The sequence below is a fragment of the Peromyscus leucopus genome, chromosome 6, assembly GCF_004664715.2.
Source record: "Peromyscus leucopus breed LL Stock chromosome 6, UCI_PerLeu_2.1, whole genome shotgun sequence".
Lineage (NCBI taxonomy): Eukaryota > Metazoa > Chordata > Mammalia > Rodentia > Cricetidae > Peromyscus > Peromyscus leucopus.
The window spans coordinates 110771335-111059692 of record NC_051068.1 but is presented as its reverse complement, the minus strand read 5'-3'; the positions used below and the strand labels follow the sequence as shown (position 1 = coordinate 111059692).

General features: G+C 41.8%; 5 protein-coding genes, 1 long non-coding RNA gene, 2 other non-coding genes and 2 pseudogenes across 10 annotated transcripts; 5 read left to right on the top strand and 5 right to left on the bottom strand.

Moving 5' to 3' along the window:
- Positions 1-44158: 44158 nt before the first annotated feature.
- Eif4e (eukaryotic translation initiation factor 4E) lies at positions 44159-83306 on the bottom strand. Of its 2 annotated transcripts, none has more exons than XM_028862029.2 (7): positions 83134-83306; positions 59733-59839; positions 54110-54205; positions 51538-51601; positions 50895-51008; positions 49308-49447; positions 44159-45685 (listed from the first exon to the last, which is right to left on the bottom strand). In XM_028862029.2, exons 1-7 carry the CDS (start codon positions 83149-83151, stop codon positions 45571-45573), a joined length of 654 nt encoding a protein of 217 aa, XP_028717862.1. In that variant the 5' UTR covers positions 83152-83306; the 3' UTR covers positions 44159-45570. The 2 variants fall into 2 exon arrangements, with proteins under 2 accessions (XP_028717862.1, XP_028717861.1); XM_028862028.2 differs by lacking the exon at positions 83134-83306 and adding an exon at positions 61531-61656.
- Positions 50708-50804, bottom strand: LOC114687381 (annotated as a pseudogene).
- A 45315-nt stretch (positions 83307-128621) lies between the features above and the next one.
- LOC119088136 lies at positions 128622-132373 on the top strand. Its single transcript, XR_005091709.1, has 3 exons — positions 128622-128763; positions 131710-131782; positions 132091-132373. It is a non-coding gene; the product is annotated as an uncharacterized LOC119088136 (long non-coding RNA).
- Positions 132374-132546: 173 nt separating this feature from the next.
- Metap1 (methionyl aminopeptidase 1) lies at positions 132547-169616 on the top strand. Of its 2 annotated transcripts, none has more exons than XM_028862031.2 (11): positions 132547-132784; positions 140266-140317; positions 142944-143053; positions 144780-144840; positions 149424-149515; positions 150966-151049; positions 153566-153704; positions 157173-157304; positions 161256-161399; positions 166081-166146; positions 168062-169616. In XM_028862031.2, exons 1-11 carry the CDS (start codon positions 132671-132673, stop codon positions 168223-168225), a joined length of 1158 nt encoding a protein of 385 aa, XP_028717864.1. In that variant the 5' UTR covers positions 132547-132670; the 3' UTR covers positions 168226-169616. The 2 variants fall into 2 exon arrangements, with proteins under 2 accessions (XP_028717864.1, XP_028717863.1); XM_028862030.2 differs by having other exon boundaries at positions 132548-132784; positions 142941-143053.
- Positions 146685-146786, top strand: LOC114687380. Its single transcript, XR_003733668.1, has one exon. It is a non-coding gene; the product is annotated as a U6 spliceosomal RNA (small nuclear RNA).
- A 5738-nt stretch (positions 169617-175354) lies between the features above and the next one.
- Positions 175355-190476, bottom strand: LOC114687375 (alcohol dehydrogenase class-3). Its single transcript, XM_028862032.2, has 9 exons — positions 190379-190476; positions 187999-188100; positions 186134-186275; positions 185545-185632; positions 181089-181308; positions 180703-180963; positions 177908-178043; positions 175974-176112; positions 175355-175611 (listed from the first exon to the last, which is right to left on the bottom strand). The coding sequence occupies exons 1-9, from the start codon at positions 190388-190390 to the stop codon at positions 175587-175589; spliced, it is 1125 nt and encodes a 374-aa protein (XP_028717865.1). The 5' UTR covers positions 190391-190476; the 3' UTR covers positions 175355-175586.
- Positions 190477-201648: 11172 nt separating this feature from the next.
- On the bottom strand, positions 201649-219859 carry LOC114687378 (all-trans-retinol dehydrogenase [NAD(+)] ADH4). The gene is made up of 9 exons (XM_028862034.2): positions 219761-219859; positions 218415-218516; positions 217031-217169; positions 215490-215577; positions 213347-213578; positions 209169-209429; positions 206341-206470; positions 205228-205366; positions 201649-202505 (listed from the first exon to the last, which is right to left on the bottom strand). The coding sequence occupies exons 1-9, from the start codon at positions 219776-219778 to the stop codon at positions 202481-202483; spliced, it is 1134 nt and encodes a 377-aa protein (XP_028717867.1). The 5' UTR covers positions 219779-219859; the 3' UTR covers positions 201649-202480.
- Positions 219860-246807: 26948 nt separating this feature from the next.
- Positions 246808-272407, bottom strand: LOC114687376 (alcohol dehydrogenase 6). The gene is made up of 10 exons (XM_028862033.2): positions 272320-272407; positions 264476-264562; positions 262658-262759; positions 260875-261016; positions 256719-256806; positions 256397-256613; positions 253339-253599; positions 252054-252189; positions 248645-248783; positions 246808-247440 (listed from the first exon to the last, which is right to left on the bottom strand). The coding sequence occupies exons 2-10, from the start codon at positions 264491-264493 to the stop codon at positions 247416-247418; spliced, it is 1128 nt and encodes a 375-aa protein (XP_028717866.1). The 5' UTR covers positions 264494-264562; positions 272320-272407; the 3' UTR covers positions 246808-247415.
- Positions 266270-267377, top strand: LOC114687373 (annotated as a pseudogene).
- On the top strand, positions 266450-266551 carry LOC114687379. The gene has a single exon (XR_003733667.1). It is a non-coding gene; the product is annotated as a U6 spliceosomal RNA (small nuclear RNA).
- Positions 272408-288358: the final 15951 nt, after the last annotated feature.

Below are 288358 nucleotides of genomic sequence, written 5' to 3'. Positions count from 1 at the left end.
CACAGGAACATATGTCAGCCCAGAGAAGAAGCTGCAAGATGACACATTTGCAGTCTTCTTAGCAAAAACAAACAGTGGTCCAGTCAGATCAGCAAACACTGTGAAGAGCTGACTGCGGGTCCCGATGACCCCCAAATGCCAAGCTGCAAATGACTTCTCAAAGCCACATCACACACGGACTCTGTAATGAACGAGGCACATCTGGGCACAGATCTACTTCCCTAATGATGTTTTGCTTGCTGTACTATTAAAACTTGCCTGCCTTCCCCAGTCACCTCTGGAAGAGAAAGTGGCTGCAGGAGCCTGATGGCAATGAGATAGAAAAGGACTGAGGATGCCGGAGTGTGAAGGGTTTGTAATGAAAAGATTAATATCCATGAGTTTGCACCATGAGTTCTCTTTCATCCCTTTATTCCTTTCCTCTCCACTCTGTGCTTCCTTTTTCTTCTTGAGAATGCAGAGATGGCTCATTAGAAGTATGTAAATGGGGCATGGGAGTGTGACTGGGTGACTAAGTGTACTTGTTCTGTAAGTATAAGGACCTGAGTTTGGATGCCTAGCACTCGTGTAAAAAACAGCCATGGTCTTGAACACCTTAAGTCTGAATGGCAGAGACAGAAGGGTCACTGTGCCTTGCTGGTCACCCAGCCTAGTCAAAAGCACTGAGCTCCAGATTCAGTGCAAGAGACCTTTCTTAAGGTAATAGGGTGGAAAGGGACAGAGCCAGATACCTGATGTGCTTCTCTTGCATTCCCAGGGCGCACAGACACCTGCACATACAAATGTACATAGAACACACACACACACACACACACACACACTATGGGAAATGTGTATTGCAATCTTCACAAAATCATGGTTTGTAAGAAAGGAAAGAAAATACTATAATTTACTGATCCCCTTCAAAAGGCTGTATCATATAAATTGTCTATTTTCATCTTCCCCCAAACACTAAAAAATGGACATATTATCAGTCTAGACATGAAGAACCTGATGCTTGGAAATATTTATATAATAAGTAAAATGTGGCTAGGCAGTGGTGGTGCACGCCTTTAATCCCAGCACTCGGGAGGCAGAGGCAGGCAGATCTCTGTGAGTTTGAGGCCAGCCTGGTCTCCAAAGTGAGTTCCAGGAAAGGTGCAAAGCTACACAGAGAAACCCTGTCTCAAAATAAATAAATAAATAAATAAATAAATAAATAAATAAAAATAAATAAATAAATAAATAAAATGTTCAATTTTTAATTTGAACTGGCCTTGAGACTATGGCCTTTCCACTATATAATCAACTCTAGCCTTTACTATTCCCACCTGCCAGCACCCAGTGAATGTTAACCCAAAACCATGGGAGGTCCCTGTTTTTAAGCTGATCCCTGCATTTGGCCCCAACAGATCGGACCAAACAAGAACGTAGCTGCTCATGTTTCATGCTGTAGAAACAAATGAAACCCAAGGAATAGATACTCCCCTCCTAAGAGACCAGATTTTCCTGAAAACAAGAAATCCTGCTCTACCTGAATCAGCAATAAGAAGTGCCTTTGGCTTTGACCCTTTGCATAGCAGCAGCCCAGAGGAGCTGATGCTACCCGCTGGCTCCACACCACAGGGTCCACACCACAGGGTCCACACCACAGGGTCCACACCACAGGCTCCACACCACAGGGTCCACACCACCGGCTCCACACCACAGGGTCCACACCACAGGGTCCACACCACAGGCTCCACACCGCCAGCTCCACACCGCCAGCTTCACACCGCCAGCTCCACACCACAGGCTCCACACCACAGGGTCCACACCACAGGGTCCACACCACAGGGTCCACACCACAGGCTCCACACCACAGGGTCCACACCACAGGCTCCACACCACCGGCTCCACACCACAGGCTCCACACCGCAGGCTCCACACCGCAGGGTCCACACCACAGGGTCCACACCACCGGCTCCACACCACAGGGTCCACACCACAGGCTCCACACCACAGGGTCCACACCACAGGGTCCACACCACAGGCTCCACACCACACCACACGGCTCCACACCACAGGGCTCCACACCACAGGCTCCACACCACAGGCTCCACACCACAGGGTCCACACCACAGGCTCCACACCACAGGGTCCACACCACCAGGCTCCACACCACAGGTCCACCCCACCCCCACACCCCCCCCCCACCACAGGTCCACACCACAGGTCCACACCACAGGGTCCACACCGCCAGCTCCACACCACAGGGTCCACACCACAGGGTCCACACGGCCAGCTCCACACCACAGGGTCCACACCACCGGCTCCACACCACCGGCTCCACACCACAGGGTCCACACCACCGGCTCCACACCACCAGCTCCACACCGCCCTCTCTGCTTTCTCATTCTGCCTGACGGGAGACTTCATTCTATTTGTAGAGCAGAGGCCTCCCTTATTCATGAGTGGCGTCTATAATCCAGTGAGATCTGGAACTAAATTTGCTACAATTTTGTCTTTTGACAAGAACTTTGATGACACTTTCCTTGATGGAGCTTGAAAGTTACACACATTGGTTCAAAACCACCACTGACTGAGGTCTTGAGATGATTCCAGCCTTTAATTGTCCTCAGGGCAGAATTGGACTCTCCTAACAGCAATAGCTTTGGGCAACTTCTGGAAGGTTCACTGTTGGTAAAGCTCTGGGCTTGGGTCTCTCATTTTACCTTCACAAACACCTCCTCCTGTGGATTATGAGCCCGATTTAAAGGTGAGAAAACACAGACTTATACAAACTAGCGTTTCCTGTTTTAATGGTTTCCAAAAAATGTGAAGCAATAGTTTTCTAACATGAAAAGAAACTTGTGGTTGGGGTGGGGGCAATAGCAGTTTAAAACCCACCATGTCACACAGACAGAAAGATAGATACTGATAGAGAATGTATCTTACAGCTGGTGGTGCACGCCTTTAATTCCAGCACTCGGGAGGCAGAGGCAGGTGGATCTCTGTGAGTTCAAGGCCAGCCTGGTCTACAGAGTGAGTTCCAGGACAGCCAGGGCTACACAGAGAAACCCTGTCTGGAGGAGGTGGGGGAAGAAGTTGTTCTCTTACAGACTCTTTTCTGGATGATACCAGGTCACTGAGAGTGAGGAAACCCACTCTCCTGCAAGTTCCCACCAGCAGTAAGAATGGCCCGAGGCATAAAGCACCTGCCTGGGCACTTGAGTCTGTTGGCTACAGGTTTGGGTTGTGACATCAGGGAGTTCAGGGCAGGAAGGCCAGCCCCTTTGGTGATTGCTATCTGACTTCAGTGTGTGGTTGGGAGGATTAGCTAGTGTTGTGGAATGATCTTTTTATACACTGTGAAGATGTGTCACTCTGACTGGTTTAATAAAAATCTGAATAGCCAATAGTTGGGCAGGATTTCCAGGCACAGAGGATGCTGGCAAGAAGCAGGTGCCAGAAGTCACAGAGGAAGCAGCGTGGGCAGTACAGAGTGAAAGTAGCTGAGCCATGTAAAAGAATGCACATTAAAAGATACGGGTTGATTTAAGCTATAAGAGCTAGTTAGAAACAAGCCTAAGCTACCGGCTGAGCTTTCATAATTAACAATAAGTCTCCATGTCATTACTGGGGAGCTGACCGTCTCAATGAAAAAGTCCAACTACAAGTTAGCAAGTATGTCTGCTGGCCACCGCATGGGGCCTGGTACATGCTAAGCTTAGAGGAGCCTGAAGCTGCCGCCCTGAGAACTGTTTCCTACTGTGCTCTCCTGACCCCCAGAGAAGGGAGTAAAGAGGCTGAGGGAGGGGGCAGCGCCCCACATCTCAAGTCAAAGCCAAACTGCTGTGTGGGGCACCCAGGGCTGGGCAGCTGTTTTTCTAGGAAACATTGTCATCAAGTACCCACTGTGTCCCCTCAGTGAATACAGCTGTTGATCGTTGGCCCTCTTCCCACCCTTGATAAGGGAGCCTTTAAAGTGACTTAAAGATAAGTCCTGCCTCTGAGCTGAAGGAGATCCGACTGGGGACAGGGCCATTCACTGGAGAGACAATACTCCACAGAGCTCCCCTCCTCCCAACCACACCACATACACTGTGTCTCCATAGCTGCTGCCCTGATGTCTGCCTGGGACCCACTACAATACAGAAACGCCTCACCGAGTAAGCAGGCCGGTGGATCACTGCGGGACAAGGTCCAGACCAGTCCCAGAATCCACCGCGGTGCCACAGTAAGAACACCCTCTTGTTCGGGCATTGTGGGTATTTGTGACTTTGCTATTGCTGCTAACGTTGAGTCCCCAAAGGCCAGACTGCTCAGCAGCAGAAAAGTGAGGGAAACCCCACAGAGTAAAGCCGCCATGTAACTCTGCTAGAAGAATAATCGCCTTCATGGATTCCAAAACCCAAAGCCACCAGGAACACCAGAAACAATGTCATCAGCAAGTCGAAGACAGGTGAGTGTGTATGGAAGCACAATACATGTTATTCCTGAAAGGTGGATGCAGTGATTATAGCTGGCAAGATCAAGTGGAAAATAGAAAATGGTTCCCTGTTTGGTTAAAAATAGCTATCTGAGCCTGCCTAGTGACCGGTACCTATAATCCCAACACCGAGGAGACAGACGCAGAAGGGCGTGATTTTGAGGCCAGTTTGTGCTATATAGCAAGACCTCGTGTCAACACCAACACACACACACACACACACACACACACACACACACACACACACACACACACACGCTCCTCTGAACCCAATAAGGGACCATTATCTTGACTCCGAGATCTAAAATGAAAGGCTTTTGAAACCCAAACACAGCTATGGATCCAGGTGTGTTTTACCTAGGTCTGTAATTAAGACATAGCCTCCTGCTAATACCCACAAGCCACTGTGTTTAGAAATAGAAGCATTGAAAGTAACAGTTAGCGCATCTTTTTCAGATCTTTCCGTACCGTGGCCCTTTGCCAGCATCCCGTCATTTAATCTATAAAGCTGACGTGACAGCTATACCAAACAAGAACTGTTTGTGGCAGGGGGAAATAACCAGGACATCAATCTGTCAGCGTCCTGCCCACACACTCATTGTTGGTTATTAATATTTGCTTGGGTTAAACTGCGACCATCATCGACACCATTAGTGCCTGCGACTAAGTGATGTATTTGAAGAGTCAAGCTTTTGGCATTTTGCAGCTGGGGCCCAAGGATAATCAAAATGCTCATAACCCCACACATGGTCCCAACAGCATATCCTCAAGATAACAAATAATTATGCCAAGACAAGGAAACCACAAGTCAAACTCTGATTCATGACTTTCATTATCAGGGCTATAGCCATTAACTTTTCGTTAAAAGTATCTCCAATTACTATTTGGAGGATTTTTTTTTTCTGATGAACATTCAATTACAGACAGTTTCTGATTTATGATGGTTCAACTTGATTTCTAGACTTTACAGTGATATGAAGGCAATATGTATTTAATAGAAATCACTGGAAACTTGAATGTTGGCCTTTCCCTGGCTAGCCCTGTCAGGGCTGGGTAGCAGTCACAGACTGTGAAGACTGTGAAGGAATGCCCGTTTTTGACTTCTTCCCCATGGCTTGCTCAGCCTGCTGTCTTATACAACCCAGGACCACTTGCCTTGGGGTGGGATGGTCTCCTCCTGTATCAATCACTGATCAAGAAAATGCTCCCCCAGGGCAATCTGATGGAGGCAATTCTTTAACTGAGGTCCCCTCTTCCCAGGGGACCCTAGTTTGTGTCCAGTTGACAAAACTCATTAGCACACTCTGCTTCGAAGGAGCCCATCCAAACTCAAACACTAAGAATTCTTTTCCTAGGGTGGGACCATGCTGCTTCTGCCCAGGGCCCCATGACCGTGGTCTTTCCAATCCTTGAGGCAGGTAGATCTTTTCCCTTATGTTATTCTAGATGTTCCCCCCACCAGAGACCCTCAGGACACCTGGATCTCAGGACTGTTTCATTCACGTCCAGTGCTAGCTAGCTCAGAATTCTCCGCAGCGCCAATGTCAAAAATCCTTCCTAACTTTCCTATGAGTCAGTTAAAACAAACCAAACCCCAATTGAAAACCAGCACAGCAAAGGAACAATTACGGCTCACTGAGAGGAAAACTGAGACATGAAAACATTGCACGTTCCATCCCCATGTACAAGGGGAGTGGCGATTAGGACTGCCCTGGAGTCCCTGTTTTTAGTCACCAAATCTGGGGGTGGGGGGGCGGGGAATCCAACCCAGTCTTCAGTCTAGTCAGATATCCAGCCAATCTGCTGGTAGTTGGTGGTTCCTTTTTCTTCTGCCACAAATAAATTGTTTCTCAAAAAAATGCCACTCTGAGAGTCCACCTCTGGGAAATGACCCTGATACAGCTCTACAAAGGCCTTCGGAGCGGAGGGCGAAAGGCTGTGCAAACCTCAGTTATTAGCCCGGGCTTTTGCCTCCCCAGGAAGCTTTTCTGCTTATTATTTTGCTCCTTGGGTCACAGAGAACCGATTGCTTCCTTTGTTCCTTTTGTCCTATCCCAGCTAGAGTCTTTATTGCCAACTTTTTCTATTTCTTTCACTGCCTCCCAAAACCTTTCTTTCTACAAGACCCTAAAATACCCTGCTGGTTTAAGAACCAGGCCTTCATCAATGTCTTCCTCCCCCATCACTAACAGGCAAGATTAGAGGGAACAGCACCTCCTTCCACCACAATGCTGTGTTAAGTGTCTGTGTGTCCGTTTCCTTTCAGGGATCAATGGGACTTGTGTTCCTGCTTCCTCTCTCTATAGAGGCATTTACTTCTTCACCTCGGTGGTGTCAAGTTGGGTCAGTGACAGGGAGGTGGCATTGGTTACTTCCAGTCAGAAACTTAAAGACCCATCCTGTCAGCCACCATCACAGCCATCTGCAAAGTTAGCCCCTGTCTGCAAGGGTTTTTCCCTTCAGCCTGAGCCCTGGCAGAAGGGTCCCCTAAAGCAGAGGTGTGAAGGGCTGTGTGGCAGAGAGAACCACGCCTTCGTGGCCCGAACCCCTCATATCTGCAGGATGCTGCCAAGCTTTCCAAGGGGTCTGTAAGTCCTAATTCACATCATTCCCTTTCTGTCCCAAATACCATCTTTGCTGTTGTAGAACCGTTTGGGCTAAATAGAACATTCCTCTCTTTTTTTCTCTTCCCTGTCTGTCTTATTAGGAGAAAGCACTTTTGTTCATCTTATTCCTCTGGGTGGGTAGTGCAAGCATGTGGTGGTCAGAGACCAAGTTCTGGAGTCAGTTCTCTTCCTCCACCATGTGGGGATTGAACTCAGGTTTAGCAGCAGACACCTTTAACCACTGAGGAGTTTTGCTGACCCCTCCATTCTCTTTCTGAATTATTCAGTGCAAAATCAATTATGTACAGCCAGGGAGGTCGCTGTTTGGTGACTAGAGAAGAAATGTGGTGGCCCAGAGTAGGAGGCAGTACTTAAAGACAGACAGCACTTGATGAGATAAGTGAATACAGGATAGATTGTGGGGCTCAATCTGCCCCACCCCTGAATTCATGTGTTGAAATTCTAACCTCCAAGACCCTGATATCGGCAAGCAGGGCTTTCAGAAGGTGATTAGGGCATGAGGGCAGGGTCATCATGAATGGTTAGTGTCCTTAAACAAGAGATATTGGAGCCCATTTGCCCCCTCCTCAGAAGACATATCTAAGAGGAAACAGGACGTCCCCAGACACTAAATCTGCCGGACCCCTGATCTTGGACTGACCAGGCCCCAGAAATCTCAGAAATAAATCTCTGTTGTCTAAAAGGCACCCAGCTCCTGGTGTTTGTTACAACAGCTAGAACCAACTAAGACAGCATGCTTAAAAGTCCAAGGAAAATCAGAAATCACAATCTGATACACGGTTGAATTGAGTTCCCCTTCAGAAAGGTTAGCAACACAGTGCTTATTCCTAAAGACGTGGAGCCCTTCTTAGTAATTAAGAGTGGCTTTCCTTTCGCCCACACCTCAAAGGGGTTTTATACACTTCTGTTAAACTAATTTCCCAACAGCAGCATGCCACAGGGGTGTGGCTTGATCTAATGAAATGGAAGAAATGGGGTGCACGTGTGTAGAGAACAGGTCTCATCTCTTTGGGGTCAGGTCACTTAGTGGTCTGTATACATTTGTCTCATTATTTTTTTCCAGTCTGGTTTTTATTTTTTAAGAGAAAAAGAAGCTTTGAATGTCAAAGTTTGGGGCTCATTTTGTCACAGTGGTTAATACACTTTTACATTTTGTAACTACCTCAAGATAAAGGACTCCCTCCCTCCCTCTCTCCCTCCCTCCCTCCCTCCCCCCTCCCTCCCTCCTTTCCTTCCTTTTTCAGACAGGGTCTCACTATATAGCCCTAGCTGGACTAGAACTTGCTATGTAGACCAGGTTGACCTCGAGTTTTATTCACAGAGATTTATCTCCCTCTGCTTCCTAAACTATCATACCTGGCTTAGGAATTTGACATCCATGGAGCAAAAAAATCCAGACCATGTGCTTTTATAGATCTGCATAGAGGCCCAGAGATGGACAGAGCTAGAGGAGGGGTGCCGGCGTGTGGGTGTCTTACCAGTAAGGCTGTGGTTATGAAGGACCATGAGTTTATTGTCTGGGGAAAAGAGAAACAAAAGCTCAGTGGTGACAGGAACGTCCATCTCAAACTGTTTCAGAGGAAGCTGTTTCTTCTAGGGACAGAGAGGGCACTCACAACTTGGACTCAGCTCCCCATCCTTTGATTCAGAGTTGGTCCATGAAGGCTTAAGAAGTGTCCTTGTCCCCATAGAATCTTCACTCTCTGATTCTCAGGAAAATCATCTGTGAAAGGCTCCGCGATCCCAGAGAGAATCAGAGGGCAGCGTGAGCCATCTGCAACCACCGTAACCAGGCGCCGAGCACCTGTTCGGGATCACACGCTTCTCTGGAGCCCGAAAGGTCACGATGACAACAAGACACGGCTCTGCTCTTTAGGCTAGGGGACAGACAAATGAGTCGCTGTGACTTGTGAAGTGAGCAAGCTACAAAGAGATAGAAAAAAAAAAAAAATCAGGGGCTGACAAAGGCCGAAGGTCCGGGGTCGGGGTTCACAGAGGGGGCAGCCTTGAACCTGCACCGTGGAGGAAGCTCGAGAGGAGTGACCGGAGACTGGATCCAGAAGCTTAGAGTTTGTTTATTGCAATGATTTCTTTATGTTGCTCCGACCAGTAAAGTAATGGTTTTTTGTTTTTTTTTTTTAATGGAAAAGGGTAAAAATTCACCCCTCCCCAAATCATCCAACGCCAAGTGGCTGCAGTATCGGGGTGCTGCTCTTCTGCAGTGACGGACACTTTGCCTTGTTTTCTGTATTAGTTACTTTCCTCATCACTGTCACGGCATACCTACCATGACATATGCCACGGATACCCGGCAGAAGCAACTTCGTGGGGCAAAGACGGCTTCTGGTTTAGGGATTGCGGTGCACCGTGGTGGGGAAGGCAGAGCCACGGAGTTTGGTATAGAGCGGTAGAATCATGAGACAACCAGGCTTCTCCGGTGGTAGAAGAGGAAATAAGCGGTGTAACCACCAACAGCCCACCCGCAAGGACCTACTGTGGCCAGCAACCTCCCCAAACGGCACATCAGCAGGGGACCAAGTGCTCAGACACGTGGAGCTGCGGTGGGCTTCCTATTCAGATAATCACGTTCCCTTCTGTGAATCCTGACATAGGACTGTACTCACACTGCATATCTACAACTCTGCACCTTATCCCTCTGCAAATGATTCTGTCATTAATTAACTTAGGAAATCAATTATTTGATAGCATCTTAATGTTCCACCAAACAGACTTCTTTGTAAGCATTATCTATTACGGATTTTACTCCATGTTTTCGGACACATAAAGGATGTTTCTCTGTGTAACCTTTTTTATGTTTTAGAAGTTGAAATCCTGGGTTAAGGTTTATAAAAATTATTAGTATGCTTGATAACTATCTATATTGCTTTCTAGAAAGCTTGTGCCTGCACCAATTTAAATTACCCTTATCAGTCTATGACAGTGCCTTAGTTACTAAACCCTTATCAACATGGCAGAGAATTGTTAAAAATAGGTTTTCATAAAATAAGTTTTCATTAAAATGAACTAATATTAGATGCACCACTCACTGAAACGGTATCACTTTTTAATTTGACAGGAAAAGTCTGCATTTCTTTTCTCCCTAGTAAAATTAGATGTGTGCTTACAGTTACTAGATGGTCGAGCTCGGCTCTGGGGACTGTTGGCTCTTATCAGCTGTTTATCAAAGAGCAATTGGTCTTTAAAAGTCAGTGTATTTGCATGGTGTTGATGGTGCATGCCTTTAATCCCAGCACTTGGGAGGCAGAGGCAGGCAGATCTCTGTGAGTTCAGGGCCAGCCTAGTCCTCAGAACAAGTTTTGAGACAGCTAGGGTAACACAGAGAAACCCTGTTTCAAAAAAAAATTATTAGCTGAAAACATTCCCCCAGTGTATTGTTTCTATTTTCTATGTGATACTCTATGTGATATACTTATGGGCAGTCAAGGCTTTGTGGTCATTTGTGTGTGTGTGTGTGTGTGTGTGTGTGTGTGTGTGTGTGTGTGACCAATTTTTTCAGTCTTTTTCTTTGTGAGTTTTTTCAGATAGAGTTGAAAGCAGTCTGAGGCTGGACTTGGCCACTAAGGCGAGAGACACCAGCCTAAGCCCTGCCTGCTGGCGCTGTGGATTAAGCTCAAGGCTGTCTAGGGAGAACCTTCTTGAAGAGCTTTGACAAATGGTCTGGGTCCTTAGTCACTGGAAGAGGGTCTCCATAGGCTAGTGAGAAGCTGTTGTTCAGCTTCACTGGAAGAGGGTCTCCATGGGCTAGTGAGAAGCTGTTGTTCAGCTTCACTGGAAGAGGGTCTCCATAGGCTAGTGAGAAGCTGTTGTTCAGCTTCACTGGAAGAGGGTCTCCATAGGCTAGTGAGAAGCTGTTGTTCCGCTTCACTGGAAGAGGGTCTCCATAGGCTAGTGAGAAGCTGTTGTTCCGCTGGATATTTCCCAACTATCTTCTTGGTTTCTATTTTAATTCCATTATGTTCAAGGATTATTATTAATGTGATTTCTAAAGCCCTAAATTTGTTAAGGTGTGTTTTAAGGACTAGAATGTGTATCCTACTTTTGCCAAATCAAGTATTCTAGCATAGGTATCAATTAGATCAGGCTGAGTGATGCTTCTCCATGCTTCCCATCTCACAGCCTGTGTATTCTATCAATTGTGAATGAAGGGGGGGGGTGTTGTAGAACTCTCCAGCAGCAACAATGGATTTGCCTAATGGTCTTGTTCCTTTCAGCTCTATCAACTTTTGCCCCATGTATCTAATTTGCCCCAACTTAGACGTTACCCCTTTATCGTGCCTCATTTGTTATCCATTCTTTCCCTGACCTCTCATACCAAAAGTCAAATCCAGGGCTTCATGCATACTAGGAGACCATTCTATCAATTGACCTTCATTCCCAGCTCGTTTTATCCTGAATAATCTTATCTGTTCAGAAGTTGACACAAACTGGGGCTGAGGAGATGGTTCAATAAGTACTTGCCATGCAAGCCTGAAACCCTGGGTTTGGATCCCCAGCACCCACATAAAAAACAGGTGTGGTAGCACATGTCTATAATCCCAGAGCTGGGGAGGCTGAAGGCCCCAAGGCTTGCTGGCAGCCAGTCTAGCTTAATCAGTGAGCTCCAGTTCAGCTGGAAACCTGTCTCAGAAATTAAGATGGATCCAGGTGGGGTGGCATGCACTTTTAATCTCGGCACTAGGGAGGCAGAATCAGAAGGATCTCAGGAGTTCCAGGCCAGCCTGTCCACCTAGCAAGTTCCAAACCAGCAAGGCTACTTCTCAAAAAAAAGAAAAGAAATAAAGAAAGAGAGAGAGAGAGAGAGAGAGAGAGAGGCAATTGAAACTGTATAACTGAAATTAACAGATACTGAAGAGTTTTAAATTTAATGTTAGTGTGGTATTTCTTTTTTCCATTCTTTTCTATATAAACATATGAACTGAATTTGGTTAGACAATGTACAGTTAGGCCTTTAAAAAAAAAAAAACAAGAGGCATCCTGGTCTACAGATAAACTCCAGATAGCCAAGGCTACCAGAAAACTGTCTGAAAAAAAAAAAAAACTCAAACAACAAAAAAAAAAAACTATTCATGGCCTTTTGTGAATATTCGCCATAAACTTCACATGAAAATCTCATAGGGCTCCTGGAATAAGGCACAATGCAGTCTTCCTCAAGATCAGGACCTTAAGGAGCATCTTACTCTCATACTAGTCTTCCCTCAGCCTCCAGACTCATTCAAAATTACCATTAAAGTGTGAATACCTGTGTGTGCAGGCGTGCTATGGTATGTGTGTGGAGGGCAGAGGACAGCCCTCTGGAATCGGTTCTCTGCTTCAACCATGTGAATTCCGACCCCAGGGATTGAACTCAGCTCATGTGACTTGACAGCAAAGGTCTTTACCTGTTCATCCTCCTCTCCAGCCCTCCACCTTCCTTTTTAACATAGAGTCTCTTACTGAACCTGGACCTGGAGCTCAACGATTCTGCTAGGTGGGCTGGCCAGGGAGTTCCAGAGATCTGCCCACCCCCGCCTCACAAATATCAAGATTACAGATAGGTCACTACAGCACACATGTGAAGGTCAGAGGGCAGCTTTCAGGAGCTGGTTGTCTCCTTGCACCATGTGGCTATGGGTCCTGGGGATCAAACTCTGGTCATCAGGCTTTGTGCCAGGCACCTTCACCGGTGAGCTGCCTCACGAGTCCACCAACTGATGGAGGTCAGTGGTAGCTGCAGTCCTCCAGCGCTCTGACATGTCTGAAAGACCAGTTATTTTCCATACACAATGATAGCTTGTGCATTCTGTCTAAAAAGCATTCGTTAAATGATCAAATCCTTTCAAAAATGCATTTGTTGGGGCTATAGAGATGGCTCAGCTGTTAAAAGTGCACACCATTCTTTCAGAGGACCCAAGTTTGGTTTCTAGACCCATGTTTGGTAGTCATACTCACCTGTAACTCCAGCTCCAGGAAATCTAACACTTTCTTCTGGCCTCCACAGGTACTGCACACACACACACACACACACACACACACACACACACACACACATACACCAAATAAAAATAATTTCTAATTGGGTTTGTTTCTAAGGCCAGGAGCATGCAGCTGTTTTATACATACAAGAGTTGGTTGCCACAGAGCCAGGTATGAGGCATCAGAGTGAGCAGGAAATGACTCAGGAGACAGCGTGGCTCTGCTTCCAGACACAGTGACCCCATGGCGTCTCAGAAGCGTAACAGGAAGTTCATGTCCTCTGCCCAGAGCGCTTTCCCTTTATCCCACTGATGTCTGTGCGTCTGTCCAGTTAAGCTGCTGGGTTTACACGTCTGGACAATGTCACACTCTGTCATTAAGCCCTAAAGAAATGTCACAATTCCTTCTTACCTTATGTCCTCCTACTCCAGTCCAAATTTGGTGTACAACCACTTGCTGGCAGCTCTGGGAGAGCCTTTTACAAGACACACAGGCCTCCATAAATGGAAGGTATTGCTTATATTCCTGCAAAATTCAATCTCCAGCAAAACTATGCTCATCAAAGCTGCAATGCCCTGGCTTAAAGACAAACGTATCAATCAATGGAACAGAATTGGGAGTCTAGAAATAAAAATGTTTTTAAAAATGGAAAAACTGGGGCTCAGTTTTCACTGAGATGGCTCGGTGGTTAAGAACATGTACAGCTCTTCCAGGGGACACAAATTTGGTCCCCAGCACCTTCACCAGGCAGCTCACACTACCTTCAACTCTAGCTTCAGAAAGATCAGGCACCTCTAAGAACCTGCACACACATGCTCAAACACACATACACATCCATACACACACGTAGGCACACACACAGGAACACATACACACATACACATAGACGTAAGCACATGCGCATGCATACATGCACACCCCAATGGGATAGAATGAATAACTTCCAATGGTGAAAGCTGAAACAACTGAGCAACAAGATGAAGGCATACTGAATTGTACGACTGACCAATCATGAAGCAACCATCCCTGCGTCCATACAGGTGCAAACCAAGGAAGCAGCAGTGACAGATATGATGTGCAGAATTCTGATAACATCCTGAGGTGGCACACAACCCGAGGTCTTACGGTGGGCTGTGCATGGTGACTTCCTTGCAGAGTGGTGTCTGGAAGACACAGGGGTTGGGGAACAAGCCAGCAGACTGGAGATCAGGAATCCACGAACAGGATCAATACTAGGTTTAGCCAGCTGTGTGTAGTAAAAAGGACATTGCCCCTATGCAGTTTTTCTCCTTAGAACACACAACTCCAGTCTAGTCATGGGGGGAAACCCAGAACAATTCCAACAGTAAATTCTACAGAGTCCTTGACTGCCACTCCAGAGAGGGGCACCCCACACGTCCTGGACTCAATCCCCAGCAGCACACAAAACCAGCCCCAGCCCCAAAATACCCTTCATGCACACTGCCAAGATCCCTGAAAACAAAGATCTGAGCATGTTACAAACAAGGGGAACCTAGGAAAGCACGGTAAGTACAACATGACATCCTAGATTCTGGAACAGAAAAAGGGTATGAAGTGGGGTGTGGTGAGGTGGGGGACTAGCTAAATCTTAATAAGACTTTAGTTAGCAATAACACACAATAACTGCCTAGTAATTACAAATATACCGTACTAATATGTGATGTTAATAGTAGGGGAAATTAGGTTGGCAGAGTTTCTGTAAATCTAAAACTGTTCTAAGGGAAAGGTTTGTATTTAAAAAGACAGGGCTGGTGCCATGGCTCTGTGGGTAAAGGTATCTACCGCCAAGTCTAACCTAGGACCTACATAGTGGAAGGAGAGAAGTGACTTCCAAAAGCTGACCTCTGAGCTCCACAAGCAAGCCCTGGCACACATAGGCACATGCACACACACACACACACACACACACACACACACACACCAAAAAAAAAATACATAAATGTAACAATTTTTTAAAACGATAAAATAGTCTTATAAACAATACAATTTTAAAGTGGACAAAGATTTGAGTACACCTTTATCTAAATGCAGTCTACAAGAAAGATGTTCAGCCGAGTGGCACGCCTTTAATCCCAGCACTCGGGAGGCAGAGCCAGGCGGATCTCTGTGAGTTCGAGGCCAGCCTGGGCTACAGAGCGAGATCCAGGACAGTCGCCAAAATTACACAGAGAAAGCCTGTCTTGAAAAAAAACAAAAAAGAAAGAAAGATGTCTAGCCCCATTGTCAAGAGGGACTGGCAAAGCCAAGCCGCAGTGAGTTGGTTGCCAAGCACGGTAGCAGCATGGCTGTAAGAGAAAAAGATACAGAAAAGATACACAATGAGGGGCACCAGCCATGACAGGGAGGGGCACATCGGAACCCTGGATGGTGCAGGAGGGAATGGGAAGAGCACAGCCTATCTTGAAAACGTCCGTTAGATCCCCAAAAGCTAAAACATAGAGATGCTACAGAACCCAGCAGTTCGGCCAGGCATGGTGGTGCACACCTTTAGTTCCTGCAACCAGGAGGCAGAGCCAACTTCCTTTCCCTTTACCTGCTTGAAGTCTATGAGTTCAAGGCCAGCCACAGATACCTAGAGAGCCCCTGCCTCAAACAAACAAAACCCAGCAGTTTCACTCCTAATGCTCAAGAGAATTAATAGATGTATCATGAACATGGATATTCAGAACAGCATTATTCACAGTCACCCCAAAATGGTAGCAAACCAAATATCCATCAACTGACTGCAAAATAGTAGGAATCTGGTACCACCACAAAATCGGACATGAAAAGCTAAAGAGGAAACGAAGTGCTGATGCACGCCACTCACATGGGCAAAGCTTGCGTATGCTGTGCTCAGTTAGAGGAACTGGGCACGGAGGGCTGCGGACTGTGATTTTTGTTTGTATGAAATGTCCAGCTGGCGAATCCATAGACACACAAACTAGATTGGTGGTGATCAGAGACTAGGGCCAACAGGCTGGGACTGTCGGCTAATGCTAATGTGTACAGGATTCCTGGGGCAAGGGAAATTTTCTGGGTTAAGTGGCACAGCTTTGGGAATACACCAACTCACCTAGCTGTGGGTTAGAAATTAATGAATCAAGTGACTTCATTCCATTTTCTTCCTACGATGTGAAGATCAGGCTTTTGCGGTTTGTAGAGAAACTAAGGCATCGAAGGGAACATCCTGAAGGGCAACAGTCGGGCGCCTGGTTCAGGCAGAGCTGGTGTCAACCAAGCCCTTCCAGCAGAAGGAAATGCAAGGTGAGGTGAGGACTGTCCCCTTATGACGGGTGTGCAGGTCCAGCTGCTCAGAGTCATTTTCATTCACAAAAGCAGTTACTTCCAGCAATTGACATTTTAGTATCAATTACCATACTATGGTGGTGAGGAAACTCCCTCTGTACTCCCACTCTTATAAGAAGTTTCACCTTAGAGCCGGGTGTGGAGGTCTAAGTCCGTGACCCCAGCACTCAGGAGGTGGAAGCAGGGGAATCAGGAGTTCAAGGTCATCCTAAGACCCTGTCCTAAACAAACAAGTAGAAATCAAACTAAATCTCTCCTCAGCCATGTTAGAAATAAAATCTGATGGTTCAGCTGCACATGAACAGAGACCACCAGATCCCTGATAACAGCTGCAGGCCTCCCTATCCTTCCCCATCCGTCTCTGCTAAGCTCTACCCACACCGCCAAAGTAGGAGTTTAGACAAGAACGTTGCGAGCGGCCACGCTTGTCTGCAAGGTCGCGCACTGCGTGAGCTTTAAAACGCAGAAGGTGTAAAATGGAACCCACATGTAGCTTTCGTTGAGAAAAAGACATACACAAATGACGGTGAGAAATGTAGAGCCCAGGTGACGTGTAAGACTGCACGCTTCAAACACGGGGGAAGGGTCCTGTGTTTGGGTTTATAGACTTCTCCATGGTAGAGCAGCACGTGTGCCTTGCTTCCACCCCTCTCGGTCTCCAGGACTCTTAGCATGAAGTGAGGGTCTTTGTCTCCCACAGCAGGAGAAGTATGGAGGCAGAGTCTGGGCTGAGACAGTCTCAGCTCTGACAACACTCCTGGGTGCTCCCTGAGCCTCTCTCTGAGCTGCTGAAGAGAAGCACACCCCGTGCTGGGGGCATTGCCTTCAGCTCTGCTCACAGCACAACCGTGGGCCGCCGGGGGCTTCTGGGTGCTACCCTGTTTACTCTGTTTCCCCCACAGCCTTTCCCACTTTCTGCCTCTTCTTAATCTCCGGCAAATTGTATGTTCACTCCCACAGGTGAACTCTCAACGTCTTCCCAACAAATCTACCTAGTTAGTCTCTCTGTGCCTCAGTCTCTCTCTCTCCCCCCTACATTATGCCTCCCTTCAGTTGAGTCCACGTGTGTGTGAGTGTGGTGGTTGGAATGAAAACGGCCCCCATGGGTTCATACATAGAATGCTTAGTCACCAGGGAGCACAAGTCTTTGGTGGGATTAGAAGGATTAGGAGGTGTGGGCTTGTTGGAGGAAGTGTGTCACTGGGGCGAGCTTTGAGGTTTCAAAAGCCCTGGCTCAAAAAGCAAAAGCAAAAAAAAAAAAAAAAAAAAAAAAAAAGCCCATAGGAGGCCCAGCCCCAGCCTCTCCCTCTGCCTGAGGATCAGGATGTAGCTTTTGGCTACTTCTCCAGTGCCTCGGATGCTGACGTGTTCCCACCAAAGCCCTGCCATAAGGATAACGGACTAACCTAGCTTTGGAGGCCATTGGACCCCTCCCTCGTGATAAATCCCTTCCTTAGAATTTAAATTACTACATGGAAAGGTGGAGGTGCCTAGGCTGGACTGAGGCTCGCTTGTTAAGGGAAAACTGCTTCTTCCTGGAAGAAACGTCTGGCCCTGGGCAGAGACCAGCAGTCGAAGCAACCCGAAGCATTAGATAATTCTGTGTCCTCCTTTTAAGAGCTAAACCGGCTGGGCCTGTCAATCATCTAACCCGGAGTCTACAACTGAGCCCCCCAGCTTCAAGAAAATTCGATCCACTTACAGACATGCTAAGAAAGGGGAGGACTGAGTATCACTTAATGATAACATGGTGTGGGGGTTTGGATAGGAAGGGCCCCCACAGACTCCTGTGCGAATGTTCCGTCCATAGGGAGTGGCACTGTTAGGCAGTATGACCTTGTTGAGGTAGACGTGGCCTTAGAGGAAGTGTGTCACTGTGGAGGCGGGTTTTGAGATCTCACATATGCTCAAGCTACACCCAATGTGGTACATAGTCTTCTGCTACCTGCAGATCAAGATGTAGAACTCTGAGCTCCTTCTCCAGCATCATGTCTGCCTGCACGCTGGCACGTCCCACCACGACGATAATGAACTAAACCTCTGAACTGTATGCCACCCCAATGAAATGTTTTCCTTTGTAAGAGTTGCCATGGTCATGGAGTCTCTTCGCAGCAATAGAAGCCCTAAGTAAGACAATGTGCTTCTTTCTCTTTTTCTATCTCCTTTTCTTTCAGATACTGGCCAAAAGCCTAAATGTGCTTCTCCTGGTGCTCTGGGCTTTTTCATTTTTTTTTTTTTTCTAAAGCATCCCTGCCCTGAGGCCAACTCTCTGCTTCCCAATGTCCCCTGCAAAAGGAATGGCTTCTTCCCTTCCTCTTTCCCATTCCCCTCATCTGGGCAGCTGCTAAGATTTACATCTTGTCTTCCCTGTTTTTATTTTTTCTCAAACTCTTAATAAAATTGCACTTCTGAGTCTGTTTTTCAATTCTCTTATTAACAAGACTAAAAACCCAAAAGGGAGCCTTGGTTTTCTTGATAGCAGTGATATCTCTAGGATGTTTCTAGGCTTCTGCAGTTTTTAGTCCTCGTTTGCCCATCAAGAGAGTATAAGGCTGGGGGAGGTGGTGGTGGCACACACCTTTAATTCCAACACTTGGGAGGCAGAGACCGGAGGATCTCTGTGAGTTCGAGGCCAGCCTGGTCAACAGAGTGAGTTCTAGGACAGCCAGAGCTTCACAGAGAAACCCTGTCAGAGAGAGAAAGAGAGAGAGAGAGGCAGAGACAGAGACAGAGAGAGGGAGGAGATGGGTTTAGGAGAGCACCTTACGGAAGATCCTGGGATATGTGGTCAGAATAACCTATTCTCCACACTTGCAGCTCTTTAAGATGGGCAAATAGCCTCTAACACATTCTGGGAGAAGTCATGGTGTGCAACATTTATGACATACAAGAATGTCATAAATTCTATATGTCTGTGGGCTACAGGGAGCATCCTCTCCATGCTGGGGTTGACATACAGCTGTGCTGACCACAAACAAAAGGCAATGTGGATCTACTCTGGTTCTTCTGTGGATTTGCAGATGGACTTGTCCTCAAGGACACTGACCAATGACACAAACATAGTCCTGCTCCGTAGCTCTCACCTTGACTCTGTTAAGCTAGTATTTAGGACCAGAGAGATAGAGATTTTTAAGTTCTCCTGCATAATAAACCCTATAATTCATTGGATTTGTTTACTTATTTTACTAATTTTCATAACCTTTTTTACCCAGATCCCCATATTTCTAATAGTCTCTCTAAAGTGCCAAGCCAAGTATATATTTAAAACAGATCCTATAAATAGGTCATGAGGGGCAGCCAAGTGAAATGTCACCGAGTCACAGTGGTACCAAGAGAACATTCGAAGGATAATTGACTCAAAGTGCTTCCTTGATAGGCTGAGGCAATGTTGAAATAAATTTAAAGTTCTAAATTCAAACAAGGCAATTAGGACAAGCACTCCCTCACTGCCCCCTGCCCTTCACTTTTTCCCAGGGAAACCAGCTCCTCCCTGACTGGCTTTGTCTACTTCAATAGCAATATTTAAAAGAAAGCCTCAGAACACCAGCCAGAAGGACCCTTACCTGGACCAGTTGGCCATGCCTCCCAGGACTCCAGATGCCCAGTCAGGGAGGCCATTTACCCATCCCCTACCTTGAAAGAGTGGCTGGCTCCTAGGCCAAAGGAATTTTGTGACATCAGATCCATATGAGCTGATGTTTTATGAAGTTGAAATTCAACTAACTCTTTATTCACATCTTTTTTAAAGGTATGGCACTAAAACGTTAAGACTTTATTTTATCATCATAATAAGTGATGGTTGCTTGCAAGTATGTTCTATTTTTATCAGAGTTGAATGGTTAGGAACCCTCCCTCCATGTCCAATTTTACATGTGTATTTCATTGACCCAGGAAATACAATAACTCAGGCAACATTGGGCTGAAATACCTGCTAAAGGGGTACCTAACATGGTAAAATGTGTTCAGAAGATGTAATTATGGTTCACTGTGTTTCAAATGAGTAGCAAAGCTTACAGTAGACGGGCTTAGTGGGTATCCAATGATCCTTTATTCTCTTTGTATATGTGTGTTGTATGTACCTGTGTAGGGACCCAAGGTCAACATCAGCTGCTGCCTTTCTAAGTCACTCTACTTTTTAATGGTTTTTAATCTTTTAAACATTTTTATTTGCATTTATTAACTATACATAATAAATGTTAGTATATATTAACCACTTATAATAATAAGTTTCACTATAACACTTTTATACATTTTCATGATTTTTTTTTTTTTTGTTTTTGTTTTTCGAGACAGGATTTCTCTGTGTAGCTTTGGAGGCTGTCCTAGATCTTGCTCTGTAAACCATGCTGGCCTCGAACTCACAGAGATCCGCCTGACTCTGCCTCCCGAGTGCTGGGATTAAAGGTGTCCGCCACCACCGCCCGACTTCATAACGTATTTTGATCATATTTATCTGCTACCCTTTCTTATCATTCTCCCACTCCCATTATTCCATTTTCTCTTCCCAACTAGCTACCCTTCTATTTTCATGTCTTTGTGTGTGTGTGCCTGTGTATGTGTACATGAATGCAGATACCCTGGGAAGCCAGATAATGCCAAATGCCCTGAAGCTGGAATTACAGTTTTCCAGTGGTGAACCTTTTGATATGGGCGCTGGGAACCAAACTCCCATTCCCTGCAACATCAGTAACACATTTAGTTATCTTTTTAACAAGAACGGCCCTCACAGACCTAGATATCTAAACACATGGTCCTGAACTGCTGGTGCTGTTTGTGAAGGACAGAAGCCTTGCTGGAGGAAGTGCATGGGGCGGGCGGGGCTTTGAGAGTTTGTAGCCTTGCCCACTTCAGTCGGCAGTCTGCCTCTGCTCTGTGATTGCAGATATGCCCTCTCTGCTCTGTGATTGCAGATGTGCCCTCTCAGCTCTCCGCTGCTGCGGGCACTCCCACTCCTTTTTTTGTTTTGTTTTGTTTTGTTTTTTCGAGACAGGGTTTCTCTGTGTAGTTTTGGCGGCCTTACTGGAACTCACTCTGTAGAGCAGGCTGGCCTCGAACTCACAGAGATCCGCCTGCCTCTGCATCCAGAGTGCTGAGTGTGCCACCACCGCCGACTTGGCACTCCCACTCTTACGGGCTTTCTCTGGAACCGTAAACCAAAATAAACTTTTTCATAAGTTGCTTTTGGTCATGGTATTTGTCACAGCAATAGAAAAAACTAATACGAACTTTCACTCACTGAGACATTTCTCCAGACCCTGGTTTTGTTGTTGTAGTTTGTTTTAATTTTTATTTTGTTTTAAGACAGTCTTGCTGTATCATCCTGATCTTGAACTTGTGATCCCCTGCTTCAGACTCCCTGGCTCAAGGATCACAGATGCGCACCTCTCAGTCGTCCCCTTTGCCTTTTGCTGGTTGTAGGGTTCTAACTGCCTCACTGGTAATGCATTTTTCTAAATGCCATTGAGGTTTAACACTTTCTTATAGATTTCTGTATGAGCATCCTCTTTATAAAGCTGGTCAGGCCTTTTGTCCTGTTCTTTCCTTCTTTCATTTTTATTTGATTGTGCGTGTGGGGATGTGTATGCGTGTGTGTGGTGTGTGCATACATATCCATGGATGTTAGAGAATATCCATGTCCTGTTCTCTCATTCCCCACCATCACTGAACCTGAAGCACTGCTCACAGCCAGCAAGCCCAGCAATCTTTCTGCCTCTGCCCCCAACAGTCCCAGGGTTACAGGCACTCAGCCACACCCAGCTTTTCATGTGGGTTCCCAGGGGATCTCAGGTCACAACAGGCACTTGCCCAGAGCCATCTCAGCATGTCCACCTCTTCTGGCTTCTTGAGAGGAAACCTCATGTATCCCAATCTAACCTCAAACTTGCTATGTAGCTTAGGATGACCTTGAACTCCTGATTCTCCTGCCTCTTCCTCCCAAGTGTTGGTATTTATAGGTGTCTTATGGATTTTGTAAATTCTGGATTTTGTTGTTTTGAATTAGGATCCACTCTCCTCTGCCTCCGGAGGGCTTGGATTAAAAGCTTGTATTACCTAACCTGCTTTATAAGAGTTCTTGTTGTTTTGTTTGTTTTTCGATACAGGATTTCTCTGTGTAGCCCAGGCTGACCTCTAACTCAGAGACCTGCCTGCCTCCTCCTCCCAAGCGCTGGGATTAAAGGCATATGCCACCACCGCCTGGCTTGTAAGAGTTCTTCTTTGGGTTTGATTGTGTGTCCTTGATTGGGTATATGTACCAACAGTTTTCCTTTGTTTACTTTTTACCTATCTTAGTGGCCTTTTATAAAATGAACACTCTTAATATTAATGTTTTCAGATTAATTTTTAACATTAGTGTTTCTGTCTCTTTAAAAAAAACATTCCCACTGCCAACAGCCATGAAGATGCAACCTTCTCAAAGCCCCAGCGTTCGGCCTTCCTTTTCCTTCTATGTCACACTGAAGCTGCTTTCTGTTTATGAACAATTATGAGTTTGGGCTCAACTTTTTCCATGCAGTATCACATTTTGTCCAAGCCATTTGCCAAAAAAAAGCCATCTTTCCCCTGCTTCACGATGTTATTTTTGTATAAATCAAGTGTTCATAAACACAACAGTCTCTTTCTGGACTTTGCATTCTATTCTATTGGTTTATTTTCTAGTTTTGTACACAAAACTCACCATTTTAAAGTTCCCATGATGTTAAAATAAATCCCAATGCTTGGCCAAATAAGTTCTCTACACAAGTTCTTTTTTAGGAGTGTCTTGTCTATCCTTAAAATTTTATTTCCATATATAATTAAATCACTGTTACTCTGCACAATTTCCATCACCATTTTGATTAATATTGCATTGAATTTTATATTTTAAAGTAAGGGAATTTAGCCAGCACCCTTTAAACACAGTAGGCAGTATTTCAGTCTCGTAGCCCCAAAGGTCCCGAGGAAAAAAGGGAATTTTATATTAGAAAAAAAAAGAACTAAAGATAAAACAGCTCAGCACAAATCTTCAGAAGTTCAGAACTAAAAGGAAAGGAATGTAAAGATGAGAGAATGCATGAGACAAAACAAATATACAAGAGTGTTGGGGAAGCAAATGTTGGTTCTTTATTAATAAAACTGATGAACCTGTTGGATCAAATCAAGATGAAAGCATGGTAAGATAAGAACTTCGGATGATCCCACACCATAGTCTAAAACACAAACAAAGATAAGCAGATGAAAATCTGATTTAAATGAACAAATGTCAAGAAAAAAATGCAATGTAACAAATATGTAAAAGCAAAGGTCCTGTTGCCATTGGAGTTAGAGTCCATCATTACGAATCCACCACACCTGGAAAAGGTAGGTATCCAAGCCTCTACAGAGGTAGCAAAATGAGTTGTTTCAAATATTCAGGCAGAAATAATCCCAACCATCCAAATTCTTCCGGAGAATAGAAAAATGAGGAAAAACTTACAACTTTGTGGTGGTTTGAATAAGAATGGCACCCATAGGCTCATAGATTTGAATGCTTGTTTCCCAGTTGTTGGAATTGTTTGGGAAGGATTAGGATTAGGACCTTGTTGGAGGTGTATCACTGGGGGCTGGCTTTCAAAATAAAAAAGTTTTCAAAGGCCCTCATCATTCCTCTTTCCTTCTGCATGCAGACAAAGATGTAAACTCTCAGCTACTCCTCCAAAATCATACCTGCCTACCTGCCTGCCTGTCTTCTACCATGCTTCCTGCCGTGATGGTCATGGACTCTAGCCCAAATAAACTCTATCTTCTTTAAGTTGCCTTGGTCATGGTGTCTTATCACAGCAACAGAAAAGTAACAAACACAAACTCATTCTGTAAGCATAGCAAAATTAGGCAAAAACCCAACAAGAGGCCAGCAAGATGGCTTAGGCATGTAAGGGCAGTTGCCACCAAACCTGGTAACCTGAGTTTGTTCCTGGGACCAATACGGTGGAAAGAAAAACTGACTCCCCAAAGTTGTGCTACAAGGCACATGTACACACACAATAATAATAATAACAACAACAATAAAATGCTGCATGCATATGATACACAGATATTCATGCAAACAAAACACCCACAGAAATTAAATACATCATACATACATACATAAGTTAAATGTTGATCTTGACTTTAGGGAAGAAATATAAGCTTTCAGTAATAATGAAGGAAAATTCTTTATAGAAAAATGCCATCTAAGACACATAAAAGGAATGATTTTGTCCTTTATCCAAGTCTTCATGGCATGATTCAGACAAGAATGTTCATGTAATCAGAGGTGGATGGAGCTTTCTGTCCTGTATGCCCGAGTCACTACTGGCAGTCACTTCCCAATTACCACTCAGAGGTTTATATTAATTATAAATGCTTGGCCGATGGCTCAGGCTTATTACTAGCCAGCTCTTACATTTAAATTAACCCATATTTCTTATCTATGCTTTGCCATGTGGCTCATGGCTTGTCACCTTATTTTTTTACATATCTTGCTTCCTCGGTGGCTGGCTGGCGTCTGCCCCAACTCTGCCCTTTTTCATCTCCATCCTCAGTTTGATTGTATTGCCTAACATTATTCTGCCTCACCATTGGCCAAACAGCTATATTATCAACCAGTGAGAGCAACACATTCCCAGTATACAGAAGCACATCCCACAGCATGCTCAAGCACTTGGTAAGTCACTGGAGAAGACAGAGACATAGCAAAGCACCACCCCACAGATTGCTTGCTTATTTAAAAGAAAAACACAAGTCCACAGTGCAGAAGTCCGACTTCCATTGTCTGAGCCAAGGGATAAGGTTCCAGGGTATGAGCCTGTTGATGACATACTATGTGACAGGCAGCACCAACTAGGAAGCTTAACGTAACCCTTGCAAACCTTAAGCTGTTTATGTAACCCACTGGAAATAAATTGGAGATGGAGCAACAATTTAATGACTTGGAAGATCCTAGGCAATGTGAAATAGTAGCACTGTTATGACATAAACAGAGACCAATGGAAACAAGATTTTGAAAACAGAAAATGAACTGCCAATAGTATTCACATCAAGTAACCAAAGTTCAGTACTTTACAATATCCACTATTACTCATTTGTTTCTATACAGTTCTAGAAGTAATGTGTAGTCGAACATGGTGGAACATGCCTGGAATCCCAGCAGTTAGGAGGCTGAGTCAGGAGAACCATTGGTTTTAGACCAGTTTGGGCTAAATAATGAATTTCAAGGCCAGTCTAAGCCATACTGTAGGACTGTCTCAAAAAAAGGGGGGTGGGGTTGAAGATACAGCTTAGTAGTAGAAAACTTGCCTGAGAAAATGAATGTATAAAGTGAACAGCTGATACTTTACATTATCAACAAGACAAACACTGAACATTAAAATTACATAGTATATAAACCATTTAATAACACTTAGAGTTTAGAGAAATTAAAGTTTCAGAAAATTAACCTTTTACTTAAATTTCTACTTAAACTAAAACATTCATTATATTCATGTTGTATCTTAATTTTAACAAATAATTTTTAAGACATTTATTATGTACGCAGTGTTCTGCCAGCATGTTTACCTACATGTCAGAAGAGGGCACCAGATCTCATTACAGATGGTTGTGAGCCACCATGTGGTTGCTGGGAATTGAACTCAGGACACCTGGAAGAGCAGCCAGTGCCCTTAACCTCTGAGCCATCTCTCCAGCCCTTTTAACAATTTAAAGGAACTTTTTGAAGGTGCTGGAGAGATGGCTCGTGGTTAAGAGCACTAGTACCAGATCCAATTTCCAACACTCACATGGAGGCTCACAGGTAGCCCTAACTCTAGTCCCATGGGATCCAATGCCCTCTTCTGATATGCAGACAAAACACAAGTGATTTTTTTGAAAAGATAACTTTTTGAAACATGAAAATGAATACTCAATTTTCATCTTTGAGGAATATATTTCAATGTACACAAGTACAGTGATTTGAATAAAAATAACCCCCATAGGCCCATAGGGAGTTGCACTATTAGGAGGTGTGGCTTTGTTGGTGGAAGTGTCAGTGTTTGCAGGCCTTGAGATCTCAGGAGCTCCAGCCAGCCTAATGTGTCTCTGTCATTCCCTGTTGCCTGTGGATCCAGATCCAGAACTCCCAGCTCCCTCTCCAGCACCACGTCTGCCTATGTGCTGTCATGCTTCCACCATGATGACAATGGACGGAGCCTCTGAACTGTAAGCCACCCCAATGAAATGTTTTCCTTTATAAGAGTTGCCATGGTCGGGGCTGAGAGATAGTTCAGTGGTTAAGATCACTGGCTGCTCTTCCAGAGGTCCTGAGTTCAATTCTCAGCAACCACCTGTAATGAGATCCTGTGCTCTCTTCTGGCCTGCAGCAAAACATGCAAATAGAACACTATATACATTAAAAAAAAAAAAAGGAGCTGCCACTTTGTCTCTCTTTAGCAATATAAACCCAAACTAAGACAACAAATATTTTATATTACTGCTATCAGAACAAAAAAAATTTTTTTTAAAGATGTATTTATTTATTATACATAGTGTTCTGTCTGCATGTGTCCCTGCAGGCCAGAAGAGGGCACCAGATCTCATTACAGGTGGTTATGAGCCACCATGTGGTTGCTGGGAATTGAACTCAGGACCTCTGAAAGAACAGTTAGTACTCTTAACCACTGAGCCATCTCTCCAGCCCCCCAAAAATTTTTTAATGAAATATATGTATACATTTACTTATTGTACTGAGGATTAAGCCTAGGACCTTATACATGCTAGGCAAGACTCTACCACTAAGCTATAACCTTAGCTTGACTGCAATTTTAAATGTCAAGAATCACCAAATAGTATTATTTTAACTTTTGGTTTTTCAAGACAGGGTTTCTCTGTATATTCCTGGCTGTCCTGCTGGGCTGAGGAGCCAATGGGGCAAAGCTACCATCTGTGGGATTATGACTGAATGCCTCTAAGTCAGCTCTGTAGACCAGGCTGGCCTCAAACTCAGAGATCTGCCTGCTTCTGCCTCCTGAGTGCTGGGATTAAAGGTTGACTATTTTCCCCCCAGTTTATTAAATGTAATTAATTTCATGTTTGTGGGATATTTGATGGCACTGTAAAACTTTGAGACTGTGTAATAAAATTAACCTTAGATCAGGAAGCAGAGCCAGCAACTAGTTGAAAAGAATTAGCTATAGAGAGGACAGAGGACCTAGGAAGAAGGATAGAGAGATGCACAGGAAGGAGCAGGGAGGGACTTGGAGATTCCTGGTCCTTTTTGGTTTGGGACAGAAGGAGAGATGCTCTCTTGCTGGGTGTCTGGCCAAAAAGGAAGGTCAGGTGGCTGTTTCTCTGATCTAGCACGTTTTCACCCCAATATCTGACTCCTGAGTTTTTGTTGGTAAACAGAACTTAGATAAAAACAAATGTTTTATCCATTTTATCTTCATTTATGTCTGTGTACTACATGTGTAGTAGCACTACATCTGCAGACGCCAGAAGAAGGCATTTTATCTCCTCAAACTGGAGTTAACACACAGTTGTGAGCTACCATGTGGTGCTGAGAACCAAACCTGGATTCTCTGAGTAGCAGCCAGTTCTCTTAACCATGGAGCAAGTTCTCCACCCCAGTGATTATTGTTTTCTAGAAAAACACTACAACCAGAGAATGCCAAACCACTTATACCTATTCAAAGTTTCTTGGAGTGTAAGAAAAACCAGAATAATTTCAAATAGTCAAAAGATTAGAAAACATATTGCATATGAATCTGTGGAAAATTCCTATGTGGGTATCCACCAAACCTGAAATGAAGAGCTTGGGATTAGGTTTCAGAGAAAGTGACAGTAAGAATGTGTTCTCACTGCTCAGTTGTTTCAAATTCAGACTAAGCATCAACCAATTCCTCCAGGAAGGCAGGCACAGAGTATCTGTGTTACCTTAGGCCACTTCAGCTTCTCTGGATAGAAGAGACTGAGAACATGTCCTTTAATTCTAGGGAAAAGCTCAGGGTCTTACAAAAAGAGCCAAGACCTGGGGATAAGTGCTGTGGATATCATTCTATATAAATAAAACACTGATGGCCAGTGACCAGACAGGAAGTATAGGTGGGACAAGGAGAGAGAACTGGGGAAACAGGAAGGAGGGAGAGACACTGCAGCCACTGCCAGGATAAGCAGCATGTAAAGATGCCGGTAAGCCAGGAGCCATGTGGCAAGGTACAGATTTATAGAAATGGGTTAATTCAAGATATAAGAACAGTTAGCAAGAAGCCTGCCACCGCCATAGTTTATAAGTAATATAAGCGTCTGAGTGATTATTTTATACGTGGATTGTGTGACTGCGGGGCTTGGGGAACCTGGAGAGAAGCCCTCCAGCAACAAATGGCGCCCAACGGCTCGAGTTTCCACCTTAAACCTGAGAATATTTAATAACCAGTTCTAAACAGAGCCAAAAACAGGCTCCTGCTTCATGTCTCATACAGGCAGCTAGACGCCACAAAACACAGGTTTGAACTACTGGCGGGTTCCTGGCGTGTGCCTTTGACCGGCAGTATGGCGGAAATGAGGCGTCTGCCAGTGGCACATTACGCTGTGTGGTAGATTTAGTCTTTACTAGTATTAAAAAAAAAAAAAAAAAAAAGTTTCTGGGCTACATGCTGCTTAGACCCACTATTTCTGAGACTTGACTCACAGAACTGGCGGAAAACGCCATGTTGGTAAGCTGAAATGGGCGGAGCCAGCAGCCACAGCGCCATTTCAGTCTTAGAATGCTACAGTTTAAACCAATAGATTCACAATAAGACTGATTCAGATAAAATCGTTTACAATGTGTGTAAAATATACGTAGGCTTCAAAGAGACAAAAAAAGATAAATTAATATAAAAAAGCCACGTAAAGATGAATATTACACAGAGAATCTAGATTGTGTTGTCTTTGGGATTTTTAACTGCAAAAAAAACATTTGATCGAAAAAGATGTTGAATTAAACCAATATATATATTTTAAAGGTACCTTGATTTCAAAATTTGGATTTAAGGATATGTTGCTTTGGAAAAGAGGTTCTGCTTTTGTTTCCACAGAAAGCCAGAGGCTGTGGATTTGTTCCAGATTAAGATACATCAGGTTTCACCAGCCAAGACCCCCTGAAAGGTCTCTGATGACACCATGGCCCAGACAATCTAACATCCAGAGCGGTTTCGAGGCAACTGGTTCACACAATACAGCCTCACAGACTACCCCACAGGCCTAAAATTTTCTTTGCGTCCCCATAAGATACAGCGCCCCCCTCCAGCAGGAAGTAGTAAGAGATGCTACGCCCAAATTCCCAAATATACCAAGCTGGCTTTAGAAGTGGAATTGGCTCACTCCCCCTCTAAACCCAGACATATTTAAAAAAAAAATGGTTGAGATTCTTCTGTTCCAAATCAGAAGAGCCCTCTGGTGTGGGACAGAGAAAAACCAATATTTTTATTTAAAACAGGTTGATTAATTACAAATGCGATCTCTTTCTAAAAAAGAAAAGGGGATATGATATAGATATATAGGATATAGAGATGATAAAAGGGTAGATTAATGAACCTACTTTTAAAGAACAACTTGTTTAAAATGTTTTACATTGGTATAGATTTTAGTTTATTGATACAAACTTGAAGTTAATTTTGTTATACTGTAGATGTGTGTGTATATATATATATATATATATATATATATATATATATATATATATATTGCTATTCTTGCTTGAGGTATTGTTTTTGTAACTCATTTAAAATTGTAATGGATAATTAAAAAATAGATTAATAATTAGTCATCTATGATAATATTTGTAGCCATGTTAGTTAAATCTTCTAGGTATACATAGATATATTTCAGATAGATAGGTAATCTTCAAACACTTCATAGACCTAGAGAACATGGCATTTAAATAACTTAGAGTTCTGTTGACGTGAGACACAATTGCTCCTGGCTGCACCAATTTGATCCCGAGAGAATGTTGGGCTTCTAAGACATTTCCATTTGGAAGTTTGTTTTCTTGGCACAAACTGGCCTACTGGACAAAGAACCGCCCTTGCCTTGACAGCTGACAGTACGAATGCAATGCTGTCCTTCCTGGACAAGCGGGACACAAGGAAAGAGACCACTGTACTCTGCCAAGACAGGGTTAAGATGGTCTTTCAAAATTCCTGCTTCTTAAAATGGTCTGTCATATACTCTAGGCCTGTAACCAATTTGAATGCACCAACAATGTTGAGAAACATTAGGTGACTGTCCAGGCTGCCAGCTATCTTGGTCTACTCTTGCAAGATTCCCGAAAGTTGCTTACATCCATCTACCATTTCTCAGGTACCATTATGTTCCTTCTCAGGTCTTTGATGTGGTTAAAGACTAGATAGTTGTAATTTCCTCAGTTATGATAAAAGATAAGTTAGATATAAAACCTTAACCTCACAAATATAAGATAGATAGGACATCTTCTTTAATATTTTAACTGTAATTCTTGCTCGATAATTGTTTTGTTATATGTAATTTTACCATGTTAAAGTTAAAACCTTCCTTTTTAAAAAAAGAAAAGGGAAACTGCTGTGGATATCATTCTCTATAAATAAAACACTGATGGCCAGTGACCAGACAGGAAGTATAGGTGGGACAAGGAGAGAAAATTGGGAAAAAAGGAAGGATGGAGAGACACTGCAGCCACTGCCAGGACAAGCAGCATGTAAAGACGCGGGTAAGCCACCAGCCACATGGCAAGGTATAGATTTATAGAAATGGGTTAATTTAAGATATAAGAACAGTTAGCAAGAAGCCTGCCACGACCATACAGTTTATAAGTGATATAAGCGTCTGAGTGATTATTTTATACGTGGATTGTGTGACTGTGGGACTTGGTGGAACCTGGAGAGAAGCCCTCCAGCAACAGATAAGGGCTGAAGTCACTAATGGAAGGCCACCTGGATATCATCAACATTCCTTTGGACATCTCCAGCCATGACGAATTGACAGATTGCTGACTACTTCTGTCCCACATCTGAGCATCTCAATAATGAATAAACCATCTTCTGATGTGGATACCATTGGACTCCCAGGCAGAAACAGCAGTTGCCTCTCAGAGTCAAGAGCATCTCTATGGGTTCCAGGCCAGCCAGGACTGCATACTGAGACCCTATATTAAAAAAATAAAATAAAAATCCCACAAACTTCTACTGGAGGGGAAGAAGGAGGGGGAGAAAAACAGGAAGAAAAAAAGGAGACAAAGCATTAGCCCTCCAAAAAAAAAAAAAAAAAAAAAAAAAGGAAGGTATTTGAAAAACAAAACCCTGTACCTCTACAAGGAAAAACCAGTTCATTCAAGAGTAAGCCCCTTCTGGAGGAGTACTCCATTTTGCTGAGATGGTGTCAGTGGCTGTCATGGCCTCTGAACATCTTTATCTCTGAATTTTTTCACTCATCAAGTATATACAGGATATCTTGGCATGACTCCCGACCCTGGTTTGGATTTTTTTTTTTTTTTTTTTTTTGGTTTTTCGAGACAGGGTTTCTCTGTGTAGCTTGCCTTTCCTGGAACTTACTTGGTAGCCCAGGCTGGCCTTGAACTCACAGAGATCCGTCTGCCTCCCAAGTGCTGGGATTAAAGGCGTGCGCCACCACCACCCGGCTGGATTTTTTTAAATAATTTATTTATTTTTATTTTATGTGCATTGGTGTTTTGTCTGCATGTATGTCTGTGTTAGGGTTCTCTGGAACTGGAGTTACAGGCCATGTGAGCTGCCATGTGGGTGCTGGGAATTGAACCCAGGACCTCTGGAAGAGCAGTCAAGTGCTCTTAACCACTGAGCCATCTCTCCAGCCCCTGGATTTTTTTTTAATAACCCACATTTTATAGTTAAGTAATCCAAGTGCAGAGGTTAAGAGATGTTCTTCAACTGGGATTAGTGGTGCATGCCTTAAATCCCAACACTCAGAGGCAGAGGCAGGTGCTGGGAGTGAAAAATACACCACCACACGTGAAAAGTGCATCTAACTCCTTCAACCCAGGGGCTCTTGAGAAGAAAAGATCTCACTGGGCAGTGGAGGTGCACACCTTTAACCCCAGCATTTGGGAGGCAGAGGCAGGTGGATTTCTGAGTTTTGAGGCCAGACTGGTCTATAGAGCAAGTTCCAGGACAGTCAGGGCTACCCAAAAAACTCTGTCTCAAAACAAAAAAAAGTGTTTTTACTTCAAGATTAAGTTGGTCTTTGCTGCCCTCAGTCAATGTGCATATCATATTCAAAAGTCATAAACAGAAGAAACGAATCATACACAGAAAAACAGAAATACATGTAGACACAGTGGTCATCAACCTATATCCATTACTGACATGGAAATGTACTTGACTTTACACTATCCACAACTTGTGGTTGAAAAAACAATACTCCAACTGAAGTCAAAAAGTGATGTATCTGTGAAAGTATAATGTAAACTAATTAAGTAGCTCTTAAATAGAAAAGAAGCAAACCGTGGTGCTGAGGAAACAGCTGGGGGGGGGGTGTGCTTGTTGTACACGCATGAGGCTCCGAGTCCAGATCCTCGGCCCCCACATGAAGAAGCCAGGAGTGGTGGTGTATGTAAGCCCAGCACTGGGGGGGGGGTGGGGTGCATGCCGGTAAGCCAGCACTGGGGGGATCGGGAGTGGTGGTGCATGCCGGTAAGCCCAGAACTGACTGGGGGGTTCGGGAGTGGTGGTGCATGCCGGTAAGCCCAGAACTGGGGGGTTCGGGAGTGGTGGTGCATGCCGGTAAGCCCAGCACTGGGGGGTTCAGGAGTGGTGGTGCATGCCGGTAAGCCCAGCACTGGGGGGTTGGGGAAGGCAGGTTTAGAAACGAGCAGATCCCTGGAGCTCTCTAATCAGCTAGACTAGCTCAATTGGTGAGCTTCAGGTTCAGGAGAGATCCATCTCATCTAATAAGACTTGTGTGGATGGACAAGTCCTGAGTAAGGAGCTAATCAAGTCCTGACATTGTTTGACATGAGCGTTGCCCCAGACCCATGGGAATGGCAAAGTCTTTCCCTGGTCCATGTGCAGATGCTGACATTGTGTGCAGAAAGCGTGGACTGCAGCTTCCTTTTCCTAGGTGGTTCCAGCCTGAGACTGCTCCCTTACAGAAAGCCCCGTCCTGAGATCAGCCAGCCCTGCTTCCTCCTTCCCTATAAACGCGCCTCCGCCATTCAGATGTTTAGAATAAACGCCAGGTTTCTGGCTTCTGGTGCATCGCCATCACAGTACCTGCATGGTCCATTCAACCTCTGACCTCCTCCCTATGCACACACATTCATGTACACACTCGAATACACACAACACAGATACCGCATACATACACGTGTGCAGACATACACACACAAAACAACCTGACAAGAAAATGGGTCAAGAATATAAACAAATCCCAAAACACTAACAGGCAGAAGTCTAAATCTATTCACCCTTATGAAAGTATATTCAAAATGCCACCATACAAAGAACTATGAATTAGTACTTCCATGTTAGGTGACAATGGCTCATCTTTCTAAATTTTAGTTTTTATTTATGTGTGTCTAGGCCCACACACCTGTGGGTGCCCACAGGGGCTAGAAAAGGGCGTCAGATACCGTGGAGTTGGAGCTGCAGGAAGCTGCGAGCCACCTGCTGTGGGTGCCAAGAACCTAACTCAGGTCCTCTGGAAAGCACAAACTGTTACCTGCTGAGCCATCTCTGCAGAGTCCCAGCTCCACTCTTCGTCCACCTGATTCTGAGGAACCAACAGCATCAGCAAACACCTCACCACAGCTCTTACTACAGCAACATGAGCTTCATCTAAAGCTCATAGTCTGAAATTCACCGATACCCAGCTGAGGACAGCATCCCTTCCCACAGTGCTTCAGCGGCCTTTACAGCAACACCTTTCAGGAGATGTTTATATTACTGTGTTCATCCATTGCAGTGGTTCTCAACCTTCCTAATGCTGCGACCCTCTAATACAGTTCTCCTCATGCTGGTGATCCACAACCATTAAATTATTTCATTCTTACTTCATAACTGTAGTTTGGCACTATTATGAACCATAATGCAAATATCTGATATACAACCCCTTCTTGCCATCCAACTCCAAAGGGGTCACAATCCACAGATTGAGAACCACTATTTATTGCGTTCCCCCAGCAGACCCTAAATTCCATAAAGCACAGGCACCTGTTCATCCAAGTATATGTCCCATATATGTGGCATTGCACTTACAATGTGCAGACACATACAACCAGTGAAGCTACAGATGAAACAGAACATCTCTACTTCTGGGGGAACTTACAGACTTATAATGGCATTTGTGAATTCCTGCAAAGTTACACATATGTATGACAATATTCCCGTTAACCTGGTGATGAATCAACCACCTGCATTTATGGGGGCTTTATGAATGCCTGGAGGAGTCAGAGAGATGGCTCAGTGGTTAAGAACACTGGCTGCTCTTCCCGAGAACCCAGGTTCAATTCCCAGCACACACAAGACAGTTCACAACTATCTGTAACTCCATCCTTAGGGGATCTGACACCCTCTTGTGACCTCCATGAGCACTGCACACGTGATACATGCTCTTTTTTTTTAATAAAGTGTTTTTTTTAAGATTTATTTATTTATTATGGATACAGTGTTCTGTCTGCACATATCCCTGCAAGCCAGAAGAGGGAGCCAGATCTCATTACAGATGGTTGTGAGCCACCATGTGGGTGCTGGGAATTGAACTCAGGACCTCTGGAAGAACAGCCAGTGCTCTTAACCTCTGAGCAATCTCTCCAGCCCGTGATACATCCTCTTAATCCCAGAACTTGAGAGATAAAAGTAGGCATATTTCTGTGAGTAAAATTAGAAAAAAGTTAAAGTGCCTTTGAAGATTTAAAATATTTACTCAGAAAAAAATATGTATTTTAAAATGACAAACCCCTAGGTTTACAACCTGTGGGGCTTTTGGTTTTTTGAGACAGGGTTTCTCTGTGTAACAGTCCCAGCTATCCTGGAATTACTTTGTAGACCAGTCTGGCCTTGAACACAGAGATCCACCTGCCTCTGCCTCCTGAGTGCTGGGATTAAAGGTGTGTGTCACCACCACCTAACTAAAAGAATTCATCTCTTAAAGGAAACTCTGCCTTCCAATGGAACATTCAGTACACAAAATACGAAGTGACCCCCTTCCTTCCTCGAGCCGTATGAAATGAAGGGGAAGAGGACCTTCTCGAGAGGTAGGAAATGAAGCAATGAGAAGGCCATGCAAATCACTACTTATCTTTCTCCTCTGGAAACTGAACAAAAGTAACAAAAACACGTGGGAGAAAGACCTGTCACCTTTTCAACAAGACCTAGAGAAAAGCATTAACTGGACCCCAAACACAGACAAGTATAGAATCTTAATGTACAATACAACTGTCACAATTCATCTCCAGAATGCAATTAATATACTTAACTTAACTAAGCACCATATTTCAGCTGAGTCTACCTTAAACCTAATCAAAACATATTAGCCTGCGGTTGGGAGAAACACCTAACACAAAGCCTATTTTATAATGAGCTGTGGGACCTCTTTTTCACACAGGTGTTTTGCAGTTTTGATGGGATTTTAAAACACCAAACACATTCAAAGAGCAACAATACCCTGCCCACACAGAACAGTGTGCATCACCTGCTGTCAGCCATGACAGTGGCTGAGCATGGCTGTGGCCCAGGCCGTATTTCAGAGTGTCTCACTGCAGAAAACTAGCCCAGGAAAAGACCAGAATTCCAAGTAGTTTCCATAGACTATGTATCAACTTTGCCGCACATAAAGTCAAAAACCCACATGTGGGAATGGTCTGAATTACTCAGAGAATCTGATACTGTGCACAGAGAACAAGCCAGACTGCACAGAGAACAAGCCAGACAGCCCAGCAACAGACCTTAGAGAAAGGCATGGTCAAGATGGAGGTAGGCAGGACCGGCATGTGCATACAGAATCAACAGGTCTAGCAACAGCAAAGTCGAGAAATGCTGGGAAAGCACACTGAAGCCTGCAGCTGACGGAATAACCTTTAGACGAGCACACGACTACTATCAGGAATCAAATGAAGAAGTAGCAAAAACTTACCAACGGATGAACACTCCTCCAGAGTGTGAAAATATTTAATTAAAAAAAAAAAGAAATAGGCCAGGCAGTGGTGGCACACGCCTTCAATCCCAGCACTCAGGAGGCAAAGGCAGGAGGATCTCTGTGAGTTCTGGGCCAAAGTAACAGAGAGAAACCCTGTCTCCAAAAACAAAAAAAAAAAAGAAATGGTTATTTTCATCAAGCTGGTCCGTTATCAATTGATACTCAAGCAAAAAGAAATGGGGAGGGGGTGAGGAGAGAATTCTTTGGTCACATAAAGGAGGATCAGAGAGATGGAAACAGAAAAAGGATATGGAAAGGAAAGGGGCCAGACGAGAAAAAAGGGGCAAGTGATGGGGACACAGGCCCTAACACAAGGTACAGCAAACGCAACAGTTTGCATGAATAATATGACCGAGTTGAAGCCCGGGGCAGGTGGCAACGTGTACATATGAAAGTTTATAGGAACAGCAGTATATGTGTATGTACAAATATACACTTAATCTAGCTCCATCTGCCGAGGAAATATATAAGCAATGATGCTTGCTAACTGAAGCAATGAAGTTAAAAGTTTATCAGTAAAGCAAAAATAGAAACCACGAGTCTGTTCTGAAATAAATGGAACAAGAGCATGCTTTAAAAAAATTTTTTTTTAAAGTTTTGTCAGCTGGGCAGTGGTGGTGAACATCTTTAATCCCCGAACTCAGGAGGCAAAGGCAGGTGAATCTCTGAGTTCAGTCAGCCTGGTCCAGAGTGAGTTCCAGGACAGCCAAGGCTACACAGAGAAACCCTCTCTCAAAAAAATAAAAAAACAAAAAGTTTTGTCTTTTTTGTGTGTATGAATACTGTAGAAGCCAGAAGAGTGGGCTGCCCCGAACTGGAGTTACAGTTCTGAGACACTGTTGAGAGGACTCATTATCGAGGCGTTTTCCTTTATGAAAGCCCAATGAGACGTTAAGTGGAGAACTGACCATGGAAACCACAGTGGTTTGGTAGAATGGCCCCATGGGCTCATCAATTTAAATGCTTGCACCAAGGAGTGGCATGATTTGTGAGGGGTTAAGGTGTGGCCCTGTTGGAGGAAGTGTGTCACTGAAAGTGAGCTCTGGGCCTTCAAAAGCTCAAGCAGATCAGTGTCTCTCTTCCTGCTGCCTGGGGATCCAGATGGAGAACTCTCAACTTCTCCATCACCATGTCTACCTCCTTGCAGCCACGCTCCCCACATAACAATGAACCAACCCTCTGAAAATGTAAGCACACCCCAATTAATGCTTTCTTTTATAAGAGTTGCTGTGGTCTTCTTCACAGCAACACAACACTAAGACCTCAGAGGCCAATGATTATATATAGACTCCTTTATAACTTCCACAACCCCCATTACCATAAGGACACCTCTCATGTCATGTTCTCAAACTGTAGCTGGTGACTGAGAAGGGAAGAAAGAGGAGAGAGAAGCAAGACTGGCATAGAAAACCTCAAAACTCACGTTACATTTAATAATTTTTTAGTATATACGTAAGTTTGTCATAAAACAAAATGTTTTTATTTGTAGTGATAAACATTTTGCAAAACAATTTTTAGGCTCTTTCGTCTTCTCTGCAAGAGTGGCAACCCTCAGGTACATCTCACTACCAGACTCAACAAATGGAACAGCCACCCTAATTCTAAATGTTCTAAAACGAGTGCTCTTCAGATACTTGTCTCAAAGTAAAACTCAATGCCACTGAAAACCTTAAAAGCCCACTTGAGAAACAATGCAGCAGAGCTGTTCAACAGAACGTCTGGAAAAGGTGGACGATGCTGTCTGAGGTTGGCAGGACAGCCACTAAGCACAAATAGCAAGCACTTGAGATGCGGCTACTGAGTGAGGAGCCGGCAGAATAGACACGCCCCCCCCCCCCCCCCCCCCCCCCCCCCCCGCGTTAGTGACTCCTGCGTTAGAAACCAGACACCAAACATCATACTGCCTAGCACTGTTTCCAAAAGCAATACCTGGATCCCAAGGATTGCTTCGTAAATCACCTACCTGGTAACACCTTAGAACGAATCACAGGCCTGAGTCAAAGAAGCCGTGTGACTGGTGTACATGGTAAACTCTTAAAAGTACAGGTCCATTAGAACTGTTTTCAGTGGTGATTCCATTAACTTACGAGCAGTCACTGATAGACTAATTCTCTAACTTTCAGAGATGACAATCCACACAGATTCAATGGGAAAAGGACAAATGACATTCAAGTCATTTCCAGAAATGTAGAACATAGGTAGCCTTCATAGACTCTGAACCTAAACTCCCAGTTTTGAGACTGACGCTAACTACGTAGCACAGGCTGGTCTAGAAATGTCAATCCTCTGGCCTCAGCCTCTTCAGTGCTGGGATCACACACACACCAGTCTTTTCTGCACGATCTTTACCCTGAAACTTCCAGCAATATCACATGTAAAACGAGAAGAGAGATCACTGTACAAGTTCTAAGTGTCCTTCACCATTTCAGAGGAGCTAAATTCAACAGTTGTCACCATGGCACAGACAGCAGGCATACTCCAATTACTAGGTGACTCCATTGTCTACTTGCCAGAGCTAAAAATTCTAATTAAAGCCCCATTTTTCTACACCACTTCTCCATCAGGGAATCTTTTCCCCTTTTACCAAAAAAACAAAGCACCAAACAGCAGGTAAAGCTGGGCACAGTAGTACGTGTCTTTAATCCCAGCCTCTGTGAGAAGAGTTATTTTATACAAATTGAAACTAGGTAAGACAGGTATGCTAGGACACACTTGTAGTCCCAACACCCGGGAGGCCCAGGCAAGAGGGGATCAGTTCAATGCCATTCTGGGCCATGTAGAACCTAGCTCAAAAAGGGAAAAGATAACCCACAAACAAAACCAGGCTTATGCAAGTTCTATCATTTGTAAATTTCATTCCAAGATAGCGTTTTAGTGTTTACAAATGGGTTGTCAGGCAGAACCACTGATATCAATATTTACTGCCATCTGGACCAGGGAGTCTTGAAAATACAAGGAATGACCCAAGGAAACCATGGTATAGCTTTGTATCTACAGAACCCCTAAATAATGCATATTCTCATAAATCATGGCACAGCCATGCTTAGGGTAACATAGGGTATAAATGTACGCACACACATGGGGGAGCATACACCCCATGACAGATGAAGGTTCATAAGTGGGGACTAGTATGGTACGGGTAACAGAGAGAAAAAACTGTAATTAGTACTGCTGAAGCAAAGTAAATTATCTTCCTTATATAAAGATACAACTTTGTGAAGGCCTACAGAGACAGGGAGCATGCACAGCACTAAAAGATAAATTCAAACTAACACCAGGGCAAAGAGAAATATTGCTTTCCATGTGTACCAAGCGTCCAAGATTATTAAATAATTTTAGTAAGATGGTTCATGTCTGCTGTGGGATGTTCTGTATGGCAAATGTGTTGCTCTGATTGGTCAATAAATAAAACACTGATTGGCCAGTGGCTAGGCAGGAAGTATAAGCGGGACTAACAGGAGAAAAGAAAGAACAGGAAGGCAGGAGTCACTGCCAGCCGCCGCCAGGACAAGCAAAATGTGAAGATGCCGGTAAGCCACAAGTCACGTGGCAAGGTATAGATTTATGGAAATGGATTAATTTAAGCTATAAGAACAGTTAGCAAGAAGCCTGCCATGGCCATACAGTTTGTAAGTAATATAAGTCTCTGGGTTTACTTGGTTGGGTCTGAGCGGCTGTGGGACTGGTGGGTGACAAAGATTTGTACTGACTGTGGGCCAGGCAGGAAAACTAGTTACACATGTCCAAAAGAAATAATGTCCACATGTACACATACATACCTCTAGTGTATGGCACAGAAAAATCTGGTACTTACAACAAAGTCAAGAAATGCATTGGAATGAGCAAATTAAGGCACACAGGACATATCTCCTACCTTCTGTAAGGAAAGAAAAGAGGGCATGTTTTGTCAAACACTGAAAATAATAATTCAGTATTTGGAATTTGGGACGAGAAAAAGACCTGCTACCTTCAAAACACACATCAACACAATATTACAATGAAAATGTACTAAAAGTTTTTTGTTTCTTAAATCAAACACTGTCACCTAATCAGACAAGAGCCATGGCTGAAGTGATGGCCCAGCAGGCAATAGCACTTAACTGTTCTTGCAGAGGACCCAGTGGGTACCCAGCATTCACACGGTCGCTCACAACTGTCCAGAATTCCAATTACAGGGCATTAGATGCACTCTGCTGACCACCTCAGGCATCTCTCTCTCTCTCTCTCTCTCTCTCTCTCTCTCTCTCTCTCTCTCACACACACACACACACACACACACACACACACACACACACACACACGGTACACATGCATACAAGTGCCCATACACATCTTTAAAAAAAGCCGAGTTGCAACCTGGCATTCCCACCTCCTGGCTTGCTGGGATCTTTCCACAATGGGACTCACTTAGAAGACTCAATGTTGGACCTGAGGTTCGCCAAGACAACTAGGTCTTTTGTTTGCTTTGTTTTTTCAAGACAGGGTTCCTTTGTATAGCCTTGACCGTCCCAGAATTAGCACTGTAGACCAGGCTGGCCTTTAAATCACAGAGATGCCTCTGCCTCCCAGTGCCGGGATTAACAGCATGTGCCACAACTGCCCTGTTGTTTTTTTTTTTTAAAAAAAAAACAAAAAAAAAAAAACACACACACACACAAAAAAAAAAAAACAAAAAAAATTTCAATAAAAGTTATTTGGAGAACTTAATGTAGACTCTCATCTATTTTGAAAGTGCTTTAAAACTGTCTTTACAATAGTGGCCTAGCACACCCTGTTCTAGTGCATGGGTTCTGACAGGAAAGTAACAGACAAGTGAATTGTACAAAACTTCTAAGGAGTTACGAGGTCAGAAGAGACAAAATGAGAATGTTCAAATTCACCCCTTTTGCACTTCACGTGATCACATGCACATCACCTTCACATGACTATCTGCACCAATGGACTAATCACAAGGGTCTCCAAGTCTACAGCCTTACCCTAGCTAGCAAGAGGCTGATGTATTGACTTGGAATTCACAACAAGCAGGCTACAACAGTGCATGAATATGCTGTATAACAAAACCCAAACTTTACACCCAATCCACTAGCTGTAAGGTGCTGTGACACACACCACAGGCTGCCTTAGGATTAGAGGGCAGGGAAGTGCCCAGGGAAAGCACAGCAGTGGCCTTCCAAGAGCCCTTTGTGAGGGCCAGACTTAACCTCCCAGATTGTCAGACACAATCCTGTGAAACATATACTGTTTTATATTAGTGGGAAATGGTATCACACACTTCACTGTTACAACTTAAATTTGCTGGGCAAGAGTTTAGATACTCAAAATTTCTACACTTGTTCCCAAGGAGTGGCTAGTATTTCATGCTGAAGTCACCAATCTGACCTGCATTCTGACTCTGTATAGAGGATTAGTGCCAAAGGAGAATTAAGTAATGTAGGGATTGTCTTATTCCCTATATTACTTAATACAAGACAGTCTGTGAGAAACGAGATAGACATTAGCACAAAGACTCAACACTCTGCTCATCGTCTTTCTTCTAACAGTGCTGGCAATCACACACAGGACCTAGCACATGCTTGGCAAGCACTCTAACAAGGAGGCACGTTCCCAGCCATTATCTTTTGGAAAAAAGGTCCATGTAACCCAGATTGGCCTCAAACTTGTGGTCACTCTGTCTCAGCACTATGATTATAGGAATGCACCTGCCATGCTAGGCCATTTACTAATTTAACCAGCATTCAAGAACTTCCATTCCCACCAATTGAATACTTTGCCATGTATCTCAGACGATGACTTAGAGCACCAATAAAAACATTCATTTACACTTTAACTCCTGTAACTTCCTTCATGGTCATTTGTGATTAACTCAGCTGGTTAACAGACACAGTCTTTCAAAACAAAACAAAACAGTCTATTAGCTTCATTACCAAGGGCAGTAAATTGGAGAAACGTTTATATGCCTAGCTTATCAGCTGAATAAAACTGAGGTAACTTACTACAGCCTATTAGATCTTTTCCTCTTCTGAGTATGTGATTAAAGGCTCCTAGAAGCAAATCCTAGGACTCAAATTCACTTTACAACAAAAATTTTAATATTAAACGTTTCTTCCTTTGTAAAATGGAGAAGTGATACCTACATATACTATGTAGCCAATGCACACGTGAGGTGACTAGAACACTGTCTAATGATTAGTACTGTGTTGTCGTTATTTAATTCCTGCAGAGTGCACACTAACTCCTGTAGAATGAATTTATCCATTACAATGTTGTGGGATAATCTTTTAGTACACTGTAAAGATGTGTCTCTGCCTAAGGCAGCTTCTAACTGGCTTAATAAAGAGCTGAATGGACAAGAGCTAAGCAGGAGAGAGTATGTGGGACTTCTAGAGAGGGAGGAACTTGAGGTTAGAATCTAGGCATGCAGGAGACGCCAGCAAGACACAGAGGGAGTCAGACACACAAAATGGAGGGGGTAAAATACCACATGAAGAACATAACTAATAGAAACAAGTTAATTTAAGTTATAAGAGCTAGTTGGGAACAGGCCTAAACTAAAGGCCAAGGTACCATAATTAATAAGAAGTCTCCATATCATTACTGGGGAGCTGGCAGTCCCAAAGAAAATCTGACAAGGAAGACTGACTACATTACAATTATTCATCCATTAGAAATCATTTCAATTTTCTATTACAAAAATACATTCTATTGAAAGTTTTTAAATTTGAAACTATATTTTATGATTCTTTCTCCACTTCTTAAAGCTGATACTTTTTACAATTGAACTATACTCAGCCAGGTGGTGATAGTGCATGGCTTTAATCCCAGCACTTTGGGGGCAAAGGCTGGCAGATCTCAGTGAGCTGGAGACCAGCCTAGTCTACAAAGAGTTTAAAGACAGCCAGGACTGTTACACAGAGAAACCCCAACTCGAAAAGCCAAAAAAGAAAAAGTTAAAAAAAAAAAAATCCAATTGATTACTCTAGAATTAAAGGAATATAAGCATTCTCTAATAAATACAACTATACAACTATTAAAATCCTATTTGTTGGTACAAAGTCTCATCATCAGCACTTTCATGACTATACATTATATCCATAGTTTCAGGTATCCAACCTGGGCCTCACACTCAGGAGATGGCTATGAATGCAGCCTAACCCAGACCACATCATGTCAAAAGATGGAACATCTCTGAATCATCTACACTTACATAGTAGACATTAGGTACAGAATGCTGAGATTATAAACATCGCTATTTCTAGAACACTGAATAGGGATTGTTTGTGACACCGAGAGCAGTCAGTTGGCAATCTGTGGGACATCTTAAAAGTCTGTAATAAAAGCAATGCTACTGATTCCATATTTATTTGAGAGGATCTTTATCAAGTTTATCAGTGTGAAAGGATGAATTCATACTAATTACCACTTAAAGACAACATTTTCCTCTCAACTAGTGATTTCCATTCTGCTACTACCACAGTTCAGCTTACTCCTTGGTCTACAACAGTCAACCTCATTTCATAGGATCTCAACTATACAGTTGTGTACTACAGACAAAATATCTTCATTTGCTTTAAAATGATACAAGAAAAGAATAGATCAAGGTTTCAAGTTTATGGAAAACCATACTGCAACAATTGACCAATATAAGTAGTTCTTAATACTTGTTTATTCTGTTTTATTCAGATAATAACACTAAGAATCCTAACACATGTTCCCCTATACTCTTATGCTAGTTTTCTGGCCTTTAAGTAAAAACATCTCAAAGTCAACAATTAGTTTTATAGCCACTGTTCCTATCAAATGGTGATACACCAAAATCCCAATTCTCATGAATTTTAACATATTCAAAGTACATTATTTAACCTAAGACTGAAAAACTGTGCCTTAACTTTATTAAAAAAGATAGCCACATCAGTTTAATTACATATGTGATACTACCTATTCAATTTATTAAAAACTGTAATAAACATAATAGTAAACTAGTGCTCCAAACTTAGGCTGTGCATAGGGAAGACACTCTAAGGAGACACAAGAGACTGCCTTGCAATACAAGTACAGATTCTTTCTACAGAGATGGAGAAATAAAAGGACCAATCTAGTTGTCTAAAAGACAATTCACTGTACACATTTTATTTACAGTTTTGTACACTGTCTTAATATGAATGGGACCGCTTTTCTACTTGAGCCATTTGTAACCAAAGCAAAATAACCTAAGTAATACAAAGTGTTAAAGTACAGCATAAAGATACAAAAGCAGACATACTAATTCTAGTCAGGAATGTAATTATGGTGTTACATTTTTATAGTCCACAATTATGTTTAGGGATCACACAGACATAGATCACTGATTTGAATGAAATGCATAAATTTGTAGCAAAGCTTTGTAGTTACAAAAAAACAAAAAATTACCAAAGAATGCACAAATTTAATGTTTATTCCACCTTTCTGTCATATTCCTGGATCCTTCACCAATGTTACATGAGGAAAAAAAACAAAAGCAAAACAAATGAAAAACTGAAATCAGAATCACTAATGTTATCAAGGAGGGAAGCAAATAAATTAAACTCTAGCAGCCATCAGCAAGAGGACAGCAAGGAGAATGCTGGGAAAGGAAACGAGGTTGCTAGAAAACTGTACTCAGACTCTCACCAGCAAAACACGCTCCTGCACGGAGTGGAACAGAAACAGATCTTTTCCTGCTAAGGTAACAGAAATGCAAGTTCTTTTTCGAATACTGTGGAAAGGCAAATGTGTGTATCATGGTAATTCTAACCAGCTGGTACGGTGTGGGCCAGGAACACATCTGCGGGTTCTGGGGTGACGTATACTGTAATTCTTTGATTGGGATAGTGGACACATTAGCAAAAACTGGGGGCGGGGGAGGGGGAGAAATGAACACAGAGGTACAAGACAAAGGCGAATGAGACTTCTCTTATATCTTAGCAACATTTAGATGGAATCAAACTTCAGTGCAGTCCACTCTGCTTGGATGAGGCTTTGGTTCAGCTCCCAATCTCGATTGCGTGACGCAGTCTCCTGTGAGAACACTCAGGTGTCTTCTTAAACAACAAACCTATTTTTAGTGGTGGAGCCGCTCTTGGTAGCTGTGTCTGCGTGGGACTGGTAACCAATCACTATCTTTGGAGGAAGTCCTAACCTTTCCTTGTATACCCTCCTAGAAGACAAAGAAAACAAGGACCATTAATTCTTCTTTAAAAGAGTTTTAAAAAGTATTGGATAAATTCATATATTAGTCTTTACATAAAAAATGCTCACAGGAAGCAAAACAAAATATACATTCATTTTCTTTCAGCATAACTAGCAAAATTAAAAATTAGTATTTACTTTCACAACCATACTTAAATCACTTTACAAATATTTGCAATCCCACCAAGTCTGTGTAAGGTACTATGATTATTATTACTAAATCAGTAGTGAACAAAGTAGGATCAGTCTACTGCTGCTGGAGGGCTTCTCTCCAGGTTCCACCAAACCCCGCAGTCCCACAATCCACGTATAAAATAATCACTCAGACACTTATATTACTTATAAACTGTATGGCCGTGGCAGGCTTCTTGCTAACTGTTTTTTTATCTTAAATTAACCCATTTCTATAAATCTATACCTTGCCACGTGGCTGGTGGCTTATTGGAGTCTTTACATGCTGCTTGTCCTGGCGGTGGCTGCAGTGTCTCTCCCTCCTTCTTCCTGTTTACGCAATTCTCCTCTTTGTCCTGCCTATACTTCCTGTCTGGTCACTGGCCATCAGTGTTTTATTTATATAGAGTGATATCCACAGCACTTCCCCTTTTCTTCTTTTTTTAAAAAGGAAGGTTTTAACTTTAACATGGTAAATTACATATAACAAAACAATTATCGAGCAAGAATTACAGTTAAGCCGACGCATATTAAAGCAGAGCACGATCTCTGTGATTCGACACCTCTACCAAGTGACTCAGAAAGCGCAAACACACAGAGAACTGTTCGAAACAGTTAAAATATTAAAGAAGATGTCCTATCTATCTTATATTTGTGAGTTTAAGGTTTTATATCTAACTTATCTTTTATCATAATCGAGGAAATTATAACTATCTAGTCTTTAACCACATCAAAGACCTGAGAAATGGTAGATGAATGCAAATAACTTTTGGGACTCTTGCAAAAGTAGACCAAGACAGCTGTATTCTAATTGTACTGAAATGTGATTTTGATTGTATGTTAATAATAAAGTTGCTCGGGGGTCAGAGCTATTAGAGCCATAGACAGAGTGTGGCGGTGGTGGTGCACGCCTTTAACCCCATAGATCTCTGTGTGTTCAAGGATACAGCCAGCATTGGAGACATATGCCTTTAAGACCTGGGGGGCTGTACATACAGACAGTGACGAGGCAGTCACGTGTTTGGTTTTACAACCAATGAGAAGGCAGAATGACTATGAAACGACTTACACACAGGGAAATATCTCTCTTTCGGGAAGCTAGGACGACCGCAGGAGGAAGGGTGAGATTTTAGCTCTGAGCTCTGACCTCTCGGCTTTCTCTTTTACATTGGTTCTGTGTTTCTTATTTAATAAGATGGTTGGTTACATCTACAAATGGCGCCCAAGGTGGGGCAAGAGTTCCTACCTAAAACCTAAGAAAAGATTCTAAAATGGAGCTAAAAACAGCTTCCTAATTGTCTCTCTCAAATGAGCGGCAGCTGCCGGTTTGAGCTACTGGCGGGTGCCCAGCGTGCGAGCTCGGTCTACAGTATGGCGGGAATGAGGCCTCTGCAAGTGGCACATTAAGCTGCATGGTGGATTTAGCCTTTGCTAGTACAAAACAAAAAAAGAGGTTTCTGGGCTACACGCTGCTTGGATAAAAGCATAGATCCACGATGGCTCCTAGAGCTGGTGGAAAACGTACCACCGCCATGTTGGGAAGCTTAAGTGGGTAGAGCCAGCAGCCACAGCACCGTTTCAGGCTTAAAAGGCTGCAGTTTAAAGCAATAGGCTCAAGGTAATATAAAAAATAAGCCACATAAAGATGGCTACACCACACAGAGAATCTGGATTATGTTCTCTTTGATATTCATAACTGAAGAAAAACATTTGATTGCAAAAGCTGTTGAGTTATGCCAAAATGTATATTTTAAAGGTACCTTGACTTCAAAATTTGGATTTAAGGATATGTTGCTTTGGAAAAGAGGTTCTGCTTTTGTTTCTACAGAAAGCCAGAGGCTATGGATTTGTTCCAGATTAAGATACATCAGGTTTGACCAGCCAAGACCACCTGAAAGGTCTCTGATGACACAATGGCCCAGATGATCCAACATCCAGAATCATTTCAAGGCAACTGGCTCAGATGATACAGCTTCATGGACTACTCCATGATCCTAAAATTTTCTTTGTGTCCCCATAAGATACAGCGCCCCCCTCCAGCAGGAGTAGTAAGAGAAGCTATGCCCAAATTCCCAAATATACCAAGCTGGCTTTGGAGATGTGTAAAAGTTAAAACCTTCTTTTTAAAAAAAAGAAAAGGGGAAGTGCTGTGGGATGGTCTGTATGTCAAATTGCTCTGATTGGTCAATAAATAAAACACTGATTGGCCAGTGGCCAGGCAGGAAGTAGGTGGGACAAGGAGAGAGGAGAATTCTGGGAAGCAGAAGGCTGAGGCAGAGAAAACACTGCCAGTCGCCGCTATGACTAACAACATGTGAAGACACCGGTAAGCCACAAGCCATGTGGCAAGGTATAGATTTATGGAAATGGATTAATTTAAGATATACGAACAGTTAGCAAGAAGCCTGCCACGGCCATACAGTTTGTAAGCAATATAAGTCTCTGTGTTTACTTGGTTGGGTCTGAGCGGCTGTGGGACTGGCAGGTGACAAAGATTTGTCCTGACTGTGGGCAAGGCAGGAAAACTCTAGCTACAGTCTATGAGCTCACAGCACTGGTAGTTTACAAATCTACAGCCATAAATACCTATGATGAAATAATCACACATATACTTCACTTATTTAAAAATAAATAATATAGACACATTTCCTTTCATTCCTCATCTAAAAGGTTAAAACTAAGGTGGGTGTAGTGTCATAAGCCTGGAATCCTAGCATCTATAAGAGTAAGAGAGAGAGAGAGAAATTCTTACATATGAATTCTATTCTGCCTATGTACAAATAACTTCACAACCCAATTTTCAAATTCACTGTGATTACTTTAAGAACAAAATGGTGTATGTACTAAATAGCATTAAATACATGAGTATGAGCAATATAAATCAGAGGATCTAATCTGCAGTATTAAGAGAAATTAAAAAAAGAAATTCCTTGAAAAACTGAGGCTAGGAGTTGGGAATTTAGCTCAGTGGTAGAGCCTAGCAAGTGCAAGGTTGTGGATTCGGTCCTTAGCTCGAGGGGGGGGGGGGAGGGGGGGAGAGGGGAGGGAGGGAGGGAGGGAGGGAGGGAGGGAGAGAGAGAGAGAGAGAGAGAGAGAGAGAGAGAGAGAGAGAGAGAAACTGAGGTTAAATGTTTTAGATTCCAAAACCTCTAAAACAGACACATAATAAAACACCTATAAGAAACTCATTAATTTCTGTTTTTTCAAGAAATTCAATGTTCCTATAAGTGAATATTGATACTAAAAGATGAGAAATGACAAGTCAACAATGAATCTCTTTCTTATAAATCCCACTTAGAATCAAACTTGATTCTTCTTTTTACATGCAACCAAAGAGAATTGTAGCAAAACTGATATGGGGGGGGTAGGGGGCACAAACTTAGCACCGTCAAAGAAGTAGGTAGGCAGAGCAAACGCACCCTATGTGTGTGACTGCGTCTCTGTTTTCACATTCAGTAGTCCATATTGCTATCTTATCACCTTTAGCTCTAACATTAACAACAGCTCCACATACATCATCGCTGTAGTCATCAAAAGATTCTCCAATAAGGCACAGCAGCTAAAGAAAAAAAAAAAAGTCCAAATTACATTAAACATATCATCAACATCGTACAAGAAAGCAAAGGTCTCTTTTCTAGATGTACAGTTACAAAATTATTTTAAATCACGAGTTGACTACTTAAACTGGTCAGGCAGAGGCAGCATTGCCAAGTCTGAAGTCATCTTGATCTAGAGACAAAAACCAAAGATGATAGAAAATAATAAGAACTGATTCTTTGCTGTTTTGTTGGGGATGAAGACAGGACACGCATGCCACGGCAAAGCAATGGAAGGAAGAGGACAAACTGCAGTAATTAAGGTTTCCTCCTTCCACCATGTAAGTCCTGGGAACTCAAGCTGTTAGACTTCGCAGCAAGACTCTGACCTGTGGAGCCACAGACCAACTTAACAACTGACTTTTGGGGTTGGGGATTTAGCTCAGTGGTAGAGAGCTTGCCTAGCAAGCATAAGGCCCTGGGTTCAGTCCTCAGCTCCAGAAAAAGAAAAAAAACTGACTTGTAAAATGTTTGAATTTTACTCATTTATATCGTTTTTTTGCCTTGGCTTAAAAAAAAAACTTCAAATGTTTTAACTTTTTCAGGCACACACAAAGTGATCTCATTAATATCTATCTATCTGATCAGCTGCCTACTTTGTTAGTACAGCTGATTGTAGAAGATGGAGTTAATGTCAATCACTTTTCAACTGACTTGTAGAATAATAAAAATCATTCACAGGACTCACATGTATATGATATTCACATGATAGAATAAAAGTATTTGCCAAACAGCACAATGCTTCTGGAACTACAGCATTCAAAGGCTGGGGACAGTAGGACAGCTATGTAGTAAAACACTGCCTTTAGAGAGCAAGGGTTGGTGATTATGATTCAGCAGGAAAGGTCACACCTAGGCACACCTCAGAACTTCCCTTCATTTTCCTCGATGTACTTTTATGTTATAGGTATTTTTGTATTAGTCTAAAAGGTAGTGGGTTTCGCCATGGCATCTTCACACTGTGTCATCACACTGTTCTCATTTCCACTCTCCACCCTCTCCCCAATTAGTCCATCCTTGTACTTTACATCTATTCACTATCCTATTTCCCACCTCATTAGGTCTGCTTAGTAGTTTCATGACCTCCAAACACACATTATTAAAACAAACACACACATATGTATTTTAAACCTAAGTTCCACATATGAGAGAAAACATACCATATTTTTCTTTCCAACTCTGGCTTATTTTGCTTAACACAATACTTTCCAGTTGCATCCCAAAAAACCATAAAATGCTTCTGGAATCTGCATGTCATCCTTTCACAAGGACCATACTAATTTCTATTTTGTTTTGATTTTAGCACATACAATGCCATGTGAACACCACAAGAACTTTTCTAGAACAGGTAGCCTGAGCAAGCCAAAGAAAAGAACATCCCAAAGCTAGTCTATAATTTGAAAGCCTTACTGTCTCTAGCCAAAAGCGATCGAGGTCACTTCGTCTCTGCTGTTTGTTCAATGTAATTAGCCATCGTCCTCCCCGCTTGTTTTTCTCATCTTCCCACATCGGCTCAATACCATCCTACAAAGTAAAAGCACAGTTAGAATCCTCAAGCAACAGCATTGACAACTTTCCTTTATTCCCTACACCCCTGCCATTGGTACAGCCATTCAAAGTTCACAGGAATTACGTGCCAGAGGCATGCGACTATGGAAGAGAACCACTGAATCACTAACTACCAAATCTCCAGGTTCCACTTCATCTGAATCTTAAAATTCCTCAGAAGCAGACACCTTTTAGAAACATTAAAAATTATTTCATATGAGCCAATGAATGTCCTATCCTAGCACATAGTTCTGTTTATAAATATCTCATGGGTTTAAAAGTAGCTGACGATGTCAGTCTGCTCAAGTATATCCAGGAAGGGCCACACAGGACTAGCAAGGTTCAAAGTCAATCCCAGGATGTGCCCATGTATAGTAACTAAGTCACACCAGAATACTGTACTCAAGCCTGGTAAAGCCAACTGCCTGAATTTATGGCCAGTTTTTACAAATACCTGAATGGTCTGGTCCTGTAATAAATATAAACAATTGTTGATTAGGCATACCTTAAAAAGTGAGTAGTCACAGCCAGGCATTAAATTACTAGACAACTGGATATGGTTGTATAGACTAGGTAAAAGAAAATAATAATTAAAAACATAATATGTAATGCAGGATTTGGGTGCTTACATAGATACACACACACACACACACACACACACACACACACACACACACACACACTTGGAAAACTTGAAAAAACATAGAAGTTCATGTATATTTGTTTTTCTTTTTTACTCTAATTTCTGAAATGGACAAAACAGGTCTAAATAATGATTACATTCAAAGAAATTTATAATGTAAGTTACTACAAAGAACTATCTCAAATGACTTTATTTTAACAAAAATATTTCAATACATTTGTTATTTCATACATCTGCATTTAAGAAAATGAAAATAAACCACCAGACTGCATGGTTCAATCAACATTATCACCCCAGCAAGTGCCCAACTGTATGTAAACACAACAGTGGTTCTCCAACTCCAAAAATGGCTCCAGACCAGTCAGGACCTGGATGTTGAGGGAACTCAGACACATACCAGGCTCACAGCCATATAATAACAATCGGACCTATATTTCTGAGCTATTTCCCAAATACTTAAGCCATGGAACAGTATTTGAGATGTTTGATATTCAGTGCCTGAAGACCGTATCACTTATCTCTTGTAGAGTAAAAACGATTTAAACATTGGTAACAGTATTTGCCTATCTCCAACATCGGACTGCAGAGATTATCTTGGCTACACGTCTGCAAACCTCCAATGGCATTATACGAGGCATCTTCTCCTGTTCTGACTTTAACTTTGTCTAGGAATATTTCAGATAATTTTAAGAAAGAATTCTTTCTTATCACATTATACAGTATAATCTGGCTTGAATAAGATATTATTATGAACAAGGTATCTAATGGTTCACTATTCCCAAACCACAACCCCAAGAGTCTTAAGATTACATACACTAGATTAAAGCAAATGGACTAAAGTATTGTTCATATAAAATCTGCTAGAAAGGAACAAGAAATAAAGAAGTAGCCTAATATAAACAGAAAGGAAAGGATTCATTCCAATCTCTCAGTTACAGTATGCAATGATTTCGCTTACACTAACTAGAGGACAAGTCAGAAACACAATTACATAAACTTGTAAAAGCCGAACACTCCACACTGAGTGCAAATGTGACTGAAGGTGGGGTTCAAGACCCTTCTTTTCCTTAGCAGGAAACTAGAGCTTCTTTCTGTGTGTGCAAAGGCTTCATAGTTACTCAAGAGTCTTGAAGTAAACACAATTAGAGTATAAAAACCACTTGATGATTTCAATAACTCCAATTAACTAGACAACTACCTCTATTAATTAGCAAAACATGAATATACTTGTATCATAAAAAAGAAAATACCAGAAAAAAGTGAATTCAACAGGTTTTTTTATTCTATACTTTGCCTTTTTCAATGATGCAATGTATATCAAATGTCTATTATAGGCCAAGCATTAGAAATACACTAAATATTGACTGTGCCCTTGAAAAAAAAAAACACAGCTATGAATTATATGACTACAATCCATTCTTTTGTATGAGCAAACAGACTTAGGAACTTACATAAAAATGTTAAGAATCACTAAATTCAGCATGTATATAAACCTAACATAAATATACAGACTAGGTAACTTCGAGGTAACTCAAGGCTCTCTAAAATTTTGCCTTTTGTATTCTCAAATACTATTTCCCTATATATTCTCCAAGGAAATCAAGACTAACTTTGGAGGAGCTGGGATGCAGCTCAATGGTACAGCACTTGCCTATCATATTTAAGGTTCTGAATTTGATCCTCAGAAAACAACTTCAAAGCTTCTAAGGCATGGGTGGAGTATGTCTGCTATGCCTTGGGAGCTAAAGGCAAGTTTTACAATGCTAGGACATCTTCAACAACTCAGCTACATCCTGTCTCAAACAAACACACACTTTTCAAAAAAGACTTGGGATTCATATTCCATTTTTAAATCTTATAAAAGTTTATGATTTCAAGTCAACTTTTTCCTAAACTGAAAACTAAACTTAAATTCAATTATCTTTCTTTTACAAATTACAATCAAATTGATGAACTAGTATCATAGACATCATCATTCTTGACATGTCTCTGAATTTTAATCACTTTACCTTTTGACACCTGAGCAGAATAATTCCAGATATTGTACTGAAAACTGTTTGCAGAGATAAGGCTCTCTAGTACCCAGTTATGACACAAATATATCTAGGTGACTGCACAGTGGAACAAATTCCAAAAATGTCAAAAATCCCAAGGCAATAAAAGAGGATTCTCAGAGGAAGATGAGGAATAGAGATTACACAAACTTCAAGAGCTAACCATAATGAACCTGTTTCTTTTTTGTTGTTTGTGGGGGTGCTGGACATCAAACATAGGGGCTTTGTATTTACCAAAAAATGTATAATAAAGCATAATCACCAATTCAAACATTTGTGAGGAGACAAGTGAACTTCATCTTTCATTTTGTGAATGATGTAAGATGAAAAAAATTATACAACTTAAAAAAGTATAAATATCTTAAAATAAAATTACTTACGCCCAAAAGTCTTCAACAGTATCAAACTTAGAGATCAATCGAAGGTTTGCCTGCCAAGTTTTGCTTTTATCATTTTTAAAAAACCAGAGTGCCCACCTAAAAATAAAAAGGTAGCATATAAAAAAAGTTGTTTACTCATATTCACAGCAATTTACCAGTCAAAAGGTAAAAGTGTCCACCAGTAAGAAAATGATGGGAAAATGTAGTACTGACATAGAATGAAAAACTCATCAGCCTTAAAGAGGAAATTCTGACACTCAGTACAACAAGAAGTCCAAGGACATGGGATTGTGTGAAATAATACCACCCTCAACACACACACACACACACACACACCACCCTCTAAGGCCCCACTTACATGAGGTATCTAAGGTAGTCAGATTCGGAGAACAAAAGTCGTGCCAAGGATTGGACAGAATGGTGCTGGCAACTTCTTTAAGTAACTAGTTTTAGTTTACAAGACAAAAAGGGACTGAGAAAATAGCACATCAGCAAATGCGCTTACAGTGGGAGCCTGGTGACTGAGTTTGGACAACTGGAACCCAGGTAAAAGCCAGTTTTGGTTTGTCCTGTGACCTCATATTTGTGCTGTGACACATGAAAATCTTTACATATAGAGACATACATACACAAAAATAAATAATTTCATACAATACAATGGGGAGGGTGAGGGAGTTCTAAGACAGGGTTTCTCTGTGTAGCCCTAGCTGTTCTGAAATTCTCTTTGTAGACCAGGCTGGCCTTAAACTCAAGGGACCACTGCCTTTCTCCATACTAAGACAAAAGGCATGATCCACCATGCCTGGCTCTAAAATACATTTTTTAAAGATGAAAATAGGTGAACGCAAACCCATTACTAAGCTGTAGGTTTTAAAAGGTTAAGAGGGCTTGACAGGTAGCTCAGTGGCTGAAAGCTCTGTCTATTCTTGCAGAGGACCCAGAGAAATTATTGAAAACAAAGTGATAAAATCATAAAGACATTAGCATATACTTATTTTTAAACTAACTACATGATAATGTTTTACTAAGACTGACAGGAAATCCAGAAGCCATGAGGAAGTCGGGCAGTGGTGGCACAGGTTTAATTCCCAGCACCCACATGGACTCCATACACACTGTACACACACAGTACACAATCATACATGCAGGCCAAACACCTACTCATACTCAAAAAAAAAAATCTAAAATTTTAAATAAATAAAATTAAAAAGGTAAGATAAATTGTTATTTGTACTTCATTACATGTATTTAGAAGAATATAAAATGGCAGTTTCTATTACAAAAGCAAACAATAGTTTTCATATAAAAAGTATGCATTTTAACTGGGGAAATAGTGCTTTACTAGTAAATGTCAAGGCCTAGGTTTGATCCTCAGCCCTACAATTAAAAGTAAATAGCACTGTGTATCAACTACATAACAGATTCTCTGCAAAACAGACAATTATAGTATACAAAATAAAATGATAGCAGTTAAGAAAGCACAATTATTTAAAGACAAGACAGAGTAGAGCTAAATGGGAAAAGGAGGCGCAAAGAAGGGGGAAAACATTAAATGTGATGCTGTAGTCTAATACACTAAAAAATAAACAAGCTGTTATATAGCTGAGATCTACAGATATACTTTGAAACAATGTGTAACGATTTCTACATAGCTGTGTACACTTCTGGCTAAAAGTTTTATTCCTAATATACAGTTTATAGAAGCCTTACACACACACACACACACACACACACACACACACACACACACACACACACATTTCTAATGGTAATATATTCTTACACTCTGAAATATAATACAGTCATCTCTCGGTACCCGTAGGTTTCACATCTTCAGATTCAAGTAACCTCAGAAAATATTTGGAAGAAAGCCCTTACACCCATTCTGAACAGGATTCTTTCCTGTACGATACAACTGAAAAACCATTCAGAGTGTCTACACTATGTGAGGTGGCATAATCTAGGGATCACTCTGAAATGCATATTTTCAAGTTAAGGGACTTGCAAAGCCTCAGAAGTTGTACAGACAAGCCTACAAAAAACTGACGATCTCAGTTGCATATGGTTGCTCAAACCTGAACTCAACTCCAAAACCTCAATGGGCTGCCGGAGAACCACCAAAAGCAATCCTAGGCTACCTAGTGAGTGCCAAACTATGGTGGGCTACAGTATAAGCACCTTTCTCACTAAATTCCGACCTGTTTACATGTCCTTTACGTATTCTACATATAAAACACATCTACTGTTTAACAGAATACTGTTTCGATACAAATGAGCCATATTTTCTTCCAATTTCACTTGAAAAACCGATAAACTACACTTATTTCTTGGAGAAAAAAGAATTAGCCTATTACTTAAAATTATTAATATTCAGGTTAAAAATTATAATTATGGAAAGCTTGCATCTGTTGCAGTAAGCTTGACAATTTCACAAAACAAAGGCATTTCTGTTAAGTTTAGAGGTGATATTTGATGCTTTAAATGAAATGTGTCCACAGTTTTAAGGTCTGCATAATTCACTGAACTATTCTCAGCAACCAATAAATCAAGCTACAAGAATCATACAAAAGTAAAAAACCTGTTCCAAATATAAGAAAAGCCAATGGATTCCAATGTCATGTCTTAGCATTACTGTAAGGATATAGTTAAGCGGGGACAGAGAAATCAAAAGCCAGGTGTGCACACCTTTAATCCCAGCAGTAGGGAGGCAGAGGTAAGTGATCTCTGTGAGTTTGAAGCCAGCATGGTCTACAGAGTTCCAGGACAGCCAGAGCTACACAAAACCCAGTCTGGAAAAACAACAACAGCAAACAAAGAGTTTAAAAGGAGGGGCTGGAGAGAAAGCTAAATGGTTAATAGCACTTGCAGAGGAAACATGTTTGGTTCCCAGCACCCCTATGGTAGTTCACAGCCAGTGTTTAACTCCAATTCCAAGGGATTTGACCCCTTCTGGCCTCCATGGGCACTGCATGCCCATGGTACATACACTTGAAGGCAACACACTCTCATACACATAAAACAATGAATAGATCATCAAACATTTGAGAAATTATTGAAAACAAAGTGATATAATCATAAAGACATTAGCATATACTTATTTTAAAATTACTACATGGTAATGTTTTACTAAGACTGACAAGAAATCCAGAAGCCAGAGGAAGCTGGGCAGTGGTGGCACACGCCTTTAATCCCAGCACTTGGGAGGCAGAGACAGGTGGATCTCTGTGAATTCAAGGCCAGCCTGATTACAGACTGAGTTCCAGGACAGGCTCCAAAACTACACAGAGAAACCCTGTTTTGAAAAACCAAAAAAGAAAAAAAAAAAGTACAGAAGCTACGAGGAAAATGATATTTGCCTACATAAATATTAAAATCCTTTAAAATCAAATCACATGTAATTCCAGAGAACCTAATAAAAGTAAACTGGAACTGCATTTTACTTATTTAATATCCCTACTATTTGAATGTCTAGAAATCCACTTGAAAGATAATCCAAAAGGGAAAAAAGGATCCAAGTAAAAACATAGAATGGATGGTAAAGAGTATGGAAATGTTCTGAAACTTCATAGAGAAGCACATACTTAGTAAGCATACCTCCCTTCCTACCTCAGACTGGCACCCGTCTGGTCAGAACAACTCATGCTCAGAGTTAGGTACATACAACAGCTCTGGTTCATACACACCACCTCTAACAAAGAAGAGGAAGGCAAACACACTACCAGAGAAAGCAAACATGCTTATTTTATACACACTGTCCCCCGCTCATCATTAAATCCTGTAATTGTTAAGGGTTTATAAGAACACAGAAACTACCCAACTTATGGTAAGTCAGTAATGATTCAAGTATCAAAAAGTACTTTATAGTATTTTCCCGAATGGCATACTTTACAAAACAAGATTAGACCTGAAAAACTGAAATCTCTAGAGATCTCACGAGGATTGAATAAATCTGTTTATACTTTTCCATGATCTCACATTTCTTTGGAGTATTGAAGGTGTGCTGGATTACCTCTCTCCATAAGGACAGCGAAACTAATAACTGTGTTCTGACGACTAAATGGTAGAGTTAGCTCTCTGTGTGTTGTGTGTGTGCAAGCACACACGCCGTATGCATGTGTGTTGCCGGCGTGTATGTCTGTGCAACATGTGAATATCTGGTGCCCAGGGACTCTTGAAGGTAGGATTGGATCCCCTGAAACTGGAGCTACTGATGGTTGTGAAATGCCACCTGAGTCCTGTGAAGTCAACCTAGGTCCTCTGCAAGAGCATCTTGAGCCTGTAACTACTGAGCTCCAACTCCTAGCATTAGTGTTCATAAAATACCAGGGAAAGGGCAAAAATGAACCTAAGGATTTAGGTGCTCTGCTGTCCCCTTGAATTTTATCAAATCATGTTGAATCCTTTTTTTTTTTTTTTTTTTTTTTTTTTGGTTTTTCGAGACAGGGTTTCTCTGTGTAGCTTTGCGCCTTTCCTGGAACTCACTTGGTAGCCCAGGCTGGCCTCGAACTCACAGAGATCCGCCTGGCTCTGCCTCCCGAGTGCTGGGATTAAAGGCGTGAGCCACCACCGCCCGGCTGTTGAATCCTTTTTTATTTATGGTGTTTTTACAAAACTGAGTGCCAAACCCAGTCATTTACACTTGCTAGACAAACGCTCTACTACTGAGCTACATCCATAGTCTTCAACTTGTTTTACCGTAAGACACCTTATTAAGGAAAGGCCATTTAGAGACAATGACAATCCTCACCATCATATAGAATTAATTATGTTCCTCACTGAGGGATACACTGAAATCAAAGGGGTCTCTCCTAGGAAAAAACTCTATGAGCTACATTTTAACTATCATTTTAGTATGTCAACAATATAATGAAGGACAAAATATAACAATAAATTACAAATAGGCCTGAAGGCTTTCAAAGTAAATTTAGTTTAAAAAAAAAATAAAAAAAAAATCTGCCTCAGGCAAACATACAGAAACCAGGAAGAAACCAGACCCTCAGAAGTCAGTTCCAGTTTACTTTTCTCCAGGTTCATTTACATTTCATGTACATTTTGAGTTTCCATGTTCTTCCCACCATCAGTTCTCAGTGAAGTAAAAATGCTTTTCATTACATAATCTGAAAAGGCAGTAACTAAACCAGACATCAACTGGCAGGTCTAGAGGAAGCTCGAGAAAACCTTCTAAGGACTACATCCATCTTCTTTCTACCTTCTTTGCTCCCCTCTCCTAGATTGTCGTACCACACCAACCTCCTCTAACCTTCACCTCCCCATCTCTCCCCTTCTCAATCTGCCTTCGTTGCCCATCCTTGCTCTCTGTATGTCCTATACACTTTTCAAATGCTCCAACTTCTCATTCCTTCACCTATACTTTACTAAAAACGCTCACTGATGTCAGTTTAATTGTCCAACACAACGGAGGCCGTGAAACCTTGACTAAGTCATGTTCCTGGTTCCTGTGGCCCTCCACTCTGTCCTGTCTTTATGACTATATCCTTCAGAGGCATTCCCTTCCCCTTAACAAAAATCCCTGTGGGCGGGTACCTGAGAATGTATATCTAAAACCAGTCATATCTAACTTTTCTGGGCATCACACCCTTATTACCTGTGTCAGAAAACTTACCTGTTTTGTAGAGGGTGTTTAATATAGTGCTCTGGGTTGGCAACCTCCTGATTAGACTCTGTTTTTTCCTCTTCCACAGGTGGGGGATTAGTAGTAGGGGTGGTTTCCTGTGGAAAATAATAGAAAGTAGGATTTTAAGGTTTTTAAACAAAACCACAACAGCAATATTATAAACAAGTTTGATACAATGAATTAGAGCACATAATTTCACAAAGTAGACAAGAGACCAACCTCTAGGACAATCAGACCACTCTAGCTCTTCATTAATACAAAAAAGGCTTCTCAAATTTAAGTGATTTTTATAAAAATCATTACCCTCCTATTTGCACATTTTTTAGATCATCAGAGATTATGGATAAAATTCAATGACCCAACTTTCTGAATATTAAAATATTACATAAAGGTTAATGACATAGGTCAGCGGTAAAGCATATGTCTAGCATGCGTGTGGCAGTGTGTTCAATTCCCAAGTCCACAAAGAAAAAGTAGAGAAGTACTCTGTTATGGAGGTAGACTGGGGAAAAATTTAAAGCTATATTTTGGCAAGTGTAACAACTATATTGATATAATGAAAAACAATTTAAAAAAGCAGTTTTTTTTAAGTGATCAAGCCAGCAATAGAGAGTCCTTCATAACTTCGTGTCAGACTCACTGCTTGAAAGAATAGCTGTTTGAATTTTCAACAGGCAATAATGAAAGAAGGTGGAACTGTATTCTTAGACTTAAGACTTTATTCTTCTTTCAGGCAAGGCATAATACTGTCACCCAAACTATGGAAAAGGAGCCTGGGAATAATTTCAAGTAGTCACCATTTTGCCCCTTGTTGTTCCTCAGCCTGCCATAAACTAGTCTTTACAGTTACAAAGAGCCAAAGTAAGGCGTTAGAAGCTAAAGTAAAAGCTAAACACCTGTGCATGCACACACACTCACTTTAACAATATTTGGTTATAAGATTTATTTTTTATATATGAGTAAGCTTTGCCTGCATGCATGTGTGTGCATCACAAGAATGCAATGCTTACTAGAGGCCAGAACAAGCTGTTGTTGGCAGCCACATGAATACTGGAACAGAACCTGGGTCCTCTGGAAGAGCAGCCAGTGAGTGCACTTAACTGCTCAGCCATCTCTCAGCTTCAATTCTTTTGGTCTTTTTTTTTTTTGGTAGGTTTTTAATTCTTTTTTAAAATTTTTGATTTTATATGCATTGGTGCTTTGCCTGCATGTAAGTCTGTGCAATGATAATGTATCCCCTGGAAACTGGAGTTACAAAGCTGTCATGTGGGTGCTGGGAATTGATCCTGGATCCTCTTGAACAGCCAGTGCTCTTAACTGCAGAGCCATCTCTCCAGGCCCTCAGCTTCAATTCTTAATATTTTTATTTAATGTATACATTCCTTAGCACTGGGCGTCAAACCTAAGGCCTTGTGTGAATGAGGCAACACCAAATTACACTCCCAGTCCAACTACCAGCTTTCAACTGACCCATGCAAATATATGTATATGCTAAAAGACCTCACATTAGAAGCAACAAATACTCAATTTAAAGGATACTTTTTTTAAAATCAGCCTCTAACATGTACGGAGACTTTATTCTCTGAGCCCAGACACATCACAAACATTTGAGTTCAGTACTTCTATAGTGAGAAGCCAGCTAGCTTTGAGAATGAAGATACAGAGGTATGAGCATACACACAAACACACGCACACACAATAAATACAAGACACCATTTAAAAGTAAAGAGGCTGGTCAGATAGTTTAGCAGGTTTGTCAACCTGAGTTCAGTCCCTGGGTACCCACATGGTAGCAGACAACTGGTTCCTGAAAGTTCTCCTCCTGACATCCATGTTTCCCCCCTACATATACACAAAGAAGTAAATATAAAAAATACATAGAGAAATCATTCAGCATCAACTACGCTTGATTTTGCCCATGGATTACTAATGGTCATTAGCACTTAACCAGAAATTATGAACTTAGTAACTGAATAAATTTAAACACTTATACAAAATAATCAAGACCCTAAAATCTACATGTAGTCAACTCCTTAAAAAACAAAATCATGCCAGGCTGCGGTGGCGCACACCTTTAATCCCAGCACTCAGGAGGCAGAGCCAGACGGATCTCTGTGATTTAGAGGCCAGCCTGGTCTACAGAGTGAGATCTAGGTAGGACAGGCACCAAAACTACACAGAGAAGTCCTCTCTCGAAAAAAAAGAAAACAAAACACAAAATCATTCTTATTTTCTCATTAGCCATTTTAAGTCTGAACAGATCATAATTACTGAGAGCGATTTGTCCTGATCATGGGCCAGGCAGGACCAGGAAAACTACAGCTATGAATGGCGCCCAACGGGTTGGCAAGAGTTTTCACCTAAAACCTGAGAAAAGATTCTAAAACAGAGCTAAAAACAGCTTCCTAGTTGTCTCGATAAATAGTTGTCTCTCTCAAGTTAGCAGCAGCCTGAGGGTTTGAGTCACTATGGCGGGTTCCTGGCGTGCGCGTTTGACTGGCAGTATGGCAGGAATGAGGCATCTACAAGCGGTACATTACACTGTGTGGTGAATTTCATCTTTGCTAGTACAAAAAAAAAAAAAAAAAGAGAGAGAGAGAGAGAGAGAGAGAGAGGTTTCTGGGCTACACGCTACTTTGACAGAAGCATAGAACCAGAGTTGGTGGCTCCCAGAGCTGGAGGTAAAGTACCACCACCATGTTGGGAAGCTCAAGTGGGCGGAGCCCACTGCTATTTTAGCCCTAGCAATGCTGCAGTTTAAAAAAATAGATTCACAATAAGACAGATTCAGATGGAACAAGACTTTAAATGATTTACAATGTGTGTAAAAATGTGCGTAGGCTTGAAAGAGAGAAAGAAATATATGCAGTTATATAAACAAATAGTTTTTAAAAATAAAGTTTTTAAAGAGACAGTAAAGGTAGTATAAAAATAAGGCATGTAAAGATAGATATTACATAGAGAATCTGGATTGTGTTGTCTTTGGGATTTTTAACTGGAGAAAGACATTTGATATAAAAGCTGTTGAGTTAAGCCAATATGTATATTTTAAAGGTACCTTGACTTCAAAATTTGGATGTAAGGACATGAATGATGCTTTGAAAAGGAGGCTCTGCTTTTGTTTCCACAGAAAGTGCGAGGCTATAGATTTGTTCCAGATTAAGATACATCAGGTTTGACCAGCCAAGACCCCCCTGAAAGGTCTCCGATGACACCATGGCCCAGATGATCCAACATCCAGAACGGTTTCAAGGCAACTGGCTCAGACAATACAGCCTCACGGGCTACCCCATAAGCCTAAAAATTGTGTCCCCATAAAATACAGTGCCCCCATCCAGCAGAAAGTAGAAAGAGAAGCTACACCCAAATTACCAAATATACCAAGCTGGCTTTGGAGATGGAATTGGCTTACTCCTTCTCTAAAACCAAGCATATTCCTAAAAGAAAAGATTAAGAGATTCTTGTATCCCAAATCAGAAGAGCCCTCTGGTGTGGGACAGAGAAAAACCAGTATTTTTATTTAAAACAGGTTAATTATAAATATAATATCTTTCTAAAAGAAGAAAGGGGGATATGATATAGATATATAGGATATAGATATGATAGGATCATATCTAGATAGATATAGATATGATAGGGTAGATTGTTGAACCTACTTTTAAAGAGCAACTTGTCTAAAAATGTATTACATTGCTATGGATTTTAGTCTATTGATATAAATTTGAAGTTAATTTTGTTATATTGTATACAGATTTTTATTCTCCTTTGAGGTAGATTGCAATGGATAAATAAGAAATACAGATTAATAATTAGTCTTCTATGATAGTCAAACTTATAGTCGTGTTGTTTTCTAGGTATACATAGATATAATTCAATTAGGTAGGTAATCTTCAAACACTTCAAAGACCTACAGAATATGCCATTTAAAATGTTTTAAAAATTTAAGACTTTCTGGACAGTGAGACATGTCTGCTCCAGGCAGCACTGATTTACTTCAGAAAGGAGGATGGGCATTTAAGACACTCCATATGGAGTTTATCTTCACCTTGGCAACAATAGCCATTTGGGGAAGGAACTGTTCTTGCCTGGACTGCTTGATCAACTGGACTTGCAGGACCCATAGGAAGGTGACCACTGAACTTTGCTTGGCAAAATGGTCCTTCAGGTTCCTGCTTCACAGAGGAAACTGCCAGACACTCTACAGGACACAGAAAAAAGTAACTAAGAGACTCTAGGCCTGTGGGGTGAAGACAGATGCCCCAACTTTACAGAGGAACTTTGGATAACAGCCCAGGCTGCCAGCTGTCTCTGTCTACCCTGCAAGACTCCCGAAAGGTGCTTTCATCCTTCTCCCTTTTCTAAGGTAATATTATATCCTTCTGGGGTCTTTGATGTAGTTGAAGACTAGACAGTTATAATTTCCTTAGTTATGATAAGAGATAAGTTAGCTATAAAACCTTAGACTCACAAATAGAAGATAGGTATCTTCTTTAATTTTGGCAAATACAAATAGACTAGATATTATAAATAGACTAAATATTGCAACTGTAATTTTTACTTGATAATTGTTTTGTTATATGTAATTTTACTATGTGAAAGTTAAAACCTTCCTTTTGGAAAAAAAAAAAAAAGAAAGAAACAGGTAAGTGCTGTGGATATCGCTATGTATAAATAAAATGCTGACTGGCCAGTAGCCAGGCAGGAAGTATAGGCGGGACAAGGAGAGAAGAGAATTCTGGGAAGTGGAAGGCTGAGGCAGAGAGATGCTGCCAGCCGTCAAGATGAGAAGCAGACGTTAAGATACTGGTAAGCCACGACCCACGTGGCAACTTATAGATTAACAAAAATGGGTTAATTTAAGATACAAGAACAGTTAGCAAGAAGCAAGCCAGAGCCGTACAGTTTGTAAATAATATAAATCTCTGTGTGTTTACTTGGTTGGGTCTGAGCAGCTGCGGGACTGGCAGGTGAGAGAGATTTGTCCTGATCATGAGCCAGGCAGGACCAGGAAAACTATAGCTACAAATAACTGAATGCCATTTCTTCTCTGATTAGATTATAATAAACAATGCCATCCAGACGAACAGTGGGGATGTCAATAGGTTATTTAAAAAAAAAAGTGGTCAGTGGCTTGGGTGACAGTGTACCAGAGAAAATGAGTGAGCCAGAAAAAGCAATGTTCAGATCCGTGGTCCTATGGTAACTCTCAGAATGGCATATTCATAGTGTGACTCTGGCAGTCTACCAGAGAACACGGACTCAAAGCACCAGAGGCTTCCATGTTAGGAACGCTGAATCCATACAGTCAGGGGTATGGTTGGGGTGTGTCTTTCAGCTTTCAGAAACCAGAGGAAAGTCATATCCTAGGAATAAAAAGCACGGCATTACGAGTATGGTTTAAGTCTTAAGAAATACTAAAAACAAATCTTGATAATATCAAGGACATTTATCTATGGATTAACTGGCTCCAGAAATAAAACTACTCTTCAGCTGGGTGTGGAGGTTGCATACCTTAATGTCAGCATCAGATCTCTGCAAGTTCAAGACAGAGGCCAGCCTGTCTACAGAGGAAATTCCAGGACAGTCACAGTTACACAGAGAAACCGTCTCAAAAAAACAACTGCACTCTTCAGAAGATAATATAATCTGTAAGAATTCAGCTCACTGAGGTTGGAGAGACAGCTCAGTGGTTAAGAGCACTGACTACTCTTCCAGAACACCCGGGTTCAATTCCCAGCACCCTCATGGCAGGCCACACCTGCCTGTAACTCCAGATCCAGGGGATCTGACACTATCACAGACAAAACACTAGGGCACATAAAAAATAAATATGAGCAAAAATAAAAGAAAAAACTGTAAAAAAAAATAAGCTTACTTATATGCCAATCAAATATTACAAGGTAAAGAATTTTCTTTTTTCTTTTTCTTTTTTTTTTTTTTTTTTGGTTTTTCGAGACAGGGTTTCTCTGTGTAGCTTTGCGCCTTTCCTGGGACTCACTTGGTAGCCCAGGCTGGCCTCAAACTCACAGAGATCCTCCTGCCTCTGCCTCCCGAGTGCTGGGATTAAAGGCGTGCGCCACCACCGCCCGGCTGGTAAAGAATTTTCTTAAGCAACTAATGGTCAAGAGATTATAAGTCTAAAGACAACTCAGATAACAGTTACCAAAGTCTTAACAACTGCAATTACCACTGAGATACAAATTATTCGATTTAGAAAGTTTTTAATTTATTTTATGTTTGTGAGTGTTTTGCCTGCACACATGTATATATGTGTGCAATATTTTCAGAAGTCAGAAGGCATCAGATCCTCTAGAATTACAGATGCCAATGTGGGAGCTGGGAACCAGACCAAGGTCATCTGGAAGAGCAGCCAGTGCTCCTAAGCACAGAATCATCTTTCCAGCCCTTAATTTTATTTTTATTTTATTTTTTTGAGATAGGGTCTCACTATGTAGCCCTGGTTGGACTGTAAGGAGACCTACCTACTTCTGCATCCTGAGCGCTAGGATCAAAATCATGCCACAACATGCAGCTGAACACACTTATTTTAAAGTTGCTTCCTACAGAGTAGATGGTGGAACTGCATTACATTTATATACTTAAAAACAAACTTCTTAAAATGGGCATCGTAGTTTGCATCTGTAATTGAAGGACTTGGGAGGCTAAATCAAGACTCAATGTTCCAAGCCAGTCTATGCTGTCTAGCCATTTTAGGGTCAGTCTGTGCAACTTTGTGAAACTCTGCCTTTAAAAAAAAAAAATCAATGTAGCTGAGGCTGACTCCCAACTCACTCCATCACAGATGATCATCTTGAGTGCTAGGACTGTAAGTGCACACCACCATGTTTGCCTTTCCCAACCACATCTTAAATGGTCACATTTTACAAGGATTTTCAGGGGTGCAAATCATCTGGACAAAAAAATAAAGGCTAACAATAGACTGTGGCTACTCTCAAAATAATCTAACACATTTTTAACCTAACAGACAGCCTGCCCTTGATATATAAACACAGCACAGTATATATAACAAGTGCATTTCACACAGGCAGACCAGAGAAGAAAGAGCAAAACCATAGGATGGTGCTGTGTAACCAAAGTACCTGAGAGTCGGGTGATTCATGAAACCAGTTTGGACAGTATGCTACAGCCTATGAAGGCCTTAGATGTCAAGCTAGAAGTACACCTCATTGTCTACACAGTGGAAGCCACAAACTACCCATGGCAGTAAGGGAAGAGAAAAATATCGTCAGTTCAAATGCAAAAGAGTAAACTTGGTTTAGATCAGTTGATTATATACAGGTCAAGTAAAGGGTTGGTCCCAGGCTTAGTGCTGCTGTACCAACAGTGGAAAGTTGAAAAAGAAGAAAAAAAAAAAAGAAAGCCAAGCAAGAGCAGGATAAATCTAACTAGCTGGAAAAAAAGAAAACCACAACTCGGCCTTTTCAATAGTCTTTAAAAACTAGAACATGTTGGCTGGGCGGTACTTGGGAGGCAGAGCCAGGTGGATCTCTGTGAGTTCAAGGCCAGCCTGGTCTACAAAGTGAGTTCCAGGACAGGCACCAAAGCTACACAGAGAAACCTTGTCTCGAAAAAACCCAAAACAAAACAAACTAGTACATATCAATAAGTTAGCAAGAGTCCTAATATTATATGGCTGAGTATTTCCTGAATCTACCCCATGTCTGTGGTATTTTCTATAATGTGATGAAATTTTAAATTCTCACTTTGGTCACATCAATTTTTCATCAGTTCCCAAAATCCTGGTATGCTTGTTTGTGGTTTTTAAATATTCAAATCTGTCACCAACTTGCAATACAAACATGCATTTAATCATCTCTTCTGGAAATTAGCCCTCCAAGACACTCATTTGTGTCTACCACTACCTTCACACCATAAATACATGATGCTTTCTCTTTAGGAAAGATCACCTAACCCTTCATCTCCATGTGAAGTGATAAAATCCCTCAGTCTAGTACACGGCTCCTCTAGCAACAATACAGATTTGAAGCAGTAACTCCAAGTGCGACCCACACACCACACTGTCGGTCCATGGGGAAGTTAAGCTATTGAAAAGTAAAATAAACATTTGGGAATGTTTACAACATTTGACAGTAATTATATATCTACTAAAATCAATCACATGCCTTTTTCATAGTATGTACCATTTTATAGAAGCAGTACAACTTTTTTTGGGAGGCAAGGTTTCACGTAGCCTAAAGCTGGCCCCAAAGAGACTAGGTAGCAGAGGGCAGATGAGCTTGAATTCCTGATCCTCCAGCCTCCACCATCCAAGTGCCAGGGTAACCGTTGCGCTGGACTAAGCCTAGCTTCAGTCAGCAATTTCAAGAACACAAGTTTTTCACTCCTATACAGTGGGATACAGTGGGCTCAATTCACATCTATAGCCATGTTATCTATCCTCAATGGAATCCCAGTTTTGCCGCCCTTCATGTTGTTAATTCTGCATGACAGTTCTCCCGTGCCTCACTTTCCTCCTCATAAATGGGCATCACACGCTGGGCAGTGGTGGTGCACACTTTTAATCCCAGCATTCCAGGGACAGAGGCATGCAGATCTCTGAGGCCAGTCTGGTCTACAGAGATTTCCATGGCTACACAGAGAAACCCTGGCTTGAAAAGGCAAAGTTGGGCATTGCAGCACTTATCTAAGAGATTCACTGCCACGACTAGATGAATCAATAGATAAAAAGCTTTCCTTCAACTAAGTCAGTCCACAATGAATGTATGCTTTACCAGGGACTAACCTAAGGGCATTTCTGTTAGAGATCTTGCATTTCCTTGTTGATCTAATGGTTCCATATTTATAAATTTTAAGCCTTTTAATATTAATTACATACGTGTGAACATGTGGGTTTTGTTCAGATGCATGCAGGTATCCACTGAAGCCAGAAGCAATGGATCCCTCCTGGAGCTGGTGGTGTAAGTGGTACCAACATGGATGTTGGGAACCAAACTTGGTTACTTTGGAAGAACAGTCCATACCCTTAGCCACTGAACCATCTTTCCAGGCCCTTCTTTTACATTTCTTAAAAAACAAAGACACTATGCTGGGTAGTGGTGACACGGGCCTTTAATCCCAGCATCTGGGAGGGGATCTCTGATTTAGAGGTCAGCCTGGTCTACAGGGCAAGCTCCAGTCAGAGCTACACAAGGAAACTCTGAGAAACTAAAAGCTAACTATATGGTTGCATGGCTTTCCATTCTGCAAATATCTGAGGTACACTGTATGGATGAAGAGGTATGTTATGATTCTGACAAAAGAGGAAAAGAAATATTACACATCCTGCTTTCCTCTCCTCTCTGCATCATGTCCACATAATGCTTCTTGGTAGCTAGTATAAGGAATCACTTTAGCCTTCTCAGAGTAGAGATCAAACGCTGTGACGTCACTCTACAGTAATACCCAAGAGAACACCTTTTCTGTTCTGAAGCTTTAATACTTTTGGCCTCATTTTCTATATTTTTTGCCTCAATGAATTAATGAATGGCTAGAACATAATATGGAGCTGAACTATTTATTAACAAGGAATATAATAGATATTGAAGTCAAGCACTAAATTAAAGATCAAAGGAGCTAGAAAAAGAAATAAATTATAGGTCTGTTGTGGGAGCCCACAGAGGCTATCTAGTGAGACCTTACTAAGGGTCAGAGACTCTGAGCTTGCACTACCCAGCAGGGCTGCATAAGATGATTTGGTCACAGGCATGTTTACCACGTGTTTGGAAGGGTCTACTTGGCTGTCTGGTGTGCTTTGATCTCGAAAGGGGGAGGTCTTTTGCCCCTCCCCTTGGCATTGTTTTTCAATAAAGGACATGCTGTTGGGTACTGACCCAGGTCCTCCCGAAGCTATCCTGTGTTTCATTGGCTAGGTCTCTTTCTATCTGTTATTTCCTCATTCCTCTCTTCCCCACCTAAGAACCGTTCAAAAGGTGGGAGCCAGACTTCCACAGTCTGTCATATTTGCTCACCTATCATCCTATGATTGCAAGCAATGCTGCAACTAACAGCTTCCATTTCCCAGGCTCTGCCTTCACTAGTAGTTTTCCTCTAATAATATGAACTGCAATCCCAGATCTACCAACTTCTGATGGACTAGGGGGAAGTATTTATTTCAAAGTAGAGTACACGTTATAGGGATCTAGTTATAGCCCCTATTTGACAACTTTAAATTTTAGCTAGTAGGGTGAACTTTTTAAGAATAAGGATTTAAGTGACTATAAAACTCCCTATAAGCATCAATTTCTTCACTTGCAAGAGTTGTGAGGGTTTTTAGTGATAATCCAACAGTCTGGCACAACTATCAACAATGACAATTGCAATCAGTCTTCAGTTCTGTTGGGTGCTATGAATTTGAAAAGCCAGCAGACGAATAAATGAAGCATACTGAACAAGATTTCCAAACTCTGGGGTGGTCTGGCTAGTCCTTTCAATTTTACCATAAGGAAACAAATTTAAATCACAAACGTTGAATCATTGGCATTCATATCTCAGCAATATAACACAGGAATAGTGACCTGACTAGAGCATGCTTTTTAAATTACAGTCCCTGGCTCAACTGCTCTGTCTACCCTCAATTCTTCCATCAGACCTTCCCAGCCCAATCCCGCACAGCAAGTGTGGATACGTGAAGAAAACAGTGCTGGTGACTTGTTTGGAAACAACTACCCATGACACCACACTCAAGTGACTCTAATGTCAATGCCATAATACTAACTAGTGGAGAAAGCACAACCAGTAAACTAACTCCCTTGCACTATCCCTCCCTTCACTGTTTCAAATGCTGTATTAAAAAGAAACACTATTACAGCCAAGGGAGCTGCACACCTACAAGTTACGAACTTAACATCCAACAGGGTCAAGGTACAGCAAACAAAGGTACAGATGAGGACAGATGAAACCCAGAGAAACAGCACTTAATGATTTTGAAAATGAGAATTTCAACCCTCATAGCTCATGAAAACTCTGAGTTTTCACTTTCTGTTGTTTGTTTGAAACAGGGTCTCACTCTGGTATCAGCTGGTCTCCAACAGTAGTGATACCTCTGCAATGCTAGAATTACAAATATGAACCACCATGCCAGCCTCTTGAAAATTTTTTCTTGATCGGTGTTACGTAGTTACTATCAAGTAATGTGCTGCTACACCTCTATGTTCATTATCCCTATACATTCAAACATCACAGTGCTGAAGAGATGGCTCAGCAATTAAGTGTACTCCTACCCTCCAAAGGACTAAAATCTGGTACCGACACTCCTGAGGGGTGGTTCACAAGCACCTGTAATTCCAACGTCAGAGAATCCAATGCCTTTTGGCCTCCAGTCACCTGCACTCAAGTCCACATACCCACAGTCAAACACACACACACACACACACACACACACACACACACACACACACACACACTCACACACAACACTCTCTCTCTCTCTCTCACACACACACACACACACACATTTTTAAAAGGTAACTAGAATGCCTATCTCGTGGGTAATCAATCAAGTGTTTTAATGAATGCCTGTAGTATTATTCTCTCAGAAAACTATGTGCAGGAAGACAGAAGACGGCAGGGGTGGTGCAGATAAGAAAGTATTGCACTGAAACCTATTTTTGTGTGCTAACTTAAAATATTTATTAAAAACTATAGAACAAAGCCATCAAAACACATCAGTACAGCAAAAGCTGAAAGAGGGACACCGAGAACAGAGACAGACAAGTGGTAACCATCAGTGCAGATCAAGCTGGCAGTACCTTTAGAACTGCAGTAAAGAGGAGCATACTGAAGGAAAACCGATTAAAGAAGCTAGGTTCCTCAATTCCCTCTGCTACCTCAAGCTACTGGGACCACTGTCCTGAGTTCAAAAATAAAATAAGGAAACAAGCAGAGAAAGTGTGAGCGCTTCCCCCGCCCCCCATACAACCAAAGAGATAAGTTATGATTTTTTTGTTTGTTTGTTTTTAGAGATAGAGTTTCTCCGTATAGTTTTGGTGCCTGTCCTGGATCTCGCTCTGTAGACCAAGCTGGCCTCTAACTCGAGATCCTACTGACTCTGCCTCCCAAGTGCTGGGATTAAAGGCATGCGCCGCCGCTGCCGCCACCCGGTGAGATAAGTTATGATTTTACATGAACATAAAACAATTACAGGGAGCTATAAAAAACATCCAAAAGACAAAGAGGAGCAGAAAAAATACCTGCAAATTAAAATAATATCTAAAAGATTAGAAAATACATAAAATTTATCCCAAAAATTAGTCTAAGAAATCTAAACTCTGAAGGAAAAAGAGGAAAAATATGAATGAATGAATGAATGAATGAATGCATACTAACAGATTTGTCAGAAGTGATGTGTTTGAGCTGTCATGTTTAAAAAAGTCTAGCCTTCCCACTGTCTGCTTAGAAGCAGTCGAAGTGTAACTTTCTTAGCTGTCCCAAATCTCTCAGCTCACCCAGACTACAGCCACCTCCACCATGCCACCTAGGTTCAAGCAAAGTCCCGTGTCTGAAGTACACAGGTTGTTAAATCTGTCTGCTCTGCCCCCAGGTCTGTATACAATCTAAAAATAAGAAAAAATGAATAAGCAAACAGAGGGTGGGTGGTGTCAAGACAAGAGAGACCGAGCACTACAGCAAACTGACAAAGAAAACCTTTTGGGTTTGCATGGACCATCAAAGCTCTCTAAGAATTGCCAGAAGAAAACCACCACAAAGGAGAGTAACTCTTGTGGTGGTGTTACTGTTGCTTGAGACAAGGTTTCTCTGTGGAACTGTAAAGTCCTGGTTGTCCTGGAACTCACTTTGAAGACCAGGCTGGCCTCAAACTCAGAACTCAGAGATCTGCCTGCCTCTGCCTCCTCTCTGAGTTTAAAGGTGTGTGTCGTCACCACCTAGCCAAGGGTAACTACTTAACAAAGATATCCCAGAGAACTTTCTGGAGCCACCACAAAGTCTGTGACTGCAGTGTTGTTGGCTACCACCCTCATGACATCAACAGTGGTACAGTGGAATAGTCAACTAGTTAAGAATTACAACGACTACACAGAGAAACCCTGTCTCGAAAAACCAAAAAAAAAAAAAAAAAAAAAAAAAGAATTACAACGAAAATATTTCAATAAATCAAAGTATAAAGCTAAGAAAGTCCAGGAAGCACCAGTACAATGGATGAACACACTTACGCCAACAGGGACAGGAGGAAAATAAGGCATTGCAGTAACTGAACGAACACTTAGGAACACATCTAGACATTTTCATCTCCAGTGCCCTCTCTCACCTCCCACTCCCAATGAGCAAGCCATGCTTCCCAAGTCTCCCTCCTATCTCTGTCTATCTAATGTTCTGTGACCCACTGGGTTTAATTAGAATTGTCTGCATGATCATGGGGGTCAGGTGGGGAGGATAATTTACTGGAGCACAGGAAACCTCAGTGGCTATCCCACTGAAGAAAATGATTCCCATTTCCCTCAGCTCATGTACTTTTTCTCTAAAAAAAAAAAAAAAAAGATGATACTGATCTAACAATGTGAGACAAGAAACCAAACAGGAAAAGGCAATGGGGCACAGCAAACAGACCAGTGCAAGTCACACAGTCAGAAGGAAGGGAACCAGGAGCACAGTGCACTAGATAACAGAAAGCGGCTTGTGATTTAGGTGAAAGTGATAAGCAATGTGATTTGATGGGCTATAATGGCAACATGCCCATAACCTTATCTAATGAACACAAGCAAAATACCAGTTCAATGGCAGAGTGCTTGCTTGCCTAGCATCTGTAAGGCCCTGGGTTCAGGTAACTGAAAACAAATCAACTGTTGTGGTATGTCTGGCCCAGATCTTAATTTATACATTACTCATTTCGACCACAATACTGAAGCTTTTTTTCTTTCTGTTCAGCTGGCCTGTACATTTAGACTAAAGCAGCCTAACTTTAATCTAATCTTAAAACAAGGTAAGAGTGGCCCACTCCTACAGACTATTGTTTATTATTGCAGTCTTTGCCTGGCCATAAGACAGACCAGTCAGATAACAGTAGAGTCCTACCTTCTCAGGACATGCTCACAATTTTATTCACTGGCTTCTCCAGGAAGACCTATGCTACAAATTCTAGAAGCTGAAGCCAGAATGCAAGTCCAAAATTATACTAAATTGTTTTCTTCATCTTTTTTTCTTATACACCATGTAGGTTTTCAAGGTGGTTTTTTTGTTTTCTTTTGTTCTTGACACCAAAGCTAAACAGTAAGTCAGGTCTGGTATTATAGGCCTGTGATTCTAGAACCTGAAAGGTGATGGATGACAAGTTCAAGGCCATCCTGAGGCATCTCAGACCCTGTTTCAAAATAAAAACAAAACTAAGTTAGAGCACTTACCTACTCAACAAGTACCCTAGACTCAATCTCCAATTTTATTAGTGTTAATGTAAAATGGCACTGTTACATACATACATACATACATACATACATACATACATGTGGGGTTATGCATTAATGGAACACACCTTTAATCTCAGCACTTGGGAGGCAGAGGCATGATCTCTGAATTCGAAGACAGCATGGTCTACAAAGTGAGTTCCAGAAAGCCATGGCTACACAGAGAAACCCTATCTCAAACAATACGGCCCCACAAAAGGAGATAAAATAGGGAGACAATGTCCCAACTAGTTATCTTATTCCACCAAGTAAATCCACCAGTACCCAGGAATGGGTTATATCTTGTTGAGCCAGTGGCCAAAGGAATTCCACAGACAGCCACCTCCGCCCCAAACATCACAGGCTAGCCAAGACTATTGGTTGCTCTCCACAACCTGGTGGTAAGGCCCTATTGCTGAAGACAACACTTAAGTCACTGAACACAAAAGTCCAGCTGGTGTTTAAATAAAAGTTTCACCCCTACTGACTGACATCAGGGTATTGGAATGTACTCTGCAGGCTATCAGGAGATCAGTGCTTTATTCAACTGACATCAGAGATGCTTCTTCTGGCAGAAGGTGAGAATTAACAGAAACCCACAACTGGACAATTTGCAGAAAGCAAGAAACGTTGTAGAGCACCCAGTCCTGAAGGGGGTGTCTTCATTAAAGCCCTCCTGACAAGGTTCAGGATCTATATGGAAGCGGCAGAAACACTGTAAGAGCCAGAGGTGAAGACACTCCAAAAGCGTCTTCAAGATGCAGCAGGATTGATGCACATATGAACACATGCACATACAACTGTGGCAGCAAGCGCAAGGCCCTGGCTTCAGTCCTCAGCTCCGGAAAAATAAATGAATGAATGAATGAATAAATAGAATAAAAATCTACAATAAGAAAAAAAGGGGAACAACTGTCCCAAGTCAGGACAGTGGGTAGTAGGCAGACAGACAAAAAAGAACAAATATGGGGCTGGAAAGATGGCTCAGCAGTTAAAAGCACTTGCTGTTCTTACAGAGGACCCAGGTTCAATTCCCAACAGCCACCTCCAAGTCCAGCTCCAAGAATCCAATGCCTTTTTCTGGCCTCCTCTCTCACACACACACCCCACATATAAATAAAAATAAAATACATTTAAAAGGCCTTTTTTAAAAAAAATAAGACTATGACAATGGAGTAAAAAGAAAGTTCATTTCCTTAGTGGGGTACTTGGTTTCCAGTTTATTATTATAAACCACATATGTACATATATATCATTACTCTACACCATATGTATGTACATATGTATTTATGTATAGGCATATACAATTTCCATTATTTTTTAACTCAGAGAACAATACCAATTTCATACACTTTATTTTTTAAACATGTGTTTTTAGGATAAATTTAAATATCCAGCCAAATTGGACATCCCTAATTGTACTTTCTAAATTAAACCAAATACAAAATACACACAACCCACATGGTAGAGAGAACCAACTCCCACCCCCGTCCTCTGACCTCCAATGACCCCCCTTAGCACATGTTCCCTCACTAAATAAATGTAATAAATATTACCAGAAAACAAGCAAATAAGTAATATTTAAATTGAATAGGGTATGTGGGGATAGGCAAGAGTTACTTTTCACAGTAATAAAAGGGCCAGGCACAGTGGCACACACCTTTAATCTCAGCACTCAAGAGGCAAAGGCAGGCAGATCTCTGGGCCAGACAGAGATACAGTGAAACCCTGTCTCAAAAACAAAATTGGCCTGTGCACTACCTGGGGAGATGGTTTAATGGTTCAGAGTACTTGTTGCTCTTGTAGAAGGTAACAGGCTGAGTTCCCAGCATGCACATGGTGGTTCACAACCATCTGTAACTCCAATTCCAGAGAACCCAACGCCCTCTGACCTCCACAGGCACCCACATACACATGACATACATTCCCATAAGACACAAGTAATAAATAAAAATAATAAAAGACAGGATTTAGCCTGTGACAGTCAATGTATTTAGTATGTTTCATTAACCAAACCGCAATATACATTGATTTAATTGGTTTTTATTCTGTATTCCTAGGCATTTTACAGCAGTCTCATTATACATCAATGTAATTGGTAATTTTTTTCTGTAACCTTGTGCATTTTTATAACAGTTAAAAATACTGAAATGGGTTCTATCCATAGCAACACAAAGAGAAAAATATAGAGAATATGACCACATACTTCATCAGAATGCTAAAGGAATTTATTTGAATTTTAGATCATGACCATTGATTAGTTATTTAAAAAAATTATAAAAGCATAATAATAGCTAAATACCATTATAGCGTTTACAAGCCAAAATAATAAAAAACACTAATACAATTTCAAAAGAAAAATATATACTTATGTGTATCTGTCTCTATCTAATATATGCACTATATATATATCATATATATATAATTCATAACCCTACCATCCATACCATATGGCACTTTCAGTGGAATGATTTTATATTAACTTATTCATGTTTAATGATGGCCTAAGCATCAATTTTATCCTTAATGTACAAGTTTTGCTGAAAAGTAGAGTTGAACAGTTTTGTTTTGGTTGAATTTTGATGTAGTTTTCCTCCCCCTCAACATCAATACATCAATAAAGCTTGAGATTTGCTTTGGGGTTTAAGTCCTAACTCACTTAGCACCTATATAATCCTGGCAAGATAAAATACAATTTACAAAAATATAAATTCTTTACCTATAAATATAAGGAGAAAATATGCACTTTTCACCTTAGTGTTAAGAAATCAGATATTCCTGCCTTCAGTGACACTTCAACAGACATTGCAGCTGCCAGGCTACTGTCCCCTAAGAATTCATATGGAAATACTAATACATTGATACTAAAATCTGTCACTATAAAAGCAAAGAAAGACTATTACAGCTAATTTCTGTGCAACACATTGTAGTAACAAGCTTAAATACCTGTTAGTATTCATGATAGCTGAAACTTTCCCAAAAATAACTTTCACCCTGGCAAGCCTATCTAAAATTTTTAGTCTACAGCAAGTAAATTCCTGTTTGTGGATTTCTTTTCTTTTTAAAATTCACTGAAACTTTCCACTAGCAAAATATCCTAAGAGGCAAACAAGAAGTCAGGAGAAAGGAAGCGGTCACTTGCTGTCATTTGAAATCTACCTACAAAGTTCTAGACCGAGTACTAAAACATGACAATTACACAATGAGCTCTCCGTATTTGTGGGCTTGTTATCAACAATTCCAACCAACTTTAAATAGAAGATATTCGAGGTAAAAACCAGCTCCTATTCTGAAAATGTATATGATTTTTGTCATTATTCCCTAAACAACACAGGGTAGATCTTGCTGTGGCACTTGAGTTATGCTGAACTTATTATCCCAAGTTCATAGCAGGATGTATAAGTTACATGCAAATATACCATTGCATATGAGGCGTAAACTATCTGCAGGCTATTTTCTTAAAATCCTATGCTTTAATTCAACATGATCACATAAGCATTGTCTTAAAGTCTGTCTACACAACCTTCACTTTTATAGCTGAAGCAAAGCCCCTACCTAGCTCCCTTTCTGAAGCTACCCTGCATGCCCAGCAGATAGATAGATGGCAGTGTGATGTTTAGGAGCACATACTCCGGGACCTGGCTGCCTGAAAGGTTTCCTCATCTGTGAAGAATAACTCCACTATCTCACAGAACTGCTGCAAGCATTAAATGAATATATATAAAGTACTTGCTGTGATGTCTGACACACACTAAGTTAGCAATTAATAAAGATCTGCCTATATTAAAAATAGCCACTACAAAAGCAAACAGTTGTTACAAACAGGCGGTGATTGAAAGGTCATTTTTTAAAAATTACTTGCTTAGAACACTAAATCCACATTCTTGGAAATACTATCCAGGCTTACCATGATTCAACATAAATAAATCCTCTTAACATAGTGTAACTAAGCCTCCCATCAATTTCCATGGGATAATGTATTTTTAAAATTACAATCTAGGCAAAGGGACACAAGCACACTCTTGTGCTCATGCACACACACACGTACAGTGACAACTTTTCCCTGACTATTAAACAAAAAATGATTATTTTTTAGATGAAAAGCAATCCGTTCTTCTCTAGATGTGACTAGACTCTTTGGTAAGGACAGGAAAGGGAACAATCCTAAGGCTGTGATCATAACAGGCTTCCCCACTGCTTGCTAATGGCCAAAGACTGGCAGAATTTCCCAGATGTGTGTGTGCGTGCAGAGGTACCTGTATGCAGAACCTTGATCAAGTATCAACGTTAGATCCACCTATGATAACTATCCTCTTAGTACTACATTTAAAAATCAGGATCATTTTAGGATATCTGATTCCCATAAACGTTCCCCATCACAGAGAAATTTTAATGACTACAGAAGCCATGCTCATTTCCACTTCTCAGCCATCTCCCTGAGAAAGATGGCACAACTCACAATGTAACAGAAGATAATCTCCAATGTGGCAGGGAAGGAAAGGAGAAATGATCGTTGCCAAAACAGCTACTGGAAGTCCAGGGCTGCTGGCACTTCTACTGAACTTTATATTCTTAGCCTTCTAGAAGAGTGGTTCTCAACCTTCCAATGCTGTGACCCTTTAATACAGTTCTTTATACTGTGGTGACCCGCGGCCATAAAATTATCTTTTGTTACTACTTCATAACTGTAATTCTGCTACTTTATGAATCATAACAAATATCTGAGTTTTCTAATAGTCTTAGACGACCCCTGTGAAAGCGTTGTTCAACCCCAAGTTGAGAGCTGCTGTTCTAGAAATTAAGTGTTTCATGAAAGTGTTATTTGCTCAGGACTTTCTGTTCAATCTGGATTAAGCCAACCTGACTCATTTTATATCTGATTCTATGGAACTATGATGTGTAAAGTATAAATCCACATTTCATTTCTCTAAGTCACATAATTACAGATTCAGAGTATAAAGCAAAATGTGAAATAAACACCTCAACAAAGCTATTAACAAAATGGGTTCCTCACTTTAAAAAAGTTTGTCAGTCTGCTTACTCATCAACAGTTTTTCGTTGGTAAATATATTACATTTTATAACATTTAGCTCTTTTCCTGTTTTCTTTTAAAGCTTTCCAAACATATATTTACTCATTTTTTTGTGTGCCTTGGTGTGAACTTGAAGGTCAGAGGACAACACTGCAAGAGGTCCTGTTTGCACTATGAGGGTTCTAGGACCCCAACTCATATCCTCAAGCTTGGCAGCAAACACCCTTACCCCTAAGCCTCTCAGTGGACCTTTTTTCTTAAGATTTGATTGTGCTTTGAGACCGGATCTTGACATGTAGACCAGGCTGCGCTAAAATTCACAATTCTCTCTTGCCTCCACTTCCAAGTACTCAGATTACAGGCATGCACCACCACAGCTGGCTTCTCCATGTCTGTCAGTCTTATTTTAAAAGCAGGTTGCTAAGTATAAAGAGAGGAAATATCTGGACTAGGTGTGGTAGTCCACACCTGTATATCCCAACACTGGGAAGGCAGAACTCCCACCCAAGTTTAAGGCCAACCAGCCCGATCTACAAAGTTAGTTCCAACAGACACAGATAGTCAGTCAGTCTCTCTCAGAGTCTCTCTCTCTCTCTCTCTCTCTCTCTCTCTCTCTTTTTTTTTTCTTTTTTTCTCTCTCTCTCTCTCTCTCTCTCTCTCTCTCTCTCTCACACACACACACACACACACACACACACACACACACAAGAAATTAAAAAAACTAATGAAAGTATTCTCTAAATAACAAGAAAAATAGAGCAGAAGAAAAGCAACCTATCCAAAAAGAAACATGAACCACTAGAAGTTGGTTAAGGACAGTCATCTTCACTCAGTCTATTTTGACTTTCCTACAATTTCAAACTTTGGTCCAACCTTTGTCCACAGGTTCTGTAGAGCAATACACTTGCCTTAATGTTCCCTTTTCAACTTCTCAATTTATATTTATAAGCTATTACTTATGTAACTAAGCTCAAACACTTAGAAATGCTGCGGTATCAAACTGAAAATGACTGATCATTGATGCAATTTCCATAGACTAAAAATCTGACAAATACTTATAAAAAAAAGGTTGGATATGTAAGGGGAGAAAAATCACCTACTCATGACTCTAAGTGGTTCTCAACCTTCCTAATGCTGGGATCCTTTAATACAGTTCCTCATGCTGTGGTGACCCCCAACCATACAATTATTTTTGTTGCTACTTCGTAAGTGTAATTTTGCTACTGTTATGAATCAAAATGTAAATATCTATGGTTTTAGATGGTCTTAGATGATCTTGAGAACCACTGCTTTAAATGCTTACAATTAAGCACACTACAAAAAAATCTAAAGAAACTCACAAGTGTCGGGCGGTAGTGGCTCACACCTTTAATCCTAGCACTCAGGAGGCAGAGGCAGGTGGATCTCTATGAGTTCAAGGCCAGCCTGGGCTACAGAGTGAGTTCCAGGAAAGGCTCCAAAGCTACACAGAAAAACCCTATCTCGAAAAAGCTAAATAAACAAACAAATAAGATTTTTACAAGCTTCAATGCAGTTCAACTGCAATCCAATAGTAAAACAAATCAGCTGGTTTTAAAAAGTTATTTGAAACTGAAGAAGCATGAATATAGTTTAGTAGTAGAATTGGCTTAGTATGCACCAGGCCTGACCTGAAATCAAGCACCAAAACCAAATCTTGGTTGTTTTTCGAGACAGGGTTTCTGTGCAGCCCTAGCTATCCTGGAACTGTGTAGAACCAAGCTGGCCTCAAAATCAAGAGCTTCACCTGCCTCTGATGGATTACAGTGCTGGGATTAAAGGCATGCACCACTACAGCCGGGCTCCAAAAACAAATCTTAAAAATACCATATGACTAGTCAACAGGCAGGGGTGTAAAAAATAAAACAAAACAAAGAACCTGTGTACCTCAATGCCACTTTGCATACTATCTCCAACTACTTTCAATGCAACTGTCACAACAGAGTCATCACTAGGAGTATTTCACCTCTGACCCCAACACTGGCAGTTAAGCTCCATAAGAGCTCACAATTTGCACAACTTTGCATCTAAATCTCACTTGTTTCCTCACCCTAAACAGCATCAGCTCTAAATATGGACTTAGAATAAAATCTAAAGACTAAATTGTGGCTTTCACACAGTCCAAGACGTCAATGTAACTGAACTGTCATAGAATGAACACATTGCTGTTTTATTGCTTAGGGTCTTTGGGTTGCCTCTATTATTACCCATATTAATTTCCCTTAACACTTGGCTGAGAAAGGTAGAAGACTCAGTGGAACATAGACATCAGAACTTGTCAAGAGAGTTTAAGTTAAATTTAAATGCTTCCCTCTTGTTCTTACATAACACTTATATTCTAAAGTCAGTTCATTTCACTAACAACTTATGAAGCAGTTTTGCAGACAACCAAATCGCCAGGAAAACCAATACCAATAAAAAAAAAAGTAAATCATGCAAAAAAGAAAAAAAAACCCATTTCCTTGAATTCTGCCAGGATAAGTCCATTTTGCAAACTAATCAAAATTCTTGAGTCTATAGGTGAGTTTTTAAATTTTTTAAAAAATCTAGCAAACACATCTACAAACTTTCTATGTCAAAGGCTTCTGGTTGCTAGTCTACCCCTTTAATTACCCGAGACTTTATCACACAGGTGTGACATTTCTTAAAAAACCTAAGTGGGTGGCCAGCTGCTGGCAAACCCAAACCATGACAAAAAAAAAAAAACCACTCTTCTGCCTTCCGGGTAACTACCAACGTGCTGCTCGGTGAGCATCTTGCTTCAATCAATTTCGGAATAGTGCTTTAATTAAGAGGAAAGCAGTGTAGGATGGGAGGGGGGAAATCAAAGGGAAAAAAGCAGGATTGAGGTGCCGGAGTTCAGCAAAAGCGCTTGAATTTCGATCCTCCGGACTCCAAACGCTGTTCTCCGACTTCCACACGGGAGCCGCGGCACGCGCTGCCGCCTCCATGCTCATTTTTTTTTTCTTTTAAATTTAAGAAAAGACGATCCTGAAAGTTTCTATTTCCAATGTCAGTGTTCGTTGGCTATCTTCCGGACGGTCAAGTCGCGTTAAGAGCGGAAGAATCGACAGAGTCGTCGGAGGCGTGCGCGCTGCGCCGAGCGGATGAATGAATGGAAGCCCGGCGCGTGTGAAATGCAGGGCTCCGGCCAGCCGACCCGCGGCCGCGATCTGTAGGCCTCGCTCCTCCCCCCCCCCTCACTCCTCCATGACAGCCCAGTCCCGGTGCGGAGGGGCCGGGACAATGTGATCACCTTCTCGGCCGCCCCCGACCCCCGGCCCCGAGAGGTGCGTGGCGCGACCCCGGGGCGTCCTCCCACTCCAGCCCGCAGCTCCGCGGCTCTCCGCGGGACGCGCTCGCCCTCTTGCCGCGCCCCTCCCTCCCTCCCGCCCGCCGGGCCCCGCGCGCCCACCGGCTCCGCCGAGCCCACCCTCCCAAACGGCTCGTGCGCGGCCGGCACGAGGACCCCGGCGGCGGCGGCGGCGGCGCGGCGGCGGCGAGGCGCAGCGGCCGCCCGGGGCTCTCCCTCCGGCTCTTTCCAGGCCGGTTCACCGCCCACCCGCCCCGCCGAGCACGGTGCCCGCTAAGAGCCCGGCCCGCGCCCCCCGGCCGGGACCGGGGCCGATGCCCGCGCCGCCGGCCCGCGCCGCCCCGCCGCCCGCCGGCCGCCCCTCCGGGCCGCGCGGCGCCCCTCCCCCACCGCCCCGGTGCCCGGGCCCCCACACGGCGTGTGCGCTCCACGCTGCCCGCCGCCAGCCTCCCGGCGCCAAGGCTGCCTGCGGAAGGTCAGGCCGGGGGGGACAGGGGCCGGGCGCGGCCGGGGGCGGCGTGCGCGCCGGGAACGCCGTCCCGCGGGGAGTCCCTGAGCGGAGGGAGCCGGAGCGCGGGGACCTCGGGGGTGGGGGCCGAAGGCAACACTCACCGGTTCCACAGTCGCCATCTTAGATCGATCTGATCGCACAACCGCTCCTGAAGGGGGGGCGAGAGGAAAAAAATGAGATTCAAACCGGATTGGCCGGCTCCTGCCCACGTGACGGACGTGTCCGTTTGGCCCTGGCGGCGCCTGCGCAAGACTGCAGCTGCGTGGGGACCGAGAGGCTTCTGGGAAGTGGAGTCTCTTTTTTTTTTTTTTTTTTTCTTAACGCGAAGTTTTTTTTTCCCTCTTTTAAAAAAAAAAAAAAACTGATCACGTGGTCGCTGGCGAGGGTGCGCGGCTCCCGGCGCCGCGGGTGCTAGCTGCAGAGTAGGTTTTAGGCCTCTGCGGTGTAGCGAGCAGAGCTACGGTCGCAGTCACTGCGGGGCATTCCTGCTGTGCCCTTTGTCGCCCAGTCCTCCCATCTTTCCTAGAAGATTGGGAATTGCACGCTCAGCACACGCAAGAAGGCTTCATTTGCTTAGCTGAGGTTCTAGGACAAGTTGCTTGTGTGTTTTTTATTTAGTTTTCTTTTCGCCTCCCACCATTTTCTCTTGGTTTCAGAAAGAGGCGGCGATGGAGAGTCGTTGATGCGGTCTGCGTTCCCCCCGTCCCCGATCCACTAACGCAGGTGGTCACTTGTTCCCATCGCTGCCCAAGCGGGTGGGCGGGCTAGCCCACGGTACCCACTCGCACGCTTGGGGAGGAGGAGTGCACGCGTCGGCTTTTCCTGTTCCCAGTCCTGAGATGAATGTGTCAGGGTTGAATCTTACTGGACGTAAAAAGTTTGGAAGTTCTGTCCAATCAGTTCCAGTATTCTGCTTGAACGTGAACGGAAATAGCCTACGTCCAGGTGCCAGCCAGGGAAGCCACTCGGGGCTCCGCTGACTCAGCCCTGGACTGAAGGTCAGGAGTCGTTAAGCCGGGTCAACTATGACTCTTGACGTTGACTCATGCTCCTTAGGGGAGTGACTTAATCGCTCGGTGCCTCAGCTTTTTCATTTATGAACCAAAGATGATAATACACTTACCTCACAAGGGTGTGCTGTGGTAAGGACTGTAACCAGCTTTGAAAACGCTTCGGAATCTAAATGCTTAGGAGCAAGTGCGTGCCTTCCTAAGAACCAGCTGCTTCTCCTCCCGCTGCTGTTTTAACAATTTTTTTTTCCTGATACAGGGTCTCCTCTAGCCCAGGCTAGCCTCGAACTTGCGGTGTAGGGGAGGATGGCTTTGAACTGTAGATCTTCCCGCCTCCACCTCCTCCCAAAGTACTGGGAATGCTGGCGCGTGCCAGGGGTGGGGGTGGGGTAGGCGGCGATTGGGGTGGAACCTAGGGCTTCCTGAGTGCTAGGTGAGCACTCTACCAACTGAGCTACATCCCCAACCCTTAACAATGTTTTAAATTTTTCTTTTGTTTACTTTGTTACGTGGCCATGTACACCAACACAGTTTTAAAGTTTCAAGACCCTTTTTCTTTTCGAATGTAGCTGCTCTCAACAGAAGCTTTATGTTCAGGAAATTATGTTCATAACAACTTCTAACAAACAGAAATTTGTCCCCACGCAGGCATGCTGCATTTTCTTCTAATTTACTGGGCTATCGTTTCTCAAGACAGTGTTGAGTAAAGGTTCTAATGAGGAAGACAGGATCTCCTTGCTATGTCCACGATGCCTAAGAATGTTATCACCAGGAAAAGCAGTTCAAGCAGGCTATCTATGCCAGCCTCCTTAGGGTGTTGCTGTTGTCCCGAGCTGTGTCATAGCTATTATTGAGTACATAATGGATGCTTGGGTTGACTAACACATGCTTGAAGCTGTAGAAGAACTCAAAGCCAGTTGCCTGCTCATGTTTTTGTTTACCAGAATGGCAGAAGTGATTTAAATGAAAGCTTTTGTTTACTCAGCACCAGTAGATTCTAAAGTCGATACAGTTCTGCAAACTAAGCAGATAGGTGAATTTTTTCGCACAAATCTGTTACACGAACCAAGGTAATTACAGTTGATCCCTTTATTTTCTGTTGTTTGTAAAGTGATATCTGGTTTACTTTGGTGAAAAGATAGCATAGAGGGCTGGGAGTGTAGCTTAGTAGAGCACTCACCTAGTGAGCAGGAGGTCCAGTTTTAGATCCCCAACACCACATAAACCCAGCATTCTGGAGGATCAGGAGTTCAATTTCACTTAGGTGGCAAGTACCGGGCCAGCCAAGGCAACATGAGAATCTATCCAAGAAAAGACAAGACAAGACACCATAAATATCCTGTTTTATTAAGCTGCAAGATAACAGCAAAAATCAATCCTTTGGCAAGAAAATATCCCAATGAGCCCAATAGCCACTGTTATAAAACTTTTGTTTTAAATAGCTTTCGTTTATATTTTTTTTTCTTCAACTTTCCTCCTCTATTGTCAATCAAGACTCATCTTGGGCTAGGGTGTAGCTCAGAGATAGAATGTTTGCCTACTTTGCTTAAGACTCTGGATTCAATTTTCAGTACTCCTGTCCTCCCTGTTCCTACCCCCTCCAAAAAAAAAGACTTGTCCTTTTACAGTACTTATTATGCCCCATTCTTTGTAGTTTAATTGATCTCCATATTTGTATATGATTTGTTTCATATTTTTAACATTTCAGATGTGTTTGCCTAGTATCAACATTTAAGATTTCATCATGTCAAATATTTGGTGGCCAGGTTTTATGTGTTATATATCTGTCTGTATGTAATTGATTTAGTTTTGTTTATTTATTTGTCGAGTCAGAGTCTTGCTATGTTGTATAAGATTGTCTTGGACTCATAGACGCACAGGATCCCCACCACCACCTCATCCTCCAAAGAAGCTGGAACTAAAGGTATAAGCTGCTGTCCCCAGCTCTGTGCTAAACTTAAATGTATGCAGCAGACTAGATTATGTTTTATCTACTTACAAAAAAAAATGCATTTATCACCCTGCTACTATATCTATGCTGGTATTAAAGAAAACAGTTTAATTTTAAATCAGACTTATGAATGAGAGATGATGTTGTACTGCTGTCCTATATGATGGGGTTGTCTAGATCACACACAGCTACTTTGGTCCAGCACAGTATCACTGTAGCTATTCCTTATAATCCTGGGCTGATTGAATGTTACTAAGTATTAGTTTAAAAAAAATGACAATATTTTCTCAATATAATATATTCCTCAGACTGGTATATTGCCAGTTTTTATAGATTTAACTAATGTTGAGATTTCAAATAATTTGATAGAACACATCAGTTGTTTTGGATGTATACTTTATCTTTGGAGTTTTAGTTCCCTGATTTAGATGAATGAAGTTACTGTTTTGCTAGACTTTTCAACTATAGTTCAAACTAATCATACCTTCTATGATCTGTATAAAATTATTACTGCTCACTTTGGGTTCTCATCATTGTTTTTATTTAAGCAAGCTTTAGAATTTCAGACATCCATAGTTCTCAATAAGTACTAAGCCTGATAAGTCATTTTTCTTAAGTAGACTTTGAGAAAGAAGGTATGAAGTTGTATGAGCAAATAAATTATGTCAATGTTGTAAGCTGAACATTATCTAGAAATAATCTAAACCAATTTCTAGTCACATCTTCCATTCCATTCATCTGTCCATGAGATATGGTACTGCCTATACTATAATTTATGTTCTACTATTATTATTGTACTTTTCCTTCAGGAAAAATTCAACATATAGTATCTCCTACATGAAAATTAGCCTTCGGGATTATTTCGATAGCTAAGAACATTTAGGGTGCCGAAAGCTCTCATACTACAAACCTTGCTTCTCACTCTGTTGATCATGGACAGATGTTTAGTCAGTCTGTGCCTCATTATTCTCATGAGTTAGATGGGAAAATAATACTGTGTCATTTGGTTACAGTGAGAAATAGTGACTGTTTCATGTAGTATGTTTGAAATAGTTTTTAGAACGCAACAAACATTCAATTTTACTGGTCATTAGAGTGGTAAAACATTACATTGATGTAAATTTCTTTTTTAATTTAATTTTCGTTGCCATATACTAGACAAGTGCTCTTCCATTGAGCTATACGGAGCCCTCTTTTTATTCTTTATTCTAAGATAGGATCTCACTGAGTTGCTCAGGCTGGCCATAAACTCACTCTAGCCCAGGCAGAACTTGAATTTTCTCTACTCTGTGTCAACCTTCCATGTAGGTGGCATTAGAGACCTTTGGCCAGGCTTCTTGCTTTGTTATGGTGGTTGTTGTTGTTGTTGCTGTTTTTAAGACAGAGACTCACTGTGTAGCACAGGCTAGCCTGGAACTGCCTAGTCCTCCTTCATCTGTTTCCTGAGTACTGAGACTGAGTGTAACAACATACATTGTTTCTTCTCTTTTGGTAAAATGTAATATATTTTAAGAATTCCTTTGTCTCAAGAACCAACTGCTGCTTATTATCTTTTTAGGATATTTCAAGCTTGTGTAAACTACAAAGTCAGCTAATATGGATTGGTCTCCTGTAACATGCCAAGTATTTTTCATATGCATTACTTCATTTGACTTTTATAATCCTGTTTGTTGATGATGTTTAAATATAAAGAGTGTTTACTATTAAGTGACATGTTGAAGTCTGCAGATACAATGATGGAATCAAACCATTTTTCTCCTCTTCACAACATAGTTGCTCTCTTCTGATTAGCTCTTCCAGATGATGCTTATTTTTCTTTGAAAACGTTTAAATTTGTTTTTGGGGGTGGTGGTGGCAGGAAGTGAGTGTGGACCCCGTTCTCTCTTCTCACCTTTATGTGTGTTCAGAGAATCAAACTCAGGTCGTCAAGCTCACCTTTACCCACTGAGCCATCTCCTGGGCTCTCTTCAAAGCACTTCTAATTACAAGTTGGTTTGCAAGCCTGACAAAGCATCCAAGAGGGACTAAGTAATGGGAACTATGTGATCAGTCAAGGCTATTTAAAGACACATGAAATAGAGGCACTTCCTTCCTGGATTTTAAAATCTAGTTGGTATACTAAGTCATGGAGTTATAAATAATTCAGTGCCCATATAAAGGAGTGTGACTAAGAAACAAGAGGATGCAGCTAACAAGCACCATGAGGCACCCTAGTGATGAGTGGCACAGTCACATGATTGCTTCCCGAATTGCATTCAAGCCTCTGTCCCATGTCATGTGAGAGATGCCATCCTTGTTCATCCCTGTAAACTAGCTTCCCCATTACTCTGTCCCAACTCTGCTTTATTTTGCCCTTACTCTAAGCTTGACATCATACCAAACATTCTTTAATTATTGATCACCTCTGCCATGCAGATACCAGCTCCTTGATGGTGTGTAGGCACGGGGTAATAAATATTTAAAGGAAACTCAAAAGTCATTTGTAGTTGGAAGGTTTCTCTGGTCCCGCCCAGCCCCACAGTCCCGCCTGGCCCTGCTGTCCCATAGCTGCTTATAAAATAATCACTCAGAGGCTTAGTATTATTTACAAACTGTATGGTCTATGGCAGGCCTCTTGCTAGCTAGCTCTTATATCTTAAATTAACCCATTTCTGTTAATCTATGTTTTGCCATGTGTTCTGTGGCTTACCAGTGTACTGGCATGTTGTTCCTTGGACAGCAGGCTGGCGCCTCTCTCCAGACTCCACCTTTCTCTTTGCTGTCTCTCTCCTTGGATTTCCCGCCTGCCTCTAAGCTGCCTTGCCATAGGCCAAAGCAGCTTATTTATTAACCAATGGGAACAACATATATTCACAGCATACAGAAAGACATCCCCCAGCAGTCACTTTTCTTAAAAAGCCCAGCCTTAGGCCTCATAAAGTAACTATCAGGGAAAATCCTTCAGTGTATGCCAACTAAGTCATTTGTATGGGTACCTCATTCAAAAGAGCAATCTGAAGTAGACAGCCTGGTTGTTCAGGTGAGGGAGCCACTCTTAGCCAGTCTGTGAGAATGACCAGATTGTAACTGGACTGCATAATGAAGGCTACACTCCAAAACTATGAGAAAAGAAACAATCTGTGGATAATGTGAAAAATTCATACAAGTAGTATATTAGGCCAACAATAAGGTTAAATAAACATAATTACTTTATGCAATTGAAACCTGGATGTAGACCAGAACTGAGTCTGACCAGACCAGCTCACAAAAAAAGTGACATGGAGACTTAATATTAATTATGAAAACTTGGCCTTAGCTTAGTCTTGTTTCTAACTAGTTCTTATAACTTAAATTAACCCATATTTTTTAACCTATGTTCTTCCATGTCTCATTACCCCATCATCTCTCTGTACTCCTCATGCTGCTGCTTCTGCATCTGGCTGATGACCCTGCCTTCCTTCTTCCCAGTGCTCTCTCTGTCCAGAAGTCCTGCCTGTACCTCCTGTCTAACTGTTGGCCATTTAGCTTTTTATTAAATCAGTCCCAGTGACACATCTTCACAGTGTAAAGGAATATTCCACATTTCCCCCTTTTTGTCTAAATAAAAAAGAAAAGTTTTAACTCTAACACAGTAAAACTATATACAATAAGAACAATTACCAGCAAAAAAAAAAAAGAACAATTACCAGGTAAGAATTACATTTATAATGTCTAGTCCTTTTGCATTTGGCAAACTTAGAGAAAATACTCCTTTATCTTAATTTTAGTCCAAAGTTTTATACCTAAACCACTTTTTTGTCATAAATTGTATTACAATCCTAAAAATATCTTTTTAGACCTTAAAACATCCTTTTAGATAAACAACTTAAGCTTTTATGTTTCTCAACCTTATAAACTTTATATCTCTTATGTAAGTTTTTCTTTTGAATTTGGTAACAAGAAAAACTGTAAAACTATAACTATGTGGTCTTCAATCTCTTTTCCTTTTTAAGCCTCACAGATTTTTTTAGACATATTGTACCTTTTTGGAGGTTGTATGTGTCTGGACCTGGCTTTTCTAAGCATCTATAGCGTTCTCTGATCACATGAGACAAATCTTAAACTGCATGTCAGCCACTGGAGCGGACATTGGCTATTATATGTAGACAGATTTTTTTTCCTTTAGGCTGCCAGCTCAAAAAAACAAAAAACAAACAAACAACAAACAAACAAAAAAAAACCACCCACCTATACCCCCTGCCTAGCTATTGGCCATTTAGCTTTTTATTAAACCTATCATAGTGACATATCTTCACACAGTGTAAAGAAATATTTCACAACACCTGGGAGAAATAAAAAATGCATGGGATAAAATCAGTAATCTTTAGAAAGAAATCAACATTGTAAACGCTTGTGAGGCAAAACAAAACAATTGGATTTTAAGGTCTTAAAGATTGGGTCTTTTTTCAATGCTAGAGTCAGATAACGCCACACTCTTCAAATAGGAATGCTCTGAAGAGCTGAACAAAAGAGGTTGGACTCATAAACATAGAAGGCTGGTGAAAATAGAAACAAGGCAAAAAGCAGATTGGTCATTTCCAAGTTCTTTGCCATGTAAGATGGGAAATGGAAATAGGAAGATTACTGAGAGGAATTGGTTCACCTCAATGGAAGGATTAAAGCAGAGGGGTTTCGTTATCATACTGCCTCAGACCGGTCTTTGGGGAATTTGGGCTCTTATCTCTCTAATCCTAATAGATAAACAGCTTAGTTTCCTTATGGGGACGTGGAACTTTAGCATTATGGACCATTAATTGGGTCCAGTGTAGGAACTTGGTCCAAAACAATGGCCTTCTTTCATTTTCATTTAGAGTGCCCAACATTTAATCAGAGATCTGGGTGAGGGAAGCACATTCAGGACTTCGTTGCTCCATACACTGCCTTTACAATACAGTGTTCGATTGGACATGTGTTCAGTAGGAGCAGCTGCTTGCCATCTATAAGAAATGTAGGGTGACAGTACTTGGACTGTGTTTGCCTGTTCCAGGGACAAGGTTTCCCAGTGTGGAAAACACAAATCCTTTCAGACTCATCAAGCAACCGTAAAGATAAACCTACATTCCCATATTTATTTGCATATAGGGCTTCTCAGAAAATGCAAATGTGCACACAATAGTAGTTAGGTTGTTTGAAGTCTCTGTTTAAAGGGGCATTTGGCTTTTGGGGTTATTTTCTTGTAATTATCTTCTGTGGGAGAAGCTGAGAGCTACCCATTGGACCATATCTCCTCTGTGTCCTGAGACTGGGATGATTCCCTGAGGAAATGCCATCCTATGGGAACTGTCCAGGTGGTTATCATCCTTCCCCGGCATTTGTCATATGCTTTACTTTCTACTCCAGCCATTTCACTAGACACCTGCAAGTTGGGAATTCATTTTTAATAGTAGTTAAGTATTATTCTAGTAAAATTCTAGTAGCAAATAGTAGTTAAGTATTATTCTAGTAAAATTCTGGTAGCAAATTTTCAGAAAGAACACAAAAGGCAAATGCAATTAATAACATGTCCTTGCATGCAGGACAATTTGTGTATTCATGTTACACAAATATAGAGAACAGATACAATCTATTGTGTGATAAAGATTCTAGAAACACCATATTATTGTCAATAGGAAGTTTTCTAATTAAAAAAAAGTCCAAATGTCATGTTGAAGAGATGGTTCAGCACTTAAGAGCACTTACTGCTCTTACAGAGTATCTGGATTCAGCTCCCAGCACCTATGTGGTGGCTTACAACCATCTGGGGAATTGATGCCCTCTTCTGGCCTCTGCAGGTACCAAGCATTCATGTGGTGCACATACACACATGCAAGAAAAGCACTCATACACATATAACCCTTTTTTTAAAAAAAAAAAAAATTCAAATGTTGGTGTTACCCAGAAAAAAATGTAACAAGTTTATTATAATTACGATAAACTACTGAAACTTGCTCAATGACTCACCTTGAATTGTGTTAGTGTTTGCTTCCTGAGCATCCTACTTTCATTTCTGTTGCGATGAGAAAATGCCCTGACAAAAGCGACCTGAAGGGAGAAAGGATTGACTTGACGTACAATTCTACATTCCCGTCAATCATTGATGGGAATTCATGGAAAGAACTTGAAGCAGCTAGTCATGTCCACAGTCAAGAGCAGGAAGAGAATGGAGATGTGCATGCTTACTCATGCTCAGCCCTCTCTCTACCACGATATAGTCCAGGATTCCCTGCCAATGCAGGCAGTGGGCTAGGGTGTCCCGCATCGATTGACTTTAGGAATCAAAGCAATCCCTCACAGACATGCCCAGAGACCAACCAGATCCAGGAAACCCCTCATTGAGATTCCCTTCCCAGGTGATTCTGGGAATGTGTCAAGCTGACAATTGAAACCACCCATCACAATGAGTGCCTATATCTTTAACTTCAGAGTTTGGGAGACACTACCTTTCATTATATATTCATAACATTGCTTAAAAACAAAGATATACTCAAAGAACTAATGGAAAACTGTAGGGAGCCGCTATTCAAAGATGGCGCTGGCTTCCTGGTAGCCTAGCTGTAAACAACTCCATATTTGGCTATGATGCACGAGTATGGTAATTGGCCTTATGTCCTCAGCCTATCCCGTGGCTCCCCATGCTAGCATTCTGGCGGAACCCAATCACAGTACGGCACGTTTGCCTGATTCCCTATATAAGCAGCTGCAGTTTAGTCCTCGGGGCCCCTCACCTCCCGCTCTCCCTTAATCAAGAGGCGCTCCAATAAAGTGTGTTCTGAGAAGGATCCTCGCATGGTGGTCGTTCTTCCTCGCTGGCCGAGGAGCGCGCCGCAGAAAACCATGGTTAGAACTTTTTTTTCTGCAGCTGAGGACCGAACCAAGGGCCTTGTGCTTGCTAGGCAAGCACTCTACCACTGAGCTAAGTCCCCAACCCTGGTTAGAACTTTTTAAAAGTAAATAGTACAGCTGCACATGGTGCACACCAATAATCCCAGTTTAGGAGGCAGGAGGATCAGAAATTCAAGGCCAGCTTCAGCAGCATAGCAAGTTTGAGGCTGGACTGGATTACATGAGACCCTGTCTCAAAAATTTGACAAACAACAAAAGTAAATATAAGTGATTGTCATATCAAGAAAACATGCTATGTAGTTGAAATTTTTTCCATCACTTAACATCATTTGCTGAGTGATACATGCCTAAGAATGATGAGAACTTGGAACACTTCCCCATCTCTCAGGAGTCTGACATCATACCTTATGAGACTCTATACATGAGGCTTTTATGAATGGATTCATTTATAGGTGTGATTAATGGATCAATCAATTAGTTGTTTATTTCAAGAATAGGTTTGCACAGACATAGTGGTGCATACCTTTAATCCCACCACTCGGACGGGACACAGAAGCATGTGGATCTCTATGAGTTTGAGGCCAGCATGGTGTATATAGTTTCAAAGCTACACAGTGAGACTGTGTCTCAAACAAGCAAACAAACAAACAAACCAAAAACAGAATAGGTTTGCTAGAAAAGTCAGTTTGGCTAGATCTGTGCCCAATCCTGCCTCTCTAAATATAATGCTTGTGTCACCTGGGGACGCTACGAGTATGAAGGCCACCACCAGATATGATTCTATGACCTTGTGTGTGGGGGGATACGAGTCAAAATAAGCTGCTTTCTTTATAAACTACGTTGGTGGTGGTGTTATATTAGCAGCAGAAATGAGCTGAGATATGAAGGGTGTGCTTGGTGCCCACAAGATCTACTTTGTACTTCTGTAACTGATTTTGATAGGAAAAATAAGTACACAAATTCTCATCACAGGACAGTATGGCACTTAGGAATCTGTCCCCTAGGATAAGTCTAGACCAAACTTTAGGACAACTTGGGACAATCAGTTTCTTCTTCACCATGTGAGTCCTAAGGATTGAACTGAAAGCATCGGGATTGGCCTCGGGCACCTTTACCTGCTGAGACATCTCACCAGCCCTTCTTTCTGCTTTTTTAAAAAAAAGCATTATTGTACTCAATTACATATCCCTCTTTTGTCTTCATTAGCATATAATTATACAGCATAATGGATTTCATTGTGATTTTCATATATATTCTATATGCCTTGATCATATTCATTCTTTTATTCCTTTGATGATTTTTAAAATAAATTGACAGTGTTCTTAGAACTAAATACTTCAGAATGTCTATGATTAAGAAGAGTTCACTATTTATTTATGGCATGTTTCTTTAGACTAAATTTATATAAAATGAAATGTACAAATATTACTGATGCATTGAATGAATTTTAGCACACAATAGAGTTGCACAATTCAAAACATTATCAAGATGTAAAATGTTATAAAAACACAAGAAAAACTCCAAACCGTATGAAGTATTTGACCAGCTCTCTTTCCTGTGCAAATACAACTCCTTCCCCCAGCAGGTACCTCCTGTTCTGACTCCTTCATATTCAGTTTGGACAGTTCTAACATTTCAACCAAGCACAATTACACACTGCATACTTTTCTGTTTTGGTTTTTCAAGACAGGATGTCTTTGTGTAGCCCTGGCTGTCCTGGAACTCACTCTGTAGAGCAGGCTGGCCTTAAACTCAGAGATCCACCCAAAGGCATGCACCACCACAGCCCAACCACTATATACTTTTCTAATAAGGCTGCTCTCAGTGTATATATTTAAGTATATATATTATGTATTATCAAATACTCTATATATGCTTTCTTAAAGTATATGCTTACATACTTCACTTTCTCTGGCGTGGTTTTTTTTTTTTAAGGTTTTTGCTTAGCATAGATTCATTATAAACAAAAATGGGTTTATTATGAAATTTTGGCCTAGTGCTCACTGTGTAGTCCAGGCTGACCTCAAATTTAAAGCAATCATCCTGCCTCAGCCTCTGTACTGCTAGGAATACAAGTGTGTACCTTCATGCTCAATTTAAGAAAACTTTTAAACCTGGTAGTGGTGATGCACGCCTTTAATCCCAGCACTCAGGAGGCAGAGGCAGGCGGATCTCTGAGTTTGATGCCAGCCTGGTATGCAGAGCAAGTTCCAAGACAGCCAGGAGTACTCTAAATACTAATTAATTTTATTTATAGTTCACCAAGAGAATGCAAACAGAATTGAAATATGTATTTTTAAACTATGAAAATATGTCCATTATATAAGGAGAGACTATGAGTGATTCATATTCTCTCTCTCTCAGTGGATAGCTATTCTGTCTATGACTTTGAAGCACCACCCCTAGAGATGTAGCAGGTAACTGTCCTAAATACCTATGACCTTGAAGTACCTGTCCCTGGAGCATGGCTTGGGGCAACCCTTAAGACCAGAGACACACGTAGGCCGCTCTCCTCACTCCCTGTGGGCCAGTCTCAGGTTTGGAAGAACAGCATGGGACTCTGCCTCACCTTTCAGGACCCTATGACAATTCCTCTGTTCTGTCTTGTGAATTTCCCTTTTCTGATAAATCCCTTTGCCCTTTAACCAGACTCTGGATTTCTCACATTACCTGGCGCCCACATCCCCACAGCCCTTATCCATGCGGAGAATCCTAAAACCCCTGCCTGCTAGGAGCAGCTCAAATCCTGAAAAACATGTCCTACTTGTTCCTTCTATTACCAAACTCCATTACCTGCAGAAATTATCCTAAAGGTATACAAAGAAATGAAATTTGGCAGATGGATGTGTTTCATTTTGCAGAATTTGCAAGATTAAAATGTGTACACCATACCATTGACACCTATTCAGGATTTCAACAGACAACTCCTATGAGTTATGAAAAGGCTGATTCTGTAATTATACACTTATTAGAAGTTATGGCCATCATGGGAATACCTGTACAACTTAAGACTGGCTATGCTCCAGCGTATGTCTCTAATAAAATGAGACAGTTTTTTGCTTATTACAATATAAAGCATGTTACAGGTATACCACACAATCCCACAGGCCAAGCAGTCATAGAAAGAGCTAATTGAACCTTAAAGGATATGCTAAATAAACAGAAAAAGGTAACAATGACTCCTAGAAAGAGATTACATAATGCTTTATTAACCATGAATTTTCTCAATGCTGATGAGAAAGGGACAACAGCTGCAGAGAGACACTGGGTAATAGAAAAAACTCCTGAGATAAACCAACCAGTTTACTTCAAAGATGTGTGACCTCAGAATGGAAACCAGGATATGTCCTACGTTGGGAAGTTGTTTTGGTTTTGTTTCTTCAGGAGAAAAAAAGCTATGCATACCAACAAAATTAATAAAAATCCGATTTGAACAGGGGAAACCACTTGATGAATAGAAGTAATGGCTCATCCACCAATGTGACAATTCTACAAGTTGTAAGGAAAACTCAACAAACAAGGGTTGAGGCAGGGTTCTGGTTTTTGTCTTTACAGGATAACAGGAATACCCATCTTCAATAAATCAAAAAGCCTTGGATATCCAGACATCTAGAGCAGAAAGGAAGAATCTGTTGGTACCAATATATACAGGGTAATATCTCACTGCCTAACATCAATATCTCTTTAACTCTAGAAAAGTTGTGGTCCTGATTCAATTATAAATCAAGCTGGCTTTGGAGTTGGAATGTGGCTCTCTTCTTCTCTAAGCCCAAGCATGTTGCTGAAAGAAAAATATAAGAGATTCTGTCACATATCAGAAGAGCTGCTTGGTGTGGGACAGAAGAATGCCAATAATTAGGAGCCATTGTTGTCAAGATTCTGTTTCTCTCCATGCTTATTGTTGATTTCTGGGAATCCTACCTGGCATGTCACATCATCCTAAAATCCAAACTTTCCATTTTGATATTAATATATTCAAGTTTTCCAAAATGAAAAATAAGTCTTTCCAATAGCAATGTCTGAAGTCTCCAGAAGGAAGATGGGACCCATGACAACAACACTACTTGGTCCATAATGACGCCATTAAACCAAAAAAATAGCACTCAGTGATCAGCTTTAGACTGCAAACTCTTCAGGAAAGTTCCAAAATGAGATGATCCATCATATTACATTTTTAGCCAGAACTTCAGACAACCTTACCCATTACCCTGAGACTGGCTGCAGACTCTACAGCGAGTCCTATTGAGACCTAACTATCTAAGCTTTCTTACAGGATCCCACAGAGAGACTGTCGGCCCCTAAACAGCAGGAAGCAATTTTAAGAAAACAATGCCCCCTCTCCCAAAGGTTTCATTTTTCTCGGGGTTATGGATAAATTGTTATAGGATTGAGGGTGGAACAATAAAATTTAGAGTCAGGATTCACTTTTAGAAAAGGAAAAAGGGGAATAGATAGGTATAGGATATTAAGGTAGATTATTGTATCTAATAGTAAACTAATTTAGCAAACTATCAGCCTTAGATAAATTGCACTGATATGGATTCTTGTATATTGATGCAAATGTAAACTATTTTATATTCCTATTTTAGATAGTTTTTATATTAATATAATTTCAAAACTAAAATTATCATATTGTATACATGTTCCTACTCCTATTTGAAATATTCTGTACATTGATACAAATATAAAATTATATTTGCCATACTATATGTATGTTCTACCTCTGTTTATGCTATTTTGTATATTGATACGTATTAAGGATATTGTTATCATATTGCACCATACATTTCTACCTCCGTTTAAGATATTTTGTGTATTGTCACAATTTTGAAGTCATTGTCTTTATACTGTACATCTGTTTACAGATTGCTTATCCCATTAATGTGAACCCTTAGTCCTTAGGTTATTTAGGTAGATAAGACTTACAGATTAACAGTCACACATGATGGTCATTTCTATAGTTATGTTAGTTAGATTCCCCAGACTTACAGAAACATATGTCAGATGGATAGGTAATCTTCAAACACTTCATAGACCTAGATATGGCATTTAAATGTTTTGATAACTTAGAATTCTGTTGACATGAGACATGATTGCTCCTGGCAGCATCAATCTGATCCTGAAAGAATGTTGGGCTTCTAAGACACTCTGTTTGGAAGTTTGTCTTCTTCGTGGCACAAAATGGCCTGCTGGGCAAAGAACTGCCCATGCCTCGACTGCTGACATTATGAATGCTGTCCTTTCTGGATGAGCACGACACTAGGAAAAGTGACTACTGAACCTTGTCAAGACAGGGTAAGATGGTCTTTCAAAATTCCTGCTTATGAAAATGGTCTGTCAGATACTCTAGGCCTGTAGCCAAAATGGATTCCCCAGTGGTGCTGAGAAACTTTAGGTGACAGTCCAGGCTGCCAGCTGTCTCTGTCTATTCTCATAATTTTTCAAATATTGCTTGTTTGAACTTCCTGTTTTCTCAGGTGTTATTATTTTCCTTCTTAGATCTTTGATGGGGTTGAAGACTAGATAGTTAGTTATAATCCTCTCATATCTTAGCTAAGAACATTTTAGATACTAAAGTTAGAATCTTCAGGACCGGACAGCTATTGGAGTAATCTCTGTAACATGCCATTTACCTATGTTCTGGACATTTCCGGATTTTAGTATGTGTCTCTTGTTTGATGTTGTTCTTGCTGGTTGTATTTCTATTTTTATTTATGTCACTACCTTTCCCTCTCCTGGACAATACTTAATAATTGTTCCTTTTGTGTATAGTTTGTATTAGGTTAGAACTTTCTTATTTAGACAAAAGGGGGAGAAGTAGTGGATAGCTGTTCTGTCTAAGGCCTTGAAACACTGGCCCCAGAGATGTAGCAGGTAACTGTCCTACCTACCTATGACCTTAAAGTACCCATCCCAGGGGCATGGCTCAGGGCTACTCTTAAGACCTGAGACACACACTAGGCCACTCTCTTCCTCCCTTGTTGGACTGGGACACTGGGTCAGTTCAGGCAGAAGAACAGCATGGGACCGTGCCTCCCCTTCTCAGGACCCTGCAACAATTCCTGTTCTGTCTTGTGAGTTTTCCTTTCTCAATAAATCCCTTTGCCCTTTAACAGACTCAGTGGATTTCTCACATTACTCTTTCTTTCTCTCTCTCTTTCTTAAATTGAAAATAGAGTTTTTTTAAGCCAATATTATTGACTTCTGTCCCAAATGACTTCATATTCTGGCTATAACTCTGCTCCTGCACTCTGTCAGCTACATGCTGTGCATTATCCTTGTTTCTTTGGCTCTAACCCGCCTGATTGTGCATGGGTACTCCTGAATAAATTGCATCCTGGGTCTACAGCTTTTGAGAGTTAAACAGGAAAAACACCTCTGAACATTTATGGAAACGGTACAACATACCTTGACATTTTTTGTTACTGGGCCATTGACAAGGCTGAGCAGGTAAAAGGACTTGTTGTGTAAGGCTGACGACCCAAGTTGGATCCTTGGACCCATAAAAAGCCATATACGGGAGGCCACAGCTGCACTCCTAGCATTCCTATGGGGAGATGGGAGGTAGAGATAAGAGAATGACCCAGAAGCCTTGCAGCCGGCTAGCCTGGAGCACACAAAGTGACAGGAACAAAAGAGCCGAAGATACCGTGTCTCCACTAGTTCCAAAGAGAGGACAGACACCCAAAAATTGTTTTCTGTTCCCCACAGGTACACTTTGGGATGTGGGCACACACGTATGCACACATACACATGCTGAAGTAGAATCGGGTAGAAAAGACCAATTATTAGATAGGCACTGATTTTGTGATTTGTTTAGTGATTTACTTAAAGCACTGTTTGTATTACCTAGTAGTCAAGCATGACTTCACCGCCACCTGGAACAAAATGACCCGGAGAAACAGCTGAAACAATGGGTCATTGCCTTTAACAACCTGCTGACTGCCACACACACATCCATAAAATCTCACCCACCTCCAACCTTACGGTTTTAGGGTACAATATGAAAATACAACATGGATCCAGGATGGAAAGCTAGCAGGAGCTGTCACGCCCCTGACATGGCTCCACTGGTGACATATCGTATGTGATATCTTCCACTTTCATTAGTGCTAAAAATGCTTATTCCAGAAAGATTCCTGCAACGGCGCAAAACAATAAAAATTAAAATATTTTGTCATTACCTAAACAAAGCAATGTTTCAGAGGTGGATGAACAGTCTCCTTCAGAGGCACAGCCTAAGCAAAAGAGAAAGTACTCATGAGTCTCTTAGTGGGACTAACTAAGAAAAGACGGTCATGTGAGTGGACCTTGGGGACAGAGAGCGTGAGTGGCTCCGGAACTTCCTCTCTTCCCTATGCTCTCTCGGTGTGTGTCTGTGTCACTCTCTCACTGAAAACTGGCTTTCTCCAAAGTGTAGGAAACACAACTCGCAAGGATTCCGAACCTCCCTGGCATCTTAACACCTTTGCCACCACATTTGTGCTGATTCGAACTGTCCACGGATCCTTCTTAAAGCCGTCAGTGAAAGGAATCGCTCCAGACACTCACACCTGGACCACTCAATGGCACGTGGCAGGAGTGGGTGACAAGAGTGGCCAGATTTTTGGCTCAGTCATCTCTGCCCGAAAGTGAGACCCGACATTTGTGAGTCAGAGTTGGAAGAGGGAGGAGCTGGTTACAGGAACAGGGAGGAATGTCACATTGCCAGCAATGTATTATCTACCACCAAAGATAACCCCAGACAACACTCACTACCAGTAACTAGCCAGACTGACCGAATAAGACATTGTGAAATGAATGAGCTCCTACAACAGAATAAAAACAAGAGCGCTTTTTCAAGAGGTAATGTGAGATCGCCAGAAAGATACACATCAATGTGTTAGCAACGATAATGTCTGAGAAACGGGCAGGGGAAGGGGTCATGGAACAACGCTGACATTTTGTGCTTGTATAGGTGTTTAAGTCCCTTAAAAGTTTTGTAAGCAGTAGTTAAAGGGGAATATGGTGTACTGAGAACATAACAGATGTCATGTGTAATATACAGAATGTAATGCCATGCAGTCTATGTCTTTGAAATTAGCGGGGAGGTGTTTCTACTCTTTAAAGAGAATACACAAAGAAATAGCATCCAAACAGATACAATAGGTAAGGTGGTTCTATGTGATCTGTCACATGAGAGAGAGAAGTACACAGAGAAATTTCAGTCAATAAAAAAAACTGACTGGAAACAGTAAAAATATTCCTGTGGCTCTGTTCTTGGTATAGACCTATAGCAAATAGTTTAATTCATCATCACAGAAATGTTGGAGCTAGAAATTTAGAGTTTATGGAGCTGCGGAACAAGGCATGATGCGAACAAACAGGAGCGCGGAGGCGTGCTTCCGGAAATGAATGCGTTGCCTGGCTAGGAGGAAATCGACATTTGTTTTACAAGCTGACAGCCTGTCAGCTGCTGCTCCAAACCGAGACAAAATTGCACTTTAGAGTGACTCCATCCGTTCGTCCTTTTTCCTAAAAAGCACTAACGTGATTGCTTTTCATTAAGTGAATGTAAGAACTCCAGCGCCCCTTGCTCCTTAGTGTGTGTCTGGCAAAGTCTGCCCCTCCTGACATCTCCCGTCATGCTACCGTTCATAGAAAGCACCAAGACCCCTAAGTGAAAAGGAGCCAAGACCTTGACCCCTTCCTTTCTGGTAATTCCATTTTATTAGATCTGTCTGATTAGATGGACCTGAAAGGTGTCACGGGCAGAAAAGAGCAGTAAATTCACAGGAATTAATCATGAAGAGACATCTGGAGAGGAGTGGCCAGGCTAGGTGATTCAGCACATGGAGTACCAAAGCTGTTCATCATCACATTCTACTTGCCTTGGGGGATTTGTTCCCCAATAAAAGTAAAAATGCTACAGCATTAGGGCCCCATATCCCTTGGGATGGCGTGACTCATCTAACACAATGGGGACAGAAGATGGACTATCTGGAGTGCTCCTGAATGATTGTCCTTCCCTGGTTCTCTCGGAGCAGCTAACATCCTGGAAATAAAGCGGCTCCCGCAGCCCACCCCCATTCTCCAAATCCCCACCCCACCGGCGGGTTTTGTAGGCTTTTAATAATTCAAGGGAAATTTCCAAAGTAAAGTCTTCTTGCCAATCATTAGAAATTACCAAAATTAAAGTAAAAATAACTATAATTTTTGGTAGACACAATTGAATTGTGATTTGGTTTTTTTTTTTTTGGTCATTGTTTTGTTTTGTTTGAGACAGGATTTCTCTGTGTAGCCCTTGCTGTTCTGGAACTCACTCTGTAGACCAAGCTGGCCTCAAACTCAGAGATCTTCCTGCCCCTGGCTACGGAGTGCTGGAACTATAAAGGTGTGCATCACCACACCCTGCCATTTCCCTTATTTTTAAATTCTTGAAAGTTATTTTAAGATAATCCACATAAAGCAACTACCTAATTTTCAAGCTTGCCGTGCATCAAGCTTTCTGCCAAAACAGATGCTTTAACTTATTATTTCATTTTTCTCACTAAAAAGAATTATTATTAAAAGCCAATACGTTTGAGTGAAAAACAGTCATATCCAGCATGCTGGATCACAGATTTTTACAAAAGGCCATTTCTTTCCACTTATTCTCAGAGTCCTTTTGTCTTAGGTTTCTATTGCAGTAAAGAGACACCAAGACCATGGCAACTCTTATAAAGAAAATGTCTAATTGAGGTCCTCGCTTACAGCTTCAGAGCTTCAGTCCATTATCATGGAGAGGAGCACGGCATCTTGCAAGCAGAGCTTAGAGGCCTACATCCTGACTCAGAGCAACAGGAAGTTGACTGACTGTCACACTGAGGGACGCTTAAGAAAACAGACCTCAAAGCCCGCCTCCACAGTGACGCACTTCCTAAAACAAGGCCACACCTCCTAATAGTACCACTCCCTTGGGAGGCCATTTTATTCAAACCACCACTCCGTCAAAGCTCCTCATTGGCTTGCTTTGCTTAAGTCTTCACTTTCACTTGAACTGGGGTTCACTGAGTATTTACCAACACTGATTTAGGGAGTAGTGTCTTTACCTATAAAGTGAAATGGCTGCATGAGGTGTCCTAAGGCTTTTTCTAGCTTTGAAATGATTCCAGGGAGAAGGTGCTGCAGTAGTGGGGTTTGTCAGGGAGAGAGGCTGGGTGAAAAGATTATACACCTCATTTGTCATGGAAGAGTTTATGGCAATGGAGAAAAATACGAAACAAGACCTAAGTGTACATGTTAAGCCTCTTAGGTAGATTTTTATGGACTCACAGGGGAGGGCAAATTGACCCACATAGTCAGAGAAGGCTTGATGGGGAAGGCAGAAATTAAGCTGGGCTAGAAACAGGGTCATCGAGGGGAGGGGATTCGTACACATGGAGATTTAAGCTAAGGTTTAAGATGAAGCGTAAATGGAGCATGTGGCCCTTTCACCTCCATTTCACTTCTTTCTACTCTGCTCCTTGTGCTCTGGCCCTGAGAAGCTGTCTGCACTGGTTGACTTGTGCACCCTCTGACTTCCAGGTGGTGCCAGCTAAGCTGTGGGTAAGGGGGAAATGGGAGAGCAAAGTGGGTATCTGAATGGCTTGTTCCCTCCACTGAAGGTCTAGAGCAGTAGTTCTCAACCCCCCTAATTAAAGGGAACTCCTTTAACACAGTTCCTCATGTCGTGGTGACCCCCAACCACAAAATTATTTTCGCTGCTACCTCATAACTGTAACTTTGCTAATGTTATGAATCGTAATGCAAACATCCTTTTTCCAATGGTCTTAGGCCACCCCTGTGAAAGGTCATTCAACCCCCACAGGGGTCTCGACCCACAAGATGAGAACCCACGAATCTGGATTCTGTTCCGTACACTTCCCTCTTTGGGTTCTGATGTTTCTTCCTTGACATGCTTACTCTTCACTGTCAGCTCAACTGAATTTAGAACGACCTAGGTTACACTCTTCTGGGTGTGTCCAAAGAGGTTTAACTGAGGAGGGAAAGCCTACCCTAGTATGCAGGGCACTATCTATCAGCTGGGATCCTGGACTGAATGAAAAAGAAGAAGGGAGGGTGGTTGAGATGGCTCAGTGCTTGCAGCAAACAGGCAACCTGAGTTCAGTCCCCCGGACCCATGAGATAGAAGCAGGGAACTGACTGCTGCTCATGCTGTCTTCTGGACTACACAAAAGCGTGCCTCGTTGTGTGCGTGTGAACATGCATGCACAGGTGTGCACAACACACACAAACACACTCAAAATAAATAAATGTAATTTCGAAAAGGAAAAACAAACAAAAAACAAAAACAACAACCAAAAAACCAAAACCAGAGAAAGAGAGCGCCAAGCAGCGTTCCTCTGCCTTTGCACAAAGACTGGACATTCTGTGACCAGCTGCCTCAAGCTTCCACCTGCAGTCAGAGTCGCTCTCACCAGGAAGCCTTCCCTACAATGAGGGACCCCATACATGTAAATTAGTGGTTCCCACTCTTCCTCATGCTGTGGCCCTTTAATACAGCTCTTTATGGTGTGCTGACCCCCCCCACCATAAAATGATTTTTGTTGCTGCTTTACAACTGTAATTTTGCCACTGTTATGAATTGTTATGTAAATAGCTGATACTCAGGATATCTGATAGGCAACCCCCAGAGGGGTCGGGACCCACGTGCTGAGAACCACTGATGTAAATGTTAAGACAAAACGCTTTTGCTAGATAGCTTGTTACAGCAATGAGAAAAGCAACAGACACACCTCTCCTCCCTCTCAGACACAGAGGCTGTAATACCCCCCAACTTTCTCCACAGCCAGTCTTGCCTGTGTCTGTAAGTAATTCCCTCATTACCATCTTTCCTAATGACCCATGCCATCCATTTCTTGTTGTTACTTTGATATGGTAGTGGTAACTGTAGGCTGCAGGTAATAGAGCCTTTCATTTTAATAATTGTGAAATCAAAATGTGTTTGATAAAATACGGATACGTATTTGTAGGTTCCATCCCGTCTCTTGATCTCTCACCCAAAAATTGCTTGTTAAGACAGTGTTATGATCACAAGCAATGGCATCTTGGAATTGAAAAACTGGCATGATATAGTAAAAGATACTCTAGTGAGAAAACCTACCTTGGATTCTGTGGAAAATAGGCAATTTGGATTTTATTCTATAATCAACTGAGAGCAATTGTTGAGCCTCTGAATGGAGTGTCATAATTAGGCATGTGATATAAGAACACACTTCCAGCAGTGTGAAGGGAGGACTGAACACAGGAAAGGCAATTAGGATGCTGTTGCTATAATTTAGATGAACTTGATGAAGACCCAAAAGTGCAATTAGAGTAGAAATAAAGAGAACAGGGTAGGTATCACAGGCTTTTATTGCTGCAGTAGAGAGAAGCTGAGTCTGAATAGCCCCAGGACTGCTTAAGAGGTGCAGGGACTCGGGAACGAACTGGAGCTGCCTGCAGACCTACCTTCTCCTACTTTCCAGGGTCCTCATCAACCTCCTTCAAGAACTGCGAAGGAGGGGCTGGAGAGGTGACTCTGAGGTTAAGAGGATGTACCGCTCTTCCAGAGAACCAGAGTTGGGTTCCCACTGCCTACATCAGGAGGCTCACAGAGACCTGTAACTCCAGCTACAGGAGATCTGATGCCCTCCTTGGAGTCCACAGGCACCTGCACCCAGCAACACATTACCCTCCCCGCCCCCCTACACACATATACACCTATACACATCATTTTAAAATAATAAAAACAGGGACTGAAGAGATGGCTCCGAAGTTCAGATTACCTGATGCTCTTACAGAGGACCTGCGTTTGGTTCCCAGCATGCACATGGAGGATCACAACTATCTGTAACTTCAGTACTGGGGTATCTGATGCCCTCATCTGATCTCCTACAGCATCAAGAAAGTGCACACGTTGAACATGCCTTCATGCACATAAAATAAAAATTATTTTGTAAAAAAGTAATAATAAAATAACTTCAAAAAACTGTGATGGCTGTAAGAATAGTTACCCCTGGGGTGTGGTAAATATTATTTATTGTTGTTTTATAGGAGTTTTTAAAATAATATTTAGAATTTTCCACATTAAAAATAATATGTTTAACTTTTAAAATGTTTTCCAAATATAAATTAGTTTAGACTAAACTGGGGGGGGGAGTAGGCAAAAGATTAGAGGTTATGAAAGCAATCTCTAAGCAAGACTGTCATCTGAGATGATTTCTAAATTACATGCCAAGACCTACAGGGTTTCCTAATGGTCCAGATCGCATCCCTCCTCTCTCTTCCCAGCCTCACAAACGCAATCATGCTAACAGCCCATGGTTGCAGAGCTTGGCCCTGTGCTAAAGCCCCACTGAATGCCTGCCCCAAGGATGAACTCATTTAATCCTAACAGTTCCACTTTACAGATAAGGAGAAGTTAAGAAGCCCAAGGGCATACAGCTAACAGGAGACAAAAAAACCAGACATGCTGGTTTCAGAAGTTGGTTTTGTGCTCACCATATGTCGCAATATGCTGCAGTGGCCATTAGGATAAAAAAGTATCTATCCTTGATGTTATGGAACAGAGAAGAGACTGTGGGTAGTCAGGAATTCAGCAACAGTATTTGGAGGGGAGATTCAGACCTGTATAGACTTGCTCATAGATGGAACCACAGGAAAATACTAACTAAACCTGCAAAGTAGAAGTGAAAGGAAACGTGCCACAGAGGCTGGAGAGATGGCTCGGTCATTCCAAGCACTGTCTCCTACCCTGATAGAGGACCAAAGTTTGGTTCCCAGCACCCACATGTTGGCTCACAAGCACCTGAACTACATCTTTTTTTTTTTTAAACGTTAAAGAAAATAACACAATGAGATAATAGTTTTAAAATGATGTTAAGATATTCTAAATAGGCCAATAATTTAAACTTAATAGTACATAAAAGAGAAGCTAATATATACGCTCAAATCAGCCTAAGGATAAAATAAATCACACGAAATTTTATGAGGAAACCGTTAAACATGAAGAAGACATTTAACTGGGACCCGTGAGTCGGCTCCGAGGGCGAAGGCGCTTGTTGCCAAGCCTGGCAACCCGTCTGCTCCCCAGAACCCACAGAGTGAGAAGGAGAGAACGGTTCCCTCAGACTGTCCTTTAACAGCCACAAAACACTGGATCGTGTCCCCACTCCTTACAAAAGAAACAAATAAATGTAAAAAAAAATAGAGACAAGACAATACAAAAAAAATTCCCTTAACATATAACAAGTTTCTAAAGTCATAAAAAAAAAATGACCATTGGTCATAGAAAAATGGGCAAAGAAATGAAATCCCCAAAGTAAGTAGACCAAAGTGCTGGACCGGCAGGATGGCTCAATGGGGAAAGCCGTTTGCGGCCAGGCCTGACCACCTGAGCTTGGTCCCTGAGGACCCATCTGGCAGAAGGCAAGAACCAGCTTTTGCAAGTTGCTCAAGGACGTCCATTAGGACATTGTGGCGCCACGATTCACACACATGTATTTGCATATATAGAAAATAAATAAATAAATAAATAAATAAATAAATAAATAAATAAATGTAATTTTAAAAATAGACCAAGACATGGAGAGAAAAGGAAAACAAGGAGGAGAGGGAAGGGGAGGAAATTACACATTCTTTTTTTTTTTTTTTTTTTTTTACAGATTTATTTATTATGTATATAGTGTTCTGCCTGTGTGCCAGATCTCATTACAGATGGTTGTGAGCCACCATGTGGTTGCTGGGAATTGAACTTAGGACCTCTGGAAGAGCAGCCAGTGCTCTTACCTCTGAGCCATCTCTCCAGCCCTGAAGTTACATATTCTTAAACACTATGAAGGATTGAACTCCCTTCACTAGAAAATACAGAATCTAAAATGACATTACATTTCATAAAATTCCTGGAGTACAAAGAGGTTGACAATCTACTTCCTTTGACAGAGTATGGAGCAGTAGGAAGTGTGCTAATGAGTAAGATGTCTGCCCTGAACAGGAGAGATGGCTCAGGGGTTAAGAGCACAGGCTGCTCTTTCAAAGGTCCTGAGTTCAATTCCCAGCAGCCACATGATGGTATACAACCATCTATAGTGGTATCTGATGTCCTCTTCTGGAATAAAGCATACATGCAGATAGTGCACTCATACATAAAATAAATAAGTAAATAAATAAATAAATAGATGGATGGATGGATGGATGGGTGAATAAATAGATAAATAAATTTAAAAAAAAGAAAAGATGTCTGTCCTGGATGTTTTACAGTCTCTGTGAAAATTACATGCACACAGACACTTTACCTAACAAGCCTTCCTATGGAGTCTACCCAACAGACTCACATGTAAGATGACGCATGTATATTAAGCCATTCTACCCATTAAATTCTTCTTTTTGTTGTTGTTTTTCGAGTGTAACCCGGGCTGTCCTGGAACTCACTCTGTAGACCAGGCTGGCCTCAAACAGAGAGATCTGCCTGCCTCTGCCTCCTGAGTGCTGGGATTAAAGGTGTACACCACCACTGCCTGGCTTAAAAATGGTTTCTTAAGTACATCGAAGACTCCAAGGTACTGGCCGTAAATTATTTCTCATCTACAAAACAGAATTTTTTGTAGTCAATACAAAAAGTGAGATAGGTCTCAGTTGCCATGTATAAAGGTGATTGCTACCAAGCCTGATGATCTGACTTTGATCCTTGGGACCCCCGTGGTAGAAGGAGAGAACTGACTCTCACAAGTTGTTGTGTGACCTCCACAAACTAAATAAATACATACACACAATAAATAAGTAAATAAAGTGAGGATGTAAAAGAAGCAAATAAAAATTTTGAATGAGATAGCTCTCAGTGTTTTGTGTTAGATATTATAAATATTATGCAAAAAGCAGTACAACTTACAATGTATACAGTATATTCACATTTGAGTACATGTGTATATTGAGTACACACACACACACACACACACACACACACACACACACACACACAAAGCATTTAATACAAATTGCTGTAGATGCATCCAAGATCATCAGCTCAGTGTATAAAAAATACAAATTCCTGTGTTTCCTGCTTTACATCCTACATTTCTCCATTCCTCCTCCACACTCTTCATCCTGGAGCTTATTCCTTTATATGATTCTGTAACCAGTCTTTCTCTGTCCCTCCTGCCAGCTCCCAAATAACTGCACGGAGACTTCTTATTAATCATTAATGCTTGGCCTTAGCTTAGGCTTGCTCCTAAGTAGTTCTTATAACAAATTAACCCATATCTTTTAATCTACAGTCTTTTACGTGACTTGGTTATCTTTACTCTGCACCCTGTTTCCTCTGTGTCTGGCTGGCACCTCTGCCTTTCTTCTTCCCTGAGGTCTCTCTGTCCACAGAAGTTCCGCCTAACCTCTTCCTGCCTAGCTATTGGCCATTTAGCTTTTATTTAAACCAATCATAGTGACACATCTTCTCACAGTCTAAAGGAATATTCCAAAACATGATGGCCATAACAGTTAAGTAGTTACATATGCAGACCATGGCTAGTAAGAAAAAGATGGGGCTCTTGCCCCAATTGGACTGCAGCAATGAACTCTTCCCAGTGGCCCTCTAGTGGACATCCCCTTGTGGACCATTGGGCCTGCTCCCTCTTAAATTCACTGCAACAGTAGAAAAATTACCAAAAGAACCAGACCAGTAGGTTTCAACCTGGGGTGGGTTTTGTTTTTGTGTTTGTTTGTTTTGTTTGCTTTTCTTTGGCTTTTGTCCTTTCTGGAGAATGATCAGCAGCAGCTGGAGATCCCCGCAGTTGTTACATCTTGGGGAAAGGGTGTGCCTGGCATCTGCTGAGCAGTGCCTACATCCAAAATAACTCACTGACATAGACTCGTCTTTGGTGAGCAACTCCTGCTGGGACACCATCCACTGTGACTAGGAATACCTTGACTGGCATAAGGTCAATTTTCTACATCCATATTTTCATACACACTTTCCTTTCTAACTTCCTGACCTGGATCCTGTGTCTCCCTCTGAGACCCTGGTAAGGGCGCTATGAGAGGACTCCATGGTTCAAATAAAAGAGGAGGAGATTCTCAAAAGCCGAGAATTGTGTGTTGCTGGGAGAAAGCTGAGTTTATCATTACAATACAGAGATGAGAAAATAGAAAGAAATGCTGAAATCTGCTGATTTACTAGATGTGAAGGAGCAACCTAGCACTTGGAAGGATTCCAAGAGAAGCCAGACTGTGTTTTCTAAATGTAGCTCCTGACACAAACAGATTTGTGCTAATCTCAATGTTGGTCCCAGATACTTCTTATGGCAGTGGGTAACGGTTAATGTTCAAAGTGCTGAAAATATGAATGTGAGCGCTCAGCAGTAAAAGGGCCGTCTGTACCACACCCCCACCTCACCATAGCTCATGGAACATCAGGGAAGAGGGGTGAGCAGAATTAAGAGCCAGTCGATAGATTGGGACGATTGCTATGAAATGTTGTCCCCTGGACAGGACATGGCTGTTTCATACATATACTCACAGCAGCTATGGTTACCTGCACAAGACCAAGCCACTTTAAAATTCAAGCTTAGAGGATGGAGGGGCTCCCAAGGTCCCACCTCTAGCCAAGGAGCTCTTGGTAGTTGGTGGCTGTTGGGAGGAGGGAGACTTATTTTCTTTGGGGAGGTTTCAGATCCCTGCCCCCCCCAGGTTGTCTGAGCTACCTATGAATTTACAGTGAGACCTTATTTAAAAAAATAAGAAAATTAAAAAATACATTGTTCTGCCCATTTTGACTAGTTATGTATTTCTGTGATAGGCTCCTCTGCCGTAAAAACTTCTTTGGTGAAGGAGTATGGCATTAAGAATGTTATAGACATTTTTAAAAAGCAAAATGTGGCATCATATAGATATATGATTTATCCTTAGTTTCTTGTGCATAATTCTTTCCTCAAGGCAGGTCATAAAAATTAGAATTTCTGTTCCCAAAAAAGGTCATGGAAACTGTTGCCTTTATGCCAGGTGTGATGGCACACGCCTTTAATCTCAGCACTTGGGAGGCAGAGGCAGGTGGATATCTATGAGTTCAAAGTCAGCCTGATTTAGGGGCAGCGGGGCTATGTAAAAAGACTCTGTCCCAAAAACAAAAACCAAAAAAACCACATATACAAAAAACCCAAGACAAACAACAACAAAACTATAACCTTCCCTCCTGCACTGGAATTGGCCAAGAAGAAATTCCATGCCATGTCTTGCCAGCATGTATGTATGTGCACTGCATGCCTGCTGGTGCCCATGAAATTCAGAAGAGGGAGTGGTGGCTGCTTATGAACCATCATGTGGATGCTGTGGAGACAGCACCAGGCAGCGGCAGCAGCAAGAACGACATTGAGGAAGCAGCGCCAAGCCGCAGTGAGGCAGGGGACCCTAGGTGAGTGTGGGCGCAGTGAGGCAGGGTACCCTAGGTGAGTGTGGGCGCAGTGAGGCAGGGTACCCTAGGTGAGTGTGGGCGCAGAGCCGACCCTCGCCCCGGCTTTTGGCTCAGCCCTCAGCTGTTCACTTCCGGTTTGCCACTTCTCCTGTGAGGCCAGGACTGAGGTCTCCTCCCCAGCCTGCCTGCGGCCAGCCCCGGCTTGGCAGTCTAGAGCCAGCCAATCAGAAAAGGGCAGATCCTGCAAATTGGCCCCTTCTTTTCTTTTTTTGATATATCTTTGGGTGTGCCCTGACCGGTCCAAAGATGCCATAGCCACTCAAGTTTAAACTAATATAACTATTGCTTGCTTAGCCATTCATGTTTGCTGGAGATGACCTAACTGTCCCTGGAATCCCCCTATCTGGGCTTAAAGGAGCTGGGAGCTTCTTTCGGGGTCATCACCATGGTGTTGTGTGGTTGGCCCCTGCATGCAGGAATTTTCTCTTGAGAAATAAATGCTTTTGCTTTTGCACACATGAGTGGTGTTCTTTTGTGGGGTGATTCAAGGACCCTAACACTGTGAATCAAACCAGGATCCTCTATAAGAACAAGTACTGTGGTGATATTTTATTTGTGCTAAAAATGTGGTGATATTTTATTTTATTTATTTATTTATTTATTTATTTATTTATTTATTTATTTATTTATTTTTTGGTTTTTTCGAGACAGGGTTTCTCTGTGTAGCTTTGTGCCTTTCCTGGAGCTTACTTGGTAGCCCAGGCTGGCCTCGAACTCACAGAGATCCGCCCGGCTCTGCCTCCCAAGTGCTGGGATTAAAGGTGTGCGCCACCACGCCCAGCGATATTTTATTTGTATGTTAATAAATAAAGTTTGCCTGGAAATCAGAGGAAATAGCAGCTGTTTTAAGTAAACAAAAAAATCAGGCAGTGGTAGCACATGCCCTTAACCCAAACACTTGGCAGGCAGGGTCTCTATGTTTTCTAGGCCATACTAGGGAACATAGCCAAGCGTGGTGACACACACCTTTAATCCCAGTACCAACCATTGAGAACTGGAGGTCTGTACAGATAGGCAGTAACAAGGAAGCGAGGTAGCTGGGCTAAGAGCTGATGAGAGGGCAGAACAGCAAGGCAATGAAAGCCTAGGTAGAAAGGAAGTCGTGGCATTTTGGAAGCTGCAGAGCTGGTGAGGTAAGGTTGGTTGGTGGCTCTCACTATTTCCCTGATCTCTTTGAGGCTTTCACCCCTATATTTGGCTCTGTGTTTTTTATTTAACAAGATTAGAAATTTGGCTATAAAGTACTCTTAATCCCTGAGCCATATCTCCAGCCCTCAAATGACATATACATTTTTGAGACAGACACAAACACAACACAAGTATAATAGGAGACAGTTAATGAGAATACTCATGGGGGAATGCTCTCGAGACTGGTAGAGATGTGTTTGGTGCCAGAACACCTGTCTGCATTTATGAACAAGACACTGACAGAAAGCTACATGAGAGGTGGGTTGTAACTTGTGCATATCTGTGCATCACCTTTACGATAACAGTCAGGCCCAAAGGATGTGGTGTGGGGCATCTTAAGGGTGTGTTTTCAAAGTCCACATAAGAAGTGGAGTCAATTACTTAGTTATAATAATTATAACATTGATGATAATGATGATGTTGGTGGTGGTGACAGTGAGAAGGAGGAGGAGGAAGACCTGTGATGTGTCTCTTGGTAGTATTTGGTTTAGGCTTTCTTCAGGGGTTTGCAATTTCGTGCCTGTCCCATCAGTACCATGTTGTGCCACAAGGATGTCCCCCAAATCTCAGAATTCTCTCATTTTAGGTTCACATCTCTGGGTATCTTTTTCTCTTCAGTGTGCATGACATTTTCTACACTTAAAAGTTTTCTTCAAAAGTTTTCAAGGGTGGCAAGATGGCTTGTCAGGTAAAGGCACTTGCTGCCAAACTTGACAGCCTGAATTCAATCCCCAGAACCCACATGGTGGAAGTCGAGAACTGACTCCCTACATTGTCCTTTGACCTGCACATGAGGTCAGAGGTCATCTTTGGAATCTTGGGAGATTTATGGGGCCACCTGAAGCTCCTGTCATAATTAGATAAAAATGAGAAGTATGATCTTACTTTGCATCTATAGCTTTCAAGGCTGTATATATTCTTATTGAAGACTAGTCCAGAGTTTGGGAAATCTACCCATCTGGGCTCTGATCATTGTCTCATAGAGGTCAGTGGGCTTTGTCAATGAGTGTGGAATTTCATCACCAAAAGGACCCCCCGCCCCGTGTGTGTGTGTGTGTGTGTGTGTGTGTGTGTGTGTGTGTGTGTGTACATGAACATGCATACACATTCTAGAGCTCACCATGATTGGTGTCTTCCTCAACTGCCCTCCACCTTACCTTTGGAGACAGAGTCTATCAGTGAACCTGGACCTCATAGACTGGGCTAGACTGCCTGGCCAGGAAGCATCAGGGATCCTCCTTTCTCTGCCTCCCAGTGCTGGGGTTCTGGGTGTGTGCCGTTCCGTCTACCTTCTTATGGGAAGCTTGAATTCCGACTCAGTTCCTTGTGCTTCCACAGCAAGAATTATTGGCTGAGACATCTTCCCTTCCCCTCCTCATCCCGCTTTCAATTTTAATAGTGAGTAAGCCCAGTCTTAAGGTGCCTATCTGCCCATGGAGACGCTCAGAGCAGTTCAGCTCTATTATTTCTCTTCTTGCATGAAGCCACCTGGTCTCTGCCTAAAAGTTAATGCTAACCAGGGTTATTATCTGACCCAAGGAAAGACAACTTATCATTCAGTCAATAACCTATTAGTTAGTCTTTCATTATGATGATGTACAGTGGGTACTGTTCTATCTGGTTAGTGGGATCAGTATCATTTTTGCTTGGGAGGCATCCATTTGGTAGCATGGGTCAAACTGAAAGACAAATGTGGAGAAAACGTAATGATGGGGGCTGACAAGCAGGGGAGTTAAAACAGCAAATGCGTTATGTTAGCTAGAGAAAGAGAGAGTGAGTCTTGTGTTTGGTGAGCATCTGCGATCAGACATAGAAAACAGTTGCATCTTCGTTATAGAAAGGCATGCAACAAAGCCACAGGAAGCTACTCAGCTATGAGAATTGTTGAACACGCAGAAATTCTAGTTCTCAAGCCACACTTTATCTCCTTGAGTCCTATGTCTCTATCCCTATAATTTATTGAACTCTACTCCCACACTGTGTGGACGAACTCTATCAGGTTTTTAAATCAATACTAATTTAAATAGAGGATTAAAAAAATCAGTATTGAGCCGGGCGTTGGTGGTGCACACCTTTAATCCCAGCACTCGGGAGACAGAGCCAGGCGGATCTCTGTGAGTTTGAGGCCAGCCTGGGCTACCAAGTGAGCTCCAGGAAAGGCGCAAAGCTACACAGAGAAACCCTGTCTCGAAAAACCAAAAAAAAAAAAAAAAAAAACCAAAAAAAAAAAAAAAATCAGTATTAGTTTGGATAGGGAAACATTTATTCACAAGACATAAGGTTGCTATAATGACAGTGAAATAAGAACCCAAGCTTTAAGAAAGATAAATTAGAGGGCCAGGGTGGTGGGGTTGGGGGGAGCCTATGATGAAGCCTATGATGAGCCTATGTTGTGGGAAGATGGGAGAGAGAGAGAAGTGGAGCATTCTTGTGCTGTGGAGAGAGGTGGAACTGGAGACAAGATGGCGGTGAGGAACAGGCCTGTGCTGTCTCCTAAAGCCACACTGATGTCTGAGGGCCGTGCCAACGGGGGTCCTGCGCTGCCACCTGAGGCCATGGTGATGTCAGGGCTGGGCCGTCCCTGAGGGCCATGACTGGGTCCGTGGTCCTACGGCAGCTGGGGTCTGTGTTGATCTCTGTGGCCCTTGTGACCACCAAAGGCCATGCAGATGTCCATGGTTTGGGCTGCCACCTGAAGACATGTTGATGTCTAAGTAAGGGGCTTGGCTGGCCCTGCCCCTCAAGTGTGGGCCAGGGACAGCTGGCCAGGCTCCTCGCTGAAGGGGAGGGGAGGCCCAGTGGAGACCTGGGCTGATCAACTTCGAGATACCAGGTCTATGGTCTTGAGGTGGCCCATCCTAACCCATCTACCCCATCTATGAGTTGCTACAGCATGTGAAGAGACCGGTCCTGTGGAACCACAGTGGCAGGATCTCCATGACTCAGGACAATAGCAGGATGTCCAGGAGTCTAGGAGAGGGCCTGTCCAGTATTGATGGTGTAACAGAAGCCAGAATGACTAACAACTCATTATAATGAACATTTGTAAGTAAAGCTGTTGGGACAAAAGGCTATATACTGCGTGACACAGGGAAGCTTCCAATGTCACTATGACAACGAACATGTGATGCAGAGGTGGGAAAGACAGAGGAGCAGAGTGGTACATGTACAGCGGAACTGGAGATGTGATAGTTGTGACCAGTATAAGAGAAGGCTGTGATTGATAAAGGAGCAGGTTGTTGCCCAGAGGGGTGGACAAAATGTTTATTTAATTTTAATTTTTTTATTTTAATTTTTATTTTTTACTTTCTTTTCTCTCTCTCTCTTTCTCTCTCTCTCACTCTCTCTCCATCTCTTTCTCTCTCTCTTCTTTTCTTTTTTTTTTTTTTGAGACAGGGTATATTTGTGTAACAGCCTTGGCTGTCCTAGAACTCACTCTGTAGACCAGGCTAGCCTTGAACTCAGAGATCTGCTTGCCTTTGCCTCCCTAGTGCTGGGATTAAAAGTGTGTGCCACTACCACCTGGCTCTTACGTCCTTTTTGGGGGAGTGGGGTTACAAGAGTGGAAGGCAGATATGAAAGGACTGGGAAATGGGTGGGATTGGGGTACAGGATGTGAAATTCCAAAGAATCAATAAAAAAATTATTTTTTAAGGAAGATAAATTAGGGTTGGGGATTTAGCTCAGTGGTAGAGAGCTTGCCTAGCAAGCACAAGGCCCTGGGTTCGATCCTCAGCTCCGGAAAAAAAAAAAAAAGATAAATTAGTACTAAATATTCAGATTCTGGATTCTGGACATAGAAATTGAATCTGATGCTGCATGGTGGTGGTGCAGACCTTTAATCCCAGCACTTGGGAAGAAGAGGCAGGCAGATCTCTGTGAGTTCAAGGCCAGCCTGGTCTACAGAGTGAGTTCCAGGACAGCCAGGGCTACTCATTCGAAACCCTGTCTCAAATAAACAAACAAACAACAAAAAAGAACCCATTCTTAGGGAAGATGACTCATGTGCTTTGTAGCTTGGTGATTTCTATGAAGACGTAAGCCATTCTAGATCTTCCCCTGAGCCCTTAAGCTATAGAACCCATTCTTTTTTTTTTTTTTTTTTTTTTTTTTTTTCGAGACAGTTTCTCTGCGTAGCTTTGCGCTTTCTGAGCTCACTTGGTAGCAGGCTGCCTCGAACTCACAGAGATCCGCCTGCTCTGCTCCAAGTGCTATTAAAGCTGCCCCACCCCGCGTATAGAACCCATTCTTATGGAAGAGGTCACCTGTACTTTACAAAAGATTTCAATGTAGTCATACCTTAAGCATTATTGTGACAATACTCACCAGGAAACTTTTTTTCCAAAGTTGTATTGTACTTAAATATGTCACAAATAAACTGCCCAGTATCAGACTCTAGAAGTTTGAACCAACACCGGCTACTGAGTCCTATTGAACCAGACTTCCTTTTTGCCTCATTCGGATCATAACTCTGAACCCGATTTTGCAGAGGAGACCCCCATACACATCCCCAGAAAACCTCTGCCTCCTATTTCAAAGGGCAAAGGAGAGAAAGGGTGTGTTGTAACTAGAGTTTTCCTCCCTGGCCCGCGGTCAGGACAAATCTCTGTCACCCGCCAGTCCCACAGCCGTTCAGACCCAACCAAGTAAACACAGAGACTTATATTGCTTACAAACTGTATGGCCGTGGCAGGCTTTTTGCTAACTGTTCTTATAGCTTAAATTCATCCATTTCCATAAATCTATACCTTGCCACGTAGCTCATGGCTTAACAGCATCTTCACATGCTGCTTGTCATGGTGGTGGCTGGCAGTGACTCCCTGACTCAGCCTTCCACTTTCCAGAATTCTCCTCTCTCCTTGTCCCGCCTATACTTCCTGCTTGGCCACTGGCCAATCAGTGTTTTATTTATACAGAACGATATCCACAGCAGTGTAGAGAAACAAGTGACTCAGGGAAAGATGTAACCAAAGAAATCAGCTCAATGGGAAAAAAAAAGATTCTACAAACTGAACACAGGCCAGAGACACTGGAGTTCCAGCCTTTGAGACTCAAATGCTGGTTTCACACATTATCTCTAGTGAGTATGATGAGTAAGACTGATTGCAAGGTCTGGGGGGTGGAGCTCAGGGGTGGAGCTCTTATTTTATATGCATGGAGCTCTGGGCTTTATCTGCAGCCCTAGGAGTGGGGCACAGACTGAAACAAGGGATGGCCGAAGGAGGAATGAAATCCCAAGCATGGAATCCTCAACCATGACAAAAATATCTACGTAGCAAACCTGGTACAGATACAATTTAGAGTCCTGGTCCTGAAGGGAAGACAGGGACAGGGCATAAGCAGGGCTATGAGAAGATGATCAGTGACCGGTGGATTTTTGTGTTACCCTTATCCTTGAGGTAATACATGAGTCCGGGGCAATGAGTGATCCTGGAGAGGTTTCAGTCAAACCCTAAGGATGAACAAATTAAATCCCCACATATCTGATGGAATTAGAGAGTGTCCAGGACTCAAAAGTACATTGAGTTAGAGAACATCTTTTGTATATTTGTATCTGAGCCCTGAGGCTCAAATCTTCTTCGTTCATGTTATCAATAACAAAAAAAGAACCAAGGTCACTTCTGAGTTTCACAGGAATCACAGTGGCTGCACTTTTGAGTCACAAACCTTAGAGACATGCTAGGAGAATCTTATTCTTTCAGAATAAAGACAAATATCTGCATTAGAGCCTGTCCCTTCCCGACTGGAGCCAATCCAGTCGATCGTTGGAATCATTACCAGTCTTTGCCGTGTGGCCCCTTGCTGGTGTGAGTCCCGGATGCCATCCTATACCATTCTGGCAACTCAGCTACTCTCTATAGCTGCTGTTCCTGCTGCATGCAGTGAACTGGCTTCTGTCCATTGTCTTTCTTAGCTCCGGCCATTCATAGTTTCTGACTACTCCTGACTTTCATTGTCCCGTAGCTTCTGATCATTGCCTTTCCTCTGGCTTTGTTCTTTTCATTTTATGAACTCCACTCAGCAAACTACTGGCTTTCTCTGTGTTACCTACTCAGCTTGTGAAGAGAGAATACTGGTGTGTTTGTTTCCCTCTGGCCACCTCTGGTAAGCAGAGCCATTACCCCAGATTTAGTCCCAATGAAATTGTGGCTAGTGTTGGAGCTTTCAAGTTTTTCTCAACCCATCTCACAAGGGGCTGCTTTTGTAGTCGACTCTATGGACGTGATAATGGTAGTTACGAAAATAACAGTTTCTACAGAGTGGTAATCATGGGCCAGAATTGTTTTAAATACTTTGCCATTAGTGTTGGTTTTCTGTCTGCGTTGTGTTCTTACCCTGCAAGGAACGTCACGAAACACGACAGAATCCGCTTATAGAGTTTATTAGAAACAAAGGACAGAAAGTGCAGGCCTGTGGGAGAGACACGTGCGTGGAGAAGGAGAGTGGGGAATATGGCGCCGGACTTTTAAAACCGGCTGGGGGCGTGGCCAGGTCACGTCACTACTCTACGTGTGTGCGTAAAGCACATGGTCATGTTGCGTGCTTACATCACCATGCAACGTCACGGGACTCTGATCACGCGAGACCCCTTGGCCCGGAACTTGCTGGGTGGAGACATCCGGGCCCACCGGGTATCCTAGCTACGAAAAGACGCTTTTGATGCGGAAATGGCTGGGCGGAAGTGTCCGCCCAGTAAATGGAACCGCGTTGTGAACCCTTCAATTAGTCTCTTCAAACTTTTAAATGATCTTCCTATTTCAAAGACAAGGAGGGTAAGCCGATTAGCACGGAGTAATGTTTCCAGGATTGAGTACCCAGCAGCATAACCCCAGGATTTTAGTTCATTAATCTAGCTTTTAACCACTGTAGTTCTGATGCAAGTGAACTTCAGGAATCCTCTGTTGGAGTTTTTGTATGTGGCAGAGAATGGGGGTAGCAGAATACCAAAGACTCCAATTCTATGTTGTTGCTGGAGGGCTTCTCTCCTTGTTCCCCAAGCCCCGCAGTCCCACAATCCACTTATAAAATAATCACTCAGACGCTTATATCACTTATAAACTGTATGGCCGTGGCAGGCTTCTTGCTAACTGTTCTTTTATCTTAAATTAACCCATTTTTATAAATCTATACCTTGCCCCGTGACTGGTGGCTTACCAGAGTCTTTCCATGCTGCTTGTCCTGGCAGTGGCTGCAGTGTCTCTCTCCTCAGCCTTCCGCTTCCCAGAATTCTCCTCTCTCCTTGTCTCACCTACTTCCTGCCTGGCAACCTACTTCCTGCCTGGTCACTGGCCATCAGTGTTTTATTTATATAGAGCAATATCCACAGCACTATGTTGGCTGTGTCCAGTTGTAACTGGGAAGTGTTTACCCAGCTGGAGACTACTCCAAAGGAGGCCGGGGGGCTTTTACTCCCCTGCAAGGAGGGTGGGTGGGGCAGATAGGCCCGTGTGGCTACGGCTGACAACACAGCTCAGAGGGCAAATGAGTATTTACTGAGCCTGAGCACTTGCTACATGTCAGAGTAAGTGATTGGCACCTTACATTAGTTCCTTTACTGAATTTCCTCCCAGTGAGGTTTTCCTTCTTTTTTTTTTCTCCTTTAGATTTATTTATTTATTTTATGTATGTTTCTTTTATGTATGTGAGTGCTCTATCTGCTTGTACACCTTTATGCCAGAAGAGGGCATCAGATTCCGTGGTTGCTGGGAGTTGAACTTGGGACCTCTGGAAGAGCAGCCAGTGCTCTTAACCACTGAGCCATCTCTCCAGCCCAGTTTGCTCTTTCTTTATTCCGATATTGAGAACAAAATCCAGGGCCTCACTTAGGCTAGGCAAACACCCAGCCGTTCTTGTACTGTTTGTTTGTTTTTGTTTTAAAGAGAAAAATTGAGACCTGAGAGACTCATCATTAGTTTCTCTTAGGATCTAAGTAGGAGAAATATTGGTTCTAATCCATGGGAACAAGGCTGGTGTGCTTCACCTGCAAGCCAAGGATGTGATTTGTTTATGCTCTGTTCCTGCACAGAAACCTTATAGCCCAGCTGATTTAAGATTGCAACTTCAAGCCAGGCAGTGGTGGCATACACTTTTAATCCTAGCACTCTGGATGCAGAGGCAGGCAGATCTCTGTGAGTTCGAGGCCAGCCTGGTCTACAGAGTGAGTTCCAGGACAGCTAGGGCAACACAGAGAAACCCTGTCTTGGAGAAAAAAAAAAGATTGCAACTCCATGAAATTCAAAGTGCCTGCTTCTTTGAATGACTACTCTAAAGACCTGCTCAAGCAGAAACATCTACTGGTCTTTAAGTGAGGAAGAAATTAATTCTTAAAAACTTATTATTGCCAAGTGGTGATGCTGCACACTTTTAATACCAGCACTTGGGAGACAGAGGCAGGCAGATCTCTGTGAGTTCGAGGCCAGCCTGATCTACAGAGCGAGAGATCCAGGACAGGCACCAAAACTACACAGAGAAATCCTGTCTCGAAAAACCAAAAAAATAAAAATAAAGTGTGCCCTACCATGCCTGGCAAGAAATTTAAAGCACTGAGATCTGAAGACTGCTACAGCAGTTAGTATAAACCAACAAATATAAGAGGAAAAGACTTGCTTTTTGGATAATATAATAATTTATTGACAAATAGAGATGTTCTAATTATGTAAATGTTATAGGCACTGAAATGCCTTCAACAACTTGGACAAAACTCTGGGAAGGAAATACTGTACCTGCTCACGGGTCTCCACTAAAGATTAACAGATTGCACCAGTAATAGACTCTTCTGTTCCATATGTGTGGCTATATGAGTTAAGTATGTTGTATGCTGGAAAAAATACTGGAGGATCTTTCCTCAGACCTCCCAGTACATTGTCTGAATAATAAGGATTGTTCATTGGGAGATGAGAACAACTTCCACATTTGCTGGGTCCAGATTCTAATACATCTAGATAGCGTATCTTCCAGTGTTGGAGGCTGAATTGTGTTGCAAGCGAAATTCATGCACCGAACCCTTAGTCTCCAGCACCTCACATTATGGCTGCATTTGAATACATGGCCTTTGGAGAAGTAAAGGAAGGTAAGATGAGGTCCTAGAACAGGACTTCATCTCACGTGCCAGGTGCCTTCATAAAGAGATTCAAATGAGGGGCTGGAGAGATGGCTCAGTGGTAAAGAGCACTGGCTGCTCTTCCAGAGGTTCTGGGTTCAACTCCCAGCACTCACATAACAGCTCATAGCTGTCTGTTGTTTCAGTTCTGGGGACCCTATGCCCTCACATAGACATACATGTAAGCAAAACACCAGTGCACATAAAATAAAAATAAATAAGTCATTAAAAAAAGAGATTCAAAGGTAGACAGTACAGACCTAGCCAGAAGGTGGGTTATTTACCAGCCAAAAAGGGAAGGCCTCAGAAGAAACCAAGCTTACCAACACCGTAATTGTAGATCCCTAGCATCTAAGTCTATGAGAAATAAGCTTGTGTTGTTTAAGCACCCCAGTCAGTAGTGTTTTGTTATGGCATTGTTAGCAAACTAATACACACTAATACACCCTCAGTCCTTCAGAGTCAACACGCTGAATAGTTCAACCTCGAAGTCATCACAGCTGTAGCTGGCACAGCCACAGCAGGCGTTTGCTATCTTAACCACTCTCAAAATGGGGAACACAATATTCTGTTTTGTTAATTCCACAGACAAGCAGGCTCTGCTTGCCTCCCAGGAATCCATTTCCGGTAGACGCTGATGCTTGATTTTCTGAGCTGAGACAGATATCGACCTCCTCAGCTAAGCCAGGAGTCTCCACACTGATCCCGTTGACTGTCTGAGTCTTGGCCTGTTGCTGACAGTGTTAACAAGAAGGTTCTGCTAATAAGCCATAAATTCATCAAATGCTTTCTTCTTGAGAGGAGTAAGAGATGGTGACTTGATTCTTCTAAATATTTTCATTCACTATTACTCACCATACCAGGCTGGCAAGAGCATGTCACTATTCTGTTCAGGGACATCTCTTTTTATTTCTTTTCAAGTAGGATGAAAGCCTTAGGAAGGCCGTTTCATTAATATTGGATTTTTTCAGAGTTTTGCAAAAGCATTTTATCATCTTGTCCTATTTAGTTGATAGAAATACAGAATCAAGTACTTATAAATAATGCCAATGGTTTAAATAAAAAATGATGGTAGGACTCAGAATCCAATCCTGTTCATCTTTATAAAAAAAATCAGAATACATGGAATCAACAATAATGAATACAGAATCACTTGAGAATCCCTAGAGATGCATTACTGATATTCTTGTTACAAAGACTATTATTGCAAAGGAACTTGCCTAAATGTAGCAAGTGTTTTGAAGAGAAAGACGATTTTACTGTAAGATAGAGAAGGAGCTTGAATTGAATTATTCATTGTGATGTTGTTGAAGCTGGGCTAAAACAAAGCCAGCTAGATGGCTTGTGCAATCCAAGGTTGCATGTTGCTAGCTTTTGAATTACCAAGAGCATTTGGTTAAATAGCATCGCATCGCCACCAAGGCCATTCCCACAAGAGCAGCTGTACTCACAGCTGGATGAAGTCGTGTTCTCACAAAAGCATCCCGACTTTGGTAGCATGCTTGACCTCTCCTTCCAGCCCACGTTGCCAGCCCCCCTATGGATCTCAACTCTTGTACTGCTTTCAGACATGCTTGGGAATAAAGCTGAAATGGAATCCTGCCATAAATCAATGCCTATGAATGCCTGCTATAAAATTCTTAATTTATATGCTATGTGGTGTGTGTTCTTTGGAAAGATGTAAAGCTATTCAAATACTAACCAGAAATCGATGATAGAAGAGGACCACTTTGCTAAGAAAAGAAGCAACAGAACTCAGCAGTCCCAGCACTACCACACAGTGTAGGTCTGTGACCAAGGAGTCTGTGGGAAGCTGGTAAATGTATAAGCCAAACACATGCTTGTCTTTTATTTCCAAACTGACTCCATATTGTGTAGTTCTCTATTCTGTCTACTTGGAAGACATAACAAATCCTTAATGCAGTTTGTAGCCATGTCAGAAGTATGAAAGGGCATTGTGTTTCCTCTCTCTTGCCTGGGCCTCTGTTTGCTAAAAGATTGCTGTGAATATATGCAGACTGTAAAAGGCTGATTCCTCATGGGTAGATGCTATGATTCTGGGTAATGAGATCCACCCCTAACAGTTCCTCCTCCCCTACAGTTGTCTTTCAGAGTTAAAATGGGAAAGTTTGAATTTTGCATTGTTAATGTGTATGTCAAATATTCTACAATTTATGCATACTTGTCTAATCCCAGGGACTCAGAACTTCTCATTTGTATCACAAGCACTCAAGACAGAAAAACAGAGCAGGGCTGATTTCATGCCCCAGCTACAAATGCACTTGAAAAATTACTTTTAGTTCATCTTGTCTGTAATCAATCTTGGAATTGTGTGGTAATACGTTGTAGACTGTGTCAGTGGGGAGGAAGCAAGTCCTGGGAGCCTCTTGCTAACCTCACAGGAGGCCAGATGATGCTACTTGCCATTTTAATGTGCTTGATGATACTGAGGGAAACCAGATGCGAACGCATATTTCCAATTAAACTTTGCTGTGCTTGGCTGATGTTTATCTTCAGCATTGCATTTCAGACGACAGAGATGCATTTAACACAAAATTTGAGTCAGTTAGTTTTAAGGCTGAACTGTAGAATGCAGCCTGTTTTTTGAGAAAAGTGGAGGCAACTGTTGCAGGAGCTTATTTGGCTTGTGAGTCCAGAACTCGGTTTTAGACATTAATTCCCACCCCCCACCCCCAGACAGGGTTTCTCTGTGTAACAGCTCTGGATGTCCTGGCACTTGCTTTGTAGACCAGACTGGCTTCAAACTCACAGAGATCTGCTGGCCTCTGCCTCCCAAGCGCTGGGATTAAAGGCATGCATCACCAACCGGCCAGCTTGGGTTATATCTTTTTGATCTGATGGCCCATAGACCCCTGAAACATTACAGGCTAAAGCCAATGCTATCCTCTACAACCTGGCAGTAAGACTCTGTTGCTGAAGACACCAGCTATTGTTGCTGTGCCATCAAATGCAGAGAAGTTGAGCTACTGCTCACTTTGAAGCTTCACCCCTACTGACTCACGTTCACAGTGCTTGAGGTATATAATACACACTACTAGAGAAGAAAAGTAATCATCAGTCTCACCCTGCTCTGAATCCTGCAAGCTACAACCACCACTGGCCTGGAATATATACCTCCTGGGGCAGTAGTGGCACAAACCTTATGGGAGCAATGAACCCCTTCTTAATTGGATCTAAGGCCTACTCCAGGAGACAGAATTCATACCTGACACCGTTAATGAGAACATAAGACTGGATAGGTCAGAGAGCCCAGGGGGATAACCTACTACAATTAATACTGCTAAACGGACATAGCAATAAAATGACTCCCAATGACATAGTGCTGTCCTAAGAGTGAGTCAACAAACCTTCAGCAGAGAATCGTCTTCCTGTAGTAGATGGCATTGAACACAGTGTCTTAGTTAATGCTCTATTGCTGTGAAGGGACACCATGACTAAGTTGTAACCAAGGAAAGCATTTAACTGGGGGCTGGCTTACAGTTTCAGAGGCTTGGTCCATTATCATCATAGCGGGGAGCATGGCGGTATGAAGGCAGGCCGGCATGATCTTTTTTGGGAGAGAAAGAGTATGAAATGGCGTTTGTAGGGAGAGGTTTGTGCCAAGCTGACAAAACCAAGCAGTACAATTGACCACTTGTCAACTTGACACACAAACACATTGCTTTTTAATTCATGACATTTTCCTTTTTGTTCACCCCCATGATCTCAATATTAATAATAATATCAAGGTGTAGTGGGTAGCCATTCCAGCTTTGATCTGGAAGTTCCAACCCCCATTGAGGCTTCGGTAACTGTCACATCTACAAGGCAAGGCCAAGAGAGGACCCTGGAGACCCGAGATCTGGATGCGCCGGCTCTCTTAGTTCCTGGACCCTGGACGCTAGAGGTAGACCGAGCAGAGTTCTCCAGAGAACACCGCCGGATTGCGCCACACCTTTCCCAGACTCTGTAAACTATCCATTCACTTGTAAGTTACCCCACAAAATAAACCTCCCTTTTAATCACATGGAGTGGCCTTAATAATTTCACCAATATCAGGGGCCTGGAGAGACAGCTCAGGAGTTAAGAGTACTTGCTCCTCTTTCAAAGGACCAGAATTCAATTCTCAGCACCCACGTGGTAGTTACTTGTGGTGGTTTGAAGGGAAATGGCCCCAAAGGGAGTAGTACTATTAGGGGGCGTGGCCTATTTGAAGTAGGTGTGGCCTTGTTAGAGGAAGTGTGTCACTGTGGGGGTGGGCTTTGAGGTCTCCTATGATCAAGTTATGCCTAGTTTAGTTCACTTCCTGTTGCCTACAGATTAAGATGTAGGATTCTCAGCTCCTTCTCCAGTACCATCTCTGCCTATAAGCACCCATGTCCTGCCATGAAGATAATGGACTAAACCACTTAAATTGTTAGCCCCCAATTAAATGTTTTCCTCTATAACAGTTGTTGTGGTCACGGTGTCTCTTCACAGCAATAGAAAACCTAAGTCACAACCACCTGTAACTCCAGTTCCACGGGATCTGATGCCCTCTTCTGACCTTGTGGGCACAAAACACCCACACATAAAACACATTTTAAAAATTAATACCACAATATAAAACATAATTACTTTAAAAGCCCCCCAGTCTTTAAAAGTTCTCTCCGGGGTTCCTGCCTGCTCTGTACTTGCCAACATGGTGCTTGGGATTCAGGTACCTCACCAATATATGTCAGGTTGAATTTGGTTGAACGGTGGAGGAGACGAGGCGCTTTAAGACTAAGCCAACCGGTGAGGAGGTAACTGCTCATTGACAGCCGCCATGGAAGGCGCAAACACAGATCTCCCGGGTTGTGGGATCGCAACACGAGGCCACGTGGGGATGGGTGGAATCGGCTGAAAGTGATTGCGGAGCAAAGTCCCACGAAAACCTATGTGAACAAAGTATAAGAGTTCAAAGAAGAAATCCGGAACAGAAAGATCGGATTTGGTTCTTCTCCTTCCCAGGATCCCGCCGCTAGCTTACCGGCTGCAGCTATTTACCTTTCTAACTGTGTCACCTTTTCTGAATAATTCAGACCCAGTCAGTGGGGGAAAGAATTTTCCAGAAAAGTGTAACTTTCTTTTCTTCTATCTCTTTTGGAAAAATACTTCCCCTAAGACTTTGGATTTTCCAGCATTTGGGGCTTCCTTATGCTTTCTCTAAAGCTGCACCTTCCACCCCACAAACATGTAGCTGCGTGCTGGTCACAGGTCTGGCTTGCCAGCTTAAATGGTGTGGCTTTTTTCCTTCTCTCCTACTATCTCTTACATTTATATCTTGGTTGCCCTGAGGTTTTTCTTTTTTAAACTCTAATAAAACTGCCCTTGAGCTTCCACTTGAGTCCATTGTTAAATTCTTGTTTGTTTGTTTGTTTTTTGTTTTTCAAGACAGGGTTTCTCCGTGTAGTTTTGGTGCCTGTACTGGAACTCACTCTGTAGCCCAGGCTGGCCTCGAACTCACAGAGATCCGCCTGGCTCTGCCTCCCGAGTGCTAGGATTAAAGGCGTGTGCCACTGCTTTTTAAAATTTATTTATTTATTTATTTTATTAATGAGACTGAGAATCCCCGAGGGGACCCTGACTTCCCCGGTATCAGGAGCCTCAAGAGCTGGAGTTCCAGGCAATGTGAGTCACCTCACGTGGGTGTTGGGAAGTGAACTTGGGTCTTCTGCGAGAGCGTTAAGTGCTCTTAGCTGTGTAGTGATCCCTCTAGCCCCTCAGTTTTTAATAAATGTTACCTAAAAATTGTTATTGTAACAGTAGCACTTTGTACTAGGTTTAGAAGTAGCACTGAGGAGGCACTGTAGATGATACCTAGAACCCAGGTCAGCAAAAATTTCATGGCTTAACTGGTGTTGGGGCTGCACCACACAGAATCAGGTGTAGTGACTCATGTCTGAATACTAACATTTGGAAGGCCGAGGTAGGACTGTTACAATTCAAGGCCAGCCTGGGCTAGAGTGGAAACAAAAAAAATATCTTAATAATAATAATAATAATAAAAAATCTATCATTCATTTCATAAAACAATCAAGTAGGACAGCTGCCTGCAGAGATCATTATGGTGCTGCTTTTCTGAGTCCTAACTCAGAGGAATGTAACTTTTTATGTTACATTTCTTTATCCTCCCACCCCCAATACTGACCAAGTATCCTCAGGTGAAAATGGTGTGGAGGTCTCTCTTCCCCTTTTGGCAGCTGCTGGCATGTACAGCTTTCCTGCCTTGTTTTTCTCTAAATTCTAATAAAGTTGTTCTCAAGTTTCCCTTTGAGTCTATTTTTAAATTCTTTTATTAATGGGACTAAGATTCCACCGAGGGCAGTGGAAGTAATCTAAATATTTTCTATCAAAAGAATGATCGCAGGAACTTAACCTATGGAAGACTATTTTATAACCTTCACCACCTTGAAAAGTCGAGTTTCCATGAAGGCCTTGCTGCATTCCTGAAACCTGGTGGCCTGGAGTGGCTGCCCTGGTTCCCCATTTCTTCATTTCCTTCCCTCTGATTTTTTGAAAATTAGGCAACCTCTAAAGCATGTGTGATCGGACTCCACCCAGTGGGGAAAAGACACAGTGCTCTGGAATAAGAACAAAAACCTACCACATTTCCTGCTGTGGGTTTTGCCGCTTGAAAGAAAGAACACACTCTTTACAAAAGTAAACACTCACTTGCCATTTAAAATAATAATAGGATAATGGGAAAAGCCACTTCAGGTGGGTGGGGGGTGTGGGTGGGTATGGTTAGGGGTGGGTTTTAGCGGTGGGTGTGGTGTGGTGGGTGGGGCTAGGGGGTGTGGTGTGGGTTGATGGGTGTGGTTAGGGGGTGTGGTGTGGGTGGGGCGGGCGTGGTTAGGGGTGTGGTTGGGTGGTGGGTGTGGTTGGGTTGGTGGTGTGGTGTGGGTGTGGTGGGTGGGTGGTGTGGGTGTGGTTAGGGGGTGGGGTTGGGTGTGGTGGGTGTGATGGGTGGATGTGGGTGGGTAGGGGGCATGGCATGATAAGAAACTGCAGGAGTGGAATGGCAGTGTGTTCAACAGTCAGGCAATCAGCTATGGAGAGAGGGCCAAGGCCCAACTTAAAGCGTTGTGACAGAAGAGCCTCATAAAGTGAGCCAGAGCGGTGCACAAACAACATATTTTGAACTTCATATTGCAGGTGATGATCTTCAATAGCTTTCTTTCTTTTGAAACACAAGAATTTTGAAGAGTGCAGGTCAGTTACACCACATAGACTCTCCAGTTTGGGTTTGTCTGATATTTCCTTCTGATTAGGACCGGTTATGCATTTTTGGGTAGGAAAACCAGGAAAAGATGCGCCAACTTCTTCATGGTTCATATAAGAAAATGTACAAAATTAATTTGTACTTTGCTGGTAATTTTCACTTTGACAATGTGTTTCTCCGCTGTAAATTACTGTCTTCTCTTTTAAATGTTTTGTAGGGAGTTATATAATAAGCTATGTAAAAATATGGTGAACTGTAGAGAGCCCTTTGATTTAGCAAGTGAAAGAGGAGACGCACAAAGTTCTAGCTAAAAAGATGTTTATTGATATCTTTATAGTAAATAGCAATTAGAAATAGCCCATATTTCTATTTTTAGTGGATTTGGCTTAGTAAATTATTCATACAGTAGAATACATGTAGTCACTAAAGTATGAGACAAGTGTATTATTAACAATAAATAAGTTTACAATATAGCAAAGAAAGCAAATAACTATATTGCATTATATGGCCCAGTTAAAATATATTTTAAAGAGTTATTTATTATTGTGGTATATGTGTGCATTTGTGCCATGGGATGCATGTTGGGAATCAGAGGACAGCTTTGTGTGCTGTGGAGTAATCCTTCTGTACACTGTAAAAATGTGTTGCTCTCGTTGTTAATAAAATGCTGATTGGCTGATAGCTAGGCAGGATTTTAGGGGTAGAGAGAATGCTGGGATAAAGGGGGTGGAGTCAGAGGAGTCGAGCAAGACATAGAGAGGAAAGAGGAGGTGCAAGATGAAAGAGAGGTAATGCCACATGGCAGAAAATAGATTAATATAAATGGATTAATTTAAGTTCTGAGAGCTAGTTATTAATAAGCCTGAGCTATTGGCCAAGCATTTATAATTAACATTGAGTCTCATGTCAGTTATTTGGGGACTGGTGGGTGGGAAAGAAAATTCTGTCTACATTTGTGGAATTATTTCTCTTCTTTCACCCTTACACATGTTCTGGGGTTTAAATTCAAGTCTTTATGTCTGAGGGGCAAGCACTTTTACTACTGAGCCATCTTGCCAGTCCCCTCAATATATTTTATTCATAGCAGGACTTGATAAATCTTTCCCAGTTGTGACCCCTTTGGTCTGAGAACTATTTACACAACTCTAAGTGCAGAGGTTCATACAATGGTATACAAACCAGACACTCATGAGAACAAATCACAAGGAAATTTATTTGAATTCTTTAGGACCAGTGAGATGGCTCAGCTGGTAGAGGCAGTTGATGCCAAGACATTCAGTGATGTGTTCCATCCCTGGGACTCAACTGGTGCAAAGAGATGACTCTGCAACTTGTCCTCTGACCTCCAAATGCCTGCTACAGTGTGCATAGGCCAACACACACATACACACCACACACACACACTAAATGTAATAAAGAACACAATTCTAAAAAGCACAAAACAATTTTAAAAAATAAACTTTTAAAATATATTTTATTTCTATTAGTGTGTATGTGTCTGTGTGAGTATATTCTGTGTGTACAGATGACCATGGTGTTATAGAATATTTTAAGATGTGTTACATTTGTTTATGCTGTGGAATATTTGTTTAATGATGCAAAGATGTGTTGCATTCCTTTATGTTGTTTTTGTTTAACTCTGTGAAGCTGTGTTACTTTGCCTGTCTACATCTGATTGGTCTAATAAAGAGCTGAATGGCCAATAGCAAGGCAAGAGAAAGGATAGGCAGGGTTGGCAGGCAGAAAGAATAAAAGAGGAGGAGAAATGTGGGAGGAGAGCTAAGGAATGAGAAAAGGAGAAGAGGACTTGAGGTGCCAGCCATCCAGCTACACAGCAAGACACAGAGTAAGAAGTAAAAGTATGTAGAAATAAGCCGGGCGGTGGTGGCGCATGCCTTTAATCCCAGTACTCGGGAGGCAAAGGCAGGCGGATCTCTGTGAGTTCAAGGCCAGCCTGGGCTATCAAGTGAGTTCCAGGAAAGGTACAAAGCTACACAGAGAAACCCTGTCTCAGAAAAAAAAAAAAAAAAAAAAAAAAAAAAAAAAAAAAAAAAAAAAAAAAAAAAGTATACAGAAATAGAGAAAGGTAAAAGCCCAGAGGCAAAGGATAGATGGGATAACTTAAGAAAAGCTGACTAGAAATAGCCAGGCATTTATAAGTAATAATAAGATCCTGTGTATGATTTATTTGGGAGCTGGGTGGCAGACCCCCCAAAAGAGCAAAGAGCCAAAAAAGTACAAAAATAGCCAACACCACCATGGAGGTCAGAAGAGGAAGTGGGATTTCCAGGGTGACAGGTGGTGGTGCACTACCTGACAGGTCCTCTACAAGGTCAGTAGGCTCCCGTAACTGCAGAGCCATCTCTAGTCTCTAGAGTCATTTTAATACTTTTTATTGAAGATAAAAGCAAATTTGCATTACTAATGGGACGTATGTGCTTGTTCATTCTACATAAAGAAATCTTGAGCAGGGTGTTGTAGTGCATGCCTTTAATCCCAGATCTTGGAAGGCTGAGCTTGAGGCCAGCCTGGTCTACAGAGCAAGTTCCAGGACAGCCAGGACAAGGACTATACAGAGAAACCCTGTCTAGAAAAGCAAAAAAAAAACTAGAAATCGCGTGTGGGACGCTTTATCAGCATCAGAGCAGAGCAGTGATCTGTGAGGTCCCCTGAATTCACATTAGAAGTCACGAGCCATAATATGCAGTCACAGACATTTTTTGCCTAAATGTATACACTTTTATTAGAAGTTATACAGCAAAAGTTATTAAAGAAAATAGGAACTTTTCTGGTTTGTTAAGGCGGAAAAGATAAAAATATCTGCAGCATTTAATTGATGATCGAATAAATATCAGTCTGTTGTTTTTTTTTTCTTCTAGTGACAAACACAAGTTAGAAAACGGCTGTTCTGGAATGTACTCATTTTGTGTAGCTGAAAGATTTAGGTGACAGGTTTGTATCTCATAAGATCAGTCTAAAAGCTTTTTAACTTTCACATTTCTTGACTAGCAGAATTCTCTCAAACCATAAAACCAGATTAATATGAAAAAAAAAAAAAACCCTGTCGTTGGTATTGAACAATCTGACAGTTACTAGCACTATTTATTTCAATGGCGGGGTGTGAAAGAAAGACTCGAGAAAGGGCTGATTTCAGTCCTATCTCGGCTCCATTGATAATTTTTTGAGAATGCCCTTTTTTTTTTTCTTTCTTTCTTTTTTTTTTCTTTTTTTTTTTTTTTTTTTTTTTTTTTGAGGATCAGGTTTGAGGCAAGCACTACCAGGGAGAAGCGCAAGTCAGAAAAGGGAGTTACTTCCCAAGAAGCGACAGGTGAACCAAGAACCCCACGCCCTTTCCAACACCTGCGAGTGTGGGGAACTCTGGGGGCTCAGGAATTGCACCGTCGGTGTCCGGACATCACGCCGGAGGCAAGAAGGCGCGCAGACAGCGAACGGAAGTAGGGTATACGGGGCTCCACGGACCTCACGTGGCGCCGCCGGCGCAGCAAGGTTTGGCGGGCAAGCAGAGGCAGGGCGAGCCGCGGGGCGGGGCGCCACTACGCGTGCGCGGCGGGGGCGGGGCTGTCGGGCGCCCACTGGAAGCGCGGGCGGGGCGGGGCAGCAGGGGAGAGCGCGCCGGGGGGCGGGGCCGGGGCGGGGCGCTGGCGGCGCGTGCGCGGTGGGGGCGGGGCGCGCAGCGTAGGGGCGGGCCCTTACTCCTCCCCGTCCGGCGCCTAGGCCTACGGGCCGAGCTCCTCCCCGGCCGGGTCTCTCCCCTCCCTCGGCCGTTCCTTCCTCCTCCTCCTCCTCCTCCTCCCACAGGCAGGCAGGCAGTGAGGCAGCATGGCGGCCGTGGAGACGCGGGTCTGCGAGACGGACGGCTGCAGCAGCGAGGCCAAGCTCCAGTGTCCCACCTGCATCAAGCTGGGCATCCAGGGCTCGTACTTCTGCTCTCAGGTAGCCGCCCACCCCGCGCCCCTCCGGGTCTCCGCCTCCGGGCCCTGCCGCCTCCCCCCTCAGGCCTCGGAGCGGCCCGGGCCTCGGGAGCCGGCCGCCGGCGCTCGCGGGAGCGGAAGCTGACCTGCGGCGGGTTCGGGCCGCGCATCGGCAGCGGGGAGGGCGGCCAGGTGCGTGGGCAGGTGGGGACGCGCGGGAACCGGTAGCCCAGGACCTCCGCCAGAGCCGGGGTCCGGTCCGGTCCGGACGCCGCGGGGCCGCGCTCCCGGGGCTCCACTCCCGTGCCTGTGCAATCCCGGACGGAGACGGAAACGACCTGCCGGGGCCTCGGGGTGGCCGCAGTCTCCTGAAGAGGAGAGCTAGTTTCAGCCTCACTTCTCCTGTATTTTACTACCGTGCTTTGGCGTTTAAACAACTTTGGGTGTGGGAGTGGAGGGGGGGGTCTGTGCAATTCATTCTTTTCCGTTGGCATCTCAGATTATTAATTGAGAGAACCGGTGAGTTAAAGAGATGAGTCACTTGTGTTACTGAAGTTCCCCTAGAGTGAAAAGGACAGTTCCCTCAAAGGTTATGCTTTAAGGCTTCGATGTATTTAGGAAGTGTTGGGCAGCTGAGCAAACGCAGCACTGAATGGGCAGTGTGTGTTTACTGAATAGTATTTGTGTTCCACTCTGACTCAGGTAGCTATTGGGCTTTGAGTTACAGTTTGTTGACGAGGGGCATATAAATATTTTGGTAATAAACTGACAGGTTCCTGGGAGCAGTGAATTAATCAATAGTCCAGAGGCCTTGGTCTACTAATTTCCTGTGAGATCTTGAGTCAGTGAAGATACTTAACTTCCCGAGTTCCAGTGTTACCCTGCTCAGACAGAGTAAGGATAGTTTTCCTTCTGTATTTCACAGGGTTGCACTGACACTGGAATTAAGATAAGACCCTATAGCCCTACAATGTAAGATGTTTGTGTTTTAAAGGATTCCAGTACAGTTAATACTGATATCTAAATAAAGTTGAAGTGGCCAGGCGGTGGCGCACGCCTTTAACCCAACACTTGGGAGGCAGAGGCAGGCGGATCTCTGTGAGTTCCCAGAAAGCCAGGGCTACACAGAGAAACCCTGCCGGGGAGGGCGAGAATAGTTATGTGAAAACTACAAAAACAACGTTTCAAATACAAAGTACATGCAAAGATAAATGTAAAATTAAAACGTATGAGTAACAGCCTTAACATTTGTAGATAAGCCATGGCAAGAGTTCCTCACAGTTGGATGGGTCTTGTTTTTAGAGAGTATGTGATCCTTGACCTTGTTGCTATCATTCTGCAAAATGATGCACATGGGGAAGTGTTGCTTGATCTAAAAATAGCATTAGGGCTATCAATCGGCACAGGGCCTCTTGTTGCTTTAACATTTTCCAATTACAGCTTACTGAGTTCTGTGTGGGACCTGAACTTAAAATAAAAATTTTGCTGAGCGGTGGTGGTGCACGCCTTTAATCCCAGTACTCAGGAGGCAGAGGCAGGCGGATCTCTGTGAGCTCGAGGTCAATCTGGGCTACAGAGTGAGTTCCAGGAAAGGCACAAAGCTATACAAAGAAACCCTGTCTTGAAAAACCAAATAAAATAAAATAAAAATTTGCTATGAAAATTGTGAGTCATCTTAGGAGATTAATGTAGTCTATGCAGTGTTTATTTATTTATTTATTTATTTTGGTTTTTTGAGACAGAATTTCTCTGTCTAGCTCTGGCTGTCTAGACCATTCTGACCAGTCTGGCCTTGAACTCACAGAGATCTGCTTGCTTCTGTCTCCCAAATTCTGGGGTTAAAGGTGTGTGCCACCATGCCCAGCTCTACACAGTGTTTAAAGTTGGGAGGTGCTTTAATTCCAGCACTTGGGAGGCAGAGGCTGGTAGAACTCTACTGGGCTAACCTGGTTTACTACATAGTGAGTTCAAGGCCAGCCCATGGGCTAGGAATTGAACCTGGGTCACTTGGAAGTAGCCAGTGGTCTTAACCATTGAGCCATCTCTTCTGTCCAGCCACTGTTTCTTTTTCTTTGTTTCTATTTGTCTTCCTTCCTTCCTTCCTTCCTTCCTTCCTTCCTTCCTTCCTTCCTTCCTTCCTTCCTTTCTACATTTCTTTCTTTGTCTCTCTGTCTCTTCTTTCTTTTCTTTCCTTCTATCTTTTGTTCTTTGTATCTCTCTGTTTTCTCTCTGTCTCTCTCTTCCTTTGTTTCTTGAGGTAAGAGTCTAACACACATGTAATTACAAAGAAATAGAGGCCATGAGTTTAAGAAAGAGCAAGGGGTTTATGGGGAGGGCTAGAGGGAGGAAAAAGAGGGAAATGATGTAATTATATATTAATTAAAATATATATAAGGCGGGCGTGGGGCGCACGCTTATCCAGCCTCGGGGGCGAGCAGGCGGATCTCGTGAGTTGAGGCAGCCGGGCTACAAGCGAGCTCAGGAAAGGCGCAAAGCTACACAGAGAAACTGTCTCGAAAAAAAAAAAAAAAAAAAAAAAAAATATATATATATATAAGCCTAAAAGGTTTTGGGAAACTGTTCATCAAGCGTGGGTGGCATTCTGTTATAAAGAATATTGAATCTTTGTAGTTTGAAGAAATGTCAGACATTTGTCAGAGCATCCAAGACTTAATTATGGTAGAGAGAATGGAGCCTGTGCTGGAGCCTGCAGGTATATTACTAGTATTACTGCTATACCTGTCATCAGACATTCAGAGGGGCTTCTGTCTTTCTTCATTCTTGTTATCACCTTCCACGGGCAGGATGTAAAAAGTCTGTCACAGAGTCAGTGGAGTAGTTCATTCATTTCTCCACTGTATTCACTTTGTAAACAAACCACTCCAACCAAAGCAGACAAGATCTTTCTTCCCCCCAGTTGGCTCATGCTTATTTCAGTGCTGAGATTATTCCTGCCTTTGTGTTCTGACTCTACAATTAGGGTAGCTCTTCTCAGGCTGGCCAGATTGTCTTGCTGTAGTCATGGGCTGTGTGTATACTCTTTACTTACCCAAAATGTCACTTGCTCTCTGAAATCACAGCTGTTCTTTCAGCCCCAGTAGAGACCTTGATTAAGCCACTGTAACTTTTCCTAAACACATTTTACATCAGTGTTGAGACTGAGGCTTTGCTTGCCATTGGGCATGTTCTCTTCAGAGTTTTTTTTTTTTTTTTCCTATGCTTCTCACTTTTCCTAATGTTGGCCAGCTTGTCTTTCGAACCAAACCAAACTACAAAGACACCTATTTATAACACCGTAACTCTTTTATAACATCTTAATGACCTGCAATTACCTTATTCGTTAGAAAACAATGTCTTTGATCAGAAGGTGAGCTATCATTTTCATAGCCGAATGCTCATTTCCTTGTGCTGTACTTTGGATGCAGCAAGTGGTCAACACACTTGAATGCCTGAGTAAATGTCTGAAAAGGCAGAAGGAGGCTCCTCCGCTGTATAACTTTGTGCATTTCTTCCTTTAATGGAATAAGACCCATTATCCTTAAAGTTGATCTTTCTAAAGGTTCTGATAATCGAGTGTCTTGATAGTTATCCCTTCTTTCTAAATTAATAGTAGTTGTATGTACTCTGTTTTCTTCACTTGTAAGCGTTTTGTTTTGTTTTGTTTTTTTGAGATGGCTGAGGGTCACTCATTTTTGTGTTTCCTGAAGTTCCTTGTGGTGTCAGTATGCTCTCAGTTTATTAAATGAAAGTTGAAGGAATGGGCCTGCTGTGGAAAGTGGAATTCTGCTTTTACATTATCCTTTTAAAGATGGATAATACTAGACAAAGGTGTCATTACTGTCATTTATTAATTATGGCTGGACTTAAAATTTCAGTTTCTTTCTATTTTTCTTTTTGCTTTCTTTTTTTTCCCCTGAGACAGGGTTTCTCTGTGTAGCCTTGGCTGTCCTGGAACTCATTCTGTGGAACAGGCTGAACTCCAACTCACAGACATCTGAAGTGTGATCCTAAGTAGTCTTACCAATAAAAACCAGGAGTCGGATATCGGGATAAAAGCTGAAAGGCCACAGAAGCAAAGGAGCAGCCACAGTCACTTCCTACCTGTCTGAATCCTCTGACCCAAAGGGCCAAGATCCCAGCCTTATCACTTGCTGTCTCCTTTCTGTACAGACTCCAGACCTCTATGGTTAACACAAAATATCAATCACACAACAGAGATCCACCTGCCACTGCCTCCTGAGTGCTGGGATTTAAAGGCATGTGCGGTAGCCAAAATTTCAGTTTCTTAAGTGTTATTTTTAACAAAGTTCTGTGCTGTTCATTGTCTTGCCCTGAGCAAGTTGATCACCTGAGAAGGAACTAAATGATGCGTTATTGTTTATGGATTTCAGAACTTAAAAAGTCTGTGACTGTAGCTAAGGAGGGAGACTGCATTTGCAATCAGACCTGGGTTTCAGTCTTTGCTCTAGTATCCTTGGAAAACTCATCTTCTAAGAGAGGAATATGGATGGTACACTTCTTAGAGTTAGGAAGAAGGTGAATAAGATCATGGTAAAATGCCTAGCCTAGTGTTTGGTAAATGATTTTAACATGCTTATTACCTTATTTATCACTTAGATTTATTTATCATGTGTGAGAGTGTTGTGTCTGCATGTGGGTGCCTGGTGTTCTTGGAGGTCAGGAGCATCATCTGATCCCCTGGAATTGGAGTTAAGGATGGTTGTGAGCCACCATGTGGGTTCTGGGAACTGAACATGGGTCCTCTGCAAGAGCAACAAGTGCTCTTAACTACTGAAGAATTGCTCTGGTCTCAACCTCATATGTCGAAGGAAAGTTAAAAATATTTGAGAGTATTATTTAAGCACATTTGGGTACATTGTTCTTATTATTTTGAGACAGATTCTCATGTAGTCCGAGCTGGGTCCTCCCTAAGGACTGGTGACACTCCTAGCTTGGCTTTTTTGTGCTGGGATTACAGGTATATGCACCACTATGCCCAACTTAGATTTTGGACAAATTTTTGCAACCAGTTCTTTCCAAACAGCAGTGACAGAATTCTAACTCTTTAGTCCATAGATTACCAGTACATACTAGACCTGCATGTCCGTCAGCCACCAGTGTCCGCTTCTGTCGTGTCCATCAGTGATGCTGTTATTTGCACTCAGCTCACATGGGTGTTCCTCATCCACAATGTTATGTGACATTTTACAAAAATGGATAATCAGAAGGAATTGACCAACCAAAATAAAATATGACAAAGAAATGACAAATGATAATGTTGGATATAAAATTTAAATCAAATACAGAGCTGTAAACGGCGCGTTTTGGGGGAAGTTAGATAGATGATGCAGGATTTAGAGCATTTGCTGCTCCCACAGAGGGCTAGAGTTCAGTTTCCAGAGCTCTGATGGGGTGGCTTATAATTGCCTTAAAATTCCAGCTCCTGAGGTTCTCATGTCCTCTACTGGCCTTTGTACTGCATATACATGCACAACACACACACACACACACACACACACACACACACACACACACACACGCACATGCACGCGCGCTAGCAAATGAATCTTAAAAAAAGACATGTTGGTGACATGGAATTGTTGACATTGCAGGCTTTCTAGAGATCCTGGATACGTAGCCAGAGGAAATGGGGGTGTTGTGTGTCTGCCTTTTGACGTAAATGTTGGAAGTCTATCACCTTAGGGGGAGTGGTTCATGCTGTAAGTAAAGTACTAGGCTAGACATTAGGCATTCAGCAGTAAATATAAGATGGTTCTTTACCATTTGAGACAAATATTTCATAACTAATCACATAATTTAAGCTATAAAGACTAATAAAAATGAACAGTACTATGCATAGGGGGAGATAAAAGAGGGTCAGATTATGTTAAGGAGTCTATTCTAGCAATAGTAGATATCAAAAAGGCTTCAGACTAGGGAACAACCAATACAGATTTGAGCACATGACAGTGTTGGTCTCCAGATATGTACCCAAAGTTAAGACAATTTTTTTTTTTTTTAAGATTTAAATAAAAAACTTGTGTGTGTGGGGGTTTATGCATGCATGTGTAGTGTCCACAGAGGACAGAAGAGGGCATTCGATTCCCTGGAGCTAGAGTTACAGGTAGTTGTAAGCCTCCTTATGTGGGTGTTAGGAACAGAACTTGGTGTCTGTTCAATCTTGTAACTGCTAAACCATCTCCTGTCTACCCTCGTAATGGTCCACGAGGTCCTGAAGAACTATGGAGAATTGGCTTTTAATGCAGGCAATTCTTGCTTTGCTTTGAATGGTAGGATGGAACCATAGAAATGGGAGCTGATTCTATGCAAAATAATCTTTACAGCTAATAGGAAAACTTCAGTTTTTTTTTTTTTTATATCCGTTATATTTTTCTTCTTTGGTTAAAACATTGAGAACTCTCTAACTCTTGGTTACTGTATTAGTTTTCATTGCTGTGGCTAACTTCCTGAGGAGAAGAAACTCAGAGGAGGAATGGCTGTTTTGGCTTACAGTTTAGGGAGGGCTTTTATGTAGTTCATTGCAGTGAGGAAAGCTGGTGGGCCAAGCATGAGGCAGCTGGTCACACTGTATTTGCCCTCAGGAAAGCGGGCCAGACATTAGATCTCAAGGCTAGCTCCAGTGACCCACTTCTTCCAGCAGGGTTCCTTCCTCAAGGCTCTACAGCCTTCCCCTAGGGAGTACTGTTCAGTCACAGCACAGGGGTGGGCTGGGGCAGGGCAGTCTACTGCTCAGCAGCACGGGGGGCTGGGGCAGGCTACCGCAGTTCTACTGTTCAGTCACAGCACAGGGGTGGGCTGGGGCAGGGCTACCGCAGTTCTACTGCTCAGTCACAGCACAGGGGTGGGCTGGGGCAGGGCTACCGCAGTTCTACTGCTCAGTCACAGCACAGGGGTGGGCTGGGGCAGGGCTACCGAAGTTCTATTGAAGGCACTACACACTCTGCCACTGATCTGTAATCCCAGCTCAGATTCCTTTCTGAACTGATACTTGAGTTGACGGCCTCGCTTGCTTGTTTGCTTGGTTTATGTCTCTTTGTCTCTCCCTTACTCCTCTTTCTCCCCTCCCCTCCCCTCCTTGAGACAGGGCTTCTCTGTAACAGCCTTGGACTAGCTCTGCCGACCAGGCTGGCCTCGAACTCACAGAGATCCATCCTCCTGCGTTTATCTCTGAGTGCTGGGATTAAAGGCATGCACCACCGTTGCCTAGCTGATGTCATTTCTTAAGTTTTTTATAAATATTTATCTTGCAAACTCTTGTGTTTTAGTCTTTATATTTATTTTTTATTTTTTGAGGTAGTCTTTCATTCAGTGTGTAGTCCTGGGTGGCCTGGAACCCACCTGCATGCCTCTGCCTCCAGAGGGGTGAGATTAATAGCATGTCCCACCATGCCTGGCCAATAAGTGTTTCTTCTGTGTAACAATTCTTAAAAATGTTTCTGATTAAGGAAGGCCTGAAACTGATTTCCTTGTTTGTTCTCTTAGGAATGCTTTAAAGGAAGTTGGGCTACTCACAAGTTACTACATAAGAAAGCAAGTAAGTAGCATTGCTTATCTTCATGCCCTTTGCCTTTGATGCAGCTTTTGTTCGAGTTTTGGGACTTCTCTTGGTTCTGAAAGTGTAATTCTGACATCTGGAATTATTATTCCTTGGTAATGTGTAATAAAACATGTCTAATGACATCTGGTTTATTTTGTTTCATGTGGTTAATATGAAAACGTGAGATCTTTGCTAGGATAGATGGATCTAGCTTGGCTAGTACTTGATAATGCCCTAATCTTTTGGTATCCTCTTGTCTTGGCTAAAAGTGTCTGCATATTGTAGGCCGATGATACAGGGGCTGTTTGATTTTGTTGCTCTGTAGCGGATAATGGCTTTAAATCCCTGACCTCCCTGTTTGTACCTCCCAAGTTCTGGATTATAGGCATGTGTCACCACACTGTGTTGATTTTTGGGGTGTCTTGTATTACCCCAGAAACTAGTAACTGTTTCTTAGCTGTTGTAACCACATTGGTGTGGCTATTCTTCAGATAGCCTTTCTGCATCAGCTCCTCATCCTGTAAATGTAGTTCTTAGTGTGGCTGACCTGAGACAGCCTGCTACGGTTACCTGGAGATGGACAAGGACTTGCTGTGCAGAAAGCATTGCCATCTGTTGCTACGGTTTGGCAGGTAGTGTGGTGGTTGCTGCAAACTTTCTGTCTTGATTTTATTGCCTTGTACTCATCTGCCTCTGTTTTCTGGGAGTTTATTGGTCTAATGAAGTTTGTTAGTTTGCCTTACCAAAGCACCTGAGGTTAGCCAAACCATCTTTGAAGGAAAAGGAAATACAACTTTAAAATGATTTTTGTGGTGGTATAAAGTGATACCTGTGCTTAATGGGAGTTCTGGGTTATCCACGGGAGGAAATGTAGTTAGTCTGCGAGTGGGAAATAGTGAAAAGTTTACCAAGGCACAGAGGAGGAGATCTACTTCTTTTGGTTGGTTCCTTTGAATGGAAGTGTTGTACAGCTTGGAGGTCGTGTATTTCGGGCCTTATATCACACGAAGTCCAATGCTCTTTGGTGTGCTGCCTGGATTTTGTCTGAACCTATTGCATTGTGGTTTTTGAAAAATAGCATACAATGTCCTTTGCTTTCACAGTTGTTTACAAAGTTTTGCTACCAGTGTCAACTCATTTCCAGATTACTAGGAATCAAATGCTTGTTTAGCATTTGGGACTTGGGTAAAATGGTTACTGAAATGTAAGCTTGCTTAAATTTTCAGGTGTAAATTTCTAGTAAGTGAGTTCTGTATAGAGATTAGAAAAGAACTTGCTGTGTTTCAGCCTTGTTTGTCTTGATAGCTTTTGTGTTGTTTATGAGGTCTGCTTTCAATTCTCCTTGGAAAATACTGTTTGTAGAAGGGCAGGAATGGAGACCAGGTGGGAGATTTGAAAGGCTTCGTTTTCTGTTCCTTGTTTCCTCCCTAGGAGTATGGTAAGGCAAAGCCTTTTTGAATTTGTTTTGAGAAAGAATCTAGATGGTTTTTGAAATTGCATTTACCATGTTATGTGTGTTTGTGCATGCATATGCATGAATACATGCTACAAGTGTGGAAGGAAGTCAAGACTTTTTGGGGGGATATGGTTTACTCCTTTTACCTTGTAAGGTGTTGGGGATCAAAATTAGGCTTGGGAAGTAAGTGCCGTCTGGCAGCCCTGAATCTAGTGATGTAGCAATCTGTCTCACCTGAACTTAATGATCCTCCTACTTTAGTCTCCCAACTGCTGGGATGACAGATGTACCACTGCTCAGCAAAAACCTGAGTCTTGACTGTTCTAGCGTAGATTTAAAGACACACATCCCTAGAGGTTCCTGTTTCACACAAACCACTTCATGCTAGCCTTACATGAAGCAAGCGTCAATTGTTGTTTTGAAGAATTTTCATTAATACTTGAATCTAGTGACAGTGAATGGAGTCCATTTTTGTTTTGGGTTCAGAAATAATTTTGTATTGATAAAAACCTTCACTTGAAAGCCATTATTGGGGGCTGGGGAGATCGCTCTGTGCTTAAGAGCATTGTCTGCTCTTCTAGATGACCCGGGTTCAATCCCCAGCACCCACATGGCAGTTCACAACTGTTTGTAACTCCAGTTCCAGGGATATGGTACACACAGACTTACATGTAGGCAAAACACCAATGCATGTAAAAATAAATCTTGGGGGAAAAATAAATAAAACTTAAAAGCCATTGTTTGGTTAAATTGGAATTTTTTTTTTTTTAATGTAAGTTTGTTGGGTGATTTAGGATCACCACTTTTAAATAAGAGCATAGAATTCAGCTGTTAAAAGTGTGAATTTAGATGGGAAGGTTTAGCTCATTTGATATTTTAAAGTTAAGTTTGTATGAATTGCTGCCATTCTGTTTGAGACTATACAGCATGTGTCTGGGTGCTTCTTCCCAGACACTGAGGTCTGAGAGCGTGGATGACTGGTGAGCAGAGCGTGAAGCAGCTGCTTGGTCAGGCTCGGCTGGATGCTGCCTGGGTTTTTGTGCCTGGGCTCTCTGGCTCTCAGCCAAGTGAGAAGTAAAGTATGCTGCTGCTCGGCAGCCTGATGACTGAAGCATCTCTTTCTCTCCTCTTGCTTTGACATCTGTCCATCACTCTTTCTCCCAGAAGATGAAAAGGCAAAACGAGAAGTATGTTCCTGGACTGTAGAAGGTGATGTTAACACTGATCCATGGGCAGGTTATCGGTACACCGGTAAACTCAGACCGCATTATCCACTGGTGAGTATGTAAAGTCATTAGAATGGAACATTGTCTTTAACCCATTTTCAGTTTCCTGAAATTGATGCTTGTAACTTGTATTCCAGTAGTGGATCACGAGCAGGGTTGCCTTCAGAAAGGAACAGTGTGCGACAGTTGGCAGTTGTGGAAGAAGTGGAGAAGATTTTAGATATAAAGACTAAAACTTTATAAATTTTAAAAAAGAATGGGATAAATAGTCTTTATTTTGTTTTTGGTCATTTCCTGTGTAGCTCTGGCTGTCCTGCAACGCACTCTGTAGACCAGGCTGTCTGTCCTTGAACTCAGATCTGCCTGATTGTCTCCCAAGTGCTGGGATTAAATTAAAGGCATGGGTCACCACCACCTGGTGGGTTAAATACTCTCTATAGACCAGGCTGGCCTCGAAGTAAGTCACAGAGATTCAAATCACAGAGATCCACCTCCCTCTGCCTCCCGAGTGGTGGGATTAAAGGTGTGTGCCACCGCCACCCAGCTGGGATAATTACTCTTATGGCTGGCATGAGAGTACTGTATAATACTCTTCTACAGTTTTTTGTAGAATGTGACACATTGTAACCGAATGACAGTGGCTTAAGTACCACTCCTATCCCTTCCTGTAGGGAATTTCATGCACGAATAGAATGTGTTTTGATCAGACTCATCCACAGCTCACTCTCCTCTCTAATTCCTTCACTACATTTCCTTCCCAATTTCATATACTTAAAAAAAAAATACTGGGTCCACTTAATGCTGCCATTATGTGCATAGGTGTAAGGCATCTACTAGAACATGGGCAAACTGTCAGGGGCTGCATCCTAAGAAAACTGACTCCTTTCTAGCAGGCATCAGTTGCCTATAGCTCCTCTGCCTGGGGTAGGACTTCATGAGCCCCTCCCCGATCCATACTGGCATTTTGGCTTGTTTGATCCTGTACAGGTCTTGGGCATTCATTCACAGCTACTGTCAATTCTTGTGTGCAACAGCCCTCTTCTGTACAGTAAATGCTGTTTTGAGAGGTTCACAACCTCTGACTAGTGGGGAAGACCTTAAATCCAATGAGAAATAGATTCTTTACTCCCAGAGCATCCATGCCATTTTGAACTGGGTACATGGAGTCAGCCTGGTCACGACTAACTAGCTGGAAGGGTTCCTAACTGGGTGAGCTGTGGGTTACTTTCCCCTGCTGATAGCATGCCAGCACTCTCCAGAGCTATGACAGCCAGTGGTCAGGGAGCGTCCACATGAAGGAAAGCTTGGTTTGCTTAGGACTCAAGAGGTTTGCTGTTTTGATAGGAGGTCTCTCCACATAGCCCTGGCTGTCCTAGAACTCACTCTGTAGACCAGGCTGGCCTCAAACTCACAGAGATCCACCTGCCTCTGCCTCCCAAGTGCTGGGATTAAAGGCGTGCACAACTATGCCTTCTGGACTCGAGGGTTTTTTTTTTTTTTTTTTTTTTTGGTTTTTGGTTTTTCAAGACTGTTTCTCTGTAGTTTTGGTGCCTGTCCTGGATCTCGTTCTGTAGACCAGGCTGGCCTTGAACTCACAGAGATCCGCCTGGCTCTGCCTCCCAGACATTGGGATTAAAGGTGTGTGCCACCACCGCCTGGCATTAGAACTAACTTCTTATGAAAAAGTTTTGCTTGAACCTGACTCTTGAGTCTTCTCCCCAGGCTTATCTTTGTTACGAGGTAATAGGTGTTGAACAGATCTCGTTCTTGTTTCTAGATGCCAACAAGGCCAGTGCCCAGTTATATTCAGAGGCCGGACTACGCTGATCATCCCTTAGGTAAGTGCTGCTTGCCTCGTTTCTGCATTTTTCCATTTGTGGGCTTGATTATCACTGCCAGGGAAGGAATATTCTCCTTGTAGAGAGTTTTCAGTGCTGGACATGTAATGTAAGCATTGTTTCTTTTTTAAGCCACATTAGAGCATTTAAAATAAAGATTTTTTTTCCCCTCATTAGGAATCTGTCCGGTTCTGAAAACAATGTTTATGTGGCTATTAAAGACTACGTTCAGAAAAATACTATATTTTCTGTGAAACAAGCTGCCAGATGGGAGGCAAAGGCTTTGGTTTTCTTTTTGCTCTTACCTAGATTAAGGCAAAAGTAGATGGTGAAGGCCCGAGTGAGCGCCTCCCTCAGGACTGGGCTGTAGCAGTGATTGAAGGACTGTCATGGTGGTGTCATGGTGATGCTGTGGTAGTGGTGATGAGCGTGATGGTGGTGACTCTAACAGTGACTGGTGTCTGTTTTTCCTTAACTGTGTGTCAGGCACTGTGCTAAGTCTTTGCACGTGTTACTCCATTTAATACTTTCAACATGTCTGAGGTAGGTCTGTTGTCTTCTCTATTTTATAGATAATAATAGTGAGACATGCAGAGAAGATGAATAATTTGCCACACAGGTCAGTGGACTTAGTCTCTGACCTTTGAACTTGTACAGTATTTAGGTTGGACTAGGTGATGACTGGTTTTACATGTCAGAAATGAGAAATGGTTGAGTACCAGTGATTTTTACATTATTTTTAAATTTAAAACATTAAAAAAATTTTTGGTCTTGACATCATGTAATTACTAGTCCAAGCTGGCCTCAAATGTACAGTCCTCCTGACTCAGCCTTCTGAGTGTGGGATTGCATGTCTGCTGCCACTGTGGTCAGCTTGGACAACTTAGATAGCTGCAGGGAACCATAGTATTATTTTTCTGTATGTAATTTTAAAATTTAGTTAAATCATTGTGAATAAATGTAAGGAAAAGACAGTATGGGTGATACCTTGGAAACATGTAATTTTTTTTTTTTTTTTTTTTGGTTTTTTGAGACAGGGTTTCTCTGTGTAGCTTTGCGCCTTTCCTGGAACTCACTTGGTAGCCCAGGCTGGCCTCGAGCTCACAGAGATCGGAAACATGTAATTTCATTATTCTCTTTTGAATGTCATTAACTTACATTTTAAGAAATAAATATAAATTTTAATAGACTATAATGTTATGTGTTTAAAAGAAGCCCTGCTCTGTAAAGATTTAAGAGCATTCCCAAGATACTCTGTGCATACCTATTAGACCAGTGCTGGTTTATATACAGTTGAACACACCACATACACCTTCATCTTTTTGTCTTCTCTTGATATGTTAATATATGATAGGAGTTCATGTAAGTTCTTCAGTTCCATAATTTTAATTTTATTGTGTGGGTGTATCATAATAATCAACCAGGTCTCTCTTAATGAATGGTTAGATTAGATGATTTGCAGGGTTTTGCTTCTGCGAATTTGATTGTAACTTCTATTCTTGTATTTTCATCTTTGTTCATGATTAAGAATTTTTTTTAAGTTAATTGTCTAAAGTAATGGTTTGGATCAAAGAATATATACATTTTTATTTGAGATAGTAGAAATTTCAGAGCATTTTGCCAATTACTACACTCATAAAAAGCACGAGCATGAGCTTGGCGTGGTGGTGCACACCTTTAATCCCAGCACTCGGGAGGCAGAGGCAGGTGATCTCTGAGTTTGAGGCCAGCCTGGTCTACAGAGCAAATTCCAAGATAGTCTTCAAAGCTACACAGAGAAATTCTTTTTCAAAAAACCAAAATAAACAAACTCCAAAAGACTAACCAAACAAAGCATTAGTGTGCTTGCTCTGACAAAACATACTAAAATGTGAACAATACAGTGAAGACTAGTGTGATTCCTGTGCGAGGATGCCCCTCAACTTCATGGAGTGATCCAAATTTTACAAGAAAAAACAGAACTTTGCTCTCCTCCATTGTCACCAGCATTGTTTGTTCTCAAGTTTGTATGGCCTTTATAAGTCTGAAAGGCTGAGGAATTGTGTATTCTTTTATTTCAGCTTGCATTTTTAAATTATAAGGTTTAACATCTTTTCATGAATTAAATGGCATTTTCTTTCCTTTTGAATGTTTGTTCATATTCTTAACCTCTTTCCCCATTAGAGTATTAGGTTTTTTTTTTTTTTTTTTTTTTTATCTAAAATTGATTTCTAAAATGTTCTTTGTACATTAACACTCTGAATTATATGGTAAAAATGTTTTTCCCCAGCAGAACACTAATATTTTGTCATTATATTATGACAAACTTTGAGCATTTGTATGTAGTAAGATCAATGTGTCTTGTGTTATTACATTTGATTCTCATGTCTTTAGTCTGGGGTTTGATTGGCCATTGGTCTAACCACAACCATGGCCAAGTGTGGCTGTTGGAAATGGTTTCCTATCTGTGGGCCTTGTTGCTGTCTCGTTTGCCTTTTATCAGGAATTCTCTTGGTATTCTTGCATGATTCTTTTTCTGTATTAAGTTTATAATAAGTTTGTCTTGATTCCAAAATACCTTGTTGACATTATTTATTGGGATAAAACTCAATTTATAAATTAATTTTGAAAGACTAATACCTTGATAGTACTAAATCTTCTATCTAAAAATAGGGTATGTTTTCTGTTGTATTAATTTCCTGTTATATCTTAAAGGAAAAGTAAAGTTTCAGAGTTTCTTTTTGTTGTTGGTTTTTCGAGACAGGGTTTCTCTGTGTAGTTTTGGAGCCTGTCCTGGAACTCACTCTGTAGACCAGGATGGCCTCCAACTCACAGAGATCCGCCTGGCTCTGCCTCCCGAGTGCTGGGATTAAAGGCGTGCACCACTGCTGCCCGGCTCAGAGTTGTTTTTGAAGCTTTTTCACTGTTAAACTTGTTTTGCGTACTTTATTGTTAGTAGTTTTAGCTTGTTTGTATTATGGTAGGTAGAGTTTTTAATTTTGACATCTTAACTGCTAACTTGCTAAATTCTTATTTTCATCCATTTCTCAGATGATTCTTTTGTTCTATGGCTATGTAATATCTGAAATTTATAAAGCTCTTATCTTTTTAAATTTTATATTTCTTTTTTTTTAAAGATTTATTTATTATGTATACAGAAGAGGGCACCAGATCTCATTACAGATGGTTGTGAGCCACCATGTGGTTGCTGGGAATTGAACTCAGGACCTCTGGAAGAGTAGTCGGTGCTCTTAACCTTTGAGCCATCTCTCCAGCCCTTATATTTCTTTCTTTTACTTATATCTGCTAATATTGCTGGAATAATGTTCCAGATGATACTCATTCTGTGATGTTCATTTGTTGATTGAGATTTATATTTTAAGGTGGTGGCCACCCATGTTAGGAGGATTATCTTTCTGGATAATCATTTACTTTCCAATATTGAATTAATAACCCTGTGTTCTGATGTGAATCTTTTCTTAGTTGATGGTAATGAAAGCAATTCTGTAGGGGCTGGAGAGAGAGCTCAGTGGTTAACAGCACTTTCTGCCCTTCAAGAGAACCCAGCTGCCTCTAACTCCTGTGCCAGGGCATCCCTTACTCCTCTGACCCACATACCAGCACACACATAGCAATTGCAAAAAATTTATTTGGACATTTTCCATTTCAGAGAATGAAAACAGGATTCATTGATAATTTGTTGCATTTCCCCCTTAAGATTTTGAAATTGCTATATTGACTCTTTCTCTTAAGTATATGTAAAACTTGAATTAGACTAATTTTGTTAATTAAGATTATTTTCCCAAACTTTTATTTGATTTATTTTATGACCTTGAGTGATAAAATGGGTTTTATGACATGATCTGTGTGCATAAAAATAATAATCAGGTATTTCACAGCCGTATTTACCTGGGACTTTCTAATAAAGAATCTGGTACGTTCTACTCCTTTTTTATTTTTCAAATGTTAGTTAAAGCCTACTAAAAATCATAAACCAATCTGCAGAGATGGCTCAGCAGTTAAAAACACTGGCTGCTCCTCCAGAGGATCCAGGTTCAATTCCCAGCCGTCTCCTGATGGCTCCCATCCTCTTAGAACTTCAATTCTAGGGGACCAGATGACCTCTTCTAGCCTCCAAGGCCACAATGCGTGCAGGCAGAATACCTGTACATGAAACTCTAAAACAAACTAACCAACCCAAGCAAAGGTCATAAACTGTAGTTTGAGTAGTAACAGTAAGGTAGTTGATGATGAAGTTGCTGGTGTGGAGATGCTTCGGGATATGGTCATGAAGAGTTTGTATGCTGTGCTGTACTTGTTAAGTGCATCAGTTAGTGCGCTGTGAGTACGCTGCCTGGCATGCAGTGAGAACTGTGAGCAGTGACTGCTTCCTATTAAGTTTTTAGAAAGTTTTTCTTCCAGTTTCTTTTATTTCCTTTTTGTGTTAAAAATATTAAAGCAATAACCTAACTTGGACCTCTCAATGTGAAATAGTATCGTATGGTACATAAGGAGAATCACCTGTTACTGAGTCATCAGGGTATAATGTGCTGAGTTCTGTCTTTCTCTTTGTTGTGGTTTTACTCACTCATTTTCCATTCCAGGAATGTCTGAATCTGAACAGGCTCTTAAAGGTACTTCTCAAATTAAATTACTCTCAACTGAAGATATAGAAGGGATGCGACTTGTGTGTAGGGTAAGTTATTTTTTCCTCATGGGTAGAATAGGGTTAATAGTACAGATAGGAAGTCAGTGATTTGTGGTTTATAAAGCTGTAAGTATGTTACTTTGTAAACTGCTACTAGCCACCCCTTTCCTGTACCCATTTTCAAAACATTTTTTATATTTAAATAATCTATTTTAGAATAAAACTAAGAGTGATTCATCTGTAGTCACCATTTTCTTTCATCAACCTTGTATTGTTTATTTGCATAAACATATTTACTGAATTGCAAAGACTGAAAGATGAGCATGACTTTGCATAATAGTTTACAGTATCCTCCTCCTCCTCCTTTTTTTTTTTTTTTTTGAGAGAGAGGGTCTCTGTGTAGCCCTGGCTGTCCTGGAATTCACTCTGTGGTCCAGATTGGCCTTGCACTCACAGAGATTTACCTGTCTCTGCCTCCTGACTGCTGGGATTAAAGGCTTGGCCACCACACTCAACTTTATTTTTGTTTTTTTGTTTTTGCAGGATTATTTTTAAAGAGCGAAGTCCTCCCCCCTCCCCCCCACATACAGGGTTTCTCTGTGTAGCTTTGCGCCTTCCTAGAACTCACTCTGTAGCTCAAGCTGGCCTCGAACTCACAGAGATCTGCCTGCCTTCCCCCCCTCCCCCAGTGCTGGGATTAAAGGCGTGCGCCACCACCGCCCAGCAAAAGTGAAGTTTTTATGGTACTTAGTCATTCTAAGTTTACAAATGTTATAGCACAGGACTAAGTCCAAAGGCTCATACAGAATTAGACTAAAGTCTTGTGAAAATCCTGTTTGGAATATGGATGGGATTAATTAGATGAAATCACATATTTAAATTTTTCTAAAGAAAAATAATTGATTGTGTTCATTTAGATGTTCATTTAAGGCTTTTGTGCAGCATTTTAAAAGTGATTTGATGCTATTTTTTTTTATCTGGAGAATTTTGTATTATGTCTTTTACTTACTATGATTTTTTAAAGGAAATTCATTCATCTTTCTTATTTCCTTTCATGCTCCATTTTAGAAATGTAACATTGTCAGTTGATTGTTTATCTATCTTAGGATATAATTCTTCATTAAGTTTACTAATTAGTGTCAGATGGTGGTGGTGCGCACCTTTAATCCCAGCACTCACAGGCAAAGGTAGGCGGATCTCCAAGTTCAAGGCCAACCTGGTTCATAAAGTGAGTTCCAGGACTGCCTAGGCTGTTACACAGAGAAACCTTGTCTAGAAAAACCAAAACCAAAACCAAAAAAAAAAAGTTATTAGTAAATCTCTCTATCCCAACTTCTATATAAATTTATTTTTACATACTTTTATAGGTTTCTGACATTTAAATATTATATACAAAATGATATCAAATGATATTATTTGGCTGATTTTTTCATGAAATCAAAAATAGTGCAGAGTATAGGTTCTGCTTTATTACTTCTTGAATATACTTATTTTTCAGCTTGCTCGAGAAGTCTTGGATATTGCTGCTGGGATGATTAAAGCAGGTGTAACTACTGAAGAAATTGATCATGCTGTACACTTAGTAAGAGCTTTACTTTTCTTATTTCAGAAGTTTCAATTATTAAAATTTTTAACTTCATTTTTATAATGTCCAAAATGACTTTATTAAGCAAATTTGAAAACTTATTTCTGCATTGTTTCGAATATGGGAAGCATTCTGTAGCTATTACACTGGTAAGTATATTCTACTTAAAGGTCTTGGGCATCCAGGCATTCGGCTAGCAGCAACTGAAAATGTTTGGGAAAAAATAACTTTTTGTGCAGACATGTTTGTGCTCTTTTATTCCCTGCTCCTGTTATCTACATAGGGAGTATTTATAGTGTAATAGGGTCATGGAGTGGTTTAAAGTATGGGGAGACGTGGATAGAATGTGTGCAGACCCTGCATTGTACAAAAGACTTGAGTTTCAGATGCCTAGGTGTGACTGTATTTGTGATGCTGAAATCCAAGGGCACTTGAGACATGTTATTCTGAAACCTCAGCCTTTTATCAGCTTTTATAAATTGATTAACCAGTACTTCCAATAAAACATACCACTGCATATGCCAGGTGTTCTGAAATACAAAACAAACCACAGAAACTAGACTAGAAATCAATTTTCCTTTCATACACACAGCAAAAAGGCAATAAACAGATCAGATAGGAAGATCCTGCCTTAGTCAGTGTTGCTGTGAAGAGATGGCATGATCACAGTAGCTCTTACAAAGAAAGCATTTCATCTGACCTTGTTTACATTACAGTCCATTACCATCATGGCAGGGAGCATGGCAGCATGCAGGAGGTGGGAGTGGGAGGGAGATAGAGGGAGAGGTTAGGAGAGAGGGGAGAGGAGAGAGACCCCCAGTGACACACTTTCTCTAACAAGACCATCCCTAATCCAGTTTCCTCCTACCAGAGTTCCACTCTGTTCTTATTGAAACCACATATCTTAAAAAAATCCTCATTAACAAGGCAATAAACAGATCAGATAAAATATGACATGGTGATACTTTTTTTTTTAAATAAAGATTGCTTGTTAGAGTGTATTAGATGTAGACTAGTTATACTTCATATGTCTAAGTTGTCCACAGAAAAGTGTTAAGTAGTTCAAACACATGGACAGTAGATTCTAAAGATTTCTGTATCCATCCATTACTCTTGAGGTGAGGATGAAACCGACACTCTGTGCTCTTACAGTGATGATGGTGTTGTAAATGGTGACAGCCTTCCTGAAAGAATTGGACTATATGTCTGGAGTTTATAAAAATGTTTAAAAAACATTGTTGGAGGTTATTTGACAGTTTGGAATTTATTGTTTGGTTTGTCTGGGGTGGTGTGTGTGTTTGTGTGTGTGTAGGTCAGAAAAACTTGTGAAAGTCAACTCTTTCCTATCAAATGGGTCACAAGGATGAAACTCAGGTTGTCAGGCAGGTGAATCCCAGATCTACCAGCCTTGTGAATTTTTTTTATTTAGACTCACATGAATTTTGATCTGGGGTATTGTCTATATTAGTGTATCATGGGTAGGCAATTTGAGTACTTCCTCTGGGCAGGTGCTCTTTACAGTAAGGACCTTCATATTTACTCATTTGCAGTCACCAGCATCCTCTGGAAGTAGGTAAGGAGGTGGTGCTATGGTCGCTCGCATTTTGTAGGAACTGAGGAGAAAGGTGTTAGCGTGCCAAAGTCATGTGGAATGATAACTGCAGAAGTATACCCACATAGGGGAAACACTGGAAGATGTAGCTGTTTGCTGTGGAGAGTATTCTCTACCTCAGGGAACTTCAGTTTCTTGCACAGTTCTAGAAGTTGTGGAATCTCATAAAATTATGGACTATTTCACAAACAGTATCTTGTGCAGCCATTAGAGATTTACTAGACTGGAACCACTTGGCAATGTGGAGCCTACAGCACTCTGTGACTACCATGGTGTAAGATTCACACAGCTGTTTTCTAACTCCACAGAATAGCAGAAGTGATTTACCGATTCTTAATTATACATGTATTCATTTTCTTGTTATAGGGATGGAGTTGGCCTTAATATAAGAGGGTATTATTGAAACTGCTTATTAATATGCACTCTTTTTACTGAAGATATGTTTCACAAGTAGTAGTTAAGTCAGAGTAGAATCTTGATATGATGACACTTATTTGTATTATGTGAATTTGATTCTCCTTTACCTGAAGACCAGTAAACTGGTTGGCATGCAGTGTATTTAATTAGCATATAGCATACTAGATACTGGACAAGATAACATCTACTGGCCTGGCATGGTGTCATCATATGTCTGTAGTACCAGTTTCTTGGCCTATGAGTTCTAAGAAAAGCCTGGGTGGCAATAACATGGTATTTGTTTGTGTGTGTGTTTGCTAGTACACATTCATGCACATATACATGCACGTACATATACCTCCATCACTATTTTCAAGTAAAGTATCAGTTCTTAATAGTAGCATCTGTCATAAAAAATTTTCCGATTTTATGTTCTAATCATGTACAGATTTTTTTTCCTTTTATACATTCCAAATGATTTTCTCTGTATTTTAATTTCCTGTAGGCATGCATTGCAAGAAATTGCTATCCTTCTCCTTTGAATTATTATAATTTCCCAAAGTCTTGTTGTACCTCAGTGAATGAAGTCATCTGCCATGGGATTCCAGACAGACGGCCTTTGCAAGAAGGTGATATTGTTAATGGTAAGAAGTAATGTGTGACATTTGTCACTGAGTAAAGAAACAAGTTTTGGGTGTCTAATAGGTGGTTTCTGTTTTCTTGATTTTTCCCTATTTAAAACTCAGTGTTACTCAAAATTGAAGGAACACCACTTTATGTGTTTATTTGTTTGTTTTGAGACAGGGTCTCTTTACAGAGCCCCATTGGTCCTGGAACTCACTATGTAGACCAGCCTGGCTTTGAACTCACAAAATTCTACCTGTCTCTGCCTCCCAGTGCTGTTGGATTTCCTGCCACCACACTTGGCAGGAAACCCATTTTTAGTGATTGTGTGTGTGTGTTGCTTTCAGCATACATTTAGTATGATGTGTTTTATCCAACCTGTATTTCTTCACAGCCTGTTTCACATGTGATTGGTAAGTAGGCAAAAGATGTCAATGCAGAAGTAATATTGGGCCTATTATATAATTTTTTCTTTTACCAAAATTTACTAATGGTTATGAAGAGATCAGGGTAGGTTTTCAGGGAAACCCTTAGTTGTAATTTATAAAGACCTTAAGAAAAGGGAAAAACTCCTGCAGAAGTGCCATTTTAAAATGGAGTGGCTTTGGACTCTTGTACTCTAATGTTATTGAGCTACAATAACATTTCCCTTTGGGATTGGAAGTATCAGTGAAGATAGCTCCTCTAGAGAAAAGAATCAACAGTCTTACCCAGCTGTGAGCCCTGTGAGCTACAGTAAGGCTTGGCAAGAGATGGCCCTGGTGCAATAATAACATGGATGTTGTGGGGATAGCCAGCCACTTTCTGATTTAAGCAACCCATGCCTGGTACTGTTAACGGGGCCCAAAAGCCCTGATTGGCTAAGTCCATAGGCTTCAGGGGAGAGTGTGATACTACCATTCTGCTAAAGGACACGGTATTAAACAGTACCCTAGGTTCTTATCTTTACACCCACAGATCAGTACAGCTCTCAACTCTCATCAGAGAACCTTCTTTTTGTAGTACATGGCAATTCATAAGGAGACTCATAACTATCCAGCATGCAGAGAAATAGATGAGATTTAAGTACTTAGCTCTAAGTGGAACATCTGTATCACACCCCCATCCCCTTACCCCACACCCTGCCAAGGCTCAGGGACCAATTTAGAAGAGGGGGCAGAAAGATCCTGAAGAGTCAGGCTGTAGACATCGGCAGTGAAGCAGCATTTGATGGACGTGACGGCTGCATACATGAATTCAGAGTACCTGTGACTGAACACACAAGAATTTACGAGGTTACACCACCCAAGATTCTAGCATTGGGTGGAGTGGGGAGGGCTCATGAAGTCCTGCCCTTAGCTGAGGAGCAACAGTGGCTTCTGAGGGAGGGAGAGTCAGGGATGCTACCCATGCTCCAGGAGGTGGTGCTACATCCACGTATATAGAGGTAGCACTAAGGGGATTCGGTGTGTTCAAAACCAACAGATAAAATTGGGAATGAAGAGTGGAAGGGATGGGGGTGGATTTGATCACAACACATTATATTCATATGCTAAGTTCTGAATTAAAAATGGTAGGCCTTTCTAGATGTAGTTTGTGTGTGTGTGTGTGTGTGTGTGTGTGTGTGTGTGTGTGTGTGTGTATGTATGTTTCAACTTACATGTTAAAACGTACATAATGTAAAGCTTGTGCTTGTGTGAGTGTGTTCTTGTATATGTGTGTGTGTGTCTGTCTGTCTGTCTGTCTGCTCCTGTGCATACTTGTATGGACACCAGAGTTTAACTTAGGGTGTTTTCCTCTGTTGCTCTACACTTTGGTTTTGAGGGCACTCTCACTTAACCTGGAGCTTACCATTTTAACTAGACTAGCTGGCCAGTGCACCCCTAGGATCCTCCTGTGTCTGCTCTCTCAAGGCTGGGGTCACAGGCCTGTTTTCCACATTGGACTTTATTTACATGGATGCTGGGGATAGAAACTCAACTCCTCATTAGTGCTCAGAAAACACTTGAACCATCAAGCCATCTCTCCAGGCCCCTACCTGGCAGTTTTATTACTAATGAAATTAGTTTTTCTAGTATTCAAAGAAGCAAAAATCCAAATTAGAGACTACAGATAGAAGAGATTAAATATAATACTGCCTTTATTGTAGTTGTTACTGACTTGCTTAAGATTGTTTATGAACATTTCATAAGTTCTGAGTTCAGCCCTGATTTTCATGTAATATTTAATTATTGTTGTTATTTGTAACAGGGCCTCACTATGTAGCTATTGCTGGCCTTGAACTCAAAGAGCTCTTCCTGACTCTGCCTCCCCAATGTGAGATTAAAGGCATGCACCACCACACCTGGTTAAACCTTGTTCTTTTTGTTAAGTGCACAGCATATGGCGACTTTCAGGAATGAATTGTCTACTCTGCAGTGTTGCTGGTGCCCGAAATTTTCCTGTAGTGTAAAGATACTCGTTTAGTGTATTCTCCAGACAGTTCTGTAGTTATTGTAGGGACACAGTGGTAATCTAAGTCTGGGATGAAGACGGATGAACACTTACAGATGGATGAAAGACCAGTGGAATTTTTAAAGAAACCTTGTAGCAGGAATCTTAAAAGTACTTATTAATAAAATCAAACCCGAGGCGAGTTATTGGGGTGAATACTGGAAGGTCAGAGAGACAGAACAAGCCACAGCTATCTCACCTCGCCGGATCCTCAGCTGGTCTTGTCTCCTCAGACTGGAGGCCTCTGGGTCCTCATCCGGAATGGGTCTCAGCTGAATTACTGCTCAAAAGCCTGAATGCTTAACCAGCCAAAATCTTCTAGTTTCTGGTCCTCATGCCTTATATATCTTTTTGCTACCACCACTCCCTGGGATTAAAGGCTGGCTTTCTGGGATTAAAGGCGTGTGTCACCTTGCTTGGCTATTTCCAATGTAGCCTTGAACTCACAGAGATCCAGAGGGATTTCTATCTCTGGAATGTTAGGATTAAAGGTGTGAGTGCCACCATTTTCTAGCCTTTGTATCTAGTGGCTGTCTGTTCTCTGACCCCAGATAAATTTATTAGAGTACACAATATTTTGGGGAACACAATACCACCACAAAACCTAGAACTAGATAAGCTTTGCTCTTGTGTCCCAGGAAGAGCAAGCTAAAGACAAGTGGAAATGTTTCATGTTTAATTTCGGAACTTAGTGAAGTTGGCGGTTCAGTGTTGCTAACCTGGTTATTTGTCTTACACGGCTGTCTTCTGTGTCATAGTTCTTCTGTCACAAAGATCTCATCACTAGCATAAAAGCCGGCGTCTGTCTGGTGCTGCACGGCCATATTGTTCTCTACAGCGAGTTCAGTTGAGCTGATTGCCCTTAGGGTTTTCCCTTAGACAGACAGCACTGTGCTCACTGGTGAATTAGCGAATACAGACAGTATCGTCTTCATTTGGTTACATGAAGCTGTTATGCTTGACTTTAAAATGTAAACAAATATGGGCTTCATATCTGCCTTTTTGTTTTCTTCCAGTGGACATCACTCTTTATCGAAATGGTTATCACGGGGATCTAAATGAGACCTTTTTTGTTGGAGATGTGGATGAAGGAGCACGGAAACTTGTTCAGACAACGTATGAGTGCCTGATGCAAGCCATCGATGCAGGTCAGCCTCAGCTGGTGCACCCACCCTCATCACGTACCACCAGTGTCCCGTGTCTCCCCCCCCCCCCCTTCGAGACAGGGTTTCACTGTGTAACAGCCTTAGCTGTGCTGAATAGCTCTAGACCAGGCTGGCCTTCAACTCAGAGATCCCCCTGCCTCTACCTCCTGAGTGCTGGGATTAAAGGCGTGCACCACTACTGCCCAGCCCTGCATTTTTATTTTTATTTGGCTTTTTGGTTGTTTTCACTTGCACTGTGTTCTCCTAGGAAATTAAAACAAGGATAGGGATTTGGGGGGATGAGGTTGGAGCCTCCTTTATGATCCCCCCCCCCTTTGCTTCTTCTAGTATTCTTGGTATTTGGAGGCATATATAGTTAGTGTATGTGCTTAATTAGGTTAGAATCATAGAAACATTCTAATTTGCTATTTTTTCAACTAATATCTTTTTTTTTTTCAAGACAGGGTTTCTCTGTGTAGCTTTGGAGCCTGTCCTGGAACTCATATATGCTCTGTAGACCAGGCTGGCCTTGAACTCATAGAGATCTGACTGCCTCTGCCTCTCAAGGGCTAGGGTTAAAGGCATGTGTGCGCCACCACCGCCCGACTTCAACTAATATCTTAGAAGATTCTTCCAGATTAGTTTTGTGCCTGCATATATAGATGTACCTTCTTTAGAGTGATTTTGAAAATCACGTTTATGTATGTGTGCACATAGGCACATAAACCATTGCGTGCTTGTGGGGGTCAGAGGACAACTTCTGGGTGTTGGTTTGCTACTGTTGGATTCTGGGAGTGGAACTCAGGTCATGGGGCTCATCAGCAAGTGCTCTTCTGCAGTGGGGAGTAAGTGCCCTGCAGTGGGAATTAATGCCTGTCTGTGCATGCTAGGCAAGCCCTTAACCCCTGAGTTGGGTCACCAGCCCTTGGTTCATTATTGGTATTATTTTTCTTATCTCATTGTTTTAGTTTCTTAGTATTAGGGTTTCATAGCTGTTATGGACATTGGTGGTTTCCTCTATTACATTATTGCATATAAGTGCATTTCTCTAGGATTTTTTTCAGGCTGTCTTTGTTCATACAAATGACTTGTTCATGCCTTTTTATCTTGTTTATGGGAATGGCAGGGCAGGAAGGGCTTGTGTTTGAGACTACTAATAAAAGGATAGGTTGGGAGCAATTTTCCAGAAAGTTCCACAACATTTGAATTTTTACATCCATTGTGTTATCTTTCTTACTACACGATTCCCACCAAAACCCTGACTTGTCATCAGCGGAGTACTAAACAGAGAGAATTTTCTTTTTATTTTGGTTTGGCTTTTTGAGACAGGGTTTTTCTGTGTAGCCCTGGCTGTCCTGGAACTTGCTTTGTACTTGCTTATGTAGTTTGAACCAGGCTGGCTTCAAACTCATAGAGATCCACCTGTCTCTGCCTTGTGAGCGCTAGTATTAGAGATGTGGGCCACCATTGCCAGGCCAGAGTGGAATTCTTAAAGAATGCATGGTTAGGTCTAATAACATTGACCCATTTTTACTGTTTCAGTGTACTGTTTGAGATACAAGAAAAGCTTTTACTGATTTACATAAAGGCTGCATGGGTTAAAATGGAAATGATAAGTTATTAGTGTGGAAAGTTCCCCTCACCCTACGTTTAGTTACTGTGAAATAAAAATACTTCAAAATTGAGGTGGTGTTGCAGTAAGATCAGAACTTCGGTGTTCTCATTTGTGAGAGCTCCAATTTTCAATTATTTTTAACGTTTTTACCCAAATAATTTGTGTAGTGTTTCTTTCGATTGCCTCTGTGACATGACTGATATGACCAGGCACATGGAGTGCTGTACAGTGATACATGGCTAGACCTTGGCAAGTGACCGGAGACTGACCAGCATAGCGGTAGTCAGGAAGAACAGAGGTGTTGACTCTGGAGGTGGTTACACCACCTGTGAAAACGTGATGTTACTGCTTGCCCTGGCGGCACAAGCTGGAATGCTATAGAGAAGATAAGCAAGATCTTAGCACACAAATGGAGGAAATGTTGCCATATTTTAAAGAAAAATCCAGCAATGTTTGCAACAGTTAAAAACCAACTGTCCTCCCCAGTGTAGAGCATAGAAAGCTTGAAAGATTATTAAAATTTCTAGAGTAGAAATCTTGGGTGTATCTATTAATGGCACTTTGAGTCTAGTAATACTTTAAGATGTTTAATTGTATTTTTGGTGCCTATCTACTGGATAATATACCAACCCTTTTCCCTGTGTGACCAAAAATGACTCCAGATAAGACCCTTGGGATCAAGGTTGTCCCCAGTTGGATATTTGGGGAAGAATCCATCTTGATTCCTCTGCCATTATTGTTGAATGAGGACTTCTTCCATGATGTATTGTGCACTGTGGCTTGAAATTTTGTTGTATGCCTGCTATGTCCCCAAGACTGATAAGCTCTTGATGGGACTGAAAAAAGATGACTGGGAAAGTTACTGTGGTGGTTTCTCAAAACTCAGATGTTGATGAAAATGTCCCTCTGGCTGGCTAGTTATCCTTTAGGGGAAGTTTCACTGAAACCTCTGGATGAGGTACTTAGTGAGCTGAAGAAGAGACTGGGGGCATCAGAGGACCCATAGACACATGCTGGGTTCTCCGAGAGTCCGGAGTTCTGGGGTCTGAGTGCCGCACAACTCTAATAGCAGTGACAATAAGTCCTTGATTTCATGGGACCAGTGCTGAAACTCAAATACAAAGCAGACTAGTAAGAATAGCTTGCGGAACACCTTTCCAGACCCTGGGCTTTTTGCAAAGGCAGCTGTGCAGTCTCAGAACCAGTATGGGAACGAAGAATCCGGGTAAATGATTGGACTGAAACCTGGGAAAGTTGCCCTCTGGACATTTCTTTTTCTCCTATTGTACCTCACTCTCTCTCTTTAAACGCTTTGCAGTTGTTTGGTATTTATTGTGTGCATGTGTATATGCTAGGCTCAGTACTCTCCTACCATGTGGTTCCTGGGGATCGAACCCAGTCTCAGGATTGGTGGCAAACACTTTCACTGGCTGAGTCATCTTACTACTTCACTCTCTCCTGTCTTCTGCTCTGGAATGGAGTGGAACAAGACATTCGTCCCTTAGTGTGGTGGCTGTCAACCTGACTACATCTGGAGTTAGCTAAAACCCAAATGGCTGAGCACACCAGTGAGGGATTTTTTTCTTAAATCAATCGTTTGAAGTAGGAAGACCCACATCTAATCCAGATCTTTGAGGTGGGAAGATCCATCTTTAATCTGGGCCACACCTCTGCTGGTAGCCAGTGTAAACATGGAAGAGAGTTACTTACTTGTTCTCGCTCTCCCTGGCAAGTCCACTCCTTCACTGGCGTTAGAGCCTCCTACTTTGGGATTCTGGTGTATACTGAAGACCAGCTCAGACATCCAACCTCATGGACTGAACAGCTAGTGGGTTCTTGGACCTTTTGTTGGTAGACAGTTATTGTTGGACTAGCTGGACATAACTTGTTAACTGTTCTAATAAGTCCCTCCCATATATATATATAATTTCAATGTATATTATTTAATATAATACATATTAATTTTTCATATTTCAAAAAATGTATTTTTTTTCATTCTATAAGTTCTGTTTCTCTAGAGAACCCTGATACCCTTAGGGAAAGAGGATGAAAAAATGTGTTTTCCATTATCTTGTTTAGTGATTGTTCTTAGAGGAAATAGAAGGTGCTTTTTTTGACCCCTGGGTATTCTGCATGGTCTTCTCCCTGTTTTTGCGTTAAGGAAGTTGTTCCTGTTTTGGAGTCAGCTCTGTCTTTTTCTGGCTCTCTGCATTTTCCTGTGCCTTCATTTCCTCCCACGTGCTCAGGCATCAAGGCATGTGTGTACAAAGTGCTTGCTACACGGAAACCAACTGCTCACCTAAGTGCTACTCTTCCTCATGGGTTTTCTTCTCTTTCAGTGAAGCCTGGTGTGCGATACAGAGAGCTGGGAAACATCATTCAGAGACACGCCCAAGCAAATGGATTTTCAGTTGTTCGGAGCTATTGTGGGCATGGAATCCACAAACTTTTCCATACAGCCCCTAATGTACCACATTATGCCAGTGAGTACTGTCCAAATACCTGGTTATTTCTACTTATGAACAAATACTCAAGTGTAAGTCAGGGCCTCCTGATTTGTATTCACTGAAGTATTAGCTATGAGTAGCCTTTCCCTCCCAGTTTTACTTGTTCAAACATAAGTCAAGTTAAAGTCTGTCTCACATGGTAGTCTGTAGGAGGTTTGTGGACTAAGGCATTGTGTTTCAGAGATCTTTTCTCTAGAAGACTAACTATTAGCAGGAGTGCATCTGTTATTTAGTGTTAGAAGTGAAAGTGAGCAACAGAAGGAATCTAATGCACATGACTGTATGCACTTAGACACATTTCTTCCTCTCTTTCTGAACTTTCATGTAAACACTCAGTAATGTCTTTGTGTTGATTTTTCTCACCCTACAGTAGTAGGGATTGATGATATTCAGGAGTTGTTAGGATTGAGTTGATACCTGGAAACACTTAGAGTTCTGCCTGACATTCATACATAAAAAGTGACCTGATGTTTTAGAATGATAGTGATGGTTATATGCAGTATCTCATTTGATTGTCACATCTCTAAATCATTTCTCATCTTTATTATTATTCCAGTATTGGATCGAACCCAGGATCTTGTGCCTGCTAGGCAAGTGCTACCACTGAGCTATATATCCTCAGCCTTTTCCAGCCCTACTTTTAAAAGCAGATTATGTGCTCACCGTTGGTTTGCTCAGAATTACACAGTTTAGTGAACAATGCCAGAGCTGACCTTTGGGTTCTGCTGACTCTGGATTCAGTCTTTTTACCTGTATTTAGTACTCTTACAGTAAGGACTGAAGCACTTGGTCACTGGGTCCTGGAGAGTAACTAAAGCATGCCAGAGATTTCTGTCTAGTGGATGAGATGGGAAAGCATTGCAGGTGGAGGAGACCTGAATAGATATTCCAAGTTGAGACCCAGGCTAAGCTTGGCTAGAGGTTTCTTTTGAAGGCTGGGAACAGCTGTCTGAGGAAGAGAAGATGGCAGATTCTGAGTGCTCGTGTTAGAATCTTTAGAAATAGTTTTGGGCGAGCACTGTTATCTAGATAGAACATAGCAGTTGAAATGGTGAACATACAGCCACTGTGACTGCTCACATGGCTCTGAGGAGGAAAGGAAAAGAAACAAGGGTAGCGGGGTGGGGGTGTGTGGGGTGGGGGGAACTGGTTGGGGAGAAGGAAGAGGGTGGAGTGGGAGGAGGTGGGAGAGGGTAGTGGGGCCGAATGTGGTCACAAGTGTGATGCCGCCACAGAGTCAGAAAGGAAACGAATGGACACAGACACGTGCATAAATGAGTGCCATAGAGCTGGTAGTTTGGGGAGACGGAATGGACACTAGTGTCTCGGTTATATTGTGCCGAAAGCTGTTCAAGATAACTGGTCTCGTGGGCAGTGATGCTGTGGGCTGCTATGTCCTAGGTGTGTGCCTGTGAAGAGGAAGTAAATGAGCGTGAAGCCCCTGGCAGGGGAAGCTGGAGTGGTGCTGTGGTACAGCATGCAGGGTATCGGTGAGCACTCACTAGCAGACCACCTCATTCTGTGAGCTGTGATGTTAGGAGAAAGGAAGAGAAAGAAAGAAGACAAGACACTATCATTAGAAAACATATAGCAACTCTATTGGTGTATGTTAAACCCTGACGTAACCTGAGTGTCCATCCATTCACAAAACTTACATGCTGTTGTCATCACCAGGGCCAGGTGTGTAAGAGACTGCAGAGAGGGAGTGAATTCTTTCCAGGTGCAGAGGCAATAAGCCAGTACAAGTCTAGACTGGGGAGGCTGAAGACAGTGGTATTTGTGGGAGGAGAGGTGTGTGAGTCATTAGTGGTGATATACCAGAGTCCCTAAGTTTCATATTAAAGCATTTACTTAAATATAAAAAAGAAAACATGGCCAGGTGGTGGTGGTGCACGCCTTTAATCCCACCACTGGGGAGGCAGAGCCAGGCAGATCTCTGAGTTCGAGGCCAGCCTAGTCTATAAAGCGAGATCCAGGAAAGGTGCAAAGCTACACAGAGAAACCTTGTCTCCAATAAATAAACAATAAACAAACAAACAAACAATAAATAAATAAATAAAAAATAAAAGCAAACAAATAAATAAAAACATGATTAAGAGCACTGGCTACTTTTTCAGAGGACCCAGATTGGATTCCTAGCACCTACATGGCAGCTGATTAACTCCATAATTCCAGGTTCATGGAATTTGATGCCCTCTTCTGGCCTCTGCAATCACCCAGCACACCAAGCACACAGAGTAGGCACAGATTCTTACTTTGTTTTATTTTATTTTTTGGAGACAGGGTCTCAACTGTGTATCACTGGCTGTTCTAGAACTCACTATGTAGACCAGGCTGCCTTCAGAGATCTGCCTGCCACTGCCTCCAAATGCTGGGATTAAAGATATGTGCCTCTACACCCGGCTCAAATTTTTAAAATTTACCTGGGAGTAGGGCAACTAACTAACTCCTCAGATAACCTGTGTTTGTTGATTTTTGTTGTTGTTTGTTTTTTTGTGACAGGGTTTCTCTGTGTAGTTTTGTTGCCTGTCCTGGATCTTACTCTGTAGACCAGGCTGGCCTCGAACTCACTGAGATCCGCCTGGCTCTGCCTCCCGAGTGCTGGGGTTAAAGGTGTGCACCACCACCACCACCACCACCACCACCACCACCACCACCACCACCACCCAGCAACCTGTGTTTGTTGAGTGAGTTGTTAGAGAAACGAAAACCTTCTGTGACATGAATAGTAGAAGTTACAGTTCTTAGTGAACAATGGATGAGAGGCAGAAACAGGACTGGAGGTAGATTTTCTGTTAGCTCCGTCTAGTAGCAAGTGATCTGAGCTGCAGAGTGTTTACACACTTCTAGTAGTTGTATTAAAAAGTAATCAGTGGGATTTAATTCTTTACCCTTTGAATCCATTATACTTTATATCTCCCAACATTTAATTAGTATAAAAGTTATTGAGATACATAATACCTACTGTTTTAGTTTTAACTTTTCAGTCTTTTTGTTTTAGTTTTACATTACAAACCCACCTATTGCCGTGGCCGCATCAGACAGCACAGCTCTCGGTCCTGCATCCCTTTTATTCTCTGTGACACCACCCAAGAACTCTTAGCATTTTCTCTTACTCCCTGTAAATCAGGCCACTTCGAGAGAAAGTCCATGAAATTAGAAATGAAACACTTAATTCTTATAGTTCTTAGTTGATTTATTCTTCCAAGGGTTCACATGAGTTTAAAAACAGGATTTGCAGTGAGGGTACTTTGGGAAGCCTAAGGTAGAGGGGAGCAGTATGGCTGGCTGTACACCAGGAGGGGGCTGGAATGGAAGTGTGTAGATAAGGCTCCATCACACCTTGTCCACCCAGCTGGAGTAGATACAACAGCCATCCTGCTGAGATGGATGTGTGTGTAGCTGGAGGTTTCTCTGCAGGTCCCGCCAAGCCCCACAGTCCCTCAGTCCACTTATAAAATAATCACTCAGAAGCTTATATTACTTACAAACTGTATGGCCATGGCAGGCTTCTTGCTCTCTAGTTCTTATATCTTAAAATAACCTATTTCTATTAATCTATAAGTTGCCACATAGCTTGTGGCTTACCGGTATCTTAACATCTACTTCTCATGGCGGCGGCTGGCAGTAATATAAATCTCTGTGTGTTCACTTGACTGAGGGACTGGAGGGTGAGAGGGACTGGAGGGTGAGAGAGATTTGTCTTGACCGTGGGCCAGGCAGGACCAGGAAAACTTCAGCTACATGGATGCCTTTGACAGGAAAGAGAACCTTGGAGCAGCTGACGTATTTGCCCTCTGGTGGCCAGCCTGAGCAAATGCCATGTTCATTTAGCTGATAAATTTATCACCTTTTATGCTTTAAATTTTAAAATTTAAACCTGTGCTCCATATTAGTCAGGATCTTCTGAAAAGACTGTTCCTTGGAGACGAAGCAGCTGGGTATCCTTAATCATGTCTCATGGTGGTCCTGAAAAATATTATTTGTGAACTTGACCACAGGCCAAATATTTAGAGTGTGAAATGCAATTTGTTTTCAGATAGAAAGAAATGTCTCCTCATCACTTAAACAAATTGTCTACTATGCAGTTTTATTTCCATTTGAGAGTGAGGTAAAAGATTCCTTACAAACCTTTCTGAAAGTTGTGTATTTGTTTCTATAGTGTGTGTTCCATTATATATAAACATACTCCCCTTCCTCAAAGAAGTGAGAGGCTTCTGATATGTGACCCAAATGTCACTCAAACTTCCGAAAGTGGATGGGTGATGGGTAATGGCATTCTGTTTGACAACCAACAAACACATCCCTCACACACTTGCGGAGTTCTGGGAATTACAGTATGCTCCATCACACCCAGCAGTGATTGCCTTTTCTAGTCTGTATTAACATAAAGACTGCTTTTCCTCAATGGTGATTGAATCTGAAGCCTAGCCTGTGGACACTTCTTGTATTTTATCTTAGATAGCATAAGTCTGGAATAAAATCTTCCTGCAGACAGGTGGTTGCTTGTGATGGACTCTGTGCTGAATGACAGACTGTGAGGAATTGGGAGAGTAATGAAGAGAACTGCAGGAAATGTCAGTCCCATGTTCCTGCAAGCTGTTCAGTTCAATGCTGTTGAGTTTTGGTGTCTTTTGAGACTTTCTTTTAATTTCAGAAAATAAGGCAGTTGGAGTGATGAAGTCGGGCCACGTGTTTACAATTGAGCCAATGATTTGTGAAGGTGAGTGTGAGTGTTCCTATACTCTATTTGTAACTTCTTTTTCTTTTAAATTTTTATGTCTTTAGTTTTTGCAAGTGCACACATAGTATGTAGAGGGCAGACAATGAGTGGGGATTGGTTCTCTACCATGTGTGGTCTGGGAACCAAATTTAGGTTGTCCGGCTGGTGGCAAGCACCCTTATCTGCTGATGCACCAGACCTTGTAACATTTGTTGAATTTTTATTTTTGTTACCCATCAATTAGTAGCTGGTTCTGCTTGCTTTCTTTTGCTTTGTTCTCTGTTACATCTTGATTGGTAGTGTGTAGAAAATTGACCATCTAAGGATTTCTAAGAAGATACTGTCTACATGATAAATCTTCTGCTGTCAGTAAATGTAAAGTACCTGCCTGTGGTCCCTATTCATCACGATCTTAGTCAAAGGATGAGTTGTTATACAAGTTAATTCCAGCTAATGAAGAAGGCATCAGAAGAGTAAACAGATCCTTGAAGAGTAACTTGCCCAGGACACGTAGCTGCTTATGTGGCAAAATTTGCCAAACTGATGAGCCATCTAGTCCTTCAGTCAACAGTCACACCTTGTGGTTTCATGCAGCATCACAAGGAAGCACCTCACAGACGCTGGTCTCTGGTGGCCATTTCCTGTGATCGTCTGCTGCACGGTGGGTTCTTTGTTGGGAGCATTTCTCAGATTGTAACTGGGAAGTACTTCTGCCAGCTCACTGGGTTAAGCAGTGCAGCAGGTCAGTGCTGCTGGCTAGTTTCCAGATCTTCCAGGTGTGAATACTCAGTGTACTTCAGTGACCAGAGGTCGACCTCTCACGTTCTGTTTCTCTGGGGCCATCCACTTTGTTTTTGAAGTAAGTCTCCCACTGGGACATGGGCTTGCCAATTAGCTTAGGCTGGCTGCCAGGAGCCCCAGGGGAGCTGTCGTCTGTGTCAAACTCCCCAGAGCTTAGCGTTCTGCACAGGTGCTGGGTATCACACCCAGGCCTCATGCTTTTAAGGCAGGTGCTTTGTCAACTGGGCCATCTCCTCAGCCCTCTACTTTCCTTAGCCCTCAAAAAACCTACTTCTCGGGCTGGATGATGGTGGCACAGGCCTTTAATCCCAGCACTCTGGAGGCAGAGGCAGGCGGTTCTCTGAGTTCCAGGCCAACCTGGTCTACAGAGCGAGATCCAGGGCAACCAGGGCTACACAGAGAAACCATGTCTTAAAAAACCAGAAAAACAAAACAAAAACCTCCACAGAATCCTATTTTTTTTACCCCTCTTTCTCTGGTTATAAGGATTTCATATTATAATCTGTCACCATCTATTTACAGTTACATCAGGAGTGACATGCCGTAACAGTGCAGGAACTCGTGTTCACTTTGTGCACTGGGGGAGTTCAGTCCATTAATCTGGAAAGTTGACAGCTTAAGTTTCTGCTCAGTTCTTTGGGGGTGGGGAGTAGTTTCCATGTGTTTGCCGAATTGAAGTCTGATGCCTTTATTTTGGAAATGCCACCTTGATTTGATAATGAGGAATAGAGAAATTGTCAAATTGCTACACATACGAGGACAACTAGACATGGTTCATTAGTGCTGCAGATGGGAATGAAAGTGGAAAGGCTTTACCTAAAAAAGCATTTAAAGCATTAAGAGGGTCTTGAGAGTGCCTATTAACTCTTTTTAAAAAAAAAATTTTTTTTTTGAGACAGGGTTTTTCTGTGTAACATACCTGGCTGTTCTGGAACTCACTCTGTAGACTAGGCTGTCCTTGAACTCACGGAGACTCACCTGCCTCTGCCTCCTGAGTGCTGGCATTAAAGGCCTGCGCCACCGCTGGGCTGTTTCCTTTCTTGATACATACTTACCTAGAGACTGTTTAGAAATGTGAATGACAAATTTAAGTAACTATTTTTGCTTGTTTAAGGTGGATGGCAGGATGAAACCTGGCCAGATGGTTGGACTGCAGTGACGAGGGACGGAAAGCGATCCGCTCAGTTTGAGCACACTCTGCTGGTCACGGACGCTGGCTGTGAAATTCTCACCCGAAGACTTGATAGCTCTCGACCTCATTTCATGTCCCAGTTTTAATTTCTCTCAAGATGCCTAAATGTCTGAACACCATCTTGTACTGTGCATTTTACTGAAAGTACAGAAATGAGGAGCTTTTAAAAAATCACTCATTTTGTTTTGACTGTGGATAAGAAAGGACTACGGCATTTGGTGTGTGTCCTCAAAAGCTTTCTTTGGGGTCTGAAAAAGCTGAGAAGAATAAAGGAAACATTGCTTACTTCCTTCACCCCTGGCCTCACCCCCTCCGTTCTCTGTACTGTGTTTTCTTCTTTGTTCCTTGAGCATTTTGACCCTAAGTCTGCTTCTCATTGCTTTGTCACTGCCACAGACCAGCCGCCCAGGGCCAGCTTTTGTCCAGAATGGTGAAGATGAGAAATCTTGAAACTCTAGCAACACGTTGCTCCAGATTTTTTATTATATATTGATATATATGGAAATATATATGCATACATTTTAAATTCCATATACGTAATTACGAACACTATGACCTTTGGTTGGGTTGATTCTGCTTTGACAGGATATCTGCTATCATAAATGGATCCATAATTTGTTAGTGATTGATTCCTGTTGGGAATTGGCCTCCTCTCACCCTCATGCTAATTATTTACCCTTGTCTGTGTGCCGGGAAGACTCCTGCAGTGAATGAAAGGTGGTCAGACTTCGTGAGGTCTGGTACGGTAGAAATAGCTGTGCTGCAGGTGATGGCTGGCAGCTGCAGTCATTTCACAGTCCTCTGCTATTTCAGACCTCTGTCTAGCCAGAGTGTGAGGTCAGAAACCCCTTTTCTTCAGAACCCTTCTGTTGTAAGGTATACCTCTGAAGAACTCGGAAGAGTGGCAGTTGTCCTGTGGCAGATGATGGGAGAAAGAATTCCACTGTCTCCAGGCCTGTGCAGGTGAGAGTTTGCTGTTCAGTAAACAGCAGTGAGAGAGGGCTAAGCGCTCAGTGCTGCTCTCCTGTATTGCAAATGTACCTCCCCCGTGTAGTTGAGAGCCTCATCAGAAATGACCCTGGTCCCCAGAATCTGTGCTCTTCGGTTGTCCAGATACAGGTGTATGCAGTGGAGACACACCAGATCACAAAGTTGTCATGAGAGTATCCTTGATTACTGGGTATCTCATGACTTTGTTGTATATGATTTGATACCAGTGACACATACTTTAAGACATCATCTTTTCCAGAGTGCCTCAGACCTTATTGCTTTAAGAGAATGATAATGCTTTCATGACTTTAATGATTTAGTAAAGTGATTGAATCTGGTATAGACTTCCGGGTGTGTGTGTGTGTGTATGTGTGTGTGTATGTTTAAAGTTTTTATTAAACTGTAATATTTGTGAATGGAATGCCTTGTAATATGAATGTTAATATAATATGTAAAGGGGAGATTAAAAGTTTGAATGATTATCCCACTTACTGTAGTTGCATTTGTTGGGATTTCAGAGGGAATTGATGGGAATGAGGCTAATTCATAATCTAAACTGAACTCATGACCATTGGAGCACACACCTTTTCAGGTATAATATTGTTCCATAATTGCATGTTGTTTGAGGTGTAGCTATATTGTGAGAGCTTTTAAGGCCAAGAGTATGGCATATTTAGAGGAACAGTTTGTATTCTTACAGAGTTGGTAAAGTGGGGATGGTGTTCAATCTATACAAGTAGAAAATAAAGCTTCAGAACAAAATCTGGGATAGTTTTGTGAGATCAGACATGCTGGTAGGAATGCTTTCCTTGGTTTGATTTAAAACAAAACAATGTTGACTCTAGTCTAGTTATATATCTCCAATTAAAAATGATTGATTTAGTTTACAAAGCATCCACTTTCATCATCATACAACCACTAGGTAATTTTGGTCAGTACTGGGATTGAACTGGTGGCCTTGTATATAGTAAGCAAGTGCTCTTCTACTTTGCTGCAACATCCGCAGGTTAACTTGTAAGATGGTCGTTCTTTTTTATCCTGTCTTGTACTTCCGTGGTTATAATCCAGAAAAGAAAACATGTCTGCCCTTGGTACTAGTGCTTTTTTCGTTGCTGACAACACTCAACAAAAGCAACCTAGGAGAAGATTTATTTGGGCTTATAGGTTAAAGGGACATGGTGTATCTTGGAAGAATGGTGTTTTCCTGTGTCCTGTAGCCATTCAGTCCCAAATAAACACACAGAGGCTTATATTTATTATAAACTGTTTGGTCTATGGCCCAGGCTTATTACTAACTAGCTCACTCATTTTAACTTAACTCATTTCTATTATCTGTGTATCGCCCTGTGTCTCATGGCTTTACTTGAGTTCCATTACATCTTGCTTCTCAGGCGGCAGCTTGCAGCATCTCCTCTGACTCCACCTTTCTTTTCCCTGTATCTCTCTTGGATTTCCCACCTGGCTGCCTCCTGTCTTGCCATAGGTAAAAGCAGCTTCTTTATTAACCAGTGGTAGCAGCATATATTCACAGCATACAGAAAGACCATCTCATAGCAGAATGGCGTCCTGGTAGAGTATCAAGCTTGTGTCCTCAGGAAGCAGATGAGATTATGCTGGTGCTTGGCTTGCTTCTTCCTTTTCCTCTTTGTGTTTAGTCCAGTACCTTAGCTCATATGATGTTGCCATTTACATTCAGCATGGGTCTTCTCTCCTCAGTTAAAACTCTATGGAAGCACTCCAGACACTCCCGTAAGTGTGTCTTCTAGGTGACTCCAAATCTAGTTATTAATGAAAATAAATGATCACATTCCTTATCTTTGTTTTGTACTTTTTTGTGGATAAGCAGCAGTTTAGAACTCCTTCGCCAGCATGAATAATGCTTGTCTCCCATGTGTTTTAAATTATAGACAAGAAGGCTGGGGATTTGCTATTGTTCTTACTGTCTTCTAAATCACTTCTGGTTTGGTTGAAATGGACAGCACAATACTCCACAAAAGTAGATAAACACCCATGGTGTATGTAAATGAGCTATGTCTTTAAAATGGTTATTCTTGGACTAGAGAGATGGCTTAGTAGTTAAAGTGTGCTGGCTTGATGCACAGTTGTGAGCACCAGAGTTGTGATCCCAGCACCACGTCAAAGCCAGGTGTGTCCCCACACATGCCTGTAGTCCCAGTAGTAAGGGATTGCTGGGGTTTGCTGACTACCAGCATACCTGAAAACCAGGGCCTCCAGGCTCAGTGAGATGCCGCCTCAAAGGAACAAAGCAGAGTGGTAGAGAGGGATTCCTATTTTCTTTAGTCTCAGTGTAGGTGTGTACTACACACCACACCTTACAGAAAATAAAATCTGTTGTTTTGAAAATTTTATAGGAAAGTTCAAAGTATAGTGGAGTGAAATATTTGTTACCTATATCCAACTGTAGAGATTTTGCCACTTTTGCTTCATATGTCTGTCTACGTTATATACTTGGTCCTGGGATTGAACCCAGGGCTTTGTACACAAGAAAAGGGTATTATATATACTTGGCCTGTTACTACTTCAACCCATATTTCTTTAAGGATGTTTGTTCCAGGAGTATAGCTCATTGATAGAGTGCTTAACCAGCACACAAGGCTTTGCAGTTTCTCAGTAAGTACCCACACCCCAGGAAAGGCTTCTACATGATCATAATGTAATTGTTATACCAATGAAGTTTTAACATTGTTGCATAATAAATGTATATACAGACTCAGTTTCCCCCAAGGTTCTTCTGTGCACCTCACCCTGTCTGTTATGGAGCAGTGCTTGTCTTTGTTCTAGAAGAACTCCCCTGCCCTTTTAGGGTTTTAGGAAATTAACACTAGAAAAATTGTGTCAGTTGCATATAAAAGTCTAATTCTCATGAGAATATGCTGAGGAGAAATATTTTGACAGACTTCATAGACATCACATTGCATTCATTATGGTCTATGAGTTGTCATAGGATTCCAGTGTGCTTGATCACTTCGTGTCTGTTCCCATCCTTGTGAATTTTTTAAACAAGTAGATTGGGAGCTACTTGAGGCAATATGGATATCATGTTCACACACTGATTTTAGCATTCATTGATATTCTTTCCTAAATCCAGCATTTCCTTGTATTTGCCCTGCAAGTTTGATTTCCCAAATCTAGTATTCTATTTATGCTGACATATTACAAAGAAGCACTTCTCAAATGTATCATCCCTCTACATTTATTAGTTGCAAGTCCACTGCTCCTCCCTTAGCAAGCCCCTCAACTCCAACTTGAATGTTACTATCAGCTCATAGATTCTTTTGTTGAAAGGGTCAGGGCAGGTTGGAGACAGGCTTTGTGTATATAGCCTTCCTTGGCTGTCCTGGAACTTGCTCTGACTCACAGAGATCTGCCTTCCTCTGCTAGGATTAAAGGCACATGCCACCACTGCCAGGCTAGATTTGTACTTAAATAAATTTTTTATTGAGAATTTGATACAATGTATTTTGGATCATATCCCTTCCCTCTCCCACCTCCTCCCAGATCACCCAACTTTGTGTTTTCGAGTCCAATTTGTGTTGCCCAGCTGCTCAGAGTGGAGGCCTGCCCTAGAATGTGACCCCAGGGGTTGCTCCCTAAGAGCTCCTCATTTTGTGCTCTCTCCTGTCTTCATGCTGGGACTCTTACTTGATCACATGCAGTTCTTGTGTGCGTTGTCACAAACTACGAGTTCCTATGTGCAGCTTCTAGGTTGTATCTGGAAAAGTTTGCTTGAAATCACCTACCACCCATGGCTCTTACAGTCTTTCTACCCCCTCTTCCACAAAGATCTGAGCTTCCGGAGGTGGTGGCACACGCCTTTAATCCCAGCACTCGGGAGGCAGAGGCAGGCGGATCTCTGTGAGTTCGAGGCCAGCCTGGGCTACCAAGTGAGTTCCAGGAAAAGGCGCAGAGCTACACAGAGAAACCCTGTCTTGAAACCCCCCCCCAAAAAAAAAAATAAAAAAAATTGGGGGGGCTGGAGAGATGGCTCAGGTTAAGAGCGCTGACTGCTCTGCTCTTCCAGAGGTCCTGAGTTCAATTCCCAGCACCCACATGGTGGCTCACAACCATCTGTAATAAGATCTAGCACCCTCTCCTGTATACATAATAAATAAATAAATCTTTAAAAAAAAAAAAAAGATCTGAGCTATGGAGAGGGGTGTGATAGACACTTCTCATTTAGGGTTGAGCAATCCAGTTATTCTCTGCATGTTGACCAGTTGAGGATCTGGTAATTGCCATCTACTGAAACTTCTGTGAAGAGAAATCCCTCTGTATAGCTTAAAAAAATAAAAGATGGGTTAACAAATTCCCCACCAGCACCTGCCGGTGCAGATTTCTCCCAGGGTCCAGAGTAGACACTACTAGTGATGAAGAAATTAACTTGACGGATATCCAAAGAATCTAAGCATACCGAGCTCTATAGCCCATTCACTTTTTTCTTCTAGGTCAATTCTATCTACACAGCTTCTTTTGTGTTTCCATACTAAGCTCCTCTCTGTCCCTTCTGTTTTCTCACTGTTCTTAGTTCTTTCCATCTTTGTTCTCCCCCAAATCTCTGGTTTCCAGTTTATATACACATACAATCAGTAATTCTCTGGCTGTGTGGCTTTCTGGTAGGGCAGGGGAAGTTTACTCAGTTGCTAGGCAACCTGCGTCACAATGTGTAGTATTTGGTTAGTAAAAGCACTTTCGCTCTGAGTTAATTGCTAAGGGGGAATCTTTAGAACTTGGTACAGCACCTGGGCTGAGATAAAAGAGGGAGTGCAAAAGCTTAATTCACGCAAGAAATGAGGCTTGGCACCTATCATCCGCCTGACTTTGTCCATTGTCTCGTTGGGTTGGTGGGAATATTTACCTTATCTCAGTAACTAGCAGATGGCCAAAACACCATCCCAGAATTGTAAGCAGTAAATCTCTTAAATTAGGGTCTTGAGTTAATAAACCAGGGTGAAGGTAAGGAGTTAATGATTTAATTGTTAGTGGTTATTTTCTGTTACCTGTAGGTGAGATGAGCTAATGCTTATCTATCTGCAGTCTGTCCTTGGATGTAGGAGAAGTATCTCAGATGAAATACTTTTGTCTGGAGAATAGCCCTGGCCAGATGTTTGCTAATAAACACCACTGGGTAATGTTATTCAAAATACCCCAATAGTATATGGGAAGCTGTGCTCAGTAAATGATCATTCTCACTGTTGGAAGTTCTTGGGAAAATAAATAAATGGGAAAGCTACAATAGCACACAAGAAATTCATTGCAGGACAGTGAATTAAAAAGACAGTAAATAAAAAAAAACCAGTATCACCGATCCTCCTTGAGTTCTGGCTTCCCTCTGGAAAAGTTCTTGATTCTTCCAGCTTTGCCAGTATCAGCTGAATTCCTACTTCATATTTCTGTGCCTTGCAGCAACGGGTAAAGCTTTTACTTGGTAAACTTTTTTCTTGAGTAATGAGGTTCTATTGTTCCCCCTTCCCCACCCAACTCTCAATAACAAACAAGCCAAAGATGCCGTTTTCAGAGAAGCAATGACCAAGACACTAAGATCTGATTTGAACTGTGTGGTTAGGGGGACAAATTATACCTTTGTGCACTGACATTAGGGCTTAGCAACATCTTCTATGACAATGTGACTGTGAAGTAAAATTGCATCATCAGTAGCTAGGTAGGTCACCAGTTAATTCAGGCTCTGTTTAAACTTAAATCAGTATATGAGCCCTGAGTGAGAAGACATGACAAGTCATGCTCCTGCACACTGTTCTGCAGTAATCACAGCATGGCCTCATTTTGGGCTGTTTGGGAGCAGTTGAGTATACATTTAAGCGGGAGGTAACTGGTGCTTTCTGCATGCCCTTTATTTGCAATATTTACCTCACACATGGAACTGTCAGGGTCCAGTTGACAGAGTATACTGCACTGTTCTCAAAATTCTACCAAAAGAAGCCCTATAGAGTGGGCAGAGCTGAGTTCACTTGGCCACTTGCTTGTCAAGACAGTACTATGCATTTATTAAAATATGTGCCTTAATAAAACTTAACAAAAGTTTATTGAATGCTTTGTAGTATACATTTCTAAAAGGTATTTGATGACAAATACTCTAATCTTGGCTTGTTAACTAAACTCATGTGGATGAATTAAAAACCAGCCTTTCTTTTGGGTTAACACTGTTTCTAGACACTGTATTGGGCAGAGAGACAACAAGATTACAACTTATACACAAATGCAGAAAGTATTTTTATTATGTTAAAATATTTCTTGATGAGCAGCAACTATTTATGTGAAGTTAAAAAAACTGACTTGCAATTATTTGCCTTGTCCTTGATTAGAGCCATGATTACACACATTCCTTCTAGTAGTTTCTGAAGTCTAAGAGGCTTGCAGATCTGTCAGTCTGTTCTGATCACAGGAAAAAGTATAGGATGGACAGTGTTCTCTTCTGAACTTACACCTTTAGAACAGTTCGAATGCTGTGAGACAGATCAAGAAGAATAAAATTTGAAAGATGAATTAAAAAAATTACATTTATTTATTCCATGTGTATGTATGTGTATGTATGTGTGTGTATGTGTATGTATGTATGTGTATGTATGTATATGTATGTGTATGTATGCATCCTGGCATGTGTGTGGAGGGCAGTTCTCTTTTTCTACCATGTGGGTCCTGGGGATTGAACTTGAGCCATCAGGCTTGGCAGCAGGCACTTTCTCCCTCTGAGCCCTGAATGGTGAATTTTTAGACCACTGATATTCTATTTGTTTTGATCCTCCCTCCCTCTTTAAGTATCAGGTCATTATTAATTCTGTATTATACAGCTGAGTTGAAAGCTCACCTTTTCCCCGAGTGCAGCTGGTCGAAGGCTTTGTTAATTTGGTCGAAGGGTAGATTGTCAGTCACAAATTCATCAACTTTTATCTTTTTGGACATATATTCAGACACCAGCTTTGGGACACTCTCTACACTCTTCCAGCCTAAAAGAAATCACATTCTTAAGGATAAATTAAAAAAAATTTTTTTGTTTAACTTTATTTTATATACATTGGTGTGAGGGTGTCAGATCCTCTGTAACTGGAGTTGTGAACTGCCATGTGGGTGCTGGGAATTGAACCTGGGTCCGCTGGAAGAGCAGCCAGTACCCTTAACTGCTGAGCCATCTCTCCAGCCCCTCTTAAGGATAAATTCATGCGACAAGTTTCTATGGTGTACCTAATTAGTCATGTTCCTTTCCTGGGTGACACTGATAGAGTTAAGAGGTTAAGTGGAATTCAAGGGGAAATGAAACATCCTATGACTGGTGTGAAGTGGAGGAAGAATTAGACACATCCTTAGCTGTGAAAAAGTACACACTTAACAGTTAATTGTTCTTTTCCTATGTTAGGGCTACTAAACACTGGGCCCGATGATACAGACCTGGAAAGTCAGTTACAGTGGAGGCTGAGGCAGGAAGGATTGTAAGTTCAAGCCTAGTCAACTCTGCCTCAAAAACAAACAAACAGCTTATAATTCTGCTGGAGAGCACTTGCCTGGCTAATATGTGTAACTCTGGCTTCAAAGGCCTTTTCAAATCCAGCTCCTGGAATATGGTGCCACAGGAGCATGTACCAGTTAATAGTTCCAAGATACTAGAAACTATTTAGTCAGACTGACATCTCCTAAGGTAAACAGTATAGTCATAAAGAAGAAAATTTTGGTCATGCCCTCATTTTAGCATTTACTTTCCAAGGCTTTTATTGTGTGTTTCAAAAAAGTTAGTTCAATACACGGTTTGGGATCTTGACACATTCTCTTCAACAGATCATTCAAAATGTCTGGGATATTTTCTGCCCAATAAGGACGATAGGATAGGTTTGGTTGTTTAGTTTTTGAAAGCCTATAAGAACTATGGAGGGCCGGGCGGTGGTGGCGCACGCCTTTAATCCCAGCACTCGGGAGGCAGAGCCAGGCAGATCTCTGTGAGTTCGAGGCCAGCCTGGGCTACCAAGTGAGTTCCAGGAAAAGGCGCAAAGCTACACAGAGAAACCCTGTCTCGAAAAACCAAAAAAAAAAAAAAAAAAAAAAAAAAAAAAAAAAAAAAAAAAAAAAAAAAAAAAAAAAGAACTATGGGGTCATTCGTTCACAATAGTTGTGAGACATGTTTTGGCATCTTCTCCCGGGCTGAGCACCACAAAAGACTCTTTCCCCAATCTTCTACCTGTAGTTAGATACTGCCAAGTGACTGAACGACAATCACCAGGGAAAAATGATCAGTTTGATAGTTTTTAGTTTTGCTAAAAAGTTTTGTCAATGTTTTAGTTTAGGACTCAGTATTGGTTACTACAGAAACCAGTGTTATTCAGAGAGGAGTCTGATCACACCCAGTGATGGCTGCATTATCTCTTGCTCAATAATTCTTGCTCTCTCAATCTTCTGTTTCTTTTCTTTCTTACCTTTTTTTTTTTTTGAGACAAGGCCTCACCAGGCTGGCCTTGCACCTGCCTCTGCCTCCCAAGTACTGGGATTAAAGGCCGCACCTCTACACCTTGCTCTTGCTCTTGCCCTTCTCTCACAAGTGTGTATCATTTGGTTCTGTTTACTTCAGAAGCCGGATGCCTCCCCAGCACCAGCAGCCAACACTGATTCTGAAAGCCTTCTTTTCAAGTCTCCCACAAACAATTCATGATAGAACTAAAACGTGTGATGATTTGTGTTCATACAAGAGACTGAGACTGGGATTTAAATTACACCAATGAAACAGAGTAGAGAAAATCTACTTCTCCACTGTGTTACCTCCAAAGGCAGTGCCTTTCCACGTGCGGCCTGTTACCAGCTGGAAGGGACGAGTGGAGATTTCTTCACCAGCAGCAGCTACGCCGACCACCACACTGACGCCCCAGCCTTTGTGGGCTGCCTCGAGGGCTGCTCTCTGCAAGCACAGAGATAAGGTGATCGCAGGTGTCCGGGAACTGCACAGAGAATGCCCTCTTCCCCAGAAACTTCCAGCGGAGGGAGGGTGACAGAGCCGTTTAAAGATGGCAACAAATCCCCACACTTTTTACAAGTGTCTTTGAAAATTAACATGAATATTAAATGGAACAAATTTCCTTTTCTTTTTAAACTTTATATCCTATATCCACAATGAAAATGAGTGAATCTAGACTGCTTCTCTCTCATAAGTTATAAAAAAAAAAACCACCTACAAATGGACTTAAATTTAAGACCTGAGACTTCAAAGTACTAGAAGAAAACATAAGGGAAATACAGACACTGGAACAGGGAACCTTTTTTGGGTAAGATTTCAAACAACACAGGAAGTGAAAGCAGAAACAAACAGATTGAGCGAATAAAGACTTCTGCACGTCAGAGAACACCAGAGTGCACACAGATCATTGGTAAAACTACAAGAAACCCCTAAACTCCAACAACAAAGGGCCAAACAACCTGGGCAAGGGATGTCAAGACATTTCCAAAGCAGACACGGAGGGCAAACAGGACATGAAAACATGTTCAACATCACTAGTCACTCCTGAGACTCAAAACCACAACACATCACCTCACTCCAGTGAGAATGACAGTAATCAGGAAGGTTACAAAGGAACTTTCTAGAATTCTCCAAGAAAGGAGGAGGAGCAGGAGCTGCCTGAGCTGCCCACCCTTCTGGCCTCAGCTTTCTCATTAGCTGTAGAAAGTGGGTAAGGAAACCACTCAGTGTGATTGTTTTTTTTCTTGGAGTGGAGGGGGGTCAAACCCAATGCCACCTAGGAAGAACTAAAAATGGCCAGTAGAGAATACAAATGAGGGAGAAAGGCTTAAACAGATTTCTCAAGCCTCTGAGAGTCTGATTCCAACAGCAGGGAATTACAGGACAAGGGAGAAGAACAGGTAATTGGGGATGGTTCAGGTGGGGCTGTGGCTCCGACATGGATGATGGTTTCTGGAGGAGGAGGAACGAGAGAGAAGAGAGATGGAAATGTACATCAGCTCTCAGTGTCCTTGGAGAAGGTCCAGAAGAAACAAACAAACAAACAAACAAAAAACTAAAAACAAAAACAAAACGGCTCTGCAAGTGTCTGTGACAGTGTGAAGGCCAAGGAGGTAAGAAGGGAGCTGCTGAGAGTGTGACCTCAAGTGCCCAGGCCCTGCGATGCGAATCAGTACTCAAAAGCTAGGACAGGGACGGGCTCAGCCAATTCAGTCTGTGTGCGCGGAGTGCCAGGGTCATGGGGGACGGCTTGCTCCCAAAGACAGACTGAGCTGCAATGGAGGAGAGATGGTTCAAGGGCAGATTCTACAAGTTCATCTTGAAAATGAACTATGGCTAGAAGATAATACTGTCTGGTGAAGGAGACCAAAGCCCAGGATTGAGCCAGGGGATACTGCTAGATTAGAGGGCCCATGTTGTTTTTACTTTTTATGTGATGAGAAGACCTTTTACATGCACCACCAACACAGCTTCCAAAAGCCAATACCTACTCTTCACAACCAAATCACACTCATCACCACCTCATCCAAGGCAGACTGTCAGCCACTGAGGAGGCAGAGAAGGTGAGCTACATGAAGACATGCCAACACATCATGAAACATGCCAATACCATATGGAAAGGCCTCATCATCAAGTTAAAGCTAAGATTCCTAAGAATGGCGTCTTCTCTCCTCATAAACTCCTTCCTAAGAGAAGGAAGAGAATGATGACATGGATGATGGATCCAATGATGGATCAGGTAGACCTGGGGCACTCTGACCCAGACGAGAATGGAGCAGCACAGGTTTGCTGCAGCACAGCCCAAGTGTCTGCAGCTGCTATTCACACTAGACAAAGCCAGACAATCTTGAAAGTTTCCCCCATTCAGGCAAGTGCAAACAGTACACAAAGGATTGACCGTTACCTGGTAATCCATCAACGTGCAAGTTTTATGCTTCTAGGTATCAGTGTAAAAATAAAAGTAAACCCCAACTCAAAAGTAAAGATTGTAGCGCTGGAGGCAGAGCTCAGCGGTGTAGAGGACCAGGTTTCAGATCCCAGCACCCACAAGGTGGCTCACAACCATCCCTAACTCCAGTTCTTGAGGATCCAATGACCTCTTCTGACTTTGTGGGCACCGGGCACATGTGTGGTGCACATACATACACAAAGGCAAAACATTCAGACACATAAATCTAAAAAAAAAATTTTTTTTTTTTAAAATTCGAGATTTTAGTGCAAGAAGCTGTCAAAAGTAACTGTAAGACACTCACTATTTAATGTTACCTACGTCTGTTAGAATCTGCATCCTTTACTCAGGTCACCATGTAAGGATGTGTGTGTACATCCAATTCCAAAGCTCGTGCTCTCCACACTATTCAGCTTTTCGTTCCATGCACTCAGAGGCAAAGACACATTGTTTTGTTCATCTTTCCCTGATCCCTTCTATCACTTCCCACTCAAATGGTTCCAAGTAGTTGAGAAGCTATTACCATCCTTCGCTTTCTTTAGAATTAATTCCTATCAAAGCTGTTCCTTCCAAAACAAAACCACCTTTAATCTTAAGGAAACTGCATTTTAAAAAGGATTATAAGCAGAAAAGAGTGGAGATACACACACTCACCATGACCTTCACATTGCCAATACACTCAAAGGAGTAGTCCACTCCCCCATCTGTCATCTCAATGAGTACTTCCTGGATGGGTTTAGTGAAATCTTGGGGGTTAATACATTCAGAGGCTCCAAACTCTTTGGCCTTTGCGAATTTATCTTTATTGATGTCGATGCCAATGATCCGGGATGCACCAGCCACTTTACAGCCCATGATCACTGCCAATCCAACTCCTCCCAGGCCGAAGACGGCACAGGTAGATCCAGGCTCCACCTATCACCAAAGACAGTCCGTAAGCAGCAAGCCAAGAGTCACGGCCTCACAGGACAGCCGCTGCTCCAGCCATGTCTCACTGAACCGAATTAAGGCAGAAGCTGAAGCCCAGGCCAGTCTCTTACCTTGGCCGTGTTCACAGCAGCACCGTAGCCGGTTGAGATGCCACAACCCAGAAGGCAGACTTTATCCAAAGGCGCTGCAGGATCAATTTTAGCAATGGAGATGTCAGCCACAACTGTGTACTCAGAAAACGTGCTGGTTCCCATGAAATGAAAAAGAGACTTCCCTTTGCAGGTGAATCTGCTAGTGCCGTCCGGCATTAGTCCTTTCCCCTGAGTGACTCTAGAGAAGAAAAAAGGAAAAGGAAAATGGAAGGGTAGACGACTCATTTCCTTAACTCTCTAGATAAAAAAGTCAGTTTAAAAGTAATACCAGCAAATACTCAGAAAAGTATACTAAGACAAAAACTTCTAACTTTGAATGCAGTGGTTCTCAACCTTCCTAATGCTGTCACCCTTTAAGGTTGTGGTGACCCCCAACCCTAAAATTACTTCGCTGCTACTTCAAAATTGTAATCTTGCTACTGTTATGAATCGTAATGTAAATATCTAATATTTAAGATATCTGATGTGTGACCACTATGAAAGGGTCATTTGACCCCCCAAAGGGGTCGTGACCCACAGGTTGAGAACCGCTACTCTAATGTATCCATTAACAACTTTCCACATTCCAACAAAACCTTACCAGATAAACTTACAGACTGTGATCTTCCTCAGCTTCGGTATTCTGGGATCTGCATACCATAAGCACCATATCCACCTATGTTCTACCTCAGTTAAGTTGTGCTATCAGAACTGAACTGATTTTTACAGGTTCAACTTCTGTGACATTATTTTAAAATTCTATAAAAACTTACAAGCAAATAAGGCTTCATAAATGATGAAGCCCAAACTAGAATTTATACAAGAAGAGATTCAAACAATTATCCAACTCATCTTGTAAAAAACCAAGGCACCTCCATGGAGCTTCAACAGGGTAATATTTCTCAAGGGTCTGAATTCTACCCCACCTCTTTTTGAGACAGGGCTTCACTATATAGCCCTGGTTGGCCTTCAGGGTGATATGTAGACCAGGATGGTCTCAAACTGAGAGATCCACCTGCCTCTACCTCTTGAGTACTGGGATTAAAGATGTGTACCACCATGCCTGGCCTTTCTCTTTGACTGTGGTTAATTATCACTAAGGTGTGGTGATATTGTGTTCCCCAATATATTGTGCACCTTAATAAACTTATCTGGGGTCAGAGAACAGAACAGCCACTATATATAGAGGCCAGAAAATGGTGGCACACACGCCTTTAATCCTAGCATTCCAAAGGCAGAGATCTGCCTGGATCTCTGAGTTCAAAGCCACACTGGAAACAGCCAGGCTTGGTGACACGCCTTTAATCCCAGGAAGTGATGGCAGGAAGCAGAAAGGTATATAAGGCTTGAGAACCAGGAACTAGAGCTGGTTAAGCTTTTAGTAACATTTAGATTCATTCGGGTGAGGACTCCGAGGCTCCAGTTCAAGGAAACAGGATCAGCCGGTTAGTTGGTGAGGTGAGGTCAGCTGTGGTTTGTGTTCTGTCTCTCTGATCTTCCAGTATTCACCCCAATACCTGGCCCTGGGTTTGTTTTTATTAGTAAGACCCTTTAAGATCCATGTTACACTAGGGGGAAAAACAAACAAGCGAAATGCCCCCAGACAACTCCCTGACCTCACTGATCTCACAGGAGATGGGGAAGTAGCATTTGCTTAGGAGCACAGCCTGTCAGATGCTGACGGCCCTGAGCCACCTGACCAAGTGCTGCTTCTGGGGCTCACTCAGTGTGGAGAAGCAGCAGCGTCTTCCTTGTGGATTACTGCTACAAAAATCTGAACGTGTGGCATGGAAAGCATTAACACTGCGTCCAGTGGCGTGAGGGTTCACTGCGTGTGTGTAGGTCAGAGGAAAACCGTAGTCGCTCTTGGTCCCTCCAGCCTGTCTGAGACAGGATCTCTTTGCTACTGTGTCAGTTAGGTAGCTCATCTTCTGCTGGTCCTGGCTCCTTCCATCTCCCTAAGGGCGTGTGGACTACACTCTTGTGCTGCTGCAGCTGGCTCCGATGTGGTTTCTAGGAATCTAAATTTTCCCAACGGAGTCATCTTCTCAGCGCAACACTTGTCATTTCTGATACATACAATAACCTGATATACACTCCGATAAACATTTTGAAATTTATACACGAATAAATACACAAATGAGGAGAAGACAACAGGTCTTCTATACATTGTTGTGGGAGTATAAACTCTTCCATTCACATTGGAAAGCTGTGTGTGTACTTCTCACAACTTAGCCAATCAAATCACAGGAATCCACCTTGAGAAAGCAGCATACATACCCAACAAAAAAACGGGTAAGAATGTGGCGCTAATTTTAACAGCTCCCCTTGGTATGACCTCGTGTCCAAACACTGGAATTTGGAGTGGAGCATGACAACAACACAAAAGCAGACACGCACACAGGAGCGTGGACACTGCTCAGAGACACAAATGGAAGGAACCTGACAGCACATGCCTCGTGCTCCAACTACACAAAGCCCTCCAGGGAAAACTACCAGGACGGTGGCGACTTCTGCACGAGTCAGGTGCTGCTTTGGAAGGGACATGAGCACCACAGAGGGGTGCTGGCAGAGATCTCGACCTGTGCCCGGGAGAAGGGTCTACCCAGCAGGTAGGTACACATGGAAACATTCACTGGTCTGCACATTTACAGTTTGTGTACCATGAGGAGTGTACTGACGTACGGTCTACCTCAGTAAAAAAGGGCAACAAACAAGATCTAAATGGTCTCAAAGGGTCCTCAAGTGGCCAGCCACACCTCACAACAGAACTGCCCTTTCTGTGTCAAGGGGCTTCTTATCTCCTGTAGGCTTCACGCAACCCTTCTGTGGTAATTTTTATTACTTTGATTTAACGGGCAATAAAACAGCTCATAAAAAAAAAAAAGGCTTCATTTCACTTTAAAAATCATGTCTTTCCTTGCAAATTTAGCTGGCTGTTACAGGGAGGGAATGTATTCAGGAAACTCTGACTCGCCTACCCCCACCACCCTTCTTTGGCTCTTTGAAACAAGGCCATACAACTGCAGTCTGGACTGTGACCCTCCTGCCTCCACTTCCCGAGTGCTGAGATTACAGTTGTGGGCCACCATGCCTGGTAACAAGCTCCTGTTTTATATCTTAATGCCTGGAGACACTGGGCAAACTTGGAGATTGCTAGGCCTTGATTTTCTCATCCCTGAAAAATGCTTAGTAACGCTGACAGTGAGGCCTCTTTAAAGACAGAATTAAGTAACTCCCGTAAAAAGCACTATATAAATCACTACACAATTACTCGCTGTGATCTATTATTTTTCTTGCGTGTATGGGTCTTCCACATGTATGTATGTATGTATGTACGTATGGATGTGCACCATGTGTGTGCCTGGTATCCTGGGGCAGAAGAGGGTATCAGTTCCCTGGAACTGGAGTGACAGATGGCTGTGAGCCAGCACATGGGTGTTAGGAATCAAACCTGGGTCTTCTGGAAGAGCAGCTTGTACACCAAGTGCCTTTTTGACCACGGAGCCGTCTCTCTAGCGCATACTTACTGTTAATAAGATCTCTTATTATGAGACTATGTTAAAAGAGGACTGGGGAGATGGCTCAGCAGTTAAAGCACTTACTGTGTAAACAGGAAGACCTGAGTTCAAAGTGCAGAATCCATGTACGACACAAGGCATGGTGCCGTATGCTGGTAACCCTAGTGCTGGGGGGCGGGGGAGAGGAAGCACGGAGTCAGGCCACCCCGGGAGCTGCTGGCCAGGCAGCCCAGCTGAAATGCAGAGCTTCAGTCTGAGACCCTTTCTCAAAGGAATGCGGTGGGGAAGCTGTGTAACAGTTCCCTCTGAAATTGAAACTGGCATTCTACAAGGAAGCTCCTTAAATCAGAAAGGTAAACAACTCAGAAGAGCTTCAGGAAGTCCCTGAAACTGGCCGGATTCACTAGACCCCTTCTTGCCAGAATAAGCAATTAAAGCTAAGAGTCCCCTTCAGACAAGACAGCCAAGCTGCAAAGAAGACTCACAGACCAGCACAGCACCTGGAAAGGACACTCTGTAACTTGTTGGGCTGCCTGCAGGCTGTGCAGTGTGCCCCATGTTCCTGGCTTTTGTGAGTTGTCACACATGCTAGGGTGGGCTTTGGTATTTCTGCTCCTGTAAGTAACCTCTCACCCATATTCCTATAAATAACCCCCAATAAAACTCAAGGTTCATTTCACCAAGCTGGACTTCGGTAGTATCTGTACTTCAGTCAGTGGTGGGGTAGACATACGTGTTAAACCTTCCCAGGAAAAAAGTTTTGTCATGCAACAGGGAGGAAGATGAAGGTGGAGCGTGAGCCTCTTGGATGCCCTGCTGTGGCCCCTGCATGTGCAACAAACATACACATAGCACACGCATGCACATTAGATGTTTTAAAAAAGAGCTATATATATTTAAAAAAAGATACTAACCTTATCTTCTGGCAAAGGTTTGTTTTAGGATTCAGACAAAACTTGCATTCTCCACACTGTGGGATGTACAGGGGGATGACAGTATCACCTGGAAAACAGATGTGAGGCTGTTAACCTGAATGGCGTAGATGGTTCTAAGTGAACATAGCAATCCTCTCACTCTGTCAACAACCTCAAGGCTTAGAAATGCTGTCTAAAGAGCATGGTCCAGACACCTGCCAGCCATGCACAAAAAGGTATGTTTCAAAGTTTTTGATCTTAATGAAACTCTAAATAACTGGAGGATCAGGAGGACGATATGTTTCAAAAACACCAAATCCTTGATGCATCTCTAAAAATTCATGCTTAACTTGCCAAAACTGCTTTATGGTAATGTACTTAAAACAGTTTCAAATGAACAGCTGCTTGAAAAATCAAAGAGAAAGAAATGCATCCAAATACTTGTCCTTCTAAGATAAGTAAAATTAACTGTGACAACTTTTTAGGTGATGACCTGCTCATAAATAAATAGCTGTATAGTTATTCAGACAGTAATGTCCCAATGGAAACAAGCCAAAATCATTATGAGTGAATTAAAAGCTTTCCTTACCTGCTTTCACCTTAGTAACCCCTTCACCAACGCTTTCCACAATTCCAGCACCTTCATGTCCCAAGATCACTGGGAAACACCCCTCAGGATCAGCTCCGCTCAGGGTATAGGCATCGGTGTGGCAAACGGCAGTGGCAATGATCTACCAGGATGTTAAGAGAAAAGCATCTAAATGTGCACATGCAGCTAGAGATATCACATTTTGCAGATTTTTAGATACCCGTCTTTAATAATTTTACTTCTCTAAAATGAGCATGTTTACAATTCTTAGACCTGGCAGACTTCTGGGTAGTCATGAGAATGGTGGTGTGCTAATATGTACAGAGGTGTGGCATAGCTGTTTTCTTTTTGGTGTATGTGAGCAAGCAGAGGTAAAGCTGGTGGCTTTACCAGCACTGTGCCTTCAGTAAAGAGGATCAGAACAGCTAGGGCCATCTCACTGCTGGCTTCCTAACTTGGGGGAATGTGATGCCTAAGAAGACACTGTTTCTGAGAGGTACCTGTCTGTCTGGTCTCTGCCAAAACTCAGAGCTTTTAGTGGAACAGAGTCTTTTTGCTGACATACACAATTTCTACTCAAACAAGCCTTTCATTAGACTTCTCTGACTTCTAATAATTGTATCTTGGGGCTGAAAAGATGGCTCAGTGATTAAGAGTGCTTGCTGCTCTTACAGAAGATCTGGTTTTTGGTTTTCAGCACCCACATCAGGCAGCTCACAACTATCTGCAACTGCTCTGGGCCCCAACACCCTCTGGTCTCCTCAGGTTCCAACATGCACTTGGCACATATAAACTCATAGAGGCACATAAACATAAACATTAAGGAAAAAAAGCAATTAAAGGCAAAATCTTGTTTGTATTTATGCGTTTCTGCTTCTGTCCTACGTACTCATTCTTTGCTGTAAGCTACCAATTTCCGGGGGATGAAAGCTGTCACTGTGTCCACATTACCCATCTCAGTTTAGGACAAACTGTCTTCTTTACTGGCAAAACCACCAATCAGATTAACTTCTGAACATGAACAGAAATACACAAAGTATTATAAGATTTCAGATTCTTAGATCTTGGCTGAAAAGGGCCTTGAACAGCATTAGGTTTTGTGCTTCTCAATCAGATACTTGTGAACCTTGGGATACAGGCTAGTGTGCACAGTGTGTCCGGTGTCATGATGATACAAGAGACCAGTGACTCTTTTCCTTGAAGAGCAACATTGTTTCAGAATGCTAAGGAGCAAAACACATGTAATGGTTACGACTTTAAAACATTAACTTTTCCCAAAAACAAGTATAGAGCGGAAGGTAAAACAAAGTTTTATAACTGTCAAAGAATCAAAGGTCTCCCTGGAATGCTGTCTTCTGCGTCTCTCTAGGGGTAACTTCTTTTCTTAGCCACAGTAGGGGGTAAGGAGCAGGGGACTCATGAATCCACTGAACCCTGGCCTTGTCCACCAGAGGCAGGGCCTTTTAAAGCTCTCTAGGCAAGGGAATTTCATGTGTTTATTGCTCTCATCAATCAAGAACTCTTTTTCCAGTTTTCTGGAAGTAAACTGAAGACCAAGTCTATTCTTTGACTCTAATACACCATGCTGTGAGTTATGGGATCAGCAGAAAGGAGAGGATCATATAAAGCCACCTTAAACCCAACCATAAAAAGTCCTATCGTGGTAGTCCACTAATCCGGAGGCTTGGCTTCTCAGCTCGAGAGCAAATACAAAATGATGGAGAGGTTGATTCTGCGGCTGGAAGGCTTCCAAGGCCTTCTCCTGACACCACCCTTTGGGTTAATCCTCTGCAGCCCTCAGTCCACTCCTCTATCGGGAGACCTAACTGCCAGCTTTTTCCCACAGTGCCTTGCTGTAACCTTACCTTAATTCGGACTTCATGAGCCTTTGGAGGTGCTACTTCTATTTCCTCTATGGAGAGAGGCTTTCCGGCCTCCCAGGCGACTGCAGCCTTGCATCTGATCACCTGAAGTGGGGGAAAAGGGAGCAAACTGTTTATCCTCCTGTATTAATAATTACTTCACGGTCGAATCAGATAACGATGAATGCTAATGTGGAGTGTGCCAGGGCTGGGGAGACGGCTCAGTGGGGAAAGGCCCTGCTGTGCAAGCATGTGGAGGAGCCCAGCTCCACAGCACACTTGGATGCAGTGGTCTGTCTGTAATTCCAGCACTCAGATGGTAGAGAGGGGATCCTCAGAGCAAGCTGGCTGGCTAGACTAACCGTACTGGCGAGCTCTGGGTTCAAGTGAAAGACCCTGATTAAATGCATATGGTGGAGAGCGACTGAAGAGGACTCCTGATGTCAACTTTAGCACTCCACATGCCCACATTTGAACACGCATACACACACTCACACACACTGCAGATTCGGATACACGCAAAACGAAATAAAGTGAACAACACATTCACAGAAAAACGTATACCACTGAGTGAGATGGTGAATTGCTTTCTAGGTTTCTTATAAATAATATACTTAAAAAAATATATATTTGAAGGGCCAGGGATGGTGATGCAAACCTTTAGTCCCAGCACTTAGAGGCAGGTGAGTTCGAGGCCAGCCTAGTCTACATTTCAAGTTGCAGGACAGTCAGGGCTACATAGAAAGATCCCATCTCAAACCCTCGCTGGAAAATACACCACCACCAAACAACAACAACAACAACAACAACAACAACGCGCGTGCATATACATGTAGGCACATATATATTTGAAAGGCTGAAGAGATGGCTTGCTGCTCTTGCAGAAGGCTCTAGCTAAGTTCAGTGTTCAGTATCTACATGCTCAGACCTACTTGTAACTCCAGTGTCAGAGGACCTGTGCCTTTTTCTGACTTCCACAAGCTTCTGCATGCATGTGGTGCACATAAAACACACACAGACACACATTAAAAAATTTATTTAAAAAAAAAGCATGTAATTGACACGCTCATGACACTGTGCAATGTATAAAGAAGAACAGATTAAGATACAGGTCCTGCTGGGTGTGGAGGTGCATACCTTTAATCTCAGCACTGGGGAGGGAGAGGAAGGAAGATCTCTGTGAGTCTGAGGCCCACATATAGAAAGTTCTAGCCCAGCATGAGCCACATAGTGAGACTTTGTCAAAAAAAAAAAAAAAAAAAAAAAAGGAGGAAAAAGTAAAGAATACAGGTCCCAAGCTAGGGATGTAGCTCAATGGTAGAGCACTTGCCTCGAATGCACAGGCCCTGGATTCGATCCCCAACACAACAAACGGCAAGCCAAGCTAAGAACAACAATAACAACAAAATTCCACCCAGATCCTGTCAGATTTGACAAGTAATTCAAGGAACCACAAGTTTATTACTATGTATCCTAATAATCTTTCCCTTGGGATAGCTTATAAAACACCACTTTAATGCAAAACTGCACAGTGGAAAGGATCCTAAGAAATATCCAAATGGGAGCTAGGTAAAAATACCATAACTATCTCTTCTAACTGTGTTAGCTAATGCATTAGCGATTTGGCATGTGTGGCTACTGAACACTAGAAAAAGGTCAGTGTGAACTGAGATCGATTATAAATGTAGAAATTTGAAAGCTTAAAAGAGTAAAAGTATCTCAATTTAAAAATACTGATAACATATTGAAACAGTGCTGTGACTATTAGGCTGGGTAAACATACCATTAGAATTAATTCTATGTGTTCTTTTTAATGTGGCTTCTGGAAAGTTTAAAATTCCACATACAATTTACATCGTGCATCTAAAGCAATGAGCTACCACAGCGATTACACCCAGCACAATCCTCCCTTATCACAGAAGCAAGCCTGATGAGGAATGCTGGGTTTTGTTACTTCACTTGATGCTTATGAAATATGTTGACAGACTAAATTAGGTTGCAAGCCACCGGGTTTACAGGAGATAGGCTTCAAAGTCAATAAACACTAAAACGTGATTTAAACAAACAGGTACACGGCGCTGCACACGGCACGCGAAGGCCGGAGGAAGAGCCTGACTTTTCTTAGTTGTTTTGAGCACGGTCAGTGCTCCAGCTCCGCCATCCTGCAACTGCGACCGGGGCAGGCTACTCCATCCCGCGTGAAGGGCACGGGCCTCTTCCCACCCGGCCCGAGCAGAGCAGAAAGCAAAGCTGCTCTCCACGCGCAGGACCGAAACAAAGCCTCCCTGCCCTCGCTGCGGCTGCGCTCGCCTCCCGAGGCTGGCGGCAACGTGCCACCCGGGCGCTCCCTTCCTGTGCTCAGGCCCATCGCGCGTTTCAATACCTGGTTCGCCATGTCCCCAAATTCGTAAGCTGCACGTCCACTAGTGTAGCGGATCCCGGGTACGGGGCGGGTCGTGCGTGGGGGGGCGGGGCCGAGCGCGGGAGGCGGGGCTCTGATGCAGAGACGGCGTGCGTAGGGGCGGGACTTGAGAGGGGCGGGGCTTGAGTTTTGGCTCCCGCGCTGCCGTGCAGAGGGCTAGGGTTTTATCCAGAGCCGGTGAAACTTTTTATTCCGGACTGGTCTGACCGAGACGCTGCAGAGCATCTCTGTGGAATTTCCCTGGCTAGTTTTAGTGCAGTCGCTGTAGGTAAGGCTTAGACGTGAGAGAAGCAGAACGTGAGGAAACCGGAATGCCACTGAAGCACGTGAGGGACAAGCCACGCCTTCCGTGTCGCCCCTCTCCCCTTCCTCGTGCTTGGCGCTTCTGGGTACTGGATGCGTCCACGCTGCTCCCTGCTGTGAGACTCCTGATAACTCGGAACACTAGAGGGAGAGAGAGAGGCCGATCTGGAAACAAACTGCCCCAGCTTCGGCTCCAGCACCTTCTGATGTGTTGCTGGGATTTCAGGGGCCATAGGTCACGGGGAGAAAAATTTGCAGGAAGGGAATGAGGGAGCCGACCGGCGCGTTTTAAGAGCAGACCACCTGTAGAGACCGAGGGTGCTGCATTCTTGATGTAATCCTAAATGCTGCTTGTAGCCGGGGAGTTTTTGTTGAAATGTACCTACTAAAACACCTCATTCTCTTTGTGTTTTTCAAGGCTTATTTCCTGAAGACAGCCCTTATGAGTTGACGTTCTCCACAATACTGTTCGAAGTCCTTCCTCATTTCACACTAACTCACACTCTGACTTCTAACTTATATATAATAATTATAGGATGACTACCAAATTCTGTCCCCAGTCAAGGTGGCTTTCCTAAATGCCAAGCTTGAAGTGCAAAGTACCTACTAGATAGCTGTGTGTATTAGGGTATCTCATAGTGCTTAAAACTCAGCTCATTTAAAACTAATCTTGTACTTTCTTCTCTACATCGCCGTCGATGGGAAGTAATGTCCATCTACTTGTTCCAGCCAAAAACCTGAGAATCACAGTGTAGGGTCCCTAGATTGTCCCAAATGACCAGAAGACACCCGATATGCAATTGCAGAAAGCAGTTTTATTCTCAAGACAGAAACACTAGCATGGTAGGGTCCACCCAAAGTGGCATCCACCCTGGGGAAGAGTGAGGCAGTTCCTTTTAAGCTTGCTTAGTGGAATTCCAGCTGTGGTTAGGTGTTCCTTGAAGTGATTGGGTATAGACCCTGACTGATAGAGGAGTCATTCAATGATTGGTTCATGACATCTGCTCAGCAACTGTGGTTGCTATGTCAGGGGTCTGAAGACAGCAAGAACAGTTCCTACTTGTGGTGGGGTAGGTCACTGATTGGCCACCGCACTGAACATACTTCCCGAGGGTCTGGTTGAAGACAGAAATGAATCAACATAGGATAGTGGGGTAATATGGGACACTGGTCTTAGTAAACTGGCCCCTTAAAACAAAACAAAACAAAACAAGCAGCTGGCTCTGATGCCTTCATTCCTCCCTCCCTTGAGTTGAAACATAAGTCAAATCTTTGAACTTAATGGAGTTCGATATTTGTAGGCAGGGACCTATATTGGCTGTGAAGGACCGTTAATTTAATTGCTCCTGGGCATTCTTTCATAGTACAGAGGAGCGTGTTGACTATGTATAGCCCAAAAATCAGTGCTAGCGATAGGATCAATAGGGGTCCTAGCAATGTGGTTAAGGTGGTGGCTCATGGGGACCATGAGAACAAGGTTTCGTACCAGTTAGAACTGTCCCTCCTTTGTTTTTCTCTATCCTGTAACCTTTTACACACAAGGGGTGGATTCTTTTATCAGCCGAGTGGTTAGTGTAGAGGTAACACTGTTGTCCGAGGCCAGGCATAGTCCGCCCTGTTGTAAGAGGAGGAGGTCTAACCCTGGTGGTTCTGTAACACTACCTCTGCTGAAGAAATGAGGGATGATTCGAGGTGGGAAATAGATTTTTCTAACTCAGCCAGATCTGCATCGATCAGGGCACCTAAAGTTTTGTAATTTTCATGTTGTAACACAAGGGCAGCAGTGCCTATTCCAGCTATCCCAGACCTACCAAAGTGAGAGTCAGGAGCGCTGAGACTGCTGTTGTAGGGAAGGTGGCTAGGTGGGTTCTCATGGTCTCGTCCGAACAGAAAGAACTCGAGGGAAAATCTGAAAGAGGACACAAAAACCTGAGTTTTGTTGTAGTGTCTGGGTGTGTACACATGGGGTAAGACCCGTGGAGCATGCCCACCAGATGCCTTTAGGCACCTTGAGGTAACAGGTGGTGGAAGTCCTGGTAATAAAGTGGATGAAGTTGCAGAGGGGCAGATAAGCCTCCTAGAATGCAGAATACAAAGGCCAGTCCTGCTGATGGATACTAATGTAAGCTTGGGGTGTGTTCCCCATGGGCAGGTCAGAATTATTTAGGTAATCATATGTAGCCAATAGGAGAGGAAAAGCTTGATTAATTGGTCCTTGGGGCCAGGAGAGTACCTAGCTGGGGTGATATTATAAGGGGGCTGACTGCCCTGGAAAGGGGTGGTCCCGTGGGTGTAGCCAAGGCACTTGTAACTGGATTTGGGCCAACTGGGATAGGCTGATGTAAAGGGACTATGAATCGTTGAATGGTGAATAAGACACCGTCATAACCATTGAACCATACATAGTCTTAGCCACCAAATCTTTCCAGTTGTCCAGTTAGCTTGTCTTCTGGCTGATGTAATGGATCCAGATCAGAATGGGGTTGCATTTAGCTGACCCTACACAGGCTTGGAGGTTTTTTTCCCCAAAGTTGGGGATTAGAATTCCTAGTAACCGAAATGTGGTCTGGCTTGTTAGTATCCCAAGAAGTGCTAGTTTCACATCCCCAAGTGGCACAATGGAATTGTCCTGGTCCTCCGCAGCTGTGCATGGCCGGTCCAGGACAAACAGAGAATTTGGCAGCTTTTAAGTGGGTCTTCAGGCATTGTCTGTGACAGTAATAGCCTGCAGAGCAGTCATCATAAGAAAGGATATTTCCATCCATACCAGTGTCCCGGGTTGTCCCAGCAAGGTCACAGAGATCTATGGGCTGGATGATCAGATCATGCATTTTTTTTTCTTTACTTTTTTTCTCTTATTGAAAATCGTTTTTTCATATAATATATTCTGATTACAGTTCCCCCTCCCTCAACTCATCTGAGATCCTTCCTGCCCCCTGCCCCCATCTGAATCCACACCCTTTCTGTATCTGGTTAGAAAGCAAACAGGCATCTGCAGATAATAATAAAATAAGATAAAACTGGAATAGGGCAAAATAAACAAACAGAAGAAGAGAGTCAGAGAAAAGCACTAGAAACACATAGCTGCAGAGAATACAAATGTTCATATACACAGGAATCCCATTAAAACAAACCAGAAACCAAAATATATACTCAAAGGATCTGCAAGGTTAAGAGAAAAGTTCTGGCAAAACATGAAACAACCTCCAAAGATGCCAATGAGTCATTTAGTGTTTGCCATCTACTGGGCACAGGGCCTGCCCTTAAGAGTGGATTGTGTCCCCAGTGAGACTGTCGGGGAGAACTAACTTTTCATTTGTGAGTAGTTATAAATTGGGGATAGCTTCTGGGTTAGGGTTGGGGGCTTGGGTCTCTTTCCCCTCTCAGGGCTGGAACCCCATTGGCCCAGACCTATGCAGGTACTGTGCATACTGCCTCAGTCTCTGTGAGTTCAAATGTGCTTCATTCCTGTGTTTAGAAGGTCTTGTTTCTTCTGTGTCCTCCATCCCATCTGGATCTTACAATCTTTTTACCTCTTCTTCTCTGGGGTTCTTGAGCCCTGAGGGAGGCTTTTGATGGAGACATCCCATTTAGAAGTGAGTGTTTCAGGTCTCTCACTCTCTGCACATAGCCCAGCTGTGGGTCTCTGTGTTTATTCCCGTCTACTGCAGTAGGAAGCTTCTCCAATGATGGCTGAGCAAGGCACTCATTTTTGAACATAAATAATGTTGTTAGGAGTCACTGTATGGCTATGTTCCTTTAGCAGAACAGTAGTATTTGGTTTTCCCCTAGCTCCCTGGACTATCTGGTCTCAAATTCTTAGCCACCCAAGCAGTGTTGGTGATGGATTCCATCTCACGGAGTGGGCCTTAAATCCACTCAGATAATGGTTGGCTACTCCCACGGCCTTTGAGCCCTGTTGCATTAGTGCATCTTGCAGGCAGGTCATCATTGTAGATCAAAGTGTTTGTAGGTGGGTTGGTGTTTACCGGTCTCCCTTTGGTAGCATGCAGAGTACCTTCCAGTACCATAACACTTGTCAGTAGGGGTGAAGGCCCTAGGTAAGGCACCAGCTTGATTTCTCCATGTTCAATGAGTTGTATAGGTGTTGTCTTCACCAGTGGGGCCTTATTGTCAGTTTGTGGAGATCAACCAATAGCCTTGGCAATAGTCTGGGTTTTTTTTGGGTCCCTATGGGGGTCCTTTTGCCAACAACTTGATTAGATATAGCTCATTTCTGGCACTGAAAGTTTCATTTGATGATGAGAGATGTCCAGTTGGGGGTCCATTTCCTCTATTATTTGGCAATTTCATCTTCTTTCAATTTCATTTAGATCACCTTCATATATGTATATATTTCAGGAAGGTTCTACCATAGTGGGTTTCTGTACAACCCCTCAAATGGCCCTTAGTTTTAGCTGTCCCTTCCCATATTTCCCCTCTCACCCCCTCTCATCCCACTCCCCCTTTGACTCTCTAGTTTATGTGTCCCTCCCATCCCCATTCATCCATAAATATCCTGTTTTCCCTTCCCTGGGGAGCTCTACCTCTTCCCCCTAGTCCCTTTTCCCTAACTTCTATGGATATATGGATTGTAGATTGCTTATTGAATGCTTAACAGCAAACATCCACATACAAGTAGATACATGCCATGTTTGTCTTTCTGGGGCAGGGTTACTTCACTCATGATTATTTTTTTCTAGTTCCATCCATTTACCTTTGAATTTCATGGTGTCATTTTTTTTTAAATAGCTGAGTAATACTCCATTGTGTAAACCCATGTAGACAGAGTTTTTCGTCAGAACTGCCAGCTCCCCAATAACCACACAGAGACTTATTAATTATAAGTGCGTGGCCAATAGCTTAGGCTTGTTACTAACTAGCTCTTACAACTTAAATTAATCCATAATTCTTATCTACATTTTACCACATGGCAGTATCTTTTTCAGCACACACAGCAGATTCATCTCTTGCTTTCTCTGCATCTGGCTGGTGACTCACTGTTCCTCCACCCTTCTTCTTCCTAGTGTTCTCTCACATTTTCTTTATCCATTCTTTGGTTGAGGGACATCTAGGTTGTTTTCAGTTTTGGCTATTATAAAATAGAGCAGTGTATCTGGTTTTATGTTGATGTCTTTGATACCTTTGGGGTGAGTTTTGTACAGGCTGATAAGTATGGATCTATTTGGATTCCTCTACATGCAGTCATTCAGTTGACTATTACAGTGTGTTGAAGATGCTGTCTAAAAAGACAGTGTGTATTTTTGGCTTCTTTATAAAAATCAGGTGTCTATAAGTGTGTGGCTTTATGTCTGGGTCTTCAATTCAATACCATTGGTCAAGGTGTCTGTCATCATGCTGTTTTTTTTTTTTTTTGTTTTTTTTTTTTTTGGTTTTTCGAGACAGGGTTTCTCTGCGTAGCTTTGCGCCTTTCTTGGAGCTCACTTGGTAGCCAGGCTGGCTCGAACTCACAGAGATGCTCCGAGTGCTGGGATTAAAGGCGTGCGCCACCACCGCCCGGCTCATGCTGTTTTATTACTACAGTTTTATAGTACAACTTGAAATCAGGAATGTTGATACCACCACCCATTCTTTTATTGTTCAGGATTGTTTTAACTCTCCTGGTTTGTTTTGTTTTGTTTTGTATTTCCATATGAAGCTGAGAATTGCCCTTTCAAGATTTGTGAAGAATTATGTTGGAATTTTGATGGGGATTGAATTGAATCTGTAGATTGCTTTTGATTGCTTTTTGATTGACAGAAATGGAGAGAAGGATTTCCATTTGACTTTCCTGGCAATATAGAGAGACTTCTATTTACCCTGATAGAGCATTAACAGACCAAGAAAATGAGTTAGCCCAAGTGGTAGTGTGGTGAACCAATGTGTTTATTGGGATTACTTACAGGAGTCTGTTATAGGTACATGGGTGACTCAAAGGCATCTGTGTTACAGAAAAGCCCATCTCAGCATGGATACTATGATAGCTGACCTTGGTTGTGAACTTGGCATATTTGGAAATAGGGAACCTCAGTTGGGGAAATGCCTTCATCAGATTGGATTTGGGACATGTCTGTGTGATGTTTTCTTTTTTAAAAGATTTATTTATTTTGTTTCACGTGTATGAGGTTTTTTTTTGCCTGCCTGTATGTAAGTGTATCCTTGAGCAGAGCCTGCAGAAGTCAGAAGAGGGCATCTCCTTCTCTGGAGCTGGATTTGCAGGCAGTCATGCCTCCTGAGGTGGGGGCCAGAGAGCAGACCTAGATCCTGTGTAAGAGCAGCAAATGCTCTTTAACTCTGGCATTTTCTTAATTGTTAATTGACATAGGAGGAACCGTCTTACTGTGGGCAGTGCTGCTTCTGGGCAGGTGGTCTTGGGCAGTGTAAGAAATGAGCCTGGATCAAGCCAATAAGCAGTGTTCCTCCATGGTCCCTGCTTCAGTTACTACCGAGAGTTCCTGTTCTGACTTCCCTCACTTATGGACTGTTCTCTGGAAGTGTAAGCTGGAATACCCCCACCTCACCCCAACCCACCCCACCCCACGCCAGTGGGGTCATGGTGTTTGTCACAGCAGCACAGAAGCAAACTAGAACAGATGATGACCTCAGAAGAGCTGCATCATGGAGTCCTACCCTCAGTCAGTCGCTCACTTCCTCTGTACCTCAGCATCTCCCAGGACCACATGCAGCTGAGGGGCAGGAAGGAGTGGCAGGTGGAATCTCAGGTAAGGGTCTAGTAACCTCCCTCATCTCTGCATAATTAATACACTCCTGTCTCTGGGGTGTCTTGTTTATTTTGTTGCCATGACTATGAGGCCAAGATTTTCTGTAAGTCACACAGTGGTCTTGGCTTTATGAACAGCAATGGTCATGATATGCCCTGAAGAAATAGCTACACAAGAGGGATCTCTTTTAATTTAACAGCAATAAGAGAAGGGGGTACAGTTTTCCTTCTATATTCCCAAGTGACTTGTTTATAGTTTCCTTCCAAAACAGACCTTGAAACTTCAGTGACAGAAATGATCTGTCCTTGGCTTTATGATCTGGAAAGAGAGCAACCTGGCTTAGTAGCACTTTAGAAAGGACACATTTGGGCATTTTACAGAGCCCAATATCTGCCAGCAGTGAGAGAGCAACAGAATAACACATAACTACAGACAGAATTCACCAGTGTGTTAGAGGATGGAGTGGAAGGAAAGCGTGCCGGCCTTTTCACTGACGAAGGCCCTGGGCATCCTCTGCTGTGCTTCTTAGCTTCCGCCACAAGGGGGAAATTGGCCTGCTAGACCCAAGGCTGTTGATTTTGTGGAGAGGCATGTTTTTTTTTTTTTTTTTTTTTTTTTTTTGGTTTTTCGAGACAGGGTTTCTCTGTGTAGCTTTGTGCCTTTCCTGGGACTCACTTGGTAGCCCAGGCTGGCCTCGAACTCACAGAGATCCACCTGCCTCTGCCTCCCGAGTGCTGTGATTAAAGGCGTGCGCCACCACCGCCCGGCGAGAGGCATGTTTTTAAAAGTGATTTCTTCATTATGTTTGAGTCTTCACTCAAGTTTTTAATCCTCAAAATTTTTATCTTCAAAATGTCTTCACCAGTTTTTTTTTTTATTTTGAAATGTTTCATAATTTGAAAAAGAAGAGAATGAACACCTCTAGGTCTGTCACTTAGGTGGACCAATGGATACTTTGACCACATTTACTTTCTTTCTCTCTCTCTGAACTCCCAAATCTTGTGAAATCACCTCTATCTTCTTCAGCAAGTATCACTCAAGAACAAGAACATTTCATGTTTCCCCATCCATCCTCAAGAAAATGTTTACCTTGGCTGGGTGTGGCAACACATGCCTTTAATTGTAGCACCAGGAGGCAGAGGCAGGTGGGTATCTCTCAGTTCCAGACCAACCTGGTCTACGTTTGAGACAGAGTCTCTCAAACAAAGCAAAATAAACCAAAAACCAACCAAACATCCATCATCACCAAACTAAAACCAACACAGAATGTTTAGTCTGCAGAGACATCATCCTCATAAACCAGTTGGAAAAGTAGTGTGTGTGTTCTTGTAACAGATTCCCTCGCAGGAGACTATAAAGTCTGCTTTCCCCACCCCACAGGTTGAGTGGTTGGAAGCTGCTCTGTAAGGCACTCAGGTTAGGAATATGGCCCTACCCTCAGGGACCTTAAAGCAGAAAGTGTTTGGGAATCACATTAGGTAATTCATAGGGAGGGACACTTTAAAATGATAGCTTTAATATCAATAGAAATTGATATTCTTCCCAATTTGTTTCCCTCAGTGAAAATGGCATCTAGGACATGGAAAATTAGAAGGAACACCAGAGGGTGCTGTGGTAGCATTTTGAAAACTAAGGTGCCAGAAGGCATAGTGATTATGTTAAAACCCTTTGTCCTTTTCAGACAAATGTATAGTAGTACTGTGATTGGATTGCCTTCTAAACTCAACTGTTCTACACTATTACAGGAATGCATAAATATTGTCAATAATGTTAGGCCCACAAAACAGCTTTTATAAATAAATGTGTACCCTGTTATGTTGGGGAAAACACATTTTGATATGTAGATTCAATATCCCAAAGAAGCTCAGTAGTATATGTGCCTTAAAACTTTAATCTTTGGACTAAAACATTGGCAAATAAAGAGCAGGGCAGTTCTTTACAACAACAAAGTACATTGCCCAGCAAACCATTACTATAATATTTTTTGATTTTTCCTTTTGGAGGGAATGAAGTTCTAGTCTGTTACAGTGGCCTGACACTCTAGACATGGTGTAGTGTGTGTTGCATGTAGTAACCTTTCAAGAAGTGGTATTCATTAGTGAAAGAGAGCTTGCAGGAAAAGGAGCCAGCTGCCAGAATGTAGACTTTTATGTATTCTATGCATTGCAAACTGCATTACTTGTATGTGACGTTTTTTTTAAAAAATAAGATCTCTATCTGTAGTCAGGGTTGGCCTTGATTAAAGAAAAGAGGAATATAGAAAGTGTGTTTGAAAATTTCCACTCAAAACAGGAAGTCTGTTTTCAGCTAGTGTCTTCTATATGTGACAGGGAGCTGCACCGATGAGATCTTTGTACAAGACCTGCACAGTGACAACACCAGTCGAGATTCTGACACAGACAGATGATATCTCACAAGGCACACCCCTAGATGAAGACCTACAGGCAATTAATGGTTACTCAGAGAGGAAGAACCAGTCTTTTCCAGGAAAGAGTCCCCTGATAGGTTATCCAATCCCAATTGATTAGCCCTAAACACATATAGAATATGAGTGATACTAAATGGACTTAGCAGATTCTATTTGTATATACCTGTGCTTGTGTGTGTGTGTTTGTGTGTGTGTATACATATATTTATACACATACATATATATACACCTACACGGATATACATATATATGTGACAATTGAAGAAGAGGTCATGAATTTGAGAGGGAATAGGGGAAGGGATATGAGGGGAATTGGAGAGGGAAGATGGATAGAAACAATGTAAATACAATACTCATATATGAAATTCTCAAAACAGCCGGGCGGTGGTGGTGCACGCCTTTAATCCCAGCACTCGGGAGGCAGAGCCAGGCAGATCTCTGTGAGTTCGAGGCCAGCCTGGGCTACCAAGTGAGTCCCAGGAAAGGCGCAAAGCTACACAGAGAAACCCTGTCTTGAAACGACCCCCCCCCCAAAAAAAAAGAATGAATATAGGTTATTTGGATGCACATGACAACAAACTTGTTACCAAACGTGTTTCCTGTCTATGTGCCCAAAGATTGTTCTGCCTTCAAGGAGGTTGCAAGCATAGATTTGAGAAACAGGAGTAGCAGCATGTGTTAAGGTTTCAGGAAAGTCACTGAGTGCCAAAGGCAATGGGAAATGATGCATTTTGTGGTAGCCAGGTCTTTAACACAGGTGGGTATGAAGCAGTCTAGGGGTCAAGGAAGGGAAGGAGAGGAGAGGGGATAAGGAGAGAAGACAAAGCATACTGGGATGGCACAAGAGGCTAACACCTGTGAAGTGTGCCTTAGTCCCCACAGCATTGAGAAAGGGAACATGCCTGTAGATGGAAGTGTCTGTCCCGGCTGGTCCCGCAGCCGTTCAGTCCCAAATAAACACACAGAGGCTCATATTAATTATAATCTGTTTGGCCTATTGCTCAGACTTATAATTAATTAGCTCTTATGCTTAAATTAACCTGTAATTCTTGTCTATGTTTAGCCATGTGGCTTGGTACCTTTTGTCAGTCCAACATTCTCATCTTACTTCCTCTGCATCTGGCTGGCAACTCCGTCTCTGCTTTTCCTCTTCCCAGCCTTCTCCTAGTCTGGTTGCCCACCTACACTTCCTGCCTGGCTAACAGCTAATCAGTGTTTAACGAAACCAATAGGAGTGACAAATCTTTACAGTGTACAAGAGCATTATCCCACAGCATTCCCCCCCCTTTTTTTTCAAAACAAAAATCCTGAATCTAATCTCCTTTGTTTAGCCTTTTTCCTGACCAATATTCATAACAATTTGTAGGCTAACAAGAAGCACCCCTCTATCAGGCCAGATAACCCAACCACCACACATGTCCAGACCAGTTTTCTTCTATTTCTAAAAATACAATCTCCAAGAAGCAGGAACAGATGATACATGTCTGATCTCAGCACTTAGCCATAAGGAGGAGGATGGCCTGTTCATTTGAGACCAGCCTGATCTATGTCATGGTTTTGAGACCAACAAAGACTACATACCATAACTGTGTTTCAAACCAACCAACCAACCAGGAATATGAGCCTCTGCTTTGAGACATTACTGATCTGTAAACAGGCTGGCCTTAAATTCAGAGATCCACCTGCCTCTGCCTTCTGAGAGCTGGGATTAAAGTGTGCGCCACCACTGCCCTGCTTGTTCTTTATTACTTTCAGTCGACTTTAGAAAATAGCATCAGTTTGTGCCAATTACAGTTTATTGTCCAGCAAACACAAAACATAGTGTACTACAATTATCAGACAAAAGAATAGTTATTTTATAGAGAAAAATTGAGAATGTAGATATATTTTTTCTTTTAAACATTTTCTTTCATGTAGATTTTAATATCCCATTACTTATGATTGTAGTGAATGATTATAAAATGGGGCTAAGAGAAATTAACAGATATTAAAAAAGAAATTATAAAAAAGACTTAAGAAGAATAGCCTATAGTTTTTTAGAACACATAAACCATATAATAATATTTTATACACACATATACGTATAATATATATGTTACAGTTTTCTTTCCAGTAAAAAATCTCTTTATTGTGGAAAACTGTCAACATAGATGAAACTGGAAAGAATAGTATAGTGAAATTCCACATATTCATCCTCATCTTAAGAAGTTACAAACATACAGACATACAGCCAATCTTTTTTTTTTTTAATTTCCTACCTCTACTCCTGAGAAATAGTTTTAAGCAATTACTAACATATGATTCTATTTATCCAGGTATCTTATTCATTCCTCATCCATTTATTTTCTGGGCTTTGAACTCAAGACTTTGCACATGCTAAGCAAGAGATGTTCCCCTGAGCCACAGATCTAGCATCAGTAATTTCATATAGGAAATCTGAATATGTTTTATAGGTGCACTTGCTATACAATTTATTGTTTATTTAAGTTGAGGTGTGAAGTATAAACTTGTGCTTAAACTCATAGCTTTCTTTGGCTCATCTGTGAAGTAATAAGTCAACCAGACAGACTCAGATCCAATCAGATAATATTCCAATTTACTTCTGCATCTTCAAAAAGTCAGGATTATTCGGATGCTGATAATAATAATAAAACAACAATAAATACAATTTATATGAACATTTATCCAAAGTCCACAGGTTGTTTTTCTTTTCACTTTAGAGTTTGAGCTTATATTTCTTTAGAGAAATATGTACTATTAACATATACTATTTATATGCAGTAACGGGGTTCATTATGACATTTTAATGCATGTATACAATGTTCTTTGACCATATTCACCCTCATTCCCCTCTCTTGTTTCATTCTCATTCCTTCTTTTAGTAGATGCATGCCCACATTGTTAAGAATCATTTCTTCTATTTTATCATCTTTCTCCATTCATGGCGTTAATAATGTTTGTGACAGTGTTAATAGACTGGGGGAAAGTGGGAACTTTGACACGACAGAGTGAGGCCCTTGTTGCTGGTGGTGCTGTCAAGAATTAAGGCGTACTAGCTGGGGAATGAGGCTTTAGTGTTGGGAAGTCACCACTCATGGCAAAGTAGGACATCAAAGGAGCGAGGTTGATGTGCTCCGAGTCATCCTGATGGTATAAACAAGGACAGAAACCCTATCTCAGAGACCACAGCAGGAGCTGAAGAAGGCTGGCCGATGCTGGGTGCCATGCCTACGCATGCTCTTTACCCAGGAAGTGGAAGTTAGATGGACTGTGGAGTGAGTCATTGTGTCCCTTTGCTTTCTCGTCACCTCCTTTCGTCTGTGTAGTGAGGAAGGCAGGAGGACTTTCCCTCTCACGGGATTCCTGTGCCTGTGTGGAGATGGCCACCTGTCCATCTGTAGATAGTTAGGTGGTTCCCTCAGGGCCAGTGAGGGAATATGAAACTCACCTCAGGTGGACCTATATCTAAGCTTCTGCTCAACCACTAGTTGCTTAAGAATTCCTTGTGGAATATGGGAGATTTGGCCATCTTCTAACAATGCAGCGTGACGCTTTTCACTTGGCTACTACCACGTAGTAGTCCTTGTGGATATCTTCTGTGACTGGGAACTTAGGAGAAAAGGGGTTGTGGTAGAGGAGCTGTGAACCCCAGTTTCTCAGACCTCTCAACCCAACTCCTAACTTGAGGAAAACTGTGGGCATATTGAGATTTACAAGATATTGCAGGGTTCATCTATTAAATTTACATAATATAGTTATAAAAATAACCATTTTTTCTCTCTTTCTTGAACTTTTTGATATGGAGTGACTAATGGGAAATTTCAAAGTGGTAAAGTACGTGTCACTGGGATATTGTCTCCTGGTTCTTCTCCATGAAATAACCTGAGTCCTTACCCCATGGACCTAATTTTTTTTCTGTAGCATTTATTTTCTGCTTCCAGCTCCCATCACTTCCACTTTAATTTAGGCTCCTCCACTTTAATTATCCCTCTTCTTTTTTTGCCATGTCTTCTAAGTTCTTTGCCCTATTTCTCTTTTAAATATCATTGTTCTTGGTGTCCACTCTTTGCTTCTATTAATGAAGGCTGTAAATTAACTAAAATGATTCATCCCAGTCTTACCCAGCCCCCAACCTCTAGGAATCCCTCATTTGGAGCATTGTTATAAATTAATACCTAGGAACCAATACTGAGACACAGTCCTGTAGATGTAACCAACCGTCTTATTAAATAAGAAACACAGGACCAATGCAAAGAAGAAAGCCAAGAGGTTAGAGCTAAGAGCTAAAACCTTACCCTTCCTCCTGCAGTGGTCCTACCTCTCCGAACCAGAACTACTTCCTGTGTTAAAGTCTTTATATAGAGTTTCTGTTCTGCCTTCTCATTGGTTGTAAACCCAACCACATGACCGCCTCATCATGGCCTGTCTGTATAGACCTCCAGGTTTTCTATGGCTGGTATTGAGATTAAAGGCATGTGTCTCCAATACTGGCTGTATCCCTGAACACACAGAGACTTACCTATCTCTGCCTACCAAGTGCTGGGATTACAAGCGTACGCCACCACTGCCCTGCTTTCCTATGGCTTGCTAATAGCTCTGACCCCCAGGCAACTTTATTTATTAACACAGTCCAGCTAAGCTAAGCTTGTTGGGTAAAGGGATCTTACAGGAGCCCCAGGATAAGGCAAGGCAGAGAGAGCTGAATTCCTGTGTATACCTGCTACTCTGCTCATACCTCAGTGGTTGCACAGGACTCTGACTGTGAAAGCCCTTTGACAAATCACAGAAAATGATTCTAGACTTAGGCACACTGGACCAGGGGAACCTACCATTGTACTATAGAAATCTTTCCTTCTAGGGAACAACTGGCTTGAGTTAACAATTGTGAGAGGGAAAACATCTGTCATTGTATGCCACTACTGTCTACTGCATACCATAGAACACTGTATTGCAGAAATGGAAGCCTTTCTCTTTTCCAAATGGCTACTATTTGATCTGTTAAGAAATCTAGTAATCAGAAGAGACATCTGGTTAGTTGTTAGGTTAAATAGAAATCATAAAGGTTGGGGTTAGAAAGATGGCTCACTGTGTAGGAGCATTTGATGTCCTTGCACAGGAACCAGGTTCAGTTCCCAGTACCCACATCGGATGGCTCACAAATGCCTGTAATTCTAGTTCCGGGGATCTGACATCCTATCTTGGCTTCCTTAGGCAGCTACATGCACATAGTGCACATACGCACACACACAGACACATGAACACACACACATACACACATGTGCTCACAAAACAAAATGACATAAATAAAAAATCATAAAGGATTTCTAAACCACTCAGTCATAGACTTGGCAGTTTACCTTTTTCCTTGGTTCATCAGGTCAATCGCCTCATTGATTTTGTCAAAAGGTAGGGTATGGGTCACCAGTATGTCCAGATTGAACTTCTTATTTTTGTAGTCAGTAACCAGGTTTGGGACAGAATCTACACTTTTCCAACCTGTAATTAGGCCACAATGCCATTATGAAGAAAGGCGTGTCATTTGATGTACAGAAGTAGTTTAATGTTTCTCCTTTAAAGACATCTTTATGAATTCATACACGTACATAATACACCTTGCTAATATCTCCTCTCCCTGAGTTCTCGCTCTTGTTACCTGCCCTACCTCCTGCTGGTGCTCTTCTAGTTCAATGTCTTTTTCGTTTATTTAAATCTAGATAAGTGTGTTTGTTGAAGGGGTGAAATTACTGGGTCAGATTTGGGTTGCTTTAAATACATTAAGCTTAAGCTTTGCTCCATCTTTAATTTTATGGATTTATTGTATTTAAATTTTTTTCTTTGCCAGGCAGTGGTAGCACATGCCTTTAATCCCAGAACTCAGAAGCAGAGGCAGGTAGATCTCTGAGTACAAGGCCAGCCTGGTCTACAGAGTGAGTTCTAGGATATCTAGGGCTACAAAGAGAAACCCTGTCTCAAAAAAAACAAAAACAAAAAACTAAAATAAGTAAATAAATAAATAATAAAGTTTTTCTTTATAAGAAAAATTCAAGATTATTATCCACTCTTTCTAAGAATTATCTTAATTAGACCAATTCCCCCTTTGTTCCTTTCAGCTGATTGGCTCATTTCAATACCTCTTGGAATTTTTTCTTTTCTTTTGAGATAGGTTCTTGTCATGCAGCTTGGGTAGGCCTTGAACTCAGTATATGAAGGATTACCTCAAACTCATGATCCATCTGCTTCATCCTCTTGAGTGATGAGATTACAGGCTTGCACCACTAACCTCAGCTACTGAATTTCAAATTCGTAATCATAGTCACATTTCCATGCAAACGTCATTTACTTCTCAAAAATTGGAATAGTTTTGATATACTCAATGTTTATAAAAATTATTATTCTTTTCAAAATTCAATAATCTTAAATAGTTTCATATATTGACAAGGAAAATGAAAAACTCTAAAGAAAAAACTGACCACCAAAGAACGTTCCATTTATAGAACGGCCCATTATAAAGTCCACAGTGGATATATTCATTTCTTCAACCTTTGCTCCAACCACAGTACATGATCCCCAGCCAAATATCGTGCACTCCACCGCTGCTTTCTGAAATGTCAAACAGAAGATTACCTGGGCAAGCAGAGAAATAAACAGGAACTCTGGTGTGGCTATATACAGTGCTCCAGGGAAACTTTGTACAATGTTGCCAGTTACATAATAGGTTCAAGTTAAGAAGGCCATCACATTATCTGATTGAACCTTGAGGCTTTAGTGTTCTGTTACATGTAAAACCCACAAAAATCATTCTTTTTTGTTTTCTTTTGTATTTTGAGACAGGGTTTCTCTGTGCAACCCTGACTGTCCTGGAACTTGTTCTGTATACCAGGCTGGCCTAAGACTCAGAGATCCACCTGCTTCTGTCTCCCAAGCACTGGGATTAAAGGTGTGCGCCTCCACATCTGCCTTAAAAAATAATCTTAATAGTACCAAAAGTATATTAAAAGGAAATGGTACATAGTTTACCCTGTACACATACCATTGTTTGGCTGCAACGTATAACATGAATACTGAGAAACATGAACTTTAATCAGTAATGATTTGGCAATCTACCACAAACATTTACTGGGCCTGTGATGAAAATATTGAAAAATATGAAAAGAGTAAATGATTCCGTAGCGTCTGTGTGGCCTGACCTCCTGCTAGGTGAACTGCTTTTTTCTCTCTCCAGATGTTTTCTTGTTCAAAGTTTTATTGCCAAAGTCATAAATGAGAAGCATCAAACATTGCTCAGTGGTGGAGAGGCACACATTGAATACTTAGACTTAAAAGTAGGATAAATATGGAGAGATGCTATTTAAAACTGAGCAAAAATACTAGAAAATTATACTTTGTTTCCCTACGTTCTTTAGCCTACAGTTAGGATGTATCCTGCTTGTTATGTCTGCTCTAGTTGAGATTGTGAGGCCGTGAATTTGAACTTGGTTGATTGCTGTTGAGTCTCCACATGAAAGAGCAACCCAAGAGATTTAGACATAAACTATAATCATTGACTGAGACAGAGAAGATTGTAAATCTGGGGTTGATATAAAAATGCTAAGAATTGAAAGTGTAAATTTCATTGTGGAAGACCATTCCATGTAGAAGCCATTAGGCAAACAGGTAAGTATTTTAAATATTTTGAGACTCATATAGAAGACAGGTGTAAACTTTGTTCATATACTTTGTGGCCAATTTGATTTTGAACTTTTGGGGTGATACTTTTACAAAAATCTTTGTTGGCTTCACATTGCTGAGCACTGCATCAGCTCCTGCCTCCAGGTTCCTGTCCTGTGTGAGTTTCTGTCCTGGCTTCATTCAAAGATGGACTACAGTGTGGAAGTGTAAGCCAGATAAACCCTTCCCTCCCCATGGAGGAATGGTGTTTCATCACAGCAATAGAAACCCTAACTAAGGCAAAGTCTAGTGCCAGCTGTCATGTTAAATAAAGCAATGTGGCTGGTAGGTCGCCTCCCACTGTAGAATCGGAGCCCTGGGAAGAGCAGAATGGATATGAGCACTGCAGCTGCAGGGCGGGAAGCCCAGAACACAGGGCACAGCACAGAGAAGAGCCTTGAGTATGTGCTGTCCTCAGTAGCAGCCAGTGTTTCCAGCTTTTACCACCCACTAGCTGCTGTCAGGTGGTTTGTGTGTGGCTGGTGAGTGGCTTTCTTCCCGGCTCCATTCCCTTTCAGAGAGTGCACAAGTCAGGTAAGACCCAGGGAAAGAAACAGTACAAGGTCTGTTTCTTTCCAGCTTTTACTTCTTTAACCACCTCTAGGAGGAGGGTTAGTAACCAGGCTGCACGACAGTGTCACTCACATGGAAAAACATCACAACTGCTTCTCACCCACATTACTGAACCAAGAAGAAAAAAGGCAAATAACTTAGCTGATAAACTCCTTGTTCATTTCATCCACAAACAAACAAAAATAAAATCAGTATCTTGAGCAAGTACAATCTAGGTGATTATTTCCTGAGAAATAAAGCGGCTCACTACTACAATTGAAAACTACAGAGATGACCTGTCTGTGGTGGGTGGTTCATCGTCTTTTTTTATTCGACTTGATAGAGGCAGAGAACTTCTCTAGCTAAGCAAAAATAAAGGAAGCCCTAAGTTTCCTGTTAGAAATAATTGGAATCATCATGGAAAACAAAGTTGGAAAGTATTATTTTCTTCCTAAGAAGAGATGTCAAAAGAACAAACACGTGGAGATAAGTGGCATGGCTGCTCACATTGGGGGCCTGAACTCAGAGGTCACACTGGTGTTTGGGACATGCTGTGACTTGGACTCGATGTGACTGTGCAAGGATTCATGCATTGGTCTTCTGCCTGGCAGTGTTGATAACTGGTGGGATCTTTAAGAGGCCTAATGGACACATGTGCTCCCACCACAGTCCATTGCATGTGGGGTGATGCAGGAGAGTCTCACCTGAGTTGGCCCTGTGCTGTTTAGATGTTTTTAGTTTCCAAAATGTAAGCAAAACACACCTTTCTCTTAAACACCAGAATCACAGGTAGTTCATTATAGTAACATAAAATGGACTAATACAAAGGCCACAGCAGCGAGCTTGGACAGAAAGTGGCAGAGGGAGTAGTTGATAATTTATAGTTGACAATTCTTTTCTTTCTGGCCCTTGAAAATCTTAATATGAGGAGGACCTCTACTGTTATAGACTTGGCTCACTTTCCCTTATTATTTGGTGATTAAAGAACATATTAGAAGTAAGATGCAATGGCTGAGGATGGGGAGAGAAATGCACATACCAAGGTCTGAGCTGTTCCTGCACAGTCAAGGGAGAAATCCACACCTCCATTGGTCAGTTCAGTGATGACATCCTGGATGGGTTTATCTAGGTCCTTGGGATTAAGGCAGTCAGTGGCTCCCAGGGCCTTGGCTTTTGGAAACTTCTCGCTGTTGATGTCAATAGCAATGATTCTGGAAGCACCTGCCATTTTACATCCAATTACTGCAGAAAGACCTACACAGCCCAGGCCAAAGACAGCACAGGTAGAGCCAGGGGTGACCTGCAGGCAGAAAAAGTGCAGCATGACTTAGAGCTGCTGCTCTTAGCTTTTTCTTTCATAGGAGAGGGAGAGATGACTCAGACACATACATTAAAAAATGTCTGTTATAAAGCTAGGATGTATCCAATGGTGAGAATCTGCCAATGTGAAGACAGATGCATTCCTACCAAACTTTGTAAAAGTTTTTAAGGGCCATTAAGCTATCAGTTCATAAGGAGAAAACCGAAGTGGAAAGAATTCCCTTATTTCACTTTGCCCTTCAGTGGTGTTAGAAAACAGTTAAAAGGCCCACGCACTCTAAAGGAGTTGTTTTTTCCCTCATTGAAACTGGGTGAGAGGTAAATTGGCATCTATAGTTCTAGTGGACCTTATTTTGCTGTGCTGTTTTTGAATGACGATTAATATTTCTATAAATTTTATAAATATTTCTATAAATGGTTACACTTGATTATTCCAGATTGTCACTTTATTTAGGTGGGATGAAGTCCAAATATCTTTTCATGGAACTGAAGGATGCTCATTTGCTTGTTGGAGACACGTTCTCACTAGTAGGCCACAGTGGCCTTGACCTTGAGATCATCTTGCTTAGGCCTCTATATAGTACTGTATAGTACGGGCATGTGATACCATCCTTGGTAAATTTTTGGTGACTCCTGTCCCTTTCAGTGTCATTTCCCTTTCCATGATTTTCCACAACAGCCATATATGGTATACTTTTCTCTCACGGTGTCTCAATTTCCTCTTCCTGAATCCAGCCAGCGTACTTTCCATCCCATTTCCTTAGAATAGATCCTATCCTTCTAGGCCTGGCCTAAACAACAGTCTCTCCATGAAACTGGTCTTGATTCTTCAGTCAGAAGTCAGGGCTGTTTTGCTTTTCTTATACCATACACAATACTTTATAACCCCCGCTCCCTTTCTTGGTTTGGTTTTGAAACAGGTATCACATTGTAGACCTAGCTGACCTGGAAGTCACTATTTAGCCAGCACTGGCCTCATGGTGATTCTCTGGCCTCAGTCTCTTGAATGCTGGGAATCTGAGTATGAGCCACCATGGCTGGCCAGTGTTTTAATGCAGAGGCTTGTTTAATCTCCTGCATTATTGAGGATTCATAGATACCGAGTCCTTGATGAAGGGCTTCTTACATTGACTTAAAATATGGTAAGAGAAGTCATGTAGTTGGCACAAATTCTTAGAAGAGTGGCAGAAAATATGACACAGAGAAAAGCTTAATTAGTATTTTCTGATGAGTATTAGAAACTGTTTAGATTACAGAATAAGCACAAAGAAGAGATAAAATCTGTCCATGGGACATGTTGATGTCAACTAATTTGGAAGCATAATTAGTAAGGAGCACAGATGTTGCACATTTTTACTTTATGCAGCAGGGAAAGACAGACTTTTGAGTAAACTGTGCTGAAAAAATTGATAACAACATGCAAAACAAAATTAGACTTCCTTTTTTTTTTTTTTTTTTTTTTTTTGAGACAAGGATCTCTCTGTATAGCTCTGGCTGTCTTGAACTCACTATGTAGATCGGGGTAGCCTCAAATCCACAGAGATTCATATGCCTCTGCCTCCTAGTGTGATCAAAGGCATGTGCCACCATGCCCAATTGACTCTTATACCATATACAAATTCAGCTCACAGTGGGTTAAACACTTAAATGCAACAGATAAAGCTATAAATCTGCTAGAAGAAACATAAGGCAAAGTATTCATGACCATGATCTACACAGTGATTTCTTGAATCTTACTCTAAAGAGCACAGGAGCTGGGACAAAGATCACAAGATCAAACAAGGCCATTGTGGGCTTCCTAGTGAGGCCCTGTCTCCAAAACCAGAACAAAACAAAGAAATTGAAGCATGGGAAACAAAAGAAAAATAGATGAATGAGATTATATCAGTCTAATAATTTGAGTAACCAAGGAGACAGACAACAGAATTGAGAAAACCTATGAAATGGGAGAATATATTTTCAAACCATACAGCCAACTCAGTGCTAATACCAAAAACATCTGAGGAAATTTACCCAGAATGGTGACTATCAGCAGCAGCTAATCTATACTTAAATATTGCTGGAGATACAAGTAAAGGTTTTTTTTACTATGAGAAGGTAATTTTGTGAGGAAATAGGTATGTTATTTTATAATTTAACCATCCACCCACCCACCCATCCATCCATCCATCCATCCATCTATCTATCTATCTATCTATCTATCTATCTATCTATCTATCTATCTCTGCCTGTCTATCAGAATACCACATTATATCAGTTTGTATGTCATAACATCAGAACTCCATATATAATTTCCATTAATTAAAATCATTCAAGGAACTGAAGAGAGGGCTCAGTGGTTAAGAGCACCTGCTGTTCTTGTAGAGGATCCAGGTTTGATTCCCAGCCCTCACATGGGAGCTCACAAACATCTGTAACTCCAGTTATAGGGAATTGGATACCCTCTTCTGATCCACAGGCACATATATTCTATAGTGCATATACATGCAGGCAATATACTCAGATACATAAAATAAATACATTTTATGAGAAGTTAAAAAAATACCCAAACCATCAAAATCTAAATTCAAAGCAGAAGTCCAGCATGGTGTGGCTCTTGCCTGTAATTCTGGCACTTGGAAGGCAGAGTCAGTAGGACCTAGGACCAGGGGTTTGAGGGCAGCCTGGTAGATGTAGTGGTGGTGGGAGCAGTGAATGAGTGAGCTACAGATAGACAGATGATGATGATAGATAGATAGATAGATAGATAGATAGATAGATAGATAGATAGATAGATGGATAGAAATGTTAAGGAATATTTGTTTACACTGTAAAGTTGTATCTTTGCCAAGGCACCTTCTGATTGGCTTAATAAAGAGCTGAATGGCCAATAGCTGGGCAGGAAGAGGTTAGATGGCACTTCTGGGACAGAGAGGACTCTGGGAAGAAGAAAGACAGACTTGCCAGCTGGCTGCAGAGGAAACAGCGTGGGCAGTATGGAGAGATGAGGTAATGAACCACATGACAGAATGAAGATGAAAATAAATGGGTTAATATAAGTCATAAGAGCTAGTGGGACAAGCCTAAGCTAAGGTCAAGCTTTCAGAATTAATAAGTCTCCATGTCACTATTTGTGAGCTGGTGGCCCAAAGAAAAACCCAACTACATAGATAGTGATAGGCTTTACTTATATCTAATATATCTGGTGGGGTCATCAGGGAGAGATGGGGCTTCTTTGCTGGAGTGCTTAAGGGATGTCTGAAGTATCCACCTAAGAAATCTTTTTGTTTTAAAACTATCTTCTCTCTTTGTTTGTAACCTAGTCAGCCTTGCAAGAGTGTTCAAATCCTAATAGGACCCCAGGAACACATCTTGCAAGAACATAATCTCTTGAAGCCACAAGGGGTTGAGAAATGGGTAAATTCTTATTGATTGAGGGAGAATAATCTACAGAATCAGGGAGAAAGCGGGGTGACCAAATGGAGATAGGTGGGGTTTCTCCATTTGCTGTTGTCAGCAGATGAGCATTCATATTTAGAGGTCATGTTTAAATGAACTTTATTTAAATCAGGGCACATCTATATGTAGCCTGCTAAACCAATTTTTATATATGCAATACAACTTAATATGCTCACAACTACTGATACTATTATTTAGAGACATCTAATAGCCCACATAAAATCACAGAGGCTGAAATGGAGATGTAGCTCATTGGTACAGCATCTTTCTAGCAGGTGCAGAGCCTTGGGTTCAATCAATCCTCAGTACGTGGAAAAAGAAAATCACAGAGGCAACAAATGATACAGCTAATTATAGTGGCAATAAGCAATGTAGCCAGATTGTGAAGACAGTTCTTCTAACTTCTTTATATAACGTTGTCTCCCGGTAACCTCTGTTTGCAGACAGCATAGCATTTACCTTGGCAGTGTTTATGGCAGCCCCGTAGCCTGATGAGAACCCACATCCAATCAGACAAACTCTCTCCAAGTTTGCGTCATCATCGACTCTGGCAAGATTGGCTTCTGAAACTACAGTGTACTGAGAGAATGAACTGACTCCCATGAAATGGTAAATTGGTTTTTCTTTGCAGGTGAATCTGCTTGTTCTGTCTTCCATGAGCTCTTGTTCAGTATTGGGGCATTTAAAGTTCCTAGAAAAAGAAAAGGACACAGTTATCATATATTTGTCATGAATGTTTTATGGAATCAAACGGCAAAGTTGGGAAAATAATTTGGTACTTTTCACATCATACATAGTATTTTTGAGCTATTTTAGTGTAAATACCAACAAACTTCTGTTGAGTGCTTTTTGTGTGTCAAGAGCTCTTTTAAGGGCTATATTGTTAACTCACGTTTTTTTTTTTTTCTGATAGAAAGTTCAAGTAAAACTAAAAATAGATTAGTACAATGATCCTCCATGTACTCCAATGACCTTCCATCTTAATTAACTGTCCAGTCAAGTTTCACCTGCCACCTTCCATAATACACACATCTCCCACATCATATCATTTTATTTGTATTGAGATATCTCAGTACATATTTCTAAAGGATTCCTTTAAGTCGGCATATTGCATTTTATTAAGATGTCATTTTAAATTTATATCTCCCATATTGTAATTTCCTTGTGGATAACTGGAGTCGTCAGTCCTGAATTTCTCTCCTTATGAGTGTTGCTGGTTGTTCTACTGAAAGCTGGTTTAACACAACTCTCTGTTTCAGCCTTTCCTCTTAAATTAGAAGTTTTTATTGAAATGTCTGATTCAGATTTCACATTTTTTGGGGGGAATACTTCAGAGGTGGTGTGATGTACCTTGAGGGCTCATTGCATCTTATTATTTCTCTTTTTATACTGTTAGAATTCATGGCCATTGTCTAAATTCATCATTTCATTAAGAATTTCCAAAAGTATAGTTTTAATCCAGCCTTGCAAACTGACATTAGTATCTTCTTGTAGATAGTGAAACAGAGGCATGGATATGAGTAATAAGGCTTTAACTTATTTTTGTAAAAGATTTGCCTATTATGTGTGTGTATGTGTGTGAGTATATATGTGCCACATGTGTGTAGGTGTCACAGAGGCCAGGAGAGGGAGCTCCTAGAACTGGAGTTATAGGTGGTTATGAGTCACTGTGTGGATGTGGGTAACTGAACCCAAGTCCTCTGCACTTTTAACTGCTGAGCGATCTCTCCAGCCCAGGTTTTAACTTCCTAAATAACAAGCTTCAATCAGCATTCAGGACAAATGCATCTTTCTATGGCCTCAATAAAATAAGTCTGAGGTGGTTGGGTAGTGGTGGTGTACGTCTTTAATCCGAGCACTCGGGAGGCAGAGCTAGGTGGATCTCTGTGAGTTTGTGACCAGCCTGGTCTATAGAGCGAGATCCAGGACAGGCACCAAAACTACACAGAGAAACCCTGACTTGAAAAGACAAAAACAACACAAACAAAACAAAACAAAACAATCAATCTGAGGTGACTAAGATTCACAACCATTGAGCCACAGTGTCTGTGTGAAAAACCTGAGTTCAGTATCTGAAGCTGTGTGTCCCTGGAGAAAACTACTGTGCTTCTACATATTCATTCTCCCTCTCCTAGAAGTACATACAAGTTTAACTTGGAATTTATCATTCCAGTGATGTGTTTACACTTTTGTTACATACACATGTAACCATAAATCCTGGTACTGTCTTTCTGTGACACACTATATAATACATCCTTTAGCATCTTACTTCTTTCTATTAACATGTGTGTAAAATTAGGTTAATATGTATATTTTAAGACTAGCTATTTTCATTATATTGTATTTCATTATGTTACTATATAGCAGTAGATAAACCTATTCTTTCACTGAAGGACACTCCTGTGGTTGTTCTTATAAACCATGTGATTGAACATTTTAGCATGTTTCTCTTCCTGTGTGTTTGGAACAATGTCTTATAGGCACATAGAAGTAGAATTAGTCAGGGAAAGTTCTCATCCTTTCACCTCCATTTATGTTTGGCCAGTGTGTCCAAGACAGTCATACCTACTTACACTCTTATTAACAGTCAGGGGGGACTTACCGGATTTTCCCACAGAGGTTTGTAAGAGGACTCAGACAGAACTTGCACTTTTTACACTGCGGTGCAAAGAATGGAATTACTTTGTCACCTAGAAAGAAAGGCTGCATGTTAGATGGTACCTAAGATGTAGTCATAGTTTCTGAAGCATGGCTATGATATGAACTGGTGGTAGAGAACTTGCCTATTTATGCAAGGTCTCAGGCTTGATTCCCAGCCCTAAAAAACTTTCTCTCAGATAAATCAGTGGAAAACACCCCCCCCTTTATTTTATTTTATTTTATTTTATTTTATTTTATTTTATTTTTTTGGTTTTTCGAGACAGGGTTTCTCTGTGTAGCTTTGTGCCTTTCCTGGAACTCACTTTGGTAGCCCAGGCTGGCCTCGAACTTACAGAGATCTGCCTGGCTTTGCCTCCCAAGTGCTGGGATTAAAGGCGTGCACCACCACCACCTAGTGAAAACACCCTTTTTTTATAGTTATACATTTTATATTCAACAAAAATATAGTATTTCAGGAGAATAGAGGACTGTGAGTTCTTTCAAGTACTGCACTCTTTTCTTTCTTAATCTGCTCAGCAGCCAAGTAACAGCCTGTACTGGTATTGGCAGGTACAGAGTTCTGGCTGGGAATATGTTCACTGAAGTTTCTTGAGTATGACTGTTTACTGCCTTCCCAAATGCTCTGTATTGAGTGTATAGAGAGCATCCTTGTAGGACAGAGGAGGTGGGACATGCTAGGCTAGAGGTAGAACACAGACTTTATATCACTGCCCATTTTGTACCATTCTGATTCACTTTAAAATCCCATATTTTCTAGCTCTCCATCCAGTTTCTGTTTGGTTCTTTGATGACCAACGTTGGTGTATGGCAGTCAAAACATTGCTAATGTTATTATTTTACTTCTCACATCTGCTGTTTTAGAAAAGAGAAAAAAAACATTATAACTGTCCCCAGTCACACAGCTAGTAAGTGGCAGAGTCAGGACTAAAGGTTGACACTGGTCATACCTTCAAGGGTGAAGGTTTTGAGGGAGCAATCTGTTTCTGTGAGCATAGTATATATGTTTATATATATGTTATAAAATATGATCCACTGGTTTGCTTCAGGGTATTGTGTTTTATCTTAGGAACTTCTAAAATAGCACTTCAACTAACATTTACATGTGTGTGATGCTTTTCCCTTAAGCCTCCTGCAAGCCTTCACTCTACATAACCATAAAGTAAATTTCCATTTCACATGGAGGAAGTATCTGTGAGCCATGGAAGCTTCAGTTTACACTAACCCTATAGCTGTGCTTTATATGACAACTTCTTTGTTTGTGTAAATAAATGGTGGTATTTCCAGGATTTTACGAGGCTGTTCTGGTTTCAAATATTCCGCTTCCTTGTTATGCCCTGACAGATGGCTTGTGTCACTGTTTCTCTGGGAAAGATGAACTCTGTAAGCAAAGCCCAGACATCCTAAAAAGCAAAGGCAGTTGTGAGGAGCCATCACAGGAAAGGCTGGGAATTTCTAGTCCATTGAAATCAGTAGGTGAAATACCCGGTTTGAAGTTGGTCACTCCTGGCCCAACGCTTTCTACAATTCCTGCACACTCATGGCCAAGAACTACTGGGAAGAGCACTTTCTTCTGAGGGTTGGTAGCGTTGATGTCCGTTGGGCACACACACATGGCAATTACCTACAAAGCAAGACAGACTTGAGCTGTGTTTTGTGGCTGTGCTCTTAGGCCCAGTGGTATCTTGAAGCATTACAGCAGCCCAAATATTCAGTAAAAGAATTATAGTTTGAAAAAAAGGGACATATATAATTTACTAGGCTATATTTCTTTCTTCCTGGAGTCCAGTTTAATTTTCTAATTTTCATTGTTGCTGGGGAAAAAAGCCAGTGTTGGTGATACTGTCTCTAGGAGAGGAAAAATCAAAGGTAAAAGGGATGAGAGAATGCACACCAGGCAGTGGGGAGAACATGGGTCTACATGGCTTGTTCTACTCTGTGGAGACTGCAGGAAGTAAAGTGGAGGTAATAAATCTTCTGTAGTAAAGAGCAACTATGTCCCAATCTCTCTTCAACTGGTCCCAGTATGATTCTTCAGATTCGTCCGTGAGGCTTCTTCGTGCACCCTCCCACACAAACCTGTGATAGGTTGGTCCAGAGGAGAAGTGGATAACTTTGGACTTCCTGTTAATGGTTCTGTTCTACTCCTCCCTACTGACCCAACCCTAATCCTGTCTATTGACACCTGTGACCTCTGTGGCCCAGGGATGCTCTCCAGGTTCTCAACCTCCTTTGCTTTGGACCTGCTTCTCTTTCTCCCCTTTTTAAAAAATATCACTTTCCCATAATTAGCATTTTGAAAACAAAAAGAAAACCTAATTCTAATCCAAAGTTAAGTTACTTTGCTGATTCTTAGGGTTGGTATCAATATTAAGATAGTTGAATTAAATTTCAAGCCCACTATACAAAAGCATGATGTAGTGGTTTAGAAGAAAATACCCCCCCCCCCAAGAAAGTGACACTATTAAGAAGAGTGTCTTTGTTGGAGGAAGTATGTCATTGTGGAGGTGGGGTTTGAGGTCTCATATATGCTTAAGCCACACCCAGTGTCTCAGATCACTTCCTGTTGCGAGTGAGTCAAGATGTAGACCTCTCAGCTCCTTCTCTAGCATCATGCATGCTGCCTTGCTTCCTGCCATGATGATAATGGACTAAACCTCTGAACTGTAAGTAGCTATCACAATTAAATATTTTCCTTTATAAGAGTTGCTATTGTCATGGTGTCTCTTCATAGCAATAGGAATCCTAACTAAGACATATGATAATGCCTCTTATTAAACCTGGATCTAAAAATAAAGCTGCCCCTAGGGGAAAGTCAACATTTAGTTCAGGGCCATATCTGTATTGCTCAGCTAAAGTCCCTACTCACCTGAATTCGAACTTCACGAGCCCTAGGGGGAGACACTTCAACTTCTTCAATGCAAAGGGGACTGCCTGTTTCCCAGGCAACGGCTGCCTTGCATGTAATAACCTGAAAGAGAGAGGAAGGAGAGAGGTGAGAGAGAGAATAGTGGTGAGGGAAGGGAGGGAAAGATAGAATAAGATGATTTTGTCCAAAAAAGCCAATGCCGTAACTATATGAAAAAGAAGTTTGTGACTAGATGCATGTATACTTACAATATTTCCAGGAGAAGATATCTTAACAGAAGTTAATTTCTGTGTTATAGCCATTGTAATATTTATATTTTGAAGAAACAAATGTATGAAAACTTATCCTAATACCATGCCTACATATTTATCTCTATAGCAAAGAAGATACAATTATAAGGCTTAAAGTTTTGGTAGATGGCCAGTGGGCATTTGCACTCTAAAGTACCTGAGCTCAGGTCATTAGCATAGGTATGATTTACTACTGGAGTGTGGTCATTGGACCAACAGGTATTCCTGTCACTCTGGAACTGTTAGAGAAGAACGTCCCACCCTAAACCCACTAACTTGAGTTTAACTGAGGTCTCCAGATGGTAAGATATCTGGGAAGTGAGGCTTACACAGTCAGTTTATCAGTAGAATGTAAGTTCAATAGAAATTGTTCTCTTTCTAGAATTGAGTTAAAGTGCATGAAAAGAAACCAAATGCCTAATTAATTAATTCCTATATTAATTTTTTCAGTCTCAAATTACATTTTTAATTTCAAATATAAGTAAAATTGAAAGGAAGTCTATAATCCTTTGTCCTTACTACAACCTGTACTGTTGATATAAAATTTTTTGACCATTTGAAAACGTGCTTCTCAATTGTTCTTTGCAATATAAAATGTTATTTTTTATATTACAAATGCAAAGTACATTAATTATAATAGGTTTTGAAAATAGAAGACAAAGAAATCCATCTCTACTTTTATCATTTTCTTCCTCCTTATGTTGAAAAACCTTTGGATGTCCTCACATGGGGGCATACACATAGCATTTTGCAATCTACTTTGTCCCATCCGTTCCCATGTTTTAAATACATACTCTGCAGTGATGGTTAGAGCATAGACAACTTCATTTTCCCCCTGCCACCATGTAAATAATATGTGAGTACCCTAGAAGACTCTTCAGCAAATGCAGAGTTGTTTTTCCTTAGAACAGATTTCTAGCTTATGGACAGTTCCTACCCTTTAGTTGACTTTAAATCGCTGTGCCTTGAGTGTGACCCAGAAGGAAGCATCTCCAGCCAATGTGCAGAGACACAAAAGAAGCAGAAGCCAAATGCAGACATAGGTTATGTACTTACCTTTCCCTTGGTGCCCATCTTCCTTAGGCAGCTTGTTTTGGAAGTGTCTTTCTGACTGGCCTTTCACCTCTACCCAGAATGCTCTGTGTCCTGTACTGAGGACTCTGAATAAATAATAGCAATCCTGCTGGCTGGTTGTCCAATCACAGCCCTGCCTGACTCCTGCTGTGACATTTGTACTGTCATAGTTCATCTACAAACTCATCGCTCCCAGCTGGCACCAAGACTTTTTTTTAATTAGCTCTTTTCTTATCTTTTATTACAGTATATTAAGTAGAGGATAGTGCACTAGTGTAAGGCTGAGTCACAAATAACTACTAATCAAAGGTATTTCAATCGCTCTGGAGCGTCCCTCTCACCTGTTCTTCTCTTCTACATCCGGATAATTTCCTTGCAATTTGTGATTTTACTGCATATTTTGCTTCCCTATCTAATAGTTTAGTTTTGTTTATTACTAAGTTTGTGTGAATAGACTCATATATCTGTATATCCTTCCATGTGTCTCCCCCTTAATTCCCTTTGCTGATCGTTCCCAGTGCCTTTGTTTATTTATTTTATGTGTATGGGTGTTTTGACTGCATCTGTGTGTAGCACCTGGGGGCTTGGTGTCCATGCGAGCCAGAGGGATTGTCAGAGCTCATAGGATTGGAGTCATAGACAGTTGTGAGCTGCCATTTAGGTTCTAGGAATTGAACCAGCTCCTCTGGAAGAGTGGCCAGTACTCTTAATTGCTGAGCCATCTTTCCAGTCATCCACTGCCTTTGATTGTAGTTTATTTTTCTTATTGTTGAGCATTACACTGTTTCAACTCACCATAATTTATGCATCCCTCCCTTTTATGCTGTTTTTTCTTTTTGCTCATGGTGAGTCAGTGTCTGCATAAAATTTCTCTTCGTGAGCCTTGCTGCACATGCTTGAGTCTGCTGAGGGGACATTCAGGACTGGTGCAGCCAGCACATACTAACACGGCAACACTGACTGTTGGAACATGGAAACATTTTTGTTTCAGGTGCTAAAAAGCCACTGGCTCCAGAGCTGCCCGAGTCGCCTTTAGCTGCTGCAGTCAGGGAGTCCTGTACTCACTGTTGGGGAACAACTCTCATTGCCCCTGTGGATGTGCGGGCCTGACAAGCAGTCCCAGCGGCTCTGGGTCTCACAGTGTCCTCCACAGACAGCAGTGCCTCAGCCCCTGAGGACCAGTGCCTAGTGCCTGCCTGACCTGGACCCTGGCCACTGATGCCGTGGGCCAGAGTCATTTATGATGGCTGTTTGAGACAAGGAATGTCTCCAACCGACTACCAACTCAATTAAAAAATTATATTTTATTTTTAGATTTACAACCTTAGACCTATGTATAAAATCATGCATCCATCCTCAGACAATGAGTGGAAGAGTTCACATCTCCCAAGTTCCTCCTGCTGCATCTTCTCTAAAGTTCTGCCCTACAGCTGACTAGTTTTCCCTCTGTAGTCTGGCTGTAATCCGACTGCGTCCTGATTGACAGCTCTTTTGGCTGCTGTGGGAATGGCCAGATGTGCAACTGTGATGGTCAAAGTGACTCATGTTTACAAACTAACTGGACTTATGAGTGACAGGATGGAGAAACTCATGCTTAGTCACCAGACTTAAATTTGATCCTATGATGGTACGTAAGGATACATAATTCTTTATGATCTTTGTTTCCCTGACTATCATTGAGGATAAGCAGTTTGGTGTTCTGGAGTCAGGTCACAGTGCTTATCAGTTGGTTAATGAGAGATTCATAAAGGTCATTGTTACACAGTTTTCATTTCTTATAGTACTTTTTGCTTTGCATATTTAAAATTGTTTATTACATTTAGTGTGTATGTATGTGTATATGTGTATGTATTTCAGTGTGTGTGTGTGTGTGTGTGTGTGTGTGTGTGTGTGTGTGTGTGTGTGTAGGCTGGGAGAACCTGAAGGGCTAAATTCTCTCCCTTAACTGTAATGGGCTCTGGGAATTGAACTCAAGTGGTCGGCTTGGAGGCAATCGTCTTTACCTGCTGAACCATCTCGCCGACCCTGCTTTACATATTTTACATTTTGATCATATGAAAGCTCTGCATTCTGTGTATTAAAAGTTTAGTATGGCCGGCGGTGGTGGCACATGCCTTTAATGCCAGCACTCGGGAGGCAGAGCCAGGCGGATCTCTGTGAGTTCGAGGCCAGCCTGGGCTACCAAGTGAGCTCCAGGAAAGGCGCAAAGCTACACAGAGAAACCCTGTCTCGAAAAACCAAAAAAAAAAAAAAAAAAAAAAAAAGTTTAATATGTTTTTGCCAGCATTCCTTGTTGGTGTGGTTCTCTTTAGCTATGTCAATCTTTTTCATGTTCCCATAGTATTCACTCACTCTTCTTGACTTCAGTAGTTTAATGTTGAATAAAGGTATTTTGTCCAACTTTTTAAAGTACACAGCATGTTTTCTCTGCCACATGTTTATTTTTTGTTGCTGTTCTTTTGAGACAAGTTTTCTCTACATAGCCCTGGCTATCCTGGAACTCAGTATGTAGACAAGACTGGTTTCAAACTCAGAGATCTGCCTGCCTCTGCCTTCTGAGTGCTGGTTTGTTTGATTTTATAGCATGCCTGGCCTATTCCACTTTTCAGGACCCCATCCTTCATTTTGTAATTCACTGGGTTCCATCTTTATCCTTCTACTTAAACATTTTTAAAAAGGTTATTAGTAGTCTCCTTGTAAATCAAACTAAACCTTCCAAACACCTATCCTTTTGTAAAATTTCTCTGTAGCAGTGAGCTTTTCTATAACCCTTATCATCTCTGTGTTCATTATACTGTAGTTCTTCCTTCCTTCTTCTTCCTCCCTTCCTTCTTTCTTTCCTTCCTCCCTCCTTCCCTCCCTCCCTCTCCTCCTTCTTTTCCATCTTCCTTCCTCCATCCCACTCTCCCTTCTCTCCATCCAATCCTCCATCCTCTTCCTTCTCATCTCCCTCTCCTTCCTTCCAACTTCCCTGGTGCTTTAGACTGGACCTGCTAATTGCTTGTAGACATCTCTATTTCAAGTGTTTATGTTCACAAAACAATCCGTCTCCTTTTTTCAAACTTGAAAATAGCTCTCTCTTACTGTGACTTTGACATGAGAGTCTGTATTCTTTTTCTCATGGTTCCCAAGCTCCCTTGGCTGTCCTCTCTACAGCACTGACCAGCTCTGTGCACCCCCTTTCATTTCCGTCTTCCCACTGTTACTAATCTGCAGATAGGCTTCTCATTATTTCTTGTTTGCACTGTGGTAGTAATCTTGATATGGAGTCTCCTGTTGGCACAGCTCTGTCTGCAGTCCCTGTTTCTAAACACTAGATTCATATTCCTAGTCGTTTCCTTTTAAAAACCTTTTCTCTCTCCTTCTCTAGTTTTTAAAAAGTCAGATACCTCTTCTAGTCTAAAAGTATTCAGAGTTCTCTAAGTTTTTCCAAATAACCTCAAACCCCACTCAGGTGTTCACGAACACTTATCCACACACTAAACTATGTTAACCCTTACCCTTGAGGGTCCTGACTCGTGTTCTGCTGCCTAGTGCATTCTGCCCTCCTCTGACCCTCTTGCTTCTGTGCTGACCTAAGTAGAGCTCTCCCACAGCTGTCCCTCCTACTAGACTCTGCGGTAGCCATCAGCCATATAGGCTCTGTCTTCCCTACTCCGTACTCGCCCACTCTTTAGGCACACCGAGATAGCCACATGAGCCCCAACTGATTTCCTGTTCATGTTCTGTTATTTGTACCTGCCTGTACAACCCCATCTACTACAAGAAGAAGCTTCTATGATGTCTGGTGAGCTAGGCATGATCTGTGGGTATAGTAGTATGTCATTAGGATTGAGATGGCATTTTATATGCCGTTCCTAGAGAATTTCAGGGTCCTGGAAAACACCAGGTACTATGTAAATGCCGGTCAAGTTATGCGTCTGCCGAGGGATCACAATGAACATGAACACAGATAGGCATCAATACACCTTCCCATGTGCTTGTGGTGCTGCATTTCCATCACCGTCTTTGATTGCTTTCTCTCTCTCTCTCTCTCTCTCTCTCTTTCTTTCTTTCTTTTTTCTTTCTTTCTTTTTCTTTATTTTTACACAGGATCTTTCTATGTGGCTCTGGCTGTCCTGGAATTCACTGTGTAAACCAGACTACCCTTGAACTGACAGAGATCCATCTGTCTATCTCTTCCTCCTGAGTTCTGGGATTAAAGATGTGCCAAACTCTGCCAGGTTTTCAACAGCTTCTTTGGAAGTAAGTGTAAACTGAAGTTCCCAGAACAAAGCCATGGATGTGTTGAAGGGTCTGCAAGTGGGAGGACCAGGACTTGATTCCTAGAAGCCATGTTCTAGGCCCATGCTGGCCATGGTGGCATTTGCTTGTGATCTCAGCACTGGAGTGGCAGAGACAGAGGCTCCCTGTGGTTCACCGGCCAGCTAGCCTGGTCTCCTTGGTGAGTCTAGACCAATGGGAGACCCTACCTCAAGGTCAAGGGGGTGAACAGTGTTCCAGAAGATGACACTTGACATTGTCCTCTGTCCTCCAGCTGCACATGTGTGTGTGCCCACACCACTTCCACCACATACCCACACCACCATCACACACACACACTCACACATGTGTGCCCACACCACTTCCCCACCGGGCACACACACACTCACACATGTGTGCCCACACCACTTCCCCACTGGGCACACACACACTCACACATGTGCCCACACCACTTCCCACGCACACACACACTCACACGTGTGCCCACACCACTTCCCCCACCGGGCACACACACACTCACACCTGTGTGCCCACACCACTTCCCCACTGGGCACACACACACTCACACATGTGTGCCCACACCACTTCCTCCATCAGGCACACACACACTCACACCTGTGCCCCACCACTCCCCCACCAGCACACACACACTCACACGTGTGCCCACACCACTTCCCCCACCGGGCACACACACACTCACATATGTGTGCCCACACCACTTCCCCCATCAGTACACACACACTCACATATGTGTGCCCACACCACTTCCCCACTGGGCACACACACACTCACACATGAGTGTCCACACTACTTCCCCACTGGGCGCACACACACTCACACATGCATCAAAAGAATGACATCATTGTTCATAACAAAGAGGGATCTTGGGGGGCGGGGCATAGCAGCAGTAGCAGGACTCAGAGAAGAGCACAGGGAAACTGTAGACCAGGCCTGATGAGCTGTGATGGGGGAAAAGGCCAAGGAGCGATTCTGTGAAGGGCTGGGACCCGGGGAAAATCAAACCCTTTCCTGATTTTAAGCACTATCAACACATGAATTCTGTGGTGTGTCAAGGTTCTGTTACTTGCCAATATTATTTCATTTTCTTAATAGATTTGCAGAGGGGCTAAGAAAATGAGAAGAAATGGAAAACATTTTGAAGAGCAAAGGTAAGCTCTTCAGAGAATGTCTCCATGGATACTCTTTAGTTCTTGCCTTATTTTCTGAAGCCGCACATCTGTATCACCCCTGTGCCTGTCCCAGTCATCCTCTGTAGCAATCTGCCAGTACCCTTGAGAAACCAAGCTTAGAAGTGTCACTCACTGGATCTTCCTGTTCCTTAAAGATCCTTCCTCTAAGTCCATGTCATCTGGCTGGCAGTTCTAGTGACTTCCCCAAAGCTCCAGCCAAAATAGCAGTAGAATTTCAGGGTAAGGTTCAGAGTCTAATATTAAATTCTATCTAATCCATCTATCTACCACCTACTTACCTATCATTCATATATGTATGTATATACATATGTATGTATGTACGTATTTATCTATCTACCTATCATCTATTTATGTATGTATGTATGTATCTATCTATCTATCTATCATCTATTTACATAGTATCTATCTAGAACAGTACAATTTGTGGAGTGGTAGCTCTCTGGTCCTGGTCCAAAGGTTCTAGGACTGTGTCTTCTATGTTGGTTCTTCTGGGTAATGTTTCTCCCAAATTGAAGACTAATCTTTTGTTTTGTTTTGTTTTGTTTTTCACCTACAACTGATTTTGTCACTTGTCATACATACATGTGCTTGTAACCCAAGGGTAGTCATTAATTCATAGAGAACGTATGATATAAAACTACATGGAAGAAAAGAGAGGTCAGTTTACTATGTAAGTAACATGAAGCCACTATGTAGCTTCCATAATTCTGGAAGTCATTCTGTTCAGGTTAAATGACTTTTTCCCTTGTGCCATCCAGGATGTTGAGAATTCAGTGGCAGGTCTGATTCCCAGAAAACAGACTCTGAAGTACCCGTTCTGGCAAGGACTCTATTGAGTTCCTATCCAGGGACCTTTGTTCCTGCCATCTCAGTCTCAAGGGAAAAGAGAAGCCGTGTCTCTCTTGAGGGTTACTTTTATAATGGGATTGGTTCATATTATAAATTGTTTGCTGTTTAGCTAATTCATATAGATAAAAGTGTTGCTTGCTTTTGTTTAGTGAGACCTACCTATCTGTCATAGTACGAGGCATTTCATACGTAAAATACAGCAATGTTTGTTTAGTGGAGCAATGGTTTGAAGTCTGTTTGATTACAAAGTTCATATCTATCACCAAGCTACTGCTTTGGCAGTTTTAGGCATTTGATAAAATTTGGACTCTGTAATTTTCCTCTCTTTTATTACTGGTTAATAGATTTCTAGACTCTGGGACATTGTTCAGTTCACATTTATTATTTAAGTTAATAATTGCCTGCTGATGTTAGCTTACTGTCTTGGTTAGAACTCTGGAATAAAGGTTAAATTTCTCATCTTCAGATGAGTATATACAGTTACTTTAATATTGAAGTATTAAATACAATTTTCCTAATCCCTCAGGTTTCAGCTTATTCCTTCCCTCTCCTAATTTGTCAAACTGGATTCAGGCTCTTTGTGCCACAAGCCTCCTGTGCCTTTCCTTCACAGTCCTTCTGCTCTCACGCTCACACTTGACATGCTCAGTGGTACCCCTACTGCATCCAGTGATTTCTCTTGGCAGAATGTTGTATCCAGAATTTAGATGGAACCATGGGATTCTGCAACACTGACAAACAACACAAACTATGTGTTTATTGAAGGCCACAGCAAGAAACTGGACAGATACATCTGAGCTGCCTGGAAGCAAAGTCAGCATCATGGGCTGTTCTTCCAGGGGAAAGGTCAGAGTGTGGAAGACTTGGAATGAGATGCACAAGCACTAAATATCACATACATCTTATTTAATACTAATGAAATATAAAATGAACAGTTATAGCCAGTACACTTTTTGTATCCTATGAATGTTAAAAAACAAAGCACAGGGGCTGGAGAGATGGCTCAGAGGTTAAGAGCACTGCTTGCTCTTCAAAGGTCCTGAGTTCAATTCCCAGCAACCACATGGTGACTCACAACCATCTGTAATGAGATCTGGTGCCCCCTTCTGGCCTGTGGGGATATGTATAGACAGAACAATGTATACATAATAAATAAATAAATTTAAAAAAAACAACAACAAAAAAAAACAAAGCCAGCCTGGGCTACCAAGTGAGTCCCAGGAAAGGCACAAAGCTACACAGAGAAACCCTGTCTCGAAAAAAAAAAAAAAAAAAAACAAAAAAAAACAAAGCACAGCTACTAAAACATATAAGAAGGCTGTCTATGGATGTAAGTAATTCGAGAAATCCACGGAGTCTGCTTAAAGGGTGAAGGAATTTATCAGGGAGTAAAACTCACTACAGCATGGGAGATTTATTGTAGGGTCCTGGAAAGCTGAAGTACAGTTCAACGCTGTTCTGCTGCTGAGATGGTCTGCACCATCCAGCTCACAAGTGAGAGAGAAGATAGCCTACCTGTGTCTCTGGTCTTAAGGGTAGCCCTGAGCCACGCCCTGGGGGCAGGTACTTTAAGGTCATAGGTAGGTAGGACAGTTACCTGCTACATCTCTGGGGCCAGTGTTTCAAGGCCTTAGACAGAACAGCTATCCACTATATGTAAGCCTTGTGTCCAGGTCTCTTCCATGCCTACAAGCTTAATTGGTATTGAAAATTCACTTCAATATTTAAAATCTGTCTTTCAGTCCAAAATAAGTCCACTTTTAAATTCTGGCTTTTCTAATATTTTTTGCATTTTGTGATTAACTACCTGTGTGTGCATGCATTTGTTTGTTTTTTGTTTTTGTTTTTCGAGACAGGGTTTCTCTGTGTAGCTTTGGAGCCTGTCCTGGAACTCACTCTGTAGCCCAGGCTGGCCTCGAACTCACAGAGATCCACCCGGCTCTGCTTCCCGAGTGCTGGGATTAAAGGCGTGCGCCACCACCGCCTGGCCCACATGCATTTGTTATCAGTTTTTCTCATGAGACTGAAAGCTTTATGAAGGTAAGAACTGTGTCTGCTTTGTTCAAATCATACACACGATGCCCGCCTAACAACAGAGCCTGGCCTTGAGTCGTTATACAAGTTATTTACTGATTGTTGAATGAGTGGGGTCAGATGACCCATCTTTAGTGAGAGGCCAGATTTGGCCTCTTCAGCAAGACTGGGAATGGTGTTTAAAAGTCTCTAATCGCTGAAGACACTACACACCGGTGGCAGGACACAGAGACATCATGCTGGAATTGGGCTGGATGTTTCCTCCTTGCTGGCTAGCTTTCACAGTGTGGGAAGTGCTTTACATGCGTCTAGGGGAGAAAAGTCACGACAGCCACACTCAGTTGTAGACCCTGAGTGTTACATTACTGACTTTCTGTGCCCGTGTGTGTGCGTCAGTGGCTGTGAGGAGGTGGCCAGCTGCTTTCTGATTGGATTGACACTCACTCCAAAGGAGGCATTTCATGTGTGGTATGTAAAGTAAAGCTGCTGGAAGTCAGTGGCTGTGGTGATTGTATCACCTGCTGGGGAAGCTCGTACTGTTTTGTTAAGCAGACATTTTGTGCTTGTCAGATGCCTTCTCAATAGCTATCTTTATGCCTATGTATAGAGACTACTCATCACTAGAGAGCTCTTCAGTCCTTGGTGCTGGCTGCTGTCCATCCTTTATGCTTGTGATAGTCAGTTTTCCATCACTCTCACAATCAGATAAGGTGAGAACTTTTTAAAAAGAGGAAAGTTTGGTGGATGTGGTAGTGCACGTGAGTAATCCAAGTTCTCAAGAGGACGAGGAAGGAGGGGTGAGAATCCGAGGCTACCTTGTGGTGTAGAGTAATATCCTAGGTGCAAGGAGGGTTGAGAGAAAGGTTTATTTTGCTCATCATTTTGGGAGCTAATTGGCCTATTCCTTTCGGGCCTATGGTGGTTGTACATAGTGGAAGAAACCTTTCATGGTAAAAACTTAAACAGAGAACGGAAAAGCCAGGCACACTCCCATCCATTCAAGGCCATACACTTACTGACCTGAGACCTCTCCCTCTTACTATGTCTCATCTCTTGATGAGACTGTTACCTCCCAACAGTGTCATGGGCAGGGGGCATCAAGCCTCTAACACATGCTCTGTGGGAGACACTTTCCCACGGTTGCATTGTCTGCTCATGTAACTAGGCCTGTCTTGCTGCTGATGGTAGCGAAGTGTTGCTTCCTGGCCTCTGTTATTTCAGACTGGCATCATCCCAGAAGCCTGGAGACTCTTTATTTATGCAGCGTTTCCTTACTTGTGTCTGGCTTATTCCAGACACAGCTGAGCTTCTTGGTGAGGCCAGTGCCCTCACCCTTTGTGCCTTTGTGGCCTCCAAGTCATGACATAGTTCTTATTGTCTTGGTAACAGAGCTGTCCCCTTTCAAGTCACCCAAGGAGTTTAGTCATGTGTTGGGCTTCAGTTCTTCTTACAGACGTTACGCTGTGTCTGCTTCTCAGAGCCTCTTGACCTCTTCCTTGGTCCTGTCAAAGCATCTTTTCCTTTCAGCAGCACTGCGTGCAGGCTACTGTTTCTTGTTTTTTGTTTCTTTCTTTCTTTTTTCTTTATTTTTCTTTCTGAGACAGGGTTTCTCTGTGTAGTTTTGGTGCCTGTCCTGGATCTTGCTCTGTAGACCAGGCTGGCCTGGAACTCACAGAGATCCGCCTGGCTCTGCCTCCCGAGTGCTGAGATTAAAGGCGTGTGCCACCACTGCTCAGCCCCCAGGCTAGTGTTTTTATCTCAAACTTCAGGGAGCTATCTTAGAAGGATGGAAGTGACATTAGATTTTAGGGAATTAAGTCTTCAGTTACAGGTTCGTGTTCCTAGTTCCACAACCTCTCCCTTACATTGTGCTTTCCTGGTCTAGTGTGCTCATCACTGACTTCATTTGTTTTTTTCAGGTCTTACAGATATTTATAAGCCACGTCTATAGTTATTTTCTTTTGCAAATTATTTTCCTAGTCGAGGTAAGACTTGACCTTTGGCTTTATTCAGTGGCCTAGAAACCATGAGGGGATGTTGGGGTGTTCCCCAAGGAGAGCAAGCATATCCAAAGAGTCATTTACCTTAGGATGGCTCCTCGTGGTCTCTAGGCCAGGAGAGACTGGAACCCCATAACAAGGGGGATAGAATCATTGTATTTTTTATTGGCATATATTGTTTGCACAAAATAATGCTTTTTATTGTGATATTTTCATGCATGTATACAAAGTACCTTAGCCATATTCACCTCCCCTCATCACTGTTCTTGTCCCTCTGCCTTCTGATGATCACTCCCTCCCAAATAGTCTACTTCCATGTCCTTTTTAAAGATTTATTTTTATTATTTTAAATTATGTGTATGTGTGTATCTCTGTGTGGGTATGTGCATGTGAGTGCAGATATCCATGGAAGCTAAAGGCAACTAATCTCCTGAACCTGGAGTTATAGGCAGTTGTAAGCCATGTTTTGTGGATGCTAGGAACTTAACTTGGGTCCTCTGCAAGAGCCCCATCATGTTAAAAAAAATTTTTTTTAAGTCATCTGCCTATGAGAGAAAACATGGCATTGGTTTTTCTGTGCAAGGCTTATTTTCCTTAGTATGATGATTTCTAATTTATCCATTTCCTCGAAATAACACAATTTCATTCTTAGACAACAGGAACTTCATTGGGTACATGTATATATTTTATTTATTTATCCATCCAGTGATAAATGTATAGGTTGATTCTGTAGCTCAGTTGTTGTGAATAGTGCATATGGTGGTTTGAATGTTAACGGCCTCCATAGCCTCATGGTTTTGAATGTTTGGTTACCACTTATTGGTAAGGATTAGGAGGTGTGGCCTTGTTGGATAAGGTGTGTCACTGTGAGCCTTGAAGTTTCAAAAGCCCAAGCCAGTCCAGTATCTCTCTCCCTGCCTGCTGCCCGTAGATTAGGATGTAAAGCTGATGTTCCCATGCCATGCCTGTCTGCTTCCTGCCATGATGATCATGGACTAGCCTGAAACTGTAAGCAAGCCCCCAACTGTGGGAGCCCACAACTGACTCAGTTTCCCAATTTGAATCTGAAGTCTATTCTGAGTCAACAGAGTTCAAGTTTGTTTGCTCTTCTTGTTTGCCTGACATAGACAGATTCCTTTTTCTCTTTCCTATCATTATTCTAATCTTACACCTTCTCTTGCTTTTCAGACAACATGCAAATTTCCACCAAAGGTTTTTTTCTTGTGGTTTCTTCCCAGCAGTTTAGAACATTGCATAGGCATAACATTTCAAACAAGAATAGAAACATATAGATATATGCATATGTCATAACAAAAACTTATTTTTGCATTAATATATTAAAAACCTGTATCAATGTGAAACGTTTCAGATTAGCAACAGTTTTTCTTATCTTAATCAATAATAGTTTGTAATCAATTCTCTTAAATGATGACAAGTATTTGTAACCCATTGAACTCAAATGACCAGAATCCATGTATTGTTTCTTTTCCTGTGGAGGCAAAAGCATAATTTTTTCCAAAACATCAGAGTATGTAGGCTGGTAATTCAACATTTTTTCTCAAGCACTATCAGGACAGAGAAGGGTTAAAGAGGGTTAAAGTTGGAAGTTGCTGGCCAGCAGAAGAGACCTTGAGGTTATCACAGTGAAGAACTTGGCTTAGAAAGGAAAGGAGGTACAGAGTGTGTCCTTGGCTGCTGTGTTCCTAAAAAATTTTTGTTAACTTTTCTGACTATGGTAATTAACAATTAACATCAGATTCTCTTTTCGTCATCTGTTCAGCTTGCCAATAGTAGGAACGAACTCCCTGCCACTTCATCTATACTGCAGGCCTGATAGTAAGGGAGCTTATGGAGGGAGGTGGCCCTTGCCATGCCTCTCTCTCCTTCTCTTCCAGGAAAACGAAGCAGATTAGTAGACAGAAACGAGTAACACTGACAGACACAGGTACTGGTACATCAGCACTGAGACAATGGCCTCACTCGCTGTTAAAGAGTCCCGTTAACAGATGACTTCTCGTGCAGTACATAAGCCACACCTGGCAGGAGCTACCTGCTTATCTCAGTTCAGTTGGGGGGATCCAGTCCCTTAAACACATGGAACAGAACAGTAACGTAGTAGCAGTCAGAACACAGACCAAGACAAAGAGTGCTCACATTTACATTTACCAGCTGCAGTGACTAGATCTGAAAGTGAGACATTGGGCTAATGGTTTGAGGTCACGACCCACTTATTCTCTCCAGATGAACCAATCACAGTCAGGAATGAAGGTGGGGGAGAATTTTGAGGTGTGAGAGAATCTTCATTATAATACTTAGCAGCCTTTTCCTCTAATTCTGCTGTATTGCCAAAATCTAACTGGTCATTGTCATCAAATAACTTTGTAAAAGCATCTGCTTAAAGCTTTCTCTCTGACAGAGCAGAATGTTTAGTTTCAGTTTTTACTTCGTTCAGGAAACATTTTATGCCTTTCAGGACAGAGGTCTAAGTTGTCCTGAATGAGTGTCCAGAGACTGAAAATATCTGTTGTAAGTTTTTCTGGACAATGCTTATCATAACACTGCTGTATATTAACTCCAATACATTCTACAAATACTAAAAATTTACACAGTTGCTCATGTTCTACTTTAGTACCTCTAGCCTTTAAGATATATTTAAGTAAATGTACAAACAGCTGTTTTTTATTTCCTTGGCCCATACTTATTTTTACACTTGTTCACGAATTTTTTTTTTTCTTACCGAGTGTCTGCTTTTTTATTTACACTTATTACTTTTACTCTCGAATTAACTCACGACAGCTTCCACTTTTATCGAGTGCACTCCTTTTTCTTCTGTGGTGTCCATCACGAACTCCTCCATACCCGCCCCCTTGCTGGGCTCCACTTGTCGGGCTGGGTAGTTGACAGTCAGCTGGGTAACTGGGTAGAGGCGTGCGTGAAGAGACAAAGAAGAAGACAGAAAAGAGTCGAGAGGTCTGCCGGTCAATGCTGGACAGCCTGGAGTTTATTTCACAGCCAGTTTATATACATTTTTGAAGGACAGAGGTAGCACAGGCATTCAGCCACTATCTATCCTGCCTTGCGTCAAGGAGCAGGCAGTTTCATTTTGTATCTCGATGTACCTGTGGCTGGCATCAGCAGCCTACATCTAGCTAGATAGTGTGTTCCTTCTTGTGGGCTAATCAGGACTTTCTCATAGCCCTTCAAGGAGGCTCTGTGGGCTAATCAGGACTTTCTCACAGCCCTTCAAGGAGACTCTGTGGACTAATCAGAACTTTCTCACAGCCTTGGAGCAAACAAGCTTGAAGTCTATTGACTCAGAATAGACTTCAGATTCAAACTGGGAAACTGAGTCAGTTGTGGGCTCCCACACCCAACTAAATGCTTTCTTTTACAGGAGTTGCCTTAATCATGGTGTCTTTTCATAGCAGTAGAGCAGTAACTAGGACAAATGTAACAATAAACAGGGGCCTTAGGGATCCCTATAGTGAAGCATGAACCTAATTAGTCCTATCAATAAAAACTAGGAATCAGATATTGGGGTAATAACCTGAAAGTTCAGAGAAGCAGAGGAGCCGCCACCAGTGACTTCTTAACCTCTCCGGATTCTCTGACCAAAAAGGGCCGAGATCCTGCCTTATCACTTCCTGTCTCCGACTCCTGAGTGCTGGGATTAAAGGCATGAGTGTCCCAAATGCTGAGATTAAAAGCGTGAGCTACTATTGCCCAGTTTCTATAGTTAACTAGTGGCTAGCTCTGCCCTCTGTTCTCCAGGCAAGCTTTATTTGTCAGAACACAAACAAAAGATCACACAACACTATAGTGTGTTGACTTTGATTTCTTCAGGCGTGTACTCACAGGCACTAGTTTAAGCTAGAAAGGTTCAAGGCAATCTGGAGTTCAAGCTTCTCAAGAGAAGCTCATTTCAGTCTTAAGACCCACCTGTTTTTCATTAAGGCTTTGACTTTAGTCTCAAAGATTTATTGAGACTACAGATTAAAACGGCTCTGCAGTTTGGATAGTCTCAGGGCCAAACCCTAGGCTTGATTTCAGTCCAAATCTCCTATTGGTGGGAGACAAAGGAAGCTTAAGTGCGGCCCTAGAGCCCTCTTGGCACTCAGCCGTGCACACTCCCAGTGATGGGCTGCTGCCTCAAGCCTACTAGTCTCTTACCTTCAGCATGCGACACCTGCTAATTATCTAAGCTCAGTTCCCTGTAACTGTCAGGGTTGCCTTACCTCCTAAGTGTCAGTGATACTGCCCAAGGCAGCACATACCCTGTGATCGCTATCCATTTCAGGTCACCACATAGACTAATGAATTGTTAGTGCTGTAATTAGTTAACTGACTAAGCTCACTGACAAGACAAAGAAAAGCTAGTGGACTGCATTAGGATCATGTCAGTCATTCTGGTGGCGAGTTACCTGGCTTTTGGAGGAAACTGGAGAGAAATAGTTGGGAGCAGTAAACATGTTTTGAAGTTATAGTGTAGGTTAATGACAAATGCCACCACTAGGGGGAATGCTAGCATTAATTTACAACACTTAATAGAAAATTGAGGGTGTGTGAAGGAAAAAATACTAAATAAACCATCATACACTTGGAGGAATCTCAACATGTTGGAAAGTCAGAATTTCCCAGAAAGGCATGAATAAAGCCCAATTTTTCAAGTTACTTTGAATATCTTTTTTTGACTTGCCCCCAGTTTTTGAGGCTTCCAGTGGAGGGACTAGGTTACATTCAATTGACTTGTTGGCCAAGGGACTCCCCAGACAACCCAGGCGCTATACTAAGACAAAATGCTGCTCTCTGCAAGCCGACAGTGGGGCCCCATTGTTGAGGACAGCACCCATACAACTCACTAGAGAGTTGAGCTGGTACCTGACTGGAGCCCTCACTCTTCCATTCCAGTCTCTTTGGTGAGGGAAGGTGCTCTGCAGGCTACCGAAAGAGAGACGTGGACACCGGCCCAGCCACAAAATCTTTGACCTACAATATGTTCTGCCTACAAAATATTCTAGGGAAGTAGTGGCACAGAATTTTCGGGAGTAGGCAACCAATGTCTGATTTGAACTAAGACCCACTCCATGAGAAGGAACTCATACTCAACTCTGCTTGGGTAACCAAGAACCAGAGACTAGATAGCCTGAGACCTAGGGTAGAACCAAACACTTCTTGAAAGAAAGAAAGAAAGAAAGAAAGGAAGGAAGGAAGGAAGAAAGAAAGAAAAATAATAAAATGATTCCTAATGACATTCTGCTGTACTCATAGATCAGGGCCAGTCATCATCAGAGAGGCTTCCTTTGGTAGCAGATGGGAATGGATGCAGAGACCTGCAGCCAGACATTATGTGGAGAGAGAGTCTAAATTGGAGGTCTCCATCAAATCCCACCTCCCTGAGCTCAGGGAATCCTGTGGAAGAGGAGGCAGAAATATTGTAAGAGCCAGAGGGGATGGAGGACACCAGGAGAACATGGCCCTCTGAAAATTAAGCAAGGCTCATATGAGCTCACAGAGACTGAAGCAGCAAGCATGGGACTTACACAGGTCTGCATCAGGTCCTCTGCACATATATTGTAGCTATGAGCTGAGTATTTTTGTGGGACTGTGAGAATGAGTGGGTCTCTTACCCTGTGCCTGCTCTTGGGACTCTTTTACTTCTGTTGGGTTGCCATGTCCAAATTTGATATGATAGTTTTTCCTTCATCATATTATATTTTATTTTATCATGTTTGGTTGTTATCTCTTAGAAGCCTGTTCTTTTCTAGTGAGAGACAGAAAGGGAGTGAATCCAGAGGAGAGAGGAGATGAGGAGGAACTGGGAGGAGTAGAGGGAGGGGAAGCTATAATCAAGATATGTTGTATGGGAAAAGGATCTATTTTCAATAAAAGAAAAAAATAATATTTTCAACAGCTTGTAGTACACCAATCTAAAGGATTCCTTGTGAATATCAGGAGCTGATGGCTTTCATTTCCTAGTTATTAGGGAACATCACCAATAACATGAATGCAGTGCCACAGCCCAGCCTTTGCCTACTCACTGTATTTCAGTAGAGGGCCTCTATATTTTATACATAATTTATTATGATTTGAGTGATAGCTAGTGATCTAACTATTTTTTCAGATAAAAAAGTGGAAGAGACTCAAAACTTTGCAAGGTTTAGGCAAGATGTATTTAGAAGCTGGATACCTGCTTATAGTGTGGGTCTGGGATTAGGCAAGCCTTGGTAGAGGCCATAAACCACCCCTGTAGTGACTATTCAGGGAAGCGCTGTGCCTAGAAACTGCAAAGGTGTGTTTTGCTTGGTGGTTGGGACAGGGCCATTAAATGTGGATCAAGTGGTGGGGCTTGGAGGCAGGACACAGGTTTATAGACCCTACCCTGGGAGCTGAGTGTGGTCTTCAGCGAGCAACAGTGGTGACTGGCTATGTACTGATGTAGAGAGGCATTGCTTGTGTAGTATTTCTGATCAGGTATCAACAGAAAGAAGACAGAGATGCTGCTTTTGTGATAAATAGGAAGTTTTCAGTGAGCTCCACCATGAACAGGTGCTTAAAGAAGATGTAAGCAGAGTGGGGTCGCTCACACCTCTACCTTCAGTACACTGAAGGTTATGGCAGGAGAAGTGTAGGCTGAGGCCAGCCTGGGCTACATGGTGAAAGTCTGCCTCAAAAAGGGGGAGAAAGCTGTTGAGAGACATTCAAAGTAGCTTTGAAGAATTGGGCTTCATTAACTCCTTTCTGGGAAATTCTGACTGTCCAACATGATGAGGTTCCTCCAAGTCCTCACTGTTACAAAGTTCATTCGAGGGGCAGAGTAGGCAGGACGATGGTTTGAAATGGAAGGCAGGGGAAGAGAGGGCGTAGATTTCCAGCTCAGATGTGGGAAGATGGAGAAGATGCCCCGTTATCCAGATGCAGGGAGCAAGCTTTTCAAAGCTCATGGTTTCTTATCAAAGTAGTAGAAGTAACCAAGATAGGGAGCTTTATTTCATTTTAAAAATTAATGTATTTTTTCCCTTTTATTTTATTTTATTTTACAATACCATTCAGTTCTACATATCAGCCACGGGTTCCCTGTTCTCCCCCCTCCTACCCCCTCCTTACCCCCAGCCCACCCCCCATTCACACCTCCTCCAGGGCAAAGCCTCCCCCGAGGACTATGATCAACCTGGTAGACTCAGTCCAGGCAGGTCCAGTCAAATTAATGTATTTTTATTTCTATTATTTTTTAAAAGGTTTATTTTTGTTTTAGATGCATGGTGTTTTGCCTGCATGTATGCCTGTGTACTATATGAATTTAATGTCCATGGAGGCTGGAAGAGGGCACTGGATCCCCTGGGACTGGAGTTACAGATGGTTGTGAGCTGCCATGTGGGTGTTTTAAACTGAACATGGGTCCTCAGAAAGAGTGCTCCTAACCACTGAGCCATCTCTTAAACATCTTCAGTTTATTTTTTTTTATTTTGTTTCATGTTTGTTGTTTTCTTTTTTTTTTTGTGATATATATTTTTTATTTTACAATACCATTCAGTTCTACATATCAGCCATGGGTTCCCCTATTCTCCCCTCCCACACCCTCCCTTACCCCAGCCCACCCTCCATTCCCACCTCCTCTAGGACAAGTCCTCCCCCGAGGACTGTGATCATCTTGGTAGACTCAGTCCAGGGAGGTCCAGTCCCTTCCTCCCAGACTAAGCCAAGTGTCCTGCATAAGTTCCTGGTTTCAAACAGCCAATTCATGCAATGAGCACAGGACTTGGTCCCACTGCCTAGATGCCTCCCAAACTGATCAAGCCAATCAACTGTCTCACTATTCAGAGGGCCTGATCCAGCTGGGAGCCCTCAGCCTTTGGTTCATAGTTCATGTGTTTCCATTCATTTGGCTATTTTTTTTCAATAATTGAGTAAAACTGAAATTTATTATATGCCACAGTCGTCCTAGGACCTCCATGCTATATATATATAGCCTTTATGGTTCTATGGGTTGTGGTCTGATTGTTCATTTTATATCTAGAATCCACCAATGAGTGAGTACATACCATAACTGTCTTTCTGGTTTGGGTTACCTCACTCAGGATGATTTTTTCTAGTTCCATCCATTTGCTGCAAATTTCATGCTTTCATTGTTTTTCTCTGCTGAGTAGTACTCCATTGTGTATATGTACCACATTTTTTTCATCCATTCTTCCGTTGATGGGCATCTAGGTTGTTTCCAGGTTCTGGCTATTACAAATAGTGCTGCTATGAACATAGCTGAGCATGTATCTTTATGGTATGTATCAGCATTCTTTGGGTATATGCCCAAGAGTGGGATGGCTGGGTCTTGAGGTAGTTCGATTCCTAATTTTCTGAGAAACCGCCATACTGATTTCCACAGTGGTTGTACAAGTTTACATTCCCACCAACAGTGGAGGAGTGTTCCCTTTGCTCCACATCCTCTCCAACATTGGTTGTCATTGGTGTTTTTGATCTTAGCCATTCTAACAGGTGTAAGGTGGTATCTCAGAGTCATTTTGATTTGCATTTCTCTGATGATTAAGGATGTTGAGCATTTCTTTAAATGTCTTTCAGCCATTTGTAGTTCTTGTTTTGTGAATTCTCTGTTTAGCTCTTTAGCCCATTTTTTAATTGGACTGTTCAGTGCTTTGATGTCTAGTTTCTTGAGTTCTTTATATATTGTGGAGATCAATCTCTGCAGATGTGGGGTTGGTGAAGATCTTTTCCCAATCTGTTGGCTGTCTTTTTGTCTTATTGACTGTGTCTTTTGCCCTGCAAAAGCTTCTCAGTTTCGAGAGGTCCCATTTATTAATGGTTGTGCTCAGGGTCTGTGCTGTCGGTGTTTTATTTAGGAAATGGTCTCCGGTGCCAATGCGTTCAATAGTGCTTCCTATTTTCTTTTCTATTAAGTTTAGTGTAACTGGATTTATGTTTAGGTCTTTGATCCACTTGGACTTGAGTTTTGTGCATGGTGACAGATATGGATCTATTTGTAATCTTTTACATATTGACATCCAGTTATGCCAGCACCATTTGTGGAAGATACTTTCTTTGTTCCATTGTATAGTTTTGGCTCCTTTGTCAAAAACCAGGTGTTCATATGTGCATGGATTAATGTCAGGGTCTTCAATTCTATTCCATTGGTCCGTATGTCGGTTTTTATACCAGTACCAAGCTGTTTTTATTACTATAGCTCTATAGTAGAGTTTGAGGTCCGGGATGGTGATGCCTCCAAGGGTTGCTTTATCGTATAGGATTCTTTTAGCTATCCTGGGTCTTTTGTTTTTCCATATAAAGTTGAGTATTTTTCTTTCCAAGTCTGTGAAGAATTGTGTTGGGATTTTGATGGGGATTGCATTGAATCTGTAGATTGCTTTTTGTAAGATTGCCATTTTTACTATGTTAATCCTACCTATCCATGAGCATGGGAGATCCTTCCATTTTCTGATATCTTCTTCAATTTCTTTCTTTAGAGATTTAAAGTTCTTATCAAAAAGGTCTTTCACTTGTTTAGTTAGTGTTATCCAAGGTACTTTATATTATTTGTGGCTATTGTAAAGGGTGATGTTTCTCTGACTTCTTTCTCAGCCCTTTTATCATTTGTGTATAGGAGGGCTACTGATTTTTTTGAGTTGATCTTGTATCCTGCACTTTACTGAAGGAGTTTATCAGCTGTAGAAGTTCCCTGGTAGAGTTTTTGGGGTCACTTATGTATACTATCATATCATCTGCAAATAGTGAAAGTTTGACTTCCTTGCCAATTTGTATCCTTTGATCTCCTTTTGTTGTCTTATTGCTCTAGCTAGAACTTCTAGTACTATATTGAATAAATATGGGGAGAGTGGACAGCCTTGTCTTGTTCCTGAATTTAGTGGTATCGCTTTGAGTTTCTCTCCATTTAATTTGATGTTTGCTGTTGGCTTGCTATAAATTGCTTTTATTATGTTTAGAAGTGTTCCTTGTATTCCTATTCTTTCTAAGACCTTTATCATGAAGGGGTGTTGGATTTTGTCAAAGGCTTTTTCAGCATCTAGGGAGATGATCATGTGGTTTTTTCTTTCAGTTTGTTTATATGGTGTATTACATTGACTGATTTCCGTATGTTGAACCATCCTTGCATCCCTGGGATGAATCCTACTTGGTCGTGATGGATGATTGTTTTGATGTATTCTTGGATTCGGTTTGCCAATATTTTGTTGAGTATTTTTGCATCAATGTTCATGAGGGAGATTGGTCTGTAGTTCTCTTTCTTTGTTGCATCTTTGTGTGGTTTGGGTATCAGGGTAATTGTAGCCTCATAAAAAGAGTTTGGTAGTGTTCCTTCTGTTTCTATTGTGTGGAACACTTTGAAGAGGATTGGTATTAGTTCTACTTTGAAAGTCTGGTAGAATTCTGCACTGAAACCATCTGGTCCTGGGCTTTTTTTAGTTGGGAGACTTTTGATGACTGTTTCTATTTCTTTAGGGGTTATTGGTCTATTTAAATGGTTTATCTGGTCTTGATTTAATTTTGGTATTTGGTATTTATCCAGAAAATTGTCCATTTCTTCCTGGTTTTCCATTTTTGTGGAGTACAGGTTTTTGAAGTATGATCTGATGATTCTCTGGATTTCTCATTGTCTGTTGTTATGTCTCCCTTTTCATTTCTGATTTTGTGAATTTGGGTGCTCTCTCTTTGCCTTTTGGTTAATTTGGCTAGTGGTTTGTCTATCTTGTTGATTTTTTCAAAGAACCAACTCTTTGTTTCATTGATTTTTTGTATTGTTCTCTTGTTTTCTATTTCATTGATTTCAGCCCTCAATTTGATTATTTCCTGGCGTCTATTTCTCCTGGGTGAGTTTGTTTCTTTTTGTTCTAGAGCTTTCAGTTGTGCTCTTAATTCATTGGTATGGGATTGCTCCATCTTCTTTATGTGTGCATTTAGAGCTATGAATTTTCCTCTTAGCACTGCTTTCATAGTGTCCCATAAGTTTGGGTATGTTGTACTTTCATTTCATTGAATTCTAGGAACTCTTTAATTTCTGTCTTTATTTCTTCCTTGACCCATTGATGTTTCAGGTGGGCATTATTCAGTTTCCATGAGTTTTGTGGGTTTTCTATAATTTTTGTTGTTATTGAGTTCTAACTTTAAGGCATGGTGGTCTGATAAGATACAGGAGGTTATTCCAATTTTTTTGTATCTGTTGAGATTTGTTTTGTGTCCAAGCATGTGGTCAATTTTTGAGAAGGTTCCATGGGGTGCTGAGAAGAAGGTATATTCTTTTGTGTTAGGATGGAATATTCTGTAGATATCTATTAGGTCCATTTGAGTCATAACATCTGTTAGGTCCTTTATTTCTTTGTTAAGTTTCAGTCTGGTAGATCTATCTTTTGGTGAGAGTGGTGTGTTAAAATCTCCCACTACTAATGTGTGGGGTTTGATGTGCATTTTAAACTTTAGTAGTGTTTCTTTTATGAATGTGGGTGCTTTTGTATTTGGAGCATAAATGTTTAGAATCGAGACTTCATCTTGGTGGATTTTTCCCGTGATGAATATGTAATGTCCATCCTGGTCTCTTTTGATTGATTTTAGTTTGAAGTCTATTTTATTAGATATTAGGATAGCTACACCAGCTTGTTTCTTAGGTCCATTTGCTTGTAAACCTTTTCCCAGCCTTTACTCGGAGGTAGTGTCTGTCTTTGGAGTTAAGATGTGTTTCTTGGATGCAGCATATGGATGGGTCCTGTTTTCTTATCCATTCTGTTAGCCTGTGTCTTTTTATAGGTGAGTTGAGACCATTGATATTGATGGATATTAATGACCAGTGATTGTTAATTCCTGTTATTTTTTTGGTTGTGTTGTGTTGTCCTTCTGTGGTGTATGTTGGTGTAGGATTATCTATTGCTTGATTTTTCATGGATGTGTTTAGCTTCTTTGGGTTGAATTTTCCCTTCTAGTGCTTTCTGTAGGGCTGGGTTTGTGGACAGGTATTGATTAAATCTGGTTTTATCCTGGAATATTTTGTTTACTCCGCCTATGGTGATTGAGAGTTTTGCTGGTATAATAGTCTGGGTTGGCATCCGTGGTCTCTTAGTGTCTGCATGAGGTTTGTCCATGATCTTCTAGCTTTCATAGTCTCTATTGAGTAGTCTGGTGTTATTCTGATCGGTTTGCCTTTATATGTTACTTGGTCCTTTTCCTTTGCAGCTCTTAATATTTTTTCTTTATTCTGTGTGTTTAGTGTTTTGATTATTATGTGGCGAGGGGACTTTTTTTTTTGGATCCAGCCTATTCGGTGTTCTGTAAGCTTCTTGTATCTTCATAGGTATTTCTTTCTTTAGGTTAGGAAAGTTTTCTTCTATGATTTTGTTGAATATATTTTCTGTGCCTTTGAGTTGGTATTCTTCTCCTTCTTCTATCCCTATTATTCTTAGGTTTGGTCTTTTCATGGTGTCCCAAATTTCCTGGACGTTTTGTGTTAGGACTTTTTTGTCTTTAGTGTTTTCTTTGACTGACGAATCTATTTTCTCTATCATGTCTTCAGTGTCAGAGATTCTCTGTTCCATCTCTTGCAATCGGTTGGTTATGCTTGTTTCTGTAGTTCCTGTTCGTTTTGTCAGGATTTCTATTTCCAGCATTCCCTCAGCATGTGTTTTCTTTATTGTCTCAAATTCATTTTTCAGATCTTGGAATGTTTCTTTCATCTGTTTAATTGCTTTTTCTTGGCTTGATTTGATTTCTTCCCATTTTTTGTTCGTTTTTTCTTCCATTTCTTTAAGGGAGTTTTTTATTTCCTCTTTAATGGAGTTTTTCATTTCCTCTTTAAGGGAAGTTTTTATTTCCTCTTTAAGGGAGTTTTTTTATTTCTTCTTTAAGGGCCTCTATCATCTTCTTAATGTCATTTTTAGGGTTGATTTCTTCTGTTTCTTCTGTCATGGTATGTTTAGGTCTTGCAGGTGTAGAATCACTAGGTTCTGATGTTGCCATATAGGTCTTTATGTTGTTGCCTGTATTTTTGCACTGGCGTCTACTCATCTCTTCATCTGTGAGGTGCAGGTGGTGTCTGTGTCTGAGAGTGCCTCTCTTGTTCTAATTTTTAGTCTTGGTTTAGTAGTGGTTCTTGGTTAAATTGGTGCTATTGGGCTATTTCTTCAGGGCAGCTGATTTCGATCGGTGAATTATATACTTATGATTCTGGTGATCTGGTTTGGTGTCTGGGTAGCGCCTTCTTCTGTGTTCCCAGGTCACGTTTTGTTCATTTGTCAACTCCTCAGCTGATCTTGTTTCTTCAGACTTTAAACTGTGGGCATCTGAATCCTCTCCCAGATGGGTTTCAGCTGAGCAGGGTAGTCTCACCAACAGCTCTAAGTTGTTGGGTTTCACAGGATCAGCAGCTGGGCCCTGGGTTGTCCTCAGGAGGAGTGTTCAGATTCGTTCTGGTTCTGACCCACCGAGATAGCTTCTTCCCCAGATGTTGGGGTTAGGGGTGTCCCTGTTCCAAGCTGCGTCTGCTTGTCTCCGTCCCTGGGCCTGTTTACCTCTGCAGTCTGCCGCTGGGCCTGTATGTCCCTGTCAACTGCCGCTGGGTCTGTCTGCCTCTGGGGGCCGCCACTGGGCCTGAATGTCTCTGCAGGCTGCAGCCGGGACTGAATGTCCCTGTGGGCCGCTGCCGCCGGGCCCGTTTACCTCAGCGGGCCGCCGCTGGGCCCGTCTACCTCTGTGGGCCGCCGCTGGGCCTGAATGTCTCTGCCGGCTGCTGCCGGGTCTGAATATCCCTGTCGGCTGCCGCCGCTGGGCCCGTCTACCTCCGCGGGCCGCCGCCGCAGGCCTACCTGCGTCTGCTTGTCTCTACCGCCGGGCCTGTCTACCTCTGTGGGTCGCCGCTGGGCCTGAATCTTCAGTTTATTTTTAACTGATGTATAAAAGCATAAAGTTATACATAACTATGGAGCAGCATGTGTATACACTTTGGCATGTTACATCACAGTAAACATTCTCCTGAAAAATCGTTTCTTCATGAGAACAACACTCAAAGCCCTTTCTGTTGGTATTATTTGAAATACAGAGGGTGTGTCATCTGTCCTCACCTGACAACTGTTGACAGCACAGCAGCACTTCTCACTGCACTTACTCCAGACTGCGTGCTGCATGCTCACGGGGTGACAGCTCCCTTGTGTACAGAACCCCGTCTTGGTCAGCCGCAATCCCGATTGTCTAATCGCTTTTCTTTCCTGTGTGTGTGTGTGTGTGTGGTTGTCCAACGATTCCTTGTTCATTGCAAGGTCCAGAACTGTTTACCTACACTTTCTTATAGTTGTTTTAGTCCTTACATTGAAGACTTCAGTGTGCTTAGAGTTCATTTTAGTAACTGGTTCAAGAGAAGGGGCAGTATGGCTTCATTTTTTTCTATGTGGAGAAAAATAACTTATTTCCCATCTAACTTCCTAGGATCATTAATTGAAAAGATCCCCCTGTCTCCAGTGCATCTTCTTAGCAACCCCTCAGCCTGCTCACTGCACATGCTTTAGTTTTTCTGGACACTGTTTCGTTCCCTTGGTCTGTGATTCTGGTTTTTCTGCCACACCAGCTGCTGTGGTCACTAGGACTCAGTAGTGTGTTTTGGAATATAATGGCTCCTGTTTTGTACTTTTTGATCAGGATTACTTTGTCTATTTGCGTTTTTCTGAGTTTCATCCAGATCTGAAGGTTATTTTTATCTGTGAGGAATATTACTAGCATTATGGTAAGATTGCACATTTAATTTTTTAAAAATACTTAACATAATTTCTTTATTCATTCTTGGGAAATTCCACATCATACACCCCAATTACACTCACATCCCAGTCCCTCCATATCCTATTTTTACCCCTGCAGTGTCCCCCAAAAATGAAAATTAAAAAAATTCAAACCAAACCAAACCAAACAAAAAACCCTCTTCACTCCTCTGTCTTTCCCGCCTCTCCAACACCTCTGCATTTGTCCTAGTGACATTGGGAGCCATGGTGTGTCACACAGTCTACCCTTCTGTGTAATCAGCTTTGCTTGCAAATGTTCATTGCAGTGAGTCATTGGTCTGGTTTCAAGGCCTCTGGTTTCTGGTACTCCATCATCAGTGGATCCTCACCTAAATTCCTCTGATATCCTGAAGCCATTCTAAGTCATGGAGATCCTGTGGGCATCTTTCCATAGGACCATTCCCTTCACGAGCTCCAGCAGGTCCTAGATGGTGTAGATGTTAGGGTAAGCTAACCCAAGGTCCAGCTGTGCACCTGGGGGGTAGCTGAGCTGGACAGTCCAGGCCACTGGGGCCACCCTGCCTCAGGCGAGGAGCGGGGCCAGCTCCCCTCTGCCCATGCCATCAGGGTCAGTTTTCCCTAACCTGTGGTAAAGGATGGTGTTGTGATATTTTATTTGTGCTGAAATGTGGTGATATTTTATTTGTATGTTAATAAATAAAGTTTGCCTGGAGATCAGAGGACATAGCCAGCCATAAACAAAAGTCAGGTGGTGGTAGTACATGCCCTTAATCTGATCACATTGTAGGCAGAGTCTCTGTGTGTGTTCAAGGACACAGCCAAGCATGGTGACACACACCTTTCGTCCCAGTACCAACCATAGAGACCTGGAGGTCTGTATAGATAGGCAGTGATGAGGAAGTGATGTGGTTGGGCTAAGAGCCAATGAGAAGGCAGAACAGCAAGGCAATAAAGGCGCAGGTTAGGCAGGAAGAAGCTGGTTCTCTTGGGAAGCTACAACGGCATGGTGAGCTAAGGTTAGCAAGTGACTATTCCTATTTCTCTGATTTCTATGGCTTTCACCCCTGTATTTGGCTCTGTGTTTCTTATTTAATAAGACTGTTTAGAAATTTGTCTACAATTGGTGTCCCATGGTGGGTGCCATTTGTAGCTGGAAGTTTTCCTGTGTCCCACCCAGTCCTGCAGCCACTCGAACCCAAGTAAACACACAGAGACTTATATCACTTACAAGCTCTTTGGCCTATGGCAAGGCAGCTTAGAGGCAGGCAGGAAATCCAAACAGATAAAAAGGAAGAGAAAGGAGAGGCAAGGCAGATACTGCAAGCCGCTGCCAGGAGAAGCAAGATGTAAAGGTATTGGTAAGCCACAAGCCATGTGGCAAAGTATAGGTTTATAGAAATGGGTTAATTTAAGATATAAGAGCTAGGTAGCGAGAAGCCTGCCATAGAACATACGGTTCGTAAGTAATATAAGCCTCTGTGTGTTTAATTGGGTTTCAGGGGCTGTAGGACCAGGTGGGACACAAGAATAATTCCAGCTACAGGATGGGGCCATCTCTCCCAAGTGCAAGGTGCGTGGAAGGGGGGATAGCTCTCACATAGGGGTTGGGGACAGCTCTCTTGCTGCAGTGTCCATTGAGGGACAGGGCCAGCTTTCCCAGGGCCCATGAAGGGCTCAACACAGCCCTCTGATTTAATCACCCATGATTCCTGTGGCTCCCTGTGGGTAGTATAGACATTTAAACAACATTCTTCTAATTCATGAACAAAGAATGTGGTTTCATTTTTTTGTATATATTTAAATATGTATATATTTGAGACTTGATTATATCATGATCAAGCTATATAGAACTTGCTGTGTGAGCAATCTAGCCCTGAACTCACATAGGTTGGCCCTTCCTGGCCACCAAGGCGCTTAGATTAAAGAAGCACACCACTATATTCTGCAATGTTTCACAGTTTTATTATAGAGATCTTTCACCTTTGGTTAAATTTGTTCCTAGTTACTAATTTATCTGCAAGATCAATCTCACTCTGTGAGATTGCTTCCTTGATTTCCATATCAGATAACTTGCCATTGCTATGTACCCACACTATTGATTGTTGTGTGTTGGTTTTGTGACCTGAAAGTTTGCTCAGTTGTTTATCAGCTCCAGTAGCTTCTCTGGTGGGAGTTCTGATTTTTGTGGACAATACACAGAGCTTCATGTGCAGATCCATACAGTGTGGGAAGTATCCAGGGGGTGAGGACATGTGGGTCTGGAGGTAAAGACAGCTGTGCCAATGGAGCATCTTGGTGTGCCTTCATCTGCAGAGTGTGCCATTGGGTGGTTCAAATCAACCTTCATATAGCTGTGAAAGGGAGGCTGGTCCTGCTGGCACTGGGTCATGTGAGAGTAACTTTGATGGTGTGGTCAGGTGAGAAGCCTGACACAAGGTTCTGAGTGAGTCAAAGACAAGTAAACAGAAAAGCGTTGTGTGACTGATTCTTCTAAATCACAATAATATAGAGAATCCAAGTTAGTGATGAAATACTGCAGCTCTTGTAATTAAGGTAACAGGACACAGCGGATACTACAGAAAGGAAAAAGAAGAAAAACAAAACATTAAGGAATTTCCAAAGCAACATGTATTTTAGATTCAAATTCTCCTGTTATAGACTTTTGAGGTCTGTGTTTCTCATGTTTCTTCTCATGTTTTTTCCTTTGAGGTTGGATAAAAAAATGGGCTGTCTCACAAGCTTCGAGGAAACTGAACAAAGTAACATGCAGTTCTCAGGGTAATAAAATAGGTAAGGAGGCTTCAACTGTGAGACTGCTTTCCTGGCTGCTTTTCTGTGTCAATGTGACACAAGCTAGAGTCATCAGAGAGGGAGGAGCCTCAGCTGAGGAAATGCCTCCATGAAATCTAGCTGTAAGGCATTTTCTCAGTTAGTGATCAATGGGGGAGGGCCCAGCCCATAGTGGGCGGTGCCATCCCTGGGCTGGTGATCCTGGGTTCTGTAGGAAGCAGGCTGAGCTAGCCATGGGGAGCATGCACTCCTCCATGGCCTTTGCATCAGCTCCTGCCTCCAGGTTCCTACCCTGTTTGAGTTCCTGTCCTGACTTCCTTTAGTGATAAACAGCAATGTGGAAGTGTAAGCCAATTAATCTTTTCCTCCCCAATGGTATTTCGTTGCAGCAATAGAAACTTTAATGAAGACAAATGCTGATGTCATTTATGGCTAGTTTCTACTTGGGAGATTAAAGAGGTGTCAGAATTAGGAATCTTAAAGACAGTCCCCACACGGAAATAAAACAATGACAACAATGGCCTCTTTGTAAAATGAACTCAATTTTTCTTGTCCTATTCTATTCTATTATTCTGGGGAGGGGTGGAGGGTAGACATGAGCTAAGGTGTGCATAAGGAAGTCAGAGGACAGCCTTGTGGAGTCAGTTCTCTCCTTCCATCTTTAAGTGACTGCTGGGGATTAGATGTTCACCTTGTGGCAAGTGCTTTTTACCTGCAGAGCTCTGTAAGCTGTTTTCTGTAAACTGTGTTCCTAAACTTGGACCATAACTTCATGGGATGACACCTTTAGTTCTGTGTTGTATAAAAAATAATGCTAAGATATTTACTACCTTAATACTTGCAGGATCATATATTTTATAAGTCAGCAATAAGGCCACATTCAGAGGGCAGGGGAGGCTCTGAGCTCCTCAGAGATCCTTTGTGTAGCATTTGCAGCAGTGACAAGCTCTCTGTCCCCCCCCCCACAGATTAAAAAACGACTTTTACCATTGCCCGTTTTTCATGAGCTGAATTGCTTCATTGACCTTATCGAGAGTCAGGGTGTGGGTAATCAGTGGATCTAGGTTAAACTTCTTTGCCGTATAGTCAGAAACCAGCTTAGGGATTTCCTCCTTGGTTTTCCAGCCTGGAAATACACAAAAGAACATAGACTTATGAAAGACTCTACCCATGAGATTTCAGTATAAAAGAAAGGTCATGTGGGGGATGAGGCCATGTGTGGATTTGACAATACTGTATATGCATATTTGAAATTCTCAAATCATAAAAAAGAGATTGGGGAAAAAAGAAAGGAAGGAAGGTAGGAAGGATGACAGGAGGAAAGACTGGCCATGTCAAACTGCTAGAGTTGTCTTGCTGTTCCATCAACTTGCCCATCAGGATGAGTGCTGTTCCAACCATACAGACCACACCTAGGGTTGTGCTCTTCCAGAGACCTCTGATGCCTCTGACACAGAGGCATAATTCAAAGCCAATAGAAAATAAACCTCATTTTGTGATGTTCCCAGTGCTAGGTTGTAGTGTCTGTAGATCAGTGAATTCAAACCTAATGTATAATGAAGGCCACAGTCCTGGGATGATTAATGAATTAAAAGGTTAGAAATAGGGCTTGGGAAGTAGTTCAGTTGGGAGAACATGTGGCTGAGGCATGAGGCTCTAGGTTTGATCTTCAGCACTACACACTCTAAAAGCATAGAAGTGTGTGTGTGTGTGTGTGTGTGTGTGTGTGTGTGTGTGTTGACATGCAGCTTCATGAACAAGCCAAATAAGAAAATTAATGTGTATGAATTACTAAAATGTGTCCTCTGGGGTCAACTTAAGCAACATTAGCCTTGCAATTGTATTTTCTCTATTCTCGTGAGTTTTCAAAAGTGTATATATTTCACACTGTGCTAAGTACCTTGGTCAATGAGTCACAACCAGAGTTTTCTGGCCTCCTGTGTGGAAGAGGTGAGCATGCTGTAGCTGCAGGGTGTGATCTCCTGTACCCTGCTTAGTGCCCTCTGCTCGTAACTGTGTCATAGGACTTGGTCAGCTGCTTGATTTTTTTTTTTTTTAAGAAAAAAATAGATATGACTGGAGAGGTGACTCATTAGTTAAGAGCATTGGATGCTCTTTCAGAGAACATGGGCACCAGTCCTTCCACCCACATGGCAGCTAACCACTGTCTGTCACTCTAGTTCCAGGAGAGCTGACATTCTCTTCTGGCCTCCATGGGCATAATGCATATGGATACTAGGAACTCTGGTCCTTGGCACAACATACATGCTCATAACTCCTGGGCCGTCTTTTTGATCCTCATGCTTGCTTTCCTTCATTCCAATTAATGTCGGCCTCTCTAGCCTTTCAACCCACTCTCAAAACTGCCCCAAACGCTTCCAACAGATGTATTTTAAAAGTTAATTATCCTGTATGTAACCACAAATTCTAACTAGTGTTATCTGTTGCAGCCTATGAGTCTCGTCTATTTTTCTTTTGTTTTTATTGGTGATCTACTGGAGCATTTTGGTATGTATGTGAAAACCATTGTTGTTATTTATTACTTCAGTGGGAGAACACTAAGAAAGGCGCTGGGCTGGGAGGTGGTTCAGCGGGTGGAGGTACTTGTGGGGAAAGCCTGGAGAACTGAGTTGGATCCCTGGAAGTCTTGAAAGGTGGTCTGAAGAACTTACTTCACAAACTTGACTGTTGACATCCACATAAGCACTGAGGTGCTTACACACCTCCTACACACACACACACACACACACACACACACACACACACACACACACGATAAAATATAAAATAAAGTGAAATGAATAAAGAAGGAAGGTCCTGGGTACATAGACAAAATTAGGCAGTGTTTTTCGAAAAACAAAGAAAGGCTGTGTTGTTTCTCAGCGAGAGCACTAATGGAATTTTGAGTAGGGGAAGTTCTTCCCTATACACACTGTAGGAGGTTAGGAGATCTGTCTCCCCAACATTAGTAACACCCTTGATTGGAAGCTGTAAAACCAGAGGACTGTATTCTCTATAGGGGGAATTCACTTCATTAATGATTGTTGAATGAATGTTTAAGTGCTTAAAAAATTTGGTTCTTTATAAGGGTTGTTCAAGATACCATGATCTTATGTTACAAAGCTTAGTTGGACACATGCATTTGGAATGAACACCATCATAATAAACACAACATAGGGAAGTAGCAGTGGTGTTTATCCAGTGATCCAAGTAGAGGAACTGAACAGCTAAAGTGTTCAGCTGAATTAGGACTCCCCCCACTTATAGGTCTTTTTGCTCACTGTACAAATGAAGTGGCTAACACTCCAAATGCCTGACAATTCATTGCCACTGTTAACTTGGAGATCACAGTTCCCAGTGCTCAGAACTCCTAATTTCATGTTTTTGTTCAAGAACTCACACCACCTAGAGTCTTCTTAAAAATCAAACTGTGGTCTGGAGAGATGGCTCAGCAGTTAAGGGCACTAGCTGCCCTTCCAGAGGACCCAGGTTTGATTTCCAGCACTCATAGGATGGCTCACAACTGTCTATGACTCTAGTTTCAGAGGACTGGATATTCTTTTCTGTCCTCTATGGGCACCAGGCACCCAAGTGGTACACAGACTTACATGCAGGTAAACACCAATATACATTAAAGTAAACAGACATTAAAATCTTAAACAAACAAACAACAACAAAAACATTAGGTTGTTTGCAGATGAGCCCAGAATCCTATGCAGGAATACATAATTTCATTTATTTCCTACTTTAAATAAAAGTTTTCTAAAGTCTTTATGTTTTAAATAATGGAAACTAAAGGATTCCATGAAATGATTTATTTCTCTGGATAAGAGAATTTGCATTTTCTTGTTATTAAAGTACCTCCCCCCTTTGGTAATATTCCTTGAAAATTATGAATCCATCATTTTTAATACTGTTGAGTTGGCATATTGGCAGCTCATCCATCTAGGATAAGATTATTATACTGCTTTGATAATGACTACTAACAGTTGAGCATATACCTGAAAGAATCGCAGTGGACATTTATATAATTTAGCTGGGGTACAGGTATTGGTTTCAATACTGTTGAAGTTTGGGTAGTTTTGAACCTAGGACTTCAGCAATTGACACGAACATTGTGTCACTGAGCTACATCCCCAGCACCTAGAGTGCTGTGTTGTTTGTTTTACAATTCAATAAACAAAATCTCATCTCTTTCTTTTTTCCTCTCCTTGCATGAAATAAAGCTTATGAAGAGACAGAGGACATAGCTAATATGTTAACTTGAGTTTTAAATATTGAAACAAGAAGTATAATCTAGAATTGACTGATGTTTTTTCTCAGGCACTTCTGACCCGCTTTTCTATTTCCTCCTGCTAGCTCCTCATTTTTAGTATTCAGTTTCTTCTGTACATACCTCCTAAAACTGACCCTTTTAGAGTACGTCCCGAGAAGAACAACTGACTATTGATGTTGAGCTGAATCCAAGATGCTAATGATCCAACAATCACGCAGACTCCATGATCCTTGTGGCAGGAGGCCAGGGCAGTTTCCTGTTGTAAAGCAACGTAAGACAGAAAAAGGATAAAACCACCTACTTCAGAGTTGGACCCACTCTTATTCAGCTTGACTGCTTAATGATCTATGACTTCCTTTCTGATTTTCCTTGTTCTCTTTTTAAATAGCATCAGTATTATGAAGATGTTCTACAACATAGGTAAGATATTGTTTTTGCCTAGAATAGTGCTTGGCATTTTAGGATTCAACAAATTGAATAAAGATGAAGGTCATTATAGACCATTGTGGTAATAAAGATAACAACAGTTTTTGTAAGACTTATGATGTGGGCAGTTGTTTTGAGTTAATGTTTTCCTTTTAGGTTTCAAAAGGGACAGTCAGATGTTTGTATAATATGACATGCTAATAGAGTGACCACCCACAACCTTCCCATTAGTCACTTTCAAAGGTTATTTCTCAGAACAAGACTGGGATAAAGGTTTTGCTGTATGTTTCCTCAGATGAGAGGGTTATCTGTGGTGAACTGTAAGAAATTTTGAATTCTGGGGAAAAGACCCGGGTTTGAAGGGACTCCTCTTTGCTTTCTACGTAACTTCCTGGAAATGGATCCATGGAACAATAATGCATCATTCCTTCAAGAGCAAAAGAAAGCTTTCCTCATAGTCTGGTGTGACTGCCTTTCATGTTTATCTCCATATGTTAACCATGTTCAGGCAGAAAAATCCCTACTCTTTTTCTTCATTTTTTGGAAATGACCCATTTAATCAAATGAGGAAATGCTTTTCTTGGTTCAGAAGCTCACATCTAACATGAAAGATTTTTATCAAAAGTAAAAAAGCTCATTGTTTTCTAGGACAGTTTAGTGGCGCTTTCACTTAAGTGTTCTGGCTTGAAAATCATAGTCATCTCAGGCTACCTGTGGTTGTGTAATCTCTGTCTGGCGGTTCTTTATGCTTAATTGAAGGAAAATAATTTTGGAACAGAGGGATAAACAAATTCAATAGCAGAGTTGTAGGTTCAGTTGGAAAGTAAATAAACAGAATGTTCTAGTGGGCATGACATGGACCACAAGGAAAATTAAATAGAGGAATGAAGAAGGATTTGTAAGATGTTCATTCAATTAAAATATTAAACAACAACTGATATAATATACTGGTAATTTTTCACTTCCAAAGATCACATACCACTGTTTCTGGGTTTCCAGTGACCTCAAAGGTGAAGTCTGCTCCATCATTCATCATATCAAATAAGACATTTTGAATGGGTTTCTCAAAGTCTTGTGGGTCTATGCACTCAGTGGCACCCACTGTCTTGGCCTTTGCAAACTTGTCTTTGTTGGTGTCCACAGCGATGATCCTGGCTGCTCCTGCTGCTTTACAGCCCATGATGACAGACAGACCGACACCTCCAAGGCCAAACACAGCACAGGTGGAGCCTGGAGACACCTGAACACAAAGGCAGACAGATCAAAAGCAAAAGGAACATGAACGTTCCCCTCTATGGTAAATAGTGATACCAAGTCTCATGCTAAGAAGGAAGCCTCTACCAGTCAGCTGTTCCCCAGCCTTCTGTGTCCTTACTGAAGGAAAGGACATTTTTAGATAAAATACATTTAGAGAATTTTAGTTTCTCAGACTGTTTCTTGGTGTGTGATACTTTTACTGCAGGAACAAAAACCTACCTACAAGGAGAGAATTTCAAGTCCCAGGATGGAATCAGTATGAATGAAAGTAATGTAACGAAATTTTGCTGGAGGCCATAGAATATACAGCAGATGACAACTAATATTCAACAGTGCGACCCACCAGAAGAATTAACTCTCTGATGGGGAGCCCCACTAGGCAAAGGCCGTGGAGTCACTGGCTGTGGACACCGATGGTTTCTGTTTGTAACTTCCTCATGTGCTGCCACAGTTCCCTCCTAAAAGAACAGCTGTGGGATTCTCTCCACAGCCCATTGGTGGTGTGGTTTACACTTTTTGGGCACACATTTATCTGTAGATGGTCAGAAAGATGATTTCTTCTTAAGCTGTATAATTTTGATGAATAGAAATAATACTAGACTATTTTTTATAGCTCAGGCTGACGTAGGAAAATAACAATATTCTCAGTTTTTTACACTATTAGCTGATTTAAAGACCTCAGAGCAAATTCAAAGCAGACTAGTTTCCCCTGCAAATAAATTGCACAAGGACAGATTCCCAAGTGTCTGGTTGTTGAACCAAGTTGCTTCAGGTATGAAGCAACTTTAGTGCCAGCTCTTCACTTGGAAAAGTCTGGCTGACAACATTAAAGACATAACTCCCTGCACAGATTCTCTCAGCTATTGACTCTGCACATACTTCTAGCATCAGTTGTATAATGCAGGACTCAAGGTTTAGCCCACTAACTGTTTATGTTTAGGTCCCAGGACACTTTTAAGGTCACTGTCCCTTCAGAATGTGCAGAGTACTCCATTGCTACATGCCTCCCTCCTTGCTTTATAGACTACACATCAGGGAACTTGGCTGACAGCCCAGAGTTGCCATGGTTACTCACCATGCCCAGTCAGTGAGATATCTCTAGCCTGAGAGAAACTGTGTGATTTCTCATGTGTTATCAGAATTGTTCTGTTTCCTATTGTTTACTCAAGAAATGTTATGCTGGGCGGTGGTGGAACACGCCTTTAATCCCAGCACTCGGGAGGCAGAGGCAGGCAGATCTCTGTAAGTTCGAGGCCAGCCTGGTCTCCAAAGCGAGTTCCAGGAAAGGCGCAAAGCTACACAGAGAAACCCTGTCTCGAAAAACCAGAAAAAAAAAAAAAAAAAGAAATGTTATGTGATGCAGTGTGGCACCTAATTGAACATCTTCCAACCTGATATAGTTTGCATTTTGAACATGCTCTAAAGACACATGTAATAATGGCCTACTCCTCAGCCCTTGGCATCTTAAGTAGCAGAACCTTCTGAAGGAGCCCAATGGAAGGAAAACATCATGGGCATATGCCCTAAGGGGATTTTAGGGCACCAGCTCTCCTTTGTTTTTGTTTCTCATTTATAATCTTTCTGATCCTGGATACCATGAGATGGTCAGTTTTGTCCCACTCTACATTCCCTGCCATGACTTTCTGCCCCAAGGTTGCCCCCAAGACCACCCCACAGACTAAAATCTCTGAGGTAATGAGCCAAAACAAACTTTCCTTCTTTGCAATGTGATTATCATAGGTATTTTGTCACAATGACACAAAGCTGACTAAGACATATCCCATCTTTGTGTGTAGCCCTGAGACTAAAGGACAGTGGACAATGCAAAGACTTAAATATCAAAGGCCCCTTATAGAATTGAAATGGGATGTTTAGAATGATGTTCTAAGAGAAGGAATTTAACTGTAGCTTATTCAATCAGAATGAGATTCCCTGGCCAGTATAATCACCTCTCCATTGGTTCTCTTATATCCTTAAAAATTCATTTGGTGTTGTGGTTTGAAAGAAAATGGCCCCCAAAGGGAGTGGCACTATTAGGAGGTGTGGCCTTGTTGGAGTAGGTGTGCTCTAGTTGGAGGATGTGTGTCACTATGGAGGTGGGCTTTGAGGCCTCATATATGCTCATACCATGCCCAGCGAGGCAGACCACTTCCTGTTGCTTGTGAGTGGAGATATAAGAACTCTCAGCTCCTTCTCTAGCACCATATCTTCCTGCATGCTGCCTTGCTTCCCACCCAGATGATAATGGACTAAACCTCTGAACTATAAGGGAGTCACTCCAATTAAATGTTTTCCTCTATTAGAGTTGCCATAGTCATGGTGTTTCTTCACAGCAATAGAAACCCTAAGACATTTGGTGTACTTGGATTGAATCTAGGACCTTGTGTACACTAGGTATGTGTTCTGTCCTTGAATTACATCTTCAGTCCCTCTCCCTTTCTTTTTTTAACATTTACTACTAAGTAATATACCATTAAATTAGAATGTAAACTTGAAGAGTTTTTAGCAGCAGAACAATGAAAATTTTCACCATTGCTTGTTAAATTAAATACACTGGAATGTGAAAAGATATAGTCATATTATAATTATGTTGAATTTAAAGTCTGAATACTTATACTCCTGCATGGCAGGGAGTTCATTGGGAGGCAGTCATATAGTTTAATGAACTTTGCAGTGATTAGCAGTAAGTTTGTTTATTTTTTCAGGTACCCCAATGTGAGAGGTGTTTCACCTCCTTATCCTACTAATTCTATTTTAAAATGGACGTGAGTGCCCCTCACCATGGCAGAGTTGATGGCAGCGCCAAAGCCAGTGGCAAACCCACAGCCAATTATGCATGCCTTCTCCAGAAGAGCATCTTCATCAACCTTGGCGACTGAGATTTCCTTTATGACTGTGTATTCAGAGAAGGTGCCCGTAGTAATATATTGATACGCTATCTTTCCTTTGCAGGTAATTCTGCTGTTGCCTTCAGACGTCAGATGTGTCCCTGAAAGTCTTTTTAGAGGTGAAAGGAAACAAACTTTATGTTGTATTAAAAAGCTTGAATCTTTTCAAGTGAAACTGAATTAGACCTTCAAAAAGATAGTTATAAAGACTTACCTAACTTCCTTACAAATATTATTCTTGGAATTGAGGCAAGTGTTACATTCTCCACATTGTGGTAGACATAAGATGATAACTTTATCACCTAAAAAGCAAAGTAATTTATTAGGGTGTTAATGTTGAGTAGTCTGATTTCTTAGGTTGTCAACAGCAAAGCATGAAGAAGATGAGATAATGAAGAACTATTTGTTTAATTGTGCTTGATCACAAACATATTTTCAGCATCCTGTCCAGTCCAAGGCTATCCCTGAATCCTTAGGAGCTGGCCCCAGATCCGCCCACCTTGTATGGCACTTTTGGAATACCCAGGCAAAGAGTTTAGTTGTGTGCCGTTGTGGTGGTTTGAAACAAAATGGCCTCCAAAGGAAGTGGCACTATTAGGAGGTGTGGCCTTATTGGAATAGGTTTGGTTTGTTGGAGGAAGTGTGTCACTGTGGAGGTGGACTTTGAGATCTCATGTGCTTCATTTACGCCCAATGAGACAGACCACTTTCTGTTGCCTGCAAGTCAAGATGTAGGACAATCTGCTACTTCTCCAGCACCATGTCTGCCTACATGCCACATGTCAGACCAAGATGATAATGGACTAAACCTCTGAAAATGTAGGCCACCCCAATTAAATGTTTTTCCTTTATAAGAGTTGCTGTGGTCATGGTGTCTCTTCACAGCATTAGAAATCATAACTAAGATACATGTTATGTCCTCTGCATTAACTTCCACTATGGGGCTAGAGTCAAAATAGATATAGTCCAGCATTACTGGACTGGACATTGTTAATATATATAATGGAGTTTTTTTTTGTCTGAATCTGTCAAATGTTAATGGACTAGACATTGTTAATGTTACTTTTGACTGTATATATTGTATATACTTATTGGATAGTTTTTCTTGTATTAGTTATAAGCTTTTTAAATTTTAGACAAAAAAGAGGAAATGTGGTGGTATTGTGTTCCCCAAAATATTGTGCACCCTAATAAACTTATCTGGGGTCAGAGAACGGAACAGCCACTGAATACAGAGGCTAGAAAATGGTGGCACTCACACTTTTAATTCTAGCCTTCTGGAGACATGGATCTCTGTAAGTTCAAGGCCACACTGGAAATAGTCAGGCATGGTGACTCACGCTTTTAATCCCAAGAAGTGAGCCTTTAGTCCCAGGGAGTGATGGCAGAAAGCAGAAAGGTATATAAGGTGTGAAGATCAGAAACTAGAAGCATTTTGGCTGGTTAAGCTTTCAGGCTTCTAGCAGCACAGTTCAGCTGGGATTCATTCTGGATGAGGACTCAGAGGCTTCCAGTCTGAGGAAACAGAACCAGCTGAGGAACTGGTGAGGAGAGGTACTGTGGCTTGTTCTGCTTCTCTGATCTTCCAGCGTTCACCCCAATACCTGGCTCTGGGTTTATTTTATTAATAAGACCTTTTAAGATTCATGCCACATACAGTGCTCAAAGAATGAGGCCCAGAACTGGGGGAAGATTGACCACAAGTTGTGCTCTGTGTTGTATTTCATCTCTCTCTTTGTGGTCATGGAGAGCAAACATATTCCTATTTCTTTTAGTGCTCTTTGTACCTCTATGTTCAAATTAGGAGGAGAAAATCACAGTGTCTTGCTTGGGGTGAGTTATTGACTGCTTCGTTGTCTGTTACTGCCAACTATAGTAATTTATTATACATTTTAATTTAAAAGCTTTGTTAGAATTTAGGCTCTTCTATTTTGGTTTTAGTTTTAGGAGGTCAAAGACTTCTACAATGAAAACTTGAAAACTACAATGAAAACAGATTCAGTGTGATCCCTATGAATATTCCCATAACATTCTTCACAGAAAGAACCAAAAAAAAAATTCCAAAATTTATATGGAAGTCCTGGGATAGCCAAAGCAATCCTGAGCAAAAAGAACAATGCTATATAAATGATCACATGGTATGTAAACTTGTATTACAGAGCTATAATACTCACACAAAACCAGACAGGTGGGTCAGTGGATCAGAATAGAAGATGCAAACTTAAGTGCATAGACGTATAGCCATCTGATAGTTGGCAAAAATCTACACTGGGAAAAGACAACTGCTTCCACATATAGTGATGGGAAAACTGGATGTCCATATATAGAAGATTGAAATTAGACCCATATCTATTACTCCTCATTAAAAAAAAGAAAAAAGAAAAGACTCCAAATGGATCAAAGGCTTCAATGTGAAATCTAAAATGTTGAAACTGCTAGAAGAAAACACAGTGAGTGCTCTACCAGATATCAGTGTAAGAAGGGACACTCTGAATAGGACTTCATTTGCTCAGCAATTAAGGCCAAGAATTGACAAGCGGGGCCTCAAAAAACCAAAAGGCCTCTCTGTACAACAAAGGGAACAGTCAACTGAGTGAAGAGGATGCCCAGAGCTGGAGAGAATTTTTGCCTGCTGTGTATTTGATAGGAAGTCAATATCCAGAATAGACAAAGAACTCAAAGAACAAAGGATCAAGGAAACAACCCAATTGAAAAAATGGTCTAATAACCTGAACAGAGGGTTCTCAGAAGAAGTGAAAATGGCCAAGAAATAGCTAAGATATTGTTCAACAACCTTAGAAATGAGGGAAATGCCAATTAAAACCACTTTGAGATTTCATCTTACCCAAGTCAGAATGGCTTCGGGTCAAGGAAACAACTGGCAGCAAATGCTGGTGAAGATGTGGGGAGAGGGGAACCCTTAGTCACTGTTGGTGGCAGTGCAGGCTGGAATCCACTCTGCATTTGCAGCCATTCATGAAATCATCGTGGAGAATTATTAAAAAAACCAAACAAACTCAATTTTTTCACTGTATGACCCAACTAAACTATCCTTCATCCTAAGAGCAAAGGACTCAATGTTCTCCCCCACAGCCATATTCCCTGTCATTCATTGAAAACAGCAACAAGATGGAAGCGCCTGGAAGCTCTTCGGGTGATGAAAGTGGGGTAAAATCATGATCTGGATACACAATGGTATTGTTTTCAGCGGCAAAGAAAACGAATTCATGAAATTTACAGGTAAATAGGTGGAGCTGGACAATATACCAGTAAGGTAACCCGGAAAGACAAATACCATGTGTTCTCTTATGTTTGTGAATTTATATTTTAGATTTGAGTATAAATCCTGGAGTAAGAGCAGAAACCAGGAAAGCATAAGGAACCAGGGGGAGGCAGAGAGGAGGCGTTCTAGGGAGGAAGCCGTAGGACAAAGATGCTCTAAAGGAGGAAAGGAAGGAAATGGGGGTGAAGAATAAACTGGGAGGGGGAAATAGAATACAGAGGGAGGAAGAGTGAGGAAGGATAAATAAAACTAAAACTATTTGAAAATGCCATAATGAAACATTATTTTATAAACTTAAAAGCATAATAAATATGTATATACATACACATATATACATATCTATACACATGCATATATATACACACACATACATACAAAGATATCTATACATACATTTATGCATATCTATACATACATTTAAACATGCACACATACAATTTATACATAACTATACACACAAATACATACATATAAACACATTTACATATCTGTACACATATCTATATATCTTCATACACAGTACATATCTATACACACATTTATACATACATATATACATATACATATATATGTATGTATATATATATACATACATATACACATATATATACACATGTACACACCACATACATCTCGCTTAAATGGAGTTTCCAAACATCTGGTGACAGTGTTCCCTCCAGGAACCACAGACGATCAAACTCCCAGTGCCAGTGAAGGTACACCTTGCTTCAAGTTGTTGGTCAAGGGGACCCAAGAGACCCAACCAAACAATTGGGGCCACTGCCCTCACTTCATTGATCGATTTATTCAGCAGTGCACCCCAGTTTACTCATTCCTTGTCATTTTTTTCTCCTCATTAACTCTAGATTTGGTGCATTTTTCTTCAAAATACAAATGTAAAAACCAACCCCCATTACAACTGTCATGTAATTTGGAGACAATTGTGACTCCCCCAATGAGAAGTGGGCAGTGTTTCACCTTTCTTTTTGTTTGCTTCGTTATGACACACTTAAGGGATGCCGTTAACCTGATTTTCTGCTGTGGTTCCACAGCTTGCCATTTCTCGATGCCGGATGTTGCTTCTTACCTGTTTTCACCGTGCTTACTCCTTCCCCAACACTCTCGACTATGCCGGTTCCTTCATGGCCCATGATGATGGGGCAAAACGGGGCAAGCTTTTTGTCATCCAGACTTTTTATATCTGTACCACAGATTCCTGCGGCCACCATCTGTGTGGAAAGCACAGAGAACTGAGATGTGTCTGTTGTGAAGGAGCTTCAGATCTGCTGCTCTGTGAAGGCTTCTAATGCATTCACTTCTACAGCTCTCATTATTGACAGCTGTCAGCAATTACTTGTGTGTTCTTCCTTAATTAATTTCCAAGGCCAAGTGCTGGGTCACAGTTTAACGGAGTCAGAGAGAAGCTGGAGAAGCACACTGTGTGCATTAGTGTCTTCTCCACTGCTGTGACAAACTGTCACGGCCAGACAACTCACAGAAGGAAGAGTTTATACCGAGCTGTGGTTCCAGAGGAAGACTCGAGGAATGGAGGGAGAGGCATGGCAGCAGACAGCCAGAGCAGGAAACTGAGAGAACACATCTTCAACCGAAAAAGCGAATCAGAGCACATACTAGATGTAAGGTAAGGCTATGAGCTCCCAAAGCCTGCCCAGTGTCTTCTTCTGGTGAGGCTGCATCTCCAATAAACTTCGCAAACAGCACCATCTACTGAGGACTGAGCGTTCAAACACTTGAGCCTAACGGGAGATTCCATTCGAAATAACCTCAGTGTGATACCAAAGATCCGACCTGGCCCTTCCTTGAGCTTGAGGGTGGGAGTGTGGAAGAAGACAGCTAATTATAGAATTAAAAGGTTGACACATAAGACAGAGAAGAGTAATGCTACCTGTTTTGACTAAAGTTTTAGTTTATCGTGCCAAACACATTTAAAAGTTGCATTAACAATCCCGTTTTATTGTAAGTCCCAACTGTGGTGTGCTTGTGACCCAACTGTAGGCAGTGCATTTGAATTGCACCAGCCAATTGTTTTTGTGTTCATTATTCTGTTCTGGTTGTGACCCTAGAGCTGGCATTGTCCTGTTAATCCTCATCAGACCAGTTTGCCTGCATTTGTTTATGGTACTCACCTGGCTAATACTGACTAGCAGCACCGTCCCCAGTCCCTCTCCCCCGCTCGCCAGCACCTACCTTGCTCTAGAACTTGGTTCCAGTGCACAGGTGAGAGGGACAGACGGTAGCTTGTCAGACAGTGGCTGGGTGTCTTGAGTCTAAAACTGGTTGTATGAGTTTTAACCTTGGCGTATACTTGATAGGGATTGCTAAGTACTGCCCTTCTCACGCAGTAGAGAATAGATACCAGAGAAGGTTCCTTGAGAAGAGGGTATGGTTTGTGTAGGTAAGGTAACTTAGAACTCTCTCTCTACAGTTCATCTGTAAATAATACATGCTCCCCACCACTGTAATGGAAATAATCTAATGACCTTGAACTGCAAGGTCAGTCAGATGAACTGCATTTTAGCTCTTTGGGAGCCAGTTAGAGTCGTCTGGGGGATAGGTGCTACCCCAAACCAATTAATCCCTAACTTCAGAATCTCAGAATCTCAGGGATGAGAGGCAATTAATGTTTTTCAAGCTCCTCAGTGATTCCAAGTATGTAACCAAGCTTGAAAACCCCCACTGAATGAGTTTTCTTATTCTAATTAGCAGTATGAACAGACACTAACCCTCTCTAACCTGTTCTAGACAGAGGAAAAATTTAGTTTTCTTTTTGAGTAGGAAATTCTGAAAAGGATGTATAGTTTGTAGTGAACAGCTTTGGTTTTGATGTGGAATTGTGGATTTTGTCTTACCTTTACTCGAACTTCCTTTCCCTTTGGTGGGGCCACATCTATCTCCTCCATAGTCAGTGGGGCTCCAGGCTTCCAGAGCACAGCAGCTTTGCATCTGATCACCTGGGTACAGCAGATGAGGGGAGAAAGATATTAATCATTACTAGAAAGTACTTAATTTGTCTATACTCAAGAGGAAAATAAAGGAATGGAAAAATGTAAATCTATACTGAAATTGGTGGGTCTTATAATTTAAGTTTTTCTTATGCTTTCTTCCTCTATATTTAAATTGGTCTAACAAATATCACATATTTATAGCAAAGCACATATATAAAAAAAGATGGATAGATCTATCTATCTATCTATCTATCTATCTATCTATCTATCTATCTATCTATCTATCTATCTATCTATCTATCTTATCTATCTATCTTATCTATCTCTATCTCTTCTGAAACAGTCTTACTATGTAGCCCAGGCTATTCTTGAACTTATGATCCTCCTGCCTCCAACTCCCTGGGCTGCCATTACAGGCACATGCCACCAATCCTGGTTAGATGCCATGCATTTGCTATTATTATGAATGAAATTGCCCACTTACTTCAGGGTTGTGATGATATTACGGTGTGGGGACATTTATGATCCCAGGTATGAGGGAACTTGGAGTGAAGCAGTGAGTTATGGCACAAAGAGTGAAGACATCTGATGGTGGAGATCAATAAATGGGAATGTAATCATTGGAGATTGATTGATGTTGGAGAGATTGCTGATGCCAAGGCAGTTCTTAGGGGTTCTGATATCAGCTCACTATCCTTAGTATAAATGATCTTCCACTTTTATGTATTTGGTCCCTGCTTTTATGTAGATGACTTGTACAGACTTTATCTATGGGACAGATTTCTCCTGAAGATTTAGACAAGCATTTATATGCTGTTTGAATGTCTTCCATGGACTGCAAACTCAACATGTCAATAGACAGACAAGCCATTCTTTCTCTCATCTGTACCTTAAAGGACACAGTACACATCCACTTTCCCTGTTTCAAACATGAAATCCAACCACTCATCCAAGACAGAAACGTGGGAAGTAGCCTTAATTTTTCTCTGTCCTTCGCTGTCCACAATCAGACATTTTCTGGAATCTGTGCCCTCCTCTTCTTTCTCGCTGCTTCTCTGTGGTCTGGACCCTCTGTTGCCTTTCACATGAACCACTGGAAAAGCCTTCTGCTCCACTGGCTGGTGTTCTCATCTTCAGATGCACCCACCTCCCCATCACTGCATCAGTGGTCTCTCAGGCTGAAGTATTAGGAGTGATTCTTCTGCCAGTTGCTTAGCCATCTTCTGGTCTCTCTGCAGTCCTGTTTCCTGTCATTTTCTGCCTCAGCCTTGCCACACAGGCTTCTTGGAGAGGATCAAATAGGAGGTCTTTTTGCCTCTATACTTTCTCTGTGGTTTCACTTGCTTACAAAGTCTTGTCCTCTGTTTCCTGGTGAGTCTCCATTTCTCAGGTAAGTTTCTCCCTCAGTGCCACCTCCTCTGGGAAGCCAGTGTAGGTTTGAAACTTCCCTGAGCTGCCACCTTCCAGATTTCTTTTGCAGTCCTTGCGCCCCTTTTAGCTAACTATCCATGCCTGTGAGGAATCCTTAAGAAGGGCTTCATCTTTGAATGGGGAAATAGGAAATAGAGTTTGTATGGTACTTACTGCAGTAATGGAAAAACCGAGAAGGGACGAGCAGATAAGTGAAGGGAAGTGGGGAGATCTTGAGATCCTGTGTCCTGCAGGGGCCTAGGGGATTGACACAACCATGGCATGACATACATATAGAGAGAGGACACCTACCTTGCCTGCAGTGCTCATGGTGACTTTCCTCTGTTCTTGTTGTAGATGGGACTGTATGGTACCAGGAGATTCCAGTGGTGATTTTCACTGTGGAAACAATGAGAGTGTTTCAGAGTCAGCCTGTCAGCAATGGCAGCTCAAGGGTCTGGGATCTGAGCTTTCTCTGTAGTCAGGTCAGATCATTATTAAACCACAACGTGTCAAATCTCTGTAAATGTATACCTTCTTGTTGCATGAAAGAGGTTCCTATGAACCTCAGGCAAAGAGCACAAAATGTAAAGTTTAACAGTCTCCCTCCCTTAAGTAGGATGGCCTCTTTTTAGTATCCAGTCTGTTGAGCTTTTAACTTGGAGTTTGAAATGTTCAGGTTTTGAAATTCTGCATGTAAAATAATCTTTTTGTTTTCGAATGTAGAGATAATCATCTTTGCCTCAAAACAAGCAACCTTGAATTTATGAGCACACGTTGCAGCTGAGTATTGGGATGACTAGACAGTTTCTCTAGCAGTTTAGGTGGTCACTCAGGAAATAAACCAGCCTACAGAGGAGCGTAAGGACTGGGATCCGGCAGGGAAAAGCACGCTGTGTTCATTATGACAGTTTTGAATGAAATCCAAGGATCTTCATGAAGTCTAGAGATGAACACATTCCCAATAAGAGGCTACACAGTGCTTTTCTCTCCCAATTGAGTGATCATATGATTTTCCTTAGTTATCTTTCTAATGTGGTAGGTTATATTGATTATTTCTTATTGTGTTTATTGCATGTGTGAAACAAATCCTACTTGGATTAATTCCTTTTATGCAAAAGGGACTATGAATAACTCCATTTGCTAAACATTTCTTGAGTTTATATTCATGAGAGATACTTGTGTTAGTTGTCTTTATCATTTTTGCTTTATTATATGTTTGGTTTTGGTGTCATGGTAATACTGATATTATGGGAAAATTGAAAGTTTTCATTCTTGTAGAAGAGAGCTTATAGTATTATTGCTAATTCATTAAATGCTTAAAAGAATAAAATTCCTCAGATCTATATATTTCTTTGGGGGGCACTTTAAAAATTGAATTCAACTATGTTAATAATTATAGCACTATACAGATGATCTCTTTCATCTTTGATAAGTTATTGTGGCTGTGATTTTTGAGAAGTGGTTTCATGCATGCATGTGTGTCAGGTCCATATGTGCAGAGTTAACAGTGTTACTTCCATTGCCCCATCGATGCCTGTGGGGCCTGTGTATGCCTCTGCTTCGTTCCTGATTTTGCTAATTTAAGTCTCTGCCTTTCTCTCAGCCTCATCAGAGCCTTGTCAAATGTATTGCCTTAAAGAACCTGCTCATTGCTTTACTCATTTTCTAGATTGCTTGCCTGTTTTTAAGTGTGTTCGCCTCCACTGTTTCCCTTCTTATTTCCTCCCTTCTGCTTGCTTTGTCTGATGTTACTCTTCTATTTCTGGGCCCTGAGGTGTGAGCTGGAGTTACTGATTTGCAACTTTGCTTTTCTGATGTAGTGGCTTAGATGTGCGGTTGCCCAATTCAGCGTGGATTTAGCTGTGTCACACCAATGCTGGTGGAAATTTTTCATTTCCTTCTATGTGATGTATTAAGAAAATTCCTTTGAGTCTTCTTTGCTATGTAGACTGTTTTAGAGTGTGTGATTTAGCTTTCAGTTAATTGAAGTTTTCCTTCTCTTTTTATCGTAACTTAATTCCATTGTGATCTTTTAGCACTTTCAGTATAATTTCTTTTCTTTTCTAAAAATTTGTACAGGGTGCTTTGATGGCTTCGCGGCTGATGCGTATTATTGACTGTGCCTTAAAAAGCATGTGTACCGTTGTAGCCTGGGCTACAGTGTTCAGTAAACATGGTGCTGTGGGTGGTGATTCTTGAGCACCCCACCTTCTTTCTGTTTAATGTTTTTATCAGTTGTTCAGAGGGAGGGGCATGCTGGTCTTCGACAAAATTATAGACTGGTGCTGGCTTGGGCAGCAATTGTACTAAAATTAGAACAAGACAGAGGTTAGTAAGGACCCTGTGCAAGGATGACATGAAATTCATGAAGAGTTCCATATTTTTGCATGAGGAGAAAAAGAGGATCATGTTGACATTGAGGATGAAGACAGCGATGAAAAGAATGGAGACAATGAGATTGTGGGCGGGGGAAGTGAATATTGAATTAGAAGTTTATTCCATCTCAGATAACAATTCTGATGCAATTAAGAAATTACTGCAGCTGCTTTTCCTGAAGGCTCCTGTGAGCACCTACAGAGACAACTGAGCTATTGATTCAGCAGAACCACATTGGGAATGTGATTAACAAAGGGATGTTTCAGATGACAATGATGATGAAATGGATGAAGATAAGATCTTTGGCTTGCTAAGTAAGTCCTTTACATTTAACTAAAGAATGAGAACCCAGAGTGCTGAAGCAATTTAAGAGTTGCTTCTAGTTAAAAAGTACGCTTTTTTTGGAGAACTATGAGAAGAGTGTGATTGAACAGCTGGATAGGCATTTAAAAGACACCAGCAAGCAGATTGCCAGATTTCCCCAGATTGCCCTGTCCATGCACCAGCAACTTTAGAAAGATCTAGCCGAGGTACACAGATCTAATACTTCATACTTCTACCTGCTAATCAGTAAGACATTTGTGGGAGCAGGAAAATCTCATTGCAAAAAGAGGCAGAATGGCCCAAAGCAGGATGTACTGATGTTTGCAAACGCAGAGGAAGTGTTCTTCTATAAGAAGGCAATTCTCAAGTTCAGCTACTCCATACAAGAGGAGAAGGACACTTGTCTGGGAGGCAGATGGTCGTTTGATGATGTATTGATGAAGCCCTTGTGTGAATTTCAGATGACAAAATGAATGAAATAGAAGAATGGCAAGACCATCTATGTTTCTAGTCCATTTCCCACATACAGTGATGACTTGTTTGTATGCAATTACCAGCAAACCCAGAGGGGAGATACTCAAACACACATTACTTTATTCAGATTGACGTCCTCTACAGAAGTAGTGTTCTGTTCCACGTGACTGTGACACATTTACAAAACGCTCTAATTTTTTTGATCAAATGATGAATGGTTGATTAAAAACTTCCAATAAAAATAACACAGAATATTAATTTTAAGTACTTAATAAGAACTATTTTTTATTTAAAAATTACAGACTTTTTTATTTTTCCTTTTGATTCTGCTGTATTTTGCTTGACAGATTCTCAGCTGCAGCATACATATATTTATAATCACTATTTTTTTGGTAATTGCTCTTCTATTACTGTATAATACCCCCTTTTACTTCTGGTAATTGTATTTTCTCTGGGGCCCACTTTATATTGTATTAACACAACTGCTCTTGCTTTATTTTGTTCAGTCTCTCATGATATATAGTTCTCTTTTTACTCACCTGTATTGTCATATGTTGAAAGAGTTTCTGTGGGAAATGTACAGCTGAGTTATGCTCTTAAACCCCTTCTCCAGGACCTGTCTTTTAAACAGTTTTCTTGTCATGATTTATACCTATTTAAAGTATACAACTCAATGTGTTTTCTCTAAATTTGCAGAAAAATGGAATCATCACTGCAGCTAATTTGAGGATAGTTCATCACATCAGAAAGAAATCCTATATCCGTTATCTCCCTTCTCCATATTCCTCTTTCCTGCCTCTATCCCTAAGTGACCACCCATTGACTTTATCTCTATGGCTTACATCTTCTGGGCATAGAAATGAACAGAATCCCATAATATATAGTCTTTTATGACCAGCTTCTCCCACTCACCACAGTGTTTTCAGGGTTCATACTTTTTGTACTCAAGCATTAGAAGTTAGAAAGATTCCCCAGTAGGCAGATAGATAGGGAGAGGGGCCTTGGTTAAGTAATAAAAATGTCAAACTTCCAAGATGCTTGGGTTCTCCTTCACCCTTCTGACCTAAGACAAAAACCTCCTAGCTTAAAACAAAGGCCTTGTAGACTGCTTTTCTTCCACCATAGATTCTCTGCTTATGGACAGCTAAACAAGTCAAGGCCACATCAGGATGTGTTATACAACAGTTATGGACCTATCAATTATCCCATCTTTCTTCAAACTGACTGTGGTGAAAGAAAAGGCCTCTAAAGGCCATTAGGAGACTTGAAAACATCCAGCCCTCGGGAAGAGGCTGGATTCTTTGCCCTCCTGGGACCCACCTGCTTTGCAGAGGGTCTTTTTTTTCTGTGTAGCTGTTGCATGTGTGTGTTTCCTCACCTGTAACAAAAGCCTGACTTCAGTTGCTGATTCTGTCTGCTCCTGTTCACTGTGCTTGTGATTTCTCTGCTGCTACCTGTTGTGCTTGAGATTTTTTTACCCCTGAGCTTTGTAACATATCATGTTATCTTAAACAACCGTAAATGTGGTCTTGTTGGAGGAAGTATGCCACCTCCCCCGTTGTTAGAGTCTAGCCATTTGACTGGGTTCATTTTCTCTGCCCGTTAAAGAAGTGAAAGGCAGGAAAGGTCTTGACAGGTAGCAGCAGAGCACTGTTGAGCACAGCAGTGGAAGCAGACAGAACCAGCAGTTGAAGAGAGACACAAAGAGAAAGAAACCTGCAAAGCAGGGGGCACTCAGGAGCCCCCCAATCCAGCCTCCTCTCCAGTCCCTGAAGACTCTTCCTCCCCTAATTTAGGGTTGTTCGGTTTGAAGAATGATGGAATGGTGGCTTGGCCCCCAACTGTTGTGTGACGTGTCCTGACCTAGCCTAGAACCTGTTGAACTAGTTCATGAACATGCCTAATACTTTTGTCATCTTGCAAGTTCCCCATTTTTATTACCTAGCTCCAGTCCCTTTCCTTGTCTGTCTGTCTGCCAGGGGATCTGATTCCTGGTCCCTCTTCCCCCTCCCTCTCAGATGTCACCCTAACTACTGTAGGGATTTGGGGGTGCTGACTACTCTTAACTGTTTTGAGCTAACAAAAGGATTGATGAGGGAGGGGCAGCAGTCAGGCTGCCTTAGGGAGGGATTGATCTAAGGGGCTAAGGTAATGCTTAGGTGATGTCAAAGATTCAGAACATAATAGCCATTTGATGGTAGCAGGTATTTTAGGAGTGTGCTATACAGTTGAGTTGAGGTAGCACCTGTAACATACAACAAGTGAAACTATTTGTAGTACTATAATTCTACTGAAAATGGAAGTTAGAAAATAGTTGGAGCAGCTTTGCCCTTATTAGAGGAGGAGAATAGTCAAGAAAACCATTTAAAGAATCCTTGGCAGGCTTTGTCATAGGAGTCAATGAGATTGATGTTTTCTGCTGTCATCATGGTCCACCATAAGATGTAGATTGTGGTGAGGCACTTGACCTGCTCAAGAGTTTAAGGAGCTTTTCATCAGCCAAATTAAGCTCAGAAGTCAGCCATTGAGTTTCTTTTAGTGTATCCTCATGATGAAGAGACAAAGTTAATGAGGGAAAAATTTCCACATTATAATTAACCTAAGTCCTATTTAGTATGGTGAAACATAGTTGTGTAGCTGGCCAGACAGTGTACCAGAACCTTCATATTAGAATCCTGTAGAAGGATTACATCAGAGAAATTCTCCTCTCTATGTCTCAATTGATTTAAGTCATATTTGACAGATCAAACTGTAACTGGGCAAATCAGCTGTTTGTTACATTAGACTCCTGCATAAGGAGTGAACACTTGGAAACTTTGTAAGAGAAGTAGTTAAAGTAGATTTCCCATTGTCAGTAATAGATGCAGTGGACACCTCTGCTCATGTACTAGGTGTGATGCCCAGTGGAGGTGGACAGTGTGAACCCCACCTGAGGGAAATCCAGATGCCAGTTGTCACAGCCAGACAGCGCAGGCAGCTAACTGGTAATCTAAAGAGAAGTTTCTTTCTTTCTTTCTTTCTTTTTTTTTTTTAAGGATTGTGTCACAATGTCCCAGAGACATCATTTGGGTGTCCCGAATAGTTTTTCAAACCTGAATTTGACAACAGGACATGTGGCAATCTCCTTTAATCACTGACCATGAACAGTCAGAGTGCATTCTGGTTAGAGTCCATTCAGTGATATATCCAAGGCCTCCCAATACAAGAGAATAGGTGACTCCCCACAGTTACAGGACATTTTGAAAGATGTTGCACAGTTCCTTGGGACTTAGTTGACCTTGTAGGATAAGGGCAAAGCTATCCTCTCTTCCAATTCCACTGACCACATCAGTGTCGTCATCTCCAAGTGTGGTTATTGAACACCCAGAAAGTCAGTTATAGCAGTCTGTTATTATTATTTTTTAATCCAAAAACAATGCCATTTTTTTTTAAAAAAAAGATTTATTTATTTATTATGTGTACAGTGTTCTGTCTGCATGTGTGTCTGTGGGCCAGAAGAGGGCACTAGATCTCTTTATGAATGGTTGTGAGCCACCATGTGGCTGCTGGGAATTGAACTCAGGTCCTCTGGAAGAGCAGCCAGTGCTCTTTACTGCTGAGCCATATCTCCAGCCCTCAGCTTGTTATTTTTAATTAATCTGTAATATTATGGCGAAGTTTGACCAGAAAATAAAGTGTGGTCATTGGACCGACAGGTATTCCTGTCACTCTGGAACTGTTAGAGAAGAATGTTCCATCCTAAACCCACTAACTTGGGTTTAACTGAGGTCTCCAGATGGTAAGATATCTGGGAAGTGAGGCTTACACAGTCAGTTTATCAGGAGAATGTAAGTTCAATAGAAATTGTTCTCTTTCGATGACCGGCCACACTAGTGGAAGCCCAGGAACTGTGGACTGGTGGCTCTAGAGCCCCCATGGGACTGGACCAGGCCCTCTGGATACGGAAGATGGTGTTTGGCTAGAACTGTTTGGGGGCACCAAGGCAGGGGGATCGGAACCTGTCCTGGTCTATGGGCAGGCTTCTGGAACCCGGTGCCTGAGGTGTGACACCTTGCACAGCTTTGGTACAGTGGGAAGGGGCTTGGACCTGCCTAGGCTCAGTGTGCTGGGCTCTGCTGACTCCCCATGGGAGACCTCGATTTGGGGGATGTGGGGATGCAGGGTGGCTTGGGAAAGAGGGCTGGGGGTGGGAGGAGGGAGGGGGGTTGTGGATGGTATGTGGAGTGAGTAGAAAATTTCTTAATAAAGAAAAATGAAAAAAAAGAATATATCAAATGTGAAAAAAAGAGAAATTGTTCTCTTTCTAGAATTGAGTTAAAGTGCATGAAAAGAAACCAAATGCCTAATTAATTAATTCCTATATTAATTTTTTCAGTCTCAAATTACATTTTTAATTTCAAATATAAGTAAAATTGAAAGGAAGTCTATAATCCTTTGTCCTTACTACAACCTGTACTGTTGATATAAATTTTTTTGACCATTTGAAAACGTGCTTCTCAATTGTTCTTTGCAATATAAAATGTTATTTTTTATATTACAAATGCAAAGTACATTAATTATAATAGGTTTTGAAATAGAAGAAAAGAAATCCATCTCTACTTTTATCATTTTCTTCCTCCTTATGTTGAAAAACCTTTGGATGTCCTCACATGGGGGCATACACATAGCATTTTGCAATCTACTTTGTCCCATCCATTCACATGTTTTAAATACATACTCTGCAGTGATGGTTAGAGCATAGATAACTTCATTTTCCCCCTGCCACCATGTAAATAATATGTGAGTACCCTAGAAGACTCTTCAGCAAATGCAGAGTTGTTTTTCCTTAGAACAGATTTCTAGCTTATGGACAGTTCCTACCCTTTAGTTGACTTTAAATCACTGTGCCTTGAGTGTAACCCAGAAGGAAGCATCTCCAGCCAATGTGCAGAGACACAACAGAAGCAGAAGCCAAATGCAGACATAGGTTATGTACTTACCTTTCCCTTGGTGCCCATCTTCCTTAGGCAGCTTGTTGTGGAAGTGTCTTTCTGACTGGCCTTTCACCTCTACCCAGAATGCTCTGTGTCCTGTACTGAGGACTCTGAATAAATAATAGCAATCCTGCTGGCTGGTTGTCCAATCACAGCTCTGCCTGACTCCTGCTGTGACATTTGTACTGTCATAGTTCATCTACAAACTCATCGATTCCAACTGGCACCAAGACATTTTTAAAAATTAATTATTTTTCTTATCTTTTATTACAATATGTTAAGTAGAGAAAAGTGCATTGTTTTATAAGGCTGAGTTACAAATAACTACTAAATAAAGGGCATTTTAATTGCTGTGGAACTTTCTTCTCTTTACACCCTGATAATTTCTTTGCACATTTGTGGTTTTGCTACATAATTGTGCTTTCCTTTTTAGTAGTTTAATGTGCTAATAGGTTTGTATGAATAGACTCATTGTGTGTATGCCCTTCCATGGGTTTTCCTCAGCTGTGTTTGTTGATCACTCACAGTGACAGGATGAGTGACAGAATGGGGAAACTCATGTGTGGTGGTAATCTAATTGTACTGAAATATTATTTTGATTGTATGTTAATAAATAAAGTTGTCTGGGGGTCAGAGCTATTAGAGCCATAGCAAGAGTGTGGCGGTGGTGGCACACGCTTTAATCCCATAAGATCTCTGTGTGTTCAGGGATACAGTCAGCATTGGAGACATATACCTTTAAGACCTAGGGGGCTGTACATTCAGACAGTGACGAGGCAGTCATGTGTTTGGGTTTACAACCAATGAGAAGGCAGAACGACATACTATAAAAAAACAAACCGACAGGAAGTAGGTCCCTTTTTCGCGAAGCTGGGACAGCAGAAGGAAGGGTGAGATTTAGCTCTGAGCTCTGACCTCTCGACTTTCTCTTTTACATTGTTTCTGTGTTTCTTATTTAATAAGACGGTTGGTTACATCTACACTCATGCTTAGTCACCAGACTTAAATTTGATCCTATGGTGGTATATAAGGATACATAATTCTTTATGATCTTTGTTTCCCTGACCATCATTGAGGATAAACAGTTTGATATTCTGGAGTCAGATCATGGTGCTTACTAATTAATTAATGAGAGATTTGTAAAGATCATTGTCATGCAGTTTTCATTTCTTATAGTACTTTTTGCTTTACGCATTTAAAATTATTTATTACATTTATTTAGTTTGTGTATGTATGTGTGTGTTGGCTGAAATGGTCATGATTGGGGGCAATTGCCTTTACTTGTTGAACTCTCTCACTGACCCTGTTTTACATATTTTACATTTGGATCTGTGAAACTTCTGTGTTTCAAAAGTTTACAACATTTTTTGCCAATTTTCCTCGTCAGTGTGGTTCTCTTTTGATGTGTTGGTCTTTCCTGTGTTCTCATAGTATTCACTAGTTCCCTTGACTTCAGCAGTTTATTATTCAATTCAGTTATTTTTATTCAACTTTTAAAGATATAGTACATGTTCTCTATTCTGCTTTCTTACTACCTATCCTTTAATTCATAATTCATTGGGTTCCATTTTTATCTATGTAGATGTAACCAACCGTCTTATTAAATAAGAAACACAGAACCAATGTAAAGAAGAAAGCCAAGAGGTCAGAGCTCAGAGCTAAAACCTTACCCTTCCTCCTGCAGTGGTCCTACCTCTCTGAAAAAAGAAACCTACTTCCTGTGTGTTTGTCTTGATACAGTCTTTCTGTTCTGCCTTCTCATTGGTTGTAAACCCAAATATGTGACTGCCTCGTCACTGCCTGTAAGTACAGCCCTCCAGGTCTTAAAGGCGTGTGTCTTCAATGCTGGCTGTATCCCTGAACACACAGAGACTTACCTAGCTCTGCCTGCCAAGTGCTGGGATTAAAGGCGTGCACCACCACTGCCACACTCTTGCTATGGCTCTAATAGCTCTGACCCCCGGGCAACTTTATTTATTAACATACAATCAAAATGACATTTCAGTACAAATAAAATACCACCCTTTTCTATTTTAATAAAAAGAAAAAAAGCAAAAGGTTATAACTAAAAAAGAAAAACTATATACAAAAGTACAATAACTATATACAATATATATAAGTAATAAATACCTAAACAATGTCTAGTCCATTTGTATTTGACAAATCAGAGAAAATAATTCTATTATCTATCCTATTTTGGTAAGTCCAAAATGTATCTAATTCACTTTCTATCCTAATTAATCTTCAACTATAACTAACTAACCTTCAACTGTAACTAACTAATCTTCAACTCCCTCAGAGACCCATGAAGGAAATAATATTATCTAACAAAAATAAAAACTGGAAGTGTATGCAAGCAACTTCCAAAAAATTTGGGAGTTGACAGAAACAGCCAGCTGCCTGGACAGTTACCTGAGGTTTCTCCACAGTGTTGGGGCATCATCTTCAGCCTATAGGCTTAGCATATCTGACAGACTCATTTGTGAAGTAGGATGTACACAAGGTCAACAGTTAAACCTTACATTGGGTGAGAGCAGTCCATGTACCAGAAACACCTGAATTCCACTAGTGTCCTGTCATGATTCAGGATTTTAAATTATGGAAATTGTTGACAGTTTTTTGAATTCAGCTGTCCATTCTTGGCTGTGTATATATGGCTTCATGTCAGCATCCCCTTCTTCTCCACATCCCTCTATTAAATGTTAATCTACTATTGAGAGGTGTGAGCTTAGTTACTCTTCAAGAATAACTGTTTCAGCTGCTGTTCCATTGCACAACAGAAGCCATTGGCCCACTACCTGTTCAGCTGCCTTCGAAGAAAAGGGCACTGTACCTTTTCTGGATTGCGAAGGCCACTTCAGGGATGGTGCCATATTGTCCTGGCCACAGAAGATGCCTTTTGATAAAGCCACACTTGTTTTGGCAAGAATCAGTAGTCCTTTGTTTCATGTTCTGTCTGTCCATTTTGTCCTGTTGATTTGAGGATACTTTGTTGTCCAGTGGCTAACTTTTGCCACAATGAAAGTTAACTCCATATGCAGTTTCTTCAATGCCCATATTTTCTCTGAAGTAGATTGGTACTGCCAGGAGCCGACATGTCTCAAAAAAGAAAAATTTTCTAGGTTATTAAAACATTTTAAATGCCATATTCTGTAGATCTCTGAAGGGTTTGAAGATGACCTGTCTAAAATATATCTGCTCAGTTTTTAAAACATATCTAATATGACTACAAGTTCTATTGTAATATCTAACTACTAACTTTCATTTCTTTATATCCTAATAGTTGGTAATAATAACATTCAAGGATCAGAAAATTGCATTACATTGTTAAATGAATGGTATAAATATAATTAGAAATATACATATAGTATTTTCTAACAATATCAATTTCAAATTTGTATACAATATAAAACAATCCAATCCAATGTAAAGTATTTAAAACTAGTAATTGTCTTTTTCTTTTCTTTTCTTTCTTTTTTCTTTTTTTTTTTTAAAAACAAGAACCTTAAATCTAATCTCCTTTGCTTAGCCCTTTTCCTAACCCTTGACAACAACTTGTAACCAACCCCCCTAAACAATGAAAATTATCCCAGACCCAAAACCCATTAAAAAGACCAAAAAACCACCCACCCCACACCACCTTTTTGGGAATGTGGGCGTCGTATTCTTAAAATTGCTTCCTGCTGGGTATGGGCGAAGTTATCTTTATACTGAAAAAAACAATTTTATGTTAATTGTCAAATTCTAGGAAAGGTAACTATATCCTTCATTATCCAGTCTGTGTATAATGCCAAAGTTCAGGGTTTATCTCAAGTCCTTATTCAAGTAGTCTTTGAGACTGGATCATCTCAGCTAGTCATCTCAAAGTTGCTCTGAGCACCTTGTAGTTCAAAGTTGATCTGTAGATGATGTTTGTCAGCTTAGTGATATTATTATTGTCCACGTGGAATTGTTGTTGTTGTGGGGCCCCATCTTCTTTCTGGAGACTTCAGTTGATGTTAGGCCTGGCCATGATTTCCTGCAGAAAACTGATAAGAGACTCGAACACAAAGACATATATTTGCAGCTAATTGAAGGCTTTTTTCTAGAATTATTTAGTACTCTATATGACCATTCATATCTTAACAAAGTTTAAAATGTATATATATATATATATATATATATATATATATTAATCTTGTAAATTTTGATAAAAAATTAATACTTTAAGAAAAGTTTAAAGAATCAGAATAGAATCAAAGAGTTGAGATTGGTAATAGAATAGTCCCTTAATTAATTTGGCTTTTGTCCTGTCCTATAGCAGAAGATGGCTCTTTTATTCTGGCATGATACAGGGAGTTTGCATTTTCCTTTTATCAACATGCTTGAGTTTAAAGAAGCTGAGAGCCATTTTCCAACTCCAAAGTCAGCTTTAAATTTTAATTGAACTGGGACTATTAGAAGACCAGTAGTGTTAAGTCTTTAGAGAAAAGCAGAAACAAACATTTAGGAAGACATAAATTTTTTTAGATAATATATACCCATATGCCCTTTCACTCTGTTTCCTGGGATAGATGATTTGTCCCGTTTCTTCAGTTGTCTCATTTGTCCAGTTTTCTTCAGATTCCTTAACCTTCATTCTCCTAAAAGACAAAAACAAAAACCTTTCCCCAAGACTAATTTTGGGGATGTTCCTTTATGGCAAGTTAATATCTGATTAAATGAAAAGGCATGTGTTACTGGTACAAGTTAGTTTAAATTGGATGTTCATGCTGGTTGATGAACTATCACCTCCTCTAATTAAGAGGTCTCTCTTGTTCAAATTGAACCTTTATCAATTTTGATGGTACCCACAGCTTATCTTCTCCTGTAGAAACAAAAGCAAAACCTCGTCCCCAACGTAATACATACCCTGGTTTCCATTCTGAGGTCAGCACATCCTTAAAGTATATAGGCTGATTTAATTCTGTAGTTTTTTCTATTATCCAATGTCTCTCTGCAGCTGTTGTTCTTTCTCATTGGCATTAAGAAAATTCAAAGTTAATAGAGCATTATGCAGTCTATTTCTGGGGGTTTTTGTTACCTCTTTCTGTTTATTTAGCATATCCTTTAGAGTTCTGTTTGATATTTCTATAACTGCTTGACCTGTAGGATTATGTGGTATGCCTGTAATATGCTTTATAATGTAATAAGCAAAAAACTGTTTCATTTTAACAGAGACATATGATGGAGCATTGTCAGTTTTGATTTGTGCAGGTATGCCCATGATGGCCATAACTTCTAGCAAATGAATAATTACAGAATTAGCTTTTTCAGAACTCAAAGCAGTTGCCCATTGAAATCCTGAATAAGTATCGATGGTATGGTGTACATATTTCAATTTTCCTAATTCTGCAAAGTGAAACACGTCCATCTGCCAGATTTCATTCCTCTAAGTACCCTTTGGGTTACATCCTGCTGGTAATGGCGTTTGATTGTAGAAGGAACAAGTAGGACATTTCTTTACTATTTCTTTGGCTTGTTGCCAGGTTATGGAAAAATCCTTTTTTAAACCTTTACTATTGACATGTTTTTTTAATGAAATTCTGAGGCCTCCAGCACATTTCCTATCAATAATTTATCAATCTCATCATTGCCTTGTGCTAGAGGGCCTGGCAGACCAGTATGGGATCGAATGTGAGTTATATATAAAGGATGATTCCTTTTCCTGATTGTATCTTGTAATTGAATAAATAGTGAAGTTAATTCTGAAGCATCAGGGATAAATTCTGCAGTCTCAGTATGTAATACCACTCTTTCAGCATACTGAGAGTCAGTTACTATGTTGAAAGGTTCTGAAAAATCCATTAATAGCATACAATTCTGATTTTTGAACTGAATTATAAGGACTTTGACCACTTTACTTAAATTTTCTGATTTGTAACCTGCCTTTCCTTCTTTGTTGGCATCTGTATAAAATGTTCGAACCCCAGATATGGGTTTTTGCCGTACAATTTGAGGCAAGATCCAATCAGCTCTCTTTATAAGATCAATTCTATTGCTTTTGGGATATTTGCTATTAATTTCTCCCAGAAAATTACTGCAAGCTCTTTGCCAAGGTTCACTTTCTGTCCATAATTTTTCAATGTCCTCCTTAGTTAATGGTACAACAATTTCTGCTGGGTCTATTCCTGCTAATTGACGAAGTCTCAATTTTCCTTTGCAAATCAAGTCAGAGATTTTTTCCACATAAGTTTTTAATTTTTTATTTGGTTTATTTGGTAAAAATATCCATTCCAATATAATATCTTCCCTCTGCATTAATATTCCAGTAGGAGAATGCCTAGAAGGTAAAATATCCAAAATGTAATTCAGCTGTGGATCAATACGATCCATGTGCCCTTCATGTACTTTCTTTTCTACCATGGCCAATTCGTTCTCAGCTTCAGGTGATAATTGTTTTGGACTATTTAAGTCCTTGTCACCTTCTAAGGTTTTGAACAAATTAGTCAGTTCATCATTTTTTACCCCAACAATTATTCGTAGATGAGAAATGTCTCCAAATAATCTTTGAAAGTCATTAAGAGTCTGTAGTCTATCTCTCCTAATTTGCACCTTTTGGGATCTAATTTTTTGTAGCTCTATTTTATATCCTAAATAATTAATAGAATCTCCTCTTTGTATCTTTTCAGGAGCAATTTGTAATCCCCAGCAAGGCAAAATTTTCTTTACTTCTTCAAACATTCTTTCTAAAGTATCTGCATTTGAGTCAGCTAGTAAAATATCATCCATATAATGATAAATTATAGATTTAGGAAATTTTTTATGTACCACTTCTAATGGCTGTTGTACAAAATATTGACACAGAATTGGGCTATTCAGCATTCCCTGTGGGAGGACCCTCCATTGAAATCTTTTAACCGGTTGAGAATTATTATAAGTAGGCACTGTGAAAGCAAATTTTTCTCTGTCTTTTTTTGTAAGGGTATTGAAAAGAAACAGTCTTTTAAATCAATAACTATGAGAGGCCATCCTTTTGGTAACAGAGTAGGCAAAGGAGTCCCAGATTGTAGAGAGCCCATAGGCTGAATTACTTTGTTAAATGCTCTAAGTTCTGTTACCATTCTCCATTTACCAGATTTCTTTTTAATAACAAATACAGGAGAATTCTAAGGGCTGGTTGATTCTTCAATATGCTGAGCATTTAACTGTTCTTCTACCAGCTATTCTAAAGCTTGGAGTTTCTCTGTTGTTAAAGGCCGTTGTTGGACCCATACAGGCTTGTCTGTTAACCATTTTAAAGGTAGAGCTGTTGGTGTCTTTGGAAGATCATCAGTTGTTGTGCCCTGTTCTTGTATAATAAGGATGGTTGGTGACCACTCATTAGAATAATATCTTCTAATATTTCTCTCAGAAACATGTGCTAGTTTATGATTTGTTTCTGAGATTGGGGAATGTTAATCTGAGTATTGCATTGTTGCAACAAGTCTTGACCCCACAGCTTCATAGCTATGTTAGCCACATATGGTTTTAATTTTCCTCTCTGTCCTTCTGGACCTATACATTCGAGCCATCTCGCACTCTGTTTCACCTGAGATAATGTTCCAATTCCTAACAGTTGAACGTTTACCTCCTGAGGAGGACAAGTTGGATGCCAAAATTCTGGTGCAATTATGGTAACGTCTGCACCTGTGTCTACCAGACCAGACAACAAAACACCATTTATTTTTATCGTTAATTTTGGTCTTTGTTCATTAATAGAAGTTTGCCAAAATTTTTTCTTTATGTTTTCTCCTGAGTTTTCTATTCTCTCTGTTTCATCATCCTGACCAGCATGATTTATTCCAATAGGCATTTGGTTATTTAATCGCTCAGAGCAGGGATTTCCTCTATGGCTGCAGGAAAGGTTTGAACTGGATTTGCTATGGGGGCCTGCATGAGGCCCCTCTGGGAGTTTCCCAAAGACTGAGGCAAAGGGTTACCCTGTCTGTCCTTTATTGATTTACATTCGTTGGTCCAGTGTTTTCCCTTACCACACCTTCTGCGTACTCCAGAAGGAAGGGGCATTCTGTTGCCATTGTTCCTTGAAGAAACATTGCTTCTAGGAATGACCTGTTTACAGTCCCTTTTCAAATGTCCTTGCTTTCCACACCCAAAACATCTAACACTCCTCAAACCTTTTGAAATTACTTCTCCTACCCACGTATCATCATGCTCATCAACCTCAACATTAATTGTTTCTCTAATCCAATCTTCCAAAGGTGCAGATCTTGCCCTTAACGGCCTGATTATTCTTTTGCATGCTGCATTCGCATCCTCAAAGGCCAAAGATTCTATTATTATCTTACTAGCTTCTGAATCCGGGACCATTCTCTTTACTGCTAAAGCGAGTCTTTGTAAAAAATCTGTGAAAGATTCTTTTGGGCCTTGCATAACCTTTGTAAATGACTCAGTTTTTTTTCCTGGTTCCTCAACTCTGTCCCATGCATTCAAGGCTGCTGTTCGACGTAAAATTAGGGTTTGGACATCATATAAACATTGTGTTTGTACTGAAGCATATTGGCCTTCTCCAATAAGCTGATCCTGGCAGACTTGTATTCCTTTATCCCTCCATTGTTTTTCTATGTTTTTAGCCTCATCCTTGAACCAAGTTAGCTACTGAAGCCTTTGGGAGGGTTCAAGAACAGCTTGTGCCAGCTCCCTCCAGTCCTGTGGTACAATCCTATTATATGTTGACCAAGAGTTTAACATTTGCTTTACATATGGGGAATGCATGCCATAAGATACTATTGCCAGTCCCCACCACGGGGCTGTTTCCTTAGTCCCCTCTCCTTGCTGGTCTACGCTGACATAATTCAAGTGTCTTCTCACCTTGAGGAACCTTAATGGGATCGTGGCCACCACATGTGACACTTCTCTGTGACTCTAAGGGCCTAGGAGAGCAGGGGAGCTTTCTCAAGTGAGAGGCTAACACATGCTCCGGCTATTAAAAGACAAAGCTGGGGAGGTTGCTTTGGCCTCCTACTGTGGCCTCTGAAGGCGACTCTCGGATAAGATCGACTGAGAGTACACAGGAGAAAAACCACAGACCAGGATCTGCTCGGAGATCGCAGAAGAGTGCGGCCTCTCTTCTAGGGAAGGTGTAATTAGGGATCAAAGTGTGCTAAGAACATTGCAAAGAAGCCTTACTGCCCACACCAGAGAGCTCAGGATGGCTTTCTCTTCCAGCTGGATCTAACACTATCTGTGTTTGGACTTCTCCTCGGACAAGGGCTAGATTTCTCCATGATGGTAGAAGACTAGGGTGGCACTGGTGGTCAGCTGCCCAGGGAGGCCTGCTTCTTTGTACGTGTGTGGCTTGCTGCCGATCCGGTCTGTCCTTCCCCACCTGCGTTGGCCTCATTTGCTCTGGGTGGTGAGATCATCTTGATAAGAGCGGATTTGGGGACTGGCTCAGTTGGCAGGAAAAGAACAGAGTGGATCTCTTGGGATGGGCTCCTCTCAGGAGTGTAAAAACAAGGGGCTGTGATTGTGCTGGCAGCCAGGGAGACGGTGGTGCCTGTGGAAGCTGGCAGAGAGGGCCTTGGCACGCTCGCATCCAGGCAGTCTGGTGCGGTGGGAGCACATAGCATCGGGAGAAGCAGAACTCCATCCTCACCTCTATTTTGAGCTCCGTGCGTTATCGGGATGAGAAAATAACAACAAACTCAAGTATGCTTTCCGCCCTTTCCAGGGACGACTGTCAGGAAAGGGAGGTGAGGTGCCAGGTGGGAGGGAGACTTGGCAAGGAGAGACGTCATGGCAAAACCAGGAAAGGAGGCATTCTTGACTCTTCCCTTCCCTGGTGTGTCATAGTCCAGGGAATGAAAAGCAATTTGACCCTGGATTAGTTCCTTTGTTGGAGTTAAGGAACATTACCTTTCTACAGTAGTCCCCTGGGATAGGATGGCTGTCCATTCTAAGCTCAGGGCCGCCTCTTCAACTACTGTTGGCCCAACCTGGCTTGTTAGGAAACCAACCCCGCCCCTCAGTATTGAACCTGGCTGCTTTGTGTGAAACCGAGTATTGGAGAAAAGGCATCAAATCATTAGTAGCTCCTGTAGCTCTTATTCTTCCCTGTCCTTCCCTGTGAGGTCAGGCTGACTCTGGCCATACCATGCATTTACAGCAGTGTGCTCGAGGGGCTTTGAACCTGCTGGCCAGGGAAGCAGTAGGGGTGGATAGAGCTGTCTTTCCTTCTGGGCTGTCTCCATCAGTCTGTACCCCTTCCATGCCCCACCCAACTCCCACCAATAAGTAAAAAAATCAGGATGTTTTTCACTGTCCATTGCTTTGTGTTTTAATAAACAATTTGCAGTGATAAAAAAAAGATACTATTGCCTCCTTAAACCTTCATAAATCCAACATTTCAATTGGAGCCCAAATATTTTGTGTAGTCATTTGATTAGGCAACTGCTGTATGGTTACAGAATAAATTAAGGGTGACTGTGTGAAAACAGGCTTTCTTTCTGTAACCTTATGATCCAAACTTGAAACAACTTCACTGTTAATTCCTTCTGTCTGAATTTTTACAGGTTTAACAAGTTCTTCTAAAGCTGTCATCCTGGCACTTTAAATTGACTATCTTTTTAAATAGTAAAATGAGGATAAGCATAGTAATAAACTGAATAATTCGATCAATATTAATCTTCTCATATAGTTGTTCCATTGTCAGACTGCCTAAAATTTCAAAAAAAAACCCAATTTTCTTCCAATGTACACTACACATAAAACCCATTTTTTTTAAATGTGGAAAAAATTTCTCTTTTAAATAGTTTCCTTTAAAATATCTGATATGTTGTGACTTACCAAGTCTGCATAGAACAGTAGAAATCTGAGGGAATTTCAAAACAGCCACCTAGTGTCAGAGGTGTGAATCCAGAGAGAGAGAGAGAGAGAGAGAGAGAGAGAGAGAGAGAGAGAGAACGCAAGAAAGAGTAGCCAGCTAAAGCTTAAATCCAGCCTCGTCTTCCCTCTTGTGCCGAGTCAAGGCTTGGCTCTGGCTTCCTTAAGCTCCGACCATGTGCGTTGGCTTTACAGGCAGGGCCCTGTTGGCAGGGCAGGCTGAGTTGTTTGTAGCACCAGCTTTAAGCAAGTAGCTCACGGTTAGTCCGGCCTGAGGCTAAGTCGACCTGGGCCCAGGCTAGGGAACCGGCCGCCCTTGCGGGAAACCGGACCTGCCACCAAGCCAAGCAGTTTTTAATGGATTCTTGTCACGTTAGGCACCAAATGTAGATGTAACTAACCGTCTTATTAAATAAGAAACACAGAACCAATGTAAAGAAGAAAGCCAAGAGGTCAGAGCTCAGAGCTAAAACCTTACCCTTCCTCCTGCAGTGGTCCTACCTCTCAGAAAAAAGAGACCTATTTCCTGTGTGTTTGTCTTGATATAGTCTTTCTGTTCTGCCTTCTCATTGGTTTCAAACCCAAATATGTAACTGCCTCGTCACTGCCTGTAAGTACAGCCCTCCAGGTCTTAAAGGCGTGTGTCTCCAATGCTGGCTGTATCCCTGAACACACAGAGACTTACCCAGCTCTGTCTACCAAATGCTGGGATTAAAGGTGTGTGCCACCACTGCCACGCTCTTGCTATGGCTCTAATAGCTCTGACCCCCGGGCAACTTTATTTATTAACATACAATTAAAATCACATTTCAGTACAAATAAGATACCACCATATATCTAAACTTAAAAAAATTGCTATGTGGTTGTCCCCACAAGCATCATGGCCAGCTGGTAAACTGGCAGGGAACAGCCCGTGTGGGTGAGTTTAAAGAATAAAACCCAGGTCAGCATGACTTCAGCCAGTGCTGGGTCAAAAACTTCTGGAGTCTGACCAGGTGGTTTACTTCTCCTAAACGTTTAAAGTCAAGAAAACTTCAGAAAAAAAGTTCCCACTCAATGGTGATCATAGCAAAGCTTTAGGCTTGGCTGCTGGAAACTTTCTTGCAAAGTACATCTCTGTAACAAAGCAGTTGTGACCTTCACCATAAGAATGGGTGTTCTATTAACAGATAAAGTGCTCAGAATAAGGTCCTAGGTTGGAAGGATTTGTAAGCATAATGATGGGTTCTATTGATTGAGAATGCCAAGTATATGGCACCTCTTTCATAACGAAGAGTTCTGTTCACTGAGAGACAAAGCTCAGGATTAGGGCCTAAACAATGCTCAGGATTTTGGAGGAGGATTCAGCTGAAGGCTAGTGTCATAGAATAGCAAAAGATCACCAGGTTGTTAGACAATATTCACTCCAGCCTTCTGGGTGAACAGGAGTCATTTCCTTCCCTTGAAGAATTTTAAAAGTCTACATGCTTAACAATTCTGGTTTCTCTAGTGTTGTGGTTTTCAACCTGTGGGTCACGACCCTTTGGAGGGTCACATATCAAATATCCTGCATAAACCAGGTGGTGGTGGTGGTGCACACCTTTAATCCCAGCACTCAGGAGGCAGAACCAGGTGGATCTCTGTGAGTTCGAGGTCAGCCTAGTCTACAGAGCGAGATCATGGACATCTTGAAAAGCCAATATATATATATAGCTCACTCTATAGCAGTGAGCTTTTCTAGTCTTTATCATCTGTGTTCAGTATACTGTAGTCTGTCCTTCCTTCCTTCCTTCCTTTCTTCCTTCCTTCCTCCCTCCCTCCCCTCCCTCCCTTTCTTCTTCCCTCCTGTTGTATGTATTGCACATGCATGTGCTCATGTACCATGATGAATGAGTGGAAGTCACAGGACAACTAGCAAGGGTCAGTTCTCTCCCTCCAACCCACATTGATTGACTCAGTTCCAGCTTGGTGGCAAGCATTTTTCTAGTAGATTGATCATCTTGGTGCATTATATTCTAGTTTTGCCATCTTCTACAAAATGTTTTCTTCCACGAATACATGATACAGCTCAGAATTATGTGGAGAATTCAATTGTCATGTCCCATCTGTGTCTTTTAATTTCATAGGAAATTGTGAGTAGTTTTTTTAGATTCTCTTTACCTTTCATGCCATTGACATTTTTTCAAGTAAACACACCATTATTTTTATCCATATTTTCTCTTCAAAATAGGAATTTAGCTTCAATAACTTTAAGATATATATGTTAAGAACCAAGAGCATTTTGATGATTTAGTAAAGAAATGCAGGCTGTTTTTTATGAGATACCTTTCTAAGAACCTATGCTTAGCATTGACTCTATTTGTTTGGTTTTTTCAGACAGGATTTCTCTGTATGATAGTCCTGGCTGTCCTGAAACTCACTCTGTAGACCTGGTTGGCCTGGAATTCACAGAAATCTGCTTTCCTCTGCCTCATGAGTGTGGAGATTAAAGACATGCACCACCACACATTGACTCTATACATTTTTGCCTCAGGCAAAGCATCCTTAGATATGTATATATATTTCCATTCGGGCAGGTGTATACTTTTGCAACAGGAAGAAATAGTGTTAGGGGATCTGGCTGTAGCTTGTAACAATTAGCCAAAGCAAAATGAAAGATTCTCACTGGTGTAGAAGGAATTCATTATAAAGCTTATAGCCAGTGGCTAGATGAAAGGGGGGGTATAGAATAAAGGTATAGTTGAGCTGGAGAGATCTCAGTCAGTAAAGAACTTGCCTTACAGGTGTGAGACCTGGGTTTGATTCCTAGAAGCCATGTTCTAGGCCCATGCTGGCCATGGTGGCATTTGCTTGTGATCTCAGCACTGGAGTGGCAGAGACAGAAGGCTCCCTGTGGTTCACTGGCCAGCTAGCCTGGTCTCCCTGGTGAGTCTAGACCAATGGGAGACCCTACCTCAAGGTCAAGGGGGTGAGCAGTGTTCCAGAAGATGACACTTGACGTTGTCCTCTGTCCTCCAGCTGCACACGTGTGTGTGCCCACACACCGCTTCCCCACTGGGCACACACACACACTCACACATGTGTGCCCACACCACTTCCCCACTGGGGCACACACACACACTCACACATGTGTGCCCACACCACTTCCCCACTGGGCACACACACACTCACACATGTGTGTTCACACCACTTCCCCACTGGGCACACACACACATGCATTAAAAGAATGACATCATTGTTCATAACAAAGAGGGATCTTGAGGGGGTGGGGTGGGGCATAGCAGCAGTAGCAGGACTCAGAGAAGAGCACAGGGAAACTGTAGACCAGGCCTGATGAGCTGTGATGGGGGAAAAGGCCAAGGGACAATTCTGTGAAGGGCTGGGACCCGGGGAAAATCAAACCCTTTCCTGATTTTAAGCACTGTCAACACATGAATTCTGTGGTGTGTCAAGGTTCTGTTACTTGCCAATATTATTTAATTTTCTTAATAGATTTGCAGAGGGGCTAAGAAAATGTGAAGAAATGGAAAACATTTTGAAGAGCAAGAGGTAAGCTCTTCAGAGAATGTCTCCATGGATACTCTTGAGTTCTTGCCTTATTTTCTGAAGCTGCACATCAGTTTCTCCCTCATGCCTGTCCAGTCATCCTCTGTAGCAATCTGCCAGTACCCTTGAGAAACCAAGCTTAGAAGTGTCACTCACTGGATCTTCCTGTTCCTTAAAGATCCTTCCTCTAAGTCCATGTTGCCTGGCTGGCAGTTCTGGTGACTTCCCCAAAACTCCAGCCAAAATAGCAGTAGAACTTCAGGGTAAGGTTCAGAGTCTAATATTAAATTCTATCTAATCCATCTATCTACCACATACTTACCTATCATTCATGTATGTATGTATATATGTATGTAAGTATGTATGTATGTATGTATCTACCTATCTACCTATCTTCTATTTATCTATGTATGTACGTATGTGTCTGTCTATCTCTCTATCTCTCTCTTCTATCTATCTTCTATTATCTATCTATCTATCTATCTATCTATCTATCTATCATCTATTTACTTAGTATCTATCTAGAACAGTACAATTTGTGGAGTGGTAGCTCTATGGTCCTGGTCCAAAGGTTCTAGGACTGTGTCTTCTATGTTGGTTCATCTGGGTAATGTTCTCCCAAATTGAAGACGAATCTTTTTTTTTTTTTTTTTCACCCACAACTGATTTTGTCACTTGTCATACATACATACATAGTATACATGTGCTTGTAACCCAAGGGTAGTCATTAATTCATAGAGAATGTATGATATAAAACTACATGGAAGAAAAGAGAGGTCATTTTACTATGTAAGTAACATGTAGCCACTATGCGGCTTTCATAATTCTGGAAGTCATTCTGTTCAGGTTAAATGATTTTTCTCTTCTTGTGCCATCCAGAATGTTGAGAATTCAGTGGCAGGTCTGATTCCCAGAAAAGAGACTTCTGAAGTACCCGTTCTGGCAAGGACTCTATTGAGTTCCTATCCAGGGACCTTTGTTCCTGCCGTCTCAGTCTCAAGGGAAAAGAGAACTGTGTCTCTTTGAGGGTTACTTTTATAATGGGATTGGTTCATATTATAAATTGTTTGCTGTTTAGCTAATTCATATAGATAAAAGTGTTGCTTGCTTTTGTTTAGTGAGACCTACCTACCTGTCATAGTACGAGGCATTTCATACGTAAAATACAGCAATGTTTGTTTAGTGGAGCAACGGTTTGAATTCTGTTTGATTACAAAGTTCACATCTATCATCAGCTACTGCTTTGGCAGTTTCAATTGTTGGATAAAATTTGGACTCTGTAATTTTCCTTCTCTTGCTTTTGTTACTCCATGAAGCCATGGCCTCAAATTAAACATTTTCTTTTATTGGTTGCCTTGGTCATTTTAAGTATTACAGTTCTGAGGGTAAAGATCTCTCCAACGCATGTGTTACGGCTCTGAGGGGAGATGTATCCTGGAGGTTGGGAGCCAAAAAATACTACAAAGTCACACTGCAAATAAACCTCACCCAAGAGATTCATTGGGAAAAACACGGGAGTGGGAGGCAGGCTTATATTAGGGCTTTCTTGGGGCAGAATTTTCCATGGTGTAGATTTCTAGGATGGGGAATGGTGGGATTTTAAGTCCTGACCTTAGGGACTAGAATTGGTGTGATTTCAAGCCCAGAATTGGCCCAGGCCTTTTACCCTATAGTCGTG

What these genes read in the sequence shown, in the direction of transcription:
- Eif4e (XM_028862028.2), bottom strand. Translation starts at nt 61,641, where the DNA reads ATGCTGAATGATTTCTCTATGTATTTTTTATATTTACTTCTTTGTGTA. An exon ending in AACCAGTTGTCTGCTACCAT is followed by an intron (nt 59,840 to 61,530) that starts GTGGGTACCCAG and finishes TATTTTCCACAG; the next exon opens with GAAACCACCCCTACTACTAA. An exon ending in ATCGCTTTTGGCTAGAGACA is followed by an intron (nt 49,448 to 50,894) that starts GTAAGGCTTTCA and finishes TTTTTTCTTTAG; the next exon opens with CTGCTGTGCCTTATTGGAGA.
- Metap1 (XM_028862030.2), top strand. Translation starts at nt 132,671, where the DNA reads ATGGCGGCCGTGGAGACGCGGGTCTGCGAGACGGACGGCTGCAGCAGC. An exon ending in AGAAGGTGATATTGTTAATG is followed by an intron (nt 153,705 to 157,172) that starts GTAAGAAGTAAT and finishes GTTTTCTTCCAG; the next exon opens with TGGACATCACTCTTTATCGA. An exon ending in TGAGCCAATGATTTGTGAAG is followed by an intron (nt 166,147 to 168,061) that starts GTGAGTGTGAGT and finishes TGCTTGTTTAAG; the next exon opens with GTGGATGGCAGGATGAAACC.
- LOC114687375 (XM_028862032.2), bottom strand. An exon ending in CTCATGAAGTCCGAATTAAG is followed by an intron (nt 186,276 to 187,998) that starts GTAAGGTTACAG and finishes ACATCCTGGTAG; the next exon opens with ATCATTGCCACTGCCGTTTG. An exon ending in CTGCTGTGAACACGGCCAAG is followed by an intron (nt 180,964 to 181,088) that starts GTAAGAGACTGG and finishes CTTTGGTGATAG; the next exon opens with GTGGAGCCTGGATCTACCTG.
- LOC114687378 (XM_028862034.2), bottom strand. An exon ending in CTCGTGAAGTTCGAATTCAG is followed by an intron (nt 217,170 to 218,414) that starts GTGAGTAGGGAC and finishes CTTGCTTTGTAG; the next exon opens with GTAATTGCCATGTGTGTGTG. An exon ending in AACCTCTGTGGGAAAATCCG is followed by an intron (nt 213,579 to 215,489) that starts GTAAGTCCCCCC and finishes TTCTTTTTCTAG; the next exon opens with GAACTTTAAATGCCCCAATA.
- LOC114687376 (XM_028862033.2), bottom strand. An exon ending in GAAAGGAAGTTCGAGTAAAG is followed by an intron (nt 261,017 to 262,657) that starts GTAAGACAAAAT and finishes CTTTCCACACAG; the next exon opens with ATGGTGGCCGCAGGAATCTG. An exon ending in CTGCCATCAACTCTGCCATG is followed by an intron (nt 253,600 to 256,396) that starts GTGAGGGGCACT and finishes CTTTGTGTTCAG; the next exon opens with GTGTCTCCAGGCTCCACCTG.